We start from the raw sequence: 288,358 nt of genomic DNA on the forward strand, positions 1-288,358 counted from the left end.
TTTACTGTTCTCATTTTATCAAAACAGGACAGATACATAACCTCCACATTTTGGGTTGAGTATTGGATGTAATATTAAAGATACCTGAAAGGAAAGTCATAAAGTTTGATGATTATCTCATAGAAAAATTCTTGTAATAAAACGGGAAGGAAAACAAACATGTTCTCATAAGAAGTCCAGACTTTGTCATTTAATCATTTCTCCTTAGTTTAATGCAATTTGGAGTTTTTACTAACTGAGAATTAGTGATAAAGATAGCAAATAGAAACTACTTAGTCATGTTTTAAGGTGGAGATAAACAAGTATACCAATAAAATGGGATTTCAGAGTATGATCATATTTTACTGACACTAGAAGTGGAGTCAGCTTTTCGAGTCATGGTTTATCTCTGGCCAAAACAATGTTCTGTGTATTTGTGTTTGTGTGTGTGTGTGTGTGTGTGTGTGTGTGTGTGTGTGCGCGCGCGCGCGCATGTGCATATACATGTGTCAGGGCCTGGGCTCTGTCCCTTAGCTTGTTTTCGCTCCAGGCACTCTACAACTTGAGCCACAGCTCCATTTTCAGGTTTTTGCTGGTTAATCAGAGTTACGAATCTCAGACGTTTCTGCCCAGCTAGCTTCAAACCATTATCCTCAGATCTCAGCCTCCTGACTAGTTAGGCTTCCAGGCAAAAATCACTGGCACCCGGCTTGTGTCTAGTACATTTTATGTTTGGAATGCAAAACCTTTATGGTATTTCTGATTTTCGCAGGCCTATGCAGTCTCCTCCGCTTGCCTCTCCATTTCCTACCACCTTTTAGCTTCTTTCCTCAGGTTTCACCTTCTCCTTCCTTCTCAGCAGGGCCTGGCTGCAAGTGCTTTTCCTTTTCACAAAGTCATTCCAGCATTGTTCTTTATATCTCTCAGAGGAATACAGAAGGACTGACCTCTGAATTATGATTTGTCTTTAAAGCAAAGAGAATGAAGAGTGTGCTGAAAATCACTTTAATAGGCCCCCCCAAAGCAAATTCAGGTTTTCTCTCTATTGCTATTAAAAGACTTTATTTACTCTCTCATTTAAACTGTGTAATATATTATAAAAAACCTTTAACACTTCAAATGACAGGAACAGTGGGTACTTTTTTTTTTTTACAATTTTTGCTCACCTTTAGGCAATGCATGAAAACAATTTTTTTTTTACTGCAATAAAATTTCTGACTTCTCAGATCAAATGTGTCAATGCAATGTTTCTCTTGAGCAAAGAAAAGCTCAAAAAGTTAACTTTTTTCCCCTTGGATTTTTTCCTTTTTCTTTTTAGTAGTGCTGGAGTATCCATGCTTGGTATCTGAAAATTAACTGCTCTGCCATTTGAACCATACTCCCAACCCTTTAAACATTTGTTACTTTTGAGATGTGTTTTTGTGACTTTTTTCCCGGAAAGCTGACTCTGGCGGTTATCAATTTACAACACAAAACAGATCATGGGAGAATGGGATATATGAAACTTCATTCAAATCTGGACTTGCAGTGAAAATTGGAAGACGGTATGTATTTTGGGTCACAGGTCTCAGGCGTGCCCTCGTCAAACACGGAGTGGTCAGATTCTGCTTCTCTGTCTTCATCTCAAAAGTACCTGGGTACTTCTACCATCTTTCTTTTTATTTATTTATTTATTTTATTTTTTTTTTTGCCAGTCCTGGGCTTGGGCTCAGGGCCTGAGCACTGTCCTTGGACTTTCTCAAGGCTTTCTCTACCACTTGAGCCTCAGCACCACTTCCAGTTTTTTTCTGGGTACTGAGCAATCGAACCCGGGTCTTCGTGCATGCTAGGCAAGCACTCTACCACTAGGCCAAACTCCCAGCCCCTTCTACTGTGTTTCTGAGGCACAGTCATGATCATTAGTTGAGAAAGGACATATGCTTATCTTCCCAGAAGATGATGAGGGCGGAGCTGACTTTGTGGCTAACCTGTAAACTGGAATCCTCAAGTCAAAGAAAATGTTGCTCTCACCTCTTTCTTGCTCTTGCAGTTAACTTTCAGTGTTACTCTCATATGATTCTGTATTTCTGTTTGTATTAGGCCTATTATTGGCATGCCTTACTATTTTCTCTTTTTTATTGTAATTAATAGAAGGGTTACATTATATTCACAAACATTGATACCCTTTCTCTTGGTTTTGTCCACATTTCTTTCCCCCCACACCTTCCTGCCTTGCTATTTTCTTGATGTTTACTTTGTTACAACTATGTTAACAACATTAATTCGCATACCATGTAAAAGAAAGAATTGTATTTAACTTGCTGTACCTACTTCCTCAAATCAACAACAGAAAGTCATTGTGCTCTTGGAAGTTTGTTATTGTCATGCGTGATTCATTGGAAAAGAGCATGCTTTCCTTTTGGATTCTCAATAGATATTTATTGACTATATGAATGAATAGAATTTGTGACGAATAAAAATAAATGAAGATTCTAGGAATGCAAAGCTGGTTTGAAATAGGCAATCGATTAGTGTAATTCAGTACATCAAGGGATTTCTCTCAATGTAATCCCTGCCCCTGGTTATAAATCTGAGCCTGGCCTCTGCCTTCCCTCCCCTGCTTTTCCGTGAGGTTATATTGGGGGGTAGCAGCAGCAATGTTTTTGGGGAGCAGGAGTGGGATGGGGGGAGGATAGGGGGCAGAGGTCACAGAATTTTGCAAGGAAAGGGGTCAGGGAGGCACTGAGGCCTCCAGAACCTTCTCTTGTTGACCCCGGAGTGTGTGTCTGTCCATCCATGGGTATATCTGTTTCTGTTGTACTATCAGTCTGTCCGTCTATCCATCCCTCTGTCAGTCTGTCTGTCCATCCGTCGTCTAGTTGTCCTTCTGTCCGTTTGTCCATTTTTCTGTCTGCTTGTCCATCTGTCTGTCTGTCTGTCTGTCTGCCTTGCTAAACCTTAATTACCATCCCTGAGTACTGTCTTTGTGATAACTCTCTGTATATGGCCTGTGCGTTAGCAGCCCCCCCTGGCAGCCCAGCAAACAATGTAAAATATGGAGATTTGGTGCATGCATTACAGAACCCAGATAACCTTCAAAATGAAGAAAAGGGAGGGAGAGAGGGAAAGGGAGAAAGGAAGTCAAGTACCATATGTGCTATGTGGAACTGGATCTGAGCAACCCATGTTCTCCTGTGCAGAGTGTGGGAGCTGGTTAGAGCCACCTTTAGTCTCCGCCAGCCTGAAGAATCCCAGTGTAGCTCATGACTGGAAAGCACAGAGGTGAAGCCGGCAGAAGGTGGCAGTGTTGCTGAAGGAAAGCCCTACATTTCAGTACTGTGCACCACACACCAATTGCTATGCACGGCGTTGGTACCTTGATAAAATTAATTCGGTAGCAAATTAGTGACAAACCACTAATTTAGCAGGATTAAGATATCTGCAGCCACAGTTCTATGTTTCTCTGAGGTTGATAACATCATTACATATGACATTGCTTTGCTGTGAAAGGAGACAGCATTAAATGCGCTCACATCAAGCTTGCACAAATATAGAAGTCACGCTAAGCTCAGAGCTAGCAAGTGAATCATAATTATTGTTCTATTAGTTTCAGGTATTTTGGAAAAGAGTTTGCCTGGCTATTATTAAGTGACAACTTCCCCATATGTATTTGCATTTTGGCATGGATATTTTTAGTGAGGCGAAGTTTTATAATTTTTCCCCCCAACTTTTTGAGAAGTGGAAGCAGTCAAACATATAAGTATATTTCAGTGGACTTCAGTTTATCTTTAATCCATGGCAGTACATTTAATAGCGGAATCTCTTTTTTCTTCTCTATCCTAAGAGCATCTAATAAGAGTTAACTGCTCATAGTGGGGTTAAGATTTAATGTTTAAAATTATGATTTTACTGTTTGTTTTGCAAAACATACTAGAAAAATCATTCTATCACATCAAATGATTGTATAGGCAATTTTTTTTTTGCCAGTTGGGGGGCTTGAATTCAGGGCCTGAGCACTGTCCTTGGACATTTCTCAAGGCTAGAGCTCTACCACTTGAGCCACAACACCACTTCCAGCTTTTTGCTATGTATGTGGTACAGAGGGATTGAACCCGGGTCTTCGTGCATGCTAGGCAAGCACACTACCACTAGGCCAAACTCCCAGTCTCTGTATGGGCAATTTTTAAATCAAGATGTTGTTTAGAATGAAAAACTATGGGAATATTATACTTTATATTATATATCTATAATTTATTTTTACATCAGCACACATTGCTATACAAGGATGTACATACATGCATGTACATGATTACATGTATGTACATGTAATATATTCCAATTGTGATATTTCCACACGTATATATAGTGTATTCCAAGCCACCACCTCCCTTCCTCCTTCCTGCTTTCAAATACAGTTTCAGTGGGTTTTGGTGTTTTGTTGGGTCAGTGGCGCCCTCAGGTTCAGATCTGGTATGCCATGGTTCTGGTCTGTTTCAGTGCTGTAATGAAATGGCAGACACTGGACGGGTAGCGCAAACTACAAACATATTTCTCACAGGTCTGCCTGCAGACTGGGAAGTCCAATCAAGGTTCAGGCAGGGTTGGAGCTTTGTGAATCTCTACTTCCAGGTGCATGGACAGTGCCTTTTCCTGCACCCCTGAGTGGTAGAAGAGGTGATGTGGCCTCTTGGGCCTTGCTCCTTCAAGCACTTGTCCCTGTCACGGTGGGTCCACTCCCAGGATCTAGTGATCTCCCACAGGCCTCTCTGAATGCCATTGCCTTGGGGTTAGGAGTTCAGTTTCTGAACTTTAGGGGGCACAAATATTCACCAACTACTTTCTTCTCTTAGGGGTTGGTTCTGAGGATTGAACTCAGGGTCTCTGGCTCATAACAACTGAAGCTACATCCCAGTTCTTTCTTACAAGTATGTTTTCTGGATGGGTAGAGTCATAGCCTTTTCCTGCTGGCATTGGACCAAGATCTTTTTCCTTTACTTCTTGAGTAGCTGGGATTAATGTGCATGTACCACCAAGCCTGGCAGTGACTATTTTTATTTTGGTATTCTTATCTGCTTAGCATATTCTGATCATATCTGCTATATTTCTCAACATGCTTTCAGGCCAAGTTGTTTTTCTGTTTCTCTGCACAATTGTTTAGGAGTGATTGCCTTTCTGAAGCTAGAACCAGCCATCTCAAATATAATGCAGTCTGATGATTATGTAGGTTCCTTGCACTCGTACAAACCCTGTTTGGGTGGGCGTCGTTGTGGAGGCAAGAGGCAGAGCCCAGGGTGGGTGAAGGCCTCTTCTGTTTGGAGGCCTTGGCCTTCTCCTCCCCCTGCGGGGCTCTCCTCCCTCCCTCCCCTGGACTTTTTGTTCTCAATACCATTCTGGGCAGGTTAGATAATTCCTTCTTTCCTTCTTCACGAATCTGACTCTTCCCAGGGCAATATGAAGTTCAGATAGATACAGTCTGACTCTGCTTTGGCATTATTTTCTAGAAAGAGCCGCTCTCTTTATTTGTACTTTATACTCTCCTTCATTCCTTTCTATGTGTTGCTGAGAGCCCACCCCCTTTACCTGAAAGTCTCTAAGACAACACCTAACGGGATAACTTCTCTATCTGGCTCTCTTCATTATACCAGGCCCGCTCCAGAATTAAGATTTTTAAGGATTTTGGGGCAGCATTGGGGTTTGAACTCAGAGCCTCAGAATTGCCAAGCAGATGGCTTATCATTTCTGCTATGCCTCCGGCCCCTTTTTATTTGTTTGCTTCAAGTGATGTTCAGATGGGGTCTCACACTTTTGCTTGGGACTCTTCTCAGACCACAGTGCTCTAGCAATGCTTTTCACACAGCTCGCCAGGGAAGTAAGCTGCCCGACGCGCTTGCTTGTTGAGAACCTGTTCTCACTCACACTTTTCGCCTGGGCTGGTCTTGCCTCTGCCTCAGTAGCTTGGATTACTTGTGTGAGCCATCATACTGGACGCTTCAAAATTTTGAAAATTGCCTAAAAATTTTTTCCCCTTGTATTCACACGACTAATTTACTTATGGCTTTACCTTTTTGTTGTTCATGTGTCATTTTTTTCTAGTGTCCTTGAACCTGTTTGCTCATTCTTCTCCCACCCTGCCCTCTTCCCAGGAGTTCTACACTCCTGCTCATTTTGTCTTTTTGTCCCCCCCCCCCAGCACTTACCACTTGCTTGTAACGACATCATTTACTCATTGATTTTATGGGCTGTGTGTTTCCTTCCACCAGGAGGGGAGCCTTATAAGGAATTTTGTCTTTCTTCACTGCTGCATATCTGGTACTTAGAAAAGCACCTGTCAGAAAGGAGATGTGATGTTTGTTGAACAAGGACATGAGTGCATTTACTCAAAGGAGTTTGCTAACACGTTTTTTGCTTCTCTATGCATTGATAAAACAAGAAAGACAAAGGCAGTAGCGGCAGGACACATGGTAGATAGAAGGGGAGGAGTTTTAAGAGTATTTTAGAAATATTCCCTGGAACCAAAGACAACTTCAAAGCCAAATATGTGGCAGTGGGATCCTACTATAGTAATCTTACTCTAGGTTTAGTAGTAAGATCACATTTAGACACATGTTAAGGCTAGTTTAGTTCTTTCTCTCTCTCTCTCTCTCTCTCTCTCTCTCTCTCTCTCTCTCTCTCTCTCTCTCTCTCTCTCTCTCTCTCTCTCTCTCTCTCTCTCTCTCTCTCCATTTGTGTATGTGTGTACATGCCAGTATGGTGGTTTGGAATCAGGATATCATGCGGGCTTGACTTGCTTCCTCACAGTTGATGCCACGAGCCATGCCTCTCTCTCAGCGTTTTGCTAGTCAGTGAGAGATAGAATCTCAAAGACTTTGGAGGAGGGGACTGAGAGGGTCAGGGGAGGGGATGGATGGTTGGGGAGAGGAAGGGTGGGAATGCTGTGGTCGTGTCCAGTGTTCAGGGGAAGCAATGGAACCACGCAACGTGGGGTATGGATGGAAGAGGGGCTGGGGAGAAGGGACCCGAAGACACCCATCAGGCTACACTGCACTCACAATCTGAGTCGTGGACTTGAAGCCTCTTCAGACCACTACTTAAAACTTAAAAAAAAAAAGTGTAATGAATGAAATAGAGAAAGGGCAGTTCCTGACCAAAGAGAGGAAATAAGAATAAAGTTAGTGACATGGATAGGTGAGCCATCCCGTGCCATGGCCACTGGTGGCAGAATGGTTGGATCTGACCTGGACAGGAAAACACATGCACCACACCAATGGAATGGGATAATTTAATTCACAGGGGCATCTGTCTCCAGTTAAGAACAATTGAGATGGCAGCATTATTTACAGAGGAAAAGTCTGGGAGGCTGGGAGCTGGGATCCAGAGTTGCCCTCTCTTAACCACTGTGGGAGTTGTTTGATCGTAGTGAGATCAGCCAGCCCGGCAGGAAGAGGCTGGGATCCTGGAAACGTGGAGTAAGTCGTGACTGTCACTGATTAAGCTGGGTGCCCTTAGAAAACGTACTGAAACGTGCTGATCTTTACTTTCCGTCTTTGTCAACCGAAGCTATCATCGCCTCACTTTTTTTTTTAAAGGATAAATGGAGTGATAAATATAAAGCCATTGGCAAATACTGGGATCTCAGTAAATCTTCTCTTTCCTTGTTCTCTTCTAGTTTCAATCTATAAAATGATAGAACTGGACTAGATGCATTGCACATCACCCCCTCTCCCCATGTTGTTTTTTCTTCTTTTTTAAATGATTCTATGAATTCTTGAAACCCTTCCTCCCACTCTCCTGCCAAAAGTTTCCAAGAATCATGAATCAATGCTGCCAGGAAAATGAGTCAAATAAATGGCTTCCTTCGTTTCTGACACCAGGAAGGTGGTCCTTCCAGATCCCCTTCCCTCTGCAAACTCTCTCTCTCTCTCTCTGCAGAAGGCTGTGTCTTCTTCGTCTGGATGCTGTGAAGGGGGAAAACTACTTAGCAGCACTTGTTAAAGCCCAGTGAGGCAGACTTCATTCAGGAAGGTGGCAGTGGGTTGAATGAGCCCTGCAATGTGGCTCAGGGAGAAGGATGAACATGGACTCTGAATGTGCCATAGGCAAGTGGGAATCACAGCCAAGGCAAAGGTTCCATGTAAGTGGATGGGAAATTCAGTCAAGGAAACAGCAGGGGTCAAGGAGGAGTTGAGCTAAAGCAATCTAGCAGAAGCCTGGTAAAGACAGACTGGGGTCATCAGTCTTGTGGGTGGAACGTAGAATGGGAGCTGATGATGGAAGACGAGAAATTTGATCAGGTATTAAGAGGAGATCTGAACCAGGCACCAGTGGCTCAAGCCTATTATCTGATCTCTTGGAAAGCTGAGATATGAGGATCAGGGTAGAAAGCCATCCAGTAGGAAAGTCGGTGAGACTCTTTAGCTCCAATGAATCACGAGAAAGCCAGAAGTGGAGGTGTGTCTCAAGAGGTAGACTGCTCGCCTTGACGGAAAAAGCTCAAGGATTTGATAAGACACCTGCACCCCCACAGGCTATAAACCTCACTCTTCTAGTTGGCTCTTTCCAACCCATTCCAGTTTATGATTTTGTGTTTTGGTGCTGAGGGTTGAATTCAAGGTACTGTGTCTACTAGATTAAGTGCTCATCACTTGAACTATGCCTCCAGCTCTTTTGTTTTCTGTATTTTTCAAAGATGGTCTTGCTTTTTGCCTGGGTTAGCCTAGGCCTATTTATACTGCCCATGGATCTGGGATAACAAGTGCATCCCATTACATGCAGCTTTTGTGCATTGGCTGGTATGAGATCTCTCGCACGTTATCCCTGAGCTGATCCCAAACTAAATGTCCTCCCAGCCTCGTCTTCCTGAGTAGCTAGGATTACACATGTGAACCACGATCCTTGCCCCATGTCTTTGAGGCCATTTAGGAGTGCAGTTCTGTGTGCATGAAAGCATCAGTTATAGTTAGTCCATTTGTTGATCTTGATTCACAGACAGGCCCACAGCCTTCTGTGGAATTACAGCCCTAATCTCCCTGATGAGTGACAAGTTAGCTATGGAGACTATTTTCAAGTTATTGTTTTAATAGACCTTTGCCACCAGGCTTCCATAAATCACGACTCCTTCACACTGGTTTGAAGACAAATTTAGACTTAATGGGAGAGCGCAAGTAAATCACAGTACAATGCTTGGAAAACTCACCTCCTTTTAATGTCATATTTCTTTCTAAATGGCTGTGATGAGTGCTTTTTTTTTTTAAAGAAAAGAAGGCTCATGAAAGTAGTAGAGTATTTTTAAAAAGTTAAGACTTTATGACAGGTTTCAAAAATATCTGAAAGTCAGTATATATGTTCAAGCTTAATAGTTGCATATCATCATATCCACTAACAGATTTTCAAAACCTTTCTGGCAATTAAAAAATTAACTGAATGCTAAAGAGAGATCAAAAGAACTTAGAAACCAAATGAAATGTGTCAAGATTCTGAGGTAGAAGCTGAAAATGAGTATGTAGGCTGGAGAAAAGGGCAGACTTCTTATTTAAAGAGATCTAGAGTTTAGACAATGTGGAATTATTAAGGAGGCTGCTTCTTCCCTCGGCAACTGGGAGAAATAATTTTTCCCACAATGCTTTGGGATCTGCCTCTTCAGGCTTATGACAAGGTGCTCCCTAATACTGTAGAACATGAGCATAAAGCTAAATAAAGTTATGGACCAGGAAAATGTTGGGATTCAGTGCTTACAAGTCCCTCCTTCCGGATTTTCCCCTGAGCTTTCTCTCAGATTCCTTCTGATGGTTTGTTCTGTCCAGACTTCTCAGGAAGGGGTCAGGTCAGGTCAGCATACAGTGAGTTTGTCCATCCTTTACTTTTTCTAAGGTGATTTACATTTGAAGTTTTATCTTTAATTGTAGGGTGCAAAGGCATTGTACTGCTAGGCCAAAGTCCTGGACCCACACAAAGCAAGTTTTAAAAAGAATGACCTCATGGGAATCAAGATATAACAACAAAACCAAAAATATTCCCCACCCCAACCTTCCACTGACCATTCACTCAGCAAGTGCCCCCTTGATTCACAGAGCATGCCACTTTGTCCTGATATGACTTTATAGTCTTGACCATAGGATTTGCATTGTGGTTCTGATCGCCTTTCCTTGTGGGCTTTTCTGATGCATTATAGGTAAAAACATGCAATAGAGAGGACATCACAGAACCACCACCTGCCATTCAAACCATCCACCCTGAAGGACCCTTCTGGCAGACCAACCAACCCTCATTGCAGCTCACTTACATTGTCCCAGACAAATTGATGGGGGTGTTGAGCTCTCCTGCTGGGTCTCTCCTGTGCTTCTCTCAAGAGAACAACAACAGAGAAGAGGCCAGAAAGTTCTCAGAATGCTCCTGAATATAAGTAACAAGAGATAGTATATATACATATATACATACACATATATACACATACATACATGTATATATGCATACACATATATTTACACACATGCATATATGTATATAAATATATGATTAAAACTGAACTTAGCTACAAGAACTTTTCCATGTCCAGTTTTTCTCTATTTCTGATGCAAAAGCTTGAATTCCCGAGCTCTTGCCTCATTCTGAGAAGCCATCCACCCATATGGGCCCGCACATGTTAAGTTGCTATGGTTCTGATTTACAAGGCTCACGATCACACTGTTTGCTTGTGGGGATTACAGAAATAATTGTCACACTGGGTTTTGTATCTTTAAATTAGACGTTCTTTGTGGTGGGGGGCTATTCTTTTAGCAGCATGATTCTACTGACTGAAAAGCTCTGCTGCACATAATATTCCTACTCTGCTATGTAAATAAAGACATTATTGTTGGAATAATGCAGTTGAGGGGGGCTGCCTCTTCTGGTAGGCCTATCTGTCAATCTGGGTTTAGTTGGCTTTCTCAGCCCACCCATTCTAATTACTGCTTTTCAATCTCCTAAAATGGGGATGTGGAAAGGGGATTTGTTACAACTGGGTTATTTAAATGGAATTTTCCAAATATACAGTATCTCCTCCTCAGATTGCAAGTTCACTCCCCCATTCCTTCCTGCTTGCTTTAGAAGTCTGTGGCAGGGTGTTATTATGCATTGAAGGGCAGGTTTCAAGCTCCCTCTGCTTATGAAATAGAGGCCCATCAGTAAACTGCAGGCATTTCCAGTTGTTATGCTTTATTCTAGTTTCCTTTTGATTTCTGCTTAATTTAAGGGTGTGGCTTCTTTCAGGAGATAAAATCATAAATGCCATCAAGTGATCTGACCTATTTAAGCCAGGTACTGACCTGGTAGTTGATATAGGTAATTTGTTGGGTTCCAGATTCTAAGCATCCTTTGTTATCACATAACTTTCCACTGTTTTGAACTTGAACTTCAGATTTGGGTGCTGTTCCTTAGCTTTTCCACTCAAGGCAGGTGAAATATTCTACTACTTGAGTTACAGCTCCACTTAATAGCTTTTTGGTGGTTAATTTGCGATAAAAGTGTTTTAGACTTGCCTGCCTGTGGTTGGCTTGGAACCCTGATCTTCAGATCTCAGCTAGGATCACATGGTGAGCCATAGGCACATGGCGAATCTTTCTCTATTTTTGTTGGTGCATTAGGGATCAAACCATGGCCCGTGAACATGCTATGTAAAGTCTCTGCCACTGAGCTAGAATCAATTGCTCTAGGATCTTTTTTTCCCCATATATTTTTTAATTGTAATTAATAGAAGGGTTACATTACATTCACCAGATAGAAGGTGCATTCATTACTTCACAAATATTGATACCCTTTCTCATGCCTTGGTCCCCATTTCCCTCCCCCCACCCCTCCCCTCATCTTGTTTTCCCCACTTCCCTATCCAATTTCAAATAACCAAAAACGCATATATACAGTATATCAGATAACAAGGTGAAATACTGTAACAATATGAGATAATCAAGGGACAGCAAAAGAGATGAGAGATAACATAGTACATTAAGGACAACAATCACTCATTATATGGCTTTTGTTTCTATATCCTGGAGGTCCTTTCATTTAGCATCATTCTATATGGCCTTATGTATCTAGGTTTTGTTCTATTGCAAATCTCTGCTAGGAGAGCCCAAGGTTTCTACTGATTATGACAAATGGGGGGAACCATTGAGCCTGTATTCCTTTGAGTCTGGCTTCCTTCACTTAATATGATTTTTTTCTAAGTCTTTCCATTTCCTTACAAATGGGGAGATGTCGTTCTTTCGATTTTTTTTAAATACAGATGTTGATGTGTTAATTTGTGAGTGTGAAGGAAAACATTACCTTGCAAGATGCAGATTTGTGATAATGTGATCTTTCAGAGGTGACACTTACCTTTGCAATATCCTTGCCTTTCGCCTTCTTATCAGTAGCTCAGAAACAGGCACCCCAAAGCTATAGTTGGGTAGGAGAAAGTCTATGGCACATTTATATAGATTTCTTTCTCTGTTTTCTTAAGACACGGAAGCCTGTGATGTATCCTACTGTGACCAATAAGGAGGCAAATTTTCTCTCTTTATGATGTGGACAGGTCTTTTCTCTCACTCTCCGATCAAGATGCATGGTATGTGTCAGCGGGCATGTTAAGATGAAACTCCCTTGTACAACTAATGGATGCTAATAAAAATGTTACATGGATCATAATTCTTCTAAGCAGCTTAATATTTTCTCTCTTAAACCTTCATTTCTCAACCATACATTGCTCTGGCACTATTATCTCTCTGTTCATGTTGTAAGTTTCTTGGGGGGTTTGCTTTGCTTTCCTCTGTAAGGACACTGATGGATGAACTCAGGGTGTATTTCTCTGTACTCATGTCTATTTAATGTTTACCTCATCTCATGTTATTTCCCCATGGCCTTTGTATTTCTTTGTAGGAATGATAATGGCAATAATGGTTACCAAAATTATTAATAGATATGTATCATCTGTTACATACTTTACAATAATATTATCCTTTAAATTCATGTTCCTGCTTGGTTTTCCTCCATCTCCTGCAATGTCTTTGCTCTCTTTTATAGTATGCTGTAGTGTTTTCCAGTTAACTTTGAAATTCTTGAGTCATTCCTTTTGTGACCAGTCAGTTAACAAATCTTTCAGGTCTTCCTGTGTAGTTCTGTTCCCCTCTCCCTTTCATTGGAATGCCTCCAATCTAGGGCTTTATTGCTTCATGTCTACTCTGCAGCCTTTGAGTTCTCTTCCTTTCCCTGAAGCATACGAGGCTAGAATGAAATCTGTAGTAACATCCAAAAAAGAGATGGTCAGCTGTAGTGACATTACAGAGAAAGATTGAGGATTCAGTTGAGGTAGGACTAGCCCTTGAAAGAATGTACATACCATAGTGACCTCTAGTTGAAAGAGGTTGAGTTGTGAGGAAGTAAGTCTTTAAAGGCAGAAAGGGAGGGAGTGATGAATGTTATTTGGGTACAAGGTGACTGATTTTGGACACCTAAGGTCTCAATGGGTATTAGCTCCTTGTAGGAGGCACTGGGCAAGGGTTTTGCCTAGACATGTTATTGAAATTGATGCTTTCTCTTTGTTACAGAAATGTATGCATATGGGTGGGCCTTGCAAAGCAGGATGCATGTGGAATGTGAAGGAATTTCTTGTGTGGTATTAGAAAGGACCTGAAAAAGTACATCTCAGACAGTAGGCAAGTGCTTTTCCCATGTCATTATTTCTGAGCCCTAATTTTTTCTCCTCCTCAAGGACACCAGCTCTCGCTTAGTTTTTATTTACTCAAGGATGGTACTCTACCATTCGAGCTACTTCCAACTCTTTTCTTTTTTCTTTTTTTAAAATTTTTTATTGTAATTAGTAAAATGGTTACATGATATTTGCCAGATAGAAGGTACATTAATTCACATACATTGATACCCTTTCACATGTCTTGGTACCCATTACCGTCCCCCCCCACCCCCCCACCCGTCTTGGTTTTCCCCCCTTCCCTATCAAATTTCAAATAACCAACTCTTTTCTATTTAATTGGAGATAAGAGTTTTTTAGATTTGCCTTCTCAGGCTGGTTTCCTACTGAAATCTTCAGATATTAGTTTCCTGAGTAGTTAGGATTATAGATGTGAGCTACCAGCACTTAGATTTGGCCTCTACTCTTCTTCCTTTCTTCCTTCCTTCCTTCCTTCCTTCCTTCCTTCCTTCCTTCCTTCCTTCCTTTTTTTCTTTCTTTCTTCCTTCCTTCCTTCCTTTCTTTCTTTCTTTCTTTCTTTCTTTCTTTCTTTCTTTCTTTCTTTCTTTCTTTCTTTCTTTCTTTGTATGTATATATAAGTATGATATATGTACCTATCTATGTATTTACTTTTACTGTAAAGATGATGTAAAGAAGGATTAAAGTTACATAAATCAGGTGGTGAGTACATTCCTTTTTGGACAATGTTACCTCTTCACTCACTTTCTCCCAGTTTTCTCCCTTCAATCCCCCTCCCACACAAGGTGTAAATAGTTAATTTTCAACAGAGCGTCTAATAAATGTCAATGCTGCATTTGTTTACGCCTTGTCTCACTATTTCTGTTTTCCTCTTAACCTTCCCCCAAATAGATAAACTTACATACAAGACAAAAGGTACATAACTCAAAAGCAGTGAAAAAAAGAAAAAAACAAAACAAAAAGCAAAATAACAAAAAATCTCTTGGAATTCATTTCGATAAACATCATTTTATATGATCATATGCTCACAGCTATTGAGTCTTTGTGATTCTCTGCTAAAAATATCCTCCTTTGTCTCACTGTGGGAATGCTTAGAGTCCTGCTTAATTTACCATGTCCAGTGTGGCTTTTTAAAAAACCATCCAGTGTGTTTACTTGTAGATTTATAGGCACATTCTAATTACTACAAATGAGGGAAATCATGCAATCATTGGGTCTGTCTTACTTCACTTAATGTAATGTTTTCCAACTCTGTCTATTTCCTTTTGAATGGTGCCACATCATGCTTTCTGATGATGGCATAGAATTCCGTTGTGTATATATATCATATTTTCTTGATCCATTCATCCACTGAGAGGCATCTGGGTTGATTCCATATCTTAACTATGGTAAAGAATGCTATAATGAACATGGTTGTGCTGCTAGTTGTAGTGTGGATTCATTTGTTTTCCTCTATTTTTTTGGTTGAAATCTAGGAAGTATGATGTTGATATCAGCAACAGGCACACTCTTCCTTTACCCAAAACCATCATTTTGATATAGATAAAGATTCAAAACGGTATAATCTATATCTAATGCTTTTTCTGGTTGCTTGCTCACAAGTGCTCTACTTCAATTAGGTGGAAAAAAACATGTAAAACCTTAAGATAATAAGTGACATAGTCCAGTTCATCTTAAAGAGTCATGTAAAGAACTAGCATCAAATACTGGTTTGTAGCATCAGAAAACATCATCCTATCAAGAATATGACCTGTCAGTTGGGACATCAGTTGGGATACCAAGAGTAAGGAACATAGAGTATAGTCTAGTTATGAGAGATCATGGTAGAAGCTGGCAACTGGTATCAAAAAGCTGGGTGTAAATGGAGATGACACACAAAAATGGTAGACATGCAAATGATGAAGTCTTGTAGTCTGGAGGATGAGAGGGGACTGGTAAATTGGATACCAGAGATCAACAGGATTCTGTCACAATGATGTGAGAGTGGAGTGAGAGATACTTAGGATTTGATGCACGTTGACACTGATTTCGTCTGGGGATAATAGAGACAAAGGACTTGAGGCAAATATCTTGATATTACTGTATGGGGAGCTGAGACTTTAGGAGGACATGAGATCACCTTGGAAAGATGACCTGAGGACAGAAGTTTGCATCTAAAGAAGACTATCTTTTCTTTTCATGGCAGTGAAAGCTAACAAACTCTTACCTGAACACCAGGATGTACAGCAGATTAAGAAAGAGAAGCTGTCCCTCTGTAAGCCTCAGGTGCTTCTGCTTTGTTCTTCTCTCATTTTACGCCATTAGTGGTGAGAATCCTGGGGCACCATTGCGAAGCCACTGTGCCGCATGTAATGAGGACAGAGTGAGGGGAAGAGGAAAATAAGATTAGGATTTCCATTGTGGATCCTGCAAAGACGCATCTTCCAAATAATGGTTTCCACACGGATCTTCCAAAAGCATTTAGAACCTTCCATTCTAGTTGTGAATGGCCTTATGCGTTTTGCAAATCACCACAAGCAAGCATCGAGAGGCTTAGTTTGCCGTATACAACTAGCTGCTCTAAGCTATTTGATTCTAGAAATTGTAGTTCTGCTCATGCGCGCTTTTCAATCAACCTCTCTTGAAAATACAGATGTTCCAGAGACGTGTTAGTAATAATGTCAATGAGGAATTACTTTTCCAGGTTCTTTCAGCACATCTGAAAAATCCATTCGGTTCTCTCATTCTTTTTTTTTTATTGTTGTTTAATTTCTGTGTTCCAAATGATACATTATAAGTGATTCTGAGCTATGTGCTATGATTAATTCTCAAAATCATTCTCTGTTGATGTGTCTAGGAAAATTTGAGAACACTATAGAAAAATTTGTTTGGCAGCTTTCAGCAAGTAAGCTATTAATTATCCTAGTATATATTTAAAAGTTTTTCTCTTAACTTGTTTTAGTTCGTTAGAAATCTGTAATATATTCATAGTAATACTATAGTAATCTTAGCTTTGCATTCTTCTGGTTTACTAGAATATAACAGCAAACATATAAAATAAAATCCCCTTAAAGAATTGATTTATTCTGTGTAGCAAGTTTTTAAATTAATTACATTCCTAAATCTACTCTTTAAATGCATGGGCTTACTTTATACTTTGTCTCTCCATTGTGACTATATGATTAGATTTTTATGGATTTTCTTATAAAATTGTGCTTATAATTTCATCAGAATAATATGTTGTGTCTTTGTAAGATCTCATGATGTATTAGGTTATGAACAAAGCTTCTTTGTGCATATACTTTGTGCTTGGGGACTGTAATGCATGCCAATTATTGTACAGAAAGATTTAGATTTTTGTCTCTAAATTAACATTTTAAAAACATGGCTTTCAGAATTTCCATAGCAGAAGAAATGCTCTTCTACTAGCAATGAAATTATTTTAAATAAATCTTTCATATGGAAATTTAATTACTGTCATTTTGATGGGCTGTTTTGCAAATAATTTTTTGTTGTAGTAAAGTACCACAAACAATAAGCTGACAACAATACACTAAAGGTTTTAGGGATGGTTAGTAAGAATGTCCAAGACCTAAGGATTCTTTCCTTCTGCTGAGATATTTAATGGACTATAGTTCTCTGTAATGCTAGGTTTATTGTGACCTGATTTAAGAAGTCTTTTGTGCCTTGACCCTTTAATTTAATTAGATTATGATTTTGTAATCAGGATTTCTCTGGAGATAGCAAATTTATTGACACTGTAAATCAACCTCTGGAATTTCTTGCTGTTCATTGCATTGCTGGTAGATCTAGAGGCCATACCAAATATAAGACGGTGTTACTTTTGCCCAAAATCAAATCCTTAGTGGGTTAGGTCCAGTTAGGAAGAAATGGAAAAAGGATTGGGATAGAAGTTCAAGTAAGTAAAATCCTGTTAGAAGATCAAGAATATGTGGATATTTTCTAAACACAGGAAAAGAATGCCTTGTCTATTTTGCATAGTGAAGTGAATGAATAAAAGTGCATGGCCCATGCTGAGACTGCTTCCACACAAACTGCAGTTCTGGAGTTGAGAATATTTGTATCTGAAGGGGAATGAATGTGCATCCTAGACCCTGGAGCAGTAATGTGCATCCTAGACCCTGGAGCAGTAAGCTGTTCCATCCATGTGCTCACCCTTCAAACCACAGGTTAAACTCATCATAGATTGAAACCAACCAAACTGTGATTCCAAATAAACCTCTTTATCTTTTAAGCTGAATAGCTTAGGTATTGTTCAGTAATGGGAAGATGATTAACACAAAGGTCAGTTGATTTTCTTTCATGTTTCCAAAACAGTTCAATGGGACAAAGCTCTTGCATATGGTACTGGAAAAAGTGGACAGCCAAATGCAACATAAATAAATAACATTAATAAATGTTGACTCTCCAGGCTGTACCTGTCATCAGGGACATTTTAACTATGTGTATCATTCCTGCCCTTACTTCTCGTGATTAGTTTTTCGCCAAAGCCAATATCTGCAGACCTGAAGATATACTGAGGTGCTGTCTTTCATAGCTGCCATGTAATCAATTTTCTTTCTCTACCAGTCAATGTTTTTTAAAAAATTTATTTTATTGTTTATGTGGTATTGAAGAACTGAACGCAGGGCCTTGTGGATGCTAGGCATGTACTCTACCATAAGCCACATTTCCACTCCCTTCCATTTTTTCATCTTCACTTCATGCCATATTAAAAAAACTAACATCAGAGGGATCATAGATCTAAATGTAAGATGTGAGGCTCTAGAATCTCTAGAAGAAAATATAATAGAAAATATACTGCTAAATGTTGTACAAATCATCACCTCACTATCTCTTCATTTATTCTTATTTTATTATAAAGGTGGTGTACAGAGAGGTTACAGCTACACAAGTAAAGAAATGGGTATAATTCTTGTTGAACATTGTTACCTCTCCCTCATTCTCTTTTGCTTTTCCTCTTCTAGCCTCCCCTTCTCCCCAAGTTGAAAAGTTCATTTCCAGCGTAGTGTCAACTTTATAAAGAGCCTTACAACTCTTGACAAACTTGTAAGACAATTGAAGGGACAGGTTCATAAGGACCACCAGCCCAACTCAGGGATGTGCATGTCACAAAGTAACCTTGGCCTCTCAATAAGGATAATGCTTCAAACGCTGAGTTGTTGTCCCAGGCTGTGTTTTTAGGTATTTGGACAAATCTTAAGATGATAAGGAGAAAAAGCCAAAGAAGAAAGTTTATTAGTAATGAAGAGACCAGATACAGGGTCTTGACACTCAAGTTGGAGAGACTCTTGGAGGGACTGTTGACAATGGACAAAGCCAACAACGGATGTGTAGCGTTGATACATCTCCTCTTTAACACCTCTTTAACTCCTCTTTAACACCAGGTGTTACTTGGTGTATGGAGGCGAGCGCTGTCCTAAGATGTGGCAGATTTGTTCCCAATCTCACATTATTACATTTTATCATTTACAGTGTAAACTCTTGGTTCTCCACTCACATGCTTAGATTCCCCTGGTCCCTGGGATGAAGTCACAAGGCCACAGTACAATATTTGAGATATTCAAGGAAACATAGCAGCTGTTACAAGTGGCAAGATTTACTAGATCAAAGTAGCTTGATATGAATAATGTTAATATCAATAATATTAATATTAGACAGTGCTACATTTGTTCCAATGATGCCATATCTTTGCATAGTCTGGGGTTTTTGATGGTTACATTGAGGTAAAACAACCCCAAGGCAACAAATAAAGTGTGGACTAGGGTAGGAGGGGGAGGGGTGCAATATAATGTCAAGATATGAGAATTGTGTTATCCAAAGAGCTTGCACACATCTTGTTTAATAAGTGCTATTATTAAAAATATTATTTTTTCTTTTTTGGTCATGGGGCTTGAACTCAGGGCCCAGGTGCTGTCCCTGAGCTCTTTCAGGGAAATAGGCTAGTGCTTTACCACTTTGAGCCCCAATACCAACTTTCAGTTTTCTTATGGTTAACTGGAGATAAGAATCAGTCTCATGGACTTCTCTGCCCGGGCTGGCTTCAAACCACAATCCTCAGATCTCAGCCTCCTGAGTTGTTAGGATTATAGATGTGAGCCATCGGCACCCAGCATTAATTCTTTTTTTTCAATTTATGTTTATTTTATTCAAAGTTTGGTAGATACTTGATATACACTTACAAAATGGAACAGCTTACTTAATAAATAGCACAGTGAGAGTTTCTCTTGGCCGAGAGGTGCTGGGAAAATATTGCTAGGATGCTAAGAGTTCTGCTATCCAAGAAAGTCTGAGAATCTTTGAAGTATTTTTTTTAAAATAAGAGCAAGAGCTATTTTTTGTGCTAAATCAAAATCTTTGGAACCATAAATAGTTCCTGAAAACAGCTCTTGTTGAATGAAAATTTTGTTTTCTATTTAATTTCCTATTTGGGAACTTTCTCAAAAAAATGGTGAAAGGTACACCTTCTGGCAATAAGAAAATGAACTCAATTCTCATCCCTTCCTGTTTCTTGTCCCTCCCCAAGTAGGGGCTTGCATTTGGGAAGGCTTAACCCATATCAGCTTCCATCCTGCAGCACTCCAGGTTGAGTCTGGTTCTGGAACTGATGGGGATGGGATGGCAGTGGTTAGGGAGAAGTAGAGGAGTGAAGAGGTGTTAAGTATCATGGAGATCTGAACTTGGTAGGAGAGGTAAGTAAGTACTAAGTATCACACAGAGGGTGAACATATTCCGAGAATGATATGTGCATCGGTGCAAATATCACAATGAAACTGTCTTGTATAGTTAATATACTCTAATGCAAAAGTGATCCTCTACTTTCAGAACAGGATGAAAGCAGAACTAGACAATATGTAAGTGAAAAAGGCATGGTGTACCCAGAGACAACTATTTCTGATAATAGCTAACCTGTTGGATTTGGTTTACTATTCTGGCCAAGTACTGATTTAGACTCTCCTGCTTAGAGATTTCTTTCTTGATAATGGCCAGTGTATATTAAATTCTGGTGATGTGTGCTAACAGATCACATGTGTGCATTTATTTTCTCATCATGCTAATTTTATTAATTTGCTAGTCATACTAGTTCTATAAAGTGAGTGCTTTGAAAATTCTGTTTTTATTCTGTTTGTATACAGGAAGGATAGGAAAACTCGGAAGAAGAGCTAGGATTTTAAAACCATTTGTCCTTAAATGCAACTTTTTACTAATTTGTCAGAACTAGTTTGTTAGTTCTGATTTCATTGCTCTTTCTTGTACACTTGGAAAATTATCATATTGATTTGTGGGTCTGTAGGTTGTTGTTGTTTTCCCCCCTACAGATTCAGTCTTGCATCTTGAGATTTAAACACAAACTCTAATTGTTCATTTTTGCATCTGATGCTTAACAAGTAGACATTAATATTTATACAGGACCCATGGCTTATAATACCACATTGGTGTAATGACTGGAGAGAATTCTCAAGAGCAATAGCCAAGAATTCATCAGAGAAGGGCTTTCGGAACCACTTGACCGAAGTACAGCAGAAGATGAAGAAGATTGAACCCTTCCCAGATAATATATGCAGGATTACTTCTGTTCTTCACAAGGGTGCAGGTGCCAGCTGAAGAAAGAAGAGCCGATCAGACAGAAGGGTGTAATTCCAGGGTCACGACAGATCTTCCTTTGGGAGGTTCTTTGATTTTTTTTTCTTTCTCCACAGCACTGTACAGATGCAGTGATCTACAAATCAAGTATTAGAAATCATCTAGACTTCTCTTGATGTGTCTATGTGTCTTGGTACTGGGGCTTAGACTCAGGGCCTGGATGCTTTCCCCTAGCTTTTGTGCTCAAGGCTCGTGCTCTACCACTTGAGCCACAGTTCCACTTCCAGCTTTATGGAGGTTAATTGGAAATAAGTATCTCATGGACTGCCCTGAGAGGGATGGCTTTGAACTGTGCTCCTCGGACCTCAGCCTTCTGAGTAGCTTATATTTGAATTCAAGTGGCCTCTGTCCCAGCTCCTGAACAGCGGAGACTCCAGGTGTGCATATAACTCGCCAGGCACACTATGAGCTTCTGTTCCAGGCATACGCACCATGCATGCTTCTTATTATTTTCACTTATTACATGCAAATAATTCTACTCTAGCCTCTTTATTTATTGATTTTTTTGTTTTGTTTTTGGTGCTGGTCCCATGGCTTGTTCAGGGCCTGGTTGCTTCTTTTTCTCAAGACTAGCGCTCTACCACTTGCAGCCATAGCATCACTTCCGGCATTGTTTTCTAAGTCGTTTATTGGTGATAAGAAACTTATGGGTGTTTCTGCTGGGCTGGCTTCCCACTGCGTTCCTCAGCCACCTGAGTAACAAGGACCGCAAACGTGAGCCTGGCTCAGTCTCTTAAAATTTATCTTTGCATTTTTTCCAGGAATGTCCTAGGAATGCATGTATTGCAAGACAAAGCCTTTTGATGGCAGCAATTTATCTGTCAGGCAGTGACAAAGACACACACACACACACACACACACACACACACACACACACACAGACCGAGAAAGAGAAAGATGATGAAAGAGAACAGAGAAACAGATTGGTAGGTAGTTAGGGATATTTTGAGCAACAGTGTTCAGACAGAGAGCACAGACTTCAAGGGAAGAAAGAGCTTAGAACTTTCTAGAATGGGAAGAAGTTCATTGAATCTCAGGGGAGAGTTCAAGGGGGGAAATAAGGCCTTGGAAGAGAAAGCAGAAGGCAGATGGTAGAGGATTTATGTGCCAAATTAAGACGTTTTGAATTTTATTACCAGAACAATGGAGAGTCAGAACGTAAAATGAACAGATTTAGTGAAGACTATCCACCAGAAATCCATTTCTCTGAGCCAAGTTTTTCAGTCTTTCAGTTCTTTGATCCTAAGACTCATCTCAAAAGTGACCTACAAGAGAAAAACCAAATTATAACGACAGGGATATTGAGACAGTGCTATTTTCTAAATGTGTGAGGGCTTGTGGAACGATTCCATGATAAAAAATGCATGCAAAATTCAAATTTCATGCAAGAGGGTATGTTGTTCAGAACCCAACAGTTAGGATAAACATTGAAGAGAGGACACAACTGTCCAGCCCGGTGACCACATTAACTTCTATCAGCATTTGGGGAAGTAACCTTAGCCCGAACTAGAGCACGGAACATTTGGAAAATACTCTTAGTTTTGGAGAAACCTGCTGCTGGTTCAAAATTTTTGTGTTGCTGATAGAACAATCTGTCCTTGTTATGGTGCCCTGATACCTCGACGAAATAGAAAGATTGCAAGCTGTACAGTTGGGAAACCAACAAAAGTCAAGCTGTCCTGACTTTTCTAGTTTAGCCTTTGAATTATCAGCTTTGCCATAAACTGGGACATGTTTAACACAGGAGGAGGTCCATATTGTAGAATGCTTATGACTTATTCCCCCCCGATTTAATTAAAGATACGATTGTTCTATGAAATATGAAGAATGTGGCCAATGAATCAGAGGATGACTAAAATAACACCACAGTGCCCTTTGATGGTGAAACCCTAGTTTACGTGACAGAGTAGGATCTGGAAATAGTAACTTCTGTTATTGTTCAACTTTTAAAGAGTGAGTCCTAAGGTTTGATTTCTTTCCATTGTACTTCCTGCAGATGATCGATGGGATGACTAAAATCAATTTACAACTTTCCCCTTGAAGCTACTGGGAAAAATTCTTTTTTATGCCCCAAAGTAATAAACAAGAATTTTTATGCATGTTGCCTTTCAGAATTCAAAAAGCAGGAGTATTTTCAAAATTATTCTAAGTTAGAAAAAGTATTCTTTTCGGGATTGCTTCTGGACATGTATACTGTGCAAGTACTATTCAAAAGATTAAAAAAATAAATGTTACATATTTGGCATAATATTTTGAGATGCTTAGTTAAACTCAGAGGACTTCTGTGAAATTCCACATTAAAATATCAAATTCTTTTCAAATGAAGCTTTGGGGGAAATTATCTTGATCACTTTGGCTTTGGTAATAATGTCATTCATTCAGTGTGTTTTATTTGGAGTTTTTAAGTGCTAATGTTGATTCTGAGAAAATTAAGAAAGGCAGTGTGATGAAAGCAATTCCTCTTATGCAAAAAGAAAAAGACGTACCATTGTGTGTGTGTGTGTGTGTGTGTGCGTGCGTGCGTGCGTGCGTGCGTGTGTGTGTGTGTGTGTGTGTGTGTGTGCGCATGCGCGCTTTATTTTTACCTTCCAAGTGTGAGATTTTTTTCAAGACGTGGCTTATTTTGTTTTTCCAGTTTGAAGAGGAAAGGGTAGTAGTTAGGCCACAGTTGGAACTGTCATGTCTTTCTAACCCTATTCTTGACTATAATGGCTATTTCTGCACCTGGAACAGAAAAGAGAGATTATGAGTCTAAAAGTTAGAGGCAGAAATGTTATAGTAGTCTATTATGCTACTGTGTTTAAATAAGAGTAGATAAACAGGCCACGGAAAAAGCACATCTTCCAAGATTCATGCATGACTAGGGAAGGAGACACTGGGAAAGATAGTCTTCTTGATGGACAGCGTGTACAATTAGCTCCCTTTCCAAGGGAAGAAATAATTTCCTTGTAATGGAAGGAAATCTCATTTATTATTTAATGCATAGTCACCTTTATCTCAAGGTCAGTTGTTACCTCCTACCAGCTGTTTGTTTTTACGAGGAAAATCTCCAGTAATTATTTAGTTTTCTCTCTGACCATAGCAGACCACTAAATATGAGTAGCTTGGAAAGACTGATAAGAACTCAGCACTCCCAAACTGAAACATTACGATCATGTTCTCTCAATTTCTATATTGTGGGAGGCTAGGAATGCTGATTTTTTAGGTTCTCTCAGTGTTTTACTTCTCTGATGCTATTGTTATTTAAGTATTCTCATTCTCGATCTGCTTGAAACTCCATTGGGTACTTAGTATTTTTTTCACAATAGATACCTTAACATTTTAAAATTTTGTTCTTTTAGCTTCCTTCCTATTCTTTTTTTCAGTTCTTTCTTTAAAAAAATGTAAGTGGTTGTCCAAAGGAAGTGCTATTTAGCAAAGCAGTTTATGAATACCATGTATTGGGATCAGCATCATAAGGGGTCAGCACTCCCGCCCCCTTCACTCCACCCCTTCCGCCCACGTCTTCCCTCACATTCCTTAATGTTGTGGTATAGGCAATGATCTCTTGGCTGCATTTTCCTTCCCTTCTTGTGTTATGCATCTAGTCCCCTCCCCTTGGTCCCGCCCCCTCTCGCATGCACCCATTTCCTGGTGCTGCTTTCTAAAAGTTTTTACTACTTGAGGTCTCCATAGAGTCCATTATACCTCAGTTATCCCAATTTTTCAAGCCTCTCACTGTGTTCAATGCCTCCTAGTTATATGGAATGCTAACCTAGCAATCACTGTGTTCTGGGCACACTCCTTAGCCTCTCAGGGACTGGTCTGGAAGGCGTGGGAGATGGGTGGACACTGGTGAAATTCAGTGGAGGTCATTATAGGATTAGGTTCTTCAGGAACCTTTCGGGGTAGGAGAGCTTGTAGAATTGGCTCAAGATGAGGCAGATGAGTCAGGCCTTTGTTTCCTGTATCAATAATTCTATAGAATTGCTATGAATGACCCTTATTAGCAGCTTAGTAAGCACATGCTTTTATTTTTATTTGAATCTCTGGCATTGTGGATAAGGTCTACAGAGGTAGATATTTTCTTTTTTCCTTTTGCTGGCTCTGGGGTTAGAACACTGGGCTAGCCAGAGCATATTTGTTTTTGCTCAAGGCTAATACTCTACCACTTTGAGCTACAACTTCACTTTTGGCTTTTTGGTATTAAGTGGAGATAGTGTCTCATGGTCTTTCTTGCCTGGTCAGCCTGAGTCGCTAGGATTCTGAGTAAGCCACCAGTGCCCACATCCCTGTGTTGTTTGTCTAGCATCCAGGTGTGACTAATGCTTCTAAGCATCCCTCTGAGAATGTGGGGAAAAGCCAGACAGAAGCGGGCAGGAAAATTACTTGGCATTTTATTGACAATTTGTGTTTGAGAAAAAAGCAGAGTACTTGAAAGAAATGTAATTGTTGGGAAGAACATGGAAAGGTTTTAGATTTTGATTCTGTCATTCAAAGTCTCTGGGAGGTAACCTGGTATTCCAGTGTAAAATGATTAGATTAGCCCAACTCTATTTTTTAAGTGTCTATTAACAGTGCGGAAAGAAGTAACTGCTGCTAGCCTAGCCTTGTTCCCAAGGGCCCAGCTGGTGCTGGGTTTGGCAGCCTCTCTGGAGAAAGGCTCTGTGAGCATAGAGACTAAAATAACCAATTTTGTGCTTCCAGAATTGGATTGGAGTTTTGAAAAATTACCTCCCAACATATCCAACAATCATCTATGACTAGAAGAATCTGTTGTCTTCCATATTTGCAGGAAGTCTTTGCTGGGTACTCATACCTGTATTCCTAGCAACTTGGAAGGCTAAGATCTGAGGATCATGGTTTGAAGTCAGTCTGTGATATCCTTGTCCTCAGTAAACTACCAGAAAACTGGAAGTGGTACTGTGATTCCAGTGTTAGAGCACTGGCCTGGAGCAAGAAAAAACTCAAGAACAGTGGGTAGGTCCTGAATTCAAGCCCCAGACTAGTGCATGCAGGTATACCCATACACACACACACACACACACACACACACACACACACACACACACACAGAGTCATGATGTGTTAATTTCTAGATTTTTTTGTTTTCCTGGATTTTATTTTCTGTAATTAATTATTTATTGTAATTAATTAATGATTCACCTCCCATTCCATTAGTGTTAATATACCTGTTGATATTTTTACATTTCTAGATGCGAGTCTGTCAGTCTATAACATGTATTGCATACCAAAATTGGGGAACTCATGTTTCCTTGAAAATAAACTGACCTTGGAGAGATTTAATTTTCCTGGTGAAATGCTAAAATTATAAGGGCTAGTTCAAGTATATTAGCCATATCTTTTACATATAAGATTTTGGAAGCAATTTTTAATATCACTTATTGTAAATATGAAAAATAATTCGAGATAGAAGGAATTTTGTTGTTCCAGCTAAAATCAACTTAACCTGTAGAAAAAGATTGGTTTTCTGTAATTAATGTTTATGAGCCGATTCAAAAGATGGGTGTTTCAATCTAAATTCTTTGGTCATAATTAAATAAATAAATTTAAATAAATATATTTAAATAAAGAAAAGTCAGGAATATGGAAACAAAAAGGAAAGTAAAAAATATTCATAGACAGTCATTAACTGTAATTTCTATCTAAGTTTTTCAAGTTTTCATTACAACTTTCTACTTTTTTTTTGTCAGATGTGGGTCTTGAATTTAGGGCCTGGATATTGTCCCTGAGCTCTTTTTCCTCAAGGCTGGCACTCTGTCATTTATAGCCACAGCACTACTTCCTGTTTTCTGTGGTTAATTAGAGATAAGCATCTCATAGACTTCTATGCCTTGGCTGGCTTTGAACCACAATCTTCAGATCTCAGTTTCCTGAGTAGCTAGGACTATAAGCATGAACCACTGGCACGTGTGTGTGTGTGTGTGTGTGTGTGTGTGTGTGTGTGTACAATGTTAGGAAAATCGTACTCTACAATTTTGTGCACAAGTCCAATTGTGTGATAATGATTCCCCAATCTGTTTTAAGCAAATATGTCATGAACTGCTGTCTAAGTATCAATTCATTTTGCTTTTATAAACAGATGAATATTCTACAATACAGAAACAATTTGACTAGCAAGTTGAGGAGCAAGTCATCACTGTTTTAAAGACTTCCCATAAAATAATTGTGTCTACAGCTCCTTGAACATTCTTTGGATCAGTTCTTTAGAAATATTCTTAGCTATAGTATTGCTGTGTTTGAAAACACAGGTAATTTAGATTTGGTAGAAGTTGCTAGATTCCTTTTCAGAAGAGTTGTATCAATTTTATACACTCCAGGAGCAAAGGGGGCTGAGGAGGGTAAGGAAGGTGGGGAGAAAGGGGATGAGGAAAGCCTACCTTTAACCACTACATATTAGTAGTCTTACTAATATTTGACAGATGGATGAAAGTGTCATGTGGTTGTTTCTGTTCTTTGGACCATTAGTGAGACTAAAACATCTTTTCTTTAATTTCTTGTCATATGTACTTATTTTATGAATTTTATGAATCAGAAGTTCAGGCCAGCAGGGGGAAAAACCAGGACCCCTATTTAAAGAATAATGAAAGCTTTTTGCTTTCAGTTCAAAGCACCAAGTTCAAATCCAGTACTGCCCCCAAGGCTTTCTCCCCCCCAAAATTAATTATTAAAGATAGTCATCCCCCAAAAATTAATTATTAAAGATAGTCATTGTAATATATGCTAGAAATAGTTTCCCCAGTGATTTTCTTTCTTAACTCTGTTTATGATATATTTTTTAGCATGAAAGTTATAACTTTATACTTTTTTCAATTATTGTTATTATTCTAAAGGTGATGATGTACAGAGGGGTTATGGTGACATCAGTCATATAATGAATAACTATGATTTTAAATGTCAAGTCTTTTTAACACTTCCTGCCTGTAAGCTGGGGAATTTTAATCTCTTTAACCTCTGATTCCTGTGGCTGTAAATGAAGAATGCTGTGTGATAGTGACAGAACACCCTCTGCAGAAAGGCTGTGTCTGATGACTGCCAATATTCTCATGAAAATCTTGGGTGTTCCAGTGGATTCCCCTTCTCAGTGGGCAAAGTTCCTAAGTGGACCCTATCTGGACTGTCTAGAACTATGGCCAGCCAGATGTGAAGGCTGGCCATGCACTGGCTTCTGCTCTTTGTTTTCTGATATACGGATTTCATAACCTGTTTTATTAGAAAGTAAATAATTGATGTCACACACTTTGCTGTATAACACTGGTTTACATACATTAACCCATACAACCCTTCTCTAAGATTTTCAGAGTCTATTCCACAGCTCCAAATACAAAACAAAGAATAACAAACAAACAAACAACAAAGAACAGAAACCAGAGGTGCCGACTCGCAGTTCACAAAATCCGAAAAAGGATCTTGATATTCTGCCTGAGACTTTTCCATTCCATGTACTTTCCCAAATAGTAGAGCTTTTTGACATTATACTGTCAAAGTACATGGGCCATTGTGCTAAGGTTAAAATGCTTGTTTAATTGTTTTTAGGCTATTTTATCATTTCTGTTCTCTTTCATTCCAAACTTGGGGCGCTAAGGTTGAAGACTAGTTTGCCTTCTTGCTTATCAGGAAGCTCGTTGCTTCCATCTTGCTTTCTCGAAGGGACAGGGCTGTACTTCCTGTTAAGATCTAAAAAACCCGAGGAGTTATTAACATCTTGAATGATTTTGCCTTTCTGGGAAATAATCGTGGCAGTCTGTCCTTTCCTCACTGCTGAAGATTGCAATAAAACTCCTTATAGAGTGGAATTCTCAAAAGCTTCTTTGAGCATGTCTCTGTCTTGGTGACAAGGCTCTTTGCTTTATTACCACTTCAACATAGAGAATTCAGCTAAAGAAATCCCCAAAATAGAAGAGAATGGGTAGCTACTAAAAAGGTGAAAATTTTGAAGGCTTCTGCATTTGGACTAACCCAGATTTCTACCCAGCTTTTCATGTTCAGAAAGCCACCAAGACATTGAAGCCCCGGTTTCCCCTGTACTTTTCTATCTACTACACCATTTCTTAGGTATTAATTTTTTTCTCTAGTGATTTTTTTTACTTTAAAACTTGGAATAAAAACTAGATGAATATATAGGTACTCATTCAAAAGTCCCAAATTCTTCAGATCTTATTTTTTTTAAGAGTGTACCCAAAGTGATGTAATATTGAAAGGTTACAGGTCAGCGTTGTTGGTCAATTATGATCAAGGTCGTTGATGGCTTTTTCAAGTGATTGCATTGTTATCAGGGCTTTGATGATAAATCTGTGACATTGAAAATGCAGTTGACTTACCTTGGCAAATTTGATTTATTAGACTTCTATTGCAAGGTTGTCCATTTGGTAGTCCTTGTTTCATATTCTAATAGCTAGGGAACATATAAATTTGAGGCATAGCTTAGCTTCAGCGTAGCAGTTTCATATTTCACAGGAAGCATCTGATCAGAGAACTTCACTTTCTGATATTTCTATTATGACACTGGAGTTTTCACATAGTGATGATACTGAATTTCCATTTTAGAGCTCCTTGCTTCACAAACAGTGCTGTGATTTCAGAGAGCTGTCAGAAATACAATAAATGAGTGAAAATTATTCATGAAGAGACAACTTCACTTGGGGAGGAAACGTTAAATGGTTTCATAGAGGACACTGAAGAACTTAGTGATTGATAAAGCATATTCTGTTAAGCTTCTGTTGGATCTTTTCCTTAAAATAGATATAACAACCCTAAGGGATTTTTATTTGAAATTGTGCTTAATTTTAATTATACAGGGAAATTTTCTAGCATTTTTTCTGGAATGGCAGAGAAAATTCTTGAATGAAAGGATGGGACTACAACAAGAGTTTAATACATATGGACTTTGGTTGCCAAGATGTTGAATGGATTGCAGAATTAAATAACCCATCAGCAAGGCACAGGTGGCACATACCTGTAATCGTAGCTGTTCAGAAGGCTGAGACCTGAGGATTGTGGTTCAAAGTCAGCTTGGGCAGGAAAGACTCTTATCTCCAATTAACCACCAGAAAATTGAAAGTGGTGTTTTGGCTCAAAGTTAGAGCTTTTAGCAGAAGAGCCCAGGGACAATGGCCAGGCCCTAAATTCAAGACCCACAAGTAACAACATCCTTCCATCAACTTCTGTTGTTTCTTTGGTCAGATTGGGTGTTCCTCACCCAGGAGCTGAGCCTCTACTGGTCTCTCCTGACAAAGAAGAGCTCATCTGATTGGAGGCAGTGTGAGAGCATCAGCCAATTACCACTTAGTACATCACACGATTCTAGAACTCTTTAGTTGTCAATGGAGACAGGCATTTGTGAGTATTTACTAAGTACGCACAAGGTTGTCAGGGACCAGAAAGGTACTTGAATTATTCATGATATTTTTGGAATTAGTTTAAAAAGTCTAAAAGAAGATAAAGTTGGATAAGTATATAACAAGAATAAGGACAGAGCACAGTATTAATGACTCAAATCATTTTGATTTGTAGACCGTGAAGTTGTGCCTGGAAATTTTGTTGGCACTAATGTAAAAAGGTGAGTAAAGTAGTATTAATTGGTTTAAGTAGCATTCATATGATTTTCTATTGTTTTAAAGGCTTCAACACTTTCAGGAAGCCAGGCCTGAGGGCCTAGACCTTGAATCTCAGAACCTGGAAGGCTCACATAGGAAGGTCGCTAGTTTGAGGCTGGGTGAGTTTGACATCGGCCTGAACTACAAAAGGAGATTTTTGTCTCAAAACCAAACAACAACAACCAAAACAACAGCAAACAAACAAAAATCCCAGATGCCAAAGTTTCTGCAAGTTTATTTTCTAATGAAAAAAATTGTTTTAGAAATGTTGGCATAATTATGTTCATAGAATTTTTGGCTGCTTAGAGATGTTAAGATATCTCCATACCTACATCTGTATATTTGACAATGTGTTAGTTTTATAATGTATGAGAATACTATCATTTAGCTCTTTTGTTGTAGTGTCCTCACAGGAAGGAAAGCAGATGACTTCAATGATTGTTGTTCTTTATGTACTATGTTATTTCTCTTTTTTTTGCCCCTTTTTAATTTCATATTGTTACTGTATCTGACTTTGTTACCTGGTATATTGTATATACATTGATTTGTTTATTTGAAATAGAAAAGGAAGGGGAAAACAAGATGATTGGGAGTGGGTGGGGGGAGGGAACTGGGGGCAAAAACATGAGAAGGAGTATAAATGTGTGAGAAGTAATGCACCTACTACCTGGTGAATGCAACTATAACCCCTCTATACATTATCCCAACAATAAAAAACAATGTTAGAATGGAGGTTAATGCTGTGCCTCCTCCATACAAATCAAAGGTACCTTAGCCAATGTTCTATTTTAAGTAGCACTAAATATTCACCCACTCTGAATTATAACTATCTCCATAGAGATTTGCAAGTTGATTTACTTATTTGGGCACTTAGAGTTTTTCTTTGAAAAACTGAAGGACTGTGCTAGGTTGAACATATTTAGAACTAGTGTTGGGTTGATATGACTAGTGTCAACAGAGTCCAGTGCTTGTGTGTGCTTGCATTTCTGTGTGTGTGTGTGTGTGTGTGTGTGTGTGTGTGTGTGTGTCTGTGTGTCTGTGTGTCTGTGTGTGTGCCAGTCCTGGTCTTGAACTCAGAGCTTGGGCGCCGTCCCTATCTTTTTACTCAAGGTTAGTAGCACTCTCTCATTTGAGCCACAACTCTAGTTGGAACTGTTTGTTTGTTAATTAGAGATGAGTGTAATATCTCCATTTCTGGCTTTTGTGCTGTTAATTGGAGATAGGAGTCTCATAGACTTTTGTGCTTAGGCTGGCTTTGAACCACAATCCTCAGATCTCAGCCTTCCGAGTATCTAGAATGACAGATGTGAGCTGCCAGAGCCCAACTCCAGTGCTTTTCTTGAGGAGGCCTCTTATATAGAAAATGCAATCATGCCAGTTTGGAGAGAGTAGGATAGTCTATTGTTTTCTTTTAATAATCAACTCCGTCATTATATCAGGTTTATAATCATAGGTTTGTAGAATTGTCCTGGACACAGAAATTATCTTTAGTTGGAGACTGAATATGGCATTAGAAAAATGTGACATTTTTAACAGAGATTCATATTCCATAGGAGGAGTATATAGAACTTTGTCAGCATTATTCTCTTTTCACTCCATGATTTCTGTCCTTTGTGTCAAATGTTAACGACAGACCCAAGAGAGAGATAAAATAAATTAATTGGTCCTCACTCTTCAGAAGGCACGTGGACTAGAGGTGAAATGATTTTGGAATAATCATTATGTGCACCTGATGCATCTGGTATTTTCCTTTTGTTATAAAAAAAAGTTCTGAGAATGAACTGACAAAGAGATGATCAGTCTGCACTTGGGCTGTGATTTAGTATAACAACACCATCTTATCCATCTTAAGTAATTATCACATACACTTAAGATAATTTTCTTGATAAACACCAGGTCATTCTTTTAGAACAGATCATGGAAACAATTCTTGCATTAAAGAAATCATTTTCTAGAGCAATTTTCAATATGGCATTACTAATTAAATCTTTCCAAAGAGGAAGAAGTTACTGGCTTCCAGTGTGATACATTTAGATTATCTATTTGTTACCTTTAAGTAGTTGTACATAGGAATTTCCATTCATCAGATCAGTTTACAAGTGTGGTGCATACTGATTGAGTCAACCTTTTCATCAGTCTCCCTGTCCCACCTAACACAACCCCTCCCCTCAGTTTTCTGAATCACATAGACCATGCATTGACTATTTTGACTATTATCAACTATTATTTAATCCTTCTTCCTCTCCTCCCTTGTCTACTCCCCTACATTTGATACCTGATTTTGAATACCAAACTATTGGAGTGAAATTACTTGATCAATATCTGGTAGAAATTTGCCTTTCAGTTCTTCCTCATAGAATATTTTTCTACCATTTCAAGACATGAATTCCCTGTATCTGTAAGATTAGGTACAGTGTACAACATTTTATTTTGTTGAGCATTAATGGACCCAGGACCTAGGCTCCATTTGATTTTCTGTACATTGAGTGTGTCAAGAGGGTCTCTGGCTTATTTTCAGAAATGTGAAGGCCTTTAGAAGACGGTCTTCACCTGCTTTCTGCAACTACTTTACAAAGCCCTGGGTCCCAGTCTGTTCCTTGCAGATTTTCAATTCTTTGGAGGTTTGTCTTGAATCTCTGGGGCTAAAAACGGGTCAGAGAAGGCTTTATTCTTTTGTAGCTTGTGGGACAATCCAAGAGGCAGCCTGTGTGAAAGGCTCAGAAACAGCCATTTTGACATCAGTGGTCTTTTTCTTATTGTAGCAAGAAGATAGGAATTTTTGTGTGTGTGACAATTTAAGAAGTATTCCTTATTGGACAATAGACTAGTCTCTTTCCATTGAGATAAACGTGCTGAAATTTTAACTAAGATTCTAGTAACGTAAGTAAGGGGAGCAGACCATACCAGTGTTTACCCACTTCTCAAATTGCTTTAGACCAAACTTCCTTATTTTAGGTTTCTTTGTGCATACTCACCTTTAATCCTCAGCTCCAGGGGAACTGGTTCCATGCTGGTGGTGAGATGGGGACATCTGTTGTGTAAATAACTTGTCCCTGGCCTTACCCACTTAAAGATGGATCTTTTTGGATCTAGTAAAATTGATTACTTGTAGACTTGTGTCCTTTCCTTTCCCTACCATTTTTTTTTTTTTAGCTTGAATCCTAAAAAGAAAAGCCACGTCTCAAATATTTGCTGAATATGCTGCATTCCTCTGGAATGTGAACTTAAGTCAGGGCAACAGTGGCTCAGGCCTGTAATCCTGCCTACTCAAGAGATTGCGATCTGGGAGATTATAGTTTGAAGTCAGGCAGAAAAATTCACTAGACTCACTCTCCAAAATAGCCAGCTAAAAAGCAGGGCTGAAGGCATGACTCAAGTGGTAGAGTGCCAACCTAGAGTTAAAAAAATGAAGATAGACCATAAGCTATTGGTGCTCCAAAATCTGCTGTAAAGTTGATTCTCTGAGATGATTTATGCCCCAACTAAGAAATCTTGTGTCCAGTCCCTCTCTCCAGCTATATTTTGAAAATTAAGATAATTGTAATATTTTAATATAGTGGAAAAGTTCGCCAAGGGCTAAGAATATATTTTAATACAGTGCAAATATTTACCAAGGCCCAGATATTATCTGATATTTGTGTAAAAAGTGCTCAAAACTTTGACATATTAATGTATTTAAGTAGCAGGGTTAAGTTGTTAACTTTTACAACAGAGCCAAAGGCTATAGACTTTAATCATCACTCACCATGCATTGGGAAAAACTTAAAACTAGACAGAGCAGAAGATGCCTCAATTTGTGTCAAAAAAGAGGCCCATACTTCTGGGAGAAGGTAGCAACACACACACACACACACACACACACACACACACACACACACACACACATCAAATCAAAATGCAGTTGTTGAAAGAAGTGATGCCATTGACCAAGAAGTATAATCTGACTTACGGAATTGTTAATAATAATACTACTACTTATAATAATAGTAATGATTACAACTGGGAAAAATATAGCTGTAATTACTACTAGCCTATTTTTCCAACAGTGGTATGTCAGCCTTTTGTTTTAATTATTAATACTATTTGAAAATGTTTAGACAATATGTATACCTGTATGTTTAAAAATGGGGACATTATCATCATGAGAGAGAAATAGAGAATCAAGAAAGAAGCCGAAGAAGAGGAAGAGGGAGAGAGGAGAGAGGAGAGAGAGAGAGAGAGAGAGAGAGAGAGAGAGAGAGAGAGAGAGAGAGAGAGAGAGAGAGAGAGAGAGAGAGAAACATCAAAGATGTAAGAAGAGAAAATATATGTGTAAAAAAGTTAGAGTTGAGATGTGGGAATGAACTTTAGTATGGAACTTTGAATAGTTTCTTTCTCATTTGTGTTTTTGCATTAGGGAGTTAAAATCACATATTTCTGGAGCACATTCAGAATCTGAGGCACTTGTAATTAATCATAAAAGGTCTATCTGTAGGGTCACTTCCTTGACACAGGGTTTGTCCTTCACCACCGTGGAACTTAATGCTTAAAGGTGGCTCTTGGGAATTTGGCTCCATGTTAAAAGAAGCATTTGTATTTCGCCAGTCCCCCAGAGGACTCATAAACTATACTGTGACTTCTGAAGACCGTTTCAAAGTCAAATGCCTTCCTCGGAGAGTACTTTGCGGCACACGTATAAAACTGGAAAAGGGCATTTCAGTCAACACTTTATTCTTCTAGCTAGGAACAGGGGCTAAGTAGTTGCTACCAACAGGGATCATTTAAGGGACGTGCAGAAGGCCCTTCTATCAAAACATCCTTCCCCAAATGGAGCCTGTGTATTTTGCTCTACTTTCTGGAGCTGTTTGAAATTCTGTCCATTACAGATTCACTTACATTACAATGCCCTCTTTAAAAAAATCCCAGGGAGGGCTAAAGAGTCTATTAATCAATCAGTCACAGCCCAAGGTGGCTTAGTTTAATTTAATTGCTTTTCCCTAGTTAATGGAAGTTTTGATGAGGGTCAAGAAGAGAGGAAAGGAAAGTAAGGTTGTCCCCAGGGTTGCTGAGTGTAAGACAAGCTTGAGCAGAGAGTAACAAGGCAAGGAGGGGCTGGCTTTCCACATGCAGAAGGCAGCATGGGGCTGGGGCCAGGGGTAGGGGAAGAGAAGGGGCTAGAAAATGGCACAGGAAGAGAAATGCCAGGGCAATCTGGACATATGATAGGGCAGCAGGTCTTTCTCTGCCTTTATATTAATATTGTCGAGTACTGTGGGGAAATGATTTTGGAATCTTTTTAGAATTTGTATATTGTTTAATGGTAGATACCTCAGTATTATGAGAAAGGGAATATGGAACCTTCAAAGCAAATTGAGTTAGCATGCTGTCTAAGCATATATGGTGTGTTATATTTTGTCTGCTTTCAGCACATATTGCGCATTCTATTCATTAAACACCGAATATAAATCAGGGTTATGGGATTGATGATTGTCACAGTAAACAAGGGAAGGGCTCAAGATTATTCAGTAGAACAATTCTGAAACTTGATGGGAAGAAATGACTAGATTACATGGGGAGATGTAATGTTTCTTTGTGTTTTTGCTGCAGAATAGGAATAATGGAATGGAGTTGGCTCAAGGTAGGCTTCAAGATATTTTAGTTTAAGCAGAACTTTTTTTTGCCTGTCCTAGGCTTGAGCTCAGGGCCTGAGCACTGTCCTTGGACAGAGGCTTGAACCTCAGCACCACTTCCGGCTTTTTTCTATGTATGTGGTACCAAGAAATCGAACCCGGGTCTTCATGCATGCTAGGCAAGCACTTTACCACTAGGCCAAACTCTCGGCCCAGTTTAAGCAGATTTTTTTAAAGCTTGCTTTATGATTTAAGAATCTTTGCTACACATTTATGGAATTATCAGTTCTTTTTAGAAAACTGTATACATGAACGGGATAGCCAGCTTCGTTTCCTTCTTTTTAACCTTCTCTTTTCTTGTCATGGTGTTCTGTAGAGGGGTAACAATTGCATTTGTAAGGTAGTGAGTACATTGTTTCTTGAACATTGTCTTTCTTTTATTCTGGTACTGGAACTTGAACTCTGGCCCTCGAGCTCTCATTTGGCTTTTTCACCGCAGGTTGGTGCTCCACCTTTTGAGCCACGGCACCACTTCTGGAGGTGGTTAATCGGAGATAAGAGTCTCACAGGCTTTCCTGTGTGTTGGTTTCAGCCTTGCTGCTCAGATCTCAGTCTCCTGAGTAGCTAGGACTACAGATATGAATGACTGGTGCCCAGCTAGACAAAGCCTGAATTCCTTTGTTGCTCTGAGCGCTTTGTATTTTGTGCAACACTTGTAGTTTCCATAACTTCCCCTGACAGTTGACTTTTCTAATCTTTGGATAAGATTCTGTGAGCCAAGGCACGTGGCTCATTATGCTTCTGTGGAAGAGCACATGGAGCACATTGATAGCAAGGCAGACAATTAAAGATGGAGCAGAGCAAGGGTAGACTTGCATGTATTAAACTTTTCTTTTGTTCAAAATCACTTATAACAAACGTCACTTCATGTTCTCCCGCATTATCTAATTTTCTAGTGATAGGTTGCCCTCAACATGTAGCTTTATGAAAATTATTATAAGATTGTAATTTATAAGAATCTTCAAATTAGTATCCCATCATATGAAGCATTCCTGCTGGAAGATTTAATCTCGCGGAATCCCACCGTAATTGTATAAGTAGTCCTACACAATCAAAAGGAGGTTAACAAAGTGCATATTTCATGTTTGCATATGGCACAATCGCTGCAAATAAATACAAATTTCTTGTTGAAATTTGATTCCCCTCTGACATAATTAATGCAACCTATCCTGTTCAGCAGAGGACAGACACGTCAAATTTCAAACTAAAGTGGTTAGGTGAATTTTATTACCAAAACAAAATATATAAACTTATGGAAAACGTGTCTTATCTCCTAAGAAAGCCTTTGGCAGAATGCAGAGCTATGCTGGACCCCAGGAGTGGGCAGCAGGGTCTCTGGGTAGCTTGTTCTCTAAGTCACTTGTATATCTACATGCTCCTGGGACTTTGTAGAGAAACAGTTTCCATTCTCAACCCTTATTTTTCTACTGGTAGTTGTTTAAGATGTAGGACTCCAGTGTGCTAGTTTCAGTGAGTATCATTTTCAGGAAGCACTATTTCCAAGTTATAGTTTGGGATTCTGAGTTTTTCTCCCTATTTTCTTGCAGGGTGTTCATCTAAACATCCCGATGGTTTAAAGGTAGGGCATTAGTTGTAATGGATGAGTAAAATTTCCCATCACACTTTCCTGATCTGTTCATCCATCGAGGGACATCTGGTCTGATTGCATACTGTGGCTATTGTGAATAATACTGCAATGACAATGGTTGCACTGGTGGTTTTACTGTGTCCTGATTTGTAGTCTTTTGAGTAAGTGCCTAGGAGTGGAATTGTTGATCATAGGATAGATCTATGTTTAATTTTTGAGGAATCTCCCACACTGCTTTCCAGAGTGGTTGAACAAGTTTTCATCCCCACTAATATTGTGTACTACTATTTGTAAGGAAATGGAAAGACCTGGGAAAAGTATGGTAGGTGAAATAAGTCAGGTGCAGAGAGACAAAGGATGCATGTTTTCTCTTATCGGCAGAAGCTAGATTTAGCTTAAAAACGTATAAGTAAATGTACTAGGTGGTATGCAAGTACGTACAAATGTATTAACTGATACAGGAAATATTCAAGATTATCTCTGTTATGCATAGCAAAAATTGAAGAATTCAAAGAGTAAGTAATAGGCACAAAATTATATGGGGCATAGGGTTTGAAATTAGGTCGTTCTGACTCCAAAGACCTACTGTTGACTAATGTAAAGCAATTCCCCTGAAAGGTCAGTGGGTCTCTAGGAGTGATAATAATTAAATTGTACTTGTCTCTGTGGGTTCAGCATCAAGTAAAAATAGAGATCGTTCTTTTATTTTTAGCCCCATTTGGGAGATGATGGATAGTTTTAAAATATTCATAATACAGAATATACGAGTATGACTGTGAGAACTGATGTTGAACAGAGAGCGTGGCTCTGCGGAGATGAATGATGTTGGCTGCAGAAGCTGAGCAGAGAGAGTAAAAGGAAGTAAAGCGTTAACTGCCACTTGGCTATAGTGGTATGTTCTAGGAGGAGCTGGTGCCAAGACCCTGGGGAAGCAGAAATTTTCATGCTTTGGGGATGTGGATGGAGAACAGTGGGTGTAAACTGGAAACTGCATAGATAAAAGTAGTTGAACTAATCAATTCTGGGGGAACTTGGAGGGGCTGACAGAAGTCAGCAGACAGGGCCATCCTTCCTTGTGGGTCTGATATAATGTAGAATGCAAGTTGGTTCTCCAGTGGCTTCCAAAGAAAGGGTAGATCTTTCCATTGTCAGCGTTCGCTGAGCGTGCTTATGAAAAGGTCCTGGTTAGGTTTTTAGTCCCCTTTGACTGTGACTTCCTAGCATTCTTGTGAGGTTATACTTTCAACCGAGGCAATGCTTGTGTGAAGACCCTCTGTAGAAGTGCCAGTCCTGTATGCCCGTCAGCATGCGAAGCTGTTGCTTGATATCCAGTATAATCTAATCTAATTATTCTCATTCAATTTGATGGACAATAGCTGCATATAAATATATGTCACATTTCCTTCAAGTGAAGAGTACACATTCCCATTCCTGACGGTCAGGCTGAGCAGGCAAAAGAAGGCTGAGTGTACAAAAGTCCATCTTTGAGGCTCTTTGGGTCAAGGCTCAAGTGTTTAAGGTTTGAAGGAGGGGTGAGTTCCTGGAGGGAGGAGTATGTGACAATCAAGAAACACAGAATGGAACAAGAGGTCACCACAGACAAACACCACCTGACCACACAAATGTCTGAATTTCTAGACAGACTGCATTGTGAGATGATAGCCTGAACACACTGTGTTGTTCCTGGCTCTTCTAAACCACTCCCTTGATCATTCATGAAGGAGGTCTGCAGGAGAGAAAGCAGTCAGAGGCAAGTCTCTCTCCTCCCAAGGGCTGTGCCCAGAATGCAACCAGGGGACTCTGCAAACCAGTGGTTGCAGCCTTAGGGTGGTGATGGTTTCCCCATTCCACAGTGCCTGGCATTGCTGCTAGGTGCTTGGTGAATGATGGTGATGGTGGAGGGTTATACAGAAAAATAAACAACTCAGGAATAAGGAAGTCCTGTTACTGAAACACAAATGAGGGTTTTGTTTTTATATTGAGAAATGTAACATGAATCTAGTTATTGGACCCAGAAAATAGTCAATGAGGCACAAGTAACTGTTTCAATTCAGAATTGCTGCTCTGAGGTCTTCACATTAGAAATCTTTATTTAGGACTCAACTGCCAGTGGAGTCGTTCTCATCTTAAAGTTTGGGGATAAAAGGAGGGTGATGACTGAGTCATTTGAATAGGTGACCTCTGTTTTGAAATTGATTTTCAGATTGAAACAGTGGAACTGCTTCCTTGCTCTTGGTCTCCTCCCAGTCCCTTTTCTTTCTCCCTCTTCTTTTCAGCTTGTATTCTTCTCTCTCTCTGTTTTGGGCTAGAATTAATCTCTGCTATGAGCTATTTTTATTGCATGCAGTAAATAGTTTTGAGTCTTTTGTTTTTAACCTTTCAGTTAAAGCTGAGTAAGAACATGTTCAGTTAAGACGTGTGTACTTTCTCCTGATGGCTTTTTTTTCCCAGTTGGAAACATGGCAGTTTCTGATGGGAACAATGTGTATTTTAGCACCTAAGATCTGGAAAGTATAAAATAAAAGAACATTATTCTCACTGTGCTTTGGAAAAGGCCACAGTCTAATCTACTTACGGACATGGCTATTAATTTTGGAGAATGGAAACCCAAGTTTCCGGCATCAGATAGTATCTGGGACCCCAGTGTGCCATCTTGCATTAGCTATTAATGTTGGTTATATGATTCAAAGCTTCTGGATTTGCAGTAGCATCAATCCATGTCTACAGCAGCAAACTCGACTTCTTTTTTAGTTAAAAAACGAAGCATTTTCTAACGTCTCCATGACATGAAGATGTATGTCCCTTGATCTGATTCCTTGCTTTTTTTCTGTCACATGATTGACACGTGAGTTGAGCAGATACTTGCTTGAGAAGTGTGAGTCGTCCCAAACCATGGATCCCAATAGGCTGATGGAAATGCTCACCAGTACAGCCATCTTTGATGGGTAACACACGAGCCTCATCTCGGTCCTACAAACCAAGTGTACGAAGCCTGTGATGGAAGATAAGTGTGTTGAGGGCACATTTATCCAGCCTGAAGCCAATGGAGTCTGGAGGACAGGGGCTACTCTGGATGTATACTAGGAACAATTCAGAGTCCAGAGTGAGGACCCAGAGAATTCATTTGTCTTTTCTAGACAACTTCCCTTCACCAAAACCTGAGTAAACCAAAGATATGAAATTGCAGAATTGCCTTTCCTGATCTGCCGCCCCTGTCTCAGGTCTAATCACCTACAATGTTTGGTTCCTTGGGAAATATTTTCACTGGGAAAATGCAGTTGGTAAGTTCTGATTGGTTCAAGGAGATAATCATATGACTGGTGGTCATTTTCAGTAGGGAAATTAACAATGTACATTTATGTGTTATGCTAGACTTTAAAAGGTGATGTCTAAATATAACCTGGCAATTGAAGAGACATTTAGAAATTTCTACAGGGCATGAATTTTTAGATGTCACACCTGAGACTCTTTCATATATACCCAAATCACCTACTGATTTCTTGGTTTAAAGTTGCAGGATAATCACATATTATTGATGTGTTTTGGGATGTGATTGCTGTGGCATCTACAGTCATATATTTGAAGGATAATTTCAAATTCTACAGATCAATTTTGGAAAGCATATTTGAGTTTGGGGTTTTTTTCCAGGGGGAGCATCATGCAGAGCACTCGTATCAGAAATATCTCTTATGATACACTAAGGCTAATTAAATCACAATGTCTATATTTAATTGTTTAATTCAAGTGTCTATTTAATTTGATTTTAATTTATTTTTTGTAACTTATTTGGTGAAGAAAAAAACTTAATTTCTAACACGTCAAAGATAATCTCTTCTGTTTCTCCCCTTCCCTCCCCCCGCCCAGTTTTGAAGCTAGAACTATCTTTTATCTTTTATCATCTCTAGTCCCTCCCTTAAGAACCAGAAACTGGTTCTTTCTTCTGTGGGTGTTTGATTTCATGTTGCTTTCTCCACTGATATTCTCTAATAATTATATGAGTTGATTATATGGTCTTTCTTAGGTGTCTTGCTTATACTTGGTGGAAGAATACAATGAGACTAGTGTTCTAATTCCTCACTTTTGTATACAGGCTCCTTTCAGAGTCTGGTTTCTCAAATGAGTGGCTTCAGCCATTTATTCTGCTGTCTCCCTCTCACTCCTGCTCAACGCCCTGCAATTTGGCTTCTCCATCTGTACTTCAGAGAGGCAATATTACAGAAGCCAAACTAGACTAAATGGCCTGTTTACAGATCGCTTGCATTTCCACCTTTCTGCTGAATGTATCCCTGCACATCAGACTGGCTTTCTTCAAATGGTCTTCTTCATTACCTCTATGCCATTACACAAATGGGTCTGCAATCTCTGCTTTCTGAATTACTAATGGTTTTGTTATTTTAATAGAATGCTTTATAGAAGTGATTTCTGTGAATTCCATGCTACTAAGAAGAAAGCTGAAAAATGTTTCAAATCCCTACTCATTATTAAATGGACATTTGATAACACCATTATTTTTTGTGCCAGTACCAGGGTTTGAACTCAGGGATTTGTGGTCTTGCATAACTTTCCCCTCCCTCATGCCAAGGTTAGTGCCCTGCTACTTAAGCCACACCCCTACTGGACATAAAAGTCTCATGGACTTTGTCTATGCTGGCTTTGAACCTTGATCCTCAGATTTCAGTCTCCTGAGTAGCGCAGATTATAGATATGAACCACCAGTTCCCACCTGTTAATGTTTATTTTAAAATGAACATTCTCTATATTATACATGGATATAGTTCAAATGAATGATAGAAGCAGGAGTTACTTAAATGCGATCAAACTATCTTACTTGAGGCAGATAGACTTGAAAATGATGGTTCCCCAGGTTTAGCCTGATCCTGACATTCCTCCACTCACCATGAAACCACCTGGCCTAGGATTTTTGTTTTTGAGAGGGTTTGAAACTACACAGTCAGTATCTTTGATAGACTTATTAAAGTTATCATTTCAGGTATTCCATTTACTTCTTGAGTGAGCTTAGTGGCTCACTCAAGGTTATTTGTGGCATCTAAAGTGTTTATGGACATAAAGTTCTTGGTAACATTCCTTTAGAATTCTTTTAATTTCTGTAGAAAGTCCAGCGATGTGACCTTCTTCAGTCTATGGTAGTTAAGTTTTCTTTTTCCTTTCCTTTCTAGTCCTGGGCCTTGAAACTCAGGCTCTGAGCACAGTCCTTGGACTTTCTCAAGGCTAGAGCTCTACCACTTGAGCCACAGCACCACTTTCAGCTTTTTTCTATGTATGTGGTACTGAGGAATTGAACCTCAGTCTTTGTGCAGGCTTGATAAGCACTCTACCATTAGGCTAAACTCCTGGTCCTGTTTTAGTTTTGATTTTGTTTTTTTGGTTAGTCATGGGGCTTGAACCCTGGACCTGGGCACTGTTCCTGAGCTCTTCATCTCAAGGCTATCACTCTACCACTTGAGCTACAGCACCACTTTCCTGTTTTAGTATTTTTTGAGCAAGGTCTTACATTTATACTTTGTCTGGAATGGATTATGATCCTCCTACTTACATTCTGCATGGCTGAGGTAACAAGAGTATGTCACCACACCCAGCTTTTTATTTGTTGAGATGGGATCCTTCGACCTTTTTGTCCCAGCTGGCTTTGATCCACAACCATTTTGACATCTATTCAGGTAGTGAGAATTAAAGGCATGAGCCACCACAGTTGAATAATACCTTAATATATTTTAAACCTTTGTAAGGTCAAGTTAAGACCTTAAAATTAACTCATGTTATATATACAGGCCAACTATTTTTGTATATTTCATGAATTGTGCAGCCATGAAGAAAATCTAATATGGAACATTGTCATCTTCCAAGGAAATCTCATGTTGATATGCAGGAACCCCTCATTTCTGTCCCTAGTCATGTGCAATGATTAATCTCTTTGCCAGAGCTATAGATCTACTCTTTCTGAATATTCCACTTGAGTGAAATCATATGATTCTGTTCTTTTGTGTCCGATCTCCTTTACTGAGCATCTTGTTTTGATGTTTCTTCCATGTTGGAGCAAGTATTGGTACCTTGTTCCTGTCTTCTGTCCCAAACTAGCACAAGATGTGTAGAATAACCACATCTTGTTTATCCATTCATCTGTTGGCAAGCATTTGCATTATTTCCAGTTTTGGCTCTTCTGAGCAATGCCACTGTGAAACATCTGGGTTTAAGTCCTGCGTGAATGTATGTTTTCATTTCTCTTGAGCAGAAAGCTCTACTGCTGATTTGTGTTGTGCTTAACATTTTGAGAGACTGAAAAGCTATTTTACAAAGCACGACAACCTTTTTACATGCTTACCATCACCAGAGAACAACATAGGCAAATCAAGAGTTTTATCTCTTAGAAACATTCAAGTTTTAGGAGTAATATGGAAAACTTTCACTTTTAAGTGTTCACCAAAATGGAACTGCTGTTCAAAGTGAAATATTTGTGAGTTGCTTTGTTGCCCAAAGTAACTGCTCAGATTTTTTTTTCTTCTTCTGAGAATCCAAGAAAAGAATCCAAAAGAAATGCTGGCTTCTTTCCAGACTCACTAAACAGCAAGGAGGCAGCAAACTCGTGAAGCTGTCCACAAGTGTGAGAAACCCAAATGTCAAATTATTGTACCATCTTAACTGGCTAACTTAAAAGTATACATTTCTAACCATTTCTTCTATATACTCTTTCCCTGTGGAAGAGGGACAAATGAGAGGTATTTTATACCATCTTTCTGAACATAATTTTTCAAGGCAGTAGAAGCTTTTTATTTTATTGCAAAGTCTGTCGTTGCTTTAGGTCTGCGAATTGAAGGAGGTGACAGGTATCACCTCCTCAGGTTGGCCACGTCGTTCAGCTACTTGTATTCTTGTTCTATTTGAATAGATGAGAAGAGAAAGCTCTTTAAATGCTTCTGGGTATTTTTTTTTTTTTGGTATGTAATCACTTTCTAGATGCAATAAGGCAGTGATCATTACTTTTCAGATGGCTTGTATCAATGTAGCAGCATTAAAACAAACTGTCCTGTGGTATGCAGAGAAACCTTGTATTTGATTAGTGATTGGCTTAAGAAAGGTTGTGAGATGAATCAGCAGTCTATAGTTCCTCCCTGATCTGTCAAACATATCAGGAAAAGATATACCAAAAAGGAATTCTTTTTTTTTTTTTCTTTGCCAGTCCTGGGCTTAAGCTCAGGGCCTGAGGGATGCCCCTGGATTTTTCTCAAGGCTAGAACTCTACACTTGAGCCTCAGCACCACTTCTGGCTTTTTCTAACTATGTGGTACCAAGGAATCAAACCCGGGTCTTCGTGCATACTAGGCAAGCACTTTACCACTAGGCCAAACTCCCGGCCCCACAAAAAGGAATTCTTAAAGAGAGAAGGGAGAATGATTGTTATCAGGGATTAACCATAGGGCAGGGACAAAATGGTTGTTGTTATTTAGTGTTCTACCCTACAGGAAGAAGGAAATCCCCCTCAACTCTACCAAACATACACTTAAAATGGTTAATTGCATGTTTGGATTACAATATTAAAAAACAAGAGCTGAAAAGCTATGTATAAATGGCCATATAAGATGAGGCTAAACAAAATGAACTCCAAGATATGGAAACAAGAGGCTTATCTTTGTGATTGTTGTTCTTTTCTTTTTCTTTTTTGCCAGTCCTGGGGCTTGAAATTCAGGGCCTGAGCTCTGTCCTTGGGCTTTCTCAAGGCTAGAGCTCTACCACTTGAGCCTCAGCACCACTTCTGGCTTTTTTTATGTATGTGGTACTAAGGAATCAAACCCAGGTCTTCGTGCATGCTAGGCAAGTACTCCACCACTAGGCCAAACTCCCGGCCATGATTGTTGTTCTTAATGTATTATGTGAAGTTAATTTTTTTCCTCTTTTTTTCCTTTACGGCTTATCTCAGATTGTTACTGTATGTGACTTTGGTACCTGGTTTATTGTGTATACCTTAATCTGATTACTTGAAATAGGGAAGGGAAGGGGAAAAACAAGATGATTGGGAGGGGGTAGGGGGAAGGAAAATGGGAGAAAAACCTGGAAAGGGTATCAGTGTTCAAGAAGTAATGTACCCATTACCTGATGAATATAACTGAAATCCCTCTATATATCACCCGGACAATATAATACAATGAACTACCCCCCCACACAAATAAAATAAAATAGAACAAAAAAACAAGAGTTTATTTTTTTTCTGCTCAAAGTAGTCAATTTTCCCCTATAAACTAACTCTCTGGGTAAAGAGATTAATCAGAAATCTGGACAAATGAACCCCAGAGACATTAGTAAACAATCTTGTTGGAGTGAATCACATTTACTGTCCCAGTTTGGGGACAATAGGAGAAGCATCAGCCATTTGTATGATGTGTATTCGATTGCGATGAAATTGCAATTCTGAGTTTGGGCTAGATGAGCGCAGCATTTTCATATTTGTATTAATATCGTTACCAATTTGGCATTTCAAGGAAGCTGAGACGACAACTGTATTCTAAGTCCTTAATTGTAGGGTTAGTTAACAAGCAACCAACACCGAATGAAAAGGGAAGCAGATAATAAGGCTAAGTGCTAAGGGAGCATACTAATAATAAATAGCAATTAATCACTTTAGCCAGTGGTATTAAGTCATGCATGAAATAATCTTTCTAGCTCTGAACACGCTCTGACATGTTTTGGAAGGGCTTTTGAGGTCCCTTGCCTCTGCTGGTGAGCAGGGGGTGCTGAACAGTATCTCTGACTTTGAAGCAGCAGTATCTCGCTCTATCTTACTATTTGATGCCAAAAGAAAGATAAGGCATGTAGGTTCCATCTTAGTAATATCAGTAGCATATCCTACCTGAATTTGGAGGGAGATCAGAGATCAGTTAGTTTGATTATTCGTCTGATAGCTGCCTTTTTTTTTTCTTAGACAAAGTGAAGCAGGGCATATTTGAAAACAATAACCATTTGCCAAGTGCCTGTCAGACAGGTTGCCTGAGGTGAGTAGCCATTGCGTTCTCAGCTCTGACCATTAATTAGCAATTTCTTCACAAGATGACACCAAGCCTAATACCACTTCAATTTTGTCTTCCCTTGGAGAACCTTTCCCAGGGTCTTTTGGAGTTCTCCATTTAATGTACTTTCAATTAAAAAACAAAAACAAAACTCAAAAACCAACTCAGCTACTGTCCTTTAAGAAAAGTTTTAAGAATGTTTCTTTTTAAAGTAAAAACAAAGATTCAATGTGACACATGGTATTGTAAATCTGTAAGTCTACAAATATATTACAAACCTATATACTAAATTGTTATTAATAACAACTGGAAAAAGGCACAGTGTAGAAAAAAGGCCTGTCTTATTAACCAATGCTATCATGGTCTTTTTATTTTTAGAGACTTTTTTTTTGCTTTATGCTTTATTTACTTACTCAAATTGGTCTCTTCATTGGTGAAATACAAATGCACGGATCTTTTATCTCTGTAATACTCTTTTCCTATGCATTTTCACTATGCTTTTTTCCCTTACAATGTTTATTATATTCTGTGTATAAAAGTGGCACAGTATTAAAGGAAATTTGAAAAATGCAGCCAAGTTTGAAGAAAATATATTATGGACAGTCATTACCCAGAGATAACATCTTAAAAATATTTCTGCTTTTCTGAATGATGGGTGCGTATGTTTATATATGAACTATTTTATATCTAACAGAGTTGAGATTATGAGCATACTGTTTTTTTCTGTCACCATTGTCTTTTGAGCATCTCTCAAACATTGAATTTTATTTTAAAAATGTGTTTATGCTCTGGCATAATATTTTACATATTTATGAAGTGCTACTTGAGAGTCCCTCTATTATTTTAAATTGTTTATATTTGTGTGGTTACCAGTAATCATCGGATGTCTGTGTTAGCATACCGAAGGGTTCATGGATCGGGAGATAGTGTTTCCAAAGGCTCAGAGTAGTCTCTGAAAGGCCAGGTGACTGGCAATTAATCGTCTACACAGGAACACATACCAGGACAAATGCTAAGCAGAGAGAACTGGGACAATATGTAGAAAGGTGTCACTGACTAAAAATGGGCTGTGGGCCATCTTACTAAAGAAATACCATTATTTTGTAAATCAGAATCTTTTAGTCCTATTTCCTATCAAGATTAACAAAAAACCCAAATGCCTTAGTATGTTTTATTTTAAATAATAATAATAATAAAATGTGTTATAACAATGACCAAACACAAAGTCACTAGACTTTATTAATGAATATAGCTCTTTGAATGTTATATACATAAGCATCAAATCTATAATGTGATTTTGAAAATAAACTTATAAAATAGGCCTGACCATAATATATTTCAAAACCCCATTATCTATATCTATATCATCTATATACTTCTTTTTCTGAAATTAGTCTCCAATGCATGAACAATTTATTTTTTGTAGTGGGCAAGTTACATAAAGCTCCCTAACGGTTCAAGTCTGTCAGCTGTTCTGTTCAGAATGTTAGTGCCAGGCGATACCCCACATACCTTAAGCTTTCAGTAAGTATGGATTCTATTGCCAAGTCTCCTTAATGGTCCTTGGTCTTTGTATAAGTGCGCTCGTTGCTGAGTAACCTCGCTCTGATTAGGGGTGGGGGAAATATTGGGATAATCCTGTTATAGACAGAAATGGCACAGACTAGAATTCTGCATGCTACAAATGTTGGCAGCCAATATTCAAGTTCCTGAGGGTTGTGTAGGCTGTTCAGATAATTGGTCCTGATTAGAATTTTATTTTAACTTTACAACGTGCTTTCCAAATTTTCTTTTGAAAAAGAGTAGCAGTGATATTTGACATAATACCTCTTCTTCTTTTTCTTATCTACTGTTGTTTATACAGTCTTATAACAATATAGTTTATTATAGCAATCTAAAGGCAGGGTGGAAAATCAGATTGATGATTCCTCATAAATGGGACTCGATCACGGACCCTGAGGCAGGGTCATTCTGCCTGTTGGTGTGTCAGACAATTCCACCTCTAAATTGTAGACTTCTTTAGTGATTGGAAAACCATGACTCTGCTGAAGTCATGTTTCCCTAGACTTCCCATCTTCTAAAAATGTAATCAAAGTTTAATTTAGGACAAAGTTCAAGGCACTTGAAAAGATCCAGGTCTCTATTAGAGCAATTGTCCTTTACAAGCTTAGAAGGGTGATAAAATGTCATCAGCTCCGTGAGTGACTTTCTTGGAGCTGTGGGACTAGTTGTCACACACATGTAACATAGATTTTCTTCTAGTGCCATGTAGCTAAAATTGGACCTATATGGAAGGCAAAAATAGTAAACCCCCGGTACTACCAAACAGATGCGGTGAGTACATGCGCTCTTATCACGAGGCTATTCTATGGTAGCTCTTTAAAAATACACCCATCCCCTCCCTCAGTCCTATTTCTTCTTCTCACATTTTTTTCCCCAAAAGACTATTTGTACTTAGAAACAGCAACTTTTAATTGACGGATTGAATGTGTTGTCTTAATGATAAAAGATGAATGATCAGCAAGCCACGGAGATAACACAGCTCAGCTCAGCATTTAATATTCTGAGCTCAGTCGAGCATTTGCAGTACTAGAAAATTTTAATCTCACCAGAGCCATCACTGAGCAGAGAGAATAGACTTTCAAAGAAGATGTACCGTGAAATTTAGGATCACGGGTAATATTCAGGAATGATTATCTTCACCCACTGATAGCAGCTGGGATAGAATTTGCTTCTTATAGCTATCACTTTTAGAGTGATTTTTGTATGATTTTGAAATAACAGGAGCTGAACATGACAGAAAGAACAACCCAAATGAAAATATAATTATAATGAAAGAAAAATACATATTATGGATGTACGTTGAACATAAGTAACGATCTTTTGTGGTCTCTGAAAAATTGAGCTACAGAGTAGGAAATTCAACAAAATCACCAAAAATGTGGTTTCAAGGTTTCTTAGCAAAGTTATATTATTCTTTTATAGTAGTATGCAAACTATATCTAGTTCTATGAAGAAAAGATTTCCGATAATTACTATGAAATGTATAAATTGCAATGTTGGTGATAGGTAATTGGGATTGGTGAAAATCATATATTGGAATTTTATGTTTTCCTATTTGCTCTTTACAAATTTTTATGTCTAAGTTTGGTAATTTTAGGAAGATTAGAAAACAACTACAAAGAGAAATAATTGTCTTTGTGACAACACAAATGCAAGGCTAGTGATATCATTAGACAAAAGTATTTCAGTCGTCTTAGGTAAGTAAAATGTATGATTACCACCAGTAGGTAATCAATATTAATCTTTCTCTTTTTTTAAAGTTATATACCTAGACCAGGCACGGTAGCTCACACCTGTAAACCTAGCTACTCAGGAGGCTGAGATCTGAGGATCAAGGTTCAAAGCCAGCCCGGGCACAAAAGACCATGAAACTCTGGTTAACCACCAGAAAACCAGAAATGGAGCTGTGGCCCACGTGGTAGAGTGCTAGCCTTGAGCTAAAAAGCTCAGGGACAGTGCCCAGGCTCAAAATTCAAGCTCCATGACCAAAAAAAAAATACCCTTTTCTACTCATGTAGAAAGAGAAACAAAACTGAATCTAAAACTCGGGACACTGTAGACAAACATGAGAAGCAAATTCTCTGCCTGTGAAGGCTCAGAATTTTCCTACTACTATCTTTCTTATGCTAAAGTACCTTCATAACAATTCTGTCATCTGTAGAGCGATGCTTGCAAAACAATAGGTGTTAAGTCAAGTTTTAGTAATTGAGCTTCAGGATGAATATTTCTCATGCACAAGTAAAACCTTGTGGGTATCAGCATTAATACCTCAAGTGGAAAATTCCACTCCATACATAGTGAAGATGGCCAGAAAATTGCAAGTGGTGCTGTGGCTCAACTAGTAGGGCAATAGCCTTGGGCTGAAGACTCAGGGACAGTGCTCAGGCCCAGAATTCAAGCTCCATGACTGACATAAGGCAATTAAATACAATTCCCTTCCTGGCAGGGGCTGCCTCAATGAAAGGACAGAACCTGAGAGAAAAACTAAGCAGGAAGAATTGAAAAGGGTAGGATGAGGTCATGGGGAAAGGGGTTGACAACTGAAGAGGAGAAGGGGGTGGAGAATGCAGTTAAGAATCCAATGTGATTCCTACAAAACAGAGTGAGAGAAGGGGTGGGTGGGGAAGAAATGAGTGAGAATATTGGAAAGGGTGACATCGGTCTAGATGCACTACCTTGTTAAGTGGCAACTCCTTTGTAAACTGAGAGGCTAGCGGTGGCATCTGCCTCACAGAGGATGATGTAAAATGCTGTGATTGTGTGGTGGTTTGGATGTGAAATCTGAATTGACCAACTAGTTAAGCTCAACCCTGTTACAACAGGCAAGAAACTACTGGGGGCAACTTAGAAGAGACCATTCTATTATCCCAATTTATTCTGCCCATGACTTCCAAACCCTGAAAGGCCTCTCCCTGTCAATGAAGAATTTATCCTATCACATTTGGAAGCTCTCAGATGGCAATTTAAAATTCACTCTACAGCTTTTCTAAAAAATACTTTCACATTGTCTTGCTATATATCTCCATTTTATATTTACTTTCTATTTGCAACACTGATTGATTGATTGATTATTTTTTGAGGGCTTACCTCCCTAAGATGGGCATTCATTATCTTGACACTCTGTCATGTTTTCTTTTTTCCTAAATGAATACGTCCAGATCTTTTAGCCTTTAATCATAAAATATAACTAGACACTGGTAGCTCATGACTGTAAATTTATCTACTCAGGAGGATTGAGGTTTGAAGCTAGGCCAGACAAGAAAGTTCTGAGACTCTTATCTCAAATCAGAAAAAAAGCTGGAAGGGTATGTCTCAAGTGGTAGAGCGCCCACCTTGAGTGGAAAAAGTGAAGCTAGAGCATAAGGCCTAAGTGCAAGCCCTAGTACTGGAATACACACAGACAGACAGACAGACAGACACACGCACGCACGCGCATGCACACACACACACACACAACACACATACTTTGAGAAGCTCATATCTTTCATGATTAAGATTTTTCTTTTCTTTTTTCTTTCTTTTTACAAAAGTGACCTTTTGTGTCTCTTTACTTTCTTGAAATGTTTTCTCTTTACCTATACTTACCATGCCAATTGATAATTGAGATGAATAACTCAGTTCCTTACTGTAAGCTCCAATTGTTTCTTTTGGAGTTATTTCTAACAATATGAACTCTATTTCTATGAGTCTCCGATTTCACTGCGAATGTCATGTAACTCTTTATTGTTCAGACCTTTAAGTCACTTCTCCCTCATTACTAATTGATATTACATATTTGAGGAGCTGAGTCCATTCTCCCCGGAAGTTGTGTCCTGCCAGGTGGTGGCAGCTGTGTCTGCTGTTGGGCATGTATTCAGGAGAATTCCCTCTCTGTGCTACTCACGCAGTCATTGCAATTTATCACCACATCTGTTGTTTGACAAAGTGTTTCTGCACCCTTTGCATTTAGAGAGTTTTCTGGGGACTTTTGGGGAGTCTTATGGCAATTCAGACAGGAATATTATGTCTAAGATTCCTGCAGGAAAGTAGAAGGAATCACATTCACACACAAATAACCACGTTTAAGGCTTACCCGGGCACAATGGGTTATTTATGGTACTGTATTTAAACTTAGGGCCTTGTGCTTGCTTGGCTTTTGCTTGCTTGCGTGGTAGCCATATCCATAATTCTACTTGTGGCTGGGTAGTTTGGAGATGGAGTTTAGTGAACTTTTCTGTCCCAAACCATGAGCTCCAGATCTCAACCTCTTGGGAAGGTAGAATTACAGGTGTGAGCCACTGGCATACAATGTATTTGTATTTAATAAAAATCAAGTAAAATAATCAGTGTTTCTTGTCTGAAAGTTGTTTCTGAGTGCGTGAATCCAGGAATTGGACCCTTAGTGGGTGATTGAATGGGGGAATTCTTCTCTGGAGGAAGATTGGTCATGCTTTCTTAATGAATACCTGAATTTCTGTTAATGAGCTATTCAAATGTATAAAAGAACATTTAAACCTGCTCTCAGCCTTCTGCTTTATTATTATTTTAATCTTGTATAAATAGTTCTTAATAAGAGCGTATTATCCTAAGTTGATTTCATGTAATGTAGGCTTTTTACTTAGAAAAAGATACTCGAAGAGCTGGCAGCTGGTCACTGCTTTTTCCTTTCCTTCTCACTGCTGTATTTCTCACGGGTCTCTGTCGTTCTTTCCTTCATGCTCTATTATTTCTTCTTCCATGTCAGACTCATGATTTTCATGCTTCCCTCAGATGTTTGGGCCTTCTCACTCTCTATACCTTGTCTGCCTGTCTGTTTGAAGCTTCATTCCTATTATAGCCCCTCTTTCCTCCCTCCCTTGTGGTCCCTATAGCTTATAGGGTGCTATGTGGGAACCACCTTTGTTGGCTCTATCTGCTATGCCCTATTTTCTTCTCTTCTCGACACTTTTATTCTATTCTTTCTATCCTATCCTGTATTCCATTTGTTTCTTTGATAATTTGTCTTTTTAATTTTTTGCTTTGTATTAAAATGCCTATTTTAAATATTTCTCATCTTAAAAAATAAATATATATATATAAATATATGTGTGAGGAGAGAGGTCTACAAGTGCCTGGCAAGTCAGAAACTGGGGACAGCGAGCATGTCTGCCTCTGTCTCTTTCTGTGGCTCACTGGGAGGTGTCAGAGTGAATTTATTTTTACTTCTGCTTGGCATCTGGAGTATTCTTCCAGCCTCCAGAGTCACATGACTTTTTTTTAACACTGATATGGCAAATATTGCTTTTTCATTTCCCTTTCCTCTGAAACTTCCTTTTATTACATACAAAGAAATCACTCAATCTTTGCAATATGTCTTTAAAAATTGTCATTTTATTTCTCTCTCTTTCTCTCCCTCTCTCTCTTTGAGGACCTCTGAAAAATTCAATGTTCACCTCGTATCCACTCATTCTGACACTATCCAATCTACATTTATTCTGCATTTCTGGCTTTTAATTTTCTCCAAAGGAGCTATTTTTGTTTCTAGGGTGCTGATTTGTTATTTTCCATACCCTTATTGTATTCCTGGCTGCTTTATTTAATGTTTTGATATTCTTTTCTTGGAATATTATTTCTTCCTTTGTCTCTGAATAGAGTCTTAACCTACTTATTTTAAATTCCTTTTCCCCCATATTCTTTGATAGCTTTCATTTCCTATGGAGTGAATTACCATTCCGGTGGGTTGATTTTATTGGCTGTCTGTCCCAGTGTTGGTTTTGGATATATGTTTTGTAATCATTTGAAATTATTTTACAGCGCCAGGCTTCTGTAGAATAGGATGTTTTATTGCATTTTACATTTTACCTTCTCATTTCCTTCCACACTCATCACATCTGGAGCCACATTATTGTGGATACTACTAGGTTTCCCGGTTCAAATCAAGTCTTGTCTTGATTTTCGGAGGCTCTGTTTCCTGTGCACTTGAGGTAATTTCGTGTCCTTTCTGAGCCAGTTGCAGCCTGGCTGGGTCTTGGTAGTTTAAAAAAAAAGTCTGGCTCTCTTTCGATTAAAATATGAAGTATGGAGTTAATGGTGAGTTTGCCTCAAGCAACAGGTGGAAATTGTATTTTCTACTTCTTCTCAGCCAGTTTTCTAACGGCTTCTCTCCCTCCCTGGTTCCCCAAAGTCTTTCCTATGTCACATGGTGCCATGCTGCATTCTGAGGACTCCACTGAGCTGAAGCCTGGATTGCTTTTGTGTACTTCTGAGAGCTGGCCGGCCTCCATGGCTTCAGTCTCAAGATCACTCTGAATTTATGTTCTATTTTAGGGCCTTGATTATATTCACTACTATGAGTTTGAGATACTTTCCTGAATTCTTTGTGTTGCTCCCCCTCCCCTACCTCTAGTTCCCTCCTCCCCCTCTTCCTCCTCCTCTTTTCCTCCTCCCTTTCCTCCTCCTCCTCCTCTTCCTTCTCTTCCCTTCCTTCCTCATTTTCTCTTCCTCCTCCTCCCTCTTCCCCTCCCCCCATTCCTCCTCCTCTCACTCTTTGTCTCAATGTGGTGTTAACGTTTCCATGCAGGGCTTCGCGCTTGTGAGGTCTAGCACTATGCCTTTGGCCATGGTACACTGGTGATTTTTAGCGCTATGTCTGCCTCTGCACTCGGGCGCCCCACTACGCTGTGATCCACTCACTTGAGGCTCTCCTTTCCTGGGATCATCAGACAGAGCCTTGGCATCCAGCTCTCCTCCCTGGAGACAGAGCTTCTCCAGCTCTTCTGCATGAGGAGTTTTCCCACGTGGCTGGCTGCTGGGTGTGAGCGGCTGGCACCAGGCTTCTTCATTGCTCTTCTCTTCTCTTTGCTTCCCCACCATCCTGGGTTTGCTGCCTGTCCTGTTTTCTTCTTCTTCTTCTTCCTCTTCTTCTTCTTCTTCTTCTTCTTCTTCTTCTTCTTCTTCTTCTTCTTCTTCTTCTTCTTCTTCTTCTTCTTCTTCTTCTTTTTCTCCTCCTCCTCCTCCTCCTTCTTCTTCTTCATCTTCTTCTTCCTCCTCCCTTTCCTCCCCCTCCCCTCCTCTTCCTCCCCCTCTTCCTCCTCCCCTCCTCCTTCTCCTCCTCTTCCTCCTCCTCCTCCTTCTCTTTCTTCTTCATGTTTTTTTCCTGGCTTTATATACCTTGTTTAAAAAAACATATATTCATTCACTGGCAAGAGAACGAGGAAGCAGTGATGGTGTGTTCACCTCCTGGGCCCGGCCTACCTGTCCCCCTGTGACTTTCCTTTAGCCTCAGATTTACAGGGAATTATTTTTATCCAGACTTTGCAGATGGAAGAGGTATGAAAGTAGCTATTCTGTTGTCTGGGACCAAAGTGGCTCTCAGGACTCAGAACCTTCAGTTCAAACACCGGCCATGGGGAAAATGAAGTTGTGGACATTTCCTGGATCCAGGCCCATCTGAGATCAGTCTTTCTTTTCACACTGGTGTCGTACTACCTTCATTCAAACAACCTAGAAAAAAAGGCTCTGAGAGGGGGAGAAAGTAAGGCCAAGAAAGAAAGCCTGGAGGGGAGCATCTTTTCCTGGAGGGATCTTGTTAGGGGGAAATGGTACTTTATCTGGAGGCAGAAGGCTTGAATTCTGCACTCAGTTCATTCAAAAACCCTCACATCCTGATGAGATAGTTTACATCCTCACGTGGACTTTTCTGGTCATTGAAATGTGTGTGTGTGTGTGTCTGTAAATTAATGGAATGCCAAAGATCACTTCCAGTTTTAAACTTACGTTATTTCAAGCTATTTCTGAAATCTATACTTTCTAAAAGCATTTCAGAGCCTGATGATTTTTATAAGTTCGTTGAGGAAAGCATAAAGTTGAGAGTAGAAGTCAGAACTGACTTGCTTGAATTTCTAAATCTACCCCTCAAGAACCAGTGATTCTGAGCATAGCAACATTATATGGAAATAGCTTAACAGCCTCACTTTTATTTTATTTGTTATAATTAACTTTATAATGTTCTCATTGCTGTCTTTAGCTGTTTGTATAGTGTCCCAAACATCTCAGCAGGGAACTGCTTTATAAATCAAGTTTTGTCTTCTTACTGTTATTTATAGACTGTTAGTTGATTCTATTTAGGAGCGATGTATATAGATAGACCAGAGAATGGAGCATTCTGAGTAGAAAATTTAACATAAAATTGGTCTCAACAGGCAAGACTGTACAAAAGAAGTGTGTGTGGTATTAATTAGATATTAGTTGGAAAGTTGTGAGAAATCAGATGACCTGGCATGAGAAATAAGCCCACATATAGGAGTTTGAGCTGTGTACATGCCACCTGCCTGAGCTTTCCAGTGCTCATAATTGCCAAATGTGGGTCCATGGTTCTTCTGGGCTGCTTTAGTTCATACTGTGTATATTTGAGGCAGGGTCAGTTTACAAAGGAAAAAAGGATTAAGCTCACAGTTGTGGAGGTGCTGGCTTTGGTCCAACTTTGATAAAGACCTCAAGGCTGCCCCATACCTCAGGGGCACAGGTGACATTTCAGGACTGGAAGAGGCTGCAGTGGCTCCAGCATGGCCCCTTCCAATGACATACAGTGACCTGTCCTAAGAGATCAGCTCCCATCAGGCTCCTCAGGCTAACTGCTCCCACTCCTTCCATCTCAGGAACCTTCGTGCAGCACATCGAAGCACATTGCGGGCTGTGCAGGACCACAAGGCCATCTGGGTGGAATCTGCCCCGTCCTTCCTGCTGTTTCGAAGGTTGAGGCATGAATTATTTTTTAAAAGAAGGTAACATTCATCCTGTTCATCTGTAAGTGAGTGAAAGAAATAGCGGATAACCAACATTCCTCAATTACATAATGTGACTGTGTTTCAGGCCTTGAAGTTTACAGTTCAGGCAGGAGACCAGCCTCCATGATGTCTTCCTTGGCTCTTCCACAGGTACAGCCTATGCTACGAGCTCGTCTTCCCAAAGCGAAATGTGAGTATGTCATCCCCACAGGTACAACATGCCTCAAGCATGGCATGGCCACCTGCAAAGAGGCTTCATGTCCGTTAACCCCACTGGCAGGTCTTGGAAGATTGAATGGCAGATCCTTTATTTACCAAAGACCCAATTCTGAGAGAACTACAGACACTTTTATTCTAGTCCGCAGTGGGTGCACAGTGCTTGAAACCAAGGAGCGACCATTTAATCTCATTTTAATTTCAATTTAAAGATGCATCATTCAGTGATGGGAAGATGTTTAAGGATGTGTGGACCATCTAGTATTGGTATGCAGGTCTACTTTTTCCAAGTGAATGTTTTCAATTTTTTTTCTCATACATATTTAGGAAATGAAATGAGATGCTTATATATATAGAACACAAGTGAGGTTTGGAATCCAGGAAAAAAATAGTAAAACATCTCCCTAATATTTAATATCCATTCATGTCGACAGGATTGTATTTAGAATAGTTTATTAAAAGAAAATGTTCTACCACCACTTATTATGTTATTAGTTGGTGTTGTTTTCCTTTATTTTTAATGTGCTGATGAGAAAATTTGAAATTACAAATGCAGTTTTGCATTGTATTTCCTTTTCTACTTGCATTGAGGTGTCTCTGGCACATAAAAATTGCTTACATTTAAGCTCTGGTAATGATGATACATGAATGCATGGAGAAGCAAAGAAGCATATATCCACTTCCTTGCACATGTCGCTTTGTGTGTGTCATGAGAATATTTAAGATCTGTTCTCTCCACATATTTCAGAGATGAGATATATTATGACTTACTACACATTTTTGTTATTTATGATGTAACTTTGGCTACAATCTGGACAATTCAGGCTTGGGAAGCATGACTGGGAAACTTTCCTCTTTTGCTCTGTGGCTCTGACCTTGTGTGACCCTGACACCCTGACCCTTGACCCCCGTATCTATCCAGACCTGTTAAAAACTGAGAAAGTATGTGTTCAAAGATGCAAAGGGCAGAGAAGAAGAGCTGAAAAGTAGAAAGGAATGTTCTCTAGTCTCTTTCATTTTTCTTCAGTTTGCTCTTTCTTTCTTTCTTCCTTCCTTCCTTCCTTCCTTCCTTCCTTCCTTCCTTCCTTCCTTCCTTTGTTTCTTTCTTTCTTCCTTCCTTCCTTCCTTCCTTCCTTTCTTCCTTCCTTCCTTTCTTTCTTTCTTTCTTTCTTTCTTTCTTTCTTTCTTTCTTTCTTTCTTTCTTTCTTCTTCTCTTTTCTATTTTCCTCTTTTTTCTTCCCTCCCTTCCTCCCTCTCTCCCTCCCTCCATCCCTCCTTCCCTACTTTCTTCCCTCCCCCCTCTCTCCCTTCCTTTCTTCTTTCCTTCATTCCTCTCTTTCTTCCCCTCTCTTTCTTTCCATTCTTTTTTCTTTTCTTTCTGCCAACCATGGAGCTTGAACTCATGGCCTAGGTGCTGTCCCTGAGCTATTTTGCTCAAGCTGCTGCTTTACCACTTGAGTTACAGCTCCACTTCAGACTTTTTGGTAGTTAAAGATTAGAGTCCCATGGGCTTCATTTCCCTGACTGGCTTCAAGCCTTGACCCTCCTGAATAGCTAGGATTACAGGAGTGAACCACCATCACCTAGCTTGTTCTATGATGGCCTTCAGGTTATGACCATCATGACTTACATTGTATCGGAAGTCCTAATATTATGAGATTGCAATTCTTTCTTCCATATATTTTTATTGTAATGAATAGAAGGGTTGCATTATATTCACCAGATAGAAGGTGCATTACTTCACAAACATTGATACCCTTTCTCATGTCTTGGTCCCCATTTCCCTCCCCCACCCCCACCCCTCATCTTGTTTTCCTCCCTTCCCTATCCAATCTCAAATAAGCATATATACAATATATCAGATAACAAGTGAAATACTGTCACCATATGAGATAACCAAGGGACAGCAAAAGAGATGAGAGATAACATAGTACATGAAGGACAACAATCACTATGAGTTTGGAATTCTTCTGCATTAAAAAAAATCAGTGGAACCCCAGCCTGAGAAATACTGGAGAAACTGAGAGCTGGAGAACGTCATCCCTATGGGAAGCATGCAGGAGGCCTAGGAATCATTTCCCCTACAAGGAGGAAAGGTGCTTAGCTAAAGAAGACAGGGAAGTCGGAAGTGGGAAGTGAGGAAAAGTGTCAGCTAGCCACAGGTGGCAGGAGGCCTTGGTGTGAGATTGCACAGGTGGCAGGAGGCCTTGGTGTGAGATTGCACAGGTGGCAGGAGGCCTTGGTGTGGGATTGCACAGGTGGCAGGAGGCCTTGGTGTGGGATTGCACAGGTGGGTCTTGGAAGCCTGGGTGGTGAAATAGCACATGCCTTGTGATATCTGACTTTCACTTGGGTCTTCAAATCTTGTTGAGAGAAAATTAGATACGTCCCTTTCTTCATGTAGAATGGATTAAACGAATAAATATAGATGGCTTTTATTCAGGTTCTATTCACGTCTCAGCTTCTACTGGCTTTACCCTAGATCTAGTGACTGTAGTTGTGGCTTCTCCCCTCTCCCACTTTCCCTCTCTAGCCTCTGTCCCCCCTTCCTCTCTGTCCTCATCAGAGCTCTTTCTTCTTCTTCCCTCTCTCCCATCTTCCCAACCTCTGTTGACTCCCCCTTCTTTTGTTTTGGACAGAGCCTTGGTGTTTTCCAACTTGACCTTGAACATATGATCTTTCTACCTCAAGTTCAAGCTCTGGGTTTATAGATGTGTGACACCACACACAGCTTGAGGGTCCTTTTCCAAACATCTGGGAAGTGCCACACACCCAGGCAGGAAGTCATTTATTCTAATCACACCATGACTTGTTGGGCCATTTGGAAAAGGCTCTCTGGAGAATGCAGGCAATGAAACCCTTGGATGAGTGCGGTCATTTGTTATGGTTATGAAAATCCCATGTTTGCAAGCTTTTAGGTTTACCTGGGTGCAGACATGACTTGGCCATTGCAGTTATAAGATGGCTTCTTCTCTGTCATCATTTTAAGAGGTACATTGCTTTCCTGGCTTTACCTCGGAGGTTAAGGGGAGGAATAACGAAACCCCTCAAACAGGGAGAGGAATCTGTTTATGAGCTCACAATTTTAGCATTAAATGATAAAGTATGAAAGTGTTTTTTCTTTAAAGGAAAAAACTCAAGTAAATCATAATTTTAGACTAGAGAGAACCTTTGGGATTGGAAGAATTCACCTCCTCATTCTTAATACACACTGAAGTTTATAGGGCAATCAGATGTGACCATTTCAACCTCTTCATGAACCTTATTGCTTATAATAATTGTTCTTTTTTCTTTTGGGGTATTTAATAACTTGAAGGGTTGGAAGCTCATGTTAATTCATTAATTTTGGAGAAAATAGCTGTAGTAAATGAATTAATTCAAACAATTACAGTTATCTTCTTCCTATCAAAGAAAGGACTGAATAATGTAAATAAGAAAATAATACCAATACCAGGAATAGAGTAGTATTAATTATAATAAGAGTCACATTTATTGAAGGCTTATTAGATGCCAGGCATCATACTAGATGCCATGAGGAAAACAAATTTCATGGACTTTCTTGCCTGTGCTGGCTTCAAGCCTCAGTCTTTAGATCTCAGCCCCCTAAGTAGCTGGGATTACAGGCATGAGTCACTGACACCTGGCTGAGTTCTCTTTGTAAATAACAAAATATTATGTTAAAGGATCATTATGTTTCCGTCCTCTGCTTCCATTCATGATGTCCGGTTACATAAATTGACTTTGAAGGAGCCCTGAAAGATTGGTTACTGTCTCTAAATGTCTCTTAGTCTTATCAGTTGGATTGCAAAAGTAGAAATAACTACTAAAAAACACCCCCAACAACCCCAAATCACAATGTTGTTTCTGTTTCTGTTTTAGGTCGTAAATTAGAGATCCCCAAGCAAGATTTTTTCCATGAAGCTAAATATCTCATTGCCCAACATTATGAGAGGATAAAGGAGGTGAAAACTTTACATTTATGCAACATTATTATTAGCAGTAGTTAAAACCCTGTTTTTGTATACTGTTAAGAATTTATGTGCACAAAATGAATGTAATGAATTTTTGTATAATGTACTTTTGTATACAGTCCAAGGACTGTATGAACCCTTGGTCTTCTGTAGGAAATGTAAACCTCAGCGCTTGTACAACTTTGATTTCAGGTAGCATATGAAAATACGATTTTTCAGCCATGCACATTTGGCCCCACCTTTATAACTTTCCTTCTGGTGAATTATAACAGAATGACTCAGATTTATCATCACAAGTAAATATCGCTCCCACTACTTAGACGCAGCCATTGTGAGAGATATACAGTGAAAGGCATCTCTCCTGTACCCTGAACACAACATCCTTACTGGAGTTTTCCCATGTCCCTCTGTGCTAGGACTGTGTGTGGGCTGGTCTGATAGCTCTTGTGGAAAAAGTCTGTCTGATTTGGCTGTAAATCTCCAGCTATGAGTCCTGTGTTTGGATCAATAACTCTGCTGAATGGCAGAGCAGAGGGGAAAAAAGGGAATGGGCTGGCAGAGAGGTGGAGAAGGGTCAGTGCAAGGGGACATTTTGGAGTAGTGGATATACCCAGTAGGTCTGAAATGTGAGGAAAGAACAGCTGTGGTGACAATTAGACCTCTAGGGAGACAAGAAGGAAGGGAATTTTTAGAATGGTTTACTCTGTACCTATTCTCTTTTAAAAATATTTTTTAAATAGAATTCTGAACAAAAATGTTTTGTGAGAATTCTTTTGGTAGGAAGAGGATTATAATGGTTTTTGAGTGGTTCTTCATGTCAAAGGTGGCCAGAGGTAGTTGTAGACTTGTAATAGGTTTGGTTAACATGGCTCAGCTAATTCTTTCCTCTAAAATTTTCAAAATATAATTAGTTGTGTTGATTGATTTCACTACCAGGCATATGGAATGAAGGCCTCACTGTGTCCACAATTAGGAACAAGTGCTTTAGAAATTTGACCCATTTTAGGAATTTTATCTAATAATAATATCCTGATAATATCCTTTTATTCCAACTTAGCTTACATGGCAAAGCATACCACTAGCATAATACCAATGCCAATGCATTATCAACATCATCCCAACACTATCTTACTGGCATCAGGAGTTGTCAACAATGAGATCTGGCAACAAGTCCAAGTTTTCTAAGCTTTTTTTTTCTTTTCTTTTGATGAGATGCAAGGAGGAAGGAGCTATAGCTCCTGTCTATCCATGCAGCAACATTGGCTGGTAGGATAATGAATATCAACGACCCACTGCCCAGGTAGATCAAGATGAAGGGACGATGAAGCAAGGGAGAGGATTTACAGAGTACATAATGATCTTGAGACCCTCCCTCAGTTTCTTGCATTTTTGCTCAGACCTTCTTTCTCTGGGGGGGGGTAGGGGAGATAAGCATTTTATAGACATTTTATAGACAATATCTGAAAAATAATTGGATTTGTCTATATCTACTTTCAAACTTACTGTTTTTAAATTGACTTTGAACCTGTGTTTAAAAACATCACATTAAGAGAAGTGGGGGGGGGCGTATTTTAAAATGAACATTTCTTTTGCAGTAGACTCTGACCCTCGAGCACATGAAGGACTTTGGTGAGCTGTGTAGAACAGTACCAAGTTCAGCTGCTCACTGTCAAGCACTCTTTGCAAAATATCTTCTACCACAAGGTGTTCTGTTTCATGTAGTGAAGATACAATTTTATCTTGACAAAATTTATTAGGTGATCTTATTAACAACCTAAGGTGGTTTTAAGTCCTGAATGCTAACCTTCAAATGTTTTTGTTTTACTCATAGAATGAAGTTCAAGAAACTTCTATAGATGTTTTCAAAAATACATATCACAAAACAAATTTTATCAGATACCTACCTCCGAAGTTTAAAAAGACTGAAACACCTGATGTGGCCCCAAAACACAGGGCAGTACTCCGAGGTATTTCTCCTCCCAGGAACCTTTCTCCAAAGGGATATTTTAAGAAGCCAAATGTCTTTACTCTAAAGGAAAGGTACCAGACTGTGGACCTTTTCAAAAAAGGTAAGATTTGAGACGGGTCAGAGAGATTCAGTAACTAAAACTGTTTTGTTTCTGTCTAGTAGGATTTCCTTGTTCAGGTAGTACCCCAAATGTTAAATTTTAGCACTGAGAAATTAGGAGGCGTGGACAGTAGGACTGCTGGCCTCTGGGGACCTCTAAATTGGCTAGACCAGGATGTGGTAATAACCAGAGTGTGTGACAAGGGTGTGCAGAAGGGAAAAGGGGAACTTAGAGTCCCCAAACTGGTTTGTGTGTCTTCTAGCTGGGATGTTCTTTGTGATACAAATACTCACACACTGCTTATTTCTCAGTTATGACAGCCATCTTGAGTAGATAGGCCTGGGTTCTGTTGCTGAATGGGATAAATGGCAGGCAGACTATTGGTGACTTGTTCATCCAAATCTCTAATAGGATTTCTGAGTGCTTTGGGGCTTCCCCTGAAGACATTTTCTGAGACACATATACTGTCTGTTAGCCAGGGAGTGAGGTACGAGCGAGGTCTATTTAGATATAATGATATGGTTGGCCTCAGAATAGTGCCTTTGCATAAATTACTCCTTATGTTTTAGTTACAGATCTTAAAACTTTATCTTAATTATTTCTTTTTTAAAAATCTTAATTATTTCTTTGTTATTTCTGAGCATATTTAGTCTTTTTTTTTTCACTCAGGAAGGATATGTATACTGTGACAGGTACTATGTTCAGAACTGAAGAAACAAACCCCCACAGGCTCAGAGCAATGAGCAATGGTAAGGGTAGATGTAGGTTGCTCTTGTTATTATCAATTATTATTTACGGTGCAGTCAACTTAGAACAGAGTATAACCCAGACAGCTCTGCTGCTCTGCAGTCAACAGGAGCAGACCTCCTCAGATTTATCAGTCAGGGATGGAGTCCCTTTTAGAGAAACTAGAAGAATGAATAAATGTTAGCACAAGAAAAAACACTTTATCTAATCAGAGGGCCCAGCATATACCTGTGCATAGATTTCTGAGAAATCAAGTACGGTGTGTTTGAGGCAATTAAAAAGATTTTAGATCACTGAATCGTGAGGATTGGGAATTGATAGAAGAGAGTAGATAGTGATGAACTTTGATTCTCATCCTAAAAGAGGATAAGCAACCATAACAATATCATCAAGAAAAGTAGATCACATGTACATTTTCTGGTGTTTCCTGGTGGTAGAGAATGGTGTGATAATCTGTGAAGATTTCTGGAAAAATGGAGACTAGTAAGGAGACATTGATTCTTTATGGAAGGACGACTTAAATTCAGGCAGTGGTAGTGGGGCTAGAACCGAGGGCAAAGGTTCTGCAGACACTGGAGAGAGGAGAGTAATCCAGATTTGCCTAGCAACAAGGGAGCCCCTAAGAAGCAGGAAACAAGACTGCTGTAGTGATGCACAATTTTAGTCTCATAGTCATGGACTGGGAGAATCACAGTGGGCCAGGCTGAGGCAAGCCAGGAGAAAGTCTGAGAAATAACTAAAGCAAAGAAAGGCATGTGGGACTTTCTCAAGAGGTAGAGTGCCTGCCTAACGAGGGTGAGGCGGCATGGAGTATTTATGTATGAGAACCATGCATCGTTCACAAGGGTGGAGCTGCATTTTCCATCACTAGTAAAATGGCTGCAGGGAACAAGTTGGTATGTGGATTGTGTTCCCTATTGGATAATGAGATTTGGAATCAGTATTTAAATAAAATGTTGGTGATCCCTGGTGGCCTTTAGGAAGTTATTATGATGATTAAAAAAGTTTTATACTAAGCGAAGTTCTAGCTCATTTTCAATGTAAAATGAAAGGGTGTGGAGAGATACAAGCTATTAAAGCAGATAGCCACAAAAACTTAGCCTTGAAACACAAATCATATGAAAGGGTAGAAAATAAGAATGAGTTGAAAGTAGAGCTGTAGCGTAAAGTGGTAGAGCACTCTCCTTGAGCAAGAAGAGCTCAGGGACAGGGCTCAGGGCAGGAGTGCAAGGTCCACGGCCACAAAAACAAACAAATAATCCATGTGGGAGATGTGGAGAAATCTTCATCCTTAAGAAAATCAGTGTTGTTAGCACAGGGAGATGTGGGGTGGGAAGGTAGAGGGTTGGTATTGCGAGACTGTAGTAAGCACATTGGTGTAGCTGGTGAGAAAAGTCTTGAGTGATTCAGGGCACAGTGAAAGATTTAAGAGGGGGTGATAAGGAAACATGAAAGCCCATGTATCCATGGAGACTCATGTAAACAGCAAGAGGGGTGGCTAAGTTAATTATGAAGGTCTCTTTTGTAAAGGAACATGATATGTGAGGAGGGAGTCAAAAAATTTATCACGAGCTCAAAGACAGTGATACTCCTCAGAAATCTTGTATCAAGACAGAGACTTGAGCAGAGAAGTTCATACATACATTAAATCTGGAATCCATTTCTCCAAAGTCTCATCTCACACCTCATGCATTAGATCTGTACCTTAGATCTATTTCTTAAGCACATTTTCAATATTCATGTTGAAAGCATGGTCTAAGATACCAGTGACATGCACTGTGGGACTTGATTAAAGTTTGCAAGATTAGAAAGCAAAATCTATCCTGCACTGCTAGCACGAGTCCTTTCTACTGTAGATGACAAAATGTGTTTGCATTTTATTGTGTAAACTGAATGTCTTATGTGGAAACTGGCTAAAAGTCTTCTTAAATTTGATTCAAGAATCTCAATTTTAAAATATACTGTAACAACTAAATTCTTAGCATTTATGTTCTTCACGCTTGCTTTTCTTAAGAGTGTGAAATACAGAAAAATGAGAAGTGACTTCTCCTTTGAGCTCTAAGCTCTGTTTTGAGCTCTGAGTGTCTTTACAGCTTTGCTTCACAAGGCTCAATTGCCATTCTGGATTATTAGATGTTATTAGACCTTGCAATTATTACATGACCAAATCTATGACATGTTAGAAATTAAAACTCGTATGTAAAATCCATTTTTATAAAACATTAAATTAGCTTGTGGTTATATAGAATTCATTTGTATATTCTCTTGGGGATAGAAGGTTTGCTGACTTTTGCTTCTTAAATTTGTAAACAGACTTTGAGATTTCATGATACTCAGGTTAGACACAAATCTTTCAGGCTGATATTGAATATCAAATTTTTCCTAGCAAAATATATCTATATATCTATATCTATTATATATATATATATGAGAGAGAGAGAGAGAGAGAGAGAGAGACAGACAGATAGACAGACATAGAAGAAGACAGAAAAGAATGGAGGGAAGAGATACTTGTGTGTGTGTGTGTGTGTGTGTGTGTGTGTGTGTGTGTGTGTGTGGTTTGTGGTCATTTGGGTAAATTACATTGGATTCTTGATTGAATTCTCCCACTCTTCTCTTCATTTATCCAACCTTTTTGCCTTGATCCCACCCAGTCCCTTTTGAGTACCTACTTTTTGGTGTTTTACTATTGTTTTAAGCCATGACGATTCTGGTAGTTTGTTATAAATAGGCATAGAAAAAAATCTAGTATACTTCCAAAAATAACCTTCAAGTCTAGACATAATTTATTTCTAAAATATTTTCTCTTGTTAAGATCAGTATAAAAGTGTGATCATTAATAGGAAAACTGTCTTTTGTTTTCTCATACATATTCTTGTATTGAGAGGTCCCATGTTATTCAATGATGGTGTGACAAGAACCTTGTCTTTACAAAATTCAGGTTGTAAGCAGGAAATCCTTTCCCCTTTCTGGACCATGCAGGTTTTGTGGGAAGGGAGAGGGGGCGGTGCAGGAACAGAGTTTGGAACCAAGCAACTGAAGACAGGAAATGCATGAAAGCTCAGTCTGCTTTATTATGAAGAAAGCTGATGGAAGTATGGCTTTGGATACAGCCAGGCTTCATGGTAGTCAGGATGGGCTTTTAGTCTCATTAACTATGACCCAAGAACATTTTGGGAGCCCAACTTTTTCCTTTCCTGTATTTCAGAACTAAGAAAAAGTATGCAAACCTATATGCACTCTAAGTAAATTTCTAATGGCCACCATGCTGGTAACTAAGTAATTCTAGGTCTGGGGAACATGCTTATATTTGCATAGGGTTACATAACTGTTTGGAGGGTTTTGGAAAGGGACAACCATAACTACCTATTAAGGGAATTAAATCTTTTACTGAATGGCCCAGGGCTTTTCTTCTAGCAGTGTTAGGGCTCTTTGGTAAAATTTAAAAAAAAAAAACACTCTCTGGAGAACCATCCTCCTCTCAGTGATTTATGAGTAAATGAAAGTCATAATTATTTCTGCCCAACCATGTGGAATTTGATCAACCTTCCCCATTAACCTTTGTATTTCTTTAGCCTTTTTTTTCAGGCACAAATCTGATCATTAGATACTAATTAGTAAGTCAAAGAAAGTTAACTTTGAATTTTTTAATTTATGAAGATGTTAGTTGTCCTTACAGATACTACTCTGGTGAGATTTGTATGTTTATATGAAAAAAATAAACGGAGGCTAAATCGGTTGACCTTTTTTAGTTCCTCCCCACTAATTTCAATAGGTGGTTCAGAAAGGAAAAATCAAAGCGTGTTTCTACTTCAGAAGACAGGCTGGTTCTGTTGTGGCTAGTCAACAAGAGACCTTCCTATCAAGTAACTCAATCCCAAAGCTGAGGTCCACAGGAGATGGTGGAGATAAGATAGGTAGCATGGCCATTCAGATTCAGCCTTTCAACAGAGCCTACAGGCAGAGCCTACAGACAAGAATATCAGGGTTGGGGAGGTTAATATTAGTCATACATAAGCGGAGGTTAATATTAGTCATACATAAGCCTTGGCTAGGTAGTATGTTCACAAACTTGTTGCTATTTCTTTCCAATGAGGTTATTTATTTATAAGTTGGCCTATATAGTACACACTAAGTGAAGTTACTTTTTCTGGCCTTATCATTAGCCTTCCCACATGAGAAGAACAAAGTTCCTAGGACCGTTTTGGAGAGCTATTAGATATTCTTGATAATTGAACCTTCTAGCACACCTTACGTCACACTGGTTTGTCCTTGCGCTGGCCTGTTTCTTGATAGCACAAGCAATTTATCTATCTTGTGCACATCTTGTTTACCTTTCTATCCCATGGATTAAATGCCAGAACTACAGGATCACGAGAATCTGGAAGATATTCTAGTAATAATAATGGTTGAATAGTGACATGAAGGAAGTGTGTTAGATGTTTGCCATCATGACAGAATAGCTGGGAAGTCAAGTCTAGCTCCCTGAAGATTGATTTGGGCTCACAGTTTCAGATGTCATACCTCAGGTCAGCCTGACTGCTTTGTTTCTGGGCCTGTGGTGAAACAGAACAATGATGGTGGGAGGGTGTGGTGAAGCCAACCTTCCGCCTCATGACAGCCAGAAAGCAAAGCAGAATCACAGAAAGGGACAAATAGATCCCTGAGTAACCCCTCCCTCCCACCCCAGCAAGCAGCTTCCTCCAATGAGCCTCTACCTCCGATTGTCTCGCCGCTGCTCAAGAATCTCTTCAGATTTTGAAGTTCATCACTGTATGAAACTACCAATTAGCCTCTAGTCATTGTGATTTTATTATCATCTCCCACAGATGCAAAGCCCCTTAGCGCTTGACTAAGCTCACAGGAGTCTCATCTTCTTAGTCCAATATTGTAGACACCCACTACACGGAATGTAACTGTATGTGTGTGTGTGTGTGTGTGTGTGTGTGTGTGCCTGTGCGTGTATGCGCACACGCATGTGCCACTGTGTGTACTGAACATTAATAACACGGTAGCTACCACACAGAATAAAGAGAAGCATCCAGGGGTCACTGTCCAGTGTAAAACAGCTGTTTCCTGAGCTGTTCAGAGGCCAAGGTAGTTATTCATTTCTCTGGTGTGCATGGATGGATGCTTCCAAAATGCCTCTGCCACAGCATGTGTTTCCTGGCATCTCCTCTGAACACTGGGAAACCTGGAGCCAAGGATCTATTAGTGCCTGAAGTGTGGAATGTGAGACATTGATCATCCTTTTTCTGAGCTGGCACTGTTCGGAAGCAGCCTGAGAACCAGGGGAACAAGCCCACTGCCAAATCCATCTGGTTTTGATCCTGCTGCACTTAATGAATCAAAACATTATTTTAGAGACACTTCAGATTTTTAACTGTTTCAGCGAGTACGTTGAGAATATTAGTGATGATGGGTGAGGAAAGAATTTTAGAGAGAAAATGTGAAGACCTTGACAAAACACGCTCTATGTGCTGTCCTCACATCAAAGAGGCATCCCTAAGTACTTCTGCTGGGATTAAGTTTCTACCATTGTGACTGGTTTCCAGATATTCTCAATCATGCAGAGTTTAAGCAGCATTAAAAATATAGTCTGAAACATTTGGTTTGAGCTCTGTGTATTAACGGCCTTGGCCTTTATATTTATCTGTGAATATATATTGATACAACTGCAAAGTGAGGTTTTTTTTTTTGTTTTCAAAAACTAAAAATGCTTCCATGGTGTCATTAGAAGCCAATTAGTCTGGAGACTAGACCGGAGCATTTAAAAAGCCATTAATAAATGTGCAGTGTCTATTACTTCTCAGTCACTATATTAAGCCATGTATTGTCATCATCTTTCAAAATATGCATATAAGTAGAGACATGTATCTAAGCGGCCACCCAGAGTAAATGATTTGAGATCTCTTGGAATTCAAAGCTTGCATCCTCAACGCTCATAAAATGCACTCCTCTGTGTCTTAGGTCCTGGTGCTTAGAATGGGGGAATCCCAAGTGCTTTGGCAGTATGGAACTGAAAATAAGATCTTTCCCTACATTATTGCCCTGACCTTGAGCAAGTTGCTTTTCTTCTCTACATCTCTTAAAACAGATTGAATTCTTGCTTCTCTGGAAGCTGTCTTCTTTTAAAACAATTTTTTTAAAAATAAAGAACTATGAGCTTTCAGAAAGCACCTTGTAGAAAAAGAGAGGGGGTGGCAGGAAGAGGTGACAGATGGGTCACTCAGCATCGATTGCGTGCATGGGTCACTAGTGGAATATTCTTGGCTGATCAAACCACAAAGACCTGGTGCACTTTTCCAGACTCTCCAGAAGTCAGCCAATATTCAGTGGCGGCCTGGAGCTCTGCACGGGAAAACTGAAGAGATCCCAGAAAAAAAATATGTTTTTGCTAGTGAAAATGAGTAAAAGGGCTGGTATGATACATATGTTTTCAAGGTTGGAATATTGGCCTTGGAAGGAACTTTGTTCTTCCTTTCTTTTATTGTGAAAATGATGAAGTGTTCTACGTCTACCTGGAGAGTCCTTTCTAATCTTATTACTTTTATGAATGGAAACACAGCTTTCTGCATGAAAGCTGTGTCAAGAATAAGGGGGACGTAGCTTTTCAAAAAGATGGATGATGGGTAACATGACTGCCTTGCTGAGCTAACAGTCATGAGCTGTCCACTGCCATAAGATTGTTCGGTGTTCCTAAACAGTCTCTTACATAACGTTTTTTCTGTGGCTCACTCCTGTGATCCTACCTACTCAGAAGGCAAGATATCAAGAACACAGTTCAAACCTATCCAAGACAGGGACGTCTGTGAGATCCTTATTTCTAATTAACCAGTAAAAAGCTAGAAGTGGAGCTCTAGCTCAAATGGTAGAGCACTAGCCTTGAGAGAAAAGAAAACCCTTAAAAACATCACCTAAGTCCTGAGTTCAAGCCCCAGGACTGGTACATAAAGACAAAAAAATATTCTGTGAGTCATTAGAAGTTAGCAAATACTATATGTTCTCAGATTTTAGATCTCATGGACTCTGGGTTTGTATTATCTATAACATGTTCCTTTCTCAAATTTTAAAGACCAGTTTTAATTGCTACCTAATACTTTGCCTTATTTCGGAAAAAATAATTGAAACCCTGATTTGTTCCTACAACAACTGATTTTATTTCCTTATGTGTATTCTTCAGAGTTATGAGGATTTGTACTTAGTTCTTATAAAGGTTTCATTTTCTTGAATCTTGGAGTGAGTTTCATATCTACTTTGTAACAACCTATTTTTTTAGCCCTGAAATAAGCATTCCTCTCACAAGAAAATATTTTTCTTAAAGGAGTAGCTTCTGTGGCCATCAATGAGTAGCAAGCAACCCTTGAATTGTGCCTCTGCACCAGGCACGTGGTCCAGAATGATCATCTGCTTTTGGGGTGATAATCAGAGTTTAATTAAATGTGCTATACTTTATAAACTGCATCTGCTTGGAAAAAATCTGGGGTTTAGAGACCAAAGATCAAGCATTAAGGTCTGGTTCCTTTGGTGGGTGATTCTGGCCAAATTATTTAATAGATTGGATGCTCAGTTTTATAGTTTGGTTAAATGCTTATATTGTTTCAAGAATCAAATAAGATTGGTGTAAAAAAATCCCAATGTAATCTATAAACTCGGTGGCATATTATTGGTGATATGGTGAAGGACTCATGAGAATACAGGTGCCCATACAAGAAAGCTAATAGCCCCTTATCCAGGTAAAGCAGCAGAGACACAGTGCTTTTGTAAAAAAGAATTTCCTTGAAAATTCACAAGGATTGTGTATGCCCTCATTTCCCTTCAGTCAACAGGTTATATTTAAACATTATACCCAGCAGAAATTCTAAAGCTTAGTATAATTCATTTACCTGTATTTATCTGCAATGTAATGTTCTAGAGATGTGTGTGTGTGTGTGTGTGTGTGTGTGTGTGTGTGTGTGTGTGTGCATGTGTGTGTGTGCTGTGCCAGTACAGGGTTTGAATGCAGGGCCCGAGTCTTAATTTTTTCTTAACTTAAGATTGGTACTCTACTACTTGAGCCACAGCTCCAATTTCAGCTTCTTAGTGGTGAATGGTAGATAAGAGTCTCAAAGCCTTTCAGGGTTGGCTTTGAACCACGAGCCTCAGATCTCAGCCTCCTGAGAAGCTAGGATTACAGATGTGAATTGCTGGGCTCAGCAAATGTTCTAGTGTTGTGTAGCTATGTTCAGATTACATTGACTCTTAGGTATAGCCTTTGGTTTAAAAGTGTATTATATCTTGTGGCTTAAGAGTTAATAAAACAAAGCACTTAGTAAACTGCTCAGGGAACAATGGTGACAAATACTTTTGGCATCCAAAAAACTGGGAAATCGGATTTTCAGCAAGAGTGTCTTTATCAGGACTGGGGCCAAGATCAACCCCGATTCACCTTGGCTTCAACAACAAGCCACAAAACTGGTCAGCTTTTACAGCCTAGAGCTTTGTGATGGGCCACAAATGAGTCTGCCCGCCTGCGTTTCTGGTGGTTAATACCACTGGCAAGTCTGTATTGATAAACAACAATAAGGGTGCCAAATCCGTCTGAGGACAAACAACAGATCGTGCTTTGGCAGTGTCCTTTATTCTTTCTCGTAGAGTTAGTTCTAGGCATGGAGAAATGTAACTCCTAATGCAAAGTGTGAAAGTATGTCCAGGCATTCGAGATTTTTTTCCCCCTGAAACAAAACGTGGAATAAGATGTAAGGAAAGCTAAGAGAGGATGAGCAGTCAGACAAGGACAGAACCATGAACACATAGCTGTTTATCTGAAGATGATTCTAATCAGGAATTTGCATTTTCTTTAAGGCTTTATGTCTTTGTTAGTGATAATACCTCTATCTCTATTTCTCAAAAAGCAATTATCACATAAAATGGCTTGTAATGGAAGCACTATAGCTTTTTGGTGTTCAGCATGTTAGATTTTTATCAGTATTTTTCTCTCTCTCACTCTTTTTTTCCTTCTAACTACCTACCATTACATTTACATTGTAACAAAATACAGTAGAGTGGCATCTAAATCTCCAGATTTTCTGTCTAGGATCTGAAGCAATTTTATGGTCTTTTAAACTCTGTTTTCTGTAACAATTTCCTGTGTACTGAAGGCCTGGAAATGTAACTCTGTAAAATTGTGACCAGAAAACACCATATTTTCCATCTGGCTGCTAGATAGGATGAAGACAACTTGCTTTATAATTAGTTTGGCAGGTCTTGGATGGTTTCTGGATCAGAACTGGAGTGATGAGGCTGTGTCCTCTTGATTTTGAGTTTGACTGGTGGTAGTTGAGGAAGAAGGTGAGGAGGTAGTATGTTCATCATTAATAACGGCTGGCATGGTAGACAGAAGTTCAGCTCATTAGTTAACAGGAGACAATTTGTGCAAAGTCTATCACAAATATTATGCAAATAATCTTCTTGGCATTAGATAATAAATATCAGTCTATGATTTACTGAGCAAATGTAATGCCATACCTCTGAGATGGTTCAGGTTATATTTATGTAATAATCATACATTTACTCACAAGGTCTGGGGAAGGATTGAAATTTCTCCTTATTTAAAAGCCAACAAGTATCATCCCAGCTTTGGGCAGGCAGGCAGGCAGGCAGGCAGGCAGGCAGAAGGCACAGAAGTAGAACTTGTCAGAGGCAAAGACCACGTTACTTAGAACAAGGCATGTAGGCTGAGCTTCATCTGAATGTTATCAACCCCCCACGCCTCCAGGCCACCCCCTGAGGCCTGAGCTTGGGCAGCATAATACTGCTTTTGGAGAAAATTTGCTCATGCATTTGTCCTAAGGAGCAATTAATTACCTCATTCCCCAAAGTTCATGGTCCGAACACAAACCCTGAGAAGTGGTTGGGCTGAAGAGAAAATAGCAAAATAGCAATCAGAGCCTTATATCTTTGGCACACCCAGTAAATGGTTAGAAATACTCTTGCTAGACAGCCTCTTCCAGCATTAAGGAACCAAAGAAAAATTTCGTATGCATCATCTCTATGCACAAATATTTGCGATTTTCTAATATTATCACCTCTTTTTTTTTGGGTAGTAAATGTTAGGCTTAGTGTGGTTAAATAAGAAGCTAAAAACAGCATAGCTAAATGGTTCGGCAAGATCCATAGCACAGTGTTCTTAATTCCTAGTCTAATGTCATCACCATTACATAGTTTTGCACTGCTAATAATTTTCAGGCCATGTTGGTTCTACTGAGGGCTTTTTCATTATTTGCTTTATATTTTAGGAAATGGCTCCTTGCTCATGTAATAGTACATTTTGATTCTATCCGTCTATTATTTCTCTACAGATTGTTTTCTCCCTTCAGTTGAGACAAAAAAAAATCCTGTTTATTTCTAAAGGTCTGATTTCACAAAGTTCTAGGAAATCAGGTCAGAAAATAAAATTACCTGTTGTCTTAGAATTGCAATTGTACAGATAAAATGTACATTAGACACAGTTATGTCTAGCCATCCCACCTGCATTTTACTAAAAAGAAAGCACAAGTCAGAGGATCTCAGTGGATTGCCACTCAAGGCCGTGGGTCTTACTAATGGAAAACAGGACTAGAGCCCATGTGGGTTATTTTTTTCTTTTTCTTTTTCTCCCTCTCTCTTTTTTTTTGTACTGGAAATTCAGTGATCTCATGGCTGCATACCTGCAGAAAAACAATTGAAAGAAAAACAATTCCAGGATATTGATAGAAATTTAATATTTTCACATTTATGTGCTTTTGACGTTTCATTGAATAACAGTAGCTCCTCTGTTTCCATGTATAAGAAAGTAATATAGCTATCAAAATGATGACAATTGTTATTCCTTTATTTTAAATTTTTTATTACCTTTATATAGTTATACAAAAGAATTGCCATTTAATAAAGCAGTTTATGAATATATTATATCTTGATCACTGTTACCCTGCTCATCATTCTCAATCACCCGACTACCTACCCCTTCCCTCATTCTTCTTAATTTTGTAAGATACACATTGGATTTTTGTCTACCTGATCCCCCTTTAAGTATTTGCACAAATGCAAATACTTTACTGACATAAAAACATGTGAAATAGAGCCCAGTGTGGTGGCACATGCCTGCATTCGAAGCCAGTCCAGGGACAAAAGTATGTGAGTTTCTTATCTCCAGTTAACCACCAGAAAAGGGGAAGTGGCACTGAGGCTCAAGGGATAGGCCATAGCCTGAAGAGCTCAGGGACAGCGCCCAGGCCCAGAGTTCAAGCTCCACTATTGACTCCCCCCAACACCAAAAGTGTGAAATATTCCCTGGGTCAAAGAGAGGCATGGAGTTAATAGAACTAGAGAAAACACAGCCAACTGGACAAAATCTGATTTCACACATTTCCTGATATGGCTGTGACCCTGGATCCATGTCTGCCTCTAAGCTTGGTTCTCCCACTGTCATGTTTGAATACCTGATTTGAATACAGTGTAATTTAAAATATTTGTTGTGTCTTTAAGCATGATTTTGTCACGGAGGCTTCTGGAGCTAAATGGAATATCAGTTGTCAGGTACACTAACCATTCATTATGCTGAAAAGAAAATAAAGGAGACCGGGTGACATTCTCAAAGATGGCTTGTCACACTGGCTGTGACTGGAGCATATTTCCCCATACTCCTGGCCTTCTGTACTTCTTACTTTGTCTTAAAATGTTTTAAAAATAGAATAGTATATTTTCTAATAAAAAAGGGAAATGTGGATTTGAAATGTAACAAAATACTTTGTATGTAACTTCTTAGGAACTGATGAAGAATTTATTGACTATGTTACTAAAGGGCCTTACTAAGTAACATGGGATGCACAAAGCTATATGAGAGCTTTTTGTTTTGACTCCTTTCCTTATACTGGAGAACTATGAAAGTAATTTAAAAAAGTACCAAAATTAAGATCATTGATATTGATTTTAACATTAGTAAAATTTGACAGAAAAAGACAGAGAGAGAGAGAGAGAGAGAGAGAGAGAGAGAGAGAGAGAGAGAGAGAGAGAGAGAGAGGAAAAAAGAGGAGATGAGAGAAGATGAGACATAGAAAGGGAGATAGAATTAGTGACTTGAAGCTTTTAACTCTCTATATTCCAGTATTTTTCAGTAGCATATTCCTCTGCTATGGCCAAAGGAATGTGACTATATGTTTGTTAGAGGACACCAATCCTAGAATTATATGTGTGCATTGATTCTTCACAAAGTTCTGAATGCTAGTGGGACAAAAGTCCCCATCGGAGCTCTTCTACTTCCATTATTATTTTTAGAGATGTAGGCTTACATTTTTTATTGTAAACATTAGCACTATATATATGTATATATATGTATATACAGGTACCACATATATGTGTGTGTTACATATATACTTAGTATATTTTATCTATGTTTGCTATATATGTATATGCATGCACATATGTATATATGTATGGATAGCAAATAACTAGGAAACCTTGCAAATCTCAAAGCGACAGTGAAACCATGAAGTATGAAATGAAAGTGGCCCAGCTTGAGACATAGGATACTGCATTTCATGTGTGCATGCAGGAGAGGTGGCCCAATGTGTTATGATTAATGCTTCCAAAATTAAATAAATAAAAACAACCTTCACTCGCAAATTATCCCTAATGCCCTGAAGTGCTATGTTTAGCAGCCCTGTCCTAGTGATTGCACTCTTCTCCCACTGACTACCTGTTGTGAGGTATAAAATTATAAATAACCAGCTTTCCTGTGATGCCAAGGTTACAGAATGGTCCTGATAAAGGGCAGTGTTATTTTTGGCTTCTCTATGAATACTGGTATTTTCCCCGTGCCTGTAACACATGACTATCAATAGTTTCAATAACTGATTTTAAAAAATGCTCCCTCCCCTACTTTCTCACTGCTGTCTGCTCCCTCCTCAGGTTTCTTCAGGGAATGTGCTGACTAGGGTCAGATGGGTTCTTTGACTCACTCAGATTTGATTGAGGTCCTCAGTGAGTACTCTTGTGTCTTTGTGTATCTACAAAGTTCAGTGTGAGTATCTGTATGCCTTGTTCCGGGGAAGCATGGTAAGAGAAGCCTGGCATTATGAGTAAGTCTCTTTTCTCAATGCAGAATTGGGAACTCCTCTAGGGGACTCAAGGTGTGACTGGTCCTATGTAAACACAGCAGGGGCCTGGCAGGGACACTCAGACATGATGAAGTGATGTTTTCTTAGTTAATAAATAAGAGACAATAGAAGAATTACCAACAGCAGCAAAAATACTCTGCTTTCAGAGTTCCCATGTGCTCAGCACCTTAGAGGTATTTGATGTATCACTTTCTCCTACACCATAATCTCATTTAGAGTGCTAGAGGGACCCCACCAGCTTTAAGAAGGAAGTTGGAAACTGAAGCTCAAGAGACCAACTGCTTTTTCTATCACAGGCTGACTCACTTCTAAACAGAATAAATGTTTTTTTTTTTTTGAAACTGTGTCTGAAAGACATGTATAACAGGATGGTACTTAGAGATGTTAGGAGATGCCCAGCTGTGACCTAAAAGAGGACAATGCTGAAATATTTCACTGCAGCCCCAAAGCCACAGGGGAGTCTTCCTTTACTTAATCCTAACATCTTGAATGTTCTCAAGGTGGAAGGCTAGGAAGGTCAATCTACACACATTTCTTCCCAGCAAGCTCACTAAGCCTGACGATGACATTTTACTTGGTAAAGATTAAGCCATCTCCCAAGGGGATAACTGGTATCCTAGTTACAAAACTAAAAGACACATTTCAGTCTTCTTGTATAATAGAATATTTTTATTATTAATAACATTCTTAAACAATGAATAGTCATAATTATTGACAAATTTATGAATGTAGTCCAAAGATATGAATTCCAGTATACCTTTGGAATCACACAAGTATGTTTAGTTGATTTCATTCCCCATACACCCCAGGTTAGTTTATTTGCAGTCCCAATGTCTATAAGACCATCTCTCACATTATATGCATTCGGTAAATATCTGTTGAGTGACTGATTGATTGATTGTATAGAATATGAAACCCTGTCCTGAAGGAGCCACTCAGAAGTCCACAGCCTGGCGAGTACTTGGTATTGGTGTGACACACGTGTGCGGGAAGTTCTAACAGTAGCAAGCCATGTGACATCCATTCTGCCCACACATGAGAATGTGAAATGTCAGGAAATCGCAATCTGTCATTCTTGACTAATGAATCTGTCTAAAATTTCCAACGTTTTAAGTTATAATTTTATTATAATTACCTCACATGAAATGGAATACAACTTAAATAGTGGGTCTTACAAAGAAAAGGGGTAAAAACCATATTATAAACAATCTGTGGACAAAAAAACCCTCATCTGTTGTTTTAAATGAAGAAAAGCAGGAGTGATATGAAGAGCCTTTATAGTGTGGTGAAGTACTTGCGCAGAAGAGATCTTGTTCTTGTAGGACAACCATCTTCCCAGAGGACAGGCTTTTCTCTGATGTCTTCCAAAAAGTACCTGGCCAGTCTCTAGCAGGATACATCTGTGATGGAGAGCAAGTCTAGTTTCTAAGTTATTTAAACTCACTAGCCCAATCTTTTTCATGTGTATGTGTGTATTTTACTGTTAGTGCCTTGTCCTTGGCTAGTCAGGCAAACACCACCTGAGCTAGGTCCCCAAATCATTGAGATCTGGGGTGTGTGCGTGCATGCATGTGTGCGTGTGTGTGTGCTTGCGCTCATGCACACGCGTGCACGTGCGTCTTGGTCTTTAACTCAGGGCCTAAGCACTGGTCTCTAAGCTATTGTGCTCAAGGTCAGTGCTCTACCATTTGAGCCATAGCTCTACTTCTGTCTTTGTGGAGGTTAATTGGAAATAAGTGTCTCATGGACTTTCCTGCCTGTCTGGCTTTGTATAAGTGATCCTCAGATCTCAGCCTTCTGAGTAGCTAGGATTACTGGCATGAGCCACTGGTGTTTGGGTAAGACTTCAGCCTTAACTATGAGAATAGAGAGAGTAAACATTTTCTATTGTAATTTCTGGCCACTGGCCAGGTCACTGGGGATTGACTGAATCACAATTCATGTTACTGATATCTGGAAAAAATATCCCTCAAGTGAGACATTATCATGAATTGAAAATTCCCTCAACTGCTTACAGGAAGTAGACACAAACTATATATATTCCACATTTATATGGAATAGGCAACTAATTCTCCTTGTTATTATATGAGTTGTCAATCTGCATTACTATAAAATATATAATGCAGAAAAGTAAAAATGCAGGAGGAGAGTTAGACCCAGCTTCAGCCCTTAAATTAGAATTACTTTCACCAAGGTCATAGATATTTCAATAGCCTGTTACAGTATATAAATGAATAATCTTAAAGTATGTAATAAATGAGAGTATGTACATAGAAATGAACTAGAGAATGTAGATATTAAAGAAGGGGCCTGGAGTTTGGATTAGTGGTAGAGTGCTTGCCTAGCATGCACAAAGCCCTGGGTTCGCTTCCTTGGTACCACATAGATAGAAAAAAGAAGCTGGAAGTGGTGCTGTTGCTCAAGTGGTAGAGAAGTAGCCTTGAAAAAGCCGAAGGACAGTGCTCAGGCCCTGAGTCCAAACCACAGGACTGGCAAAAAAAAATTCAAGAAGATCTGACAAAGAACCAAAGAAACTTTTACAGACGATTCAATGCAAATTTAAGATACTGTTGAAAACAGAAATAGTAAATTAGAAGTTGCATCTGAAGAAATTTATCAAATGAAACACCAAGAGGTAGACAATGTGAGAAATTAAGAGCCTTTTGGAATGTATTGGGAAGTTTTAGCACAAATAAAGCCAGATTCTTCTAGTTAGGAAACACTGGGGAATGGGGAAAAGGTAACTTCAGAAGAGAAGCTAAATGCTGGATCTGATTACCTGGTTCCAGTGAATGGACAAAACAGGAAATGCTGATGGAATACAACGATATCAGATGGGACAGGCCCTGACTTGATTCTGATCTGCCAGCTTGGTACTGAGAAAGGATATTGGTGAAAATGGATAAAAAAATGAACAAGAAGAATGAGAATGTTTATAATAATAATCCAAGAAGAACAAAAAGGAAAAAGAAAATCTCTCCTTTATAGATGTATGCCAGATGTATGTAAGTGTAGAAGGAATGACAATTACCAGACTGTAATTTTATAACTAGCAGGACTATGAGGCCGGAGTTCTTCGCTGTCATGGAAAAGTTTTACAAAGAAAGACATCTGGGGAGTAGCCTGTTCACATGGATTCAAAGTACCACCAAAGTTAGACTATTCATAACAGGAAGGATTTTTTTTTTTTTGCCAGGCATGGAGCTTGAAGTCAGAGCCTGAACACTGTCCTTGGGCTTTCTTAAGGCTACAGCTCTCACTTGAGCCACAGCACCACTTCTGGCTTTTTCTATGTATGTGATACCATACATAGAATTTGGTCATACATGAATCTGGGTCATCATGCATGCTAGGCAAGCACTCACCACTAGGCCAAACAAATGGCCCAGGAAGTCATTTTTATAGTGGTCTCTTTGTAATGGGCTAAATGTATGAATGGTATGGATCATTATAATGGTAAAAGGTATCTTTATGTCAATTATAACTGCAAAGATCATATTTAGTAACACCTTATGATGTGAGAGGGTGATATGCCACCATTTGTGTAGTATTCCAGTCAAGATAATTGTGACCAATTCATAAAGAAACAATAAGAACCTAGGATGCTCTAAAAAATACCCTGTCAATGCTGAAAAAGGCAGGTGAGATAAGTTTTGGAGGTCTGTGCTGGCCAACCAAGGATAATAACATTTGCACATATTATCTAAAAGTTCTATCAGCCATATTTAAAATACACATATGTGAAATAAAATTCAGTGGTACATTGTATTTAATCTAGCATCAAAATATCATTTAAACATGTAATTAACACAAACTATTAATTATATAGCTCATTTCTGTAATAGTTTTAAGAGTGAGCTGTGGGCCTAAACCCTAGCTGGAGGTAGTCAAAATAAAATAAATCCCGAAGGAGGGTGAGAAATCAGAAAGGAAGAGGGTTGAATGGGTGATGGATTTCCTGGTGAAGGAGTGATTATGCCCATTGGCATCTGAGGAGAGCTTGGTACATGCTGTTAGGACTCAAGTCCTTTGGTTGGCAGTTCATCGTGTAATCCCCAAATACTTACCATTTTACCTGCATTTTCTTTTCCTGTCCCCTTGTCTATCTCTCTTTTAGTAATTAATCTAATCAGAAAAGCTTTAAAATTCATGCTCCAGAGATAAAATCCTAGTTTTGTAAAATTGGCGTAGAGACTAGATTTTACATGAAGGGAACTGTTGCATCTAGTTTCTTGTTTTAAGGCTGAGTTAATTAGAAGCAGTGTGGGATTTTTATGTTTTAATTGCCTTTGTAGACCTCTCCTTTAATTTGGCACTGCTATTTAGGGGCAAAAACTGTATTTATTCTGAATTTCGCATATAGTTTCAACATGGCTTAGTTAAGTGGTACTGTAGAGGGCTTTCAGTTTAGCATTTAAGTGAATTATATCCCAACTTTTAACAGTTTTTTTGAAACTAGTATATCATTTGCTGTATTAATTATCCTAGATCTACTCATTATACATCTTTAAGAAATGCAGACATATACAAAATAGAGTGAAAGTTCCTATAATAGTTTTAGCCTTCTCTCCAAAGATAGGGGACAGTAGGTAATTTTTAGTGTGAGATTAAGTATTGGACAGTATAGCTCTGTCTGTGGAAAATAAACACCAGATTCTTAATGGCTTATTTCACACTTAATAAAGATTTATTTCTGCCCTTTCTTCCACCACCTGACAGTATGACAGTCTCATCTCTACCTCTGTTAGCTGACTTTGTGCAGGGCTCTCAGGAGATTATAACAGGAAAGGAATGGGCAGGCAGAATGTAAGGCTGGTGCCTAAATTTATATCTCACATGCCTGCCTACACCTGGTTGGCCAGAATCTAATATCACAGGTGTCTTCAACTAATTGTAAGGAGGTCTAGAAAATATAGGAGAACACATAGATAATTTGTTGAATACTAAGAATCTATGGTGGAGTATACATTCTTCCATATTTTCCCCATGTGCGTTTGCACATATGCCAAGGCATATATGTATAGTTTTCATCAGTATGAGACAAAAATGAGTAAAAAGGCCTTTTTTGCCAGTCCTGGAGACTGAATTCAGGGCCTGAGCACTGAACTTGGGCTTTCCTCAAGGCTAGAGCTCTACCACTTTAGCCACAGCTCCACTTCTGGCATTTCTATGCATGTGGTACCAAGGAATGAACGGGGGTCTTGGTGCATGCTAGGCAAGCACTCTACTAGTAGTTCAAACTCCTGGCCCCATAAAAAGGCCTTTTCATTATATTTTTTTTCAAGGGGATATAATCTTTAAGTATTGCCTCCACTTGTGAACCTCACCATATCCTACCCAGATAAGCAGTGAATCTGCCTTTTGTCTCTGTTCCCCTGTGACTGCAGTCTCCAGATCTGCTTTGCTTTCTTCCAGTCAACTTCCCCCAAGGCAAGGCAGTCTCCCTGTTGTGAAAGACAAAAGGACAAAACCAAAAAAAGTTGCAATGGAGCCTAATGCTTTCTTTCCCTTGAATCATAGTCTTTTATTGCAGCCTTTTTTCTTGTACCATCAATGGAAAATTCATGGCCTTTTCCTTATTCTTCTTCACTTTTCTGCTGTGAGTTTCACTGTTAGTTGTGCTGTGCACCAAAAATGGAAGTGACTCTTTATGATGAATCCACATCTCTCAAGAATTGGCCTATGGACTGGAGGGGTGTCTCAAGCATTAGAGTATCTGCCCAGCAAGTACAAGGCCCTGAGTTCAAACTCATATAGGCAGAAAGGATTAACATAACATTATTCACCAAGTAGACATTTCATGAGTGTTTACATTAGCATGCACTGGGAGGACTGCTGTGATATTGTGGTGAAGATGGCCTGTCTGTGTTTGTTTTCCTACCTGCTCTTTCTCTCACTGTTTCTTTGCTTCAGAAATAATAAGAGAAGCAAGTTGCTTCTTCTCATGTGTGAACATAGAACTTCGAAAAAAGAAAATTATTATTTTGAGGCTCATATGAGATAATTTAGAGAGAGTACTAACCGGTGCCTCTGGTATACTGTACTCAATAATCAATAGTGCTTGATTTTCCCTTTCTCTCAAAATTTTAAACTATTATATATTTAAAAGAAAATCTCATAATATAATTTAGAAGAATGTGTTTTTCTGTTTGGGACCTCAAGTAACTTGTAAGGTTTTTAGATGCAAAGTTTGTCCCCGTATATAACTTTTAATTTCTCCAAGTGATGTTAGAAGGTACATAGCTCCCCCAACGTAGTGTGTTTGTTATAATGTACCAGACTATAGAGCAGTCTATTACCTGTAAGAAATAGGAATTGTGTGGAGATTTAAAAACTGGTTATGAGAGCTGATAATATATGTATGTAAGTGGTAGAGTTCTTGATTAGCACATGCAAGGCCCACAGTTCAATCCCTAGCACTGCAGATTTTTAAAAAGGCGTGCGGGAGCATAGCCTAGTGGTAGAGTGCTTGCCTAGCATGCAGGAAGCCCTGGGTTTGATTCCTCAGTACCACCTTCACAGAAAAAGCCAGAAGTGGCTCTGTGGGTCAAGTGGCAGAGCACTAGCCTTGTGCAAAAAAATGTCCTGGGACGGTGCCCAGGCCCTGAGTTCAAGCCCCAGGACTACCAAAAAAAGCTTATATAAACTTCTCTTTAGATGCTAAGAACCAGATTTTTTTTGAGCATTCTATGTTTCTTCCTATTTACATTAATGATTTACTAAATTATTTGAAAATAGGAGGCTTTCCTTTATGAATAAACTTTTTTATATAAAGATGATGCTGATACTTATAAATGAGGACATTTGTACTGACATGTGCTATGCTGGGGTAGGCGTTTTTCTGGAAGAGCTCCTCTTTGATATATACAGTTTATTTACTCTATACTTTTTCAGTCTTAAATTCCAGAAACTGCAAAATCTCTGAGAAGCCCGAGGTGAAAAAAATCTACTCTGTGTTTCTTGAATATCTCTGTGACAGTATTATTTTTGAAGAAGACCATACTCCTTATTAAAAGTCTGTGATTTGTAATTTAATCTGAAAAATATATTTAGAATGTGAAAACTAACAGTCATGTACAATTAGATTTTTATTTTATATTCTAGAACAAGTTAAACTGCGTAAAATAATGACTGATATTGAATCTGTGAGTAAAAAAATGGAGAAAGAAAAACAACAGGATCTTAGGAAGCCCAGGTAATGTTTTATTTATCTGTCATTATATCTATCTATCTATCTATCTATCTATCTATCTATCTATCTATCTATAATCTCTCTCCATCAATCTCTATCATCTTTCTATCCATCTATTTGATGTATTTATCTATAGCAACCTATCTAACCCTCTATGTCAATCAATCTGTCTATTCTATATCTATCTATCTATCTATCTATCTATCTATCTATCTATCTATCATCCACCTACCTATCTGCCTATCTCTTTTTTGGCCAATATTCCCTGACCAATTGCATGATTTCTCTACCTATTAACATCTCCTGCTTGAGACTAATTTATCATTCTGCCTGAGTCCCTCAAAGCATATCAATTATCAGAAATTTTAGTTTTCAGTTCAATTAACTTTTGAACTGGAGGATGTCTGAGTAGTTTAGCAAACCATCTGGGTTTTACAGTGCATAAGCTCAAATCCAATTTGTGTCTTTCTTGAGAAAAAATGCCATATTTTATGATAATATTACATAAGTTTGGAATTTTAATAACTCTGCTGTAGCAATTACAGAGCAGAGTGAGTTGTAATTTTCTTTTAAAAAATCTAATAATGAAAGGTTAGTCTTTTCCTAACAGAAGGTGAAAGCTGGTTGCACAGAACATAGTTGGAATGCAGGAATTTTGAGCATTGCTTCTGCTTTCCAAAAGTATCTGGAGATGGGTCAGTTACTTTTCAGTATTATTCTGCGTAATTACATTACTGTCTTCAATGGACCCTTGAAATATGATGCACACAAGTGTCGGCCCTAAGACTACAGATGTTGTGCCCTGAGACAGGGTCCCCAAAGAAAACCACCGAGATTGAGGCTTCTGAAATGCAAAAGCAAGGTTTATTGAGGCTTACAAGCCAGGCAGGGAACTCTGCGAACCCTATGTCATGAGGCGGGAAGAGGAGGAGTTCTCAATCATGGTCTATACCATCTTTTTAAAGGCAAAAATCACAGATTTACAGCCATGGGGGGTGGTGGTCGGGTTTGGGAGATAAGGTAGGGATTAGGGAACTCCCTGGGCTAATGGCCCATTCAACTGTCAGAGAGCAGTTTTTTTTTTTTTTTTTTTTGCCAGTCCTGGGCTTGAGCTCAGGGCCTGCGCACTGTCCTTGGACTTTCTCAAGGCTAGAGCTCTACCACTTGAGCCTCAGCACGACTTCCGGCTTTTTTTCTATGTATGTGGTACCAAGGAATCGAACCCGGGTCTTCATGCATGCTAGGCAAGCACTTTAACCACAAGGCCAAACTCCCAGCCCCTCAGAGAGCAGTTTTATGGCTTAGAAAACAAATGCCGTCCCTTGAATTTACCTGAGTTTTGGTTAATTTTAACACAGACAGGTCAGTTCCTGGGACTTAATGGCACCACAATTCTGTTTCTTTAATTTATGTGCGCTTTTGGGTCACTCATAGTTTATATAAACAGCAAGATGGTTACTAACTGGGAATGGGGAGCTTTTTTTGGCTCCTCACAGGCAGAACCTCTGCACATCTCTTCATTTTAATTTTTTTTACAGAAATATATGGAATGTCAACTCTGTCTTGGGAAAATGCTTTCTGCCAGCTTTGATACTGTCTAGGGGTCTCGGGTCCTTTGGTTTCCTCACTTAATAAGGAATTGTGAGGCAGGAAAAGTGAGGGTGGAGGCAATTTACTAGGAAGCGAGAGAAAGGCACCGGTGGGTTGGTACAGGCCCCAACTAAGACCTCCAAAGGGGAGGGCTACTCGTGCCAGATGGTGTCATGTCCAGTTTGTTCCTAGGTAGGGTGGAGGAAAAGAAAGAGGAGATTTTAATTCAAGGCAAGAGATCAAGAAGGGGACCTGGACACCAGCAGTCCATAGCAGCACTGCCATCTTCTCCGTCCCTGTGAGGCAGCTCTCGGTGGTCTGATGTCTGGATAGAGCACTGTCCAGCTTATTCCCAGGGGAAAGAACAGCTGTGCTCTGTGATGTCTGCACTAGGGCCCTTAGGTTTTTTTGTTCTGTTTCTCCCTCGGCTGCTATGACCATTAATTCATCAATATAGCATTGTCAGAAATGTGGAGGAATAGGTGCATTCTACATATAATAGACATCTAAGAAAATGGCATCTTGGCTATCAAGAATATCCGACATCTTCCAGCATTTATATTGTGAATCGAGCTTATCCAAGGAGATCAGGAATCGATTGCGTGGTTTATATAGTATGATACCCAAATTTGAAAGGAATGGAATATGAGCAGTGCCAGCAATTTGATCTGTGATAGAGGAAAGATACAATTTACCAAGGAGAAGAAGTTATTGTATTAGCGATTAAAGTTCTTGAACATTTCCTTTCTTTCTTTGCAAAATTTAACTCAAGGCCCAGGTCAGTCTAACAGAGCAGACAAAAGAATACTCAATAATAAACAGATATACCCAGATAGTTTAGAATTTCAAGTCAGATTTTAATAACTAGAGAAGTTAACTTGAGCTCTTTTGAAAATCATTTCAGTATATTTAGATAATGCCTATAATTTAAGAAACAGTAAGAATGATGTAGGGACATGTAGAAGATGCATTAATAAAGAATCTGATCAAGTATCATATCTTTCTCAAGTGGGTTGAATATTTCTCAGAGAATTGTTTCTCTGCAACTTGTGGAAGAGAAGGGTCCCTTGATACCCCCAAGTTCCCATTTCTAATGAAGACATGTCCTGCTTAATGAGGAAGATCAATATCCTTTGAAATTAAGAGCAAGTACATGTACTCCAGTGACAGCTTGGGGCACATAAAGCTTGAACTTCAATCTGCCTGAGCTGCCTTGTCTTTATTTATAGCCAGTTTATGGCAGTAACTTGTTTCGTACCTTAGCAGTTAGCTTCATTTCATTAATGTTAGGAGTGAGATGGGAATGTCGAAACAGAGAAATACAGAAATACGTGTTTTGGGACGTGGTGACTCAGATTCTTTGAAAACCTGTGCTTAAATAGATAAAAAGAAAAATCAGACTGAAATTTCTTTTTAAAAATTGAAATCTAATTCTCTGCATAATGCAGCTAGGAAGGCTTAGCAATGTGAATTTAAACAACAGAAGGAGAATAGAATCAATTAGGAAATGAGGTAGAGAATTGTTGACAATTAGGCTCCTGGACTAATTAGCCTGAATTACCCAGTTCTTCGTGAGATTCTGCAAAGGTTCTGCTCAATTCACATAGACTCATGTGACAGACATGAGACAGGTTTTATGTGAAATCTACTTAAAAACCCTCATTGCAGCCCCTTGGGAACCTCAAATTGTTTAGGTGACTCAGTAATTTTAGGGCAACTATAAGAAAATATTGGTTCAATCAAAGAAATTTCCTAGAACCAAGCACGAAGAAATATGAAAGAATCTTCTAAACATGTAGTTTCTTTCCCCAGCTTTCTCTGTTTTTGAGCTGCAGAGAGAAAACAAAATGGAATACTTATTCATTTTTCACATGTAATCTTATAAAAGTCAGGTTCCTTCATGTGCCTGTGAATTCGAAATTCAAGGATTGTCACTCATTAAGACATTCTTTTTTATGACACTAGTAATAGATGTAGATGTGCACCCCAAATGTTAATATTTCAATAAAATTGCCTTATTAATAGTGCTGATTTTTCAGTCAATAATATCTGGTGCCCTTGAAAGGATAGCACTGCATTTCTGTAAGTAGATTTTGTAACTCAGGCAAATGAGCCTTGTTTTATGGTCAGTGAGAATTTCCTGTATGTTACATGACAAGTCATGCTTAGGTTACTCTGTTCAGTCTGTAAGGTAGTGAGGAAATGGCATTCCTGATTTTGATGATCTTCAAAAAAATCTTGAGACAATAGTTGTGTAGCTGTGTAGCTCAAACTACCTTGTGACTTTCTCTCAAGTGTTGGGATTTTAGTATGTACCAATAGATGCTTACTCTGTCAGTTGTACTGAAAAGACTCTGCTCTTTCACCTTAATTATTTTAAATACGTTTCTTAAGTTGATGGATTTTTCTGCCTCTATTAGATTCTATTAGATTTAGTACAGAAGTACTGACAAAAATGCCGTTTGTGGCCAGACACTGGCAGTTCATTCATGTAATCCTCATTAATCAAGCGGCTGAGATCAGATAGTCACAGTTCAAAGCCAGCCTGAGCATGAAAGACCACGAGACTCTTATCTCAAGTTAACCATCAAAAAATAGAGCTGTAGCTCAAGTGGTAGAGTTCTAGCTTTGAGTAAAAAATCTCATGGACAGCACCCAGGTCCTAAATTCAAGCCGCAACACACACACACACACACACACACACACACACACACACACACACACACACACTTGCCCACTCACACACACTTGTACATACACATGCACCATTTGTTCTAATTTGATGATTTGTACTAATTTGATGGTAATACTTCATCCTGTACTACATAATACAAAACAAAACAAAAGTATCTCTGTCCCATTCTTGGTAGTATATGCATAAATTCTAAAATTTTATTTAGAATTCTACCAAATTGCCTACACACTCAAATATTTCATGTTTTCTGTTAATGCAGTTTAAAGGCTACTTCAGTAATATGGGCAAATCTATGGATATGCCATATGAGTGACACTGAAGTGAATAGACTTTCTAAGCTATGCATTTCCTGTCTATTGAGTGCCTGCTTTATCCTAAGTATAAAGCTCTGAGCGATCTGATTCCTCACAAACTCTATTTTCTTTGCCAGTCATGGGGCTTGAACTCAGGGCCTGAGCACTGTCCGTGGACACCACTTCTGGCTTTTTCTATGTATGTGGTACCAAGGAATCGAACCCCAGCCTTTGTGTGTGTTAGGCAAGCACTCTACCACTAGGCCAAACTCCTGGCCACAAACTATAGTTTTATCATTAGCAAGCTAACTTAATTGAAAATTATCAACTTATGGTATTTGAAGCAACAATATCACTTCGAAGCTTTTATATTGAATAAGTTAGTAAAAATCTCTTGTACTACAATAAATTATATAAAAATGTTAGTCTCAATGTGTTCCTATCACAAATGAGAACTATTAAATGACTCCAATATGTAACGTTCTGTTTTGAAAACAGAGTGTTGAGACCCTCACATGCCCTTGTCACCTGTCCTAATGTGCTTCTGCAGTCTGGCACCTCAGCCGAGGGAACTCCGAGGGAAACTGGTAAGTTTCATTATGTCAGTAGAATACTGCTTTTGATGATTTTATGTTCATTGAAAACATAAAGAACTGGACATTTGTTTCTTTTATACCTTGTCTTGAGTGCTGTAGTGAAAGAGAAGTTGGATACCTATGGCTCACACCTAGAATCTTGCAAACCACCATCCTAGGCAGGGAAGTCCTTGAGACTCTCAATTCCAGTTAACCAGCAAAAAGCTAGATGTGGAGGTTTGGGTCAAAGTATGGAAAAACCTTAAGGAACAGCACACAGGGCTTGAGTTCCAGCCTTAGTACCAGCACAAAATAGATTGATAAACAGATGAATAAACAAAGGCTTCTCTATCATTTAATTACTATTAACTTAAAAATATATAAAATTCTTTAAAAGAATATTGTGTGTGATTCTTTTAAAGTCCCTCACATCTGCTCCAGAAAATCTCTGGAAATTGAAGACTACTTGGAGGCCCCGGGGTCTATTGATTCAAAGAAACATTTCACAGTTTTCTTTTCCTCTTTTAAACTTATTCTCATGTTCTTGAGCTTCAGGGTGTCATTAAGAGAAAATTCATCCTATAGGGTGGGACTTTGATTCATCTGGGGAAAAATAAATTTAAGTCTTCAGAATAAACTCCTAGAGGATCTTGAGGCACTGTTGTATGAAGTTTTCTTTAGCTCAGGTCAATTTTGTCATCTTCTGTTTGTTCGGATTATTATACAAGGAATTTAAACACCAAGGAAAAAAGGTTGTGGTTCCCAAATTAAGTTCTATGAGACACATTTTCCACTAATCCACCCAGAATTCATATTTATTAAAACTTGGTGAATATAATCCAGAATCTTGACAATATACATTGTCTATTTGAAATTTCTATTTTTATATTAACCCATGACTAAAGTTATTTTAAGGCTTCAATTAGACAGTTTGAGGTTTTGGGATAATGGGACAATGGCTGGATATCAATTTAATCAAATAGCTAAAATCTGTGTGGAAGAAAATGATGGTGGGTATTCATACACGATGTAGGGAGAAAAGAATGTGAACAGTTTTAGCAGATAATAATCTTGAAATCTTGAAATAGGTAATAAGCTTGAAGGGTGAGATCCATAAATGAGTTTTAAGATGGGAGAGGTAAAAAGAAGACACACAGAATTACACTGTGGGTTATTAGTGGTCAGCCCAGTCTGAAAACCTTACTCTCTGGGCTGTAGAGACTGCTGTAATGGACAACTCTCTAGTACTTTCCTCAGAAGGCAGTTTCCAAGTCCAGGCACAGAGCTTGATTATCATGTAGAGCCACGCAGGTCGCACTGACTCTTTCCAGGGATGTGTGTTAAAAGTGTGTTTCTAAACACACTTCCCCTGTGTTCCCCACCCTTAAAGATAATGAAAAATCATCATCAAAATGACTGATTCAAGGGGATGTGTGGAAGACAGAGTTTAAAAGGAGGCTGCTGGATGCATTGAAATGGGGTGGCTGTGCAGATTCAAGGTCTGGAGCTGGAGAGTAACTGGGAGAATGGCAGAGACTGGAGATGCTGTGAGGACCAATTGTTGTGCCTGCTCACTGTTCACATCCATGCTGGACAGTGTGCAATGTGGGCAGTTGTGCAGCGAGTGTTGAAAATCTTGTGACTCTCATGTATCTTTTTGAGATTGGGTCAAAGCTAGGTCATCGAGCACTAGGTTAAGTCTATTATACTTAACAAATTCACTATGTGTAGGAAAAGGTGGTTAATAAAAGATAGTTCCGGATGTATGCCATGCACTTGTCAAGGATGTCTAAATCCTTTGAGCTTGAGATTTTGGAGATTCCCCCATTTATCTAATGAAGAAATTGTGTCACAGAGTGATTCAGTGATGTGGATGGAGTTTGCAGCTAGAAATGGGAAGACCTTATGAAAGTCACGCCAGGTCTCTCTGTTCTACTATTGTGAAAGGTCAGGCTTCTAGCAGCCAGATAGTTTTAAAAAAATGATAGAAATTAGGATTTGTTCTAATTACCATATGTTACCTTTTTTTTCACACAATTGTTAACAACTGAGCAATTTTAGACACCAGCAAATTACCATGAACCTCAAAGAAAACTGCAAGCTCTACCTGCTCTTGCGATTTCAGTTACTTCCTGTTATTTAATAGGTTTTATTGACGATGTCACAAGGGCATTGAAATTATAACCTGTTAAATGAAATAGGCTTGTAGTAATAGTGTATTAAAAAACTATGTTGTGTGGTATTTTAGACTCTAGACTTAAACTAAAAAAAATCCGTTAATTACGATAACAATTACATGAAAAAAAATTCTGAAGTAGTTCTTTTACATCCAAAGTAAAAAATGTACTTAGAGTATTTAGAAAATAAATATTTTTCATATTTTTATAAGATAACCTGCTGGACTTGTGTCTTCAGACATTCCTGACCTTATATATGAAAAGATTCATTCTGTCATGCACCTTTGTCTCATGACTTATTCTCTCTGTCTGGGAAGTTCTTTTCCTTCGATGTTATAAATACCACTCCTCCATCATCACAGGCCTTGCCTAAACACCTGGCAGCCACTTCTCCTAGCCCAGCTGCACTAAGGCATTAGGTGCTTCCATAATGTCATCTCCATGAAGGCAGATTTGTTTTTGTTTTGTTTTGTTATTTATTTAATTTAGATTTTTATTGTAATTAATACAAGGATTACATTATATTCATGACATGGTCCCCATTTCCCTCCCCACCTTCCCCCGCTCATCTTGATTTACCCCCTTCCTATCCAATTTCAAATAACCAATTACACACATATAAAATATATAAGACAACAAGGTGAAATATTGTAACAATATGAGATAACCAAGGGATAGCAAAAGAGATGAGAAATAACATAGTACATTAAGGATGACAATCACTCATTATATGGCTTTTGTTTCTTAATCCTGTAGGTCCTTACATTTAGTGTCATACTATTTAGCCTATGTCTCTAGATTTTGTTCTGTTGTAAATCTCTGCTAGGAGAGCCCACGGTTTCCACTGATTTTGACAAATGAGGGAGACACTCGGGCCTATGTTCCTTTGAGACTGGCTTACTTCACTTAATATGATTTTTTCTAAGTCTTGCACTTCCTTCCAAATGGCAGCAGCATAGAATTCCATTGTGTATAAATCCCACATCTTGTTGATCCACTTATCAATTGAGGGGCGTCTGAGTTGGTTCCATACCTTTGCTCCATGGTAAATAGTGCTGCAATGAACATCGTTGTGCTAGTGGCTTTAGTATGTCCTTGTTTCTGGACGATTGGGTAAATGCCAAGTAGAGGAATTTCGGGGTCATAGGGGAGCTCTATGTTTAGTCTTTTGAGGAGCTAAAGGCAGATAGTTTTAATTGAGTCATTCAGTAATAAACTGCTTAGACCTGAACTGTATTGAAATAGATGAAGAAAGAGGACATGGTTTTGAAACATTTGGGATAAAAACAAATTACATTGGGTGTCAACTGTTTCTAGTTTAGTGAAGAAAGTTATCGAGCTCAATGATGCCATCTTTATAATTAAAATATGCTGGAAAAGAATGCAATTGTGAAATTTTGTTTATTTGCTTCTTTTTCTGAGACAAATGCAGAAGGCCTAAAATTATAGATTAAATAGTAAAGATAGCTATAAAACTCTGATTGAACTACTAGGAAAGCATAAGTCAGGAAACATAAGAAAGCCTGCATGTAGTATGCATTTATGGCACTTGTGTCCTTTATTATCATAAAATTAGAATATATTAAAGCAATGCAAAACGATTTAATGTTGGAAAGGCTTATATAGTAAGTTTGATGGTAGACACAATATTAAGAACTAGAGGGTAGTATAAATATGCATGTATTTTTTGACATTTTTGGTCCATGTACTCTGTCTAAATATGGTTTCTTACTACTTTGCATATTGTTTACAATTATATTTTCATTCAGTCTTACAAATGTTACCAATATGGTTATTACATGTTAGACAACATTTATGTGTTAGCTTTGATGCTCAAGTATAAATTAGTTTGTGTTTCTTTTTTCAGTATGTAAAAATTGAATAGGAAAGACACCTTTCTTGTAGGGTTCTCTGCTGCTTCCATTAATAGACAGGTCATAAAAAGAGATTTAGTACCTGGAAACACTTCTTGCCTCATCTTTAGGAAAATGTGAAGAATAGTTTTAATGTGCTAAATTCTAAACAATCAAATTTCTTTCATGCTGGGAGAAACAAGTGCCATGATATTAATAGTGCTCATCCCATCTCTAAGAAAGGCTTCACTTGATATGAGAAAAACAGTTTTCAGTCATTCAATAATACAAGTCTTAACAGAGATAACCCTTCGGGCACTATGGGCTAAGAAAAAGAAATCCTTGTTAATAGACATTAGCTAATTTCTAGGAGACTAATTTGAAACTTTGAGACTGAATATTGAGTCCATAAATGTGTCCAGAGGTAGATTAGAGATGATTCTTATCTCACATAATGTGTAACATATATTTTACCTTGGTTATAGTGTCTTACAATATTTCATGTGTGGATGGTCAAAGATCGTTTGTAGTTTCCATAGTGACAGGGCAGCTTTGGACCCCATTTCTGTATATATATTACCTATTGTAATGCTTGGAGTAAAGTAACTGCACAGCAAATTTGGGCAAGAAAGGCCAAAAGGAAGACAAAGAAAGTAATGGCGCATTCTGGTGGGATAGAATGAGAAGGCATGTACTCGCAAGGGTATTTTTTGCCCGTCACTTAGGTTGTTCATGGGGATAGAAAGAGGTTGTGTCTGCCTTTCACAACAACAGTGTAGGGTCTGGGTGAGTATAATATATGAGAGTGCCTTCTTGGTTTCCTTCCATCCATTTCATTTCTGCAATTTGAAATAAATCATACATTGGGTGATTTACTCCATTTATATTCATCTTTATTAGTTTCTAGAAACTGTTCCACCAAATATAGCACTTTTTTTTTTCAGTTACAACTCATGAAAAGATACTGGACTTGGGCAGGGAGAAGTCTTTGGCATCAAGAAGATAGCCAAGGACAATTATGTTAAATTGCTCAGCATGCTGTGGAATTAATTACCCATGATCTTAATTATAAATACTTAATTTATAAAACAGCCTCTAAATGTGTAGGTCCACATTTAAATACATGAGCAATTTTGGTAAATAAGTGTCACTGTGATATCCAATTTACAACTTAAATATCACTGCTAACTTCAAATCATTATAACTCCCCTTCTGCCTAAGCCTGACCCATGCTTCAGGGAAGGACAGAAGGATGTGGTGTGTTCGCTCTTGCTCTACACTTATGTATCATACACACACACACACACACACACACACAAATGCACACAAGTGTACAGAAGTGTGCAAGAGACCACTGGCTTTAGGGTTTTTTTTGTCATTGTTCCGGTCCTGGGGATTGACTGATTGTTTTGTTGTTCTGGTACTGGGGATTGAACTGAGGGCCTGGGAGTTGTTCCTTAACCTCTTTTTCCCAAGGCTAGCACTGTACTACTTGTGCAACAGCTCCACTTCTGGCCTTTTCTAAGAAGGTTTTTGGAAGTACTGTGTTATTTCTCTTCTTTTTTTTTTTTGCCCATTGGTTAATCTCATATTGTTACTGTATCTGATTTTGTTACTTGGTATATCGTATATACATTTATTTGTTTATTTCAAATAGCAAAGGGAAGGGGTGAAACAAGATGATTGGAAGAGGGTGGAGGGAGGGAAATGGGGACAAAAACATGAGAAGGGGATCAATGTGTAAGAAGTAGTGCACCTACTATCTGGTGAATGTAACTGGAACCTCTCTATACTTTACCCCGACAATAAAAAATTTAAAAAAAGAAAAAAGTGTCTCACAGACTTTCCTGCCTGAGATCCTCAGATCTCAGCTTCCTGAGTAGTTTAAGATTACAGGATGAGCCACTAGCCCCTGGCCTGGCTTTAGTTTTGTGATTCTAGTGTCTGTGTCTTCTCTCTTGTTTTATCACCCAGAGACAGAAGTATTTTTGCCTTCAGTATATGTTAAGTCATACCACACGCATTGTTGGTGCTTTTCCTCTACCCTGCTTGCAGGTGTGGCGTATGTGTTCTCACTTCTGTAAGAATATGGCTGCAGTATTTAGTTTACTTCTGATGGATCGAGCATTGATGCCATTTTAGGAAAGTGATGAGCGATGACTGTCTTGTGGCAGGCCTAGGGAGTAGCCGCTTCTTTAGGGCATAAACCAAGCAGAAGATTTTGTGAGTCTGGGTTTTATTTATCTTCAACTCAGTATCGCCAAACTGTCTTCCAAAGTTGGAAATAGCTGGCGCAGACCCTTTCAAACATGCCCTCCCATGGCAACACAGCACCACATCATCAGCTCTTGCAGCTGTTACACTTGGAAATTGGTGCAGATTACTTAGATGGAATATATATATATATATATTTTAAATCAGTTTTCCTTTCGTGGTGCCTGGGCCAGGATGAACCACTTTGTTGTTCATCCTTACTGTGTTGGAGTGTGATTGCAGGAAGCTGTGGATGAGTGCCTGGGGCAGGGGTGGGGTTCATCAAACACCTTCAACATGGAGGATTGTGCAGGGCATGCGTTCTTTCTCCTCCATTACTCCCAGTTCAGGCTCTGAGGAGCAGCCGTGTGGCGGGGCAGCTCTCCTGGCCTCTGTCTCACCTGGCATGAGAAGGAGCTGCAAGAGTCTTCATTAAACGCCACTGTGGGCTCACTGTGAGTTCCTCTTCCCTTCTTCTCAGCCTCCCAAGTAGACTTGCATCTGAGGATGTGGCTGCTTTTGCTTGAGAGCTGGTCTAAGACCCAGCATTGTGGATGGTTCTTTTTTAATTCCTCTGCTGCCCCACCAAACTCCTGTCAGGATGTTTTTGTTTGCCCTGATAAGGTGTTTCCGGCTTGTGGACATCATCTAATCTCATTCAAGAAATTTGTTTCTGATTTTTTAAATTATTATTAGCGGTAGATATTTCCAAGAAGAAAAGGTGGCAGGATGCATGCTTTTCTCCCACTATTTACAGAAGGTTTAACGTTTTGAGGAACAAAGGTAAATAACCAGAAGCAAGCCTCCTGAGAGAATTATAGTTTATATATGAATATTAAACATAAAGTATATAATCTCCAGTCTGTACTTCTCCATTAAATAATGGTCCTGTTACTTGCAAGATATAGTTACAAATGAAGTTCCACTAAGGGTGAATTATTTCCTAGGATTACCATAGCAAATACCACAAATGGAATGATTTTAAAAACAACAGCAATTTATTGTCCTGCAGTTCTGAATGCTAAACATCTGAAACAAAGATTCAAAAGGCCCAGCAAGTCAATGAATCTTAACTTGTACACTCCAAGAAAGAACCTACTTGAAAACAAAGGATACATTAAGAAAATCCATAAGAGAGTGAGGAGGGAGGAGGGAAAGATAGAGATAGGAAAGAGAGAGAGAGAAAGACAGGGGGAGGGAGAGAAGAGAGTGTGAGAGGTAGGGAAGGAGGGCAAAAGGAGGAGAAAAATAGCTGAAAAGTTATTTGGATAGATAACTGTCTTAAGGAAAATAAATCATGAAATCCTGAAGTTGAATGAAATAACATCATCATGCTAACAAATGTAACCATAGCCATCAATCTAAGATTTTATATGTCTGATGCACAATGTCTTCCAAGAAGTTAGGAGATAATTACATGTAGAGTGTATTGATGACTGACAAAAGGAAGAAGGTTCCCAGAGATGTTCTCTAGGAAAGAAGGGGTCTAGTAAGGGAAAAGTGAAATAAAAAAGGGAAATATAAACCTAAAATCATAAATATCTACAGAAATAATAAAAAACAATTGAGTAATATATAATGGTAATGTCATAACTTGTGGGTTTAGGATATGCAGTTAAAATATCCAATAGCGATCATAATATAGTTTCTGTAAATTAACATATAAAGGATTCTAGGCCATTGGTTTCAGTCACAAAAACAGTGGTTTATTAGAGACAAGAGTTGCCCATAGCTTCCTGCCTGAACTACCTCTAAACAGCTCTCTGTTCCTTTGATAGCTAGGATTACAGGTGTGAGCCATCTCATCAGGCTTCTGCTGATTTCCTTTCGTACAGTGTCTTCTGTTCCCTCATTCTCTCCCAGTCCCCTCCCATTTCCACCCATAAGTTTCGTCAGTGTCCAGGGAGCTTCACTGCTACACTTTTTCACCCCTTTTCCCTTGAGTTCTGTGCCTTACCCCTACTGCAATACATACCTGTGAATATACTGTACATACGGTAAAGAAGGCAACCATCAAAAACAACCAAAATAAAAAAACCAAAGTCTTGTTTCCATGTCTTGGAGTTTATTTCCGTATTTGAATATTAATATTTTTCTTAGCACATAAGTCACTTTAGGACTTGAGATTTCTGTCACATCAACTATTCCTATAAAGAAAAAATACCTTATATATTTTCGTTCTCTGATACATATGATAAAGAATGATACAAATTTTTATAGAGTGGTAGAGATATGTGTCCTCAAAACTTTTGAATCCATCTCTATATTTGAGACCTCTTCACTACTGTGTCCTAACTCATAGGGAAACTAAAGTCAGTCATTCTTTGAATTTAATATCCCAGAACAATATTCTGGTGTTCTAAAATGTACATTAAACCAATGAGAATCTCTGTTGTCTTTGGATGGCTGAGCTTTGAAGGAGCTGCAGATTTTTCTGTGCACTCTGGGAGATGAGCTTATAGTTTAGATAGATGAAAGCAATAACTTTTGAGATTATTTGTTATCCCCTCTTTGCTGAAGGGGGAAAAATAATTTGTGTCATTCCTAACTCCTTTGCAAGAGGTAAAATATTTCACTGCTTTTAAGTTGGAATTAATTTATAGCAACTATTCAAGGAATGCATTCAATTACACACCAATGGGTATGAAAATGGATTTTGTATTTTATGACCCCTTCATATTTTTTTATCAGTTTGTGTTAAGCTGTGTCTGCTGGGAAACAGACAAGATGTACAAATAATCTTTCTCTCAGGCATTTCATACATATGAATCTTTAAAGATGAGAGAGTGAGACAATGCCGGAGACATATGCTATAATTGTATTACTCCAAAGAAAAAAGCTAAGGTTTAAAGGTTTTGGGGGACAGAGCAGTTCATCAAAGTACCACTTATTAAATGTCAAATTAATTACCTCAGTTCTGTAACACAAATTTCTGTGCAAGCATTTTTTAATTTACATTTTTCTCTATTCACTTTCTGGAATAATTCTTCAGAATCCATACAGAGGATTAAACTTTGTCCCTATACAGAACACTATGTTGATTTATTTTATTAGTTTAATTTAAATTTTGTGGTATGACTGAAACAGTTTTGAGACTATGAAAAAGCACAATTATATTCCTTAAATCACATTAAAAATGGAAACTTCCTGAACTGATTTATGATCCCTTTTATATTCAAGGTACTTTCTTTGGCATAAGTTTTAAAAATTGGAATTAATAATTTATGACCATTGTAAATTATAACTATGTCACATAATTTTTAAACTTATCTGACTTTTTATGCTTATCTGACTTCCAGTCAAAGAAATTAGAATAATTGCAATGTAACGAAGTTTTCTTTTTCTGGTTTTCTTATTTGGGCTTAAATTCTTTTGTGGGGAAAGATGTTTTGGGATACATGCTGAAAAGTATTTAAATTCCTCATGACTTCTCTCTTGTGGTTTAAAACATGAGTCCCTTTATTGCCTCTTTCAAAAAAAGGTCTTGTGCCCCTTGATCATTTTCATCTAACAGTATAGAAATAAAAGTATTTCCCAATAACTCACCTATAGGGAAGGTGAGTTTTAAAAGCGGTGTTCATAATTTTGCTTCAGTTTTCAATGTTTCAGAAATAGGGCTTAGTTAAAAATAAATAAGGCATTTGTGTGTGATTGCAACATCACAAGTCTTTTTAAACCAATTTGCTAAATTGCCTTTGTATCAAGATAAAGGGGAAGAGAATGAGGAGATGTGATAGTAGTTTTATTTCTTCAATTGGAGAAGGGGAAATTTTGAGCTCTTAGACATCTCATGATGATTGTGAGGAATAGATGAAGATATTGTTGCAGGAGATATTTAAAAATTGTGAAACAGCAAATTTTATTTCGTACTCCTCTCAGAACAGAACATAATGGGATGCTAAGTTTACACATTAAATGCTGAAATTTGTCAATTACTTCAGATAGGTGATATTGTTCTAAAATTAATTCTAAAGTTAATGGAATCTCACTAAAATTGTAGAGATTTTATTTTTTCTTAATAGTACCCAAATGTAACATTTTAAAATATATTTTTATTGTAATTAATAGAAGGGTTACATTATATTCATCAGATAGAAGGTGCATTACTTCACATACATTGATACCCTTTCTCATGTCTTGGTCCCCATTTCCCTCCCCCCACCCCTGCCCCTCATCTTGTTTTCCTCCCTTCCCTATCCAACTTCAAATAACCATTTTTTAAAAAACTTTGTGTCTTGGTCAGTGAAGGAACAGGAATTCATTTTCAGAAAATCACCCTGGTTACTTATATATTGCAATGCTCCAATTCATTTAGCGAATTATTTATTCTGAAGGTGAGATTTTAATTAAGCAAGCACCTTTGAGATATTTGGGAAGAGATTCTGATTTTCCAGGATGCTGACTCAAATTTGATTGGCACCATTGCTGAATAGTAATGCAAACTGCTTGTGTGATGATCCCAATCGAAAATAAGTAGAAAATAAGTGCCACTTTTCTTTATTATAATGGTTGTGAGGACACCTGAACTTTGAAGGCAACAATATTAATTGAAAATCTTATTCAGTTTTTAAAAGCACTGCCCTTTCCAAGCACTGATGTAGGCTCACCAGCATACAAATACATCTAAGACATGAGTCAGACCTTGTAATGAACTCGAAGTTCTGCCTGAGTTGGGCTACAGGAATACAAGAAAAGGCAGTAGTTAGTGTTCTGTTCCAGTTGCATAGTCTGGAAGTTCTCCACCTCCGTGTCCATTCATGTCAGTGTGATCATGATCAAGTGGTGATCATGGCAAGACATATTTTTCAAGAAACCTTGAAAAAAAAGAAACCTTGAGAATTATTCTTTTTCTAATTGAGCGGAGTTAGGATTATCTTTGCCATCTGCAGTTATGCAGTGATATGTCTTCAAATCCAATGGGATTTGGGGGGAACAGAGGAAAAGGTGATGGTGTTACCATTTGATCTTGACAGTGGGCTGTTCTTTGGGATGGTGGAGAACAGGTAGACAGTGTGAAGGTGGACAATGAGAGAAGCCCATGGGTGAAGACAGACTCCAGTGTCCTTGGCAGACAGAGCAATGGCTAGAGAAAAACCAGACATTCCTGTAGAGATATCATACTTAACAAGACCAGTAGGGTAGATTGAAAAATTAACTTTATCCCGAATTATGTTTAAAATTCCTACTAAAATAATTCATATTCTGTTTTTCTAAAGATCCAAATTTTGTTGAATTGGATCTGTTGGTGTGTAGGAGGGAGAAGACAGAGCATCTGTGGTGTATTTTATTAGTGCAGTCAATGTTCAATTATCAGTAATAATGGAAACAGCATCCCTATGGCTATCTGTGCTTGGTAGATAACATCTACAGCATTAATATGTAGAACTCCCATCATGCATTCAGCCTTTGCCCTTCTACTTTTGTTTATAACAAATGTCAGTTTTTACTTAGATTTCAACTTCTTTTCTGGCTCATACAAAGGGGGTTAAAGACAGGAAGAAATTGTCTAATCTTGAAGCCAAATAGTTATAAATATTGGTCATAATAAAGTTCTTGCCTTAGCTCCTTTCACTAATCTCATTTGTCCCATTTATATGTGATATTTGCTGTAACTTTATAGACTTGGATTTTGAAAGCCTTTTTGTATTTCCATAATGCTTTAATTAAGTTCATCTCAGTAATATACCTGTAGTTTAGTTGGCCCTTGTATGCAGTCAATACCTTCCTAGACAACAGGTTGTGAGCATGAGAATTAAAGAGACTGAAACATTTAGGATGCACATACAATAGAAATAAGGATAATATTCTGTTCTGAAATTATCATCTTGATTTAGTTACTAGTGTTTTCCTATTCTGTTAAATGTATCACTTTAATGAGTTGTTAGTGAAGATAATACATTAATGAACTTGAGTCTTCTGACAAGCCAATCACCAAGGACAGATGGAAATAACAGTCTTATTTTTTATTTTAGGGGATTGGAGTCTTCTTTTATTTTCTAAAAAAGACCAGCTCATTCCAGAATTTTTTTTACAATAGATATAGCTCATGCATAACCTACAAATAAACAGAATACTAGAGATTTGCAAGTAAAACTTTTTATAGAAAGTTTTTGTTTTCTAAAGCTTCATCATCCTTTCATGTAATAAAACAAATACATCATTATGGGAAAGCCAAATGTTCATGTCCTGTTCCAGATAAAATACATACACATTCCTTTCAGCAATGGAGCCCATACGGGAAAGCTTTGTGGAAAGCCATCTTCTCACCCCCTGTCATTCCAGGTCCCCCAGAGTTCCACACACTGGGTTTATCAGCTAGCTTCAGAGAGAAATGAAGAGGCCTCTTAACCCTTCAGCAACATAAACATAACTGGCTCCTGTTAATTCCCTTAGCAGTTAAACAATTGAGATCACCATATTTGATTTTATCGGATGGTTTCTCTGTGACGTCAAGACCAAATTGGGCAGACCTCGATGGATATGTCAATCTTCTCATGCCCAATTCTTTTTGTTTTTCTTGTTGTTGTTGTTGGTGGTGGTGGTGGGGGTGGTCGTGGGGTGCTGTCCCTGAGCCTCCAGCTCAAGGCTGCTGCTCTACCATGATGAGCCACAGGGCCACTTCAGTTTTCTGGTGATTAATTGGAGATCAGAGTCTCCTGGACTTTACTGCCCTGGTTGGCTTTGAATTGCAATCCTCAGATCTCAGCCTTTTGAGTAGCTAGGTTTCCAGGCCTGAGCTACCAGTACCTACTATAAGGTATTTTTTTTTTGCCAGTTCTAGGGCTTGAACTTAGAGTTAGTCACTGTCCTTGAGCTTTTTCAGGACGAGTTTTCTATCACTTGAGTCACAGCACTTCTAGCTTTTTCAGTGTAATTGGTACCAAGGAATTGAAGTCAGGTTTTGTGCATGCTAGGTGAGCATTCTGCCACTAGGCCACACTCTTGGCCCCTCAAGTCCAATTCTTGAATGAATCTTAGGCTTTTTTTTGTGGCACATATTACATACCAAATAAATGTTTCGTTTCTGTCTGTGTATAACAGAACAAACCGGTTATCGCATCCTCCCTCCCACTCTGTCTCACTTGTAATTCTAGAACAAGATTCCATTTAAAAGTTAATTTTACTTTTACTATGAGTTTAAGGTTATAATTTTGGAATTAAATGGTTTGGTTCCTGGAAGGTAAGAAAAAAAAAGAAGAAACTTCGAAGTCCAAGTTTCAGAATCTCTAAGACTCTGGGTGAACATACATACGGGAATAATTTGCTGGGCATGGAATAAAACGTTATCTTTTAAATTCCTTTATGCATGATTTTGAGTCATGGCTTGGTCTTCAGTTAAGCTGCTGTTAGTCAATTTTTGGAGCAGATTTCAAAGCATTAGTATATTTGATTTTTTTGCTCTTTGCCTTTATGCGTTGATGAAGCTTTGGTTATTAAACTTCTCTTTTATAACCTTTCTTCTTCCTTAATTTTCCTTCTGGTAGTTTCTTATATTTTATCGGTTCTTTTTTTCTTTTTCACAGAAGAAATTTGAGAATAAGTTTTATACCTTTGCAAATTTTTTTCTTCTTGAATGTGTAAGAAAATGTCCTTCAGTCTTATAATTTAATCTTTTATTCCTATTATTTGACAGAATATAATTTCATAAAAATCTCCCTTGATTATCTCCCCACAAATTTAATAAACACCATAGCTGGAAAACTCAGATTTTTTTATCTTGAGAAATTATTGCATCTGTTTCTTTCATTTCTAATTGTTCTGATTTCATCTCCAGCAGTGTGTGTGATTCCTTTGGCACTTATTTTTTTGTCCTCTTTAATCTATAATCTTCTGTCTTATAATTTTCATCTTTGAATGCTTTTCTTTTCTATTCTAGGAGTCTGTGCCAAATCTAGTCATTGGTATTCTACATCACCATTTGCACACCCTACACTCTGGAAACACATTCTTCTTCTGCCCTTACAGTTTTTGTTTCTTTGTCATTTTTTTTGCCTTGGAAAAGTTGTGATCATTTCTGTTATACTTACTTTAAAACTATTAGTATTTTTTTTTAAAGTTTGAGTTTCTCTTGTTCTTGGCTTGTGAGAATATCAAGCATTTTCCTCTGGGACTAATAGAATGTTTCTAGACTATATTTTTTCACTGCACTTTTACACTTGCAGATTATTTTAGTGTCCAATGGTCGCTGTAACGGAGTATCATTCGTATGTGAAGATACGTCATCCAGTTTACTTGAAATTCCACATAGTAATTTTAGGCTTGGTTATAGTGGTTCTTTTCTTCCTAATTCTTTTCTGCACATGTCAACTTGAACATTTTCTTTCATAATTGAATCTCTAATAGAGGCCACATGTGTAAAATTAGCTTCTCTCTCTTACACACACACACACACACACACACACACACACTCACACACACACACACCCTGTCAGTGTGTGTGCACAATGAGTTGAGTAGGGAAGAATCCATGTCATTACATCTTTATGTTTTCAGATGCCATGTGTATTCCTGGGCTCACAGCTTCTTCCTCTACCTCTGGAATTCCTTGCTTCTAATACCATATCTCTTGCTCTTCTGTATTCAAGTCTCCCTTTAAAAGGACATGGTGGTTAAATATCGGGCTCTTCAGCATAATCCCCCATCATCCTCCTGTCTCAGAATATTAATTTTAATGTTATTAGAAAGTCTCTTTTGACATGTAAGGGAACATTTACAGGTTTCACAGATAGGATATCTTTGGAGTTAGGGCTTGGCCAGCCAAGCAAAGACATCTCTCTCTCTCATCACCCCTAGGACAGCATAGAATACAGATCAGCTGCCATTCATACACTCCTATCTAGCCACCACTTGTTTTCTCCTGTGTAAAATGGAAGTTCAGCACCCACCCCTTAGGTACTCTCAGCCAACTGGATCAGCAGATGTGTGTTATGGTACTCTGACCTTTCAAGTTCACCTTAACTGGCAGAACCAGGATTGGTGGAGGGAGGGAGTCTGTTTGGTTTGTCCTGTGGGAGAATTCCCTTTCTGCAAAGTCAGCTATTAGAAATGAAGGACAAGATGTGTGGGTTCTCTTAGCCTTGTGCTGTGTACTTGGGTATATTTCCTTTTTCTAGGTCTGTATTTGAGGGGCAAACATCATGCTTTTTATACCTAATCCACAGGGACTCTTTAGCTCTGCTGAAGAGGGCCCTTTCCTAGTCCCCGCTTCCCTTCCCTGTTAGGAAACTGAGTCAGGAGGAGAAAGAGCAGAAACCAATCTCAACAGACTATATCAGCTTTGTTAAAGAGGGACTCCAGGTGACCTGAAGAGAGGCAGGAGACCCAAGGCGTTGGCGTGTTGGGCACAGGGGTGGACTTCAGTAGAGTCCTGGTTTTCTTCAGGTGTTTGGACGGCACAAAAAGTTTCAGGATGGGCTTTGCAAGTTCTTTTGGGGGGGGGGTTGGGACTGAAGTAGCTTATGCCAATTACTGGTTCCAGAGATTGTTGTGGGATTGTAGATTCCCATCATTCTCTGCTATGATTCACTATTGAGCACACACAATGGTGTCTTCTCTTATGTGTGTATTTCTCTTATGACCCACTAGGCCTGCCTGTTCACTGAACTCTTTCCTTGAGCTAAGACCATTGCCTTGGAGTTGTGGGATCCAAGTAGATGGTGAGAGAAAAGGGTTGGGTTGGGAGAAAAAGGTGGCATTGCACATTATAGAGTCATTGCTTTTGCTATTTTTTTCTACATTTTTCTTTCCTCTTGTGAGCTATCCAAGCCTCTTTGCACCACTTTTCAATATGGCGAATAGGGTGAAAATATGTAGAGATCATGGATGGCTTTCCTTGACTCACTTGCATGACACTTTTTTCCCCTTTCCTGCAAATGGGTGAATAATTAGCATTTGAATTTTCCCTGTAGCAGTATAGTAAGGCGGTTGAGGGTTTGCTGCACACGGAAGATAACAAGTTGTATTGGGCCAGAACTCATTATGCTTCTTGAACCCTTTTTGCTCACAATTAGCGTCACAGAATCCGACAGATTTGTTCCTATTCTTGGCAATTCAGAACGATATTCAGCAATGATTCTGAATATTGTAGTCCTTTTTAGTCAACACGAGGAGATGTTCCCATATAATTTCCTAGCTCATATTAACCTTACCCTGCTTCATAGTATTTGCTCTTTACCCACATCCAGATTGCCAAACAAGGATTCGAAGTGTCGTGTTTGGAATCTCTCTGCATGTGCTTCCATAAGAGTGTCCAATGAAGCAGTACTTGTCTGTAGTTTTTTTTGAAGTTTTATAGCATAGAAGAGTCATGATCACTCACTGGCATTTAGTAAATACACACAAATGAGTCTCGTGAATCGAGTAGGGCTAAGAACACAATACTCTCAAAGTATGGCCTTTCTCTGCGTCCATCTCACCTCGAGTAAGTCACAGAAACTAGAATTCCTCTTCTTGAGGCAAGCCATCAAATCTTGGAAGGTCATTTGGAATCCATCCATTTTCCCCTAGAGACACTCTCATCACAGTTCTGCCCCACATTTGGATGCTAAGGAAAATCCGAGAAACAACAACAATAACAGCAACAACAACAAAACAGTCCTTGCTGGACCCTTTCCAGTTTATCAGCATCAGGCCATTACCTCCTTTAGTTCATTCATATGTGTACGTCACAATTTATCAGACTTAAGCATAAAAGTACTTGAGTTTCCTTTGAATCTTTAAGCATTTATTTTTCAAGGCTCATAGGTCACTTAATACTTTAATAAGTCAACTTGTTTTTCACTTATTTTATGAACCATTCATGCTTTTGTGCTAGTGAAGAAGCACTATTACTTTCTCTGCTAAAAATTTTTATTTTTATCAATTCCTTTTGCAAAATGCCTTTTATAGACAAACAAAATGAGGTAGTTAAAATAATTTTGTGATACATATCTTATTCTTTTTTATACTACCAATGAGCATACATTCATTGATTTTGGTCATTTTTCCTCTGAAATCTAAGCTAATGCACAGCACATGGAATTGAACTATCCAAGAAGATTTCTGAGGTTTGATTATTCAAATGATTAAGATTCTATTTGTCCACTCCTCTATCGTTTACCAGCCATTTTAATTATATAGATAATCAGACTAAGAACCGCTAATTCTGTCTCCTAACTATTAATTGTTTGTAATTACCTACAGATTAAAACTGTATGTGCAATTAACTCCCAAGAATTAATTGATACAAGGGGATTGATAAAATGGGAAGCAAAATGAGCTCGGCATAAAAGAGGCTCTGGGGACCAGAGCCCAGTGAGCCCCTGAGGGGGTCTGGCTCTATTGTGTTCTAACAGAAGCTGCTGTCTTAATTGGGCCCCCCTTTTGAGAGATGGTTGCATGGCTTCTTGGCTGAGTAGTGTGACTGAAGTTTGAATGACTGTTGATGTTTTGCTGCTCTCCAGGTGAATTGAACACATCTGTCATGTGCAATATGGAGGGCATTCTACAGTGGCCAACTAGCTAAGAATTTCTCTTCTCTTATTTCTCTTCTTCCTTCTTCCCTCAGTGGCAAGATCACTGGTGGTAATCTTATCTGAATTCTGTGAGTCATTTGTATAATTATGCTTATTAAGTTTTAGAAAGATCTCTCACTTCTATGAGCAATGAACTCATTGTCAAATACATAAATTTGAATAGAAATGGAAACAAAAAGCTATCTTCAACTGAATGGTACTTGGAAACTATTATAAATATCAGTATCAGAATAGAAACTGAGGAAAGTAATCAGCTCCCCCAACCCCTAATCCCTGCCCTACCCCTGCAAAAAAAACCCAACAAACTGGCCTTGAAAAAAATTAGTAGAATTTAAAAATCTTTCTTAAGGCTTTCATGCTCCTTTGCTTATGGTATGGGGTCTTATACTCTCCCAATTTTGCTAGTTGACTTTTTTTTTATTGCTCCATCCTGCACCACACACACACACACACACACACACACACACACACACACACTAGTCTGTTTTATGAAGAATATAATGCAATGAAAGACTTTTAATTAAGCCTAGATTTAGCCATGAGATATGCAGAAGACAGTGAAATAACATGAAGTTGTATTATAATACTTTTTATTAAGAGTCTAAAATAAGTATTGAGGAAATGCCAAGCCAGGAAGACAGACATATGAATAGTTACTTGACAAGTTTTATTATTATTATTTTTTCATGTTCAAGAATAACTGCGATTTAACTAACTCCTTGTTAAACTGATGTAACCATTTTGGTTTCTTTCCAAATCTTGTGATGGCATTTCCCCCACCTAGTAAAATCTTGGAGTATGTGCTCTGAGATTTTAATATTTCCACCTATTACTGTGCAGGCAGCTCCTGAGCATAAGTGAATTCTCTCTCTCTCTCTCTCTCTCTCTCTCTCTCTCTCTCTCTCTCTCTCTCTCTCTCTCTCTCTCTCTCTCTCTCTCTCTTTCTCTCTCTCTCTTTCTCTCTCCTCTTCATTTTTCTTCAACTGGGAAGATTGTTGACTCTGGAAAGACTGTGAGAATTTAGTGTGATGTATAACTAGGGTTTTTCCTATCCCTATTCACTTAGAACTTTGATGGATGCTGTGGAATGGAGTGGCAATCGTTACGTGCCATCTTGTGCATGAAGCTTCAGAGGAAAAGTCATCCGCATATATCAGTGTGTGAATGATTACCTAGAGAATTTTAAGAGAGGTTTTACTGCTTCCTTGAAGTGGAAAAGTTATAGCTATATTTTCTAGCGTGATACCACTATCTTGGGGATAATAATACCTGGCCTTCTTGACTGCAGGCTTCTGTTTTGTGCGTAAACAAGATAAAATATTTGAAGATGCTGTGGACTCACCAATAAAGATAGGATGTAGAGTTATGTATTTCATGTTGGGCTTGGGCCCTTCAGGGGTCAGGAAGATGTCTTCTTTGCCTGAGAGATTTAATCTCTTGGGATTAATTTTTTAATTGTTATTTCCAAGGTGGTGTGTGTTACATAGGTCAGATAATGAGTATATTCTTCTTGAACTGTATTGCCTCTTCCTTTTTTCCTCCCTGTTTTTTTTGTCCCTCCCAACCCTCCTACAAGTTGTGTAGTTCATTTTCAACATCGTGTCTTGTGAGTGCCACTGCTGCATGTGATTGCACTGCTTCCCACCATTTCTGTGATCACTCCCCACTCCTGCCCTCTGCCAAACTGACACATTTGCTTATAATACAAAAAGTACAGAAATAAAAAGCAGCAACATTGGGGTAAAAGCAAAACCAAAACCAAAATGTAAAATCACAGAAAACCTCCTGCTTCCATTGCTTAGAGTTTGTTTCAGTAAACATCATCTTGTACGATCGTACACGTGAAGCTATGGAGCTTTTGTGAACCCCTCCTAAGAGTGTCCTCCTTTGGGCTCACTGTATGAATGTTTAGAGTCCAAATGTAACTTTTTGTCTTTTATCATTTAGTGTGTTTACTTGTAGATTTATAGGCACAACAAATGAGGAAAACTGTTAAAACCTAGGTTTCTGGGTCTGGTTTTCTTCACTTAATGTAACTGGTCAGTCCTTAATTAATCAGTGCTTATAAAGCTCCTTTATTCCCATTTCTAATCAATCAAACATTGCAAGTAAGGAGTACTGCAAACAAGGACCACTGCACATGACATTGGCATTATCCCAGAAGAGATGAGATCGGAAGGAGAAGCACAGTTATCTCCTATCCCCGAGAACACTCACTGCGCAATGCACTAAGGGAAGTGTACCTCAATGTCTTGGCCATAAGAAGTGCAAATCAAAACAGCTCCAATCACATCTCACCCCAGTTAGAATGCTCATCATTCAAGAATACGAACAAAACAGAGGCTAGCAGGGGTAAGGGCAGGAAGGAACTCTATTACACTGTTCAGGGAAGTGTAAATTGGTATAATCACTCTGGAAAGTAGTGTGGAGATTCCACAAGTAACAACAACAACAACAACAACACATAGAACTACCCTATGATTCAGAAATTCCACTCTTGGACATATATCCAAAAGATTACACACTAGGATACAGTAAAGCCACCTGTATAACATGTTCACTGTAGCACTATACACCATAGCCAAGGGGTAGAATCAGTCCAGATGCCCTAAGTGGACAAATGGATAAAGAATAGGGTATATATGTATATATATATATATGTTATGCATCTATTAGAAATAAGGATAATGTACCATTTGCAAAGAAATGAAAGGAACTGGAAAATTATAATTGAAGAAAGGCCCAGAGAGACCAAGAATGCATGTCAGTCTTTGTCGGTGTAACCTAGAGTTCATTTATAAATCTGTAAGTATGCACTTTATGGTGGTAGCCAAGTATACATAAAGGTGTTAATAGAAATACGGTAGTTTGAGGGGAGAGTAGACATGGCATAATTTCTTAGGAAGGCTAACGTACAGTCTAACAAAATAAATGCCAAGAATCCAGTTCTTAAAAGAAGGAGTAAGATCAAAGGGTGGTAGAGAAATAAAAAGAGGGAGAGAGAAGAATGCAGTGATAAAAATGCAATGCATACAATTGTTTCTGGATGGTTGGGTAAATGCCAAGTAGTGGAATTGCTTGGTCATAGGGGAGCTCTATGTTTAGCCTTTTGAGGAACTGCCATACCGCTTTCCATAGTGGTTGAACAAGGTTGCATTCCCACCAACAGTGTAGTAGTGATCCCTCCTGGCCACATCCCCTCCAGCATCTGTTGTTATTAATTTTCCTGATCCTGGCCATTCTAACTGGAGTGAGGTGGAATCTTAGAGTTGTTTTCATTTGCATTTCTTTTATGACCAGAGATGTCGAGCATTTCTTCATGTGTCTATGGGCCATTCTTATTTCTTCTTCAGAGAAGACTCTCTTTAAATCTTTGGCCCATCTTTTGATGGGATGGTTGTTACTTTGGAGATTAGTTTTGTAGTGATTCAATTTTTTGAGCTATTGATATATTTTAGATATGAGGTATACTAAATCCCCTAGCACAACGTTGTTCATTGCAGCACTATTTACCATAGCAAAGATGGAACCAACCCAGATGTCCCTCAGTTGATGAGTGGATCAACAAGATGCGGTATTTGTACACAATGGAATTCTATGCTGCTGTCAGAAAGAATGACATTGCCCCATTTGTAAGGAAATGGAAAGACTTAGAAAAAATCATATTAAGTGAAGTAAGCCAGACTCAAAGGAACGTAGGCTCAATGGTTTCCCTCATTTGCTATAATCAGTAGAAACCCTGGACTCTTCTAGCAGAGATTTGCAATAGAGCAAAACCTAGATACATAAGGCCATATGGTATGACTCTAAATGAAAGCAGCTCTAGGATATAGAAACAAAAGCCATATAATGAGTGATTGTTGTCCTTAATATACTATGTTATCTCTCATCTCTTTTGCTGTCCCTTGGTTATCTCATATTGTTACAGTATTTCACTTCATTATCTGATATATTGGATAGTTGTGTATTTGGTTATTTGAAATTGGATAGGAAAGGGGGGAAAACAAGATGAGGGTGGGGATGGGGGAGGGAAATGGGGACCAAGACATGAGAAAGGGTATCAATGTATGTGAAGTAATGCACCTTCTATCTGGTGAATGTAATGTAACCCTTCTATTAATTACAATAAAAATATATGGAAAAAATGCAATGCATATCCTATAAAATGAAGGAAATTGAGAGAAGGGATAAGGCTGGAATTGATGGGGGAGAATGTTGAAAGTGGTGACATTGTTCAAGATGCATTGTCTTCATAAACTGCATCGTTGAATGGCAACTTTCTTCTTTAGGTATTTAAAGTTTTGTTTTAAAGGGAAGTGGGTAGTACGTGGAGAACGCTTGAATGAGTGAAAACAGCTTCATAAGAACTGTGGTCTCTCTATAGTAGCACTCATACTTAGGGTATTTTAATATCCTTCTGGACTTACCAAAGTTCCCAATTGAAGTGTAGACTGTATGGTTTCTCACTTGTAAACATCTTTTCAGGTACCAATATTCTCAGTTCTCTGCAGGCTTCCTGTTACCAAATTGGCTTCCCTGAAAAATTTCATGTATTCACATTGAGCTATGATTGAAACTTTTTGCGCTGACTTTTCTAAAGACTTCAGTGCCTCTATGACCCAACAATTCCTCTACTTGGCATTTACCCAATCGTCCAGAAACAAGGACATACTAAATCCACTAGTACAGCGATGTTCATTGCAGCACTATTCACCATAGCAAAGATATGGAGCCAACCCAGATGCCCCTCAGTTGATGAGTGGATCAACAAGTTGTGAGATTTATACACGATGGAATTCTATGCTGCTGTCAGAAAGAATGACTTTGTCCCCATTTGTAAGGACATGGAAAGACTTGGAAAAAATCATGCTAATTAAAGTAAGCCAGACTCAAAGGAACATAGGCTCGGTGGTTTCCCTCATTTGTCATAATCAGTAGAAACCTTGGGCTCTCCTAGCAGAGATTTACAGTAGAGCAAAACCTAGATACATAAGGCCATATAGAATAACACTAAATGAAAGGACCCCAGGAGTGATTATTGCCCTTTATGTACTATGTTATCTCTCATCTCTTTTGCCATCCCTTGGTTATCTCATATGGTTACAGTATTTTACCTTGTTATCTGATATAGTGTATATATGTTTATTTGATTATTTGAAATAGGATAGGGAAGCAGGAGGAACAAGATGAAGGTCAGGGGTGGGGGGAGGGAAATGGGGACCAAGACATGAGAAAGGGTATCAATGTATGTGACTTAATGCACCTTCTATTTGGTGAATATAATGTAACCATTCTATTAATTACAATAATAATATATGAAAAAAATTGGGCCTTGGGCAGGGAGTTTGGCCTAGTGATAGAGTGCTTGCCTAGTACCACATACATAGAAAAAAGCTGGAAGTGATGCTGTGGCAAAACAAAACAAAACACTAAAAAAATCCCAAACTTGTGCCTTTATTGTATTTCTGTGTTTTTTAAATAAAGTACTTAATTATCAGAGAAGTCTTCCTTTGATTTTTATAAAGGCTATTTCCAGATATGATTTTGCTTCAAATGTCCTTTGAGAGAAAACAATGCTCTTGAGGAGACAAGACAGTAAGAATGAATCTAGATTTCTTCTGGTGACACTCTATACACTGAGAAGGCGCATTCTATATGAGGAAATCAATTCAAGTTTCTCTCCGTGTGTGCTACGCTACTACTTCATCTCTCTGACTAGATGACAGGGTGTGATTTTAACACAGAAGAGTGACCCCATAAAGATAATTTACCTTCCCCTTTGTAACTTTGGCAATCTGATGAGTGAGTACTTTTCCTGGATAAATATTATTTTAACCTACCTCTATTTCTAACAGAGAGACTAGTGTATGATTGGAGAGGAATTATATCAGCGAGCCCATTCCACTTGCCTGAAGATCAGAAAGTCTCTGACTCATCAGCCATGTTTCAGGATTACTTTATGGCAAGTATTTGTAATATTGGACATAGAAATAGCTTTCTATTTGTCTAGCAAAGTATTAGGTTAATTATGATCAAAACACATGAATTATCTTTTTTTTAAACCATGGGCTTATTTCATTCCAAAGATTGTTCTCCATTGAGGTCTCTCTGAATTTTCTCTATTTTCTGTCTCTGTGAATCTGGCTACTCTAGGGACTTAAAAAAAATCAAATAATCTTTCTTTTGTAATTGTCTTTCCAGACCATATTTTCTTAGACTGATCCAAGTTATAGCACATATCAAAATTTCCTTCCTTCCTTTCTCCCTTCCTTCCTTCCTTCCTTCCTTCTTTCCTTCCTTCCTTCCCTCCTTCCTTCCCTCCTTCCTTGCCAGTCTTGGGGCTTGAATTCAGGGCCTGAGAACTGTCATTGGGCTCTCTCAAAGCTAGTACTCTTCCATATGAGCCACAGTATCATTCTGTCCTTTTCTGTTTACATGGTACCAAGAATTGGAACCCAGGGCTTTGTGAATGCTAGGCAAGCACTCTACTGCTGCTAGGCCACACAATGGAATAGTGTGATACTGAGTGCATATCCTGCACTGTGTTTACTCAGTCAACAATGGATAATTGGATTGCTTCCACTTTGGGTATATTGAATAATTCTGTTAACAACATTGGATATAAGCAAGATTTAAATTCCTGGTCTCACCCTGAACTGGAATTGCTTGTCCTTATTGTATATTGCTGTTTAATTCTTTGAGGAATTACCATATTGGTTTTCCACAGTGGCTGTTAAACTTTGTATCTTCTCTAGCAATGCAGAAGAGTTCACATAATCACTAACGTGTCCTGTACTGTATTATCTGATATTTTACATCTGAATAGGTGTCAAGGTTAAATCAACTTGCTGTGAATGAGTTAGTTCAGAAGAGGAAAGCAAAAATTAAGGATATTGTACTGTTAGGGAGGAGTAGAGACAGGAGTTAAACTTTATCAATGATTTCATAGAGAAATGAATATAACACATTTTGCCTGAAACACTCTGCACAATTTGGCTACTTTTATCAAATCTTAATTTGCTCAAATAAAAGGAGCCCTGTGGATATGCCATTTTTAGGCAAAGGGAATCTCTCCCTTTTAAGCCTGAAATAGTGTTTTAAAATGTATTTTGCATCTTTCTGGTATTTTTTTAGTTCTATGGTATATATCTTTGTGCTTTAATTTTCATTTCTTAAACCACCGGTTTATTCTATCATAAATGTACTAAAATTTTCTGATTATTTTAAGCAATAACACATAGGTTCCTATAACTTGTTTATTTAATTTTTTTAAAGTACAGCATCCTGAAGAAACAATTACTGGTGTTACTTTTTACAGTTCTTGAAGTACTGAGATATTTATAGCTTTAATTATCTTGAAAGATAATATTTACCTAAGGTAAGAGAGATCTGTGAATGTAATTCCTCATGCAAGATAAAAATGGATGATTACATTGCAACCGGATAGAAAAGCCATCACCTCCAAATCTCTGGCTGCACTTTTCATGTCAGAACTGTGCAAGCGGTTTGTTAACTTTACCATAATATATGACATAATCTCAGAATATGCAACCTGGGCATATGCAACATCATGACATCCAAAAAAAAGTCCTTTTTAGTATTCTGAGATATAAAATTCGTATGTTTATATAACATGTTCTTTAAAATAGCTGGGCTTAAAACACATGCTTTAGGAAGCTGGGATAAGTCATTTCCAGAAGTTTCTATACATTTAGAAAATTAAACGACACATTCGTGGGTTGTCCATCAGGGAAGTCATTCATCAACTGAGTGGCAGATTTGCACTGTCCTCAGGGTTTGAGGGTGAGGAAGGTGGCCCTGAGAGGGCCTGGGCCATTTGGTGACACCTTAGCCTGAGATGGCACAGAGGGAATGTCCCTGCAGGCTGGGGGCTGGAGGAAGCATGAACAACTGCAGAAAAACCAGTTATGGCTGCCCAAGGATGGCGAGCAGGGTATATCTGAGGACTTGAAAGAGGGTGTGTGTGTGTGTGTGTGTGTGTGTGTGTGTGTGTGTGTTAGTGCTGGCAATAGTGCTAGAGCTATAGTCGCCAGATAACATATATATTCTTTTTAGAGATAAGCTATAACGTGCCGATAACTGTGTACAAAGGCAGATGAAAGCCTGCCATAGCTGAGCGTCGAGAGCTTCGAGCAGACATTGGGTGAGAGGAAGGAACAGACTGTGCCGGCCCTGGGGAATCCCTGCCACCCTCCACCCCCTCCTGGGAAGCTAGGTACACTTGTTCTCTAGTAAAGGAACATTAACTAAATTTCTTAAAAAGTAATGAAAGAGAACAAACTGTAAAAAAGGCAGCCAAAAAAAGGCAAACATCTGTTACTGAACATGTCTCACTTGACTTCCTTTTAATGTTCTTAGGAATAAATTTATGAACTGGGGAAGGTTTCGCGCTAATTAGCTTGTTTTCATCAAACAAAATATAGCAGGCATGGATGTTGAATATGAATGAACGGCGTCAATAGTAGTACTAAAAGGATACTGAAGTGTTGAGAGTCAGGGTTAGGGCCAACAGATTGGATCTTTTGACTGTTAATATTGTGTTGATTAGCTTGGCTAACATTGAACAAGTCACAGCAAAACATTTAAGAAGTTTTGTGTATTTTTTTTTTGAAAATTAGGTTAGGCAAAAGACTTGCACATCTTTGTAACACACTCAGTAGCAGCAGGAGCAATAATAAGTACTAGCAGTAGTTTTGACTTAGGAGGTGTTCTACTGATTTTTATCCTTTTACTTAAAACTTCTAGGCAAACAATTTTTCTTTTTTTTTTGCCAGGAGTTTAATTTTTTTTTACAAGGGTGAGAAGAGGTGTATCAGTTGACAAGCAAGCCTGTGCTGGAACATGCTGAAATCTTTACTAAAGCATGTGAAAATTTTCATTAAGTAGAAGAGAGAGGCACTATAAATAAGAGCCTTATGTTCATTCAGTCCACTTAATCTTTTGCCATTAAAGATCAAATGAATTGAGTTTTGCTTTCATATGGGTTATTTAAAAAAAGCATTAGTTTTTCATGCCTTTTTTAAATGTTAGAGAGTGAGATAAGGAATCATAGACTTGTAACAGGAGTAGTCATAGAATTAATCACGGCTGTAGAAGTTGATGAGGGAGGATGGAAAAGTTAAGGATGGACAAACATATGTACAGAGGGAGAGAAAAGAGGGGGTCAGGGAGGGATACTGCGAAGGGGGAGAGGAGGAGAGAAGGAAAGGGAGAACAAATAGCAGAAAGTATAACCATGAAGCAAAAAGGAGAGAATACGGATTTAAGGATATTGGAGGCATTTTGTTGTAGTTTTTTAAAAATTCACTTTTTTTCAAGATAAGCTGGGGGGGAGGGGGGAGGGAAATGGGGACCATGTCATGAGAAAGGGAAGGGTATCAATGTTTGTGAAGTTATGCACCTTCTATCTGGTGAATATAATGTAACCCTTCTATTAAACACAATAGAAATATTTAATAAAAAAGATGTACAGAGGGGCCGGGAGTTTGGCCTAGAGGTTAAAGTGCTTGCCTAGCATGCATGAAGACCCGGGTTCGATTTCTTGGTACCACATACATAGAAAAAAGCCGGAAGTGGTGCTGAGGCTCAAGTAGTAGAGCTCTAGCCTTGAGAAAGTCCAAGGACAGTGCTCAGGCCCTGAGCTCAAGCCCAGGACTGGCAAAAAAAAAAAAAAAGATGTACAGAGTTCTTAATCCCTTTTTTCTGGAGTAGTTTATTCTCTGTACTGTCTTCTGTGAAACAAATGGCTGGCAGCTTTCTTCTTAGTGATCTTTTCTTTTTTTATTTTCTTTTTTCTTTTTCTTTTTTTCCATATATTTTTATTGTAATTAATAGAAGGGTTACATTATATTCACCAGATAGAAGGTGCATTACTTCACAAACATTGATACCCTTTCTCATGTCTTGGTCCCCATTTCCCTCCCCCCCTCCCCCAGCTCATCTTGATTTGCCCCCTTCCCTATCCAATTTCAAATAACCAATTAAGCACATATACAATATATCAGATAACAAGGTAAAATACTGTAACCATATGAGATAACCAAGGGACAGCAAAAGAGATGAGAGATAACACAGTACATTAAGGACAACAATCACTCATTATATGGCTTTTGTTTCTATATCCTGGAGGTCCTTTCATTTAGCATCATTCTATATGGCCTTATGTATCTAGGTTTTGTTCTATTGTAAATCTCTGCTAGGAGAGCCCAAGGTTTCTACTGATTATGACAAATGAGGGAAACCATTGAGCCTATGTTCCTTTGAGTCTGGCTTACTTCACTTAATATGATTTTTTCTAAGTCTTTCCATTTCCTTACAAATGGGGCAATGTCGTTCTTTCTGACAGCAGCATAGAATTACATTGTGTATAAATCCCACATCTTGTTAATCCACTCATCAACTGAGGGGCATCTGGGTTGGTTCCATATCTTTGCTATGGTAAGTAGTGCTGCAATGAACATCGTTGTGCTGGTGGATTTAGTATGTCCTTGATTCTGGACGACTGGGTAAATGCCAAGTAGAGGAATTGCTGGGTTATAGGGGAGTTCTATGTTTAGTCTTTTGAGGAACTGCCATACTTTAGTGCTCTTTTCTTAACATCTCCTACACTCAATAGAAGGTCTTCTATTTTGGATTGCAGGTAAGGATTGCTATAGTAGATTGTTGGAAGGTCCAAATTCATACCCAGGGCACAAACCCAAGTCCTTGAGTCTTAGATCACAGTGGATGCATTATACCAAGAGTAGGCCCCAAATAGGGGAGAAGCTGCATATGTTTGTGGTGATGGAACATTTTCAATCCACAGGGAGCTCATGTCAGGGACAAATTACCTCACAATCGTGCACTTGAGTCTGCAGTGATTGATTCCTAATGTGATCCTAGATTTATTCTTGAACCAAATTTTGGACAAATTTTTACTCTAGATTGCTTCAGGTCTGAACTGGGCATGATGACACAGTCCTGGAATCTCGGCTATTTGAGAAGCAGAAGTAGGAGGGTCATGAATTTGTGCCACAGAAAGAAAGAGAGAGAAACAGTAATGAAGGAAGGAAGGAAGGAAGGAAGGAAGGAAGGAAGGGAGGGAGGGAGGGAGGGAGGGAGGGAGGGAGGGAGGGAGAGAGGGAGGGAGGGAGGGAGAGAGGGAGGGAGGGAGGGAGGGAGGGAAAGTGAAAGAAAGAAAGAAAGAAAGAAAGAGATGAAGGAAGGAAGAAAATAATATTTGTAGTTAAGTTTTATAGATATTCGTAATTTCTTAGCATAAAATCCTTGTAGTAATTTATTTTTCCTACTTATCTCTTTTCCTTTTTCTAAAAAATTTTTTTGTATTATTAAGCTGCTTTTTTTTTTGCCAGTCCTGGGCTTAAGCTCAGGGTCTGAGCACTGTCCTTGGACTTTCTCAAGGCTAGAGCTCTACCACTCAAGTCTCAGTACCACTTCTGGCTTTTTTTCTATGTATGTCGTACCGAGGAATCAAACCCAGGTCTTCGTGCATGCTAGGCAAGCACTCTACCACTAGGCCAAACTCCTGGCCCTATTAAGCTGCTTTTAAAGAAGTATTAGTTGGGGATTTTTTTTAAATTACTGCATCTTGAAGTCAAATATATGCAAATGGACAAGAACCAATCACCAAGTAAAAGTAAATTCTCACATATGAAAGGGATGACTGGAATGCAGTTAGGCTTAATAAATTATAGCTGTTATTAACTTTATTAAATTGTGAAAGGATTCATTAAATCCTTTCCTGAAAAATTTATAACTTATAAAAATATAAGCAACATGGAATATGTAAGTAAAGACATCAGAGGTTATAGAAAAGATGAAGTTAATATTTCATTAAATGTACAGAGCTAATTTGGCATATTAATTGCTATGATTAATAGGCCAGGAACTTCACTGGGCACATTTGAGCTGCTAATAAAAGAAGCTACTAAGAATTGTTACTTGATTCAGAGGGTTTCCATAACATGAAAGCCAGTAAGAAAGTATGTTTATGTATATACTCAAAATCCTGCCATTATGGATAAGAAAATATAGAGAACTATTGTCATTGTGAGATCCAAGCACACTTTACTGAGAACACTTTCAAAGGGAGGGAAGGTTTTGGAGAGTAGATGGTTGTGATGGAGGTTCACAGAGGGAACACTTTCAGGAACCCACTCCAGGTCTATTGAACTAAAAGATCAGCAATGATTTAAAAGCATGTTGAAATTTGAGAGGCTAACCCACTTCAATACTATTGCTTTTATTGAACTTTTTTTTTTGCCAGTCCTGTGTTTGAGCTCAGGGCCTGGGCACTGTCCTTGGACTTTCTCAAAGCTAGAGCTCTACCACTTGAGCCTCAGCATCACTTCTGGCTTTTTTCTATGTATGTGGTACCAAGGAATCGAACCCAGGTCTTCATGTATGCTATGCAAGTACTCTACCTCTAGGCCAAACTCCTGACCCTTAAGTGAACTTTTGAAAAGTAGTATTAATGTAGAGTTCATTTTTTTCCCAATGAATGCTTGTGATATATTCTCTGATAAATTTAGTTATCTGGTGCGTTAGGATCACAGTTACGAAAATTGAGTCACAATAAGGAAAGGGTAAATGTTTGAAGAGAGACAGACATGCTTGTTCTGATGAAAACATTACACCAATATAGGCACTGAATTAACATCACTTGGTACCCCAGAAATAGGCACCATTTTTATGTTTTTATGTATCAGCATAATTTTAAATTTGAAAAATAATAAAAAGAGAATAGGAATCAAACAAATGATAAAGCCCAGGATCTAGGCCTTGGAGAATCATTATATCAAGTGATTATAAACTCCAAACTCACAAAATTCAACTAATTCAACATTTCCTTGTTTTGAGCTGGAATGGAATTTTGTTGCTTTCCCAATTCAACCATGCATTAAAATTGCTCTCTTCTTTGTATGTCTTTTTTAGAATTTATTTTTGTGTTATCTGTGATTTGTTACAACAGACATTTCCTGGAAACAGCAGTCCATTTACAAATAGCTAAGTCCTTTGGGTTGATTTATACCAGGATGCAATTTTACCCTTATTTCTCTTCAGCCATTGTGTTGTCTCCTATGCTATTCCTAAAAACTAGGACTAAAAGAATAAATTCCAGAAATCTGAAGTAAATTGTTTTTTGAAGCCATTCAAGGGGCCAGCATTGTCATTGGGTCCAACTCCTCTGTAAAGACACACAAGGGACACCTGAGGTCCATGTTCTCAAGTGGGAGCTGGTGTGGTTGTGTGTGTGGATTTACAGGAAGGATGAATTTCTCAGGAACATCATGGCTTCCTACGGGTTGGTATACAGCTTCAGAATGGGCTTCTGGCTTGTGTGTGTTCTTGGAAGCTCTCAAATTCAAGAATAGGGAAGACTGACTTGTGAAAAGACCCAGGAGAAAATGTGTCTGGTGCCTTCTGGTTCTGCCTGCGTGCCAGTGATTGGCAGGCTTTCTGTTCTGTGTAGGCCATTTCCCACACTGGTGGGGTGAGATCCACGCTTCTCACTCTTCACAGAAGGCGCAGAGACGTGACTGACTTCCGCAGTGCAAACACCACCATTCGTAGTCCAGCCTGGCAGAAAAAGCTTTGCAGTTGATTTCACATGTTTTAATGTGTAATTTATAGTTGTATTATGTATGTGCTAGCAACGATTTTCTTTCCACAGTGACCTATTTTTAAAACCAACCGTTGTTTTTACCTCGGAGGATGTGTTTATATATCATGTGTTATATGTGCTTCTGGTAGGGTCATAAAGCTGTTGGAAACTATGAAAATGCTTTTTTATTTTTCTTGCCACTCGTGGAGCTTGAACTCAGAGCCTGGGCACTATCCCTGAGGTTTATTCGCTTAAGAGTAGTGCTCTACCACTTTGAGCCAAAGTTCACTTACTGTTTTCTGGTGGTTAATTGGAAATAAGAGTCTGATGGACTTTCCTGCTTTAGCTGGCTTTGGACTGTGATTCTCAGATCTCAGCCACCTGATCAGCCAGGATTATAGGCTCAAGCCACCTGTGCTGAATTTTTTTTTGTACTTATAAAAACATCCTTTAGCCACATTTGGGGGATAAATGTTAGGGAATAGAATGCCACTGACAGATTTTTCACCTTTTTCTAGCAAATGCATTCCAGAATTTCCCAGAAAAAGCAGTAAAATCAGTCTATGTCTGGCATCACAATGCAAAATGAAAGCCAACTAAAGATCTATGTTTAATCAGTCTAGAGTTTAATTATTATACTATGAGGGAATTGTCAGAAAGATTTTTTAAAAATCTAGTCAAAGTTTGGAAAAAGAGTAGTAATTGATAGATTAGACACTGTTTTTCTGAAAAGAAGCTGAGGTGTAGTAATATTGTATAAATTATCAGAAGGAAGTCTTGGCACTAATTAATTCTGGAGTTGGAGAAAATATGTGGAGAAAGGAGTTTGAAAAGTGATTTGGGATAAATTTATTCGAAGTGCTACAAAACTTTGAAAAATACACCACAAGGGGTTTTATTAATGACTTTGGGTTCTCAGTTGAGTGTTTGTGCATATACGACATGCATTCCCTGGGGAAAATCAGAGTTTTAAAAACATTGAAACAAGCTCTTGACTGCTGCGGAAATAGAAGAAAAAGATTTTGAGAGAGGAAGTTAACCTAGACAGGCAGAATGAGCTGAGACAGGAATATATGAGTATGTAGAAAATTAAGCCTGGGAAACAAAACACATGCTCTCTTTGGAAGATAAAGGAAGACCAACTAATCATTCTGCTTCTGTTAGTTGGGAATAAACGAGAGCATTGCAGTATTGGAACAATAGAGGGGAAAACCCTCAATGAACATGGTAAGGAGACAAATCCTTCCCATTTGACACTCGCCATCAAGGAGAGCATCCAAGAAGGAAGCTGCTGACAGAAATGGAGTTGGCGAGTATAAAGGGCAGTATCACAAAGAACAAGTGACCCCAAGCCAAACACATTGTGTTAGAGTATGGACTATAATGATTAGAAATTCATTTTTTTGTAAGCCACTCCTAATTTTGTATCTGTCAGACTACCTCATGGAATGTTTTGAGGGTAGCCATTAAAATAAAGGTCCTAGCAGGGTGCCGATGGTTCGTGCCTATAATCTTACTCAGGAGGCTGAGGGCTGAAGTTCTTAGTTTAAAGCCAGCCTGGGCAGGAGGGACCATGAGACTCCTGTCTCCAATTTAATCAGCAAAAATAGAAGTGGAAGTGTTGTCAAGGGGTAGAACACCAACTTTGAGTGAAAAAATCTAGGGACAGTTCTCAGTACAAGCATAAAAGAGAAAACAAAATTAAAGGTCCTTTGTCATAGTTTACTATTACCTTTGTGTTATACAGAAGTTTTTTAGTTATGCCAATATTATTTTTAAAAATTTATTGTCAGAGTAATATATAGAGGGGTTACAGTTTCATTCATCAGGTAGTGGGGGCATTACTTCTTGAACATTGATACCCCTTCTTATATTTTTGTCCCCGTTCCCCTCCCTCTGCCCCCTCCCAATTAAATGCTAATATTCTTTTTTCATATATTTTTATAATTAATAGAAGGGTTACATTATATTCACCAGACAGAAGGTGCATTACTTCACAAACATTGATACCTAATGCTAATATTCTTGAGGATGATTGCTTACTTTGAAAAAAATATGCATGACCTGAAAGGAGCATGTTTGAGAGATGATGAAATTTACTCACATTCTAACTGGAAATGAGAACAAAAAGACTCTGAAATGAGAACAAAAAGACTCTGAGGTCTTAAGAAATTAGTGTAATGGAGGCAGACTATGTCAAACAAGTGAGACTACATCTAAAAAGAATATGAGACAGAAGGAAGCATAACTGATGGAGTGACTCATTGTAAGCCATCAGTATAGATCTGACTCTCAGTTCACACACAACTATTTATAGATAATCTTTATATTGACCTTTGTGTTTCCTGAGAGTTTATGTAAGAGATGTTTTTGACTTCAGTTGTCAAATACGTATTTAAAACTTAAAATGCAAAATGCAGATTGAAATATTCTCGTGGGGCTAGGAATTTGGCCTAGTAGTAGAGTGCTTGCCTAGTATTCACAAAGACCTGGGTTTCAGTTCCTTGATACATAGAAAAAGCCGAAATGGTGCTGTGGCTCAAGTGGTAGAGCTTTAGCCTTGAGAAAGCTCAAGAACAGTGCCCAGGCCCTCAGTTCAAGCCTCAGAAATGGCGAAAAGATATGTGCTTGTGGTACCATTTGCAAACTATATTATCAAAAGCTCAGAAATGGCCCAGCACTGACCTCTTACAAAATCTGTGAGAAATGAGGCAACCAAACCACAATTATCTTAACCTATTTCTCATCTATGAAGAGTATTCCACTTCCTTATTTTTTTCAAAAGATTTTATACAAAAGAATTAGTACGGAAGATTATAAAGAGCATATACAATCCCTTGGTGTTGTCATTCTTACTTGCAGTTTTCCCCCTCTTTGGATCACACGAAATAGCCAAAGAGGCACTGATCTAGGTACTCTGAGATGTTGTAGGGTTTTCTTCCTGCAAGTGTTCTAAGATGGATCAGTACTGAACTATTGTATGAGAAAAATCTATAGTAAGCACTTGTGTAATATTTGAGAATGATACTGGTACTTTATACCAGGTTGTTTTGAATGATCTACAGGAATTTGTTATTTATTTAGTACTGACTGTTCTTAGTTTCTCTTTATTAGGGGCCAGGAGTTTGGCCTAGTGGTAGAGTGTTTGCCTAGCGTTCACAAAGGCCCGGGTTCGATTCCTCGGTACCACATATATAGAAAAATAAAAAGCTGGAAGTGGTGTTGAGGCTCAAGTGGTAGAGCTCTAGCCTTGAGAAAGTCCAAGGATTTTGCTCAGGCCCTGAGCTTAAGCCCAGGACTGGCAAAAACCAAACCAAACCAAAATAAAAACAAAAACAAAAAAATTCTTTGTTAGTCTCTTAGGGGATCCCATTACAAAGATGCCAAAAACATAGGTGACTTAATCAACAAGAATTAATTTTCTGGAAGTTTGAGATCAAGGTACCAGCCAATGCATTTTTCTTGAGGCCTCTCTCCCTGATTTGAAAATGACTACCTTCCTCTCATGTCCATCTCTGTTCTTACAAGAAAATTGCTGAAAGGAAAATCAATGATTAGACTGCATCTCTCCTGGAGACCTTACACTTTGTATGTTAAAGACTATTTCTACAAATATAGATGCGTTAGTGATTCGAGCTTTGATATAGGATCTGAATGACTGGGACTGGTTAGCTGGAAAGGTATTCGTTCAGAATGATTGGCTAGGTAGGAATTTAAGAGCCAACTCTGCTCACAACACAGCAATCAGTATCAGAAAATATCTGATATCAATTTTCCCTCAAGTTAATTTTCGTATTTTCATAGATACCATTATTTTTTTGTATACTGTTAATTCATTTTTGGTTAGGCAGAAAGGAAATCAATCAATCATCCCATTCTCTTGAGAGTAGATTTGTAAGGATATCTACTACTGAAATGACTGGTAGGAATGATATCTTCTTGGGTCCTGAGGGTACAGGAGAAGGGCCAGCAATTTTACTTCTCTGATTGTACTCACAAATGTATATCCATGTTTAGATATGAGATGTATATTACAATAGGCTACTTTATCTTTTAATAATAAGATAACATCAATGGAATTTTTTTCCAGACAGTAATATTGTTTCTCTCCCCTTTAATTCTAGAACCTCTTGAGGAGAAAAAAGGTTCTACCCATCGAGCCAGACACAAAGCCAGACAGGTACATTATTTTTTACAAGAAAGCAACCAAGTATAATATAATGTGATTGTTTTAAATATTGTTGATGTAATGGCTTGCTTCACTAGCTGATTGTAAAGAAGGGTAAATTGTTGGGAGTCCTTCTTCATATTTCATTTTATTTCTTGCCACTGATGGTTACATTTTTGTTTTCAGTTAATTTTATCAGTCACTAGGACAGGTTGACATTTTTGTGTGTACATGTGTGAAATCTAAACTTTATGGGGTATAAATATTGTATGCATATTTCACCTGCCTTTTTTTGTTTATTAGCTGTGCCACATGCATAGTTCCCCTTTCAATGACCTTATTAGAGAGTCTTAGATTGTTCTTCTTTTGTGTACCAAGTTTGTTGATTAAACTCCTGAAACCTATTCATCTTGTGAGATAGTTTAGAGGGTGAGGGAAAAGAAGAGATTATAGGAAATTACCCAAGATGTTTCTGGAAAGGAAACATTTATACCTATGTATTCTTATTCACTGAAAATACTTTCATTTATTAATATAGGTGGTTTTTAGGTAAAACATAAAGTAGATATTTGAAGAGGGTGGGAATGCTGGTATGAGCTTGAAAGAAATAATTTGATTCTCAAGTAACAGTTATCAAATAACAACTGACATTCCCACAGTGTTGAATGTGGCAGTCTTTATACTGGTAAGAGTCACTGGAGATTACTATGCCAACACCAGTCAATCAGAGGCTGGGGTAGTCACTGCACTGGTAGAGGGGACAGAGAAGATAGATTGGAGTTGAGGTAGGACCTTTTGTCTTTAACTACAGGCTCGGCTGGGATTTTCTATTTCCTCCCCTACAGTGGAGATATTTTGACCTCTAATTAGGCCAGAACATTTCGATTCCATGTCCCCTCACCTACATGTGGGGCCTAGATTTAATTCTAGTAGAGTCTGCTGCAGAGTACAAGGAGGGAGAAAATAACAGATTGTATGCCATGGATAGGAAAAAAGGATGGCTGCACATGGAGCAGAGAGAAGGTCCCCATGTGAATTTGATCCTGCATGAAGTGGAAAGGGAAACGTCCATGAGGGATAAACAGAACAATGAAAGCAAGCACCCAGGAAAGTTCTCTTTCAAGCACAGTAGCTCAATAGTAAAATGAGGATAAATGATGTTTCAAGGAGGGAGGGAAAACCAGAATTGCAATTACTTTTTCTTAGAGGTGCTCACAAAGAGGCTGAATAGGAAGGCGGAAGCATGAGGAATGGGAGCCGGAACTTTCCATTACTCCCTCCCCCAGGGCACTGCTCTATCACAGTCTACATTTCCTGCTTTTTTGGCTTGTTGTTGGCTGACCATTTCTGTGTATGCTCCCTGATCTGCTGCAAATGGCAGGCCCTAGCTCCTTCCAGCGATTGTGAAGAAAACAGGAAGTACGAACAAAATTGGATGTAAGTTAGCCGTTATCAAGGGAATTTATTCTGTTATGTGAAAATGTGTAACTAAAGTCCCTACTCTGGGGACAAGGAATCTATACTAAATACCAAGCCTTTCTTCATTCCATTCTTTCTGAGCACAGATCAGAGAGATGGATGCAAGTGAGTAGAGAGCCAGCTTTCCACTATGAGTGACTGAAGTTTGGCTGAGGATGTTTATAACAAATGAGAAGAAATGATTGCGGGTCTTATTTTGTAACTGAATTTGGTATTTAGAACTTGCTATAGTGTTTGGAGGAAGCTCTTTTGGTGTGGAGTGTAAGCAGGGACAACTCAATCCATTTTTCCTTCAAGGAGGAGTTTCTTTTGCCTTTACCTCCCATGTCTGATTTGCTTCTCTTGCATTGATTCCCTTAAACATTTTACTGCCTGAGATACCCTTATAAATTTGCACAGGATCTCAGCCTCAGCCCTTTCATAGGGAGATTAAACAGATTCCTGAGGATTTGGGATCAGCCTCCCCCTCTGCAGGGAGCAGCATTTCTTGGGGAAGTTGGGCCCAGAGCATCATCTGTAGTGGCTGCCCAGAGATGCAGAGTGAATGGCAATGTTGGAAACACATCCCTTTACAGATACTGAAACTGCTTCACTGTTTTGTCTGAATTGAAGTGACATTATTGTCTACTTCAGAGGAATGATCTTATTTTAGAAAATTTCAGAAATCCTGTTCTTTTTCTTTTTGCTTTTTTTTTTGAAGTGAGCAGGTTTTTCACTAGCCATAAAGTGCTAAACCTTTCAGAAGATTCGCAAAAGGAATAGTAAAATAAGATGAAGACAAGTGGAATTTCTTAAAAATGTATTACACTCCTTTTTAAAAGAATTTTTTTTATCACCCTTAGCAAGTGTAGTGCATTGTTTTCAAGCTAAACAGACATAGTGTAGTGAACGGAAGAAGGCCACAGACTGGTTTCACTCATTCTCCGAGGGGCTCTCAAATCCCACATTCAAGGCATGAGGGCCTGGCACATTTCTGCTTCAAGTCTTGCCCGTACCAGAGACGAAAGCCCTCCATACAGTTTCATGGCAGAAGACCCAAATCAGAGTTAATTGTGTAAATTATCACTAAATTGCAAAGCATTTGGACAAGGCAGGTGCCCTAGTGTAATCAGCAAAGGGGTGATTGGTGCTTCCATAATGCAGGTTGGAAGAGGAATTTGGGGCAGGAAACACCACAAATCTCTTTTAATATATCTCTGATCTTGGCAACCTGGACTGGTTTTTGTCACAAATCTCCAGCTTTGAAAGTGTTTGCCTTTTACAACAGCCAAAATAAGTATCCTTTAATCATGTTCAACCTATGAACAGATGGGCAAAGCGTGCTTTTATACATGGAGCATACAAAATACTTCAGTATCAGCCAAAACTAATTAGTAGCAATATCTGAACTAAACTCTAAAACGGATTTAGTGTTTAATATATATTATCCTATAAGCATTAGCAGTTGAGAGGAAATTCCCTTTTCAAATGTTTGCCAAGCTCAGGGTCTAATGTGTAGACATGATTAACTTACTAATTAACTTAGTGTATCTTTTCTCACATGTAATTGGGCTTAATGAGTTCTTTCTCTGAAAGCAGTTTAATTTGATTCTTTGATCACAGATTTCTCAAACTTGAAGAGAGTCAAATTCAACCATTCAAGCCATGGCCTTTCAACTTTTTAATGACTTCATGGGGGTGGGGCATAGTGTCCGAGAATGCACAGTATGAACAAAAAGTCACCGGTGCCTCCAGAGTAAAACAAAAACTAACAAAGATCTCAAGTAATATTAAGTATTAGAAGGATCACATTTTATAATCAATAAATTAAATAAGTCACAACCAGGTACAGTTGGATCACACTTCTAATTGCAGATACTCTGGCCAGAGCACAAAATGAAACACCATCTCCAGCATATAATTCAGATGTGGTGGTTCATGTCTGTAATCTCAGCTATGTGGGAAGCATTGGTAAAGGAACAGTGGTTCAAGATAGGCCCAAGCCAAAAAAAATGCAAGGCAAAAAATGCAAGGCCTTATCTGAAAAAATATCCTAAAGTCAAAAGTCTAAGAGTGTGGCTCTAATGATAAAAATGCTTGCCCAACAAACACAAGGCTTTGTCTTCAAAACCAGTTCAATGACAAAAACAATAATTTAAAAATGAAGTTAATCATAAAATAAACATTTGGGGGATGTAAGAAATTTTTCCTTAGCTAGGCAGACTATAATAATGACTGCATGGTTTTCCGTATGTCAAATCAAGAGTAAAATCAGTATGTCAGTGTAATAAAGTGATTTTTCACTTTTTGGGGGTATTGATCCTATATTTTACATTCACTGATTTACAGACACTAGCTTATTTTATGATCATCACAATTATCCTCTGTCAACATTTCATAGCTTCTTTTTAAACACATTCCTCATAATATAGCTCACTTTCTACTAAAACATTTATAAATCATTCCAGAAACTCCATTTTCTTTAATTTCCAGTTATTTAGAAATGTATTATTGATTAAGTTCTGTATGTTTATGGCCTTTTTTGTTAATAAAAATACACAAAAGATATGCATTGGTAAATGTTTCTGTATCTTCAGTTCCTTTACTTAATACAGTCCTAATCATCTATAGTAACTACAATCTTTATCCAAAATAAGGAATTTTATTCTTTCTTGCATGTGTCTGTCCATTTTTCTCATTAGTTTGAAATAGTGTCAGGAACCAGAAAGTTACTTAGGCTAAGCTCCCCCTAAAGAAATCCAGAAGAAAGCCAACTTGACATCATGTGTTGAACTCTGTATATAAGTCATAGTACCTTTCTTATGTCAATATATCAGTCATTTAAATCGATTATGATTTTAGAGATATTGATATTTTCTTCTTCTCTTTAAGCTACTTTTCAAATATTTATTTTTAGAATGAAAACCATTGCAAGTAGGACTGATAGATTGGACAGTAAAGTCAGAAGAATTGGACCACACATAGAAATCTTCCAGTACTTCCGAGGAAGTATGAAACCGATAATTACCAAAAAAGTAATTAAAACAGTCATCACCGTACAGGCAGCTGTCAGAGGGTGGCTTGAACGCAGAAGAATTAAAAGAGTAGCGACCAAGGTAAAGTACATATCAGGACTATAATGTGCTTAAAGTGGCTTCTGAGGATTCAATGAAGTAGAAATCGTTATAGCCATCTGGCCAACAATCTTTTTCTAAGTTGTGGCTTTATGCTTTTGATTAAGATATATTATACACGAATTATTCTGATGATGAGGGGTTTTTGGATACTGACCTCGATGCTCAATAGTTTGGGGACATTTACTCATAAACCAGAACATGCTGGCTGTCTTTGCACTGAGGTTGTTTCTCTGCTACATCATGACACATCTTTGCAGCAACTTTTCTCTACTTTTTAGTCTCCTGGGAACCCTGGAAATGCACAGAATATTCCATTTGAAGTGATTTGTGCTCCATTAACTACTACTCAGTGTCCACTTGGGTGACTTTTGTAAATAGCCATTCTGACTTTCAAAATAAATCATGAAGAACCATTTTTGGGCAACTGCAGAAGATTTTGCATGGCTATTGGCAAACTTATGAAAGAATAAAATTTTTTATGACTAAAAGTTAGCCAGAATTTACCCACTCGTCCAGAAACAAGGACATACTAAATCCACTAGCACAACAACATTCATTGCAGCACTATTTACCATAGCAAAGCTATGGAACCAACCCAGATGTCCCTCAGTTGATGAGTTGATCAACAAGATGTGAGATTTATACACAATGGAATTCTATGCTGCTGTCAGAAAGAATGCCATCGCCCCATTTGTAAAGAAATGGAAAGACTTAGAAAAAATCATATTAAGTGAAGTAAGCCAGACTCAAAGGAACATAGGCCCAATAGTCTCCCTCATTTGTCATAATCAGTAGAAACCTTGGACTCTTCTAGCAGAGATTTACAAAAGAACAAAACCTAGATACATAAGGCCATATAGAATAATGCTAAATGAAAGGACCTCCAGAATATAGAAACAAAAGCCATATAATGAGTGATTGTTGTCCTTAATGTACTATGTTATCTCTCATCTCTTTTGCTGCCCTGGTTATCTCATATTGTTACAGTATTTCACCTGGTTATCTGATATATTGTATATATGCATATTTGGTTATTTAAGTTGGATAGGGAAGGGAGGAAAACAATATGAAGGGTGGGGGTGGGGGAAGGGAAATGTGGACCAAGACATGAGAAAGGGTATCAATGTATGTGAAGTAATGCACCTTCTATCTGGTGAATATAATGTAACCCTTCTATTAATTACAATAAAAATATATTTGAAAAAAGAAAAAATTAGCCAGACCAATTATGACAAGAAAACTAAATCAGAATTATATGAATTCTTGAATTTGTTCTTCTTCTGAGTGAATCCCTCTAGAAGGGATCTGCCAGAAGGCACTCGGAACATATTTGTTCAGAGTACACAGTCATAACTGTTAGAACTAATCCATCCTCTTATCTCTGGATACAAATTCATCATGAATGATTCAACACTGGCAAAAGGTAAACATTCTCTTTAACTGGTCAGTCATTCTCTGAGGTAGTTTTTGTATCCATTTTATAAGCTGAAATAGAAGCTCTCAGAGAACTTAAATCATTTATTCAAAGCCAAAACAACCAGTTAATGTGAATTCAAATCTAGGTCTTTCTGACTCCAGATTGTGCTAATCTACATATATTACTACTGTCTGGAACTACTTTAATAAATGCTTGCCGTTCCCAAATCCTAGATTTTTGACTAAAGTTCTTGACTCAGGTATTAAGCTGCTCGCTTGAAATATCCATAGTGACTCAAACTCTGGTTAGCCTTACAGAAACTCATGTCTGTACTTTCTCACTTGTATAAATATCACCCATTTCTCTTGACTGGAATTGCATGTTGGGATTCTCTCCTCAGTTCTTAAGCTTTATTCTTATATCTTGGTGATATTTTTATGTTTTTGCAGACCTTCCATTTACCCTTAAGTTGATCTCCTTAACTATTAGGACTATTCTCATCTTCTACTTGCCATATTTTTATTTCATTTGGAGTGCATCTTTCTATTTCTTAGAATCATTTGATGGGCCTACCTCAATACTAGCACCAACAGTGGACTTGCTATGAGAATACATGTGATCTCTTTGTCTTCTTTCCAGCCTCTCACATGACATTCCTTCATGTATTTTCTGTGCTTTAGCAATCTCCAAACCAAAACAGCATTGTGTTATCTTATGAGTTTTATTCTTTCTGGTCCATCAAATTCAGTGTTTGTCTCCACTGTCCTGGTGTGTCCACCACAGTCTTCTGTTTGAATATCTGGCACAGGAATTAGAATTTATATGACACAGTTGGGAGTACTCTTGATTTTTGTATTCTAGCACTGTGTGACTTTGAGCCACAGTGCCTCTTTTGGTTTTGTGGTGGTTAATTGGAGATAAGAGTCTCACGGTCTTTAGTGTCTGGGCTGGCTTTGAACTGCAGTCCTCAGATCTCAGCCCCCTGAGTAGCTAGGATTACAGGCAGGAGCCACTGCTCTGGGCTCCTACTCTTTATCTTCTCATTTGTGTGAGTTTATATGCTTTATTTGGTAAGATTGTCAACCTTCTCAGAACAAGAATCTGTCTTGTTGGCTATTATTTTCACTAGTGCTTTACAGAGGAAAGATGTCCAACAAATATCTATGAAATGGCTAAAGTGATTCATCAAAATAGAATTATAAAAAAGTTCACCATAGTATTCTAATGTATCTCTTTTTTTGCGATTCCTGTGCCTTGGACTCAGGGCCTGAGCATTGTCCTTGGGCTTTCTCAAGGCTACAGCTCTACCACTAGAGCCACAGCACCACTTCTGGCTTTTTTCTATGTATGTGGTACCGAGGAATTGAACCCTGGGTCTTTGTGCATGCTAGGCAAGCACTCTACCACTAGGCCAAACTCCCGGCCCTCTCATATATCCTTAAACTCTCTCCACATGCTTTTGGTACCTGCTATCTGGCATAATTATCCTATTTCTTGCTATGAGAGATAACTATAGTCATTCCTGGGACAAAAATTGAATCTAAAACTATGTAAGAGCAAGCATGTATGCAAGAGAAGGTTGGAAAAGAAAGACTGATCAGAAACTCATGTTAAATTTCTAAGTAGCAATGGCATTAGAGATGAAAAGAATGAGGAGTTCTTTTAAAGGATCAGAGTCAACAGCTACTGGATTGTTGACTTTTATTTGGTGATAAAATTTGTTATGATCATTGATTTTTTTTATTGTATCACTGGCATGGTGCTTTAGCTGTTGGATGGCAGCCGTCGTTGGTATGTTAAAGTTGTTTAGCCCACTATGAGAATGCTAGAGGGACAGGCCTATAATGCAATAAATTGTGTTTCCAGGACTGTGCCCATGTGGAGAGTTGCTGGTGAGGGAATTCTTGATAGACTTTCTGCTCTGGAGGCTGCACAGCAAATCACTGGATAATTGTCAGCCCTCAGACATTCCCTGAGCTGGGAGACTTCCAAAGCCAGGCTGTTTGGCTGCCCCTTCTGAACTTTGCACGGTGGATGGTGTCTGCTCTGCTGCCACTTAAAGGTTACTGAAGGGACTGTGCAGTTTACACAATTTCATGTTCAGTGTTCCTAGTTTCAGTTTATTTGGAAATAATGAAGCAATCCCATACCGGGAGATCATGGAGCTTGTAATCATAATTTTCAACATTCAAAATGCCCTTTCATTTTTAACAGTCTCTGTGTTGTTGGCATGGAGTCAGTATTAAGAATCTTAAAAAACTACAACACATCAGAGTAATTTCCTTGGTTGGGTCTAACATTTTGTTAATTTTAATACATACATATAATATACAATTTAAAAGTTTGCTCCTATCTAGCAAATATCATGTAACCCTTCTATTAATTACAATAAAAAATATAAAAATGTAAAAGTTTGATCCACCTGCTATTGGACAAAGATACTGAAATTCTGAAGCATTTGAATGGCTGGAGACTGAAGTAAGGTTTTGAATAATTTTTGCTGAGTCAGTGGAACTGGAGCGTTATTGGAAATTGTGAGTTTTAAGGTTGCCATAGCAATAGCCCATGTGTGGGTCTTTAATGTTTTGGAATTTCAACAGCATATGGATTGTCCTCTGCCTTAAAAAAATTCAGAAATGTGCAGTGAACCCATGGATCCTGTGGCACAAATCATGTTAAATACAAGAGTGTTATTATAGAAATGTTCTGGCTCTAGATACCTGGAAAACACCATTCATTTATTCAATACTACTCTGGTGAGAAGAAGATTCAATCCAAAGTGTTGTGATTACTGTGCAGGTATTCTACCAGTTGAGCTATGTTCCAAACCTTTTTGCTTTAGTTTTTGTTCTATTTTGTTTTGTTTGTCCGTCATGGGACTTGAACTTAGGGTGTAGGCTCTGTCCCTGAACTTTTTGTGCAAGGCTAGAACTGTATCACTTGAGCCACAGTGCTACTTCAGCTTGGGAGTGAGATAAGAGTCTCACGGGGACCTTTTCTGTCTTTGAACCATGATTCTTAGATCTCAGCTTCCTGACTAGCTAGGATTATGTGTGAGCTACCAGCACCTGGTTGCTTTAATTGCTCTTTTTTGGTAGGATTTCATGATTTGTCCATGGCTGAAAAACCCCAGTGAACAATAAAGCATGATTGTTCAAAGGAAAGGGTAGCCACTGAAGTGAATACATCGTCTGATGCAAAACCACGTCATAATAAAACGTCTATAGACTTTTTGTTTTTCTGATGAACATGGTACAAAAATATAAAAATCTACACATCAACCTAGGAAGCGCCTGTAAAGGGAGCCATCATCAAAACATACAGGAGGTCAGAGGTGATGAGAGAGCAACCCACAGGGAAGCTCAGGCCCCCAGGGAGATCTCATCACTCCCCAGTGTCACCTGGTCACCAGCCCAGGCAGAATTACTAAGCACAGCCACCACCTCAGAAACACAGTTGAAGGGTGTAAGTCAAGTTAAACATATACTGCAGACACACGTAAAGAGCTTCACTGTTTACTGCATTACAGGCCTTGTATCACGGGCCAGACTTGAAATCAGTTATCAACATGTATCTGAGACAGATCCACCGTGTGAGACATCAGCTTGGCCTGTGGAGGACCAGGCAAATCCTCAACTTCGCAGAGCTAGAGGAATGGATGGACAGGAAAAAATGTAAGTGAGGTTATCACTTTGGATTGACTCTAAGTTTGCAAATTTAAACCATTATAAATATCCTATATATATATAGAGAGAGAAAATAAATATGTATACATGTAATAGGCTATATATCTTAATATGTATTAGGATATATATATACTTACATATAGGATATATAGAAAAAATATATACATATATAGAATATATTTTTTCCCAAGTCAGAGACTCAGACTCCCTATATGATGCTTGCTTTAGCTCATTGGCTTGCATTCTACCACTTGAGCCATACCTCCAACTCAAGAATGTATTTTTTATTTTCTTTTATTTTTAATTTTTTTCTTTTCTTAGCTGTGTGGTATCGAGCACCAGGGATTTGGTTTTTTATTGTAAAGGAAAAGTACACAGGGGTTATAGTTACACGAGTAATGAGTACATTTCTTTTTGAGCAGTGAATGTATTTTTAACCATTGTATGTATCCTATATTATATGAATATTCCACATGTTTATATTACAAACAGTATATAATAGAATAACATGATGTAATACAATATAATAATATATGTGGTATATTAATATATTCCATATATAATGTCTATAGCTTTTGGATTGACTGTTGATTTATGTAGGATCTACCAGTAATTGCCATGAAATGGACACCATGGAAGAGCCCAGTGTATTAGGAGAACCCAGTCTGGGTTTCCCAGTGGTGGAATGGACTGGCAATAAAAGAAGTCCCACCATCTACCCTCAGCTCACAAGATAGCGCTTCTGAGATCATACTTCTATAATCCTGAGGACTACCTGCAGATAGAAAAAAATGCAGTTGGATTTAGCTGATTTGTATATGGTGTGTTCCTTATAAAGTAAATAAAATCTTTCCCTTCCTGGATTTTTAGTCTATGAAACAATGTTTGCCAAAAGAGAAGACTGGCAGGGATTGCAGAAGAGTGAGCTACTGAAGTACTTTAATGACTGTGGGCATTACCCAACCCAGAAACAAATCGACTATTACTGGGAAAAGTTCACCCAAGGTGAGTATTTCACAATTCACCTTCCCACTTCTCTTCTTCCTGCTTTCCCTTGTCTCCCCTCCTCATTGGTCCCTGCTTCTTTACGTATATACTTCAGTGTAACATACTGGTTCCTCTTCCAATGTCTTAGATGCTCTTTCCATAGCTGGGACATACCTGAGAAGTTATCATTTATTTTGGCTTATACTTGGAGGCACGGTCAGGGGGTAGAAGAGGGGTTCAGTCCTGGATTTGCTGACTTAAGTAGGATCTATGAGAATATTTTACACTGTTATATCTTGAATATTGACACTCAAACCTCCTCCTGGGTATTTATATTTGGTACTAATGAACAGAATCAAGTACAAAGGTACATGCATTGTAAGCTATTTTAATTTGGTAGGATTTTATAGTTCGAAAATGATTTCTTCTCTGAATAGTAAACAAGTGAAAAGGCAATGCTGTTTGAATACTGAATAATTTACATGAAACAATATTTCTCTCTTCCTAAAGATGGGTAAGGAAGTGGATTTATCAGTAAGGCATAAATATGCAATCCTAATGCACACCTCTCAATCCCTTCTTTTCAGTGTGTGTTTCATTTCACAGATTACTGAAATATGAATAATAAAAAGTATTCATATGCATAATGTAATGATTTGATATTCAGATGCACCAACTTAATCATTACACCAATTACTGCCCAGTTACCTATGTTGTGTGTATGTGTGTGTCTCACTAAAAATATACTCAGCATAAATATACTTAGTAAAATATACTTAGTAAAGAATGCATTATTATTTACTTCTTTCTTCCATTTGTTTAAATTTGCTTTGAGAAAGCTGTACAATAATTATAGCCCCGTAATATAAACAGGGGAAGTAGAATTTGACTACCAAAACCAACATCTCTCCATTTCCCCAAACACTCTGCCCTTGATATCACCAACTCCTCTGAGCTTTTGTGAGTCCCCTTTATTCTACTAATAAGTGAGGCCATTCAGTGTTTGTCATTCTGTGTCGGATTTATTTACTTAGCATGATGTTATTTACATCTATTTTTGTCACAAATGGCAGAATTTCCTTCTCTTTAAGGCTGAAAATACTATTTCATTGTGTATATGTACCATAGATGTAGATGTATTCATTGTTGATAGGCAGTGTTGATAGACATTTAAGTCTGTTCATCCTTTGATAAACACCTAGCTTGATTCCACTTTTTTAGCTACTTCTATGAAGAATGTACCAGTGAGCATGAAGATGCAGATATTTCTTTGATATACTCATTATACTTCCCTTAGATTTTGGCTATCCTTTTGGCATTCATTTAATTGCACACAGTAAATTGTACACATGATTTCATCATGACATTTTTATCATGTAAATAATATATTCTGATTATATTCACCCCTTCGGTTGCATTTCTTATTACCTTTCTTCTTCACCTCATTTCCCCCTTCCTCTTCCATCTTTCCAGTATTTCTGTCTCTTATTTTCATGGCCTTAGTGATTTTGTTTTCCTCTAACTTGCACAAATTGGAGAAAGCACACAGTGTTCATCTTTGTGGGATTGATTTATTTCTCCTAACGTGGTGATTTCCAGTTCTAGCTGTGTTCCTGGAAACAAGACGGTTTCATTTTTCTTTATGGATGAGTAAAACTCCATGATGTATATATACCACATTTTTGTTCGTCCATCAATGGCTTCTACCTAGACTGATTCCATAATTCAGCTGCTCTGAACAGAAGCCACAGCATGGATGCTACAGTGAACTGCCTTTAGGGTTTTTTGGGGGGGGTTATTTCCAGAAATGACTACATCATATGAGAGTTAAATTCTTAATTTTATTATGAGCTTCCACACTGATATCCACAGTGTCTGCACTAGTTGACATTCCCATCAGTTGTGAATAGGACTCTAATTTTCTCCCCTATTTTGTTTGCTTGTTTGTTTCTTTATAGTCATTCTGATGGAGCTGAAGTGAAATATCAGTGTGGTTTCTGTATGTATTTTCCTTATGAATAAAGATGTTCATATATTCATGGGTCATTTGTACTTTTGCATTTCATAGATGTTCTGTTTATTTGCCCATTTACTGATGGAATTATAACCTTTAAATCTTCATCCCAGTGAGGTCTTTTGTGAGAAATGGGAAAATGGAAGGTGTAAGTAAAGTCAGAACGTCCAGATTGAAGGTTTGTTTAGAAGTTTCTTCCCTTTGTTGATGGCACAGATCCCCTCATCTCTTTACCTATGAACTTTAGCCTCTATTGCATCCCTGTATTAGAACAGATAAAGAAATCTAAGTCAGTTTCCATTTCTGTGGTCCTAATAATGTTGATTTGACCTGAAAAGTTATTTATTTATATTTTAATTTTTATCTTGTATTAGTTATACAGGGAAGGATTTCCTTGCTGTACTATCATTTCATTTTCATGTTTATACAGTATTCCAATCAGTCTCATCCTCAACTTTTTCCTTCATGACAAAATATTGAGCATAGTAAAGGTGAAAGTTACATCAAATTTCTGAGAAAGTACAAGGTTAATATTTGTTATTTATATTTCCAGAGTTTTCTTGAGTATATGTTATTATTTTTATGGAAAAATCTCTATTTCTACATACTGTTTGATTATGCATTTTTGCTTCAAAACACTCAGGTTTGTTGTTTATAAATATATCTTAAAGAATCATTAATGAAAGAATATTATTCTTTGTATGGATATCCTAGGATGTAGTTACTATCAAGTGTTTAAGTTATTTACAATTTTCTTTATAATAGATAACAGAATTTTAACAGTTAAAAACAGCCAAGTTCAATCAATATTTTAGAAACAGTAATTTAAGACATAGGATTTCTTCCAAGTTAATAGTTTCATAGGGATTATTCTCTCTACCAGTTAATTTGGAGTGCATTATAATTGATTAAACTTAGATCATGATCACTACTACACTGTTGGTGGGAGTGCAAACTTGTTCAACCACTATGGAAAGCAGTGTGGCAGTGCCTCAAAAGGCTAAACATAGAACTCCCCTATGACCCAGCAATTCCACTACTTGGCATTTATCCAATCATCCAGAAACAAGGACATACTAAATCCACTAGCACAATAATGTTCATTGCAGCACTATTCACCATAGCAAAGCTATGGAACCTACCCAGATGTCCCTCAGTTGATGAGTGGATCAACAAGATGTGAGATTTATACACAATGGAATTCTACGCTGCTGTCAGAAAGAATGACATTGAGCCATTTGTAAGGAAATGGAAAGACTTAGAAAAAATCATATTAAGTGAAGTAAGCCAGACTCAAAGGAGCATAGGCCCAATAGTCTCCCTCATTTGTCATAATCAGTAGAAACCTTGGGCTCTACTAGCAGAGATTTACAATAGAACAAAACCTAGATATATAAGGCCATATAGTATGACGTTAAATGAAAGGACCTCCAGGATATAGAAACAAAAGCCATATAATGAGTGACTGTTGTCCTTAATGTATTATGTTATCTCTCATCTCTTTTGCCATCCCTTGGTTATCTCATATTGTTACAATATTTCACCTTGTTATCTAATATATTTTATATGTGTGTAATTGTTTATTTGAAATTGGATAGGAAGGGGGTAAATCAAAATGAGTGGGGGGAGGGTGGGAGGGAAATGGGGACCATGTCATAAGAAAGGATATCAATGTTTGTGAAGTTATGTACCTTCTAGCTGGTGAATATAATGTAACCTTTCTATTAATCACAATAAAAAATTATTAAAAAATTTATATCATGACCCTTGATTTAGCTTTTGGGATATTTTCTGGCTTTATCACTGAGTAACCACTGTTCTTGAATAAACTTTTATCCCTCCTGTTCTTTTTTTAAATTTTAAATATATTTTTATTGCAATTAATAGAAGGGTTACATTATATTCATCAGATAGAAGGTACATTACTTAACAAACATTGCTACCCCTTCTCATGTTTTTGTCCCCGTGTCCCTCCCCTCCCCCCTCCCCACATCTTGTTTTCCCCCTTCCCTATCCTATTTCAAATAAACAAATAAAATATATACAACATATCAGATAGCAAGGTAAGACACTGTAACAATATGAGATAACCAAGGGACAACAAAATAGATGAGAAATAACATAGTACATTAAGAACAACAATCATATGTCTCTTTTTTCTATATCCTGGAGGTCCTTTCATTTAGCCTCATCCTATGTGGCCTTATGTATCTAGGTTTTTCCCTATTGTAAACCTCTGCTAGGAGAGTCCACGGTTTATACTAATTATCCCTTGTGTTCTTTTTCTTTCTCTACTATGAAAGTCAGTAAATATCTAAGTCATTGGATTGTTTTAAGTCGTAAATGAGAGCATTGATATAAAATATGTGTCCTTGAAGAACACAATAAATGTTTGTTATTATTCTTATTATTATGAATATATTTTCCTTTAATTTCTATATTCATTATTCATATTCTTACATTTGGAAAGTTATTCCTCATTTTTGAAATGATTAAACATTGATAGTACTTATAGATGAACTTTTTTTTTAAAACAGTTTTGGGGCTTGAACTCAGGGCCTAGATTCCTGAGCTCTTTTGCTCAAGGCTAGCATTCTACCACTTTTAGCCACAGCACCACTTCTGGGTCCCTGGTGATTAATTGAAGATAAGAGTGTCACAGGCTTTTCTCCCTGGGATGGCGTTGAATGGTTATCCACAGATCTCAGCCTCCTAAGAAGCCAGGGTTAGAAGAGGAGCCACTAGCTCTCAGGAAAAAATAGATTTTGGGGGGGAGGGAATGTGGGAGACAGTCCTGGGTTGAACTCTTGGTCCAGGCACTGCTCCTGAGCTTCTTTTGCTCAAGGTGAGTTCTCTACCACTTAAACCACAACACCACTTCCTAGGGATAGACTTTTCAAAGCACATTGATAAACTTGAAAAAAGTATCTGTCTTTGCAGAATTGCTCTTCCCATTTGGTTATGTGGACACACTTTAGATAATTTCTAAATATAAAATTACGTAGATGATAGAAATACTCATCTAGGAATGCAACTCAAAGGTAAAATGCTTGTCCAGCATGTATAGCCTCTGGGTTTACTACCTAGGACTGTATGAAAACCAACACCCAAAGAGAAAAACACCCTAGGCTGCGCAGTGTTTTATTTATCTTTTTAAAAAATCTTTTTAAATTGTAATTAATAAAAGGGTTACATGATATTTGCCAGATAGAAGGTGCATTAATTCACATACATTGATACCCTTTCACATGTCTTGGTCCCCATTACTCTCCCCCGCACCCCCCATCTTGGTTTTCCCTCCTTCCCTATCCAATTTCAAATAACCAAATACAAATATATCCAATATATCAGATAACAAAGTGAGATACTGTAACAATATGATATAACCAAGGGATGGCAAAAGAGATGAGAGATAACATAGTACATTAAGGACAACAATCATTCATTGGCTTTTGTTTCAATATCCTGGAGGTCCTTTCAATTAGCTTCATACTATATGGCCTTATGTATCAAGGTTTTGCTCAATTACAAATCTCTGCTAGGAGAGCCCAAGGTTTCTACTGATTATGACAAATGAGGGAAACCACTGAGCCTAAGTTCCTTTGAGTCTGGCTTACTTCACTTAATATGATTTTTTCTAAGTCTTTCCATTTCCTACCAAATGGGGCGATGTCGTTTTTTCTGAGAGCAGCATAGAATTCCATTGTGTACAAATACCACAACTTGTTGATCCACTCATCAACTGAGGGACATCTGGGTTGGTTCCATATCTTTGCTATGGTAAATAGTGCTGCAATGAACATTGCTGTGCTAGTGGATTTAGTATGCCCTAGTTTCTGGATGATTGGGTAAATGCCAAGTAGTGGAATTGCTGGGTCATAGGGGAGCTCTATGTTTAGTCTTTTGAGGCACTGCCATACTGCTTTCCATACATTTCATCCTTTGTAGAATAGAAGACATCTGTAGATGACCAAATCTGTTAAAAAATTTTTTTACTATTATCTTTAAGGAGTTGTACAAAGGAGTTGGCATTCAACAAAGCACATTATGAATACAATGCATGTTGATCAATGTCAAACTCTTACTAGTTAGAGTTTTCAAAATAAAACTTCATTTAAAAGACAGATGGCTTTTGTTATAATACCTAAAATTGGGAAGCTTTCTTTTATAGAAAGAGGATTATAAAACACCATTTCAATTATATGTCTAATGGCCTGACTCTCTCATTTAAAAATGATTCTGGGACATGAAAAAGTTCAATTTTAAAATGCAAGATATATTCTAAAGGAATGGAAAAAAATATGGGAAAATGAGCAAGAGTAATGGGTTTTTTTCCTACTGATACATATTCTGTTTTTCAGAGAAGCAGATTTTGTGCTTTGTAGACCGTCAGTCATCTTCATCCACACTGACTTCTTTGATTGCAGATCACAGATCTAGATATGCACCCTACACATATTCTCATTCAGTAGACGGTTTCACCTAATGCAAGTCTGCTTCATTTAATTGATTAACTTCTACAGGTTATGGCACCGTATAGGTCAAATCCCTAAAACTCTGTATGTCCTCGGGTATTTTTAGCTTCTTTTTTTTTTCTGTTCTGTATTCTTGTCACTATGGTAACAAAAATTTTGTGACTGAGAGCATGATTTTTGTCTGAAAGTTTTCCTTTGGGAGAAGGAAGTAACTTGAGCTTGTTCTTAGAGACTGATCTGAACAGCTGAAGGTAAGGAGAACAGGAAAGATTTTCACTGGATAACCATTTAAATTCCAAAGAAGTTAAACTAGTAACTAGAGACATGCACAGGTAAAAATAATGAAAATGCTACCCATCAGTTTTCTATCATTTATTCACATAGATATTTAATCACTAGGAGTTCGAATGTAGAAGCTTTCCAGTAGTTTTCCAGCATCAAGGAGAACATTTTCTTTGGTGTATTTTCTGAAATTAAAATGTTCACAAAGCTTGACAGTAATGGCACGCAGTCTACCTCGAGTGTGGAATGCCCTTCTGTTAAATAAAAAAATTTAAAACATGAACAATTCCTTGTCCCCATTTGCTTACCCCCTGCTTATTGGATGTGGATGTTTTGAAATGCTCCATGTAAACTGTCGTGCACAGGTCAGTATTGTTTTAGTATAGTTACCTCTGAATAAACTTAGAGAGCAAACCCCAGGGCACAGAATATCTAAAAGCCCTATCTATCATCCCTTTGCCAAGCCAATTCACTGCTCTTGCAGTTTTGCAGGCTCTGTCCCCTGACATTTTAGAGAGATGGTTCTTGACATAATGTCTCATCTTGCATCATTTCACTCTTAATCCCTCTCTACGCTCTAAGTGCTGCCTCAGGGACTGGTCAAGCGTTAGAGAAAAGATTTTCCCATTTCCCTATTTTCCTGTCCTGCAGTCATATGAATTGTTGCTTAATTAGTAACCTGCTCTAATTAGCCAGTGCGCAATTTTTTCAAAACCTCTTTCAGTCTTTTATTCTTTGGGTTGAACTATTTGTCCCATTGTTCTACACGTTGCAGAGAAGCTGATTAAGTTGTGTAATATTCATTTACTAGTGATTCTCCGAAAGTCTGTCTGTTATCTCAAGTAGAAAATAACGAACTTTAAGAAACAGTGGGAACAGCAGGGGTTGGAGAATGGTGTAGCTTCAATAAAGGTATAATTGCTTTCATAAGTCTGTTAGAGAGCAAGGCTTTAGGCTCCTTTTTGTTAGATCACTGTTTATTAAGGCCACACATCCAGTACTCCTGAGGTGAGAGACACACTTGTGAGTCTTTGTTTTTATATTGTTAAATCCCAATGGTAGCAGAAGGAAGAAGTCCCTTATGATAGACTATGCAAGGCCTGACCGATGAAAGGCACATGAATAGAAAAATATTTCCATAAATGCAAGATTTCAACACAGCATATTTACTTCCACATTATAAATATAACATTCTTTATTTTTTCTCTTTCTAACATTTCTTGAGCCAGAGTTCTGTTATTTCTGACTGTCAAGGAAAAAAAAAACTTCCAGAGGATTGTAAAGTAGTTTTCACCTTGTTACAGTCATACAGGATGTTTCTCTTTCTCACTCAGTCCATTTCTTAAGTTGTCATAAGTCACGAATATGTTCTAGCATTTCTCAGTGGCACTTTGTAAAGAATTTATGCTTTGCTCAATTAGACGGCCTGATTCTCCCAGGCAGAGAAATGCCTCATGCACTGTAATAAATTATTAGTGGGCTCGAAATGAGAACTTTAGTTTGTAAAAATTCAGGCCTCTTGCTGGAAGCTGTGTTAAGGTGCAAGGCTTATTTCCTAAAAATGTAGAACTTGGACAGATATAGACTGTCGTATGATTTTCACGATTGACAAGGGAATATTTTCACTTGAAAATCACTGTGAGGGTATCATTGAGGTAATACTGTATCTTTTGTAAGTCATGCTGGCCGGTGTACAGGACTGTATATGGAGTAAACTTCTTTGGGGCATAGTTTATTTGTTTGTTTTTCTCCAGGGATTTAACATGAATATTTCATGGTCTTACAATGAAAGTGTTGAGTTCTTGGTCTTTATAAAGACTCTCTTTCAGCTGATGTTTTTCAGTTGTTTGTATATAGAGGACTAAATTGTTCTTCACCTGCACGTCTTCTGTGGCAGGAAATACAGATGTGCCCATACAAGCCTGTTTGCATAATATGTGTGTGATTATTGTGAAAGCCATCAGCACTGATGGTTGTGTATAGCAAAGGCAGATGTGTGAACCTTCTCTTTGTGTGTGTGTGTGTGTGTGTGTGTGTGTGGAATTTGTGGAACTAATTAGTAAAGATTCAGAAATTGAGTGTGTATACATAATTTATTGTGAATATTTTCTAGCCCACTGATTTATGTTTAAGATGAAATAATAAGTTTAGTAGAGAATTTTTACCAAAGCCTCATAATATATTAATGGATAAAATAAGTTTTAAATGGAGGAATCAATAATTTAGTTGTGAGAAAGTTAAATGTTCCCAGGTTTTATTCCTCAGTAAGAAATAAAGTAGAATCTATTAAAAGATATTCCCTATAATATCATTCTCACTCATTGGAATATGAAAAGACAAAAAAATTAGAACTTGCTCTGCTTGATATAATGAACTTCTTAGTCCTTTTTACTTCTATATAAATGTAAAAATTAGTCTTTCCATTTCCATTAAGAATGCAATTTAATCTGCAGATAATTTGTAGAGAGTAGATTTATTTTTTATGTTAAATCATTGTACTTATTAATAGGTTATCTATTGAAATTTCCTTTTATATTATAATAAGTATTAATTTTTCCTCCCATAGGATTTTATAATTGTTTTGTTTCTAAGTATCATGATTTTTATTGTTGTTACTGTGAGAATATGAAGGAGATTCAGGTCTTTTTTTAAATTTCTTAGAGTGCTGAGTACACAGATACTTGCTTCTGTCTCTAGGCCCTGTGTGTGTGTGTGTGTGTGTGTGTGTGTGTGTGTGTGTGTGTGTGTGTGTGTAAGCACTGTGGCTTGAACTCATGGTCTATGCACAGTTCCTCAATGTTTTTTGCTCAAGTCTGGCACTCTAGCTCTCAGGCCAGGGTCAGACCTATGCTTGCCTAACCTTTGTAAGGCCCTAGATTGTATCTCACGAAAGAAACCAAACTCTTTTTGAGGCTTACTAGCATCTTTATAAAATTAAACAATGCCTGTTTAGACCCAGATCAGCTCAGGCTGCCTTAGCAAACTGCACAGGCTGTGTGGCTTCAGCATCCAGGACGTCTCCCCTCTGATGAGGACATCCTGGCTGACAGATAGATGCCTTGTTGCTTTTCAACACAGGTAGATAACTCTAGTCTCTGCCATGTTATAAGAGCCCTGATCTCTTCACTGGAGATCTCGCTAGTGTCCTGATTTGGGGTTTGGCTATCAACATATGAATGGAAGTCAACAATGAGAGGCTCCACGACACGGTTTCCAACATAAGGGGAGAGGAGTTTCATATAGTGTATGTGTAATGAACAAAAAAGACTTCAAGAATTTGAATTTCACAAGCAAAATTTGGTTTTATCCTTTTTCTAAATTCCCAGTGTTCTTGACAGTTTGATGAAAATGAAGTGATTTAAATGCATTTGTCTATGACATTTATATTCATCTATGGCATTCATATTTCTGTGGCTCTTCTATGAATTACCTACTCATATTTTATTGTTGTCCATTTTTGGTACTGTTTTAATATTTTTACTGTGTAGTACATACTAATACACAATATGTTGCTGTGTGCTTTTTGGTATAATGATATGTCATGCCATGGCTTTATATTAACCATTGACTCGAGAGATGACCGGTCCCTGCGGGATTATAATAAGCCTGAAAAATTCCTACCATCTTCTGACAGTGTTATTTTGTGCAAAGCTTTAGCAACATACATCACATCTGTGTCAGAGATTGTATGGGTATAATCGCGCTTCCTATGACATCAGGCTTATAAAACTATAGAGCGGAAAATCATCTCAGTGAGTGCCAATTGCAGTGGCTATGTTCCTCTTGATCACGGCTTGTCCCGTTCTTTTAACCACACAACTGATGTTTGCAGTAGAAGACAGCGCCATGTTACCTTGGCAGTGGCCTCAGCCAGCACAATTCTACCATATCTCACACCTCCATGGAGAGGCGGGGTGAGATGAGAGAGCAATATTCTCTAGGTTTGCCCTTCAGTAGATAACTGGATCAAGAAGATGTGGTATTTGGCCTTATGGATCTAGGTTTGGAGCTATTGTAGTCCTCTAAGGCCATATAGGATGAGGCTAAATGAAAGGATCTTCAGGATGTGGAAACAAGAGCTTTGTACTATGTGATTGTTGTTCTTAATGTACTGTATCACTTCTCTTCTCTTTTGTTGCCCTTTGGTTAATCTCATATTGTTACAGTATCTGACTTTGTTACCTGGTATATTGGATATACATTTATTTATTTCTGTATTTGAAATAGAAAAGGGAAAGGGGGAAACAAGATGACTGGGAGGGGTCGGGAGAGGAAAATGGGGACAAAAACATGAGTGGGGATATCAATGTATGGGAAATGATGTACCCTCTGTCTGGTGAATGTAACTGTGACCCCTCTATACATTACAATAAAAGAAAAAGTTCAGGGCAAAAAAAGAAGATATATTTATACACAATAGAATTCTATGCTGCCGTCAGAAAGAATGACATCGCCAAGGAAGTGGAAAGACTTGGAAAAAATCATATTAAGTGAAATAAGCCAGACCCAAAGAGACATAGGCTCAATATTTTTCCTTATTTGTAATAATTAGTACACGCCTAGGACTCTCCTAGTAGAGGATTACAACAGCTTAAAACCTAGATACATAAGGCCATATAGGATGAAGCTAAATGAAAGGACCTCCAGGATATGGAAACAAGAGCTTTATCTGTGTGATTGTTGTTCTTACTGTACTATGTTATTTCTCTTCTCCTTTGTTGCCCTTTGGTTAATCTCGTATTGTTAGAGTATCTGACTTTGTTACCTGGCATATTGTATATACACTTGCTTATTTGAAATAGGAAAGGGAAGGGCGGGAAACAAGATGATCAGGAAGGGGTGGGGGAGGAAAGTGGGGACAAAACATGAGAAGGGGTATCAATGTGTGAGAAGCAATGCAAATATAACTGTAACCCTTTTATACGTTATAATAAAAGAAAAAATATTCTCTAGGTTTGGGTGATGTTCCTTCAAGGATTGAATGGATGCATGACAGCTTTCAAAGCCTGTTCCCCTAGTTAAGTGTTAGGTACTGTGCTGAATTCTCAAACATGCTGTGACGTTAGGTCTCATGAAGGACCCTTCCTGCTGATGCATCCATGGGTGTGTATGTTACATTAAAGTTTTTGCTGGGAATAGTTGCTTGATTTCATTTTGCCTTTCTTGGAAATGTAACATTCATTGATCACAATTAAAACTTTTATTATTAAGTAGGTGTACAAAGGGATTACAGTTCTGTCTGGCAGGGTATGATCACAATGGATCTTCATCATTCTACCCCTTCCTTCATTCTGCCTCATATTTCCCCCTCCTTTCTCTACCTTCATTACATAGTTTAAGTTTTACATAATGTATATTGAGTACAATTATTGCATTTTCTCCCTTCTTCCCTTTGTTTGATCACATTTTGGTTTGATATTTCGATTCAGTCCACTTTATTAAGAGATGTTGGCAGCATAAGGACTTTTCTAAAGTAAGCATGTTTTGTTTGGCTCTTGCTGGATTCTATTTGTAATACTTTGAATATTTCAATTATTTTCAAAAAGGAGAGTAGTCTGTAGAAGAATAGTTTCAACAGCTTCAACAGGCTTTGATTTTCAGATTTTTTTATTTTTTTAAATGAAGACTTTATGCTGTGTAGTTTAATTAAATTATTGGATTTATTTGTTCTTTACAATTTAGGTAAAGTCTTGGAACATTTAGTCCAAGTTCCTCCTTGGGGGAGCTCATTGATCATTGTTTCAGTTGACATTAGAGTAACGGCTTCAATTTAGATTTCTCAGTTTTTTGAATTAATAATGATAGGATATTAGTTTTGAGAAAACATTGATGTCTTTAGATCTATAATCAAAATTTTAAATGTGCACATATTATTGCATTAAATATTTTCTATCCAAACAATTAGGTCATTCTCTCAGTCTTGTGTGTTGGATCTTTCTCTTTGAATGCTTGCAAAGATTTTCTGCTATTAGTCATTTTCAGATCACAGGCATTTAGATTTATACTTTTACCATGCTGTTTATCTTTACACCATTATCATCCTTCAATAATTTTACCTTTTCCTTATTTTCTTTTAAAATCATTTAAAGACATTTATGAATTTCTCCATTAAAAAAATTGGTAAGCCAGAAGTTTGGCCTAGTGGTAGAGTGCTTGCCTACCATGCACAAAGACCCAGGTTCAATTCCACATACATAGAAAAAAGCCGGAAGTGGTGCTGAGGCTCAAGTGGTAGAGCTCTAGCCTTGAGAAAGTCCAAGGACAGTGCTCAGGCCCTGAGCTCAAGCCCAGGACTGGCAAAAAAAAAATGGTAGAAGCTAGTATGGTGGCTCACGCCTCTAATCCAGCCTCAGGAGGCTGACATCTGAGGATCACAGTTCAAAGCCAGCCCAGGCCCTAAAGACCAGGAGACTCATCTCCAATTAATCACTAGAAAACCTGAAGTAGGGCTGTAGCTCAAGGGGTAAGGCAGTAGCCTTGTGCTGAAGAACTCAGGGATAGCACCCAGGCCTAGAGTTCAAGCCACAAGACCCACAAAATAAATAAATAAATAAATTGGTAGTGCTACAATTTTGAATGCAGGGCCTCATATTTGCTAAGCAAGTTCAAGTGCTCCCTCTGCCACTTGAATCATGCCACAGCCTTTTGTACTTCAGGTATTTTTTATATAGCTTTCCACAGTCCATCTTGAATTACAGTCTGTCTACTTGGCCTCCTGTGTAGCTGGGATTAGAGCAGTGTGCTGCTGTGCCCAGCTTTTGGTTGAGCTGAGTCTTGTTTTCTTTCATCCTCCTGACCTCGAGCTCCCATGTAGTTTCTTTTCTTTTCTTTCAGTTATTCTCTTTTCCCAGTGAAGACACACAATGGCATAAATATGAACTAAACACACTGTGCATTGGATTATTTCAGTATAATGCCTCCCTGTGAACTCTGAGGTTCACAGATCTTAAGTGCAAGGCCAAGTAAATTGTGCATGGCTGTGAACACCATGCAGATCAATGTCTGGAATGTGTACTCAGCCTCCTGGGTGATTTCGCTGTGCCCTCAGCCAGTCCCCATCCCAGAGGTGACATGTATGAACATAGACTAGTGATACAACTTGGGTGCATTTATGAAGTACATACGTTTTTTTGTGACTGGCTTTCTTTAAGCATCTGTGGCAATTATCTATGTCGTGTGTAATGGTATTTTATTTGAGATCACTGTTTAGATGTCCATTTTGTATCTTCCAAAGATTATTTTCTTCTCCTGTTGGTCAGATATTTGGTTTCTTTCCTATTTAAAATGGTATTATCAGAGCTGTCACGAACATTCTCAAACACATTGTTTTTGGTGGGCGCGCACACCTAGATTTGGGGGAATATATACCTAGAAATAGAATTATGGATCAACCTTGGGATTAATTTAAATATGTGCCTTTAATTTCCAAGTATGTATTTTAACTTATAGAAGGCATGTAAAACACCAGTGTTGCCATTTTTAAAAAGAAAAATAGAAAAAAAAATCCAAGCTGATTTAATAGTTTAAACATAGTATACTATTTTTTATCTCTCTATGAGAAATCTAATGCCTTGTCTAATTCTTTTACCTTTGAAAGTTAATTTCATGTGTTGGGATGAATATTTGAGTCTCCTAGAAATTTCTATGCTGTAGCCCTACCAATGCCATCTGTGGAGTGAAGGTATCTGGGCATAAGTTCTTTGGAAGGAGAATGCAGGGGGTAGAGTTCCTGTGGCAGGATTCCTGCCTTGATGAAGAGACAAGAGAGAGCTTACTTCCTTCTCTTCTGCTGTCATGTGATGACACATCCTCAAGGCACCTGGCTATAAGCCAGGGAACCAATGCCAGCAGTCAGTAGGTCATGGCTCTGCAGGCTTCTTGTTCCCAGGCCTTCCAGCCTCCACCATGTTGAATGTTGCTCAATCCACCCAATCTGTGAAATTTTCTTGCAGCCTGAGATGATGTAAGTCACATCACATTTTCCAATCTGGTTTTATGTAAGAATTTTTCTTAAATTTTGTGACTCAGAATTTTTTTTACCAGAATCTGTCCATTTTTACATAACTTCTTCTAGTTTCAATGGAAACTCTGAAAGTTTGGAAGCCTTTTGAATTTGTACATAAAACTAGTTCAATCAAAACTAATTTCTGAAAAACAAACCAACAAAAAAACCCAACTAATTTCTGTTATTTGATAAATTCCCTTTCCTTTCCACAATTCTTTTATTCTTTCAAAAATGTCAATGTCCACGTTATGCTTTTGGGAAATGTTGACGGGTAGCTTATCTTTTCTCTAGAGGTATTGAATTTAAATTATTTCCTCTTTTCTCCTTCTTCAAATATTTCCACTGCTCTATCTTTTAGGTATTAAATCATAATTCAGCAATGATTATCGTTTTCCCCCAGTATATTCCTTGTGTTATTTTTAGTAGGAAATGGTATTTTTTCATGTTGCAGAAAATGTTTAAGTTTAATACATTTTCTTACTTTATTGGCTTGAAAGATTTCTGTCTCCCTTGTGTATTTGATTAGGAACCATCTGTTGTAGATGATGTTTTGTGTCTTCTCTTAGGTGTCTGAAATACAGAATTATTTTTCCTTGGCATACTTGGAATTCTTTAGATCTTGGTGGCCAGGGCCAACTGCTGGTTACTTTCAGCTGAAGCAATCTGGAAGAATTATTCATGATTAACTTGGTGAGAATTTGGGAAACACTGACTTACTATTATTACATTTTTTTATTATCTTTGAGTACAATGGGTCATCATTCAACCAGTTTCTGAATGCAATTCATCCTGATGGACAGCAGCTCTTTTTATCATTCTTCCTGACCTCTCAAAACCAGATCCCTCCCCTCAACTTTCCTAGTTTCAGAGGGTATGTAATGGATTAACAACAATAAAAAAATCAAACTGATTCTTGGGGCCTCGGGTAAGAAATCACAGCCCTGAAGTGGGTTAGACAACTGGTATCCCTTGAGTTCTACTTCCTCAATGTTCAGGGAGGTTGGGAGCTGCCTAGAAGCCACCAGCAGAGGGTTGTGGACCAGCAGAGCACCAGAATTGTCAGGAACCGTGAGTGAGTTGTTCCTATAACGTATAGGGGATAAAAGTGGCTTCCAAGCTGGTGGACAAACTCTCTAGTGGCAGCCAAGTAGAGAAGTGTGAATGAATTGCCTACATGTGAATAATACTGCTGTAATATCTTTGGTTGCTTTCATATAACCACTGGAGACTTGGTACTGTTCTGGAATCATTCAGACAAAGTTGAGAGCCTGGAGAAATTGTTCATTTATAGCCAATTGGATTGTATTCATGCCTCCAGAATGGTGACAACAAAAGCATTCTGTTTGTATATGTAAGGAGAGAATATGACATGTTTGCACTGCCATCTGCCCTCCTCACCTAGAAGCAGTTCTTTCTATTCTCTTTTCCTTCCTTAGCACTGTTATCTTCCTGCTAGAGGCAGCACTGTGTAGTTCATAAGGATTTAGGCTCAGCGAATCACAACTTTTTCATCTGAAATGGAACAGTTTGAGAATGAAAGGACATGACCCAGTAATGACACTGAGTCCACAGACAAAACTGCCAGCTTCCCTGATGAAGAGGCCATGTTCCCAGCCACGATCTGTAATCAGATCTTGTGAGTTTGAGTTGTGCTATTTATGAGAGTCTGGGTACCTTGCATTAACACCTTTGTCTGGATGTTCTTGCCTGAAGAAAAAGACAATGTTGCTGTGCAGAATAAACATAGAAATCCCTTTGGGCTGGGTATGGCATGTAGACTAGCATTTCTAAGATGGTAGCCATTATTGTCAAACTATAATAACCATTACCAGGTAGTAGGTAATGTCCACACTAAGACCATTATGTATCAATTCACTGCTGTCGAACTCTGGTCAGGATTTTAGAGGCATGCCATATATTAAACCTCACATTTTTACAGAGCCCAGTTCCTTTCTAGTGTGTGATGTGATTCAACCACAGGGAATATCACTTTTTGCAAGCTAAACAATTAGAATTACTTTCCCAAATGATAATCCAAAATCTAATAGTTACCAGCTACAGAAAATAAATTCCAAGTTGGCATGCTTTCTCTATTTGAAGAATCGTATCAAGCTTCTGTCTGTCTGTCTACCTATCTGCTATCTCTTGATCTATTTATCATCTAAATATCATCTATCTGTCTATATATGCATGTATCTAATCTATATTTTTGATCTATTTATCATCTGTCTACCTCATCTCCCTATTTCTTCTACCTATTTGTCACTCATCCGTCTTGGACTGAATTACAAGAGATGATTCATGTCTAGAAGGAGAGCAGGAATGCTTGACGAACAGTTTCTTGTACAATTGGAGAAGAAATCATACCACAGGGCCTTAAGGTCATCCCTTAGCCATTATCTCTGGATAAAATGATAGGATTTTTGTTATTTGCTACTTATTGCTTGGTTGACTTGTTCTCACCAAATTTAGATGGAGAGTGTGTGTGTGTGTGTGTGTGTGTGTGTGTGTGTGTGTGTGTGTGTCTTGTCTAGCTCCACCAAAGCCTTCTACTTTTTCTCATTGCCTGCTTTAGGAGCTTCAACAGCACTTAACATTTATGACTAAAACATCAGACTCTCTCTCTGTCTGACCCTTGGCCGAGTTCTATTTTCACATTTATTTTTTTCTGTGCCTTATCTCTATGGTGATTTTCAGATAGGATATCAAGCTTTTGTGGGGGTCTCGGTTCACGTGGTCATCCTCTTATCTCTGTCTCCCATACAGCTGGAATTACAGATGTGCTTTAGAATTTAACCTCAGTCCTCCCACCTCTGCCTCCGGAGTAGCAACAGGCGTAAGGCACTCAGCTCAGCACTGTAGCTACTTTCTATCTAACCCACATAGTGCATACATGTGTTACTGGATCTGCCCACAAAATATTCTCTCATTTGGGAAAAGGGCATAAAACTCTACTGCTATGTTCTGGCTTAGTATTTCCTTTTTGTAATCATTGTGTTACACTAGAGGATTTGCACACATCATCGAGACGTAAAGGAATGAGGACCATTCTGGTAAATAAAGGTACATTGGGGACCCTTCATGTGTTCGCTTAGTTATCACTGGCAGACCAGAAGTTATACTCTAATTTTCCTAAAGTTAAATTATGGCTTATTTCCCTGTGAAATAATCATTCCATCCCCTCAGCCTTCTTAGCAGGAAGATGCTTTCCTACACTCTTGATGACGGGCAAAGCTGTGTGACTAATTATGCCTTATGAATTCCTCAACTTCTGATTTGGGAATTAACCATGTGACTTGCCCTGGCCAACGAGTATCAGTGGTGACACCTACAGAGGCTTGACATGCGATTGTGTGATTGGCCTAGTCTATGCTTGTTCCCTTCCTATGAGTGACACATATCTCAGTAGTGTTCTGGTCCAAGGAGGGTAAGGTCGAAGTTTCCGTAAGATTTTTTTTTCACTTCCAGTAAGCCAAAGGTGTGATAGTCATTATAAAGTCTATGTAGTCATTATAATCATTATGAGTCAATGTAAAGGTTATAGTAATCGTTAGAAGAAAGGCACTGTAATGATCAGATTTTGAACATTTCTGCTCACTTAATAATGATTTTAGTTTTGATATTATTGAGATATCCTGGGAAGATCCTTTGAAGAACAAACCTTTGGCTCAAACCCTAAGAAACCATTTGATTTGGGTGATAGACCAGGAAGTTAGCCTTTATCATTCCAGCTGGTTAGGATGCAGGCATTCAAAATTTAAAAAAAAAAAGAGTTTTATTTTCTGTCATTTTTGTTTTCTCTTTTCCTTTTGTAAGAAGCTACATGGAAAAAAAATAAGATTCATGCAGGCAACATAAAACAAACACATATAATGAGATGATACGGACTGCTGGTCGTCTCATGTGGAATCATTTCCTCATGTTTCGAAGGCTGCAGAATAACATTATCCCAGTATTTTGGGTTTCTAGGAGCTTATGTCATAAGCTCAGCATGCTTTAATTTTAATTTTAGTATAATTTCGATTTAATTCTAGACAGTTCTCTGGAGGCCTCTTTTCAATAACCAATGTTCCCTCTGCCCGTGAAATCCACTTACCTTAACTGATGGTGATTGTACTTCAGCCGGGTTCTCAGATCCACAAGGGTAATATTCATTTTACTATCCCAAAAGGCTCTTAGTATTCATCAAATATTTGATCAACATTGTCTAATAAAGCTTATAGAATGCAGAAACATGGAACAAAACTCTACCATGATTTTTACTTCTGTTTCTTTCATTAACACTATGAGTTGCTTCTCTAAAATAATTAAAACCCATAATTGAATACACTAAAATGATTTTGGAAAATTAGTTTAATAATTGCAGTTCTTCTATTTGGAAAGCTTGCATTATTTATTAAAACAAATAGGTAAATGTGGCCCCTCTCTTCTTTATTTACATTTCATTATTATTTTTTGAGAGGGAATATTTGTTTCTTCTGTTTGTGGGGTTTTTGTTTGTTTGTTTGTTTGTTCTTGTTGACTCTGGGGCTTGAACTTAGGGCCTGGGTGCTGTCCCTGAGTTTCTTTTGCTGAGCCTGATGCTCTACTACCACTTTGAGCCACAGCCTTACTTTTGGCGTTTGTGTGTGTGTGTGTGTGTGTGTGTGTGTGTGTGTGTGTGTGTGTGTGTGTGTCTGTGGTTAAGAGTCTCAGACTTTGCAGTCTGGGCTGGCTTTGAACCATGATTCTCAGATCTCAGCCTCCTGAGTAGGTAAGATTTCAGGTGTGAGCCACCAAGGGCTAGCTCTGCGTGTTTGTAAAGGATTAATAACTCTTAAAGCTATACTGATGGAACATAACAATGACTTTGATGCTATAATAAACTGTTGAACTGCACAAGTTTCACTCCTTTTCAAGAATTGAGATAAGAAATATCCAATTTATTTACTATCATGCAGTATGTTGTTCTAGATTTACATTATTCTGTATCCTTTGAAGCAAAATACGAGATGGGAGATTATAAACATTTTAGATTCTCTTTGGAAGAAAGACATGAGGTTTGCTTTCTTTTCTAACTTAGGACGTTGAGGCTCACTGTGAGTTGGTGTGGGTTCATTAGTCTGCATTTGTCTTGTATAGCAATGGCAGCTACTGCAAGCCCGAGGTATTTATGTAACTGGAATTAACTGGAGATATTTTATGGACCAGGAAATAGAAACTTACATGAGATATTTTAAACTTAGATTAAATCTGTCTTGGTTATATTCACATAGCAATCTAAGCAATCATAGTAGAGGTAAGCTGAGGTCTTTATTAAAAACACTTCAGTTCAACTTTATGAGATAAAAGTGACTTCATTTTGAGGGAACACATATTTATGAGACATAGCAAAGGCCTCAGCGGAAATGACACAATTAATATTTTAGGAGGACTGAAGATCACCCAGTCAGCAGTAATATAAGATAGTTGGGTCATAAGTCATGGGTATGCTTAGATTTCATAATTATTAGCTTTACCTCCAAGTTAGTGGAATGATCCAATCGAAAACATGAAACCAAATGAAAATCCTCAACATAAAAGAGAAATATTAAACCTAATATAAAGGGTCAAGAGCTCTCCATTAAAATTTATATTTCTGAATTCTCTCAAGCTAGTAAATATCTATCTCTAAGAAAAGGTTTAAAATGCCACTACTATTTTTCCTTTGTTTGCAATAGTATCTCTCTCTGTATGCCTCTGTGTGTGTGTGTGTATGTATGTATGTGTATATGTGGAATTGTGCACATATATACAAATATTATGTATGTATATAGCTTTACACACATGCATGTATGTGTTTATATATGTATGTCATATATGCACATTCATATATCTATATACAAATGTGTGTATACATGCATGTGCATTCTAGCCATATTTATGGTGTATGTATGGGTATTTTTGTATTCATGTACAAACTATGTGGGCATATCTATGTTATTGAATGGGTTACTGATTGAAATGTAGGTGATTAGATAGTCTCCTTGTCATAGAAATCCTCAGTCATATCTTGAAATGGTTGACTAATGGACATAAATTTCATCATTATTGATCCATTAGCCTGGCCCAGTTATAGAGATAGAGAAGCTAAGGAGACCAAGCCTGCAGCATCTTCTTCTGCAGTGTCTCACTCTTAGCCTGATGAACCTCATCTGAACTCATGATGAATTTACTCACAAGAGAAAGAATATTTACTATGTCTCAGACATTCAGGATACCAAGAGGGAAAAAAATTAAAAATTGCATTCTCCAAGACAATTGTGTAGATGACTGAACAGCAAGTAAACAACTCATTAACAATACAGGGGGTTAGTTGAACCATTCGGCATTGGGAAAAATATTCCTGTAGCTTCTTAAGGCACTCATGAGAGGATGTAATTATAAGGCAAATGGAGTCCATGAAGGCATGAGTTTTTTTTTTCTTGGCCAAACCAGGGAAAGCAGGGAAAAGTCACTGAAGGAGAAATGACAACATGTACAGAAGCCAAAATATGAAAGTTGAAAAGAAAAAAATTTGAAGTATTTCACGCTAAATAAATCAAAATGAATTTTTGTCTTTCAAAAGTGGGATAATCATGACTTCTCTATCTTCTTTCAAGTCACTGAGAAGCAATACTGCCAAGGAAAAGTGCTCTGAAAGAATCTTGTGACTTTGTTGAATATTTTAACGGCATCTGGGGCCTTTGCACCTTGGCTATGTTTATCTGCTCTTCTAATAGAGGAGCAGGTTCACAAAGAAGTATTGATGTGATTTGAGTTTTCTTCCTGACCTTAGTTGGGTTCCTTTGATTTCCACCCTTTCTCCCTAAATATATACAAGCCATCTGCTTAAAAACCTGTCCCAGATTTTCTCTTGAGATTGATGTCAACGTTTCTATGGTTTCTGGAACTCAAAGTTAAAACAAAAGGGATAAGGCACCTTTGTCTGCTTCATCTTTTGGTACCTTTTCAAGTTTGTATGGCTTCTAAATGTTACTGTGGTTCCCTTATCTTTAGGGAATACGTCTGAGACTCACAGTAAATAGCTAAAACTGTGAGAAAAAGAAAACTGTACATGTAAATAAGACCAATCCCTACATATGCTAGGTTGTTTTCCTATATGTGCGCACTTGTGATAAAATTTAATTTATAAATCAGGCCTAGTGAGAGCTTAACAACAATAGCAGATAATAAAACAGAACAGTTATAGCAATTGAAAAGATCTTTTACATTCAGAGCACCATATTCATGAATTTGACCAACCATGGACCCAAAACATTTCCATCTTTAGTAAGCACAGACAGATTTTTTCCCCTTATTCTTCTTAACTATCTAGTTAGCACTTACATCATATATAAATGAGATGTTTACATTAAATTTAGTATTCTAAGTAGCCTAGCTAAGATTTAAAGTACTCTAGAGAATATTTTAAGCTATATTCAAGGACATTATTTTCTATAAGTGAACTCAGTATCTACAAATGTTGGTACCTGCTAGTTAACAGGGTAACTTTGGAAGGAAAACTCTTCAGAAATCAATAGAGAATGGTAGCATAGCAAAAGCTATGGGAATGTGCTCTCTTTTCCCACGTCTGTCAGAATATGGTGTTATTCTGCGCTCATCCTTTGTGATAATCAGGATGGCGAGAGTTCTCTGTGTGATGAGAAGTGACAAAGCAGGCGACAGGCAGTGAGATGTGGTGCTGGGTTGCACCACTTTAGGTGATCCTGAACCACTGTGTGGAGGAGTCAGTGGTTGGATGACGTCAGGAGCAGATAACACTGGTGGTCAAGGATCTTCAATTTTTTCTTTTCCCTCTAAGAACTAAGTAAAAATATTGTATTTGGAAGTTGTCTCTTTTAAAGACGCATTGAAGTGTTACAGAGGCTTACAGTCATTCTGTGGTCCAGCTGACCATAGCAGTTCAAACTTTTGCACTGTAATGTCTGTGCAATTTGAAACACATCAGAAAGTTCTGGTTCTGCTGAAGTTTCTTCTTTGCCTTCAAGTCTGACTTGAAAGGTTCTACCAACTGATAGCTTAGGACTTCTTGCTGGACTTCAGTGCATTCTTGGGTTCTTCATCAGATGTGACAGCAAATCCTTCTCCACCACCTGGCTTGGCACCATAAATTAGTTAAGTTCTTCATTTATCTTCAGGAAACCTTTAAAATCACCGCAGTTGAAGGCTGGGAGTTTGGCCTAGTGGTAGAGTGCTTGCCTAGCATGCACGAAGACCAGGGTACCACATACACAGAAAAAAGCTGGAAATGGTGCTGAGGCTCAAGTGGTAGAGCTCTAGCCTTGAGAAAGTCCAAGGACAGTGCTCAGGCCCTGAGCTCAAGCCAAGGACTGGCAAAAAAAATCATTGCAGTTGACCCAATACATTTTATATTCTTACAGGGTCTCAGACAGCTTCCATTAAGCTTTGATGAGTGCTGTTGTATCAGTAATCGTGACATGAGGGTGATTTCTAATGTCACATTCTGTCCAGAGCAGGGTCTGTACCAACTCCTGATTACATGCAAACACACACCAGGTCCTGTGTGGCTTTATATCTCCAAAGAATGCTCTCTGCAGGGGCTGAGGCAATAAAGCAGCATTTTGAAACAAATACATAGCCTTTAACACTATCATACTGGTTGAAATTAGGATGGTCAGGTTTGTTGGCTATTATTAGGACTTTAAACTTAAAAGTCTTTTTCAACTTCTTCAATCAGTCTGTGAACAAGAGAGCTACTGCCTACATTTTTATTTTTATTTTTTTTTGTAAGTCTTGGGGCTTGAACTTTGGGCCTGGGTACTACTCTACCCCTTGAGCAACAGCACCACTTGTGGTTTTCTGGTGATTAATTGGAGATAAGAGTCTCATGGACTTTTTTTTAGTGCCTAGGCTGGCTTTGAACCACGATCCTCAGATCTCAGCCTCCTGAATAGCTAGGATTACAGGCCTGAGCCACTGCACCTGGCCTATTGCCTACATTTTGATGTGGCCAGAATATAGCAGTTGACATTTGTCATCTTTTGTTAGAGAGCATTTGGGTTCTTCATTCTGTATATTATTCCTGGCCTTATTCTGAGTCCTGTAGCATTGTCACCTAGAGCCAGAGTGAGTCTGCATCTCACACCTCTGTGTGTGTGTGTGTGTGTGTGTGTGTGTGTGTGTGTGTGTGTGTAAAGGATAGTAGGAATTGAATTTAGTCTTTAGCTTGCTAGGCAAAAGCTCTACCACTGGAACCATGCTTCCAGCACTTTTTCCTTTTGTATTTTTAAAAATAGTCTTCTGTTTTTTGTTTTGTTTTGTTTTTCTGAGCTCACCTTAGACTAACTCTCCAACCTTTGCCTCTCAAATAGCTAGGAGTACAGGCATGCACTCCTTTGCCACTATGCTCGCATTCTTTACTTCTTTTCTTTTCTTTCTTTTTATGTGATTCATTCTGTTTTTGATGTTTTGATGGTTTTGGAGTTTGAATCAAAAGCCTTATATTTGCTAGGACAGCACTCTTCTACCTGAGCCACCTTGCCAGCCTAGCGTGATTTGGAGATACTGACCTTTTTGCTTGGGTTGATCTCAAGCTGTGATCTTCCTGTTTCTGCCTCCCAAGAAGCTAGAGTTACCAGATATGGGCTACCACACCTGGCCCTTTTGTGCACTTGTGGGACTGAAGATTCTAGTGTTTATCTTCTTCCCAAAGATCCCAGCTTCATCACAACTGCAGGTTTGCTTTGGACTGGTATTCTAGTGTTTGTCCTTAATTGGTTTCTTTACCTCTTTCAGAAATGTGGCATTAACTTCTGTTTCAGCAAACATAACTGTGGCAGTCGGTTTTATCTTTTCAGTATAAACCTATTCTCTTGTGCCTCTGCACACATCCACAGTGTGCTGTAGATGGAATGGTCCCCGGGATCTATTGTTGGAATCTCACTATAGGCTCAGGGCTTTCTGGCGTAACACATTACCATCCCTGAGCAACCGGTTTCCCCTTCTGCTCCCAAGTTCAATGTATTTTCCCTCTCAACTAAGCACTCATTGTGCAGCACAGCTATAGCTTCTGCAGGTTGGGATTTCTTAAAAAACTAGCATGCATCACATTGAAAGGACCTCCAGGATATTGAAACAAAAGCCATATAATGAATGATTGTTGTCCTTAATGTACTATGTTGTCTTTCATCTCCTTTGCTGTCCCTTGGTTATCTCATATTGTTATAGTATCTCACTTTGTTATCTGATATATTGAATTTATTTGTATTTGGATATTTGAAATTTGATAGGGAAGGGGGGAAAACCAAGACGGGTGGGGGTGTGGGGGGGGAGGGAAATGGGTACCAAGACATGTGAAAGGGTATCAATGTATGTGAATTAATGCACCTCTATCTGGCAAATATCATGTAACCCTTTTACTAATTACAATAAAAAATGTATAAAAAATAAAAAAAACTAGCATGCATTTCTTTTTGCTTCTCCACAATTTCATAGATCAAAGATTTATTCCTACCAAATATCATGGTATCATTTTTTCTTTCCTTTTTAAGCCAAAGTCTTCTTCTTTTTCTGCATTCTCACTTAAAGAAAGCATTTTTAGGAGCTTGATTTCCAGAAAGCATTCTCTTTGGCATATTTAAATTACAGGATCAGTACTCTTACACATTGGGGCCATTATTAAGAAAGAGTTACTTGGACATAAGAACTGCATTATGCCAAGTCTCATAGCTGAGTGTCTTAAGGGGTGAGTAGATAGTACTGGATAACTGAATTAAGGGATGATTCATGTGTGAGGTGCAGTGGATTGGTGACAGCTTGAGATTTTGTCATGTTACTTAGAACAGCATATGTGTTGGAGCAGGAATTGTTGACCATGGACAACTGAAAGCTCAAAAAACAAAAACATCAGATATGGGAGATGATTGAAATTCAAGGTGGTGCGTGCTCATATCTAGAAATGCTTTCACTCATTACATGCCTTTTGTTTCCTTATCCTGGAGGTCTTTACATTTCGTGTCATACTATTTGGCCTAATGTCTCTAGATTTTGTTCGATTGTAAATCTCTGCTAGGAGAGCCCAAGGTTTCTACTGATTATGACAAATGAGGGAGACTATTGGGCCTGTGTTCCTTTGAGTCTGGCTTACTTCACTTAATATGATTTTTTTCTAAGTTTTTCCATTTCCTTACAAATGGGGCGCTGTCATTCTTTCTGACAGCAGCATAGAATTCCATTGTGTACAAATACCACATCTTGTTGATCCACTCATCAACTGAGGGACATCTAGGTTGGTTCCATAGCTTTGCTATGGTAAATAGTGCTGCAATGAACATCAGTGTGCTAGCAGATTTAGTCTGTCCTTGTTTCTGGACAATTGGGTAAATGCCAAGTAATGGAATTGCTGGGTCATAGGGGAGCTCTATGTTTAGTCTTTTGAGGAACTGCCATACTGCTTTCCATAGTGGTTGAACAAGTTTGCACTCCCACCAACAATGTAGTAGTGATCCCTCCTGGCCACATCCCCTCCAGCATCTGTTGTTATTAGATTTCTTGATCCTGGCCATTCTAACTGGAGTGAGGTGGAATCTTAGAGTTGTTTTGATTTGCATTTCTTTTATGACCAGAGATGTCTAGCGTTTCTTCATATGTCTATGGGACATTCTTATTTCTTCTTCAGAGAAGACTCTCTTTAAGTCTTTGGCCCATTTTTTAATGGGATCGTTCTTACTTTGGAGATTGGTTTTGGAGTGATTCAGTTTTGAGCTGTTGATATATTTTAGATTTGAGGCCTTTGACGGTGTATGGTTAGTGAAGATCTTCTCCCATTCTGTAGGCTTCCTAATTAATTTACTAGCTATGTCCTTTGCCCCAGAGAAGCTCTGCAGTTTAATGCAGTCCACTTATCCAGTCTTTCTCTGATTTGTTGTGTTTCTTTGTCCCTAACTGGAGTGAGGTGGAATCAGAGTTGTTTTGATTTGCATTTCTTATATGGCCAGAGATGTCGAGTGTTTCTTCATGTGTCTATAGGCCATTTTTATTTCTTCTTCAGAGAAAACTCTCTTTAAGTCTTTGGCCCATTTTTTAATAGGATGGTTGTTACTTTGGAGATTAGTTTTGGAGTGATTCAATTTTTTGAGCTGTTGATATATTTTAGAGGCCTTTGTCCATTGTATGGTTAGTGAAGATCTTCTCCCATTCTGTCGGCTTCCTAATTAGTTTACTAGCTATGCCCTTTGCCATACAGAAGCTTTGCAGTTTAATGCAGTCCCACTTATCCAGCCTTTCTCTGATTTGTTGTGATTCTTGGTCCTTACTAAGAAAGTTTCGACCTGTGCCAAGGAGGCCTAGTGTATCTCCTATTCCTTCTTGTAAAGTTTTCAGTGTGTCGGCGTTTACCTCAAGGTCTTTGATCCATTTGGAGTTAATTCTAGTGCAGGGTGACAAAGAAGGATCCAACTTTAGTTTTCTACAGGTGCTTAACAACTTGTTGAAGAGGCTGTCTTTCTTCCATTCTACTTTTTTGGCTCCCTTATCAAAGATTACATGGCCATAGGTCTGTGGTTTAATATCTGGGTCCTCAGTTCTCTTCCATTGGCCTTCAGGCCTGTTCTTGTGCCAATACCAAGCTGTTTTGATTATTATATCTCTGTAATAGAGTCTAAAGTTTGGTATTGAAATTCCTCCTGTGCTGTTCTTTCTGCTAAGAAGTGTTTTTGCTATACGGGGGTCTTTTATTATTCCATATGAAATTTTGAATTGCCTCTTCTATTTCTTTAAAGAATGACATTGGGATATTGATGGGTATTGCGTTGAATTTGTAGATAGCCCTTGGCAAGACAGTCATTTTCACGATGTTGATTCTTCCAATCCAGGAGCATGGGAGGTTTTTCCATTTCCTCAGTTCTGCTTTAATTTCCTTTTTCAGGATTTTAAAGTTTTCATCAAAAAGGTTCTTTACATTCTTAGTTAAGATAATTCCTAGGTACTTTATTTTCTTTGAGGCTATTGCAAAAGGAGTTGTGAAGCAAAACTTCTTAACTAAAACTTCTTAATTGTATTGGGACAAATTGGGAGCTTGTGTATTGGTGGTTTATTTAAGCTTTTTCCCAGCAAGGGTTGGCTTAGCTAAGATGGAGCTGTACATTCTCAGGAAAAGTTATAAAAGTTTGTTGAGTAAGGATGGGTTAGACAGAAGACATTGCATAGTCTTGGAGAAATTTCTGAGGCTTTTAAAAAATTTCCTTGGCCCTAATATTGGAATAAAAATGACATGCAACTGTAAATATATCTAATTCACTCTTCACTATTTTGATCAACCTATACTTCCTGTCTTCATTACTGTGGAGAGTTGACATCTTGAATTTATTTCTAAGTTACAGCTCTAATTAGCATCCCATTATCCAATGTAAAGTTTGGATTTTAAAATATTCCCTTTGAAAGCTTTTATTTCTTGCCTATTTGGTAGCCAGCTGTTGTCTTTCTTAGTAATAAATAGCGATCATTTTTTTATGAAAAAAATCTCTGGTAGCAGTTTTTGCTCTGCTGAGGTAAACTGTTAATCATCTGCCTTAGAAGGATAATCAGCTAGCTTCTAAATATTGCTCTGTCTTGCTGGCTTTACAATCTATTTGATTAACCAATAAATAGAAGTTGGGTATCTTTCAAAATTAGTTACTATGTTCTCAACCACCTTTAACTGAAGCAAATTATTTTTCCTTATTATTTTGATGGAAAAAATAGTTTCCTCAAGTAAAACAAAGATGCTAAAAAATCCAGTGGTGACAGTATTTTGTATGATTCTAGAAAAATAGCAGATATACCCTGTGCATTTTTCAGGTTACAGAGCGATATGAAATGCTGAGATTGACATCTGACCCTGACAATGCCTGTGTAACACTTTCCCATCCCTTATTTTGCTTCCTAGGAACCAAAATTTTTGTTTATGTTTTAGTGACTTTAGGAAAACTGGTCATATGCTTTTTTTTGTTTTGTGTAATAAAAGCTTAAGACTTCCCCATTGGTTCCAAAGTCACAAAGTGTGTGTGTGCTACATTAACAGAGATAGAATGCTATTTTTCTCCTTCTTGCAGCCTCAGCTTTAGTGGTCATTGTCTGTCTTTGTTTGGGGGTGGTGAGAGGTGTGGTGTGGAAGGGATCTACTTCTCTCTTCTTGGTGGGGAGGGAAAAGAAAGGAAATTACTTTCCCCTTAGACTACTCCCTTACTGCTTTGGATATTTGCTTTCACATTTCTACAGTTCTGTTTAACCAGGGTAGACCTGGAGGAGCTACCCTTACCCTATGCTTCCTCCAGGTCTGGGGGTGAGTGTGACAGCATCATTAAGGATATATCTGTGTATCTGGGACTGTTTTTAGAATGTGCCACTTTATCGTATCAACTTAGGGGTCAACTGGTGACAACAAAACAAAAAAATAGGTCTGGGAGTTTGGCCTAGTGGTAGAGTGCTTGCCTGGCATGCATGAAGAACTGGGTTCGAGTCCTTGGTCCCACAAACATAGAAAAAAAGCCAGAAGTGGTGCTGAGGCTCAAGTGGTAGAGCTCTAGCCTTGAGAAAGTCCAAGGACAGTGCTCAGGCACTGAGCTCAAGCCCAGGACTGGCAAAAAAAAAACCCAGAGAGTAATGTAGAATTTGTAAATTTCAAACAAGACAATTGCAAATCAGAATATACAGACTTGCAACACACACACACACACACACACACACACACGCATGCTCACGTTTTGCAGTTGCTTTCCTTTTTTAAGAAGTAAAATTTGAGCATTATTTTCTTTTTGAATCGTGAAACAAGATTTGAACATTATTTTTAGATCTTGATAAATGTCCAGAGACATGTGGCATTTCCTCTAATATACACCTTCCTGGCAAGGAAATGGAGGATTTATTGATTGATTTATTTTATTGTAAAGGTGACATACCCGGAGGCCTCAGGCCATGTCCTCTGTGAGGCTCCCCTGGCCCCTCCCTGGAAGGGCACTCAGGATGCTGCCAGGGGAGGAGCAGCTGTCACTCACAGTGTTAACCCTTCACACTGGGTTCTCTGAAGACTGACTGGGAAGGAGGGCATGGCATAGCACCCTTTCTTCCCTCTAGGGTGAGCTCCTTGATCTTTCCAACTCAGAATTTTATCATTGTTCTCACAGAAAACAAGAAAACACACCCAAAAAATCCCCTGCAGGAACTTAGACTCTGTATTTTTTCCCCTGCAAATACAACAAAATTATGTTTGCCATAGGGAAACAGAAAAAAAAAAAATCCTAGCACCTCCTCCTCTTCCGACAGGACAGGCCCCCCTCGCTCTGCCTTACTGTTGCTCCCACTCTATGTATGGATTCTTTTCCTTCAAAGTCAGCCTCAAACCTCTCCTTTAGTATTTCCGCCCCACTCCTTTGATTTTCTTGCCTCCTCCAACAAAGATCTTGATACTTTGATTGCGATGGCCCCATCCATCCTTCCATATAACCCAAAATTACCCTCCAATTTAAAACTCCTTCACTTCTGCATCTGAGGAGCTCTTAGTTTGTCTTGCTAGTAAAAAGACACCCAGGCCAGACCAGCACCCACAGCCTCCCTGGTTGTGGGCCAAACTATTGTAATTGGTCTATGTTATGGAAATGACACTTGACTCCTCTGTTGGTGTCTTTGGCACAGATGTGAAAATTGAAGTCTTTGGTTTTTGTTTTTGTTTCTTAATCAGAGTTCTCACTTTTTGGAGGCATTGAAGGTACAAGCTTATTAGTCACTTTGGGGTGTTAAAATGACTAAAGAAAATACAAGATCAGAGGTTTGAATGACATATCCATACAGTTGTATTGAGACTTATTTTCTGGCTTGTGGCTGGTTATTTTTCTTTATATTCTCTTATTTGTTGCTGAGATTTGTTGCAATTGTTGTAAACGTTTATATCTACTTATTAGACTGATTACTTTGCATTTATGTCTCAGCAGTGTGCATACTGTAACTCACACAAAATGTTAGCTGTTAAAAAAATGACTGCTGGGCTGGGTTAATTAAAACTACAGAGGAGGCTGAATCTTATTTGTGGGTGTAGTATCAGGCTGTTTGGACACGAGTTTTTGTATGTATTGAAGTGGAAAGTGCAAAAAGAAAAACAAAAACAAAATAGAAAAAAAGGAAGAAAAGCACTGCATATGAATAGAATCACATGCTTGAACCACGGTTGCTGATTTTTTTTTATATCCCTGTTTAAATACTTTGTAGTTACTTATGAGTTTCCTTTTCAGAAAAGTATGTCCCAGCAAGTGCTAGGCAGCAATTAAATCTGAGTGCTATTTGCAAGTTTCTTTCCTTACAGTATTCCTTTATTCTTGCCCCCAATCTTGCGCTTGCCTCCTCAGTGAAGGACTGTGTCAACTGCGCTACAGCAACACCGTGGTGAATTAATTTAGTTTTCTGTGTATTCGCAGAGTGGTTCAAGGTTCATAGCAAAGTGAATTTTTCTCAGCCCGTATAGACACTCACACTAAACTGCCTATGATCACCCAGGGGGTAAAGGACAAATAGCTGGGAGCCATTAGCATCCCCCTTCTCTTCAGGTCTGTCTGTCTATCTGTCTGTCTGTCTGTCTGTCTGTCTGCCTGTCTGCCTGTTTATCCATCTACAGGGGGAGGGAGGAGAAAGAGAAACAGAAGTCTTGGGGGAATTTTAAATATTTGATCACAGCTATGGACTATTTGATGAGTTAACATATAGTAACAACAGGCATTTCTATATCTGTTTGGATGTGCTAATAATACTTAACATTTGTGGTAATCAATCTTGACACGTTTTCCGAGAATGGGATTAATTACCATCTTCCCATCACCGAGGACTGTAGTAAGCCTTACAAGGGTGTTTACACCTTCCATGTGTGCAAGTAGAGACTGGAGCTGCCACAGTGGCTGAGATTAAGGAGGGAGGTATTTCCAGGTGCATTCTACGTGATGATACACAAACGTGTCCTCAAAGTCTTGTTGGGCACCCAAACCTAGCCTCGTAGTAGAAAGCTCACCTAGCAAGCACGGAGCCCTGGGTTCGATTTCTTAGTACCACATGCACAGAAAAAGCTGGAAGTGGTACTGTGTCTCAAGTGGCAGAATGCTAAGCCTTTGGGCAAAAAGTGTCCAAGGACAGTGCCCAGGCCATGTGTTCAAACCCCAGGGATGGCAAAAAAAATCATGTTGGGTTCCTGGGAAAATGTAATGCAATTGATTGAGTTTTAAAAGTAGAGAATACATTTGTTCAATTGAAGCTGAGTAAAGGAGTGAAAAAAGAGCAACCAAAGATAAATTATGAATATGGTTCTAGAGCATTTTCCTAATCTCTATAGGTTTGGCTCACAGAATGTTTCTTGAAGAAGTTCTATCTACAATTTTTTTGTTTATGGACTCAGTATCATCAATATGGGTAAAAGCCTCATATTCCATTGAAATACTATATTAGTGGAGAGTTGTTACAGTTATTGTCATTTTTTCTTTTTTTTTGTGTGTGGGTCATGGGGCTTGAACGTGGCCTGGGCACTGTCCCTGAGCTCTTCAGCTCAAGGCTACTGCCCTATCCTTGAGCCACAGCCCCACTTCCCATTTTCTAAAGGTTAATTGGAGATAAGAGTCTCAGAACCTTTTGTGCCCAGGCTGGCTTTGAACTTCGATCCTCAGATCTCAGCCTCCTGAGTAGGTGGGATTGCAGAAGTGAGTCACTGTCATTATTTCTGATACTTACTAGAGTCTGGCACATGGCTTCTAAGTGTTTGACAAGTATAGATATGCATATATAAATTTATTCTCTGTGCCATTAAATATTTTATTTATACAATGTATTTGCAAAATTCAGAGATCTTTAAGGATCATGGTTACGACATTTTAGAGCCATTAGTTTAGTACTTGGACGCTTATTGATTATGAAACATTTTCTAACTGATTATAGTCATTTTTCATACTTCATTAATTTGTTCATTTTCAATAAGTGCTTCTAACATTCATAGGCTGAGCACCAGTAAAATGCAAAACTGGAGACACCTACTCTCTAATATTGGATTTTTAAAACACAAATATTGATGTTTGTATTTAGCTAAGATAAAAACAGAAGTTTTAATCATTTTTATGCTTAGCTTGTATTTCATATTTTAGACTATCCTTAATACAGTTGTTATCCATTAGAGACGTTCAGGAGAATGATAAAACTTTTAATATATGCTTCAATGTAGGCATATATTCATGTATATATCTGTATATACAAATATATATACATATGTATGTATATATATATATACATAGATAGATAGATTTAATTACCATGATACCCCTGAGCTCAGAAAGCATGACAGCAAAGCAGGTCAATTTCTTAAACAACAGTCTTTCATTCAGTACCTTAGTGGTTGTAATTAACGTTTCTGTTTAGTTCTAATTATAGTTTTTGTATCACAGCCATTATGCTAATGGTGTTATTCAGTAGTATGTGAGATTGCATTCATTATCACTGGTGAATTAAACCTTTATTAAACAAAAATTCCCGCAGGCCTCATTCTAGAGTTAAGTAATTATTCATTTGGTTTTATCCTAGCAATTAGCTTATATACTGTAGCAGTCATTATTGAGTTTCTATACCTCACTGAATGAGATTACCCCACCGTGGTGAATAAATGCCTAACAGCTCCCAAGCTCACAATGTGTTGCTTTTTAAGCATATTATTATGTAACAAAATAAGGAATCAGAATGCGTGGAGCCAGTGCTCTGCCTTCCAACAAATAATGTTCTTGCTGGGACGACGAAGCTGGACACTTGGTGTTTAATTCAGAATTTGAAAAAAAAATCACATTGACATCCTCCAACGCTAAATTCACCTTTGTGGGTGTATGTTTTCCTTTGTTGAATTTCAATCCATTATGTGCTTGCTTGTTGAATTATGTTACCATTCCCATTTGGTGTTGACAGCAGCCTATTTCTAAAGCCCAGCATCTAATAGAACATTCAATTAGATCCTCTTTCCAAATGTATCAAGAGGGGGCTTGGCCATTGATGGCATCACGGTGTTTCATTATAAATCACTCACATTTCTTGATCTGTATTTGTTGATTTATGTCTTTATAGCCTTAGTAAACATGCGTTTGTGCAGCCATGACACCAGAAGAAGAAAATGCTCATTGTTCTTGAAAAAGGTCACCCACATTTTCATACTTCTATATTTATTATTTCCTAGCGTGGTTTCTTTTTTGCTGCTCTTTTTCTGTTCCTGGGTCTCAGTCTCTTGTTTGTCTTCTTTTCTCACAGCTGATGCTCAGCCACTTGAGTCATGTTTTCAGCCTTTATTTTTGCTGGTTAGTTGGTGTCCCAAAGATATTTTGTTTTATGCTTGGCTAGCTTTGAGCCTCAGGATCCTCAGATCTCAGCTTCTCAGTAGCTAAGGTTAGGGAGGTAAATCATTGTCACCCCACTGTGATATTTTCCTTTTGAAATAGTGTCTATCTCCTTCAAAACATTCCAGGCAATCCCAGCATTATTACTATTCTATTCTTAGTGATGGAGAAACAGAGACTCATACTTAAAGATCTTTGCCCCAGGTCACAGATTTGCAGGTATAGATCAGGTATCTGAAGCCAGGCAGTGAGAAGCCACCCTGTGCCCTCTTGCTCAGCTCTTCCACAGCAAGCAAATCCATGCTCGACTTGTAAGGTGTAGATGTCCACACCTCTCATTCTTCTCCACATCGTGTTTCCTCCCACTCTGGGTCATAACAGCACCATTGGTCAATCGGGCAAGAGCCAGATGTTAGGGCTGACCAGCTGGTTACAGAAGGGCAGACTAGCACAGGATAGCATCTCACCCAAAATGGGATGAGACGTACACAAGTTGCTCTGTATGTAAGTCTGGTAGACAGGAAGGATCTTGTCCCTACGGTGAATTTAAGGTGGGGATTGCCATTTATGTAAGTGGTCTATGGAGTCCAGCTAGTGGAATGGGTGTGCAATCCCAGTATGGGGCTGATGGGAAAATCAATTCAATTCCTGGGATGAAGAATTTGATGTGGAACAGAAGCTTGGGGAGGGCAGGTGAGCTTCCTCTGGACTAGCATGTGTGGACAGCCTGTGATTCACTGGAATGAGCTGAGTAGTAGTACTGCATATATAGTACAAAAGGGAAAAATGAATACATGAACGAGTTATCATTCTGCCTGCCTAGCTGGCATGAAGTTGACATTTTACTTGGATGTCTGGTCTGAAGAGCACCTTTGAGAGTCTAGTCCCTTTTCAAAGCAATATGACGATGAGCTGTCTATAGGTCTGTCCTTATGAGTCTCCTGGTATTATTTCCATGCTTTATTGTCACTTCTTTTCCCCTAGAAATGCTGAACATCAGGTCTGACCTTTGTAATCCTTCATTTATATTCATTCAGATTTTAATTTTGACTCTCTGCTATTATATTTTGAAATGCCATTTTTCTCTTCAAGTTGCCTAATCAAGACATCACAGTCATCTTCGAAAGAGAACGAGTTCTTTTGAAAGGGAGACAAACTAAAAACAGGAACGCGCTGATTTGAGTCGTTACAGTGGTGTAGCTCTCAAGAATTTCATAACCAGTTGTCGTCCGGTCTGTGGGGATTCAGAGCATGGTAATTCTGGAGTTTTAAAATGCTCTTCTAAAACAGGTATTAGATAGTTTGAATGGAAAACAACATGTCTGTCAGCTGAGGTTATGTTTTAGTGTTATAGGAAGAGAGGTACACTACCTGTTTAAAAATAGACGAGTTTCAGAGCACCACAATACATTCATTCAAAGTCTGCAAAATCACAACCCCTTGATTGGGAATGTTCTTTAATTACATTTGGCTTCTGTTTTCTTCCCAAACCCAATTACGGTTAATAGCAGCAGTCAGCTGGCCTGTTGTCCATGGCAGTTCATTTGAAAGTACTCTGTGACTTGAAGTTCAGCTTAATAGCGTCCCTCTCGTCCATGTACCTCAAGAGAATTCTCATATAACGTGGGCGTCTTTCTTCTTTTTCCCAATCATGATTCTGTACATCTGTGGGAAACTGTGCTCTTTCCTTAAGTTCTTACTAACACTCTTTCAAAGCAGTAATCACAGCATCTCATACCAAAGGGATGTTTGAAATCCATAGGGGGGAAAAAACAAAGAAGGATGGAGGAGAACTTTTATTTATCCCTTCCTCCTACAAATCTATTTTCTCCCAGTGTGGTGTTCATTGCCTAATCAAGTCTTTGCAGCTCAGATTCGTATGTTCCTTTGGCAAGACCAGCAGCCTGGCTTCTAGAGCTGACTCCAGAATCATTCAGCAAGTTCGCATTTCTGATTTAATTTTGCTGCTTTCCAACTGTGGTGTAAACCCAGCTCAGAGAATTGAATGCAATTTGTGGGCTCTTTGCCGCAGTTCAAAATACTTAGGTCTCCATTCCCATTCTCATTTGCCATTGTTTCCATGATAACTAATGGGCTCTGCGTAGGCAAAGAAAAAAAAAAGAAAAGAGAAAAGAAGAAAAAGGCACATGAAAGATAAACAGAGAGAGGCAGCAATTCAAGCAGCATGAACCATTCCTGTTGCTGTATGGAAAATTAACTTCAGTGCACTGTTTATAGTGTTTTTTACTGCCTTCTGTCCTTGCATACTATATCCTGTGCCCTCTACATTTACAGATGGCCAGGGAGATGCTGTTCAGTATGACAATTCTGTTTGGCTTTTTTTTTTAATCAGTGTTATGATTTGGTGACTTTTCCCTCTGAATAGTGTGGTCTAGTTGCTTTTGATCTGTTCTTGAAAGGATCCTTCACCTGCAGTGACCCCATAGAAGCTAAGAAACTGTTCCTGTGCCTTGGTATCCACCACGTTGAGATCACTTATGCTCACGCCATCAGTGCAAAAGATCAAGTCCTCATCAGATCGGTCCTCAAAACCTGCATGTGAACAGCACATTACCATATAAGGTCTTATATATAATATATAATATATGTACTATAAAGTATTACCATTGACAAGATCTTCAAAACCTCATAGATTTTAGGCAGTTTTCCTTAAATGACAATAACATATATGTAATAGATAAAGCTAGTAAAAAATATACCTGCTTGGTTTTGTTTGTGCCATTTTATTTATTTTTATTGTTTGTGCCATTTTATTAATTTATTTACGATCATTTATTAATTTATTATTGTTCCTTTCACATATTCTAATACTTGAGTTTTCCTAAAAGGCTCTTAAGGAGCATGTGTCTGGCTTTCTTTGCCTACTTCTTAGGGAAGTTACATATAGTGTTTTCTTTCTGTGACCCTGAAGCCTCTTCACTCTTCAGTCTTGCATCACTTGTTTCTTTGACAGTACATTAAGACGACTCATAGGATGATGGAAGACAAGGTATTTCCATTGAGGTGACCTCAATGGAAATTTGGGTCAAATTCAGTTTGTGCTAATGGGTTCCAAGCACTTTCAGGAGGAGTAATAGAGATTATCTTTTCAGCATTATTTGCTTCATGCTGCTATTGATATAAGCTTGTCATGTGAGACTTTTCCTTTTTCCAATTAATTTCAGCACTGAAAATAAAATCAAGTATTTTCTTATTTCTTTTCTCTGACATTTTCTTATCTAGGCTGATGTAAAGACAGATGTTCATAAGCATAATTTGTGTTTTTTATTATTTTAGATGGGAAATAATTCTTTCCATCACATGATAAAAAGTGCTTATTAACATTACTGTGCCTCAAACAGTATCATTCCACATAACCTGTTATTTGTTTGGAGTTGAATGTTACCATAGTGACATATTTTCACATGAATATTATCTTTAACACAAAAAATATTTAAAGTACGAAACACTAATGTTTTGGGACCAGCAACATTTTTGAAAATAAAGTTTTTATAAAATAATTTTACTCCATTAGAAGTACTGTCCAATAATTATCAGTACCTTTCGGTCTATATGCAAAGGTAGGTATTAAAAAGCATTAAGTTTCTATGTATGTTTATGTATTAACACAGTAAGTTATTTGACTCTTCCTTCCCCTCTTTTCCTCCCCTTCTCTTAGTGGACATTTGCTTACATTGCTTCTTTTCTTCCCTCCCTCTCTCCCTCCCTCTTTCCTATTCTCCTTTTTTGTTCATTCTCTTTCTCCCTCTTTTCATCCCCCCTCCCCTTCCTGTTTTCCCTGTCTTCTTCCTGTCATATATCACTACTGATCTGCTTAGGGACACTGTTCTAGTACCAACAAATTCACTTTGATTTCAGAATTTGTTTTAATCTGAGGCAACATGTTTCTTAGGATACTGCAACCATTTATTGGTACCCCTAGAGTGAACATTTGATACAGCTATGTTCACGTCCGATTCTACAACCTTGAAACTTAGTTAAAACTAGCTTTGTTCTAAAATATTTTATTATAAAAAATAACCTAGGAGACTCAATGGCATAAAATGGCAACCTACATAACGAGTATTTGCAAATCACAGATCTTTCAAGGAATTCTAAAATATATAGAGAACTCCTAAACATGGATAATGGAAACACACACACACACACACACACACACACACACACACACACCACTAAAAATGGGCAGAGGACTAGAATAGAAGATATACAAAAGGCTAGTAAGTACTGAAAAAAATAATGAACATTACTCATTATTAGAGAGATACAAATCAAAACTACAGGTTAAAAAAGCTACAATGAAACACCACTCCATTTCCATTTAAGATGCTGGGTATCTAAAACACATACAAAATAGCAAGTGATAGAGCTAGAAAAAATTGGGTGCCTTCTGGGCCACTCCCATCTGTGGGACTGTAAAATGATGATGATACTCCGGAAAGCTGTATGCCGGCTCCCCAGAAGAGTCTAATTCAGTCGAAACCATGTGAATGAGCAGCCCTACATGCTTCCAAGAATGAAAGCCAGGTCTTGCAGAGTTATCTGCATAGCTCCATGTGTTCACAGTACTATTATCCACTGCAAGGGAAGCACAGATGCAGCTGTTGATTGTCAGATGAGCAGATACAGAACTGTGGTTTCTACATCAAAGAGAATATTGCACAGCCTGAAAAAATGTCAGGAATTGTGGCATACGATAGAAAATAGATGAACTGAGAAGACATTATGCTAAAAGAATAATTCTAACTGCCACCCCCCCAATACTGTAGGATTGCCCAAAGTTGGTAAAATGTACAAAGGCAGAATGTAGAATGGGGCTGCCATGGGCCAGCAGAGTTAAGAATGAGAATTCCTGTTTCTGAACTTCTGTTTTCCCAAAGGGAAAGAAGTTGATCATTGTATATTATGAATGCATTAACACTTATGAACCAAGCGCTAAAATAAAGTGGTTAAGTTTACAACAAAGAACATGGAGGAATGGTGTTTTTAACTTTAGTTTTATAGTTCCTTGTGATTCTCTTTTCAGCCCCTCTAGCAGCCAATACCTACTGGGTGCCTAATAAGTGCCAGATTGTGGCAAGACACAATGGACTGGCACAGAGCCTCCTTTGTTTCTGTCCTGTGCCCTCTCCTACTGGAAGCGGAGAAGCAACAGTTTTTTCACTTGCATCTTGGGTGTGGGATCATAACTTAGTCTTGTAGAGTAGGGAGTGGAATGTTTCTTTAGGTATTTAGTACTTTTGTTTCTGTGTAGTTGAAGCCAGGCAATGAAACATATGGGAACATTTAGAAGGCATTAGGCAGAGATTCACACTCCCAGAGCACTGTAATCTACTGGTGCTGAAAGCAGAGTCACAAAAACAGAAACCCTCCATCTAGCTTTATTGTTATGACTGATGCTAGCCTTTACTAGACTGGATGGCTGCCTAGGGGACGAGAAAGATAAACTATTTAATCTGTGGTAAAGCATAATCCTCAAGCCCTGGATTTTATACAAGGTAATGAAAACTAAATAGCTTTTATAGGTTGAATTTGTCTGTTTGCAACTTATAAATCAATTATTAAATTCCTCTGTTCTTTACCACATACAGAAAAGATTTTACTACTAAAATATTAAATTCTGATTTAGCTTTCAAAATATTTAAGGCACCCCACTAATTTGTAAGAAGAATATTGGATAAAAGCATTGGAATCGCTTCTCTTTTTTTCAGAGAAAATTAACTCCTCAGTTCATTTTGTGTGTGTGAGTGTGTGTGTGTGTGTGTGTGTGTGTGTGTCTTGCAAACTAGATATTAACAAATTAAAATCTACCACATAGCAGGGTGATTTCATCTTTAAAGTCTGCCATTTAAGAAACATCAAAAAAGAGTAAGGGGATTAGAGAAAAATCTCCAATTTTGAGATTAAATGCTCTAGATAATTTTACTCATTTCTTGTTGCTTTTCATTTTTATCTTGCTCCTAAATTGACTCTCTGTATGTGTATATGTGTATGTAAATAACTTTATATAGTATACAATATGTAGATATTCCCAGCAAATAAGTTTTACATACATAACTTTGCATATGCTCTCTATAGGTATTATGTATGACCATTAAATAAATTTTATGAAATATATATATGTATATATGTGTATTCACACACTCATTTATAAATAGCTGGAAACCTTTTTCTTTATTACTATGTTTGGTTTCTTTTTTGAAGAAGCATTGCTGCTCTAAAAGACATCAACATGTAGGAATAAGAATATGTAATCAATGGGGGTGAATTTAATCAAAGTATGACATAGAAGCAAAATGACATTTAAAATCACAGCTTCATTTAGAGTTGTGAAGACCTTTGGAAAATGTAATCTGCATGGGCCTTTAAAAACACAATCCTTAAATGGCAGACACCACAAACCTGAGCTTTGTGGCTGAGATCTCCTGGGAGACAGTGGCTGGGGGACCAGTTGGCTATGTTCTGGGTGGAGGCATGCCTGGGGAGGAGGAGAGGGGAAAGGAGGATTTGAAGCGTTTCTATTCCAAGGAGGCTTCAGGGGTGAAGTCCAGGCAGCCTTGGCTCAGAAATGGTCCGCAATCCATAGACAGCAGGCAGCGCCTGAGCCTCAGGAATGAAGATACAAATGGCTGCACCCTGAAGAGCAAGATGCACCCCTATCAGTGGCTAGTTCCAAATGGCATGCCAGTAGATTGCAGGGGACTTCCTGAGCAGAGCCCAGAGCCCAGGAGGGCTCAGGGAATCTCCAGAAGGGAAGACTTATCAGTGCCTTTCTGGTGATGGAAGTGGCTGGGAGTTTCCTGTTTACATTTCTCTTTGGAAGCAGAAGTTCTTCCTGGCTCCAAGGCCATGCCAATGGTGGCTATGTGCTGGCAGAAGCAAGTGGACTTCTCCCCTTCCTGGGTGACCATCTAGCTCCTGTGTGCTACAGGAGTGATGTTGCTTCTCTTCTGTCCAGGGGTGCTTGTCTAGTACTTTGGCAGAAATGTGATTGCATTGTGTTATTTCTTGTATATGCGGAAGAGAAGAGCATTGTGATTCTTCAGTTGGCTGCCATGGGGAATGTACTGGATTGATTTCCACCAGAGGTTCTTTTCTATAATCTTAATGTGAATTGTTAAATCACATCAGGAACTCTGGAATGAATCATTGCGATTCACATTTTATACTTTTAGTTTGTTGTTGAATTCAGTTTGCTGAAACTTTATAAAAGCATATAACTGTCTTCACAAGTGATAATTACCTCTAGCTGTCTTTTTAGCACTTTTATTTTTATATTGGAAAAATTCTTAGCTAAGTACTATATTATGAAACATTTTCTTTCCTATTCAAATATCTGAAAATTATTTTTTGTGTTACTTCTCTTCATTATTAAGTACAGTTCATCCCTGAGGCCATACACATGAGTAGATTTTATAGGTATCTGTTTACTAACTAAATTTCTTTTTTGTGGATACAACTTAATTCTTTTATAGAGAACTTGGCTAAATTGTGTCTTTAAGTGAATTTCTCAACTTAATTATAGTTTTTGAATTTGTTGGCATGAATTTATTTGCAATATTCTCCTAATCATCATTTTGTATCATAACTATAATTACTGTAGCAATATCATCTGTCTCATTTCTTTGTCTTCTATCTTAGTTGAAATTATCCAATTCTGTTGACCTTCACAGAATCAACTTTTGCTTCATTGATTTTTCTCTACTGATTTTGTTTTAAATTTCACTGTTTTCTTCTTGTTATTTTTCCCCTTTAATCTGTAATTTTGCGGTTTCATGTGCTTTATTTTCTAAAGTGTGGCTCTTTGATTCAAGAAGTGTTTGTTCTGTAATCTAGAAACTTAATATTATGGATTCCAAAACGCTATTTTGGTAACAGCCTACCAATTTTAATAATTATATTTCATCATTGTCATTCAACTCATATTTTCTAACTTCTCTTTTGATCCTAGAGTTATTCAAGAGTACTTTTATGCAATTTTCTAGTGTTTGAGGATTTTCTAGAGATCTGATTTTGATTTTTCACTTTCTTTAAAGTCCATGAAATTTGTAGATGACTTAAATCCTTGAAATTTGTTTAGATTTTTATTGCAAAATATATTCACCTGTTGTAGAAACTCTTAATCTTCAATTAACAACCAGAAAAGGAAGTGGTGCTGTGTTCCTAATGATAAAGCGCTAGCCTTGAGCTAAAAAGCTCAGGTACAGTGCCCAGACCTTGAGTTCAAACCCCACTATTAATTAAAAAAAAACAAAAACCCGCAAAGAAACAAACAAAACCTCCATCAGCTCCATGGTGAAAAGGGTTTCCTTGTTTCTTAGTAACTCAATAGCTAGCACATATTTGCTCAATAAACAAATAACTATATACTTTTTCTATTTTCACCTCATCTAATAATATTTTGTTTTGGAGTATTGATGTTCTTGACCATTTCAAAAACTTCTTTTAATAAGTAGAAGCTGTCTTTGTGGATTTCCATCTCCTGATTATATGGAATTATTGATGATTCTCTTGATCTTATTTTAAATGATTTTTTTTTTTTGTCAATCGTGGGGCTTGAACTCTGGGCCTGGGTGTTGTCCCTGAACTTTTTCAGCTGAAGGGTACCGCCCTACCATTTCAGCCACAGCCCACTTCCCATTTTCTAGTAGTTAATTGGAGATAAGATCAGGGACTTTAGTGCCTGGGCTGGCTTTGAACCACGATCCTCAGATCTCAGCCTCCTGAGTAGCTAGGCATGAGCCACTGGCACCTGGCTTGAAATAAGTTGTTTTTAATTCAAATTTTTGGCATAAAGTTAATATATAACTATGGATTTGGTCATAGAGGAAATGTAAGGCCTGTTAACTCCTTCAACAATTTTCAGAGATGATTAAAGTTAGGATGTTGTATATGTGTGTATATATATATGTATGCATATGTGTATACAAACCCATATTTGTGTACATATATATTTATTTATTTATAAACTCAAGATTTCTAAATTGTACCTGTAAGAGTGTGAACTATTTTCTCATTTTTTGCATGACAACTAATAAAAGAAAAACTTTAAAAATATTTTTGGTATTTTAAGACAATAACATGATAATTTTATTCAAAATATTATCTGTCAGAATGTAATAACTCTCAAAGGTTTGTTCTTATTCCTTGATGATTTCTCTGAAATAGTGTCAAAAGTTTTGCGGAAGAATGTGCACGTTAACATTATTTTGGAATAAGTAGAAAATAACTTTCATTTGTGACACTGATAGAAATTGATAGAAATGAGCATAGGGTATACATTTTTTAACCAGATCAGTAAGATAACATAATGAATAGTCATCTGTATTTGTCATGTAAGAGAAGGTATTTTCTTTTATCTACATCTGGAGTCCTAAATAAGACATATTGATGGAGCCTGAAACACAAACCTCCCTTTCAACGTATAATGGGAAATCCCAGATTTTTGGGTGAGCCAGTTGAGAAGCAGCTGGGATACACGGAGTAACAATACAGATAAGAATACTGCACTCATGGAACCTTTTGTCTCACTCTCCAGTTATCGTTTTGACCTGAAAATCAGAACTGTGTATTTGGCCTCATCATTTTCTTTTAAATCATAGGTGGCTGGGGTTCATAATGATAACTTCAATCACAATTTCTAAATTACGTACCTGGTATTTCCAATGCATGTAAGCTAAAAATCATAATAGCTTATATAAGAAGTCCTTTGTCAAAAACGCAGAGATTGACTTAAATACGTCCATTGAACACACACACACACACACACACACACACACACACACTCAATCACAACCACAACGTAATTCTATGAGTCAGATTTATCCAACTTTGATAGTTGGGGTGACCACTGGTCACCATTCTCTCAGTTACTTATATTTAATTCCATTTTTGAACCAAGAATGTCACATCCAAGTACAAAAGTTCTTCAAAGGCTTAACTACAGGCCCTTCCATTCACAGGAAGCTGGTTGCCAAAACAATGTATCTCCAGTATGTTTCAGTGTCAAAGGAAAGCAAACCATTGTAACGAGGAGCACATGAATGCATCAGATACTGTTTAGATGGATGCTGACAGCAAACATTTCTAAATTTGTCTTTTTGCCTGTCTCTATCTTTCTGTATCTTCTCCCATGTCTTTCTCCTCATCTGCCTCCATGTCTCAGTCTCTCTCCCTCCCTCTCCCCCCATTTCTCCCTTCTTTGTGCTGGGATGGAACCCAAGACCTTGAACACCTAAGCACATGCTCTACTACTGAGCCACATCTCAGTTCTCAAGTTCTTTATTCTGAGCTAAACAAATCTGTATTTTGTACTGTTTCTGAGGATTTTCTCAGTGAATTTCCTGAATAACATTATGTGAACTTTTCCCCTAATTCCTCAAGATACTACAATATGTTTGGCTCATATTTGTTATCAATTTAACTAGTAGCTTCTGTCAATTTGCCATGGACCACTTAAAACAATCTGTTTATTATTCCTGCCAACTTACTTTATCCTAGTTCTTGATAATCTCTTTTTCTTTAGTTTTTGAATAATTTTTTAAGAAAATCTTTAAAGCTCTGTTAAAAAAGGAAAGATAACAGTTCTCTAAATTTCTTTATCCTTTAAGCTTGTTATCCTATGAAAGAAATTAAATGCAGTCCAGTGGACCACATACATGTTTATAAATTATGTAAGCCTATCTTTATATGAGCAATTAATCTTGCTCTTTTGGGTAAAAAAAACAAGAAGAAATAACCTGAGCTTCTTAATGATTCCAAGAAAAAACCCACAATACTCTGAAATTCTGTTGTTTACCTTATTATGAATGCAGTATACCACTCAAATGTTGCTTTTCTCCTACTTGCCATTTGTTGGATAACATGATTGGTAAATATTTATGTGATCTAGAAAAGAGCTTAAAGTGGTGTCTTTATGTATTGTGGAGAAATTGTGCTATGTTAATAAATGCTTAAGTTCAAGGCATAATACTTAAGTGTTCTCCAAATGTCTAATTCATCTGGAAAAGATAAGAAGATAATACAAACATACAAAAATACAGTGTCACTCCATTGGGAGTTTAACTTAATCAACGATTAGTATGAATTGTTTTCAGTCCTTTCAAAGGATGCTTCTAGAAAGCCTTAAATATTTCTTAAATTATCAAAATCCTTTTCTGACATTCTATTAATAAAATGGGACATTTGTGTTGTACTATTTAACTTCTCTTAACCAATTTCCTTAAGAAAATATTTCATGATTTAAAGACATATTTTCAAAGGTTTTAACATTTGTACCTTTCCTTTATACCACACAGCTATTTGGCCTTGAGGGTTATCTGAGTGAAATGCTGACCCATTTCTCCTCTTCCAACCCTTTTTCTCTCTCTTTATTCCTTAGCTTCCTTCCTTAAGTTTGTTCATCAGCAATTTCATTCTTTAATTTTTTTTTAAATTTTGATTTAACTCGGTTAGCTGTATTTTAGGAAAATGTTTTGTTTTGTTTTATGTGAGGAAGAGATTGAGTGCTGTATTTCCTGAAGCTGGGGGTGTCTCTGTGTGTTTACATTTGTCTTCATATAAAATTCTTGAATCACACAATTTTATCAGAATCTTGCATTAGAGGTGTTTCTGGGGACCCCGGAGCTATTGTTAAAAGTGACTTGTGTATTCAAAGGGTTTTTTGTTGTTGTTGTTGTTTTATCCTCAAGTTACTTTTTAAGCTTTATCCTGAAGTTTGAGATTGTTTATCATGTACAGTTTTGATTAGGCCATCATTTCTAGTTATTCAATAAGACTCCAATCTAGATATATATAATCACTGGCTTTAAATGAGGCAGAATGTCCTGGTGCTATCACTGAGGTTTAGTCATGGAGTACCTGCCTACCACGTTAAAAGAACTGTGGGATTGAGCAAGGATGTTTTGGTAGAAATTTAGAAACGGTAGACATTTAGAAATGTTTTGGTAGGGGTTTAGATCATTGATGGTGGACCAGTGATCTGTCCAGGAAGCTCCCAGTGACAGGGAGAGAGGGGTGCCCTACTGTGTGCCATGCACATGGCCCTGCCTGGCTGGCAACTTGTGCTGCAGAAACCTATGGAATAGAAGCTCCTGGAAGCAGGCAGACACCCTTCAAGCTGTGCTTGTCTCCACTGCCATCTGTGTTTCATGCTGAAAGCAGGGGCATGGAACAAGGATGGAAGTTTCTCATATTGAAAAAAAAAAAAGACCATGAGGAATGGCTTTGGAATAGTTTGACAGTAGACTGACACCTGGCTTACTAGCCACCAACAAGTCGACTTTCTTAATCACTTTACCAGAGAAAACATGGCATTTAAGAAAAGGAGGAAAATAAGAGGAAAAGAAAAGATGAAAAATGTACCAAAGCTTTGAGTAGACATGTTACCATTTCCCTTTTTGAATTTTCTACATACAGTTACCTTGTGGTCATGAGAGTGTTTTAGAAAGTTTTAGGAGACATATCAACCAGAAACTGAAATTACAAACTGGCGAGTCAATGGTCATACACAGACTTTTTTTTCAATGTTTCAATTTTTTAGATTTCAGTTTTCTCAAATACTGGTTAATGTGGCAATGTTTAACTGACAAAGATTTGTTTGCAACCAAGGTGAATTAAATCTTTCCTGCTTCATTTGCAAACTGAGATTTAGGCAAGTTCTTTAATTTCTTCCAAGTCTCAGTATCTTCATGTAAAAAAAAAAGCAATAACAGAATTTACCTCATAGATGTGTTATGGAAATTAAATAACAATTGTAGCACTTGGTGTATTTTTGCTCCTGATAATTGTTTTGTAAATAATTGAAAAAATTAAAAAAGTTACAGCATGTGCCTTTTTACATTAAAAAATTAGCCTATGAATATTCATTCTTTTAGTTGTTTCTACTTAAAACACTTTACATTTACTAAACCTGTTTTCCATTAATCTGATTCCATTGTTTAATGACCATTAAAAATACAGAATATAAAGTGTGAATAACTACTGCTCTTTATAAGGTAGATTATATGAGTTCTGATCACTTGTTGTTTTAAATTTTTTCTAAAGATTTAATAATTGTTATTTTCCAATAATAGCTCTTGAAGATGATGCTAGCAGAGTTCTGAGATTCATTTTGGCAAAGAATTATGTGTGCAATAGAGATTTTTGATTAAAAAAATGGATAAAAGAAAACTGATGCTTTCTGTGTAATGTTTAATATTCAAACTGTGAATTTGCTTTTAAGTTGAATCTCTAAAAGCAGTAAAAGCATTCTGTAAATTATATAGAACTTAAATTTTAAAAACATTCCCTTTGTGGTTTTTGTTTTTTTTTTGGTTCACAGATAGGCCAAGGAAACATTCTGAAATAATCAAGAAGTCCCAAGTAATGGAAATGCTGTTTACCATCTACCCTCCTGCAGGAGCTCACGTGCAGCAAACGGCACAACTCAAGTCAACTTGGCTCCGACCCATAGTCAATGGAGAGGAAGGCTACAAATACATAGGTAAGAGGCTAGACTTCAGTTCTCTGTAGTAGAGAGGGAATGATCCTTACACCATGAGGGTGATGTGAGTATTTCCCTGTGGTCTTCCTGTGTTCTTATGACTTCCTGTGTCTTAGGTGTATGGCTTCATTTTGTGATGCCTCCATGGCAATACTGGAAGAACAGGGTGTTTACTTGTGCATAGACTTTTGTGCTATTTCCACAACACGATTATTGTATCTAATGCTGTGTGTTCATGGACAGTACTGTGCATAGATACAGGCTTGTATTAATTACTCTTAGTTGTCCTGTTTTCTAAAGTGATTCCACCATTCCAAGCTCTCTACCAGCAACAGTGAGAGTTGCATTTGTTCCACGGTTCTATTAACACTTAGTATAATCTTTGTTCAGTTAATTAGATATGGTAGTGTTGTACCTTATATATAATGTATATTTATATTTGTTTTACATACACTGTTACAGAAGTAATGTTTCTTATAAAGTTAAACTTATAGCTACCATAAAACACAGCCATTCCACTGTTATTTATCTAGCCAAGAGAAAAGAAAGCATGTACCCATTTAACGTTGGCATGTGCCTATATAGAGAATCATTTTTTCTTAGAATAAACCCTAGCTAGAAGCAGTGCAAGTGACCATCTATAGATAAATGTATAAAAATATGATATGTTACATTCATTTTGAATGCTTAACAATGTGAAAGAAAAGGAAATTGATACTGCTTGGTACATACAACAACATGGATATATCACAAAACAATTATTCTGAGAGAAAAGACAAATACACTACCTATTGTGTGATTCCTTTTATATGAAAGTATAGAAAATGTAAATTAGCCCATTGTAAGAGAAGAAAATCAGCACTTACATCTGGATCAAGTTTGGAATAGAAGTGAGTTCCAGAACAAGACCTAGTTGATTCTATAGATTTATATTTGTTTTTAGTCTTTATTTGCAAATATTTGTTAGGGTAAAACAAAATTTAAAAACAAAAAACTATGCTGTTGGCTTTACATCATAATCGAGGACTCTGTTCTCAGATGCTTCAAGCCAATCTTATTACGCTGTTCTTTGAGTAACTATTAGCAATTTAGGAGAAGATAATTCTTAAGATTTATATGTGCCAATGTTAATATTCTGCAATGTAAGCAATCTTGTTTATCAATTTCACCCTATAGCTGCAGAAATATCTTAACACAAATTGAGCTCTAGTTAATAGACTAATGCTGGGAGTTGTAACCAAATTATCTAATACTAGGTCTATGTAGTCTCAAATTTCTCCTGGTAGTCCATACTTTTGCATCCTGATACCCTAGAATCATGGTCTGAATGTAACTGAAATGCCTCCTGTGCTCTAAAGTTGACTGACTTACTATATAGGAAGAACTTCTCTTAATTTTTCCAGAGACAGACCTTGTGAAACTCGTATTCAAAAAGCGAACCTTTATCATGTCCCTTTGGTTACTTTTTGTCTATCAAATATCTGTTCAGCTCCCGTGGCCCTGTGGGCCATCCCCAAAACAGCTGAGCTTCTTCTCGTGTTCTACTAAGATTTTTGTAACCTTGTTGAGTTTTCAACCTGGAAGCTGCAGATCATATAAAGGAAAATGTTTAGTCCTAGAATTCTTGGAGATACCTTGAAGGGTTAGGTTAGCCATTATCTTTCAAGAAAATCATTTAGGGAATGTGAATGGATGATTAGATTACCTTCTCAAACCAATTGTCCATTGCAACTGAAATCATATTATTGTATTACTGTAAGACTTCTAATTAGTTCTGATCCTGAGTAATGAGTAAAGCCCTCCAGTTCTCTGATTCTTTCCCATATATCACTTACAGCACTTATTATAATAATAAACTCCACTTACCTTGATAACATACGGTTACTTAAATGATGTAATTACTGATTTCCTGGCTTGATCACTATTTTGTTACTCATTTAAAAAGAATAAAGTACTGTTATGTCATTAAATTTGTTTCATTGCCTTCTAGGTAAGATTTGATGTATATTAGCCAGAGAGATTTTACTCTGCCTTTAAAGACAAAGCTGTCCTTGACAGTCAAGTATGGATTTTTTGACTATCTTTTTTCTGTTCATTTCCTACTTGGCAACAGGCATAAAGCATAAAACTTTCTTTTATATCCTTCCTTGTTGGTGTAACTGTTTCAAAAGTCACAAAATGAAAAATACATGTCGGTTATTATCACTCTTTTCTAAGATGGACTATTGAAACAGTACTATGGAAGCTGCCTTATAATTCTTTGTCTTTGGAACTTCGCTCCAAAAGTTTTTTTCAGATTCTCTCATTTCTTTGAAGTGATGGAGTTTAGAATAAAACAGGATAAATCCAATGTATGATGGATGTATTTGTGAATATGTCAAAGCTAAGCTACTACAGGTTCTATACACACACACACACACACACACACACACACACACACACACACACGCACTGCTAGCTAGCACTTGTGCTTGAACTCAGGGCCTTGAACTCTTGCCTTTTACATTTATGACCAGTGCTCTACCACTTGAATCATGCAACCAAAATTTCAGCTCATTCATTTGATCTTAGACCAACAATTTACCATTTTAAACTGCAAAGGACATGGGGGATGCATTTTTATAGAGTCTTGAGCCATCAAGGCAGTATTAAATTATTTTTATTTATTAAGAATTCAGAAACTATCTAAAGTATCATAATAGTACAAATATACTTTTTATAAAGATGGTAATCACAGTATTTTAGTTAGAGTAATAATGAAACAATGTAAATTCACAGTATTAGGGTATTTATTAAATAAATGAGATGGCACTCTGCTATTATTCACTTAGAAAATATGAAAAATATTATTAATGAGTAAAAATTACAGAATAGCACAGGATGTATAATATATCCACATAGTTATATTAATGAACATAAGAACATATAAATCAATTCTCTATTGTACAGTAAAGGTGTATTATATTTGCTATCTTAGTGTGGATAAATTTTATCTTTTTTCTTTTTGGCGTGTGTGTGTGTGTGTGTGCGTGTTTGTGTGTGTGTAACTATATGTGTGCATGCATTTTCTGGTCTTGGGGCTTGAACTCAGAGCTTCATGCAGACGCTTAGTTTTTTCACTCACGGATGATGCTGTACCTTCTGAGCTACAATGTATTTTGCTGATTATTTGCATTTAATCTAATTGACTTTTCTGCTAGTGCCAAGCCTTCAATTAAAAAATATTATAAGCACATATATATTTCTCATTTAACCATAAAAGATAGGGACTTGAGAAATAATTCTGAATGAGGGACTTGAGAAATAATTCTTTTTTTTTTTTTGCCAGTCGTGGGCTTGAGCTCAGGGCCTAAGCACTGTCCTTGGACTTTCTCAAGGCTAGATCTCTACCCCTTGAGCCTCAGCACCACTTCCAGCTTTTTTCTATATGTGGTACCCAGGAATCGAACCCAGGTCTTCATGCATGCTAGGCAAGCACTTTAACCACTAGGCCAAACTCCCGGCCCTTGAGAAATAATTCTAAATGTATGTATTTTTCTCCAATATCTGTATATATATTAAATAATATAACAGACAGTATAAATTTGACATATAAATACAAGCTCAGTACTATAACTATTATATTATGAATTTAGAAATTGAGCTTATTCTTTATTTTACTTTTTGATGAATTTGCCATAATGACATATTCTGATGTGTTAAGTCATAGTGAAAACTATGTATCATATGAAAACTAAATATAGCATTTTTTCATATATTTTTATTGTAATTAATAGAAGGGTTACATTATATTCGCCAGATAGAAGGTGCATTACTTCACATACATTGATACCCTTTCTCATGTCTTGGTCCCTATTTCCCTCCCCCACCCCCACCCCTCATCTTGGTTTCCCCCCTTCTCTATCCAATTTCAAATAAACAAATACATATATATCCAATATATCAGATAACAAAGTGAAATACTGTAACAATATGAGATAACCAAGGGACAGCAAAAGAGATGAGAGATAACATAGTACATTAAGGACAACAATCACTCATTATATGGCTTTTGTTTCTATATCCTGGAGGTCCTTTCATTTAGTGTCATACTGTACAGCCTTATGTATCTAGGTTTTGCTCGATTGCAAATCTCTGCTAGGAGAGCTTGGCCATAGCTGTTGTCTTAACCTGAATGACTGAGGTGCATTTAGATGAAGTCATTTTAGAGTGCTGGTGTCTTTTGAGAGTTTCATCTTAATATTACTGCAAAGAATGAACTAAATATATAAGTGGGACTTAACGAACTCTGCTTTGCTTGCTTACATGCAGGCTTTGACCATGTAAAGAGATTAAGATAAAACAAGCACATCCTTTGATCTATAGTTTGAACTAAATATGACTTATGTTATATCAAAAATAACCTTTAGAAACTGCTGAATGTTTGTATACTGGGAAGTTCCTAAACCATACAAAACAATCCATCTGGCTCATATTTTACTGTGCTATATATAAGTAAATATACAAATGAATTAATTGTTACTTCGTATTTTTCCTTAGTGATCCTGGAAATAATTTCAACAATTACAGCAATTTCATTTTAAACTCTATCTAATTGTTAACCCATACATTGCTATCCTAAATATAGCATTTTTTAAAAAGGAGGACACAGATTAATAATTTTATTTTTAAACAACATGTAGAATGGTTATGCACTTAAAACTCCATTAAGGACAGAAAAATGTATTTGAATTTTTTTTTTTGTCAGTCGTAGGCTTGGGCTCAGGGTCTGAGCACTGTCCTTGGACTTTCTCAAGGATAGCACTCTATCACTTGAGCTTCAGCACCACGTCTGGCTTTTTTCTATGTATGTGGTACCGAGGAATCGTACCCGGGTCTCTATGCATGCTAGGCAAGCACTCTACCACTAAGCTAAACCCCCGGCCCTGAAAATTTTCTTTCTCTTATTGTTTTACAACCTTTTGAAAAATATGTGAATTTTAATTACTTTTGTTTGCCAGTACAATTCTCAGTGCATAGTATTTATACATTAACTATTGGTTATATAAACTCAACACCTGAAATATTACTATAGCAGGTAAACCATTTGTTGTAAATATTTTATCATGAATTCATTAGCATTATTTTTGTTTACTGTGTCTGGGTTTCTCCAATTTCAGAGCATTCTAATACAATGTAGATAACATCAGATTATAGCACAGGTCTTTAGCATTTGATCTTTAATTTGATAAATAAAATGCAAGTTCATCGTTATGGAGACAAAAAAAAATCCACCATGAGCTAGGAGTATTGTTTATTCACTTGGTAAATATTTATTGAATGCCTTGTGTTCAATAATCTGTGACAAACACGAGGAAGAAAAAGTAAATAAAGTATCTTCTGCCTCATATGGCTTTGATTTCAGCTAGAGAAATAAATGCCTATAGATACTTAACTACAATGAAAGACAAAGTGAGGAACAATGCGAAGCTATCCCAGTGAGTAGTGAGTGCTCCACTGAGCACTGCTGAGAGGGAGGGCAAAGGAGAAGCTTTAGAGAGGGGCAGGCACCACAGAACTGAGATCTTTAGTAGGCAGGGTGTCTTTGCTTCCTTTCTTCTTCACACTAAGAGGCCCTCAGATGTAAGGTTAAGAGTAGGTGTGGCCAGGCCTCTTCCAATATAAAAGTCGTAGTTAACAATAGCATGTTTGTTTAGTAAGGAGTTAGGCCTGACTTCATTGCATATGAATATTTTCATACATTAATTTGATACAAAGGTGAATTGAGAGAGTGTACAGTCAAACTCATGTGCATAGATTCATACTGGTACAGACTCATCCTAGTTACTCAGAGAACTGAGGTCTGAGGAAAGTGGTTAGAGGCCAGCTGGAGCAGAAAGTCTGTGAGGCTCTTATTTCTAATTATTCAGCAAAATGTTGGAAATGGAGCTGTGATTCAAGCGCTAGAGCATTAGAATTGAACAAAAAATTGAGGGAAATCCTGGATGCTGAGTTCAAGTTTCAGGACTGGCACAAGAAGGAAAAAAAGAAAAAGAAAATTTGTACAATTGTGAATTAGAAAAATTATTACCTAGAGATTCATTCTTTCTAATTTAACTGCTTCTTATAATTTTGCCATATTTTCTTCAAACATTTGATGAAACTATTCATAGCTATGGAAACCCTAGATAGGGTTTGGAAGTAATATTAAATATTCCTTTTTACTTTTTATTTTTATAAGAGGTGATAGTCAGGTATCATTCTAATGGAAGATCTGAGAGTTCACTGGGCTCAGTTAATTATAATCGTGCAAATAATTCCAGTTCAGGGATCCCTGCCTCAACCCTCCTAGCCTTTTGTTCAAACTAATTTCTCTGAACAAAGTAAATAGCACATTTTTAAAATGTGCACTAGCCTTTATTTTTCTATTTGATTTCTGCAAGCTTTAAATTAGCTCTCAGTTCTTTTCTTTGACTATTCTGTGTGTGTGTGTGTATGTGTGTGTGTGCATTTGCACACGTATGCACATGCGGCAGACACCAATAGTGGGGTTTGAATTTAGGGCCTTAACAGTCTCATTTAGAGTTTACACACAGTTGGACACTCTACCGCTTGAACCACACTTCCATTTTTACCTCTCTGCTGGTTCTTTGGAGAGTCTTTCAGATTTGTCTTTCCAGACTGGCTCTGAACACCGGTCCTCCGATCTCAGCTTCCTGAATAGCCAGGATTACAGGTGGGAATGGCTGGTGGCCTATCCCCGTTGCTCTCTGTTGAAAGTGCAGGTAAAGGCTTTGGGATGGGACAACCTAGCCTTACAAAAGCTCCTGAGAAATCCCCGAAAAGCATCTTTGAACCCTTATATCTCAATTTCTGCTTTTTCCAACTCCACATAAATATGACATATTTGATCTTGAAATCTCTGATAAAACACAAATGTATCCTTATTTCATGTAACTTTTGTATACTGTGAATTTCACATCATTAGCCTATGATGGGGATTCTCCCTCCCTCAAGATTACAGCATAATCAAGTAAGAATGTTTTCACAATACTGTGGAATTTTTATAATTGTCCCCTGTATTGTCTGACTGTCAGTTAAATTAGAATATTTGATAATTGTAGGGAGATGATAAAATTTTCTATTAAAGGTATATCATTATGTTAATCTCAGTTCAAATATAGTTTGCTTGAATCCTGTTTTGATTATATAAGAATAAATTATCCTCTTAAATAACCTTACCTAGAGGCATAGAATATTTTAAATTTCTTTAAAATTTCTTGTATTCAAACCATAGTCATCTTATTTCCTTCAAGCTCTTAAAATTTGAAGAATAGTTATTTTTCTAAAAGCCTATAAATTTCGACTTAAAATGAAGAAAAATGTATTTATTTAATTCTTATTGTTTTTGGGGGGAGAACATAATGAATAGTGAATTTATTTTTTTTAAGTTTTTGCTTCTAGGTTTCATATGCAAATACCTGAATTATAGATGTTATTTAACAAATATATTAACAGCAGTTTGTACATTATTTTAAAAATCCATCTTTGTATCTTGATGCAAATAACAGCACTTCTTCAAAGGTTTTAGCCTTGTTTCCATTCCTCATGGATTGGTACATTTGTGTGAACATCACCATCATACACTTATTTTTGTACACTCAGATACAGTTGTTCGTTCGTCTTTTGTTAGTTTGAGTTGCGTTCTTTTTTTTTCAGTATAACGTCCTTAAGGGAAATTTTCAAATCTTTCCTCATTTATATATTCAACTCCTGAACTCTGTGAGAGAGAATAAGTACAAAATGGCAGTAAGTAGCAGAGACCTGAAAGAAAAGAGAAATGAAAAACAATTAAAATTATCAACTGTTCATCAAGTAGATTTCTTTCTAGTCACAATGTAAAGGACTCCCAGAATAGGTAAACTAAAAAAATATGCCAAACATGTTCTTTTGGTATTATCTAACGTTGATGATGCTCATAATCATGCATATTGTCCTCAATCTGACTGCTTCGTAGAGACATATTAAAGATTGTGAATAAGCCTGCTGCCTGTGGCTCACACCTGTCATCTAGCTACTCAGAAGGCTGAAATCTGAGGATCATTGTTCAAAGCCAGCCTGGTCAGGGAAGTTCTGAGAACTTTTCAATTTTTGTTGGTCATGAGCTTGAACTCTGGGCTGCGCTCTGTCCCTAATCTGTTCTGCTCAAGGCTAGTGCTTTACCACTTTGAGACACAGCGCTGTTTCTCATTTTCTGGTGATTAATTGGAGATAAGAGTTCATGGACTTTCATGCCTAGGCTGGCTTTGAACTTTGGTCCTCAGATCTCAGCCTCCAGATTACAGGCATGGGCCATTAGCACAGGCTCCAGAGACTCTTATGTCCAATTAACCATCAGAAAACAGGAAGTAGCAGAAAGTTAGCTTTGAGCAAGAATGCTCAGGGACAGCACCCAGGCTCTGAATTCAATCTGTAGAACAAAAACAATGACTGTGAGCATATAATGAAATATGTAAAAAGCTGGGTGGGAGAAGAATTTTATGCTAGAAGCTGGCTGTTATTGCAGTGTCATGGATAGAGGGAGAAGCAAAGACTATTTTTAAATAAATTGCTACCCAAAGCTCAACTTATGTACAGCAGTAGTAACATAGTCATTGTACAACAAACTTATACATGTTCTTCAGTACATTATTCAAAAATAAACTGGTTAATAGAGAGAGGTGGTTTAAGTTTTTGTGTGCATGTCAATCCTAGGGCTTAAATTGAGGGCCTGCACTGAGCATTTTTACTCAAGGCATTCACTCTATTACTTGAACCACAGGTTCACCCCAGCTTTTTTAGTTTTGGTGGTTAATTGGATAGAAGTCTCACAGACTTCCCTGCCCAGGCTGGCTTTGAACTACAGTCCTCAGATCTCAGCCTTCTGAATAGCTATTGGCATGAACAACTGGCATTTGGCTTTAGTTTACGTTAACTACAATTCTTTAAATTCAAAGCAAATCAACATCTGGTTAATGAGCACTGTTTTGTTTTTTAACAACATTTACAACTGAGCTGGGAGGTTGGCCTAGTGGTAGAGTGCTTGCCTTGCATGCACAAAGACCTGGGTTCGATTTCTTGGTACCACATACATAGAAAAAAGCCAGAAGTGATTCTGAGGCTCAAGTGGTAGAGCTCTAGCCTTGAGAAAGCCCAAGGACAGTGTTCAGACCCTGAGCTCAACCCCAGGGCTGGCAAAAAAAAGTTTACAAAGCACTTTGATAAATTGTTTACCTGAATTTACTTAAGTAATCTTACTTAACCCTCTTAGAAGTGGCCAGGGCCACATTCCAGGAGAACAGTAAACCATAAAGAGGCAGCAGACTTAAAATACTTAATTTAAAATGTTGGCTTCTCAACCCATAATTTCAAAACATTTTAAGTGACATAGGTCATTAAACATGTGCTTTATAAAAAAAAGCAGACCAGAAAGACAGACAGGCAAAGAACGAGAGAAGATAATTGTCTAGGTATTTATCACTTGTCTATGACCCCAGTCATCTGATTAGGAAGACTTTATCTTGTCCAGGACAAGACACCTAGTCCAGCTATTTTTAGGCTCATTACCTGGCTCTTCAAGTCTGAACAGATGAGTTTATAAAACATGTAATCTTTATATTATATTTCAGAATGGGACGTACCATTATTCATCTTGTTCTGGATCTTTCCCCCTTTTTTCTGCTTGCTTCCAATTGGTGTAGATATTGCAGTTATACTGGCAACTTAGAAAAACACTAAATACTCAAACCCCACAAAGCTGACAGACCCCACAAATACCTAGCATGGTTAGACCTTGAGCTCCTACTGTCCTCCTTGTGAATATTTGTACTTATTTTGTGATTTATGCAAAGTGTTAAAAAAAGATAGTGATCATCATAATGATAGTGATAAAAATAATAGGTAGATGGACAGATAACTAGATAAAGGTAAGTCTTTTATTTTCCCTTTGAGCAGATGAAACCTGAGGTTTAAAGAACAATGTCCCTAAGTCTTGCTCAAGATTCCAGTCAGGTCATGGTGGATACTTTAATCCAGTGGTATCATCAATTACAAAGACTGATGAGCAAGAAATGGTGATTGAATTCTCTTCACACACCAATGATTGTGATGCAATTTTTCTTTGTAGCCTCGAAACTTCAAATGTTCAAGGCTGTCCTTCTCTCTGCACATTTTAAAATATGAAAATGCAACATGATGGCATTTTAAATCAGATTACTCCATAATCGACGCCTTAGCAGTCCCATAAAGTGGATTTATTTTCAACTACAAATACTAAGTGAAAAATCTAAGCAATGAGAAAAGTAAGAAATATGAAAGGAAATATACATATAGTCGAATCGCTAGTTGAATTCACTCTTTTCCTCTTCCCTACCTAGTTTTGACGTTGCAATCTAGGCACCTTCTAGACAAGGTCCCTGCCACTGAGCTTATATCCCCAGCCCCTCATACACTTTTTACTAGAGTTGATGTCACTTTTTTTTTTTTAATCAATTTTAGGGGTTTGTTTTGTCGCTGTTAAAAATACGTGATAAACAATTTAGTGGAGGAGTGATTTTATGGGGTCTGAGGTTCTGAGGTTCTAGACTCTGGTCCCCTGGCTCCAGATTTTTGGGCCTGGAGTGAGGGCTAGACATCGTGTTGCAGAGTTGGTGGTGGAGCAGAAGTGCTCATGGCTACCAGGAAGCAGAGACAGAGGAACTGCTTTCCAGTAAGGGTGTGTGCCCAGGAATTTCTGTCTCCACCTGGACGCATGTCCTAATGTTCTCATCACCTCCAAATACTGCTATCAGGTGTGCACCAACGGGCGTTTTAAATGATCATGTCACATCATAACACTTTCTTCCATGAATCTGCAAATCAGGGTTTTGAGTCGTAATTAATTACGCTACGTTCATTTCCCCTGTTTCTTTTTGTCCTATGAGCTCCATTTGTTTCATTTGAATTTCACATTGACTGTTTCTGAACATTATTCCATGCATATGTGATTAAAACGCTTCAGGAGGGCTACTGAGAAATAGGCTTCAGTTTTTAAAAGTATTTCTTCTTTTGGATTGTTATGTTTCTCATTTATGGAGGTTAATGGCACAAGTAGACATACAATGGGAAGCTAGCTATAAAAGACAGGACATTCTCATGGGGGCTCTTAAAAAAGGGAAATGGGGAAGGTAAAAATGAAAGCATCGTAAGGAACATAATAGTCAAGCTCTGAATGCATCACTGATTATTTATTTCATGAATATATGACTCTCTGCCCTGTCACGGGCTCGTATCTCACCTTTCCAAAAGGGCTTTTTCCTATAGTGAAACTAAGATGAATGTACCGTGAATCAGAGCCTGAAATTCAGACTTCAGCATGATTATCTATCGGAAAGCTGTCATAGTAGAAGCAAATCCTTCACTTGCAGTATAATTTGAGGAATCCATTTTAGATAAAATCATCCTTTATGAAGAAGATACAGTGGCATCGATTGAGTTCTTTAGTGATATTCAAGATATATTAGGACACTATATTCTTCAGGAGTCAGATAAAGTCAGGACACTACTCAGAATTTAATCATTAATTGGTTCTCTGTTTTTCCCTTAGGAAGATATAATCAGATAGGAAAGGATAAAGTCAGGGCTTTAAAAATGAGAAAAATCAAAAGAATCCTTTTGTGGGGCATTTGCCATCTTTAAAAAATGTGCATATTTCAAATCATTGGCTCTCAAGGAAGACATTGCATTCATATGAGAGCTAGAAATGTTTTTATAAGGTGCCTGGAGGAAAATTCTTTGGTATAGCTTCACAGAATGCTCATTAATTTTGTAACAGAAGAGGAGAGCTGATAGAAATTTTGCACCTATCTGTAAATGTATGAAATGTTTAGTCATTTTAAGGTAAGAATTTCTCACATGTCAACATCTCACCGAATTGAACAAAACTGCTGAGTTGCTGTAAGGAGAATTTCATGTTTAATAATTATAGACATCAAAATTCCCCATTCACTCATGAAGCTGATTTTAAGATATAAGCATGAAAATAAACTGTATTCTTCCTTGTAAATATTTTACAACATACAGAGACAGGGAAGCTAAATTAATGGAACACCTGTTCATTGCCCACATGAAATGCTTAATATGTGGTTGTTATACTGCTCATAATTTTTAATTGTTTGCCTTTTCCATTTGCCTTAATGACTGACTGCCTTAAATATAGTAAGATGCCTTTAGGAACAGTGCTTGAGTAGTCATAGCTTATGGGCAGGTATAATGTCAGAATCCCCCACCATTTTTTTCCTTCTCGCCATCATTTACTCTCTTTTGTTGCCACTTGAACTTTTATCTTTCACTAACATGTCTGAGAAAAGTCCTGCTTTCCTCATCGAGTAAGAGGCCTTCATGTGCAGGAACGAGGTCTAATGGTGCTACGGTAGGAAATGCATAAATACATCCTCTAAGCTCCTCTGGGTCTTCCATTTTTAAATTAGACTTTAGAGCTACACACAACAGCTTTCCATCTTTTCTATTAGCTTTGGAACATGGGATCTATTCCATATTCAGCTTTGTTCCTGTGGTAGTTCACATGCCAATGAACCCATCACAAGTTCTCAACAAAGGCAATTAGTTTTGAGTTATCCTAAGCACAGGATGATCTAAGCTTATGTTTTCTGTTTTTCTACAGACCTCAAATAAAACTACCAGACAGTCATCTTCTTGGTGGAACCTGTTTCCCCATTCCATTCTATGCAAAGACAGTGGGTAGAGTGAGGAATCAATGTTACATATGAACGATGCAGTTTTTCTCTTTGGTGTTACTGGAGTTGCATTCAGGCCTTTAGGCACTCTCTACCATTTGAACCACACCATCCGCACTTTAAAAAAAATTCTCTGTTTATCTTTGTAGTAGGGTCTTGCTTTTAACCTGGACAAGGTTGAATGGTGATCTTCCGATCATGCAACTGGCTTTTTCTGCTAAGAGGAGAGGCCTGTGATAGAACCACTAATTTTGATCTCAGCCTCCTGTGTGGCTGAAATGATAGACACCTTTCATCACATCCAGCTCTTGGTTCTCATCATCTTTTTTCCCAGGCTCACCTTGAACCATGGAACTGTGATCTTCCTAAACTCTATCTCCCATATATCTAGAATTATAGGCATGAGCCACTGGAGTTAGCTAACTTTGTCATTAAAATTGCTCTGAAGACATTTATAATAGCAGACAGTATAGCTTAATTGCATAAAGCGATCCCCCTTCCATAGGGAATGCAATCTAAGAGATCTACTCAATGCCTGACATCACCACACCAAACCTTCCGTGCAAGACCTACCTTTAAGTCAGTCTTACAGCTCACAGTAGGCCCTGTAGCCAGGATGATTTCTGAGAGACTGGGGAGGGTGGGTGGGGGGAGGAATAGCGTCTGAAGATTGGATACCTGAGCTAAGGAATGACTCAAGTCCTGGGTTGGCACCATAGGTCTACACTGAGATCTCACGATGCTTATCAGGGTAATGCCTAATTAAATTTTATGGATTGCTTATTTAGAGAATTTTTTTACTTTGGGGACATAGGTAAACCAAAACCATGGAATGTGAAATTATGGATAAAGGGGCCTGCTGTAGTCATAAAAGCAAATAAGTGCAGGCCTTCAGTTCTGGATTAGAACAACTGAACAATCTGGGCTCAATGCCAAGTCTGTTACTAAGAGTTGTGTGTCTTGGGACATATTATTTATTTTCCTTAGCGCTAGTATTTTTTTTAAATCATTAAGTAAAATGAAAATTTTGAGAATGATAATGTGTAGGTTACATAATGGGAAATGTTTAAATAATGCAGCTTAGGACCTGATTGAAACATGGTTAGTGATCACCAGGCATAATGGTATACACATGTAGTCCCAGCTAATCGGAAAGCTGGGGCAGGAGGTTGTTGTGAACTTAAGAGTTTCATGCCAACTTGAACAACACAGTAAGCTTTCATCTAGAAAAGAAAAAAAAATGCCTAATAATTCTTAGTCACTTTTATTCTGCTTCCTAGTTAACATAATTACCTTTTCCTACTTCATAAAATGGGTCTTAAATTAAAATGGTACCATTCAGGAATTCCTTTGTTTTTCTTCTCTTCGGGTGGAATATTGGATCATAAGTTAATTTTTCCACATAATGTGATTACTCTATTAAAGTTGCCAAATAAATTTCTATCTCAAAATATAAATTAGCTAATATAAAAGTAAACACTCAGAATATGACCTAAAATAGAGTTAAAAAACTTTTAAGAACTTTTTCTATGACCACAGTGTGTATAAATATGTAAACATATTTTAAACTATTAAACAATTATGCCATCTCCAGAAGAACTGTAATGAACAGAAATCTGTATCTTGCTTATTAATACTCTAAAATATTAATCATTTGAAAAACATTGTGGGAAAAAAGTACTGCAAAAGAGTATTGAAAAACATTCAAGGACACATAAATTCATAAATTTAATGGAATATTGCAATAGAAGTACTACTTTGTAAGTGGTGATTTAATGAGCTTCAATTTTTTAAAAAAAAAAAGACCATTATTACAAACAAAAGGCCCATATCCTGGGCATCAGGAAAGACAACTCTAGCTTTTAGAAACAAATGAAGATAATTAATTTTCTTTTTGACTACCCCCATTCTCAATTTAAAAGAACATTTTGTTCATTTTTTTTAATGAGGGTGTTAAGCATAGCTTTGATATAAAACTTAAAATATAGTGAGGTGAAAGAAATAGATAATTCCATCCTATTGAGGAATTTGAAATAAATTCTCCATCTACATAGAAGTTGCTGGTATGGGGCCGGGAGTTTGGCCTAGTGGTTAAAGTGCTTGCCTAGCATGCATGAAGACCCGGGTTTGATTCCTCGGTACCACATACATAGAAAAAAGCCGGAAGTGGTGCTGAGGCTCAAGTGGTAGAGCTCTAGCCTTGAGAAAGTCCAAGGTCAGTGCTCAGGCCCTGAGCTCAAGCCCAGGACTGGCCAAAAAATAAATAAATAAATAAATAAATAAAGAAGTTGCTGGTATGTAGGGATGGCTTCCTCAAAACAGTCAGTTTTGTCTCTATTATAGATTATTAGGAAAAGGTAGAAGTCTGACTTTTTGCTAATTTAAGCCTGCACACAAAATAACTCTTCTTAAGGTAAAGTAATGAGAATTTTTGCCTATTTAGCAAAAACAGACCATGTGGATGCTACCATTAATATCTTCAGTATTAACAGGTTCTCCAATAGGAGAAACGTGTAATGTCTAGTGATCGACGAGTAGTTTGGAAAATGGTGCAATGTAAAAAGTACTTACACAAAAGCTATATATTATTATATCTCATATAATATAGTACTATAGACAGGTAGACAGAAAGGGAGGGAGAGGAAGAGGGGGAAAGGGGAGGAAGTAGGAAAGAAAAGAGAGAGAGAGGAGAGAGAGAGAAAGAGAGAGAGAGAGGGAGGGAGAGGGAGAGGGAGAGGGAGAGGCAGGCCAAGCTCTATGGAAGAATGCTTTAGGACCACATATATGTTATGCACCTATAGTTCTCTAAATTATCGTTAACATTGTGATCTCCAGTTGTGTGAGGATTTAAAGGGAGATGTACAGGCTGCAGCTGGATGGTTCTGGTGGAGTGAAGGAGGGCAGAGCTGGGAGCTGGAGTGGAGACTGGAGCTGGTTGGCCTCACCCAGTCCCCTCAGCACTGCTGCTTCACTGCCAAGAAGTCTCTTAGCGTCTTACTTTAGGCAGACAAGGACAGAGGCGTTCATTAAAGGAGAGAGGATGCATGAGAAGAACCTGGACATTTTCAGCAACTTAGAACAACACTTCTCAAGAGCTAGAAAAAGAGCTACAGCACAACACACATTTCTAGTGGACTTCAGAGAGAGAGAGCCCTTTCTGAACAGCCAAGTTCCCTGCCATCTTTTGTGGTGTTTGTTGCCAGCTTGGCCCTCACAAAACCCAGAACAAAAGCAATGCCATGCATTTTCACTTTGGGAAATGGCAGCATGGTAATTGCTGGATGATTTGCCACATCCTCTGACTCAGCGTGCAGGCACGAGGCATGCCTTCTGAGTGAAGGCCATTTTACTCTGGGCCCTAGGTTGCTGGGCTTGGGGGTGCTGGTGGCATTATCTGACCCCCAGCAGGCCTTTGACTTTTCCATTGCCAACATTCTAACACCTCCTCTCATCCTCCAAGACCTCATTTCAGTGACCTCTTTGTATTTGCTTCAGTAAATGCTTTGAGAGCCCGGCTTCCAACCCAACTGGGTAATTTCCAAAGACCTTGTTTTCCAGAATATCACAGGGTACCATGTCTGCCATCTTCTGGAAGGTTCTGGAAGGTTTGTTCCATCACTGACTATACCTTCACCTCATTTGGAAAAGAAAAGTAGCTGGAAAAAATACTTATCTTTATACTTTTGGGGGGTACACAAATTATTGAACAGCTCAGACTAAACTTCCAGTCCTCTGTGCTGTTTTCTTCCTATCCTGTATTTTCTTGACTGACCTAAAAGCATTGTGGGGGGGGCACCCAGCACCGCAGAAACAACCTGTGTTCCTCTACTATACTATAATCAGAAAAACTTAAGAGTAAAAGAAATAATAGAAAAGGCTCACAAATTTTTGTTTATAATATAAAATTTTAGTGCTATATTTGTTCACACACATGTAAACCCCTCTTAGGAAGGTATTAATAAAAATGAAAAATATGTTGCATTTCAACCAATTTCTCAGTTAAGACTCACTCCCTGTTGCCACAGTATCAAAGCCATTGGCAAGTACCATGTCTTCCAGGTGCCTGGCCTTGTGAAGGAGAATGTCTTCCATGATGGAAAGGCAAACATCTTGCCTGTGGTTCTGCTCATTTGAGGTTGGGTGGCGTAGTGTAAGAGCCTACCGGGAGTTCCTGAGGGTTTCAGACTGATAGGTGTCTCTCAACCACGTTTTCACTCCATCTACTGTTTATATGCAATGATTATCTGTTGAATATACTCATTGCTAATTTCCTTAATTACACCATATGTCACAAGAAATTGGCTTAACTTTAAGTAAGGAAAAAAAATCCTGCTTTTTTATTTTGGCATTAGTGAGAATTAGCTATTATAATTTAATTTTCCAGGTAATTGAAATCAACTCTAGAATCGCTGATTTTTTAAAAAAATACTCACATCACAAAAATATTGAAGAATTTAAAACCAATATAATTCTAAATGTTCATAGATCTTCTCTGAACATAATTCAGTGCCTGAATTATAGATAATGCCTGCTGATAACTCTGATCATGCCATCACTTCTGTTTAAATTCCTTTAAATTTTCATCTTGCTCTTAGAATAAAGATTAAAATCTTCAGTATGACCTATGGCACCCTGCTCCCTCTTGTCAGCTCATTGCACCTAGAACTCATTCTCTTCCTGAGTCTCGCTTTTGCCATGCTTCCTCTTGCCGCAGGGCCTTTCTACATAGTATGTCTCAAGACTAGGAACCGTCTTCCTTAAATTCCTTAATGAATAGTTCATGTCTCTCTTCCAATGTCTTTTTATTATCAATTGGCATTGATAGCCAGTGTTATGGGCACAGTATTTGTATCCATATTTTTGACAGTAACAAGTCTAAGTTCTCTCTTTGATAAGGTTATGAATCCCACAGAGGCCAGACTTTGGGTTCTTCACCATTAAATACCACTGTCTGGGGTAAGAGAGACTGTGTGTTTTCAATGAGTACGTGCTGTCTTCAAGGAGGAACATTTTTTCTTAAGAGTAGGGAAAATTTTTAGATGACTGACTCCCCCAAGAGCCACAGTCGATAAAATGATCAACACAGTATCTGTAGTGTTATAGCTTAATGGTAATATCACAAGAGTGGGAAGACAGCTTTGGGGAGAAACATCTTAAAGATTTCTTAGGAGGTGAAAGTGTAAAAGCCATCAAGAAACATTGAGATAAGTGATCTGTACTTATTGAAAGGAAAGATGAATAAAACAAAATCATGGCTAGAAACAATCATTTCTGCTGAGCAGGAGACCCCAATTTGTTCTCACTTATCTTTCTATCACAAAGGTAGGCCACATTTATGTGTTTCCTTGGTGTTGGCTTTTCCATAATGAAAAAGTGTAGCAAATTATTTCATCTTGTTGACTATTCTGATTATTTTTGTGTGAGATATGAATTGATGCCTGTATTTCTTGGTTAAACATTTTACTGCATTCTTAACTAGATACTCTGCTGTTAATTTAATTCATATTTCCCCATAAATATTGCTATGAAATGCCCTTGTGGGAATTTGTATATATTTTGTGAGTTTTTTATACTGTTCTTTTTTCTTACCTTTAGAGAATCTATTTTTATATACACCAAATACTTTCTTGTCGATGATAGCTGACATTACTGATTTTTATTTCATATCTGATTTGTCATTCTTCTTGGAGCTTACATCAGCCACTTCTTCTTGATTTTGTGCCCCTAGAAGCAACCACTCCTGTCTCCAGGGCAGTTCTTACATTTACTTCTTCTGTATTCACACATTGGAACTTTTTAAACCATCACTACTGTCTATGCATTCTGGTGGATTTAGGAACATTTATTTGAATTTATGTTTGAACTCTCAGGGTATCTTTTAATTTTATAAACAGTCAAGAGCCCAGAAATGTTTTTTGTTGTTATTTTTTCATTCAGTTTCCATATGGTTAATATTTCCTGTACAATGAGAAACAGATGTCATACGCTATACATTCAGGGCCTATAGAGGTCTCACTAAATCCATGCTTTTAGCAAGGTTGTCAGTGGCTTTCTGTAATCCTAGCTACTTGGGAGGCTAAAATTCAGAGGCTAAAATTGGGAAGATGGTGGTTTGAATCTACCAAGGATAGAAAAATTCCTGAGATCCCTTCTTAGTCAGAACCTGGGCTTGGTAACAAATATCAGAATATAGGAAGACTCACACATTTGGACTGAATCTAGGCAGAAAGATGTATCTCAAAAACAGAGATTATGAAAATTATTGCTATCTTCAAGAATTACTTTACTAAGAGAAGTAACTAGAACTGCACTTTTATTTTCTGTGGACATTTCAAACTTTGATTTTATATGTTAATCAGAGTGTGGAAACTGGATATCAATTTTATTTAAGAAAATGAATTGGCGAGTTAGGTTTCACCTCTGATGTCTAAAAAACACCCCACAAAACTGGGATTGGAGGCACGGCTCAGTTGTGAAAACACCAGCCTAGCAAACATGAGTTCAAAATGTCAGTGTGACCACCTCCCCAAAATAGTTTTGCTGGTGGCGGTCTGCCCTCTGATGCTAGCAATTTTTCTGTGTTACTAGGGTTAGTAGGGATGTAACAAAGAACTGCAATGTCCCCAGCTGTATCTCGGTAACACCGACACTGTAGCTCCAAAGTTCTGCATTTGCCCAGCGGCTCAAGTATTTCAGAGAACAAAACCTCTTACCCGTTCTCAAGAGGTGAGAATTTTTTGAGGATAGATATACTGTTTTTTTTCTCCATATCCATCTTTGTATCTATTTTTTTTGACAGTGTATCCTAGCAAATATCAAGTGCTTAATAAATGCTTACTAAATACTTACATTAAAAAATACTTATTTGGCTGTTTGTCCACACTCAACTGAATTTCTTTCCTACATTAGCCCCATTTATTTCCTAACTAACTCATCTTTAATTCTGCTCGAACATTGTGAATACTTAAAAATCGAAAATGTTTAATTGCTTTCCCATAATATATTATCTGTGACTTCAACTACGTAATCAATATTTTACCTCTAATTGAATTCCCACACATAAGAACATTAGAAATGATGTTTTCCATATTCCATTCTGTCTTCTGACTTCTGGAAGCTCTCCTTCTTTCCTCTATTAGCCCCATCATCATCATCATATCATCATCTGGATTTGATGAAGAGGTTACACTCATCAATGGCACATATAGGCACAGGTTGAGATAAAAGAGCAAAAGAGCAGATCACCAATCAGCAATGCATTCCTCATAGTGAAAAATTGGCCTACACTTTTGAGAAGAGTGGGAGGGAGGGGGACAAAAAAAACAGCTAGAGTTACTGAGGCTGAACATTAGTCTGCCAATCAGGACCCTTAGAAAATTGTGATTACGCTCAGATTTAGGATCTTTACAATGGACAATTGAAGATTCTTTTAACTAAAACATTGTAAGTGGCAAAACTAGGAGGATCCTATTTGGAATGCAGCCCCTGTTTTCAGGGATTTACTATTTTGAAAAATGTTAGATAAATTTATAGCAGAAGAGAAAATACTTCTGCCAACTCTGTAAGTGCTTCGGACTATAATTTGTATTCCTGCTGTTTCAGGCAGAAACGTGTGCCAGAGTGGGAAAGTGAGTGGGGGAGGAAGGGAGGAGGAGAAAGAAATTTTGCTTGGAAAGAAACCAGTAGTCTGAAAAGGTAGTTTTCATCTATACATATCTCTTCTAAGGAGAATTGAACACCAACTCTAATTCTCAAGTAATGAAATGCCTGAGATCATCCAAATACTTCATTCACTTGAAAATGCTTATGTGAATTGTATGTGGATGGGGTTTTAAATAAGAACGGCATCCTCGCATTAGGATGAGTTATTTAATAAGTTAAGAATGTGACACCTGATCCATTTTCTGTGTCATGGAATGCAGGTTCTGTGTTGAAATGGAAATCCAAGCTGAAGACCTTGATCAACACAGATCTCAATGAAGAGCCTGTGGGCCTTCATTTATAAAGCACAGGAAACTAGCAAACATGATGAGAGTAGTAAACAAACACCTTTGTGAAAATGGTTTAGAAATTGGGAAGCATCATACAGATGAGGCCATACATTATTGAAAACAACTGTATGATGGCAAGATACTCCCACAATATAAAGTTTTTTGGGGTGAAGCATCTCATGTAAACAAAATCAGCATTCTGGTATGGATCACTGCACTATTTACAATTGCTAAGGTAAATGTCCATAGACAGAAAAATGAGTGGAGGAAATATAAATTACACAAATTATGGCATATTATTCGCCCTTAACATCTGAGGAAATTCTGTAAAATAAGGCAGCATGCATATAATGGAAAGACATTATGATAAGTGAAAAAAAACCAAAAAATTCTATGATTCTTTGATAACTAACTTATTTTAATTCTATGATAACTAACTTACATTAGTTATCTCAGATAGTCAAGTTCATAAAACAAAAGAGTGATTTTGAGGTTCCAGAAGCAGAGAGTCTGAAAATGACGTGTTATGAATGACAAGGGATAAGTTTCAGTCAAGCAAGAGTTCTAATCTCTACATACATACTGTACAGTGCTACACCTGCAGCCAATAATGGTGTGTATTCTGCAATTAAAATTTTAATTGGGTAAAATTCATGTTAAGTGCTCTTACCATAATTTTTTAAAATGGAAAGCTGGGTGTCAGTGGCTAAAGCCTGCAATCCTAGCTACTCAGGAAGCAGAGACTTGAAGATCCAGATTCAAAGTTAGCCCATGTAGGAAAGTCCATGAAATCCTTATCTCCGATTAACTGCTAAAATGCTAGAAATGGTGCTATGGCTCAAAGTAATAGAGTATTAGCTTTGAGCACAATGCTCAGGAACAATACCCAAGCCCAAGTTCATGCCCCAAGAGGACATCAAAATAAAAAAAAATTATCACTATACTGTGATGTTTATTGAAAAAACAACAAGGATATCATTTTAAGTGAACTTATAAAACTATATGGCATGCTTACTTTCTCATTCCTTGTATATATATATATATATGTATGTGTGTGTGTGTGTGTGTGTGTGTGCATTCATATGTACCTATTTTTCTATAAGATAGAGTGATAAACAAGAGACTGAATTAGTCACCTATGGAGTTTAAGGCATTCAAAGAATGACAACAATTTAATTAAGACATTCGGGAAGTACAGCAATTTAATTAAGTTAATAATTACTGACTCTGAAGCCCTCATGATCTAAGGATTCCTTTTAGTATTCCTTCAACTTCTTATACTTCAAAAATATTCATTATTAGGGATGCAAATACTAGACAAGATAGACTTAAAACACTTGCCTCTATTATTTTTATTTTATATAAATAACATTAATGTTGAGAAAATTCACCATGCATTGTGCTAATCGTCTATTTCTTTTAAATCTGGGGTGGTGAATTTGATAATGGCCTAATGTGGGAAGGTGAAATCAGACTGAGAAATGAAGTGAATTGGAGAAAAGTACACTTTTGAGTGTTGCTTGTATAAAAATAAACTGGAAAGAAATCATGTGTTTTCAAAGACAGCAAGGTTTTTTTTAATAAGATGTAACATGTCTAGTCATTTTCCCCTTCTGGGAATTGAGAATAGGTCTTAATATTAATTATAACAACTAACATTTGCATAGTATTTTATTGTTCCCAAAATACTTCCCCATTTCCTGATAGATATCATTGTCCATAGTTGAAATGAACTTACTTAGAATAATTTAACATTTTCTCCCATTCTTTGATGAAAAATAGACAACTTCATGATAGGTAGCGTGTATAATTCTCCAGGGGTTAAGTAGAAATGATATGGGATCTCTTTCAGCTTATAATTTTATATTTTCCAATTTTTTGGTCATATAAAAGAACATTAAAACCAGAGTACTCATGCAGGAACCATTCTCAAAAGAACAGTTATTAATTAGGTCTCGGATCTGTTAATTCCCATACTGATTTTTTTGCCACTATATTCAGAAATGTGATTTCTATAACATACAGTAATCAATTACTTCCACATTAATCTCCACCATTTTGTTCCACTTTAACATATTCACACATGTGCACACGTGTTCTCTCTCTCTCTGTCTCTGTCTCTCTGTCTCTGTCTTTCTCTCTCTCTCTCTCTCTCTCTCTCTCTCTCTCTCTTTCACACACACACACACACACACACACACACACACACACACACACACACTGCCTTTCATTCTTTGGATTCCAAGGAAGGTTAGCCTTATATTGCTGGCAGTGAAAATGGATTTTTTTTTGTTAGTCCTGGGCTTGAGTTCAGGGTCTGAGCACTGTCCTTGGACTTGCTCAAGGCTAGAGCTCTACCACTTGACCATTTCTGGCTTTTTTCTATGTATGTGGTACCAAGGAATGAATCTGAGTCTTCGTGCATGCTAGGCAAGCACTCTTACCCCTAGGCCAAACTCTTGGCCCCGAAAATGGAATTTTCTTCCATGTCACCATGTGCTACCTAGAGGGTTGTGTAATCCAAACAAATGTTAGCTATGGGGCTGTTTATATGTTTTATGCAGGTGACACCCTTTGCCATTTGAATGGGCCTCTTTTACATTCTGAGATTTCAGTGGGGTGCCTTTAGCTCTCCATTTGTAGACATGTACCCTTCCTATTGCATCAGCTACAGTGCAGTTGGTGAGAATTTCCTTCTAAAATAGTTTCTGTGTCAGTAATATTATAAGATAATTAAAACAAAAAACTCATCCTCAAGTGGGTAGGATGGCTGCAAGACAGGGTGATTATGTAGTCCAGCAAATTCGTAAGAAATGTGTAAGTTTTTTTCCTCTGACACGAATTAATGAATAACTAGGAAAATATTCAAATCAATATTCTTGATGATAACTCATTTGGGTGAATGCTTCCTACTTTGTGAGGTGTTTATACTACAGTGGAAGCCAGACCCCATGATCTTTGTGCCAGTTTTCAAATGAGTTAAGATTGCAATCATTTGGTTGCAGAAAGCCTGGCACCTAGCTCTCAGAACTCCTAAACTGCCAACAGCCCAGGAGTCCATTACAAGTGGCTCTCACCTGCAGGAAGACCAAAATTCCTGCGCTAGAAGCATACTCATGTACTCGCTAAGAGTTGTGATGAGACACCAAGCAGGTTAATAAATGAGACACAGTACAACAAACAGAACCAAAGCATTGTTAAGAAACTAAGAATAACATAGACATTGAAAAAATACTTTAGCAAGAAAAATCACTCCAAAAGAAAATGATGAAGTAAATATAAACTATAAAAACAAATGGGAAAAAATGGGAACAAATTGCTAGGACTCATCTAGAAAGAACAGTTCTGAAGTGCTATTTTCAAAAACTAAAGATAGAAAATAAGGCAAATGATATTATCAAAGAAATAGTGAAAAAATTCTATCCTGCTCAAATAGACCTTTAATGTAGCTGTCAAAAGATACCCACCAACGTACTGTTAAGAAACTTACACTAGGAAAACATGACATATAAAATGAGATTGTTTTTTAAAAATATTCTGAACAATTGTATACTGAGAGTATCACAAATTACAAAAACACAATAGAGAAATACCTTTGAAATCCTGACTTGGACACTATTGTTTAGTTCTTTTTTTAAAATATTCACTCTGCTTATTTTTCTTCTTAGTCAAAAGTTATTTAGAATTTCTTTTTGCCAGTTCTGGGCTTGAGCTCAGGGCCTGAGCACTGTCCTTGGACTTTCTCAAGGCTAGAGCTCTTCCACTTGAGCCTCAGCACCACTTCCAGCTTTTTTCTATGAATGTGGTACTGAGGAATCGAACCCAGGTCTTCGTGTATGCTAGGCAAGCACTCTACCACTAGACCAAACTCTCAGCCCCAAAGTTATTTAGAATTTTTAAACACATTTATCTGCCTCAGTTTTTTTTTTTTTGCCAGTCCTGGGGTTTGAACTCAGGGCTTGGGCACTGTCCTTGAGCTTTCTCAAGTGGTAGGATTCTACCACTTGAGCCACAGCACCACTTCTGGGTTTTTCTATGTATGTGGTATGGAGGAATCAAACCTGGATCTTCCTGAATGCTAGGCAAGCACTCTACCACTAGGTCACAGTCCCTGCCCCCTTTTTGTTTTATAACAAGTCCTACTTACATCTCAAATCCTCCTTTGGGAATCATCCTTTTTTACTTTTTTTCTAGAAAAACACCCTTTAGGAATTGTTACAGTGTGTATTGAAAGTAAACATTTCTTTTTGTTCTTCAAATAAAATGACCTTTCTGGGTTTAATTCCTGTCCTACAATCAGATCTTCTTAATATTGTTACCATTTTTTATCCTAAGTATGTTGTTTTCATTTGATTCTCTAAAAAAAAAAACACCTTTTCATTATTAGCTCCCTACAATTTGATTAAAAGTGAGTGAAGGTATGTGTTTGTGTGTCTGTGTGTCTGTCTGTGTGCGCACACACTCAGAGTGTTTTTCTTGTTTTCTTGTTTGTTCCAGATTCTTGAATTTATATTTTCAGTGTTTTTTTTTATAAATTGTTACCTACTCCTTTATATTTTTATTTAAAGGGTGTAAAGCAGTCATTCTTTATATTCATCATTTATCTTTCATACCCTCTACCTATACCACATTCATTTTTTGTTTTTTGTGTTTTTTTTTTGCCAGTCCTGGGCTTGAGTTCAGGGCCTGAGCACTGTCCTTGGACTTTCTCAAGGCTAGAGCTCTACCACTTGAGCCTCAGCACCACTTCTGGCTTTTTTCTATGTATGTGATACCAAGGAATCGAACTCAGGTCTTCATGCATGCTAGGCAAGCACTTTAACCAGTAGGCCAAACTCCCAGCCCCTATACCACATTCTTATGAATGATGAACTCTTGTTTGGACTTCATTTGCTTTAACAAAATCTTCTTTGCTCTTTAGTCAAATGAAAGTTCAGACTTTCATTTGTTATATTTCTGATGTCTAGAAGTCCTTTTCCCCGTCACCTGACATTTTAATAGAATCTCATTACTTGCTCATAGATTTAAGTCCTCAATTTACTGGCATACATTCATTGATGGATGTTATGATGTTTATTTTCAATTATGAACTTACAAAATCTTTAGGAATGCATAATGGAATTTTCTTCCAAATTTCTGAGATTCTCTTATCTCACTATGAGATAATTGTACATTTTAAATATGAATTTCTGAGGTGGGGATGATGGTAGTATATTCTTACTGAAGGTTTGGAAATGTGTTGCTTAGTTACTCAATCATGTCAGGCATGTTTCTCTCTTATCTCTCTTCCCCATGGACAGGTTCCCCCCCCCTTCCAGGTTATTTTTCCACGGAGGTTGTAATCTTCATGAGCTACATGGAAGTAGTAGTTCTGACTCTTTCCCTAATATTAGCTCTAGGCTATATCCTGCCCTCAGTTTACAGCTGTGGATATTGGTTAGAAATCAGAGATTAACAGTAAAACTGGGTCACTGGCTTTACTTACCGCATTATCATCAACCTTTTATTCCTGTTTAATTTCCCCATTAATGTTGCACTTTGACATTTTAAAAGACACAGGTGTCCTTTGATGTAGCCAACTCGTTATTTTGTGATCACTTTTTAACAGTTTAACTTTTTCATAGTTTTCTTGACTATTCAATAAACTAACAATGCACTCATGCTTCCCTTATATTACAGTGGTATTTTGAATGAGTATATTGAACTGATTGCTTTAAGGAGTCTGTTTTGAAACATAAAAGTTGAATTAAAATATAATGTCGTATTTTTGAGACATTAGCTTATTTGCACCACCCCTTCTAACAATTATTTCACCAGGAACTACAAGCTTTAGACATGTACTGAAACTTCATTGATTTTGATTAATAGAAGCCTTAGTTATGCAATAAAACCTCATTAATTCTGATTAACTAGCAGGAAGTAGTCTGGATCAACATCAACCAAAAAATCATGGATAGAAATTTCAGAGTGGCTGCTTTCATGTTAGTAAAACAAGCCAATAGCTAATAATTCTGCCAAGATGAATACCTGCCAGATACCTACAAGATACAGTTGTCGATTAGCAGAGCCCTAAGCTTACAAGAAGGAAAACCTGCTGAAATTGAAAAGGAGAAGTAGTCTGAATGTTCATCTTGCATCTTCAACCAAGGGCATAACAACAAGGTAGAAGATCAGGAAGGAAACAGGGAATAGAAACCACACTGTAAAGCGCGGAGACATTGTAGCAACCACCAGGACACAGGCACCAAGAGCAGAAGGGCATTCTTTCTTCTCAAGTACATATGGAACCTTCTCCAGGATGCAGCATATGGCAGGCCATAAAACACGCCTCAGTAAGCTTACAAATATTGAAATTATACAAAATATGTTCTTGGACCGTGATGTAATTAAACTAGAAATCAGCATCAAGCAAATTTGGGACATTTACACTAGTATGTGGAAAAATAAACAACCGCCTTCTAAATATCTAGTGAATCAAAGAAGAAACCAAGTGAAATTTTGAAGACTGGTTAAGACAAATGGAATCAAAAAAGCAGCAGACTGAAACCTGTGGGATGCAAGTTAGTAATATAGAGGGAAATATTTGCTCTCTTAATGGATGCATTACAAGTTGAGAAGGATCACAAAATGGTAATCTGCCCTACCATAATAATCTAGCCATAGAACAGCAAATTATCCATAACCAAGAATGAAGAAAGCAATAAAGATTCAAGAGGAAATAAATGGCATAACGAGTAGAAAATAAGATGGATTAAGAAACTGGTTCTTTGAAATTATCAACAAGAGCTAAAAATCATGAGCTCGACTGAGAAAAGTAAAAGAGAAAAGGAGAAGAAAAGAAGGAAAGGAAAGGGGGTGCAAAAGAGGAAGAACGTAAGTAGATAAATTCAAGAATCAGAGTGGCCAGCATTGCTGACTTTATAGAAGAAAAAGGTTAGTAAGAGAATCCTGCCAGCAAGCATATATTTGAGGTTATTAACAGAAATAAATGGGCAGGATTCTTGAAATCTCTTTGCATGCATTGCAGAGTATGTGGTGCTTCTAGACATTTTTTTCTGCTCGTGGATATTATAATCAGTAATGTTGAAATAAGACTACAATCAAAATTTGAGCTCCAAGTTTTACACTGTGGATCTAAACTGGCTGTGCCAACCTTCAGCAAAGTGGAGGAGCTTCCATGTGTGTCATTTATGTAAGAGGGCCACCACAGCAGCAGGGAGATTCTGCCGTTGGTCTCACTGAAACTGCATATGAACAATATCACAGAAAACAAAAGCCTTGATAGTTGGTTCATTAGCATCCAGAGACAGTTTTACAAGGGATTATTTCCTTCTGTCCGGTAGGAGGTTTTTCCTTTCTTCTTCCTGACATTGTGTTTTTATCTGAGAAGATTACAGTGAGTGATCAGATGCCAGATAGAGCTTTCTTTTTAAGTTGTGTGGAAAAAAAAAATAACAGTGACCTGGGAAAGTACCCATTCTGTGACTAGAAAACTTTAGAATAGAAATTAGAATTAGAATATATGCCACAGTGTCATATTAAAACTGGGACCCAAAGCCAATTTCATTATAATCGGTTTATCCGGCATCCATGGAAACAACTTTTTCACTGACTAAATTACTATACATCTCTGAATTTTGGAAGCAAGATCGACACAGATGCAGCATCTAAATAGAACAAAACAGAGTAAAGACTTGGCGATATTCCAGTGAATTAGGGCAGTGGAGGCAAATAGTTTGTGTAACTCAGCCATGGCTTCCAACTGCAACCACCAAATATTTATCATATGATTTCTTAAGCATCTTGTTATATCAGGCACCATTCTAAAAATAGTTGTGATCTATGTAGTTATCAGCAATGAATTGACATTCTAGTAAAAAATAAATAAAAAGGGGTGACGCAGTATAAGACACATATAAAATATATAATAGGATATATCATATATGTTCTATAGAATCTATCATATGCATACAATATTATATATATATTAAACATTGTATGTGTATATGTGAATAGTATACAATATATTAATTATATGACTATTATAATATTATAATTTATCATTATATGTATGTATGTATATAGCTTCTTGATATGATGGGGAGAGGAATGGCCAGAAAGGGATTAGTGTATCCTAAGGGTAAGTGCTTTAATTTAAATGGCATGTTCTATTAGCCAATGTTAGTGTCTATGATTATTTGGTTACTGGGATTATTCCTTGAGGACAAGAAGAGATTATTGTGGCTCTTAGATTTGGCAGTTTTGGTAGCTCATGCCTCGGGCTCTGATATGGTAGTGTCTTTTGGTGGGCACAGGTAGCCAAGCAAGAGCAGCTGACACGAGGGGGATGGAGATATCACAGCCTTGTTCAAGGCCTGCTTCCAGCAGCATGGAACTTTTGCTAGAACTCAGCTCCTGAGGGGTTCATCCCCTCCCAGTATCCACACCCCTGGGGACGTGATCCTTTTGAAGACACTCACTGAAATCACAGCAAGTGGCCGGAGAAGTCCATGCTGAAAACGTGAACCCTCAGAACTTGAGGGCTCCGTAGTGGAGCACTGACCCAACGATATTGCTGTGTCTGAGACCCTGCAGCAGCACCACCAGCAAAGTAAATGTCCAATGTCCTTTTCCTAGACAACTGAGGAGACCATGTAGTTGGAAGGGGAGGAGACCTGTGAAAGGGAGCAGTTTGGAAATGAGTCCAAAATTTAGATTTAGATGTGTGTGAAATTTGAAAGGAAGACTGCACAATGAAGTAGAAGTTTCAGGAAATCTAGTAGACTCTGGATGTGAATGAGGGTATTTTTTTCCTCTAGATCTTTGTTTTTGAGATTTACTCATCTGTATTTGCTTACTTTTGTCTGTATTTTGTGTGTTAAAGTTTTTCATCTTCCAGTAGTTGTATGGTGGTCTCCACTCAGTTTATGAATACAATTCATCTCCAGCAACATCGTCCCTTCTCTCCTCTTCCCTGCTCCTCCCAACCCAGCCATTCCTTCAAGTTACCAGGCACATACAATGCATATTATAACTCAGAAGAATTTTAAAATAAGGATGTTCATGTGAAAAGAGTTTTTCAGAGCAGGATGGAGGCCCAGGGCAGGTGAAGACAGAGGAGATGAAAGGTTCAGAATATGAAGCCTGGTCAGAGGGAAGGAAGAAGCAACATTAAAAGACTGAAGAGTAGCTCACTATGGTAGGAGGGAACTGGAGCTGCTTTGATTGGAAATCCTGCGAATCCCTGTAACACTGGCAAAGAGGAAGGGGCCAGATCTTGACAGCCTCGTGGATAATGTCCAGAAACTTCTTTATCATAAACTAACAGTTCTATGTCTTGAATTAGAAATTTTATGTTACAAAGATTTCAGTATGTTTTCACTAGTTTTAACATATGAAGAAAATTTAATTTCTTTATGAAGATAAATTGATTTAATCCTTCATGTTAGCTAATGTGCCAAAATATGCCTAAAAAAGAAATTCTCACATATGAAAATAATGATTTGTTGTTTACTTTATGTATTCTGGGGAAAAGAAAAGGCTATAACTTTTTTAATCAACTTTAATTAGACCCAGAAACTTTAACATGACCAAGTAATTTATTAGAAGCCAGACTGATGGAATTTAGTGTAAACAGTGGCATTACTATAATAGATTGTAAAGTTTTATTTTTTTCTTACTTACTTTCCCTTCATTTCAATGAATAGAATCTAAAAGTCTAAATTAGGGTCTTCTGTAGACATGAGAGATTTGAAGCCTTTCTAGAAAGCAGAAAGATTTGTTATCATCTTTTCTGCACAGATCAAACTTTGCTAGGTAAATATGACTAACAAGAAATGAACCCACAAAATACAGTTAGCTATTTTCTGTGGCAGAGCAAGGCATTTCTTATCTTTCTCACCACATAAATATTAATCTGGCTTCATGTGTGAGTTAGGGAATGATTTGAAAAACTGAAGGGCTGGAGTGTGCTGTGTGAGGCTAACACAGAGGGCTTCGGACATTTATCTCTGCACATGGTTGTCTCAGCTGTGCAGGCTTGCCAGTGTCAGTGGCAGGCTATTGTTTATTGAGAAAGCTAATATTAGGAGTAGATGTGATAAGAATTCCTTTAGAGAAACTAATTGAATGCTATCTTGTTTTGGGCACTGGCATCATGTTTCTTTCCGTGGTTTATCATGTTAGAGTTCTTTATTCACTCTCTTTTTGTTTCAAATGCATTATTTAAAAATTGAGTGCCAAGTGCTAGCATGTGAGGAGCTTTGTGTATCAGTCTAGAACTCAATGATATCCCTTTTTCACTACTACTTGCTGGAAATATGGCAGACCAAACAGAAAATACTGGAATGTGAATCGTCATCCTGGGGTTCACCTGAAACCCTTCCCAAATGTTTACACCAATTTTTACATGGGACAAATCTAAGTTAAAATGTGTGAGGCATTATGAAGGATAGAGTGATGACAGTTCTACTAATTAATGTTGTTTCTAATGTTTAGGTTATAAAATTCTCTCCCCCCCATGACTACATCATAGACAATGCAGGATAAAAACATTATGTAAAATATATTTTGATTTTTCTTCTATATCACACTTAGGTTCTTAGCATGTTTGGAATTTCATAATCAATGCAAAATTCAAAACATACACAGATATTCCCTTGCTAGACCTGTCAGAAAATGAAGTAGAGATGTGGTCATTTCAGTAAATGGTGAATTTTAGTTGTTAAAAAATGTTGAATAATCAAATTTTATTGTTGAAGAAATGTTATATTTCATCTAAATGGTGACAAAAATTAGCTTGGAGGGAGAATCTGTGAATTAGACCATAATATGTAGGAGACTCACAATTGATGGCAAGAAAATAGCAGTGGAATTAAATTCACATTTGTCTAAAAGGTCTAGAATGAGATGACTGCAAGAGGTGTCTGTTTGTTCTGTAGAATTACCATAAATCAACAAGCATTGAAAATACAAGCCAAGAGTAGAAATCTTCTCCCCTTCCTTCCTTCCTTCCTTCCTTCTTTCCTTCCTTCCTTCCTTCCTTCCTTTTTCTTTCCTTTGTGGTACTAGGCTTTGAATTCAGTACATCACACTTGCTAACTTGATGTTCAAGCACTTGATCTATCCATCCATCCCAATAGAAGAACCTTGCCAACCCAAAAGGTAGAAGCTAGCCAACTTGAGGTGGTGGGGATTCTCTCCATTGTTCTCTAGTTCAGCCATGGTTTTCTGGGATTTGGACAGAGTTGTGATCCCTCTGCCTCCCCGCTCTGTCTGCAGGAGAGAGGATGAGAGCAGAAGTATCAGATGGCCTGTAGGCGCCCAGCTATGTAGTAGCACAAACACCAGCTGAACGTATTTTTGGTCAGGTACAAGGAAACAAATGGCTGTTGGTTTCCCCAAATGTTGTTTACCCTTCTCATATTCTTCTCAACAGCCATCATGTATAAATATGTATGGTATTTATTTAAGTGTGCAGCTGAGTACTAACTAAGCAAGGTGCTTTGATACCAGTCTGTTTCCCTCACTCTTTAATGGAATGGATTTGAGAGTACCTCAATGGCTAATCCTAAATGAACCTTTGATTAAGAGAATATTCAGAGTCAGAGGAGTAGAGGGGGAAGAAAGGGAGGGAGAAAAAAAGAGAGAGAGGGAGGGAGAGGAAAAGAGAAGGAGGAAGAGAGAGAAGAGATCTTAATACTTAAGCATAATGGGACAATAGTCATTTATGCCAACTGATGAGTTTATAATTACTTTAAAATTATCTTTTAATTTGATAGATAATCTAGCATGGTAGTTAATGATAAGTAATTAAGTAGATTTTGTGGGTGTACATTGAATATGCAGTTCCTGGGGAACACATAGTAGAGCTAGTCAACTGATGGTGGACAGGAAGTCACAAGGAAAGAAGGCTTCACGGACCAGTCACAGCCTTCAGAGGTTTCCCTTCCTTCAGGCAGCTCTCCCTTCAGCAATGGCTTCCTACAGGGTGACTGAAAATAAATCATCTCAGTCTGATTTTTACCAGTCTCAACCAAGAAAAAAAAACCCTCATAAATTAGCTAATATATATTCTATTCTCAAGGTTTTTAAATTCTGCTTCTATGACATATTTTGAAGGCTCTGATAGAAATTGCCTTCCTCAAGTGAGATTTTGTTCATTCATTCTTAATGAACTTCAGACCTGATGAACTTTTGGACCAACCAAGTAACATAAACTGGAACACTAAATCAGGGGCTAGATTTGGAGTTATGAACTACTGATCTGGCTAAAGAGACTGAAAAGTTTATTTTCCCCTGCTTTGAAAATTTCTCTTTCTTCCTCCCCTTCTGGTTTCCTTCTCTCCCTCTATGCCTTTCTTCTTGCCTTCTTTCTTCACTCCCTCTCTTCCACTTTTTGTGATGAGGTAACCCTCCAGGGCCCTTGCCTCAGTGGTATTATTTTCCACCTAGACTTCCATTTGGTGGTATGAACCATACATTTTTATCTCCAGTCTCCACTTCTCTTTAAAAGACTAGTTCAAATATCTAGAGCTGAATGAAGAAGACTGGACTAAAACTCTAGCTTTGACACACAAATGTCTGTGAAGGTTACTGATTTCATTTTGTTTCCAGCCTCTGCATTTTCTTTCTTCTCTGCCAGCTTAGCAATGAAGTTAAAACACTTTAAAAATATTCCATTCAGGATTGGAGTCCTTTTAATCAGAGATATTATTTTCTAAATCTCCTCTGCCACATAGCAGAACTGAAGGTCAAGGATATTTACTTTGAAAGATGAAAAATATTGTGCACTTCTATTGCTATCTTTCCTAAAGAGGAAGTGACACTTTTCTTGACTGCTTTTGACGTACCAGCAATTTGTTAATGAAGTAAGCAATTGTTAGTAAAATTTCCTTTACAAGCCTGTACTATATCATAGTGTAGGTAATAATACAGAAGCTATTTTGGCTATTTACTATGTCAAATGCATATCCTTTAAAAAATTAATTTACTTTGTTATTATAGAAGTGATGCACAAAGAGATTGCAGTTACATGAGCTAGATAATGAATTCATTTCCTTTCCAGTGGTGTCTTCTGTCCCTTACTTATCTCCCAGTCCCTTCCTCCTGTCTTTACACACAAATGGTATAGTTCACATTCACCACTCTCCAGTGAGCTCCACTGCTGCACTTTTTACCCTTTTCCCCTAGAGTTTGTGCCTTCTCTCAACCCTCCTGAAGATATATAGGTGAATACTCTGTATATAAGCTAAAGAAGACAGATTCATCAAAAACTAATAACTATAAGACAAAGTCCCTTATTTCCATGTCTTGGAGTTTGTTTCAGTATGTATATTTTTTATATAAATATGAAGAAGCATTTGGGCATTGGACTTTGGTGTTTCTCTCCTAAGCCTGTCCTCTTTTGGCCTTAATGTGTATGAGTATATAGAATCCTGCATACTTTGTCATGTCCCAGTGCATTTTAGACCTCACTTCCTCATATCAGAGAGAACATGTGCCATTTGACTCGCTGAGGATGGTGTATCCTTTTTAATCAATAGACTTCTTTGGTATCATTTTGGCATACAAAAGTGTTGATTGCAAAGTGCATCATACACCCACAACATTTCCCTATTATTAACACCTTGCATATTTGATACAACTGCAGAAACAATACCAATGAGGTATTATGGTCTTTCGATCCATATTGTTAGAAGATAGATGTTAGGCTCATTCCAGAAATAAGGAACTGATGAGCCCAGGCTGCCTTCCCTCTCTGACTCTTGTTTGGCATACTGGATGAACAGTGGGAGTGCAGATATCTCTATGAGGTGGCGTGTTCCTTTTATGTTTTGCCCACAAGGCGGATGCTGGAGGTGTGTAGCATTTCTACTTTCATTTGCAATTCTTGCACCAACAGTGTGGAAGCCAGCTTTCTCTCATCTCCACGCTCTCACCAGTATTTTTGGTAGTAGCCATCCATGTCTACCTGTTTTCCCTTTGTTCTTCATTTTTTTTCATTTTTATATTTTAGAGTGACACTGATGGAGATCTTTGTTAATGCTACCTAATTTAATTTTGTTCTTATAAGGCATTTTTCTTTCTGTTGTAATGACAAAGCATGACTATAACTATACTCCATTTCTTAAACTATACCAAGTCACATATTCCCATTCAGCTTGGGGAATTCATTATATAACTTTGTTTTGTATCAACTGGTTATGTTTTTATTCAACAAATATAGGACTTGAATAGCATACACACACATAGATTTATATTATCTTGTCAACAAAATGCTGTGTAAAATGATAGCCACAGTAAATATATGACTTTTTTTTTTTGCCAGTCCTGGGCTTGAGCTCAGGGCCTGAGCACTGTCCTTGGACTTTCTCAAGGCTAGAGCTCTACCACTTGAGCCTCAGCACCACTTCTGACTTTTCTATGTATGTGGTACCGAGGAATCGAACCCGGGTCTCCATGCATGCTAGGCAAGCACTTTAACCACTAGGCCAAACTCCCGGCCCCTAAATATATGACTTTTATTTTTTTGTCAAAATTACTTTATTGAAAAAGGAATCAAATACAAGAAGTTGATACAAATAATGGTTCAAGTTAATTCAATTACCAGTATCCGAATGGATAATTTCAAGACTGTTCTTCTTACAATCAAACATGCTGCATCTGATTTATATGTTGCATCTGATTTATTCCAAGTGTTCAGAGTATCAGCGTAATCCAATCAGCTCTTCACTCAACTCTTTGGTTCAAAAATAATTTTAATTGAATTTTAATTGAAATGGTAATCCAATGAATGAATACAATGTGTCAATTCAACCTTTTACCATGTTATAGAACAGCCATAATTAATTTCTTACTATATTCTAGAGTTTTAAAAAAGCACTGCATTTCTATTGTACTAATTGACTTTATTAATGTATCTATATATTATTTTTATTCTAGTGAATGGACATCCAATACTCAAAAGAGCTAACATCAAGGTTGTTGGAAAGTTGGTGGCCAGATCCATAAGAGAAAGGAAAATGAGAGGTTAGAAATCATGAGAAGTTAAATAAGATTTTGACACAAGATAACACAAGATTGTTCCTCTTTGTAGTTGAGCCTATCTGCCTACACGTACAGATTAGCAATGGACATGGATTAACATGGACTCAACAAAGGAAAAAAAATCTTTGCATAGGAAAAGGAAGACTTTGATAAGCTATTACATAATTTCTGAACATCTTTGGATAAACGCCAGTCATTTTATCTTCTTCAAAAACCATCTGTTTTATCAAATGAAGTAAACTTATACAGCGGCAATACTGCTTTCACTGGAATGAAAATTTTGGCTGTAATACCAAGGAAGGCTATTAACATTACAATTTTTATTTCTAAAACTTATGATTCTGGTGTAAAACACTATTGGATTCATAGTTTTTACTCATTAAAATGATAATATTGTAATGTTTTGCTGAAATAATATATGCCAGCTTCTTTGTTGTGTTTTTTTTCCTCAGACTATCTTTCATTGCCTAAATTCCTTGGGAAATGGCTTTTGAAAAAAATGCTTTCTGCTATTTTTTAGCACAGTCATATTTGACGCATCACAAATGGTTAAGTGAAAATCAAACTAAATATACAGTATTTGTACATTTACTTTAGTTTTACTTTACAGGATTAGTAATACAATAGCTAAAATATCAGTTTCTTAGGAAACTTGATTTTAATTCCATCCATCCATCCATCCATCCATCTATCCATCCATCTATCCATCCATCCCATATTAAGATTATGATTAGAGTAACAAGTGAGCAGCAGTAGTTGATAGGGATGGTCATGATTCAAGGCAAGCCTATCCAGAAATATTTGTGAGACCTTTGTCAACCCACAGCTGGTTATGCTGGTGTGAGACTGTCATCCTAACCATTTGGGAGGCTAAGATCACCACGAGGGCCGTGCTTCAAAGACCAGCAGAACATTCTGTGCTGAGTGGCATGTACCTGTTGTTCCAGCCATGAATGAAAGCCTGAACTAGGCAGATTGCAATCCAGGCACAGGCTTGGTTAGGAAGTAAGACTTAATCTCAGAAATATTCAGTACAAAACAAAGGGTTAGAGAAGTTACTCAGCAGTCAAGTTTTGCTCTTACCTAGCAAATGCCGGGCCAAGTTCAAAACTCAGTATTAAAAAAAATAAAATTGCACACAACTTGAATCATAGTATGACAGAGTATCAACAGAGTACTCCTCTTAAAAATAGGAAAAAGCTGGGTCTCAGCTAGGTGCCTAGGATTCATGCCTGTGATCCTAGCTGCTCAAGAGACAGTGACCTGGAAGATTATGATTCAAAGTTAGCCTGAGTAGAAAACTCTGTAAGACTCCACCTCAGTTGAACAAGGAAAATATCAGACTGGAAATCTGGTTCCAGTGAGAAGACTAAGAACCATGCACAAGAAAGTAGAGCTACATTTCCAACATGCAGATATCAACATGCATTTATAAACTTGAATGCTGGATTACTTAAGTTGAGCTGCACAAATTCTATTCCAAATGGTAAGTGTATAAGAAAAAATTAATATAAAATAATGTCAAAATAACTATTTTTGTCCCTCCTGGGGCTGGAACTAAGGTCCTGGGTATTGTACCTGAGCTCTTTTGCTCAAGGCTTGCAACACTTTGAGCAACAGCTTCACTTGTGGTTTTTGAGTCATTAATTGGATGTAAGAGTCACACGGGGACATTTTTTTTTGCCTGAGCAGGCACTGAACTGTGATCCTCAGATCTCAGCCTTCTGAGAAGCTAGGATTACAGGTGTGAGCACTGGTGCCTCACACCAAACTAACTTTATGGAACTAAGAACTTTAGGAAGTGGCTCTGTGGGTCAAGTGGTAGAGTGCTACCCTTGAGCTGAAGAGCTAGGGGACAATGCCCCAGCCCAGAGTTCAAGCTCCATCTGATAAAAAATAAAACAAAACAACAACTTTGAAAGTGGCAAGTATAACACATTGGATACTAGATACAGAAATAGTTCCTCTAATAAAATATGATTGTTTTCTACTTTAATGGCTGATTTTCATCAAATGAAGGTCAGAGGTCTTTCAGAGGTGTGATCCTACATGAAGTTCAGTGGCAATGTGTCGTAACTCCAGAGCAAGAGAAGACAGGGAAAGGTCAGGGAAAGGAGCCTTCCCTTTTCAATACTCATTTTCCATATGAAAATTGGCACTTGGTGCTCATCAAAGAACAAGGAATATTGGATGTGCTGTAAATGTCCACGGTGTTTTTGAGCCAAGGACCCGCTGGAAGTCATCACTTATATGCAAATGAGCTGTCAATGGCTTTCCACAGTTGGCAATCGCTGGACTGTGAAGGTTACGTCTTAATAAGAACTGAAGCTCTTCACAGACTTTGATTTACTGGAAATAAAATAGAAAAGTCCTCGGAGACTACAAAGGACACTTGTTTCAGATAAAACGTCTAGACAGTAGCAATATATTTAGGGCTTTTATTATAGCAAAACTGCAAATTAGAACGGAGTGGTGGGAAAGTCCCTGTGATCCAGCTGAATTCTAAACACTGCTCATAACTAGAGTACTACAAGCTTTAAAATAGGGAGGCCAAATTAATGAAAGGGCATTAAGCAAATGGGGGGAGGGGAAGGAGGGGAAATGATGAAAGGTCAAGAATAAGGTTTGTTACATTTTTAATTGTCTTCATTTTTTACATTTTCTAATAAATTAACATTTTCTTAATTAATGTGGCTGTTAAAATAGTTAAAATCCAAGCATCTATACTTTAGCAATATAGCCACTACGGAAAGAATTTCAACTTAGGAAGACTTTTCCTTGCTAAATGCATTCTACCTTCCGCCACCCCCACATGCACACCGTACACAGTTGAAATTCTGATTTCTGTGTAATTTGTGATGTTAATAACAGTGTATTTGTAAAATGTTTTAGGGTTTATATGTATTCTTTTAATACAACTTTGAATTATAGAAGCCTTGTTAACTTCTGAAGCATAGTATGTTCACAGAAACACCTCTCTTAGAGTAGGTTGACAGCCTGAACTAATCCTTAACAATCCTCTTATGATCATTTCTTTGTTGCTTAATTCCAAGCATTATACAATAAAATCTAGAGAAAGTATACCTAATCTTTTTTGGGGGGCTCCCTTATTGAAGATTAGGTGGTCAAATGTTTGTGGGTTAATTTCTGGGTCTTCAGTTCTATTCCATTCATCCTCAGGCCTGTTCTTGTGACAGTACCAGGCTGTTTTTATTACTGTAACTCTGTGATATACAGTTTGAAGTTAGTATTGATATTTCTCCAGCACTGTTATTTCTGCTAAGAATTGTTTTTGCTATACGGGGTCTTTTATTATTCCATATGAATTTTTGGATTGCTTCCTCTATTTCATTAAAGAATGATGTTGGAATATTGATGGGTATTGCATTGAATTTGTAGATAGCCCTTGGCAGGATTGCCATTTTCCTAATATTAATCCTCTTGATCCAAAACCATGGGAGATTTTTCCATTATCCTTAGTTCTGCTTTAATTTCCTTTTTCTGGTTTTTAAAGTTTTCATCATAGAGGTCTTTTACTTACTTGGTTAATTTCCAAGTATTTTTTGAGGCTATTGCAAAAGGAGTTGCTTCATTTCTGACTAACCCTTCTCATTGTTGGATACAGGAAAGCCCTGCTGTTTTGAATCAGCTGGAGTAACTTGGAAGTGGAGTCTATAGACTTCTTTAAATACAGAATCATATCATCTGCAAAGAGGGAAAGTTTTACTTCATCCTTCCATATTTGTATCCCTTTTATGTTTGTGTCTTGACTTATTGTTCAGGCTAAACATAGAGCTCTCCTATGACCCAGCAATCCCACTCCTGGGCATTTACCCAAATGTCCATAAACAAGGGCATATTAAAGTTACTAGCACAACCATATTCATTTCAGCATTATTTACCATAGCTAAGATATGGAACCAACCCAGATGTCCTTCAGTAGAAGAAAGGATCAAGATGTATTTATACATAATGGAATTCTGTGCTGCTATCAGAAAGAATGATATCGCCCCATTTGTAAGAAAATGGAAAGACTTAGAAAAAAATCATATTAAGTGAAGTAAGCCAGACCTAAAGGAACATAGGCTCCATGGTTTCCCTCATTTGTAATAATTAGTACACATCTAGGATTCTCCAAGCAGAGGACCACAATAGCTCAAAAGCTATGTACATATATATGGCCATATAGGATGAGGCTAAGCAAAATGAACTCCAGGATATGGAAACAAGAGATATATCTTTGTGATTGTTGTTCTTAATGTAGTATCTGACGTGGCTTCTTTTCTCTTTTTTCCCTATGATTTACCTCATGCTATTACTGCATCTGACTTTGGTACCCAGTATATTGTATATACATTTATTTGTTTATTTGAAATAGGGAAGGGAAGGGGGAAAACAAGATGATTAGGAGGTGCTGGGAGGAGGGAAAATGTGAGAAAAACAAGGGAAGGGGTGTCAGTGTTCAAGAAATAATGTACCCACTACCTGACGAATGTAGCGATATATATAACTGGACAATTAAAACAATTTTAAAAATAGAAAAAAAGACATGATAAAATGGCATTGGAGCCATGCTCAGGTAGATCTCAGAAGTAGTTTAACAGTCTAAAATTTTTTTCAGAATTAAAACAGTCTCCTATCCTTTCATATCTCCCTCCTGCCCTCTCTCTCTCCCTCCTTCCTTCCTTCTTCCTTCTCTCTTCCCCCCCTCTCTCTTTCTCTCTCTCTCTTTCTGTCTCTCGCTCTCTTTTCCCTACCTCTTCCATTGTTAAGGGAGAAACTAAAGAATCAAAACTTAGGTAAAATGTTGAACAATTGTGCTGGACTAAATCTGCTCCTTCAAGCCTAGTAGTTCTTTCTGGAACAAGTCCGTATACCTTAAGTCCAGCAAATTCCTCATAAAACTTCTTTTGTGGGAGATGCAAAAGTTCTTGATTTTTGAGAAATCTCTTACACTATGCTTGTCTTTTTTCAGTCAGTAAAACATACACTTTCAATATAATAATAAACCAAAAATTACTTGACTGCCCTTGCCTTACTGAACTTAGCTTGGAAAAATAGTTGTGTAAGGATACAGGGCGAATGCAGAGCACTCCTTTGTATTTACAACCACATCTGAGTAATTTGCTTACCTTTATAAATTTATTTCTGATTAATATGACCTACAGGTTTTTCTTTACTTCTTTTCTCCTCTTACTTTCTTCTTTCTACTAAATATGGCTGATGAAAGCTGTGGCAATATAAAAATACTGAAAATTTGACATTTTCCAAATGAACCATATTGATGCACCCTATAAGCAAAAAAGTCAGATAATAGATCTTGTGGCATGTCATTTCCACTGAGACCTCACTACAGTTTCTCCTTGAATATAATTTGCCACGTCTTCGCTGAAAACTTATCTGATGTCCTCATCAATATAGCATAAACAGCAATTTTTTATAGGAGAAAAAGCAAAGGTATTGCAGAAGTAACTTTAGTTTAGATAACAGTATGATAAGTTTTTGAAACTGGGGAGATTTGGCAGTTTCTTATAATCCACAAAAAAATGAAAAGATGCAGAAGAAAGAGATTTATACATTTAATCTCTTTTCATTTTGACAACATGCATATTGAAAGCTAAATTATTGTAAATTTCACACAATTTCAATGATAATATAATGGCTAGTCTGGATGTAAAATCTCTCATATGGTCAGATGACAAATGGAAGATGTATTAGGACTGCTTAACAAGTGAAATATGATTATAAGGAAAACTGATATTGCCTGATGCATATGCAGGTACTATAGATTTTCATCATAAATCTCGATATCTGACTAATCTATAAAAGGATCTGAAAATACACGTCTTTGGAACATCACTGATACTTCCAAATCTCAAATAGTTGATTTTCTTGAGAAAAGTCTGTTTATAAAAAAATCTCTCCCAGGTATTAAAAGTAAAATAACCACCACCAAAGCCCATGGCACACAAAATGTGTTCAATGCAGTTGAATAGTGGAAGCAGGTATAGCTTATCTTCTCTAAGTCAAAAGGCTAGAAGCAAAGACGGAAGTGGTGAGTAAGATGATACAGAAGTTTAGTTAGTGTCTGAGCTGTGACATTGGAGCTTTGGGGGCCAGCTCTAGTCTTCATCTAGTTTTCATACACAGAAGCCATTTGAGGAGCTCATAGCGACAGATAACCACAAAGTCTGGCAGGTGACTTCTTGGTATTCTATCTCCCTTGTCCTATTAAACTCTCTTCTTACCGTATCCTCCTCTTCCTCTGCATCCTCTTCTTCCTTGCTTTAGAACAAGTTAGCTTATATGATCTATGGAGGAAGTCAAGGTGCTAATAAATTTTGATGGCTTCATATAATGCCTCATTTGCATTTTATTTTTAAAAATTTACTGTTATTATAAAGGTGATGTACATTTACAGGAGTCAAGTAATGAGTATATTGCCTTTCTTAGTGTGTCTTCCATTTGCATTGGAATAAGGCTTGTAAAGTCACTGTGAGGAACTAACAGCACTGCTTCACAGCCGGTGCTACCCAGTTGAAGAGCTTCCTGATACCATTACTAACCAAGGGCCCTATGGCTGATTTCACAGAAACAGAAGCAGAAGTATCCCTCTGTATGCTTGTTGTGCCTTTCATTCACTGAGATGTGCATCAGTCGTTTTTATGTGGATGAAACACTTGTTAACCTTGGATCCTGAGCTAGTTAAATGTCTGAGCTAAAACCACAAAACATTCTATGTTTGTAAGAATTCATATTCCTCATGTAAGTTAGTCAATTCCTTTCAGAGTTTCTCTAAAAGTCTTTTGGGGATTTGTTCCTTTTTACACTCCCACTTTTATGAATTTTGAACAACACGTATTAATGGTACACATTAGTGGATATCCCCTACATGTGTGGAGTATCCACTGATTAAAGGCAATCAAGTTTATCCATGTATTCCTACCTCAACCATACATCAACCCTAATGTTTTCACATTCTTTAGCAAATACTTTTCCATGAAAAAGCATAGGAAATGGCCAGGCACTGGTGGCTTTCACAAGCAATCCAAACTACTCAGGAGACTAAGATCTGCAGATTGAAGTTCAAAGCCCGCTGGGGCAGACAAATATGATCTTATGTCCAACTAACCAGCAAAACAGTAGAAGTAGAGGTACAGCTCAAACGACAGAGCGCCACCCTTGAGCCAGAAAGCTAAGCAAGAGTATGAGGCAGTTAGTTCAAGGCTCAGTATTGACACCTGCACACACACACACACACACACACACACACACACACACACACACACACAGAGTTTAGTAAATATAGTTTGGATAAGTGTCACCAAGGTTCCATGTGTATTTGGGGTAGCACTAGTGAGAGGACCAGTGGACCTTTGGGACCTTCTATGACATCCTTAGAGCTGCATCCCAGAGACACATCGTGGGATAGGCCTATCTCCTCCCTCTCTTGCTTCGTGGATGAGTGGTTTACTCTAGAACATGCTTCTGTCATGAACTGCCATCTTTCCAGCAATGCAGCTAGCCAATCTGATTATAGGAACTTCCAGAACCCTGAGCCAAATGTACTTTCCTGTGTATAAATTCATTTCTCATGTCTTTGGCCATAGGGGTAGAAAATTCATTTCTCATGTCTTTGGCCATAGGGGTAGAATTCTGACCTATTGACTATGCTTTTAGCAGCTCTAACTCTTGCTGGGTATTGCCAAAGGCTCTGTGAAGACACAGACGCTCCAGCAGACACTCCATGATGATGAGAGCTGACGGATCTCTAAGCCTGGGAACATCTAGGCTTTCCACAGGAGGAAGAGGCAAGAAGGATGTTTGCCTAGCGAGTTTGGAGAGAGCATGGCTCTGTATACCCCTTGTCTAGACACCTAGTCTCCAGGTCTGCAAGATGATGAATTTCTTTGGTTTTAACCCACCTGGGTCATGCTACTTTGTTAAGGCAGCCATGAGAGAGAAACAGGGCTATAACTTTCATAAACTTCTTTCCTTCTGTACGTTATTTTATTGTGTGGTTCTGGGGATTGAACCCATGCTTCACAGGGACTCTATTACTGACCTACCTCCCCTTCTCATTGCGGTATTTGTTGCTTTTATAATCTGTGTAATGTTCAATTTTGATTGGCCATTGTAATTTGGTTTCGTATATTCGATACACTAAAGCATACACATCGCTTTTCCTCTTATATGTTAACCTGATTCTTAGACTTCTTGCTGAACTTTGTTGTGACTTCTAATTTTTTTTGAGATTGCCCTGTTTTCTTTTATGGTGTCCACTGCATATAAAAATTATTTATTTTGTCCTTTATCAGTCCTTATGCATTCATTTATTTTTATTGTAACCTCATTTTGCTAGAAATATCAGTGTCAGATGAGCCACAGCAGGTACCAACACCACTGGGCAATACTGTTTTATTCATGAACGATGGCAATGTTTCTTGAATTACTGTATGTCTACTCTCTTCCTTTAATATTTTTTCACTTGTCAGTGTGTAGAGGGCATTGCAGTGTTGTCTGAGGCTGAACATTCTTGAGTTTCTGTGATGAATCATCCTTATTTACAAGACATTAACACTAAAGGATTTGCTTTCCAAAAATTATATTTAAAGGTACAGATATGTCTCTATGATAGAATGCTTGCCATTTTGCTTGATCTCCAAAACAAATTACCAAAACAAATTACATCGAGAACTTTGGATGCATGTTACTATGTGAGATTGTCTATAAGTTTTGATTTTCAGTGTCTCCAGATTTGTTAACCTACTCCCTAATTCTGTGAAACTCCTTTAAATAGTAGGATTTGAGCATTAACAAAATCATCCTGTTATATCATTGCCTGAAATAATAAATGTTTTTACTTTTGAAGAAGAGACATCACATTTTATAAAATAGGTGATTGGTTTGAATTCAGGGCCTGAGCACTGTCCCTGGACACATTTTGCTCAAAGTTAGTGCTCTGCTATCTGAGCCACAGTGCCACTTCCAGCTTTTTCTGTGTATGTAGTACTGAGGAATCGAACTTAGGGCTTCATGCGTGCTAGATAAGCACTCTACCACTAGGCTACACTTCCAGCCCCTGGTTTAGCTAAAAAACAAAACAATACAACAAACAAAAAAACTACTTTCGGTAATTAGAAATGATAAATTTAATTTTTTCTAGTAATGTGTGTTTTTCAGAACTTATTTTAATTTATGACATCTCTACCATATTTATGGCATCCCATTAATCCTTCTCAAAAACATGTGAATTTAGAATTTTCTTAACATTAAAAGTCATATAGCTAAAAATTTCTGTATGCTGGAGCATCATAGAGATGCTGAGCTGTAGTGAAGAGTATCAGAAAAATATAAAATAAAGGTAATTGGTGCTTAGTGCCTACACTGCATGGAGTCTTTTGAATCAGCGATTTTAATTCTCACTATTTTTTTGTTCTCATGATATGGATAAAGAAACTAGCAATGCAGTCATTCAGAACTGAACCATAGGAGAAAGTTAAGAATGACTAAATGTAAGTCAAAACTCTTTCTATGTAGAAAGACAATTTCAAAGAGAAAGTGTCATGTTCTACATATCCTAATAGGGGAAAATATTATTAAAAATCCAACAGGCTCCTGTGCAGAAGCTCATCCTCCAACATTCTCTGGGCCTTGCCTCCTGTGCCCAGCATATTTCCCTTGGCTTCTCACATTACTGAGAACACACACCAGCCTGCAGAAAACTGTATTTGTTCCTTGGCAAAGTCAGAGTTTTGTGAAAAACCTAACAAAAGTAAAAATCCAGAGGGAATGCTGAGACCAAAAGTCTCAATTTCCTTTAATCACACTTTTGATGCTTTTTAGGTCCGTTAGCAGATGGACTTGGGTTTATTTGGGGGATTGTTGAAATCCCAAAAAGATGGGTGCCACTGGGGTAGAGTTATCCACGGGGACAAAACTTAGAGCAACACAAATGTCTTACTTCCTAGGATCTGAAAATGTCAACAGGATAAGCTTAACAATCAATCTGGTGGTTCACAGAAAGGATCAGAAAACGTGTAAAGCGATCGCAGATGCTCAGTTGTCAGAGCAGACATGGTGTGGTAGGAAAGAAGAAAGTCTTCTGTAAACTCCCAAAGTCGTTTCTTTCTCTACAATGAGGAAGCAGCTAATTTTCAGAGGAAAATCTAGGATATATTTCTCAAAGAAAATGGGAGCTTTGTTTGGCAAAGAGAATCAACGAAGAGAGCAATGTTAGTCATGGCGTGCACATATGGAGCTCTTGTTATGTTGGGCAGTTTATAGAAAGCTGTGTTGTTCAATCTTCAGAAGCTGCTGCGTGAAGCACCTATCTGATTGTGTTTATGATGAACTTCACATGCTACCCGTCATTAACCTTTAACTCCTGGAGTCATATGACTGGACTCTGTGGAAACTTCTTAGCTCCATACTAGAGACATTTTTTGGTCAGTAATTCTTTATGGTGTATCGTTCACGTGTGTGGTAGCATGGTGACTGTGATCTTTCTCTTTTGTGAAGGCCTTCATGCTACTAATGGGAGATGCTAAGATTTCCACAGGCAGGACAACCAAAAGTACCTCTAGTTATTGACAAACACCAGATGAGATTACCACCAGAGAACCACCTTTCAGATCAAACCATTCCAACCAACACAAGGGGCAGGATAAAATTACATCAGCCCAGGATTATAAACAGGCTTAAGACACACGCACACACACACACACACACACACACACACACATGCACGCGCGCATGAGCGCCAAATGATTTATGCAGTGGCCCAAATTTTGATAATAACAAACACCAAAAAGAGTTATTAGCAATCTCCTCTTAGAAAAGAATACATGAAGCAATCCTGATGTAATTTCATCTGCATTTTACTTGTTCACTCAGTAAAATATGCATTAGGTTTCTGCTATGTAATGGGCTCTGTTTGATGCCCTGGAAAATGTAACATTGAATGGATACCAAAATAGATTATCACCGTAATGGATTGAATCAACTCACTGAATGAACCTATTGAATAAATTATGACTTCATTACTTTATACTGTATATAATGATTAAATAAGGGAGCCACTTTACCTTAAAATAAATAGAATGCCAGACAGTAAATGTAGTTGGTACTGGAAGTTAACATATTGAAACCATGAGAGTAATAACAGATCAAGAGAAAAGTCATCATTAATGAGTGAATATTTGGGTCATTGTGAATTTAAAACTTGTTATTTGAGTCACATACACAGATTTAAACAAAATCATGCTTGCTATTTATATAGCATTTGCGAAGCAAGCAGAGCACTGGCTGACACCTATGGCTCACACCTGTAATCTTAGCTACTCAGGAGGCTGAGTTCTGAAGATTGTGCTTCAAGTCAGACGAGGCAGAAAAGTCCATGAGACCCTTATCTTTTAATTAACCAGCATAAAGCGAGAAGTGAATCCATGGCTCAAGTGGTAGAGCACCAGCCTTTAGAGAAAATGCTGAAGGAGAGTGTCCTGGCTCTGAGTTCAAGCCCTAGTACTAGCATGTACACACACACACACACACACACACACACACACACACACACAGAGCATGTGTGGAAAAGAGAGAGAGACAGACAGAGGCAGAGAGAACCATGCAGCGGTATCATTTTGCCAATTTCTTAGATCACTCTCAAAGGAGCAGAAACTTCTACATTATCCAACGTTAGAATTATCCCAGGTGGTTCTAAAACAATTCAAAACAACTTCTAAAGAATAAAAGAGCAAGAACTTTACCCCTACCATAACGACACCTCAGTAATTGCAACTTATTTTACTTTGTCAGACTAATACCTGGGTATGGCATTAGGCGATCCTCACTAGCGCCACAGAGAAACCTTGGTGGGAGCTTGTCTTCAGCGAAGCCTCTATGAGACAGCTGCCTCCCTCTCCTCGGCCATACCAATCCAACATTACCTTGAGACTACAATTTTCAGAACCATTGCTCTTCTGTGGCCACCTGCTGTGTGTAGCATCTTGTGAAATCCCCATTGAAATATTCTGTTTAGTAAAAGCCTCAATAGAAACTTTAGTATTTCTTTTTGTTAATTTAGCCAAGAAAATTCTTTATCAATCCCAGCACATAGTTACTCTCCTTTTAGTTCTCTTGCTATACCATATTTAATTGTAGGAAGACTTACCTGAAAGAATGACAGGCAAAATGAAAAGGATAAGTCACAGACTTGGCTACAATTCACAGAGGACTTGCACTTAGCAAGTGCAAAGCTCGTTCTAGAAGCTTTACGATGTCTCATTACTGCTCACAAAGAATCCAGGAGCTGCGGTTGTGATCATTCTATTACCAGCGATAACACGATTGTGGCTTACCTTAGAAAGGCAGCCCCAAAGCCTCCGCTCTTCCCACACATTGCCCTGCCTCCCCACTTCAATAACCTGGCCATCCATGGCTTCATCTCACTGATTTTATTCACGAGGAAATATCCACGGAGACTTTTACATTCCAGAACCAAGGGTCTAAGATTCCGGTCCTTTAAATTTTCAAATTGTTTTTCAACCTGAATCCAAAGACATGTTAAGAGAAATCATTTAAAGGAGTGCAGTCAGAGGAATATGAAAGGGAAATCAACGCTGACATAAACTCGCCATGTAGAGCAGCGTAGTGACTTCATAGCTCTACTCTGTAGGGCAGGGTGGTGACCGTTTATTTCCAACCTTTACCTGACTTTTTGGGACATGTCTAAAATTCAGAAGAGTTAACATTCTATGTATCATCTCAATGCATCAGATCCTGATGTAGTAACTTTTCAACAGGGAAAATAAGAGCTAGAAATATAGTTACTGCTGAGTGCTGGTGGCTCACGTCTATAATCCTAGCTGTTCAGGATGCTGAGACCTGAGGGTCACGGTTCAAAGCCAGCCCCAGCAGGAAAGTCAGTGAGAGTCTTATCTCCAAGTAACCAACAGAGAATCCAAGAAGTGGTGCTGGGGTTAGCCTTGAGCCAAAAAGCTCAGGGACTCAGAGCCCAGGCCCTGAGTTCAAGCCCCACAACTGACAACATGAAACCAAAAACAAAAAGGTAAAAGAAAAAAAGAAACACAGTTTCTGACTAACAATGGACAGGGGCCTAGACACCTTCATTTTTCCCTTGTGAATCGGAGCTAAGACCCATAATCACATCATAGAAATCTCTGCTTCATCTTACAGTTAACACTCAGGAGGGAAGACAGAATCTGACAGATAAGAATGATTCTAATAATTGCTATAAGTAATTTCTTTCTCCAGTAATGTTTTTCCTTAGCAAATAACTTTCTTGTATAGTACTCTTATGTAGGAAGGACTTCATTATCAAAAGCCATCATGATACAAGAATAAAGGGAAAATGCAGTTCTAATGAAAGCAATATCATGGAACTGGAATGATGCAGTTAATGTCATCTATAAGTTTCTGTTTCTGTCCTGTGGATCTTAAATCCACAGAGAAAAAAGAATCCTTCACTTCTTTTTCTTACCACAGTCTCCTAATGTCACCCACTCAAGGTGTGTTCCTCTTTCCTGAGCCCTCAAAGTGCTGTGATCCCAAGCATATACCACTACCCCCTTCTACAACATAACTCTTGCGATTTTTCATATCCTAGGGAGACAACAAGAACTAATGATTACTACAACAATACAACTGTTTCCCCCAAGACTCTTAACTTTATCAAAATGATATAATTTTTTTGGCTAGTTCAGGATGCTGAGATCTGAGGAATTTTTTTTCCTCCCAAACTATTTTTCCTGTTTAGTGTTTTAAATAGCACCTTCATCAAAAGCTTTGAGGTAACTTTAAAAAATGACTAGCCCACATTCAGGAAAAGATATATACCAAATGTCCCAAATTCAGCATTGGGGGCTGGGGGGCGATGGCACTGTTCATTAAAAACTCAAATTTTCAAAAAGCCTCTGCGTTGTGCCATTGACAGTTCTAAGCATGTGGAACAGACCAAGTGAGCAAAAGACAGGACTCCCTATGATGACTGGAGCAAAGCACACACACACACACACACACACACACACACACACACACATGCACATGCACACATTATATAATAAATAGATATGTGTGTATACATATGCCACACTTTATATATGGGTGTGTATGTATACATGGTTTAACACCCTTGAAAACGAACACATGCTGTAGTTGAAAACAAGCATAGCCTCAGAGTTGGTTATGATGGAAGGAAGATAATCATCTTATTTAGGAAGTGACACTGGCATATGGGAAAATTAAGACTGTTGATATTCGGGGGTGAGAAGGTAGAGGGGTCCCGTGGCCCGGTTGGACACCTGGATCGCTGGAAGTGCCCTCCTGGAGGTGTGAACAGAAGGAACTCTGGGCCGGGGTGTCACTGGAATCATGGAGAGCCCATTCTGAGAACATTGTTCCTTTGTCCCTCTGGGAAAGTCCCCGGGTAAGATGTGGAGGAGAGGGGCCTTGTGACCTGGAGCTTCACCATGGGCGCTGAAGAACACCTAGGTGGCAGGGACCCAGAAAAGAGGTAGTGATGAGATAGGTGATTTGCTGCAGTGACCACAGGAGAGGTCACATGGCAGTACAGAGTTGCCAGCCATGGAATCCTGAAGAGATGCATTCATGAGCATCCTGGGATACTCAAGGAGGTTAGGGGAAACAATGCGCACACACCTGAAACATTGTTCTAACGTGTAGTCTAACTCACAATCTGGAAACCACACTGGCTTTAATGGAACAGATTTGTTGTGTCTGAGTAGGGAAGTAAATCAACAACTAATGTTCACTGGGTTTTAGTCTCAATTCTGTCATTAACTGGCTGAGTGATTGGGGTCAATAAAATTGCCTGTCTGGACTCCATTTTCTCTCTATAGAAAAGATAGGCTTACACCAACCAGTTAAACTCTAAGATGTTAGTTGTATTAAATATTCTACAATGCATGGTCTCAGTGAATTTATGCAGCATATTTATTGACTGCAGTCACCTAGTAACACTTGGGGCTTATGGTTTTTATTAAAAATCTATGAAAGTAACAGATCTCAGGAATGAGGGTCCTTACCGGGATATTTTTATGCAGAAGGGAAGCCCATTGGGATGATTTTTACTCGCTCTTCTGACTATTACATAGTTATATAAAAATAACATTTTAGAGTTCTACAGAATTTTGGTAATTTTCCAGCATATTGCATGATGTGATGTGATAGCAACATATAATAAACCTTGGCCTGGTTCCCAAGAATTACGCAGTATGCATCTTAAAATTCTGAATTTTTAAGATTAAAACTAGATTAAATGGGTATTGATATTAGAATAGATTAATCAGATGCTTTATGAAAAACATTTATATATCCTACCCACTCTTCCATTAAAACTACATGGGAAAATATATTTTTCATGAAACTATCAACTTATTAATACACCTTTAATCTAGTTTTTGTAACTTACCTTTGAGAAAAATTCAGACATTTATTATGTCTAGGTTTAACATATAATGTATAATAAAGTGTTTGGAATTACTCTAAAACTATGTAACCTCATCGTATTATTCTTTTCCAAATATCTTAAAGTAAGTATCAAATAATAAAATAACTCATCAGATAGCAATAATAAGAACATGCTTGCTTATTACATATATATGGAATCATGTACAATTTTTCAGGCCCATTTCTCTATCTATCTATCTATCTATCTATCTCTCTATCTATCTATCTACCTATCTGTCTAATCTATCAATCAATCTATCTACCTATTTATCTACCTCGTTATTTATATTGTCTTCAAGTAGTTGTACAGATTTCAATTCAACATATCAGTGTATGAATATAATACATCTTGATCAATATAATTCTTTTCATAATTCTTCTCATCTCTATAGCCCTTCTCATTCCCTGGAATTTTCTAGATCCAATTTTATACTGAATATTATACTTTTATCTGCCACTCTTCTTCTGTCCATTTGTCTACCCTCTTCTCCTTTACCCCTTTCAGACCTCCTAAGTTCCAGTTTGCTAGTATTCATTCTGTCTGAATGTGATATCGTTGCTGAAGGGTGTTGCACCATTAGAAACCTCCCCTGCATATATCATTATTTAATTGGTATGTCTACAAAGACATGAAACCAGTGAAATCTTGTTAGTTTCCCATAGCTCAGAACCAACAACACTGGAAGCTAACAAGCCTCATTCAGCTAGCAACAACTGTTTCATGTTTCATACCTAGAGGCTAATATTTCCAATCACCTTCTATAAGCATGTCTGGTCCATGGAACCTGAATCCTTCTGAAATTTTAAGCACAGTGAATTGCCATTAAGTTCCTTTAAAAAAAAAGCAGCTGAAACTCTATGATGAAGTAAATGATCAATGAGCTACTTGCAACCTTTGAGGATTCCAAGGCGGAAACTGCCTGTCAGCATATATGTTTTCACATTTATCATTTAGTCCTAACTTCCATGGATGAGAGAAAATATGTGTTTTTTTTTATCTTTGTGAGCCTTACTTCCCTGAAGTAAGTTACTTAAGTAAGGCAGATCCACTTCTGTTCATTCAAAGGTTCTAACTTTTGTAAGCACTGTTTTCATTTCATAAGCAGACACCACTGAAGTCTTTGACATATGAACATAGAAACTCAGGTACCTGAAACCTCAGGATTTCTTCACCCTTTCCAGTTTTAAAATCAAGCCACCCAAACACATTTTGTTACTGTTTTTAATTGTAGTGCTGTTTTCCTGGTTTCTTCAGATTTTATTTGCAGAAAGCTGAAATTCCTGACTTGTATGTTCATAGAAATTCCTTATTAACAGTCATAAAATTTTCTGATATGTGTACATAAAGTCCTCTAACTTATGAAACTGGAGTGTATAGGCTGAAATTTTTAGTTTAAGTGGGAACCTACTAAGCAGAGAAGATACCTACTAGAGAACATTTGAGTCACATGCTTACAGGCTCAGTGTTACATAAAAAAGAGGTTTGAACCCTCCTGTAGAAAAATTAACAATTGATGAACGTCCACGTTCATATATGCATGATTCATGGCTTGTGTTTATGCATATGCATATGTTTATAGTTAAGAGGAATTACAATATTGCTTAGTAAACCCTTTCTGACATTTGAGATATTCATTTGAGATAAATAAATGTAATTTAATATTTGAATGCCATAGTAGTTTAGATTCTTAAAGTGATGTGTAATACTATTAGAAATTTCTTGTATCCCTAAGCTCAAACATAAAGGTACCTTTCTTCATATGCCAATCTTAAATGTATTTACATACCAAGTTGATATTCCATCTGGCTCATAAAATCACATTTATATGCTTGTGGAGTATCGATGATAAGCTATCGTTTTTTCTTTGCTGAAAATCTAGCATGCTTTTATCAACATGGAAAGTGGCTTACTTTTTGCAGAATATCAAAATTAATTTTGGGGGGAGGTACAATTTTGCGGGGAGTAATTTTTTCTCATTATAATTCTCTTATCTTCATTTCTTTTTGATATATAGACTCAATGGGCCCGGCCTCAAGGACCTGAATCTCAATAACAGTTCATCTTCAACATATGCACATAATGATCTTCAGCTCCCCACCAATCTAGTCCAGAATGTCCCCTTCTCAGGTTGACAATATTTGGTCAGACACAACTTCTCAATCTGAATGACCTTTCTCCTTTTCTGTTCCGACCGCCTGCACACATCTCCTACTTGGGCCACGGCCTGTGGTTCCCTTTCATGGAAGGAATGGGTGACTTCTCAGAGCCACTCTGGCTTAAGGGAAGGATTTGAATGGGTATTTCTCCCATCTTTTTCCTTATCTTGCAGGATTAGCTCAGAGCCTTCCTTGGTTTCCACAACGGAATTAAATGGGACCATAATATGCAAAAATGTTTACTCAGGTTAGCATAATAGAGTCAGTATGATTTTAAAATGCTACAGAATGCCTTTATTGCATAGATGTCTACGATCAGTGACTAGAACCACACGTCACCAGTAACGTCCTTTTTCTGAATGCCTCCCCACGGGCTTCCAGTCTCAATGTGGCAGGAGCCACTAAGAGACAGTTCCTGGTGTGCTGAAATCTTTCATAGAGGCAGAAAGGTGTGTGTGTGGAGACCTCTCATGTCAAGCTTTCTTTTGGAGGTCCTCAGTATTCCCTCATAGTTTTCATCTCTGGATGAGTGACACTGGATGAGTTTTCATCTCTGGATGAGTGACACTGGATGAATGACACATTTCTTTGAGTGAGAACTCCACTCACGATTTACAGATGTGTTTTTCTGTGGTGTAACTCTCACATACTAAGTATTTATATACTAGATCTCGCACCTTGCTATATCTCCAGCAAGTTAAGTCTTCAAAAGTATCGTGCAGAATACCAAATGAACAGTCCTATTGAAATTTCTGCCTCTCTATGCTCTCCGAAGTCTGCTGCTTTTAGATCTTGCTTTCCTGGAAGCAACTTTTGGAACAAGATGCTGTGCAAGAATAAGCCACGACAGATTTCCTTGAGTCTAAGACATGGCAGAACATAAGCAAACCCTAAGATAAAGATTTAAATGCAAGTCGTTTATTCTGAAAAAGATTTGAACAAAACATGGCTGGGAGAATAAAGAAGGTAAGAAAGTGAATAAAGGTTATGGGCTCAAACAAGTTGCTTATAAATAGAAACAGTCCTCAAGCCCACTCGAGAGATTTGGGTGATGGCAAAAGAACTTGGAAACGTCAAGTTCTCCCTCACTGGTTGTACCTTAGCCTCTCCTCATCTTTTACTGAAGGCTGCTATGCTGGCATCATTGTTCTCCACTAATTCCAATTTATAGTAGGCAGAGATTGCTCCCATAACTGGACACAGGAAAAACTCTTAGTCAGAGGAAAGGAGCCATTCCTGTAAATAGCTTCAATATGTCCTGAAAAATAGCAACAAAATGAGAGATGGGCACCAACTAAATCAGATACGACCCATTCCTCATTCTACTCCATCTACTCTATCTGCTAAATTGAGATCACTTAGTTTCCCTATGGGTTCCTCTAGATGATGTTTGCTCACACTTTTCAATACAAGGACATTTAACAGAACTAATAGTGAAGTCTCTTATTGTGCCCTATTTAGATGGGTCCTGACATGGTAGTTGGTAATTAGCATTTTTGTCTTTTTCGATCTATTTTGTCCCAAATCTTTAGCTTTGAGGTGTCAGAGTGCCTCTCAAAGCTCCAGGAGTCAAGCTATTGAGGTGACAATTCCCTATGGACAGGAAGAGGAAAGTTCCAAGAAGAGCAATATTGCATTGCTTCCTGGGATTCTAGATGTGTCTTCTAGGTGTCCTGTGTTCTTCATAATCTTCAGAGTCTACACTAGTTTCCACTCTTCCCTCCTGTCTCACACCCAAACTCCTCTGTCCATGAACCTATTGCACGAAGGTTGAAATGATGAGTAGAAGAAGTTGACAAACATCCACACCTCTGTCATTTTGCTCATGTAGCTAGCTTCTCAGTACCTTCTTGGAGGATTTGGTAGTGTGGGCATGTGAGGTAAAAAGATAGGCAGATTGTGCATGAACTTTCGTAGTTCAAGCCACACATTTCTTGTTCTGGCTTTAAAAATCATTCTCCTTCTAGGCCTTCTAGTTAAACAAATAGAAAAGCCATTCATTATGTAAGTAAGTAATATGCAGATCTCATAAGGCTAATGGTGAACATATGAAGTTCTTCCCACTGGAATAGTCTCTTTTACCACTGTTAATATGAACAACTTCTAAGTAGGTCTGTCCTGTTCCAGTGCATTTGTGGGTCAATTCTACTTGTTACAGAGATTTGAAACCAAGCCCTTTGTAAAATAGGGTTATTTCTTTCGCTCCATTAGGTGGTCATAGGAAATCTTCAGCAAAGCACTGAAAGAAAATAGGTACAAAAACCCCCCCCAAAACAAAGGGTAGGTCATTGAGTGGCATGAGCCATCTGTTCATGTGACTTCGTTTTGTTTTTTTGACCTGTTTAAATCTCATTACAACTATTCCACTACTGGACTGCTGCTGTGCCCATTAACCTTACGGCCTGATGGGCCTGGTGACTGCCAGCTACTGATGGGAAGTTCCAATGACATTATCATTCTGATGAAACGTGGTGCCATTTTAAGGGCACTTTCTGAACCTATAAAACACGACCTTGTCCAGAAATCTAGGAGAATGCACTGTCACTCTGTGCTTGGGTTTGGTAGCAAACGTACAGGGCCACCATGAACGTCTCCCGGAAAAACACAACAAAACAAAACATAAAGTCCTCCATGTTATGCGTCCTAAGCCCAAGGTTGATAGTATTCCAGCCTGGACGGTGGGCCCATCTTCTGGTGAGTCCCGGGAAACTTATTAGGCTTCTATGTGACCCCATAAATGGCCAGGGCAACATCCCCAAATGTCATATGTGCTGTTTCCAGAAGACAAAGTAAGATAAAACATGATGTCCCTTAGTTGCAAGAATCTCAAAACTGTTTTGTTCATTATATGGGAGAAAGCAAAATTAGAGTCACCTCTGAGGCCAAACAAAGCATATGAAGGGCCCATCCAGGTGAATGCAAATTGCTTCAGAGCTATTGCTCTGCAGATCCCAAGTAAGCTTGCGTTCTCAATAGCCACCTGTTTCCAGCAGTGTGGGGTGATCTGGCCCCGTCAGTACACTGCATACTGGACAGCCAGTTTTCTTAATTTCTCAGCAATTGATCATCATTTGCATTGCTCAACTCGTTTTTCAAGGTATTGGGTTGGTGAATTTGCTGGAAATAAGGCCGGGTCAGCCTTATTTTAACTCTCCATAGGAGACATTTGTCTGTCACATTGCACTGAAGGGGTGGCTTTGCTTTTACAGTATGACACAGCTGTTTCAGGGGTTTTCCTATCTGCTGCTGTAGCTTTTCTTCCACAGATGACTGTTGTTGTATGCTGTTATGTATCTCCATCCTGTTTGTGCATTCCAAAAATATAATTCTCAATTAATCACAAAATCAAAGCCAATCTCATTATAGTGGTATTCAAGGTCTCCTGCTTTTTCCTTTGATGCTTAGTCTTTGTCATTTTCATTCTTGAAGACTAAATTTCAAGGAGCTACACTCACTCCTTATCCTTTCCTTTCTCTCAGATTTTCATTGGTGATGCTTTTTCTAGCTACTCTGTCTTGATTTTACAACGGTTAAGTAATTCCTTATCACCCAGCTTAGATATTTCCTCTTAAATTCCTTTGCTCAAATGGTTTTGTTGGCCAGCAATGTACTTCTGGTGGTCTCTCCTTGCCTTTTAGTCATTCATCATAGTGGATTGCAGTTATTATGTACCATCCTCTCTGCTATATAATCTTACTTGGGAGACTGATAACATGTCTTTGAATTTTCAGCAACTAGATGCAGTTCTTGGGACATGTTAAACATATAATAAATACCTACTGTTCGCTCATTTTAAAGGGATGTTAACACATATTGCATTTTATAGAATATTTTCCTATTTCTCTACCGCCTAGCTCAGTGGTTAGTGTGTAGAACATGAATGATGAATGTTAGATAAGCAGTGATGATCTTATAATATTGGCCAATCATGTAATGGTAACACATCATTTGTTACCAATACTACATGAAAACATATAATGTGACTCACGGTTACGGTTAGTTTGTGCTTCATCACATAAATTATTTCCAGATTATTAACATTATTCTCCTTTATATTACATATAACGACCATAACATGCTGGATAAATGTTATTTATCACCAAATTTAGGATTAAAGAATATTTATCAAGGCCAGGCGCTGGTGGCTCACGCCTGCAATCCCAGCTACTCAGGAGGCTGAGGTTTAAGGATTGTGGTTCAGAGCCAGCCCGGGATGAAAGTCCATAAGACTCATATCTCCAAATAACCACCAGAAAACTAGAAGTGGTGCTATGGTTCAACACGGCAGAGCAGAAGTAGCCTTGAGCTGAACAGCTCAGGGACAGTGCCCAGGACCAGAGTTCAAACCCCATGACTGACAAAAAAAATCTGTGAATATGTCCCTTGTTGTTTGGAGAGTATAAATAATTCATGTACTAAATCAAAGAAAGGGGGACGGCGGAGGGAGAGAGAGAGAGAGAGAGAGAGAGAGAGAGAGAGAGAGAGAGAGAGAGAGAGAGAGAGAGAAGAGAGAGAGAGAGAGACAGAGAGAGAGAGACAGAGAGAGAGAGAGACAGAGAGAGAGAGAGACAGAGAGAGAGAGAGACAGAGAGAGAGAGACAGAGAGAGAGACAGAGAGAGAGAGAGACAGAGACAGAGACAGAGAGAGAGGCAGAGAGAGAGACAGAGACAGAGAGAGAGACAGAGACAGAGAGAGAGACAGAGAGAGCCCTATAAAAGCCGTGGAAATCACTGCCATCCCAAGATTCAGTAGTGCATTTTAAGGTAAGGGTTGAGGAGGTATCCTCAGGGAATTATCTTAGCAGGAAAGACAAAGAATTTCCCCTATAAACGTCTTGCTCCACAGAACTAAATGTTAAACAGCTTCATAGTTAGAAAATGTATTCTGTCTCTCCACCACCAGCTAAATGTTTCTCTGTGTCTTGAATCATCATTTCCTAAATCTGTCTCGACTTGCTCCTTCAGAGTGCAGCGTAGAGATGCCCCCACCCAATCTTTCATGCCTTTGTTTTCCATTCTGGAAAACATATGGTCTGTTTCATCCAAGGAGAGTTCCTGTCAGGCAACCCAGAGACCAGTTGTCTAACAGGAGATGACACTTTTGAAAATATCTATTATTCAGTGGCTTGTCATGAAGTTTGATGAGAAGAGCATATTTATCCTGAAAAGTTTCTGTTTCCCCCTTGCTGAATTCACCCCATTCTTTACCTCTTCAGAAGAAAGCAAATAACTTGAGGAAAGTTTTTAAATCTTACTGAATAACATGATTGATGAAACATTCAGGAATTGGGTGCTTGGAGTGAGGCAAGGTACTCAGAATATCTAAATTAGTTACTTAATAAAATGAGCATATACTGGAAAGATGTATTGGAACCATCCTTGTTTAAGGTAAAAACTCAGAAAACCGGACGGTGCAAATGTGCCTGTAGTCACACACAGGATAGTTCTTTACTTAAGATTAGGCTGAAATCTGGAGAATCTGATTCGTATTTGTTGTTTTCCATGCATTTGTGGAAAGCTGACAATCTGGTATCAATGATGTTATATATTAATTTTTTTGTCAGTCCTGCGGCTTGTACTCTGAGCCTGGGCACTGACCCTGAGCTCTTCAGCTCCAAGCTACTGCCCTAACCCTTAAGCCACAGTATCACTTCCAGTTTTCTAGTGATTAATTGGAGATAAGAGTCTCACAGTCTTGGTCTTTAGTGTCCAGGCTGGCTTCTAATTATGATCCTCAGATTTCAGCCTCCTGAGTATCTAGGATTATAAGTGTGAGCCACTGTGCTCCATTACATATTTATTTTTAAAAAATAAAACCTACTCTCCACTGAGATTGGGCCATCCCTAGTATCTCAATAATATTGTAGTAGAATTATATCAGATTCTCTGAGAAAAAAAATATGGCACCCTTTGTATGTTGGAATTACTGTGTTAATTTACTTGGTGAAAACAAATCAAATTATGCAGAATTTCTCCAATTTCTACCTAAGTCATTTTCAAATGAGATCTCCTTATCTAAAGCTGCTTAGAGCAGCCTTCATTGTACACAGACATAATGAAGATTTAATACAAATAAATGAGTGCCAATATCCTGGCAAAAATATGTTTCACATTGTGTTGTTTAAAAGGAGGGTCTAATTTGATTTTTAAATTTGTATTTGATTTTTAATTCTTGTGATCTGCTGAGTTTTATATTACCATGTTTAGATCATTCGAAATATTCCGAGTTCTGTCCTCCAAAAGCACTCAGGCACATACCAGTTGTCTGTGGGTTACCTTGAACTTGTTAAGTGAATGTATTGAAGGTCTTGGGTCATTTCTGGGTGCAGTGCAGGAAAAATTGCTAATGTGAGGTAATTTCTCTCTTAAACATTGCTTTATGTTTGCCTTGCTATTCTTCATTTTTTTTCTGTATGACTTTCAAAATACTAGTATCTTTCTTTTTAATTACATTGTGAAGTCAACATGTGACCATTTCCATATATAAAAGTTTATAGTTCTGTTAATTGATGTAGGTGTGAACAATAAAATCATAGGTCAAATTTCCATACGACAACTCAAGTGCATACATGTGTTTATATATGTATATATACAGTGTGTTTAATGCTAATATTAGTTGATTTCTAATATACTTCACTTTAAAAATTTTTCCCTGCTCTAATTTTAGCAACAACATCTGCTCCTGTATTCACAAATTAGTGGCATTTCATTTAAAGTATGTATGTTAAAGAGTGAATTCAGTATAGAAAAAGGGAGAAGAAATAGGTGACAGGGGTTAGTGAGTGGTATCTTATAATTTATTAAGGAAGTTGAACCACAACTCATCATTCTTTCTTCAGTGTAAAGCAATCACTACTGAAGAGCATATTTTTCTTCTTCTAAGACATATTTCTGAACAATGCTTAGACAATTCAGCATATGTTATTGGCTAATTGCACTAGTAGAAATATTCTAGGCTAAAGATTTCTATTTCCAAATATGTAATTAACTTGCCATATGGAAATTGTTGTCAACACATAGAATGGATAGGACTGTGATAAATTACTTTCTCGTGTCCTCTAAAATCATCCATTAAGTTGAAGAGATTTACATTGGCAGAACCCATAGGTAATTCATATTCTTTCTGTGTAAATTATCTGAGAAAAAATGCTTACCGCCAATATTTATTTGAATTGAGAAGAAGCAAAGATGATATGCTTACCTACTTCTATAGTGTACGGTATGCAATGGAAACCCGCAACAAAATCTAAAAAGTAGAATTCAACAAGAGAAAGGACATTAATTTCCATACAGGCATATTTTAAACTTCGATGGGGCTAATCATGTTTTTAAACTTTATCTCAGAAATATGCTCAGTGTGTCAAAGATTTTCCCTTGCTGATAAGCTGAAACCCACACCATAATTACACTATTTTTTTTCTTTTTTGGTGGGTCATGGGGCTTGAACTCGGCCTGGGTGCTGTCCCTGAGTTCTTCAGCTCAAGGCTACCGCCCTACCCCTGGTCCTGGGCATTGTCCCTGAGCTCTTTCAGCTCAAGGCTACTGCCCTGTCCTTGAGCCAAGCCCCACTTCCTGTTTTCTAGAGGTTATTTGGAGATAAGAGTCTCAGGTCCTTTTGTGCCTGGGTTGGCTTTTGAACCTTGATCCTCAGATCTCAGCCTCCTGAGTAGCTAGGATTACAGATGTGAGCCACCATGCCCAGCTTATTAATCACATTTTTTATTTGACTTGAGACTTCGAGGTTGGTGTGATTCCTGATGAAGCCTGTGAATATAATACTTGGGAATATTACAACATAGCCTAGAAATGTGATCCTAACCAGTTTGACCTCAGAGTGATTGTGGAATTACAAACCAAATAAAAATATATTGTAATCTCTGCAACTGGAGAAAATCTATATGGAGGATGCCCAGGAAGAGAGATTGCTGTTTCTGAGAAAATATTGTAAACATTGGCAAAATAATTTATAGTCATAACAAGTGCTCCTTGACTTTGTACTGACACACTGTCCTTGGATTTCTCCTCTCCTCTCCTATCTTTCCCTTTCCTCTTCTTCTTCCCTTCACTCCTCTCTTATCCTTCCCTCTGCTTTCCTCACTCTCTTCTCCTTTTCTCTCCTCCCTTCCCCCTTTCCTCACCTCCCCTTCTCTCTCCCCTTGCTTTCCTCTCTTTCTTTGCTCCCATTCTTTTTTTATTTTTCTCTTCTTTCTTCCTATTTTCTTTTCTACTTCCTTTCCTCCCACTTCTCCTCCCTCCTTCCCTCTTTTTCTTCCTTCTTTTCTTCTTTCTTCCTTTTAGGTGTTGGGGATTGAACACGAGGGCATGTACTAAGCATGTACTATGCTACTGGGTTGCACCTTCTACCCTTATCTTAGGTAGATATCAGATACATCAAAGAAGTTTTAGACTGTTCCCCAAATGAACATTTGTAAGAAGATAATTTCAAACTATGCACTAGGATCTAATGTTTAATTAAATTCAATCAAGTTCATTCATCTATTTCTGAGCAAAGCATCACCACAAAGTTTGATTTTTGGCAACCTGGTACCAGCATTTTTAACTCGCTTTTGACTTTACCATTCTGGTCATTCTCAATTACAATTGACCATTCTTCATCACAATATCACAAGAATGATAAACCATCTTATTCAGGGTATATTTCTTTAAATGTTTAAGCATAGCAAAACCAAGATCTCTAATAATGCGAACATATGTTTATACCAACAGAAGTTACAAAAAATAAATGTAGTATACAGAAAGGAGAAACAAGACAAAGTTCGATTTTGATATGAATGAGAAAGGGAAAGGTATTCTCGAGTATTCATATAGACATTTACAAATATATATATATATATAATCCTATATAAAGCTAGGCCATATATACATATGTATGTATATGTAGGATACACACACGGTGATTTAGAAAATGTATTTTTTGTGCTATCTAAATAAGAACAAAGAAGCTGTAAAGTCTGAAAATGCAGATATGATAGCTCAATACTAGAAAGGTTTCCCCTGAGAGGATTCTTTATCTATATAATGTAGGGAGGAATAAACAATCCAGAAACGATTGGCCACTATTTAAAATGCTCTGTAACATGTCCTTTTCTGAAGCCCATAATGCTGATCCAAAAAAAGTACAAAAAAACTCACAAAATAAGAAAGACTGATGTTTCTTAGACATTGGACAAAAGTCCTAACTCAATTATTTAGCAAATAGAATCAGGTAAAACATTGAAAGAATAATTCACTATAACCAAGTGGGTTTTAGTCTAGGAATCCAAACCTCATTTGGTATTTCTAAATGCATTAATAATTCCCAGCGTATTAATAAATCAAGGGAGAAAGAAAACACATTGTCTTTAATGTATGTGTAGTCCTTTATATAGTACTTGAAACATTTGCATGACCCATTGCTGGTGTGAGAAGAACAAAAGCCTTAGGTATATAGGAAGAGACAGAAATTTTGCTCACATGACAAACTATTTATGCCAACTAAAAATATCATGATAGAAAGGCACTGGAAACACTTCAGTTGAAAGTCAGAAATAAAACAATGGAACCCACTGGCTGGGTAATGATTCAGGCTGGTGAAGAAAAAGTGAGACATGTGGCCATAAAAGGAAAAGCATTATTTCATCCATTTCTTCCAGAGCATGGCTTATGGCTGATAAATGCCAGCAGTACAATTGGACTCAACACACAGCCAGGGGTGAGCTAGCTGCATTGTGGAGCTTTCACTCACAAGGGACAGATTGTTCACAGGTTATGCCTGCACATGTGGAGGAGGAGAAGACACACAGATCTGTTGTACTTCGATTTGATCCTTAACAATTGCCATGTAACTATTAATAATCAATTAGCAAAGATGACCCACACACTTCGAAGAAGTAACAAAAGAAAACCATCCATAAGTATTTTTTTTAAATTACAAATGCACACTTTTTGTAAGAAAAAAGAGAAAACACATGATGTGATATAAATGAACAAACAAATAAGTACAAATAGACAGCCTTTATTGTACACAGTAAGTACTGTCATGATGTAAATTCTTAGTATATATCAAGGAAATCTCACTTAGAACCAAAATAAAGCTTATATCAACTTGGTAAATATTGCTTAGATAAATAAACATCAGTGACTGGCAAAAAATAATCAGAAGGAAATATGTGCCACATTTTAAATTGCCTTTGCTCAGCTACAGTAATTAAAATGTGGTAGCAGTAAAAGATTAGCTAATCCAACATTTTCAATGATTTTGAGTAATCAAAAAATAGATTAAAACATGACATCAAATTCATTGTATGCTAATGATAACATTTCACGGTGCTGGAGAAATGATAATGGCATTTAAAAAAATAAAATAAAAAATTAGAGTTGGATACCTACCTCATACCAAACTAATAAACAGTAGTTGTAAAAAAAACAGCATGGTAAAATCACACTGATGAAGTAAAAGTTGACTTTTGGGGTTTTTTTTTGTTTTGTTTTTTGTTTTGTTTTTTGATGCCAGTCCTGGGGTTTGAATCCAGGGCCTGGGCAGTATTCCTGAGCTGCTTCTTCTCCAGACTAGCACTTTACTCCTTGAACTGCAGCTCTGCTTCTAGGTATGTTGGGTAGTTTATTGGAGATAAGAGCCTCACAGAATTCTATTGCGTTGAACTGCAATCCTCAGATCTCAGCCTTCTGAGTTAACTGGATGACAGATATGCACCACGGACACCTGGCTGGAATACTTTTTTTTTTTGTAATACAACCAAAGAATTCTTGGAATGAGACACAACAGATACTATGAAAATATTGACCTAAAAAAGACTTTCTCAAGCCCGACTCAAAAAATCTAGAAGCTATATATTAATGGGGTATAATTTGCTGTTTTATGCATGCATGCATTGTTCAGTGTTTAGATCATGTTAAACATATCCAAACAATAAATGAAATTCAATCAATTCTTACAGACTATTTTGTACCTACGAAGATTTTTACAAGTTCTTTCCTGAAAATGAAGTTGAAAAGAGATGCTTTCAGTAAAAGCATCTATTGAAAAATGTGCTCAGTGCTCCTGAATCTTTGTGAGACTTTTTTTTTCATTTATATTGACATGCTGAATTTCTAGCAAAAGTTAACTTTATGAACAAGTTAATAATCTCCAGTTTGAATTATTTATATGCACTTTGAAGCTCTGAGGCAGGAAAGGCAGTTCCATATTTTTCTCCCCTTCAGAACATAATCCTCCCTCTGACACGATGGCTTTCTCCATATTAATGAGGTCCACAGAGTGGAAAGAATGTTAGACTTTGGGGGCAGGAGTGCAGCATTCCCTTATCTTTTACATTCCTCTTGCTAACTAGAAAGGAAAAGCAGAGAATTCAGCTGACAAATGTTCAGTCATTCTGGGGCCCCAAAACAACAGAGGAAATGACATTTTTATAGAGATTGGTAGGAAGGATTTGGTTTAAAGAATGACTTCCTGCTTTCTCCTGGGTTGAAGTTACTCTTCACCTCTGTTCTTCTTCTGCCTCCTAGCTACAGAGACTAGTGTGGTCTTTGGGGAATTGGATGCTGTGAGAATGGACTCTAAACTCTTAAGAAGACTGCCTTTGCTCTTGCTTCCAGTTCTTACTCCTTCCAGAAGTCTATTTCAATATGAGAGTAACTGAAGAACGTTGTTACTGGAAGGCTCAGCATTTAGAGGGAGATAGTTCTAAGGAGTGCTCAAATGAAAGAAGCCTGGGAAGCAATTCTTGCTTTCTTGTGATTCTCCTGACTTGTGGGAAGCTCCACTGAGCTCTGATGCTGACCGGAAGTGCCGCCCACCCACATCTGAGAGTCTGGTAAGTTCCTGTCCTTCTGTCTTCCATGTCACTGATGTGCAATCAGCTATCTGATGATCTGGTCTCTAAGATATGACTGCCATCTATCATGGCAGATTACAGAATAGTTTCTTAATGGTTTCATAGCATTCTCCATCATTTATTTGTCACTGTTCTCTCAAATACGTGGCACATGAGCTTACTCCAGAGCTGGGAGCAGCGCAGCAGGACACTGATTTGAGTTCTTCCCCTTCTGAATCCTTTGGCATGGTTTTGATAGGGTAAGAACCATTACACTATATATTGTCTCTATTGATCAACTCCTCCGAGGCTGGGAAAGGTCAAGGCTGCACTTTGGAAGAGCTCAAAGGCCCTTGGTGGAAAGGATACCATACGACACCAAGCCTGGCTTGTCATTTTGCCTTATGTGTTCTCCTGGATTCCAGTTTTGGAAACTAAGCTGCTTCAAGGAACACAGAGACCCACAATCCAAAAGGAACAAACTCTTATTTTCACTGCACACTGTTTGTGTGATTACACAGCATTTGTGAATCTCCTTGTCCAGTCTTTTCTAGCCTATGATAGACATTTAAATATTAGGAAGACTTCTTAGATTTGTTTTATCTTCAGTTGCAGGATTATAGTATCAAATAACGCTGGCTTGATTAAATTTCCTTCCTCTTTCTACCCCCATTTTCTTCCCCAAGACCCCTTAATAATTGTTTCAGCATAGGTATCGTTTGATGGGCAGATATGGCACAAAGGATAACATCGCTAGAACTTCTATATGTTGTCTTTTTTATTTCTGAGTCCTGAAGAAAAAAAAAAGTGTGCAAAGGGAGAACATGTTTTTATTGAAACAAAACCTACCAGGAAATGAGAATTGTCCTTTCTCGGGGAGAGTGGCATAACAATGTCGAAGGTGCACAGGGCCTAGTGGCCCCTCTTGGTTAAAGGAGAATATAATTTTCTAGGGCCACAAAAGCAAAGGATCAGAATCTGACATTTTGTCCATGAATTCACCCCATACCAAAATATGGGATGATTTACACATCTGACACTCCTTTTTTGGCCCAGTTTTGGAAGTTCGCAATCAAGGCCCTGGTAAGTTGGTGCTGTTTTCTCTCTGTTCCTCAACTCCACCTCTGTATGCACGTCTCCCAAACTTCTCTCTCTCTCATGATCACAGACATCATTCCTATTGCCAGCCTCCTTCAAGGTAGTCATTTCTTTGAACAACTAGGTTGCTTGAAAAACAATTAGGTTGTCTTTCACAACTAGGTTGTGACTGGAGGATATGAATTAGGGACAGGGCCACGTTTCAGCAAAGAACAGGGGTGAGAGCACACATTCCAATAAAAACAAAGAAGAAATCTGGGGTGATGATCAGAAACAGTCCTAGACACCAAGGGGTCACAGAGGACTAGTAGAGCCTAGGAACTGGAAAAGGATATTCTCTGGTTTTCCAATCATAATGGTGCTTCTGCCAGCCAGGAACCTGGAAAATTCTTTCATCGCTTGTTGGAGTCATATTACATATTTTCTCTCAAGAGGATAAAAATGGCCACTGAATCCTGTAGGGAATCATATGAAATTTGCAGTACTTTCTTTTTAAAATGCAATCTAAAAAATGTAAAGTATTTTTAAAGCCAGAGATCGTCTGAGGGGAATTAATTCCCTAGAGGAGCTTCAAGTGGAGAAAGAGTTGTGAGGAGAAGAGGAGAAAGCTGTCTATGGAAGGATGATCTATGTTCCTTGAGTGCAGGTTTTACTTTGTTTTGTTTTAAATAAAGAGCAGCTAAAATAATCTAGTTATTTGGTAAGTTGAGTACCAGTGGCTTGTGTCTATAATCTTAGATACTCAAGAGATGAGATATGAGGATGATGGCTCAAAGCTAGCTCAGCCAGAAATGGACTTAAGACTCTATCTCCAATTAAACACCAAAGAGCCGCAAGAGGAGTTGTGACTCAAGCACAAAGCTCAAAGATGACATCCATGTCCTGAGTTCAAGCCTCAGGATTAGTACACACACACACACACACACACACACACACACACACACACCAATATATAATGATTTGGAATGTATTGTTCAAATGGAACAAACAGTGCAAGATATTCTTGAAGCAAGATAGATGAGGTGACAAGAAAATTAGAAATAATGAATAATAAAATTGCCAGCCTTAGCAATTAAAACCAGGAAGAAAGAAAGATTGGGAAAAATCAGCGGGAAGCACACCCCCAATAGCAGACAGCAGCAGACCATGAGCAAGGGGAACAGGCATCAAAAACAAAACCGCCGAATTTTTCAAGGCCCACCAGTCTTTAAAGGGCAACATGTTTAATAACAGAGAGATATAGCAGTGACCACGGGAGAAAGAGATCAGATGGTCTCTGAGAGAAAACACGGCTCTATAATAACAACTTTTCAACTCATGTAGGTGAACTCAGCACAGGAGGCTGGGCCTGGGGTTAGGAATTTCTCCCAGAGTCTCGATAGAGTTCTCAGACCACACAGGCTGATACTGCTTGAAACGTATTTGTTAAAAAGCATTGACTCCTTCCTTTGGCCTGTTCACTAACTAAAAGGATAGAAGCTTGGCACTCCCATCTTCATTTTATAGGCGTCTTTGTGCCAAGCTTTCTCTCTGCACTCACCTTTCTATCACCTTGAATTTCAGAAAGACATCTTTAGGACAAGGGACTGAACACCACCCCCAAAAGAATGGCAGAGCCTTGCAGTACAGACCACTCCCAAAGAGAACAGCTGCCCCTCACAATCTCACTTCGTCCTTGAGAAAGAGGAATCATCTCCTGAAAACAGCTGATGACAATGGTAGCAATGAATTTGAACAAGGACAAAAGAACGAAGATATGGATCAATCCGGCCACATTTACAACTGGGACATATATATATATATATATATATATATATATATATATATATATATACGCTTACTTATTTTGTGCTTCTCTTGGGGCTTGAACTCAGGGCCAGGTTGCTGTCTCTGGTCTATTTTGTGCTCAAGGCCAGCACTCTACCACTTGAGCCACAGCACCACTTCTGACTTTTCTGAGTAGTTCATTGGAGATAAGTGTCTCTCAGGCACAGTTGGCTTTGAACCCAGTCCTCCGATCTCAGCCTTCTGAGTAGCTAGATTACAGCTATGAGCCACCAATGCCTGGTCATATGTCTAATTTTTACATTTTTAAGAGTCTAAAACTGGGTCATATTCCTAATGACAAGGGGTGAAAAAGTATAAAGACTCCAAGGAGCAGCCATTATTTTGAGTCTTTACTCCAGTTTCCTGGGTTTCTCTCTCTCCATTTTCTACTCTCTCACTTTATCCTGTTATACTAAATTCATCTGCTATGCTTCCAGAAGGGTGGAGAGAAGCTGTGATCTCCATAATCAAGATCAGGATAACAAGTCCTCCTTGTCTGGCTGCCTGGCCTATGTCCTCTCCTGTAGAGGCTCCAGTGCTGAAAATGGACTCAGAGTAGCTTTCTGCGTCTCATTATGAAATGGGCATGGCACACTGCTTGAAAGCCCGACTACATTATTCTCCATGGCATAGCAGTTTCTTAGGTGCACTCTCCTTACTTTGTCCTAAAGACTGGAATATGATTTCAGGGAGAAGGGCCCTGAGCAGAGACACATACAAAGCAGATCAAATGCACCCAGCTTGTTTTCTATGTGGAGTTATTTCGTAGATCCAGCATTTCTGAAGCAGCTCTCACAACTCTTATCAGTGCCTTCTGCTGTGGATTTGTATGGAAACTGGAAAGTCAAAGGAATCCTGCATCACTTCTTTGGCAACACATTCATCATCTTCATCCCCCCCCTCTCTTTTTTCAAGTATCACATGCATGCAATGCCACCTATGTGTGCATTATAAATATGTATAGATAAACAGATCGAATCTTTTTCATTTACGATTTTAGAGACCTCTTCATTTCAAAAAGAAGTATACTTTAACTTTTTGGGGGAGGAAAGGGGAACATTCAAGATCTATATTTTTCCTTACTCAAATTACAGCCCACATGTAAAATAGTTTTTAGGTTGCAACTCCCTCACTTTGGCCATAATAGTCTTAAATTAGTTTTCACTCATTTCTCTGTGTCTCTGGAAAAGCATAGGCCACCAGGAAAAGTTGAACCTGAGTGTGTAGACTCTAAGGAGCCAAGGGTCCCTGTCTACTGGAGCAAATCCTGCTGAACCCCTCCAGTAATTACTGGGTGCAGTCCCCTGATGCTTCCCACCTCATCTGTAGGCCTTACAGGCTCAACGGTTTTCAGATTAGAGAACTGAACAGTCAGCTAGCTTTCTACGTGGCTTTGGTCACTTCTGTATATTTCATAGTACTTAATCAAAGGCAAAAAAAAGTAACCACAATTCACAGACACCAGATACAATGGCAGCTGTGAATGGTCTTTGAAATGGTTCAAAAGGACCCGTGTGGCTGGGATGATGGTATTTCAAAGAACAGAATTATTAAGTAGCCAGCACTTAGCATATGACCAGAACAGAATAAGTAGTTATTGACTTATAATGATCTAAATCAAACACTAGATTTTAAGGCCATTGTAATTACAAGATGATCATTTCATAATTCTATTTGTGAATGTATGTTGAAGAGAGAAATGACTAAAACAGCATGATCAGCTAGAGTCTACACGGGGTCAGTCCACAGGCTGTGAAAATGGACACAGGTATACTCTGAAAAGGACAGACATCAGCAGATGAGAAGAGAGAGGAAGAAAGGGAAACCTGCCCTCACCAGCATTCTTCCAGAATGAAACAGTATGTTTGTACAGGCTTTGTCCAAATGCTTAGGCAGTGCACAATACATTGCTTTTTCTGCAAGATGACTCCATAGAATAATAATTTTTACTCTCATGGAATTCTGCCTGGATTTTCTTTCTCTCAATTTCACTCCCCTTACCTCTAGTTATACTCCAGCTAAACCACACAATAGAGTTGAGAGTGCTCATTATTTTCCCCTAACACTCAGCTTTTTCCATCTCTTCTCTTACCACCGCCAAGAGGGGCCTGCCTCTTGGATCCTTTCAAACACACAACTACTTCCACTGCACATCACATTTTACCATCCTGCTCAGAGGGCTGCAGATAGACTCAGAGTCGCTTTCTGGATCTCATTATGAAATGGGTGTGGGCCATTGGTTTGAAACCCTGTCTCTCTTATTCTCCCATCAAGGGACAGATTCTCTACCCCTCCATCCCTATGGAAGTCAGAATAGCCTCAGGGCTTTCTTGTGGCTAAGCAGTGACAACAGTGACAGTTGAAACATTCCAAGTTCAAATCTCAATAGCATTTGAAGTATTTGCTTTGCCTCAAATTTAGACTAGCTGATGTGGGCTGATGAGCAGAGCAGATCACATGATGGCTGGACCATCGTCTCAGCTCTCTGTGGAGGCCACCAGCTAGCCCAGCAGAGCCCACTTTGGGCCCTCAGAATAACAAGCTAAGTGGAAACCATATTGAAGCTATGGCTCCTTACTTACGGAAAGCTAACTAATACAATGGACTAATTGGAAAGTGTGTAAAATGGGTGTAGCAATGTAAGGTGATTCTCGTACCCGTGTATACCTGGATTAAGGACAGGCATGTCTAAACCTTGAATTTTAAAATACACGACTTAGGAGAGGAACAGAAAGGCACAATGCCTACGTGCATCCGACCATACAAAATAATGTTTATGAAAATGAACTCCAGAAAACGTAAATAAGAGTTTTTTTTCCTCTTTGTTGCTCTTTTTGTTTTCTTTTTCTTTCCTGTTGTTCTGTTTGTTCACTTACATCTTTGGAAGGGTAAGGAGAGGTATGGAAATGGAGGAACAAAAGAGAACATATACAGCCATTGTACGAGGAGACACTAGGTTGAAAACAAACTATTCAAAATTGGGGGGAGAGTTCAGGGGAAAAACTGGAAGGAAGCAAGGGAAGGGATGATATTGTCAACAAGAAATGTACTCATTACCTGACTTATACAACTTCTATATTACCTTTATAATAACAATTTTAAGGTAAAAATACAATACATCCAAATATATCATTTATTAATGGCATTTTGGACAGGCTAATCTTTGTACATATGCCAAACCAAAAGGTTCAGATGTGCTACTTTCATTTACCTTCCCTCATCCTATTATCTCCCCATGGGTTCAAATACTAAGAGACCCTGGCAGTGAGCAGAATCTAGAAAATGTTAATTTTCTCGATGCTGTCAAGGAGAGAACGCTGGCCTGGTGCCATGGCGGCTTCAGAGTCCTCGCCAACCTGAGAATGAACAGCTGCTGTTATTCAGAGAAACTCAGACAATATTTGGGAAGACATTACTCAGGGAAAAAAATGAAGAGGAGAGAATGAAGAGGAAAGAAGCAAACTAAATCAGAATAGCATTTTTAAACTGTAAAAATATTGAATGTTTCCAGAAGTGGTTTACAATATAGACCCAAAGGGGAAAAACAAACAAGATTTGTAATATTTCTGGAAAGGCATTTGAAGACACTAAGGCATCATGAAAGAATATGGATTTGGCATCCAGAGAAATAAATCTGGTTTCCAAAGCAATCATGTTCACATGCTTTTATACATATAGAAATGTATGTCTTAGAGGTCCTTTCATTTAGCGTCATACTATATGGCCTTATGTATCTAGGTTTTGCTCTATTGGACCTCTAGGATATAGAAACAAAAGCCATATAATGAGTGATTGTCCTTGATGTACTGTGTTATCTCTCATCTCTTTTACTGTCCCTTGGTTCTCTCATATTGTTACAGTATCTCACTTTGTTATCTGATATATTGGATATATTTGTATTTGGTTATTTGAAATTTGATAGGGAAGGGGGAAAAATAACATGAGGGGTAGGGATGAGGAGGGAGGGAAATGGGGACCAAGACATGAGAAAGGGAATCAATGTATGTGAATTAATGTACCTTCTATCTGGCAAATATAATGTAACCCTTCTATTAATTACAATAAAAATATATGAAAAAAAGAAATGTATGTCTTTCAGTTCTGTCTATTGGATCTCTTACCCAAACATGGTAGTGATTTGTATATAAATTTTGTTGACAGAGGCAATTCTATATAACTATTATTGCTATTATTTTCTTTCTTCTAATCTTGAAAAGCAGTAGTTCTCAATGGATAATGTCTAGAGATTCTAGGAGCCCCAGAACTTAGAAGCAAGTATAAGAATCCAGCTGAATTTATTATGCTAGATGTTATAAAGACTTGAAAAATATTTAAAATAATCTCATACTTCTTGCTATTTTCTTTCATTTGGAAATGAGCTTTAATGATAATATATGGGTACGTATGTGTATATAGTTTATTACTGCCCATTTAAAATGGGTTACCTATTTATACTTGCTCTCTGTTTTAAGTTGTATTACTATATTTTGTTTCTATTATTACTCATCTCTATATCTTCTGAAAAAGATAACCCACCAACAAAATTTCATTGGGATTCTTAATAATTTTTAAGGATGCAAATGAAAACATCGAGTCCCACATGTAGAGAAACTTGAAGCTAGGGTATTATTATATGCATTTTTTGTTTTTATATGCATTTTATAGATTGGAAATTAGAGTCGATAAAACTGAATTCACCAAGTCAGGTGCTGGTGGCTCATTCCGTCATCCTAGCTCGTCAGGAGACTGAAGTCAAGTCCATGAGTCCCTTATCTCCAATTAACCAACGAAAAGCTGAGCAAAAAGCTCAGGGACAGCTCCCAGTTCCTGCATTCAAGCCCCAAGACTAACGTATGCACACACACACACACACACACACACACACACACACACACAGAAGAATTCACTGGATGTGGGTAACTTCTTACGAGCTGATTTAGAATGAGGAAATTTCAATTTAAATTTCCTTGCCTATTGTAATTTAACTTTTCCTTAATATTTATTTTTTACATTTTGAGAATTTATTGCTCAAATTAAAATATGAACACACTTTTCATACATACACACACATATATATATATATATATGTGTATATATATATATATATATATATATACTATGTATATACAACAGGTTCCACAGTTCTCTGCATCCCACATAGGGATTCCATGCAATTCCATCAATTTAGTCTATGGATACCCTCATCTGCTCTGTGTTTAGTTATAACAAAAGCCCAGAGTCTGGGCTTTTGGCATATGATTTGGGGGAGATGGAAACCTCGACCTCAGACAGCCACCGCGGTGAGGACACCATAGCCTGAAGGACAGAATCCCAGCCAGCGAGTGAGGGGACATTGAGGGAGGGGCAGACAAGGGACTGCTCAGGTACCACATCCTGCCTACTCTTGCAAACACCACACCCCAAGACAGCATTAGCCCTTTCTGCGGGGTGAGCACCCAGTCTTGTACCTCTGTGTGACCAACTGGAGACTGGATCATCTGCTAGTGAAGGCATCTTTTGGGTACAAACTCGTTCCAGCACTGGGCTTTTTCGTTTTGAGTGTGCAAAACCTATAAAATCAGGTACACTATGTCACCTTTGGAGAGTGGCTGCTTTTCCTCAGCGTGTTTCTCTTGATGTCTGAGCTGTGAGTACAGAGAATGAAGGATGGGATCCCAGCATGATTATGTACCACTCACCCGTGCTTTCTGTTCCCTGGTTGAAGGACACCTTGGCTGTTTCCAGTGTAGGCTGATTTGAACAGACGCTCTGAACGAATCTGTGGGCAAACACCTGGTGAATCCATGCTCTGGGTTCTTCAGAACACACCTCTGGCACTGAGATCTCTGTGTCAGGGAACACAGGAGATTGATGAGCTCAATTCCAGATGGGCTTAATGTTTTCAATCGTCTTCAGTGATGCATGTCGTTCCAACTTCTCAGTCTTCTCTTCAGCTTTTGGTGCCTTCAATGGTTATTTTTTTTTAATTAAGAAAAATATGTGGAATTGTCTCAGATGAGCTTTCACTGAGGACAGATAGATGGTCTGAGGAGATCTGCTTGCTCAACATTTCAAAGCATTTCTATTCTATTTGCATATCCCTTTTGCTAATCTTTTGTTTCAAGCCTTTTGCCTTATCCCCATTAAAACTGTTTTTTTGTTGTTGTTGTTGTTGTTAGTTCTGGGGCTTTAATTCATAGCCGGGGTGCTCTCTCTAAGCTTCTTTTGCTCAAGGCTAGTGCTCTTGAACCACAATACCCATCCTGGCTTAAAAAAATTGGTAATTTATTGGAGATAAAAGTCTTAAAAATTTGCCTGCTGCAGCTGGCTTCAAATCAAGGTCTCCACATCTCAGCCTTCTAAGTAGCCTGCGCCACCAGCTCTTGGCTTTTGCTCATTTTTAAGCTGAGTTGTTAGAATTTTTACTGTTGAGCTTTATGTATTCTAAGTAAAAATCACACTTCAGAAAAATATTTTCTCAATCTGTAACTTTCTCTCAACAGTGTCTCTTACTGAACAAAAGCTTATAATCTTGAAAAGGTCCTATTTTATCCATTTTTTCTTGGATAAATCATATTTCAGCGTCAAAGGACATAATGTTCTGCTAAGTGCCTGATGTCCCACTATATTCTATTCTAATAATCCATTTTATTCATAAAATATTTCTGTGTCTGGGCTGGGAGTTTGGCCTAGTGGTTAAAGTGCTTGCCTAGCATGCACAAAGACCTGGGTTCGATTCCTCGGTACATACAAAAAAAAAAACCGGAAGTGGTGCTGAGGCTCAAGTGGTAGAGCTCTAGCCTTGAGAAAGTCCAAGGACAGTGATCAGGCCCTGAGCTCAAGCCCAGGACTGTCAAAAAAAATAAAAAATATTTCTGTGTCTGACATTAGAAACGATGATACATTAGGTATTAATGGCTATATAAGGCTTCAGGTTTAGAAAGAAATCCATTTTTCATTTGATTACAATTCTTTCAACAGTACTTGTGGAAAGACTCCTCTCTCTTGAGTAGATTTCCTTTGCAGTTAATTGGCCATTCTTCTACAAGTCTATTTCTATAGTCTCTACTTTGTCTAACAATAACTACTGAACTCATTGAAGGCATGCAAAGGCATAATAAATCATGCAGTAAGCATGAATTAAAATCAGGTAGGGTGATTTCCCCTTACTGTAACTTAATTTTTACCTATATAATCATATTGTCTGAGTAGAAAAGTAGATTTATGCACTAAGTAGAGCTTCTAGTATTGATATAGCACTGTTAATGCCAAACTTGCTAAACATCATCATGAATGAATTTAGAAACTTCTCAAGTACAATTTACCAATTAATATGCATGTTGTTTTTCTTGTAGACCATAAGAGCCTGAATTATAATAAATTATTTCTGAATGTTGAAATAGTTCTGCTGTGATAGGGTAAATTCCACTAGGTTAGGCTAAAGGATCATTTTAAAAATTGCTTATTCTTATTTGCATATGTCATAGAGATAATTTTCATGCTAACATAATTGAGGAATATTGGTCAACCTTTCATTTGTTACATCATCTTCATTCCTTCCTATGAAGTATTTCCTTGATACAATTAGATGAAGTGGGAAATGTTATATACTTTTCTAATTTATGTTTGAGAGTGTACAAGATTTCTTCAAATGTTTGGTACATTTCTCCAAGGAAATTATGAATGTCTGAGAATTCATTTTTTGAAAGTTTTAAAATATGAAATCATTTTAATAGTTATGAGACCATTCAGCTTAATATTCTGTAAATTAGAGGATTTTCAAGGTGTTATTTTTTTATTTATCTTTCCAACACAATGTTATTCCTGTCCCATTATGCCCTCGCTGATACAGATTGTAAACCTTTCAGCAGTATACCACAAATCCTTGCGACTCTCTCTGTTCATTCATTTTGAAAACTATGTGACTTCCTCATCCTTCATAGTTCATAATTAAAAAATCTAACCTCAAGTTCAATAACTCTTAACTTTATCTATCAATTTCATTTTCTATTGAACTCATACAGTGAGTTTCAAAGTTTGATTATATATATTTTTGAGTTATTAGCTTCTCTGGTTGTTCTTTATATTTCTTCATTTCTTTGGTGAGACTTCATTTGCTATTTATTTAACAGTGTTTGCCCTATTTCCCAGAGAATTTTCATAATAGTTGTTTTTTGGTCTCTGTTAGGTAATCTCAACATCTGTGTTGATGTCTTTGTTGACATCAGCTTATTCTCTTCTTCCATGCAAGCAGACATCAGTCTTCCTGGATCTTCATATGCCATATAATTTGGAATCCTAATCTGAATGTGAGGAATGTCATGCTATGATTTCTCTGGGTGTTGTTTATGTCTTGTGGAGAATGTGGATATTTTTTTCCATCAAGCAGTTGGCCCAGTTGGTTTCAAGTTGCAAATTCTGAAAAGGTTTGTGGAAGTTGCAGTGTCATTTCCTTTGTCAGAATCATTTTAGCATTTACTGGATTTGTTTTCTGTGTTTGGAGCTTGTGACCATTGGGAATTCTGGGTGGTGATCTGGTGATTATTTTTATAGTTCAATTTATCAAGGCTGATGGCATGATGTTAACTGTTAAAATCTTATGTGTGCATCTCGGGTGTTTCAATAAGCTCCGGTTTTCTTTTCCTGAAGACTGCTGATTCTTCCCTCTGTGATTATCCCAGAATTATTTTTGGGTTCCTCCTTTCAGTTCAGATTGGAAGTCTATTTCCCCAGCTCAATCTTGACCTTATGCAACTGTGATCATTTTCTGAGCATAACTGCGGCAAGAAGAGAAGAAAGAAAAGCAACAAAATGAAGCAGGTGCTTCCTCACTCCTGGCATCTAAACTCCCCTGGTTGGAAAGGCGAGTTCCCTCTGTTCACTTAGTCTCCAGCATCCCTGTTACTGTTTTGGCCACTGCCATGGTAGCCAGACTGGCTGACTTGTGGACTGGGGTGGGGATGGAGGTGGAGGTGGAGAAGCCAGAGAGAAAGCACAAAACTCAAAGCAACCTCAAAGGGATTTCTCCTACTCTGAGTATGGGAAAACCTCTTTTTCGTCATGTAAGTTGAAACATGAAGGCTTCTCTTAGGAATCTACTTTGACATAAAAGATCTCTACTTCTGAATTTCAGGCTGCATTGATTGCATGTTTGGAATAACAGAAAAAAAATTGTCAAGATTATGGGCTGGAAGTTTGGCCTAGTGGTAGAGTGCTTGCCGAGCATGCATGAAGACCCGGATTTGATTCCTTGGTACCACATACATAGAAAAAAAAATGCCAGAAGTGATGCTGTGGCTCAAGTGGTAGAGCTCTAGCCTTGAGAAAACCCAAGAACAAGACTCAGGCCCTGAGCCCAAGCCCAGGACTGGCAAAAAAAAATTGTCAAGATAACTAGTGATCTGTTTAGCACCATGAATTCTGGTTTTCTTCCTGAATCTCCTTGCTGTTATTTTCCAGTCTCCTCAAATGCCTGTTTTCTTTCCATGTTCTATAATTTCATTTAATAAATGTGTAGGTTATAATATTCTTGCTCTATCAGAAATAGTGATTTTTTTGAAATCATATTAGACAAGTGCTAAAAATGTCCAGCTTTCATAACTGGTATTAAGGAAGTAAATGACAGGTTGTAGGATATGCCACAATTTACTCCTGCACCTTCTGTCTTTATTTTTGACCATTTACTTGTCATAACTCATACCTTGTCCTGGCTCAGAGACAGGTGCATTAGCCCCGTTCCTTCTTCCTTCTGTTTCTAAGAGTACACTCGATGTCTGCTAGAATTCTATTTCCTCATTTATGACTAACTGCCACCTGATAGATGCTCAGGATACAGAGATAACAATACCTACATAGTAGGTGGGTCATGCACATGTGCACGCACAGACACACAAACACACACACATGCGCATGCACACACACACACACACTTGTAATCTGTCTTTAGCACTGAGAAGACTGATGCTAGAAGATGACTAGTTCAAGGCTGGCCTGTGCTGTATACTGTGAGACTTGGTCAAAAAATTTTGAAAAAATACAAATATAAAAATGTGCATGTCCTTCTTACAGACTTAAATGTAAAGTGTTTTTAACTGAATATATCTTGAATACACCTCAGCTATATTCTTGGATATATCTTCCCCTAAGTGCGCTTTATGATCTCAAATCTATGCTTTTAGGAATTATGATCAAACTTAACATCTTTTCTTCTAGGGTTGCATGTCTGATCAGAAATCATTTTCCATTCATTGCTTTAGTTTGTTTCTTTTTTAAAAAAAATTTTATTTATTTTTATTTTTTGCCATTCCCAGTGCTTGAACTCACTGTCCGTGGGCTTTCTCAAGACTAGAGCCCTACCACTTGAGCCACAGCACAATATGTGCCTTTTTTTTTCTATATATGTGGTACCAAGGAATTGAACCTGGGTCTTTGTGCATGCTAGGCAAACACTCTACCAGTAGGCCAAATTCCTGGCCCTGTTTCTTTCTTAAAGCTTCCTTATCTAGCTATCTCAGTTTTATTTGTAAGGAAGAAAAATGTTAAAATGAAAGTAAAAGTCAGAAACGTGGGTTCCCAACATTTGCACTATCTGCAAATGGTCTCTGGAAAGGACATCTAGTTTACTACTATTGTTTTCCAGAACACACATAAAGCATACATAAAATGAATGATATTAAATGAAAGGCTTAATCTTTTATCAGCATTATTAATTTTATAAAAGGATTTCATTGTAATATTTGTATGCAGGCATGCAAATGATCATATCGATCATTTGATCTAGCTTTTTAAAGCAATTTTAACAAATTTCACCAGGTATTTTTTTCTTGAACATGGATTTTCTTTTTTTCTTTTTTTCCATATATTTTTATTGTAATCAATAGAAGGCTTACATTATATTCACCAGATAGAAGGTGCATTACTTCACATACATTGATACCCTTTCTCATGTCTTGGTCCCCATTCCCCTCCCCCACCCCTCCCGCCCCTCTTCTTGTTTCCCCCCCTTCCCTATCTGATTTCAAATAACCAAATAAGCATATATACAATATATCAGATAACAAGATGAAATACTGTAGCAATATGGGATAACCAAGGGACAGCAAAAGAGATGAGAGATAATAAAGTACATTAAGGACAACAATCATTCATTATATGGCTTTTGTTTTCTTATCCTGGAGGTCCTTTCATTTAGCATCATACCATATAGCCTTATGTGTCTAGGTTTTGTTCTATTATGAATCTGTGCTAGGAGAGCCCAAGGTTTCTACTGATTATGACAAATGAGAGAAACCATTGAGCTTATGTTCCTTTGAGTCTGGCTTACTTCATTTAGTATGATTTTTTCTAAGTCTTTCCATTTCCTTCCAAATGGGGCGATGTCATTGTTTCTGACAGCAGCATAGAATTCCATTGTGTATAAATGCCACATCTTGTTGATCCACTCATCAACTGAGGGACATCTGGGTTGGTTCCATATCTTTGCTATTCACCAGGTATTTTTTATACATGTATATGAAGAACTTTGATCATATTCACTTCTCTTCCCTTTCTTTTTTCATCCTCCCTTCCCAGTGGCCCTCAATCCACCTTTCCATGGGTTTCCCATAACAGTCCTCTGTTTTACACCTCTATCAGGAATAAAAAACTCTGAAAGTTTGAGGCTATCAATAGATATTGCATTTCTGCAACATTCCAGGGAATAAATTCAATGGAAATTCTTAAGAACAACAAAATAAAACAACTTCAATATGTCAATTTCAAAATTAGAAAGCAAGTTTGTCAAAATTGTTGAATTGCATAATCCTTATATTGTATTTACTTTAGTCCATGAATTCATGAAGACATGCATGTGTGTGTATGTTTCTGAATTCTTCTTGCCTGTTTTTTTGTTAACTAAAGCCAACTACATTGTCTGTATTAAAAAATCCACATGTATAATGTAAGTCAGGAGCAATTCACATCCTGATTCAGAAATACTAATTCATATCCTGGCTTCAGAAATAACAACGATGGCAATAGAAGATAAATATGGACTTGGTGAGGGGCTATTGATAAATGTAAAGAAAATAATTGTTTAATTTTTAAACTGATTTTTTTTCACATAACAGGAAAGAATCAAAAGAAAACATTTTATTGGTGTGTTGGATTGTAGTTTTTGTAAGACTATATTGCAATGAATGGTTCAGGGGTTACAAAACTAACCAGTAGAGTCTGGATTGGAAAAAACTCAATTATGACTGAGCAAAAGCTGTAAGGAACAGCTGAGAGATTCTGCCTCCACAAATTTCATCTTCTTTGTGCTGGCCATCTGTGGTATACGGTTCTACATGGAGAAAATTTTCAGTGCTATAAATGATGTTCGGCAACTATCAAGTTTGATTGGTGCGGTCTGATGTTCAAAGAGGAAATAAAAAAATTTGGTCATTGATTTAAGGAAAACAAAACACTTGAAGTGACATTTCTTCAATATTTTCTTCCTGTGACTTCCCTACAATTCTCACCACTATTGTGGAGATCTGCTGTTATTTGTCACTTTTTGATTTTTGACTGCTATGTATTAAGAGACAAAGCTAAACAAGAATCAAAACTACACTCTTATCATTTATCAGATATAAAAATGAAATACGAAATTTACTAAACATTTAAATGTAAACCTTGAGACCATGAAAAACTACAGAGGAAAGTATAAAAGGAAATCTGTTGGGCAATGTGACATAATCCTTAAACTACATAGAATAGGATCTTAGACAATTCAATATTTTACTAAAAGCAAACAAACACACTGTGTATCATCATTACAAAGTCTTCAAGACTTGGGGGCCTTAAGCTCCACCCATAGCTCCCAAGAAATATTCCTGGCTGTTCTTATGAGTTTTATCAAAACTAAAACACTCTGCAGAGAAAAACAAAAATAGGAAATGAGTAGGTCAAAATACAGCCATGAAAGCAGATGCCAGAGCACTTATAAAATGTTCTCTGAGAGTACCACAAATGTCAAACAAAATACCAAAACAAATTCCAATGACCCTACTCATAGGGTCATCTGATTTAATTACTATTTGGTTGAATTACCTGGGGAGGGATGTATTCATCATTAAGTAACAAGAAATGGAAAATAACAAGTCAGTAGTAGTAAACACATGTGCACATACACATACACACAAGTTTCATGCCAACACTTTTGTTGTTGTTATTGTTTATTTTTTATTTTAGTTTTTATTGTTGGGGTAATGTATAGAGGGTTGCAACTACATTTGCCAAGTGGTAGGTGCATTACGTCTCACACATCGATACCCCTGCTCAGGTTTTTGTCTCCATTTCCCTCCCCCCACCCCCATCGTTTCCCCCCCTTCCCTTTCCTATTTCAAATAAACATATAAACATATATACAGTATACCAAGTAACAAAGTCAGATACAGTAGCAATATGAGATTAACCAAAGGGCAAAAAAAAGGAGAAGAAAAATAACATAGTACATTAAGAACAACAATCACACAAGATAAAGTTCTTGTTTCTATATCCTAGAGATCCTTTCATTTCGTCTCATCCTATATGACCTTATATACCTAGGTTTTGAGCTACTGTAATCCTCTGCAAGGAGAATCCTAGAAGTGTACTAATTATTACAAATGAGGGAAACCATTGAGCCTATGTTCCTTTGGGTCTGGCTTACTTCACTTAGTATGATTTCCATTTCCTTACAAATGGGACAATGTCATTCTTTCTGATGGCTGCATAAAATTCCATTGTGTATAAATACTACATCTTCTTGGTCCAGTCATCTACTGAGGGGCATCCGGGTTGGTTCCATATCTTTGCTATGGTAAATATTGCTGCAATGAACACCATTGCACTAGTGGCTTTAGTATATCCTTGTTTCTGGATGTTTGGTTAAATGCCAAGTAGTGGAATTGCTGTGTCATAGGGGAACTCTATGTTTAGTCTTTTGAGCAACCGCCACACTGCTTTCCATAGTGGTTGAACGAGTTTGCACTCCCACCAACAGTGTAGTCGTGATCCCTCCTGGCCACATCCCCGCCAGCATCTGTTGTTTTAGATTTCTTGATCCTGGCCATTCTAACTGGAGTGAGGTGGAATCTCAAAGCTATTTTGATTTGCATTTCTTTTATGGCTACCAACACTTCTTATAACTCTAAACATATGGACTTTGTAGACTTATAACCTAGAGAACACATAATTAAAATGAGATCACATGAAATTAATTACAATAACAACATAGTCCAATGACAATGTTGACTCTGAGGTCAAGATGATAATATAGATTCAGAGCTTTGATTCTCCTTCACATTGACTATAATCTTGAGATTTTCCAGCCCTTGAATGTTACATTTTCTCTCTGTAAAATGTATTAGAACTAAATACATGGCAGTGTATCCACTGTTAAATAGTCAATACAATTAGCAGCAATCTGCCATCTGTGTCTGTGAAAAGCAAAGACCATAGTTTTGTTTCCATGAGTAGCATCGAAAGGTATAATGTGAAGGAACAATGAAATGAAAATCAAACTATCTTTCCACAGGATTAATGACAAGTTCAACAGACCCAGACACTGTGTTGATCACTGGCTCACCCGTGCTGTTTGTTTCCATCTCAGCTGTGATTATCGATGCAACTGATTCTATTCTGATTCCTATTCTACTGTTCCATGGAGGCCACATGAAATGGATGCTCACTTCTTCCTCAACTTGATCCTGTAGGACATAAAATATGGAATCGAGTCCTCAGTGTCTTGAAAATCAAGAAGTGTTTGGCAACCGTGTCTACAGAAACTCATTTCAATCATTTACAAAAAGAAAATGTAAGAGGGTGCTATTTATTGTGACGCATCTCAAGTGTTTCTACAATGAACTGGAAGGGTAGAGTCATACCAGCGTTCCAACACTGCTTGGTTCCAGGATCAGCCTTAATTTGCCATGATGGTGACTCACCCAGGCTGCTTTCCATCTGACCCCCTGAACCTGGACCCTTCTCGGCGTCCTGTACTTGAGTTCCTACTGCCATCCTTTATCCCCTCATCAGTGTCTCTGATCGAGTGTGTGGTCACAGGCTAGAATTATCCTTTTGCTACCTTCCTGGCCTGCACTGGCTGGCCCATATCCTTTCTGTCTGGAAGGAATGTTCTGGTAAGCATTTTACCTTCACCGTGGTTATGTTACCTTAGCCTTCACCTTGATAAAATATCTGAGGTGAACGTGGATGTGAAAATGCTATATAAAAGCCGAGATGGTTCTTTTTGTTTAGGAATATCATTGGTTGAAATTTCACAGAAAATGAGTATCTAGCAATTGAGAGTAGAAAAAAGAAAAAAAAAGATTGGAAAGAGTTATTAAGTGAAGAAAGCCCCCGAGGAACTTTAAGAAAGAAAATAATTCACTGACACAATGTTCTATGACAAAGCAGGCCCTCTAATTAAATAAAAATTCCCCATTACAAGGCCATGAGTTATTTACTGAAGCCATAGAACCAGCTTAACTATTTGTAGGAAGCCAGGACTCTGGTATATGTTTTCCCAGCAATATAAAAGAGAGAAAAATCTATGTTGGTACTATTAGTTAGCTCACAGCTGGGTTTAAGAATAAAGGGTGTTTAGGATATTTCATGTAGTGTACAAAACAAACCCAGGGAGGTTTATTTAACTATGGTCCAAGACCAGAGAGAACAGTGATAATGACCATTAGGAAATATAGATTTCATTCCAGTCCTAGAGTCTAGGGAAAAAGGAATGTTATAATAACCTGCACACAACCTAAAGGAGATGTTTATTCATGTGTCAACACTTTCTATTTCTTTCCCTTGTGTTTTCTTATTAAAAGAACTAGAATGTGCTACAACGATACTAAGTATCTCAGGAAAGATCTAAGGGTAGAAATATGGTAGGTCCAAACAATACAGGAAGAAATAAGGCAGCAAATGAGTATACTGGATCTCTTCTTTTAGGAGCTTTGTTTATTTAGCCAACTTACAGAAACTTTTTTCATATCAAGAGTAAAAGTAATGATGGATTAATTTTCAGAGGATTGCCTGTGAAAATACAGTCTTATGGTATAAAACAGAGAAGCACTTGAATTGCAGCAGTATCTTTCTACTTGAGATTCCAATGTGTATTATTGCCAGGTAAGCATAATTAACTTCTAATTTTATTAATTGTTTATATTGTTTGTTCCCAGTTTCTTTTGTTGTCATTAGCACACTCACCACAAGGCCAGCATCTCCCTGTTTTTCTTCACCTCAATAATCAGGTTAGCAAGGAAAAAAAATCTTATTCTGACCTCAATGAATTGTTAAAAATGACCCTAAATCATATGTGCCCTTCTTTTTCAAATTTCCTTGCACTTAGTTTTCCTTGTGAAAATAGATGCTTGGGCTTCTATCCCTGTATATGGTACTCTGGGGATATTCTGCTTTATATCTTTTTTGATATAAATAATAATTAGGTCTCCCTTCCCCCTCCTTGTTCTAGGCAGACATAATCTAATCTGTGTTATGTGACAAGACCAATTAGTCTCGCCCACTCTCCAGCCTTCTGTCCCCCCACCTCAGCTGCTCCTCCTGGCAATCATCCTCTTTTAGGAAATAGGACTGGGAGCCAAATTTCCAAACGGAATTCATTAGATGAATATGCGGGTCCAGATTGCATCAGTGCGCTCCCCTCTCAAGTAGGGCTGCGACTTCTGATGCTTTGCTCTCATCTCATGTTTGTCTGGTGATTTCCAGCTATGGAACTCCTTGACTGGCTAGAAAGCGAAGGAAAGGTTGTCTTGTCAAGATGAAGGACAAGGGAAGGCCCCAAATAAGACTACATGTGAAGAATGTCCCCCTCTTCTGAGCTGTGTGAAGTTCGGTGGCTAAAGCCTTTCTCAAGTAATGACCTGTCTGGCAGATGCAGGTAGCCCATGGATGGGCAGACGATGGATGGATGGGCAGACGATGGATGGGCAGAGGGAGCCATTCATAATTCACATCCAGGGTACTTGTACTCTAACCAAGTGGGTCATCCTGAACCAGATCAGTACACTGGAGACAAGACAGAGGAACACAGGACAGCTGGTGTAGCAATTCTGGTTATTGTTATGTAGCCAGATTGGACATATCACAGCTGGGAACAGCAGGTGCCAAGAAAGCCTAGCTCGTCTAGATGTTGAAGACCAAAGAGAGAAAACTGTTAAAGTTGTTTCAGCTATCAGAAACAGTTTTTACACTCTAGTCTCTTATTCATTTACTTACCTATTTCGGGTGCTAGTTAGTACTGGGGAATCAACAAAGGGCCTCATGTTCTCACTTGTTTGTTTGCTCAAGGTTGGCGCTCTACTCCTTGAGTTGATTTCCATTCTGCTTTAGGCTTATTATTGGTTATTTGGGATTAAAGTTTCATGGACTTTTCTGCCAAGACTGGTTTTAAATAATGATCCTCAGGTCTCAGCCTCTTGCGTTCTTAGGATTACAGATGTGAGAGCCCAGCAGAGTTTTGAGACATTTTTGTAAAATGTCTATAATTTTAAACAATGTCATGACTACTAAAAGGAGGATCATCTACAATAACCAATATGATGGCTGATAATCTAAAGTTCGACATGGCCAACTGTAAGTATAAACTCATATTACCTGACAAAAATATCATAAGTATCTCCCTGTTGATGGCTAAACTTTTGATTTTTACATTTCAGGGTTTACTTCACAGTCTGATTTTAAGATCTTCCTGGTGTTCAAATGAAATCATTTTTCTATGAGATTCGTGTTCCTTAAGAATAAAAGGCCTACTGGTTTTAAGTTAAACACTGGAGTCCCTGAGTCAGCTACTGTCATCTCTATTGCCATTTTACTGAGCAAAATCTGGCAGAAATGTGTAAGAGCTAGGCAACAGTATTAAGAGCTTTAGACTTGTCTTTCATATTATTGATTTTCATGATTAAATCGCAGGCACACTCATGCACGCACACAAGGTTTATGAGTTATCATTCTCTTGGCTTTGCCATGTGAGAAAAAGTAGGCAAAGGTGGTTCTGCTTGGGAATAGAAAGTGATGACACTGGCACATCTTTTGAGGCGAACTCTGCGAGTGTGAAAACGTGGCAGGCAGGGGGCAGCAGTTCTTGGAAGTATTCTGCAGGCTTCAGGAGGCTCTCTGTATTCACAATGGTGTGTCTGTCTTGTCAGCATTTTCCCTTTATTTGTGTTGGACTTTATGACATATCTAAGTGTAATAAATAATTTATAAGACACAATAATGGCCTGGTACATTTCTGGCAGAGTTTTTTTTTCAAAAATTCTTTTCCAATGACTCATTTGATAAAATTTTGAGGTCTTTAGAGCATTTCACACAACAATGCTTTGTTTTAAGGATTGTCTGTCAATGTGTGGCAAAGCATTCATTACACATTCAAGCCTGTTTTTATTTTTTAATTTTTATGGATCTCCTTTTATTTTTTCTGTTTAAGGGACATTTTTTTCTGGGAGTAAGCTGATTCCTGGGGCTACAAAATGAAATTATGCTTGGAAAAAATTATGAACACTTTCATAAATAATTTTCAAGGAAAATTAGTCTCACAGAAATAATGACACTTTCAAATTTTATCAATTTCCTATGCAGTTTTACCTGGCTAGATATGTGCATAGGCAGGCGCTCAACTGATATATGATCTCCTGACCCTAAAAAATAGCATTTCCCATGAATATTCCTAAGAAGTAATAGTACCCTCTTCTCTTACCAGTGGTTTTCTCAATATATATGTATATATATACATGCATATACACATATATACAGACATATGTATATATTATATACATATATACATATGAATATACATGTGAACACATGCATACATTGTATATTTATATGCATATATTAAAATATATGAATTTTATGCTAATAGGTACATATATACAGGTATGTGCATATGTATTCATGTCTGCATATATTCATATCTATACATATGTACATCTATATGTTTATACATGTGTGTATACTTAAGCAGCTGTCTGGGCCGTTATTGAAAATTAAGGCAATGTGTAATTTCACTTCTCTTTTGTTTTCATAGATTGCATGGCTCATCCACTGGTGGTGACAGGGCATGTGAATTGGTTCTTTCTTTCTTCTTGTCGATTCTCTGCCTTGCCATAGGAACAGCTTAGCCTACTGTCCTTTGCAATGATAGTCATGCCCCTGTTAGGCTGTCAGCACATCTAGGACTATAGAATATGTTTCTAGAAGCACAATTCTAGAGGCACAACACAATGCACATTTCCTGTTGTTCTTGGACCTCTTTGTAATCAAAGATTTAATTTGCAAACTGGCCAACTGCATTTGGCAGTGGATCCCAGATTTTGCATATCCAAAGTTTACTAGTCTTTATTATGAATGAGGAGGTTGGGGGAAAGCATGAATGAAGATGCAAAGGAAGGCAACTGCAGTTAAAGGTGACCATGCGTCACATGATAAAGAGGGCCATAGGGAGACAAACACATTCATACCGGAGGACACAGGAAAGAAGAAAGGGTAGTAAAGACTGGGAAGCTCCCTGTCAAATAACTGCTTGCAGAGGAACTTCAGAGGCCAATTTGTGTTCTAGTCATAGAACTAATTTCATTGAGAGGGAAAGACATACCAGTCTGGACTGCGATGGGAAGGTGAAAGTTCACCTTGCTGACCACCTCTCACTCCCATGGGCACATGCAATGTCTGTGTCTGACACTCTGGTCTCATGTATGGTACTCATTTTCTCATGTTAAAGGGGGCATATGTTTGAAGATGGGCCATTGATTCTTAAGTGCTTGTTTACATATTCACACAAAGCCAACAATAGCAATGTTCGGTGTAATAGCAAATGTAAGAGCTGTACTGATTCCAGAAACAATGTAATTAAAAGAGCAATGCCTCTTTGGATCAAATCACAGAAATTTAAAGTTGTATGCTCCCATGTCTATGAGACATAGCCTTATTCTATCACACAGGCATAGATACAGACATAGAATCCCTGAAGTTGGAAGGCTGTGATCTAGGTGGGGGAAACATTTGTAAAATAAATTAAGCTTTTTCAAAATATTGGGATTTTAACACAGGGCCTTCTACTTCCTAGGCAAGCTCTTTACCACTGAAATTATAAATTATACCTCCAGACTCCTTTGTTCTTTATTTTTCAGACAGGATCTTGCAATTTTTATCCAAGATTGGCCTTAGACTATAACCTTTCCACATTCACTCCTCATGTACCTGGGATTATAGGCATGAGCCACTGTGCTTGAACAAAAATAAATAGAGCTTTTCTTCTTGGCTGTGGGACTTGAACTCAGGGCCTGGGCACTTCCCTAATCTTTTGCTCAAAGCTTATAGCACTCTACCTCCTTGAGTCCCAGCACCACTTGCAGTTTTTGAGTAGTTAATTGGAGAGAAAAGTCTCATAGAGAACTTTCCTGTCTAGGCTGGCTTTGAACCACAATCCTCAGATCTGAGCCTTCTGAGTAGCTAGGGTTACAAGCATGAGCTACCAGTATCTGGCCAATATAATTCTTTTCATCAAGTCGTTTATGTCTTAGAAGAGGATGGATGACATTAGGTGACTTGTCAACTCTATCTCAGATGTGTGTGATAAATACCCCAACTGTAGTTAATAAAAGAGTAAAGGGTAGTTGAGGAAGAAATGCTAGGTTCTGGTTGTTTATCAGTAGGGGCCATTTTACCTCTAGTTTGACTGAAGAAGACAAAGATAGGGATAGAGAATATTTTTCCAGAGAAGGTAACATCTCTTTTTCTGTGTCACTTGGAAAGATGAAGAATCTTATACTCAGTATATACATTGGAATGATAACAGTGAGTTTTATCCACTCATTGCACATTACCTGGTATTCACAGAACGACCAAGGCATTATTCAGAGTTCATGTGTGTCTTGTGGGGCACCAAGTTTCATGTTGATGGTATGACCTTATTAATCTCTTGCTGGACCAGCATTGTTTCAGCCCAGCACTCCTGAGCTCAAGCAGCTGTCCAGCCAGGAATACCAGTTATAACCCTTGCCCTCTTGAAGCCCAGCCTGCTCAGGAATTCTGGTTGTGAATTGAAAGAGCTGAGTAATGACTCATATAACACTAATCTAGCTAGAGGAAAATTATAAATGCTGCAGGAAAAGAGAAATTCATTTTTTTCTGGGAAATTGTTTTACAGGCTATCTAAAAATGAAAGGAAGATTTAAGAAGTCTAGGGTCAGAACCAACTAGAAGATGAAATGGGGCTACCAATTGGGAATGCCAAGACACCGACTGAGAATTCTGAATGCCAGGGGATGGGGGATGTTGACTGATTGCTTTGGAAACAAGTTTATGTATGGAGGCATATGAGAGATCAAATGAACAACAGCTTAGTACTGAACCCCATTAGAGAGGGCTACTCCATTGACTAAAAAGACTTTTCGGGGGGCCAGGATTGTGGCCTAGCGGTAGAGTGCTTCCCTAGCATGCATGAAGCCTTGGGTTTGTTTCCTTGGTACCACATACACAGAAAAAGCTGGAAATGGTGCTGTGGCTCAGGTGGTAGATCAGTAGCCTTGAGAAAGCCCAGGGACAGTGTTCAGGTCCTGAGTTCAAGCCCCAAGACTGGCAAAAAAATAAAAGGACTTTTGGAGGATTTTGAATTAGGAGGTATATGTTCACAGGTATATGTAGTAAGATAACAAACTCTAGATGTAAGAAAAGCCGCAAAAGTATAACGCAGAAGCTGTCTGCTGTGTTATTTTTTTCCTTATCGGTTAGACATGAACATTAGTGCATGAGTAAGACATGGTATGTAGGGAATTCTAACAAAGTACCATCTTTAAGCCAAATTGCAAGCTTAATAGTCTGTTTTCAGCAGATAAATAGCATTTATAAACCAACCCGAATAAAGCTTCTTCTTGAGGGATACATTTTGCACATTTAGGGCTGACATTTCTAGGTCTCTGTGCAGATCTTATTAGCTTGGTGATTTTAATCTCTGCCTTAAAAAAAAGCAAAGGTCTTTGGCTCAGAATTTCTTTAGCTGATTTATACTTTCCTATCCTTTTCATGAAGCTGTTTCTGTCTCAGAGATATTAATGTGTGATGGTTGGGTTTGATCATAACCACAGGCTCCCTTTTAACTTAACCGATAGTTATGCACAAGCTTTTGTCATCCGTGTCGAATTTCTTGTAAACTGTATTTGCAGAGCTGTTGAGACAGAATAAGTAACTTCTTTTCACCTTGAGAGGAGATTTATGCCACTGTATGTTCTGCCACTTTAGCCAGCATTGCAACCTAGGGTTTATCTGTTGCACTCATTGCCCAATCACAGTTCATTTAGGGTTTGCAAGAAGGTTCTGGAAACAGCAGTATCAGTTCTTTCCTGTGTTTCATATCCACAGTTTACAAAGACACTGACATTTATAGTAATCAGCTCTCAAAAACAAACACAGCTAATGCATCACCCTCAGACTACTCCCTAACTTCTGACTCTAAAGCCTTATTGTTGCTGATGATACATGGATTTTTTTAAAAAAATAAAAAGGCAATTTGGGGGTTTTAGTCATCTGGTAACCATAGGAAGCAGAATTATTTGAATTTTCAGATTTTTATGTGTGTATAGATATGTATGTGTGCATACGTGTGTGTACGTTTGCATGCATGCATATTTAACAGTTTTGATGGACCCATAAAGATTAAGCATTATACAATGCATAGTTACCATGTTTTCCCAGGTGATTATTTTAGGGGAACCCAACACTAATAAATCCCACAATGAGTTTCAGAGTCTTATTAATACCCAATACCAAAGTTTAGGATGTACACAACTCTCCAGCTATGACCAGTGTCCTAGCTGGAAGTGTCAGGATATCTTCCAATAGCCACTGACTTATGTAAGCTTTGTTCAGAAAACAAGTTTTCAAATTTCAATCACCTCATACAAGGTGGAATACCAAAGCTACAAAATAAGCATTATTCTAACAGTGTCTGAGAAATGCAGGCGTATGCCTACAGATCACAAAGAAGGTAAGGCTGTATGCTACTGGTCTTCGATCTTTTCTAACATGCGAAAGCTGGTGCTTTAAACTGTCCATCTGCCTCTGAAACATCACGATAATTAAGTTTCAAGGCTGTACTCCATAGATCACTATAGCAGAGAACAGGGTTGAAAAGGTCTCGTGGATATGGATGGCTTAAATCATCCAGAGGCCCAAGCAGAGGTGCCACCTTAAATATCATCCCTTGATGAACTCTGCAAGAAACACATCCATCTGAAGGTCTATGAAAACTAGTTGGTGCTTTTATGAAGAGCAGCTTACAAAGAATAAACACCAAGATAGAACAGAATGCAAAGAGATAGATAAATATAACCCATGTGAAGAAATTTTTTTAAAAAGTGTGTCTTGCTTTAGGAACACATAGCCACATCACCAAAGGTTTGTTGGGCTTCCTTCTTCCACATTTTATAGGGAGACTTGGGAAAACCAATTGCTCAAGTGCCACTAAATCAAAAGCATACTTCTAGCAAAGCTAAAGCTTCCATGGGAATCTTTTTGAGTTAGATGGATTCTTTTTCTTGTTTGGGCCTTGTTTCCCATTTACACATATAGAAGCAAGGTGCAATAACCACGCCCATCTTGTGCATTAATGACTATGAATGGAACTTTGAAGACTATAGGCTTGCAGACACAGAATGCTGGCAATAAGACCTCACTGTTTCATGATGAAGCTTGTTTATAGTGGTGATATTAATTCCCTTAAAGACCTATCAATGCTATTTTCTTATTTTCCATTGAGTTGACATCTCTGGCAATGAACTTGAGTCTCTGGAGCCCAGGGATATTGTGTCTGAAATTTTTAGCACCTGACACCAGGTGGCAGTATGCGGCAAGTACAGGGAGGTGCTAGATGCCATGCAGGTAAAGAACACCTGTGTTTACAATATGTAGGAAAACACTCAGGGTGGCTACTCAGACTGTCCCCAGTCTTTAATAATATCAATAATATCAACAATATCAATCCAATACTTGATCTACCATGTAGCAACAAGTTCCTAATGACATATTTAGTGGAATTTTTTAAAAATCCATTTTCCTATTATTTTAAGAGTGTTTCTGTCATTAACCCTGTACTAAGTCCTCAGGGATCTCTAGTAAATGAGTCCCTTCAAGGTGATAATAACTGAGATCTGCTGTTGTTGAAATCTTAGAGGTACAACTATTTTCCCAGGTGTTTTGTCTCAACAAAGCTAAGCTTCCTTGTCTCTGCCCAAAGCTTGCTGTCTACACCATATAACGTTAAAACAAAATCTGTCTGTTACTCCAAAAGCCTTCAATAATATTTTAAGTCTCTTCTGAGTTCTTTCAAAGTCACAGGAATGTGATTCACCATAGGAAAGGCCACAATTTTAACCACCAAAAGTTTCCTCATGCTTTTTCTGTTTCATTCAAATTTTTGACACTTTTTCTTCTTACCTCCAATAAGCATAGATAGATAGATAGATAGAAAGATAGATAGATAGAAAGATAGATAGATAGAAAGAAAGAAAGATAGATAGATAGATAGATAGATAGATAGATAGATAGATAGATAGATAGATGCATAGATGGATAAATGGATAGATGGATAGATGGATGGATGGATGGATACATAGATAAATTTCTTTTAATTCCTTGGGTAATGTCTTGCTCTCTCCGGTCAATCCTATAATCTTATGTTTCTGCTGACTTTTTTTGCTAGCTAAACTCCACAGCATCACAAAAACCTAAGAGGTCAATATTTACCATGGTACAGTACAGGATTCCTCCTAGAAAAATATGTATTTGGGTTTTTTGTTGTTGTTTTTTTCTTTTATTCCTCATTTGGCAGTCCAAGTGGTTACAGATTACAAAGTTGCAAAACAATCGAAATTGTTGAAGTTTAAGGGTCAAGAAATGGCATCTAAGTCTGGAAGTCATTTGCAAGTCTATTGTTTCTTCAGAGTCAGCTCCCATCAGTCCCTTCTTGAAGTCATTTGAGCCATAGCCTCCTTTCCTTTGAACTCTTGCGTTCCATGGCTTAGTGTACATTCAGTGCATGTATGTGTCACATGGCCAGATACAGCTTGAGAGAAGAACAGAAAAGCTAGTTGCCTTGCTAAGGCTTAACAAACCTAGAGTTTGTATTTATTTAATGAGTCTGGGAATTGAGAGCATCAGTTTGCAATTTATTGAGCAAACTGTCTCTTGATAACAAAATGATACACCTGACTCAAACATAAGCCGCCTCGTAACTTTTATCATGAATGCTTATTTTTCCCCTAGATGTCTAGAGAATTTCTGGATAGGATAATGGGGTGAGCTTTTAACCGAAGGACCATAGGGGCAAGCTGGAGAGCCAGCGGTCATTGTCAATTCCGGTTGACCTCCATTATGTTAGGAAAAATCTTGAATTTCAGTTGAGCACATGAATTCCCAGAAGAACAATTTTCTACCACTCTTTCAGCTCAGTGAGGTGATTTGATTATTCCTATAAAACCATGTACATTTAAATATATGTGTAGGACTTTTGAAAAAGAAAACTATGCCTTTTTAACTTAAAGTTGGCTCCGTCTTCCAATTTTATTTCTCTTTTGATTATTTCAGAACCAGAAGTGATGGTTGGACACAGCCTGTTTGTTTACAAGGTCATCCCTCGAAAAGAAGTTGCTTTTAGCCACGAAACCAGAGGCCAGTAGTGTGGGTTAAAGACACAGCAGGGAGACGTATACCAGTCATTGATTCTTTGCCTGCAGTTCTATAAGACAGAAATAAACTTCTAAACTTCTGCTTTGTTGTAGAAGGTTGATTTGTGGTTCGGAAAAAAAAAAGGAATGTTCACATAGCCAGTCCTGGGCATCTGTAAATAGTGAATATTATTTTACTCGGAAGAGAGAGAGTCATTGCCAGAGGAGATCCTAGCTCCACTGATCAGTGTGACACCATGTGAAGGATCACAGAGGAAACACAGAACACAGAGGGGAGGGAAGGTGACCGAGACCTGGTGGTTGGAGTGATGGCCATACAAAGAATGCTTGAAGCCACCAAAAGAGACTTGATCAGAAAGAAATTCCCCCTGGCACCTCTAGGGGGAGCACAGCTCTGCCAACTTCTTGTTCTCCAGGTTGAGCACAGGCCCATCTCAAACTTCCTGACTCCTCCTTGCCTCCGCCTCCCCAGGGTGAGATTGCACCATCACCACGTCTAACCTGATCTTGGACTATTACCCCCCCCCAAAAATATATATATATATTCACTGAGTTTGTGGTGATTTTATGCAGCAGCAGTAGGAAACAGAAACACTGGTTTAAGCCAGCCTCTGTTTTCTTGAGTTTCCTGTCACTCACAAAGTAAACCGAATAACATGTTCTCAAACTATATTAAAATCTTAAAATCAAAGATGGCATCTGGTAATTATTCATGCACCCGTCGCGGTCTAGAAGAGAGGGTGTGTATGGATTGTTACTAGCGGCACTATATTTACAATTCATTAGGGGACTGGTGTTTAGCAGACTGTTAGTTTCAAATAAAATGCTTGGAAGAATTTCAGGAATTATTATTATTAATTATCATTCCTACTGCCTACCAAAATATATAAGTGAAAGCAAAAGATAGGCGAAACAAAAATAAAATCTACAGCTACTAATTAAGATTCAGATATGCCATTATGCTGGTGTTTATTACAAGGTTTCCTTTACATTGTGAAGGCAACAGACATTCTCTCCCACTCTCCAATACTAGCTAACGACCCAGCAGGTCGTCTGCTGTGGTTACATTTAACCTGCTTTCCAAGTTAATTTGATTTTTTTCCAGTTTCACATCTGGAAGACAACCTCAGTCTTCTATCATGCTGGTTTGTGGTTTATTTCACTTGCATTAATACCAAATGTTTTGGGGTATTGTTTATTATAGTACTTAATTACATGTACAAACAAATAAGCTAAGCATCCTGATAGTTTGCAGAAATGAGAATTATTTCTAGGTTCTGCTGACTTAAAAATCTTCCAAGAAATATTCAGAGTCAGAGCTTTTTTTTTCTCTTGGGGTGTTATTTATTCCTGGAGGAGTAAAATTCTGAAGCAGTCTCAATTTATGTAAGATGGAAAAATAATCTATACACACAAATACATTTATATAAGTACGTAGTATAGGTCAAGTACTTTTCATAAATTAAATGATCACATTCTTTTCCTTAGGTTTTACGAGGTAGGTGTTTGTATACCATTATTTTGGTCAGTTGTGGGGCTTGAACTCAGGGCCTGCACACTGTCCCTGAGCTTCTTTGTACTCAGGCTATCGAGCTTCCATTTGTGCCCCAGTGCCTCATCTGATTTTTGAATGGTTAATTTTTTTGGTTTTTGGTTAAAACTTTTGAGTGGAGAGAAGAGTCTCGAGGGATTTTTCTGCACACACTGGCTTTGAATGACAGTCCTCAGATCTCAGCCGCCTGAGTAGCTAGGATTACAAGCGTGAACCACGGGCACCAGCAAGAGACTTCTTAAACGTTGTTAGTGCATCAATACCACAGTGGTCATCATATACCAACTGATTCAATTCAAGGTCCAACTGAGTCCTATTTTATATCCTGTCAACATCATTGGCAGATTCTTGGATTCATCTTGTTTCTAGATGTAGACTCTAAAATTCAACGAATGCTACCTGAGTCTTGTAACCAATAAACGTGGACAATAATGAACTTGTGCTCAGACTTCTTAATGGGTTCTAATTTTTTTAATTGCCTGGATATTTGAGATCTATTCAACTTTTATGTTGTTGACTTAACAACTCCTTCTGAGCGATTTCCTCTCAAAATAAGAGTAGGGAACCTAGAGACCGTTTTCTGAAAATAGGTCACCTTTGGAGGACTAGAGACAATTTTAGAGAAAAATGACTGGGTTGTTGTTGGCAAGTCTGTGAATCTAAAACCTGTTGATATCCAGAGACAGAAGAGAGGACATCAACTTCAATGAAATCAGATTCACCTTTCCTAGAAATGGAGAAGAAACCACGTGACTGACAAGGTGTCAGATTGAACATTTCAGACTTCTCCCTGCATTGGGATTGACTCTGCTGGGCATTTGAGAAAGAGAACCTTATCAGACAACCACCATCTGCAGTGATTCCATTTTCCTGGTGATTAAATTGAATATAATACAGGAGATACCACTGAAAGTTTACATTCATGATCCCAATTGTCAAGAGATCCACGAGTGCGTCCATCAGGCTAATGAATGATACATACCTACCATACCCATGTTTAGGATTAGGTCAAGATAATTTACTCTTCTACAAAAGTGGATGCTAGGTCATATTAAATGAAGTAAGCCAGGATCAAAGAAACATAGCCTCCATGGTTTCCCTTATCTGTAATAGTTTATATCTAGGAGAGTACTAGCAGAAGAAGACATTAGCTCAACAGCTATGCACATGTGACCATAGAAGATGATGCTAAGTGAAATGAACCCTAAGATATGGAAACATATTGTGTTTATTGTTTTTAATGTACTATGAGATTCTCTCTCTCTCACGTCCTCTTTCTCTTCTCTCTCTCTCCCTCCTTCTCCCTCTCCTCCTTCTCTCTTTTCCCTATGGTTCATCCCCTATTGTCACTGTATGTGGTTTTGGTACCCTGTGTATTGTATATACATTTATCTGAATTAGGGAAATGAAGGGAAAGAACAAACTGGTAAAACAAAGGACAAAGGGCAAACCAATGCAACAGCTATGATACTCACGAAACACTATGTTGGAAATGAGCTCTACAACCTGGGGAGGGTGAGGAGGGATATCAGGAGATAATCAAGGGTGGGGTAACAATTTTTGTCAAGCAATGTACTCATTACTTTGTGATATAACTAACGCCTCTGTACATTACCTTTACAACAAAAGAGAATAATTTTTTTTAAAGTGGATGCTAGATAAGCATTCAGACTCAAGAAAATCAGATCATGAAAGAGTTAAACCTATTAAAAATGCAGTGGAAACTAATAACACATAAGAAGAGTCTGCCTTGTGCCTGGGTATTCCTGCATGGCCCAAGATGGTTGGTGGGAGATGGCATGCCCTGCCTTAGTCTTGACTAGCTCTTTTTGAGCTGATGCCAACTTGGTCTTAAGGAAGGCTCTTCGGGGAGCACGCCCATTCTTTAAGGCCTTAGGAACTCATTTAATACCCTAAAATTGACCCATTATTTCGAAAAAGCAAGGCCACCACCCACCTAAAAAGTCTTTCCGATGGAATCCCACAGCTTACACTAATTAACTTCTGCATTATTTAGCTTAATGTACATCATTAAAGTCAGTTTTCTTTCTTGAAAGTGTGGAGAATTTAGAATAAAAAGCATGCCTTGTATTTGGAAGGAACTTAAAAAGTTTTTCTCCCACATTTATTACGTTACTTGATCCATAAAACAAACATGATGTTGCACAACCGAATCTACAGGAGGAGGGGCCATGTCACCTGGCTCTCTCTGTCTAGTCGAGGGCCAGGAATGAGAATGCAAGCCACACCCAGCCCCCCTGTCTGTGTGCAGGCCTTGCTCCAATAATGTGTAAGACGCAACTATTTAACGCTGAAAATAGTCTGAAGAGGGAGATGCCAGCTTATTTTCTCCATTTTATACATAGGAGAGCAATGCAGGAAGAGTCTAACTCCCTAGAAGGCCGGAGATCTTAATGTCATTGAAGTGTCATTTTATTTCATGGCCTCATGAATGAAAACTGCAAGAATATGTCTGAGGGGTATCTGCACTGTCTGCTTCCTCTTCTGCATCTCCACATCTCCTAGCCCAATTCAGTTCCCAAGACTGCACTGAGATATTTGATTCTAAGAATAGGGGCTGACATCAGATGCATGATGGCGGAAATTGAGAGCATCTCAAACCCTTGTGCCCAGGGACCCCGAATCCCTTGTTGACTGAACTATCCCCCACCCCCGAGATGGCTTAAGGCCCTATCTTGAATGCTTTCATTGGCCTCCATTTTGTGATGCTCGTTCTCAGTCTGTTTTACTCAGTCTACACATAATCCTGGATATGGTTTCCTTCTCTACCTCAACATGCTTTGTCTCATAGAAGACCACACTGGGCTAATTTATCATCTACTAGTACCTGACCTGGTGTTTTGTGTCTTTCTTACTGGACTCCCCACTTCTATCTAAAACCTCAGTCCATTTCCTCTCATTGACATTCTTCTCTTTCCTCTTTTTTTTCTTTTTTTATTATTATTTTTTAAATATTTTTATTGTAATTAATAAAAGGGTTACATGATATTTGCCAGAAGAAGGCGCATTAATTCACATACATTGATACCCTTTCACATGTCTTGGTACCCATTAACCTCCCCCACCCCTCTTTTTTTTTTCTCTTCTCCTTAATTTCTGTGTGTGTGAAACAGATCTCTAAAGAAAAGGATGCTTTCTTCAGTCACAATGTGTCACCCTGGGGAAAGTCTAGGCAGTTATGGTTAAAAACCCAAGGGTCCCTCCCCACCCCAGCACTTATTTAGAACCAGAAATTCCACATTACGGAGGAAAGTAGAAAAAGAAGCCTGATTATTACTTCCTGTTTCTTATTTACTGAAAGTAAGTCTGTCTGTGCACCCACACATTGTCTGACAGGTAGCAAATGTTTTGAAATCTTTACAGTAGTTCCTTAAAATTTCTACCTTGGTAAATTTCCCTCTCCTGTCTTATGTGTTGGAAATCACCTATTGCCGGAAAGCTTTTGTGTTTCCATAGGAATCTCCATGTGCCACTCCATAACGTCATACATCAATATCATACAGAGAACAGGATCACAGTCTCCTGGTGCATTTACCCAGAACATACTAGGTATCAAGCATCATCCTAAGCCCTTCATGTGGACTCTTGCGCTTGAAATATCACAACAACCTGCAAGACAGGAACTGTAATTTCTCAGTTTAGAAAACTTAAGCTAAAAGAGGTCATTTTGTTCAATACTACTAAGATGCAGCAATTATTTATTTATTTCTATTTACTAGCTCCTTCAACCACGTATATTTTCATTCACCCTCTGTCTGCTTTCCACCCTCCAGCTGATATATTCTTCCCCCACCCAACAGTGTCTGTTTCACTTTTCTATTGCTCTTATTTTTCACTCTGTTAATTGTCCAAAGGGTTACACCATGGTATGTCAGTTAGGCATATACTATTTTAGATAAAAATCCCAATGTACCTTATGACTACAGCACCCAATCTTCTAAAGAACACCTTAAAATTTCACTTTTCATTGGATGAGTTGTTAACATTAAAATCCAAGCTTAACTTAAAATCATAGGTATATGATTATCATATACCTTAAAAGCATAGTAACATATATGGATATCTCATTCCAAGCCTTCCATCTTTCTATGACTTATGATTTTTTTGAACAAAGTGTATTATATGCATATATGGCTACATCATAGTGAATCTCCCTTGTAAACTTAATATCCACTAATAAAATATATTTGATTATAATGATAGAATGGGTGACATTAATCAAGATAAATTATACTTACAACCTGACTTATGGATTTGTAACTTCTTTATCTCTTTGTGCAACTACTTAACAATAAAATTAATGCCTATACAAGATATTTATACATATGAATCCTCTTTAAATATATTCATATATATGTATTCAACATAAACATATATAAGTGCATATATACAAATACTTAATACAAATATAATTATATATATTATTTTACGTAATATAATTACACACATATTATACGCATATATCTTATATGTATTATACATATCTATGCATACAGATAACACATATATGTATACATATCATATTATATATAGTATATCTCATATACTATACAATGCATATACAATATATACATATGTATATATGTATATACACATACACATATATATATGTCTATGACTTAAGATTGAAGCAAAGATTCATTGCACTGTTTCTATAGATAGGTGCTTAAGCCGGAATACAGTTGGGAAAAGTATGTTAGGATTCTGGTTTACAGAATGAACGTATTAGATTTAAAATACTCCTTCTGTAGTGGCATACGAACAGAATCAGTTTCTATAACAAAAAGAGTAAAGGGAAAATACACACCACACAAACACTTCATTATTTCATGAGCACAGAACAAATTGCAACTTGTGCAGGAGGGCTATGCATGGTTTCGGAAAATGTGTGGGTTTCTGCAAGATGTCTACTGAGTTCTACTTTAAACTTACAGATCTTTTGATCTTCTTCTACTGTCCCCCACTATAAAACAGGGACAACTGGACCAAGACAAAATGATACAGAACTATCACCTCTCCCTCTCAATAATATGGTGACTCTGAAGCCCATTTATAAGCATCTAAATATTACCTTTTCACTTCTGGACATTATAGAAACTGTTAATAAATTCATTTGGCCTAAAGAAAGGGAAGAAAAAATATCTTTCCTGGTCCTGATAATCTATGTAAGAAAAAGCACTTCAAGGGTTATAAATATTCATAAATTTAGTTTAAGTTGGGTGTTTACTTTTTGTAAGGGAGTTCAAATATAATCTTTAAAGAACTAAGCTTGGTACTTTGAACCCTTTGAATCTCTGAAAGACATTGTCAAGTCAGATTGAATTAATACATACATCATGTTATAAATGACACTATTAATTTATTTGGTTTTAGAATTTTAGTCCTTGACTGAAGAGAATGTACTGATAAAACTATTTGTTTAACAAGATGTTTATCTTTGTCCTTGTTGTTCTTAGTGTACTAAGTGAAGCCATTTCTTTTTTCTTCTTTCCCCCTTAAGGTTGATCTCATGTTGTTACTGTATCTGACTTTGGCACTTGGTATATTGTATATACGTGTATTTGTGTGTTTGAAAATGGCAAGAGAAAAACAAGACAAGCAGGAGGGGGTGGGAGAAGGAAAGGGGAGAAAAACATGGGCAGGTGTTCAGGAAGTAATGCCCCCACGGCCTGATGAATGTACTTCACCCCAACAATAAAACAAAATTTAAAAATATCATGCTTGGGTCAAGTATGACCCACTGTATAATTTGAATGGATATTCTGCCAATACCATTGGTAGATGATTTTTAAGATCTTATCCTATTTCACCAGGTCCTAGAGACCAGTAGAAAAAGGAAATTAGATAAAACTGATGGGTTGTATCTAGAAGAAGGAAAAGTAAAAGACAAAAAGAGAATGAGGAATGTCAGTATGGACTGAGGATTTGGTGAGATTGTAGGGAGACATAAAATATACTATTTTAACAGCTGAGAAGCAGGATATATTTTCAACCAGAAAAGCAAGTCTTAATATAATAGCCACATAATTTGTTTATCTCTATCAGAGGATAGTCAGGGGCAATGCCTGTTTAATCATCTATGAGTGCTCAGTATGATTAGTTCAATGCCTGAATATGCTTGGATCTATATTTAATACACTGTGCTTTGCATCATAAAAAGTGCTGCCGTATATCCTTCTACTTTATACACCCAACTCACATCACAAGCAGTCTCCTCGCAGTGGTCCAGCCAGCAGCTTTCATGAGCATTCATTTGAAGTCTCTTAGGAAACACAATGAGAGTTCTGCTTTTATTGGTGACCAAATCACTGAGAAAGGGATGGGGAGAGGAGAAATCTTTAGATTAGGCTAATGTATCCAGCGAGATGTTCAGAGAAATAGGGCTCTCAAGGAAGTCAGCCACGTATACAGAAGAATGCAACTTATTTTTTAATATTTTTTTTCATTAAGACAGAGTCTTGAAACATTTGGCAGGTGCTTCTCTGCCTTTGGCAGGTGCTTCTCTGCCTTTGGCTCCCAAATTTTGGTATTGTAGGCATGTATCATTTAAGCTGGCAATTTTTTTTGTTTTTATTGTTCATTTGGCTAGGCTTTCGTTTCTGACTTCTTCATATCCACCTTCTTGCATCTTTGTGACCCTTCGCAATAGTTTTAAAAATTAATTAAAAAGATCCAAGGGTTACTAAAATTGGTATTTTAAAGAGCAAGAGAAGATTCAGAATATATCAAAGATCACAGTTGGTTAAAAAGTAAGATCATTAATTGAATTAAAAATAGAAGTTAAATCCAGGTGTCAGTGGCTCCTTCCTGTAGTCCTAAGTACTCAGAAAGCTGAGATTTGAAGATCATGACTTGAAGCCAGCCTGGTCATGGGACTTTTATTTCAAGGGGTCTCCTTCATATTGAAACCTCCCTCACCAGAAGCTGAAGTAAGTTGAATACACTTAGGAGATTCTTAACTCTAACTACCAAAAATCAGACATGGAGCTGTGGCTCAAGTGGTAGAGTAACAGCCTTGAGCAAAACAAAGCTAAGGAACAGTGCACTTACAATTTACTGGGCATGAAAAATAGCAACAATACACCTCAACTGCCACTGAATTCTCCCCAGTATTCTACCATTCTCTCATTTTACATGGGAGAAAAATCCAGTTTAAAAATTGTAAGTGCCTTATCCAAGGCAATGTGAGGGTGATGAAGGATTGGCATTCATATCTCTTTCACCTCAAAGATGATTTTGAAACAAGGTGTCCATGAGACAAGAGATACTTCTTAATGATGCTCTCCAAAGTGGTAGAACTCATCAACCCCTTAGCAGCTCTTTAAACCGATATGTACATTGGTATTGGCAGTGATAATATCATCTTGCAGGATCTATCTATCTATCTATCTATCTATCCATCCATCCATCTATCTTTTTCTATACTCAGTGGCAGACATCTCTATACCTACTTTACCCAAGACTTCTAACCAGTCAATATCCTGGTTAACTTTCTAAAGGACTCCGCTGCACATCCACTCAATCTCATCTGCATTGGACTAATTCCTTGGGGCAGCACCCACCCACTTGTTACCCACAGCATGCATTTGCAAGATGTCTAGCCAGTTTTGTGGGGAACGACTTGTGAATGCAGAGGAGGGCTGTCTTTCCCTCAGAGTTGCTTTTCCTACTTTCTATTGGGAAGGAGCCCATGCTTTTGGCCTTATTAGCGCCACACTCACTGAGCTCGTTGACCCAGATAAATATTGTCTGTCTGACATCTGCTTTAAGAATGATAAATATTTAAAGCTATAGATTTCTTTCTCATTTATCACGGAGGGAAGGTAGAAATTGGAATATGGTGAACATCAAACAGCCCCAATACTTTTCCTCTCAGGCATTCTTATTTGCCTTTGGCCTCTTCCTGTATGGTTTATTTATTTTTATTTTGTGTTTTGAAGGTTCTGATAGTGCTTTGGTTAAGCTAAGGCTAGAATTAGTTTGCATTTGCTGCCCACACAGAAACTGATGGCAGGGATTTATCCTGAGAGCAGGAGATAGTAGGAGAAGCTGGTGCAGAAAGTATTGGAGGAAATCTGGAAAGTGGAACATGATCATGATGGTCACTGAAATGAAACTATAGATGATTAGGAATCACATATACACGTTCTCTCTCTCTCTCCCTCTCCCCCTCTCCCCCTCTCCCCCTCTTGTCCAAACACTGAAGAAGAATGGCTAGAAGGTAGGGGTTTTTAACTATAGGAAAAAGAGAGATGATAAGGAGGAAATATTGCATAAAAATTCTAGTGCTGTGGTAGCAACAGGGGACAGAATTCTCAGTGAGAAAGAAGGCGCTGGGCCAACTTTCTTAGGGGAAAAAAGTCCCACTATTGTTATAGATTTTCCATAAATGGTAGCCTTTCTAGAGTCTAGCTTATTAATTGGGGAGGAGAAAAACAATGCCATTTTTTCTTCTGCATCATGAGATTTATCCTCTATTTCTTATAATCATAAGAATTTATAACCCAAGAAGAGTCAGAATGCTTCTAATAAACTTGGTTCAGTCACCATTCAAGGCCTTCATTTTGACTTCATAATGAAATCATTAAAGTCACAAGGATAATGTAAGGAATTAAAAATGTAAAGAATGCCACCAAAAGCCTTTTGCTTCTGTTGGAATGTTTTCTTTGTTTTGTTTTGTTTTGTGTTGTGTTTTTTGCATGTGATCTGAATGACCATTGAAAATGTCTTTGCATCTAGGTAAATTGGTAATAGATTGTTTTTTCCTTTTGGGAAGAGATGTGTTTCTCTTTTTTCCTTATAAATGAGCAATATAAAAGCCAAGATTAATTTGCTTTTTAAGCCCAATGCAAATGCAAAAATGCAGCACAAATTAGGAAAGAGAAGCAACCGAGAGAAATTTCAGAAGTGCTCAGTGAGACTGCAGAGGCCCAATCGACATAAAGGGAGATGATTTTTAAGTCATTCTCATTTAATGTAAAAGTCTGGTGTCTTCAAACTGTTTCGCAGGTAGGAGCCGACATGGATGTGGATTTCT

The 288,358-nt window shown here is 37.9% G+C and overlaps 1 protein-coding gene and 1 long non-coding RNA gene across 3 annotated transcripts; one reads left to right on the forward strand and one right to left on the reverse strand.

Moving 5' to 3' along the window:
- Positions 1-22,469: 22,469 nt before the first annotated feature.
- Positions 22,470-29,735, reverse strand: LOC150047441 (uncharacterized). Its single transcript, XR_016539415.1, has 3 exons — positions 29,599-29,735; positions 23,863-24,001; positions 22,470-22,542 (listed from the first exon to the last, which is right to left on the reverse strand). It is a non-coding gene; the product is annotated as an uncharacterized LOC150047441 (long non-coding RNA).
- Positions 29,736-30,615: 880 nt separating this feature from the next.
- Iqcm (IQ motif containing M) lies at positions 30,616-220,029 on the forward strand. Of its 2 annotated transcripts, XM_090356586.1 has the most exons (14): positions 30,616-30,836; positions 57,326-57,451; positions 57,540-57,644; positions 61,550-61,632; positions 63,473-63,710; positions 84,698-84,788; positions 89,862-89,950; positions 113,590-113,696; positions 125,483-125,538; positions 129,902-130,100; positions 135,068-135,212; positions 136,095-136,229; positions 183,685-183,846; positions 219,533-220,029. In XM_090356586.1, exons 2-14 carry the CDS (start codon positions 57,430-57,432, stop codon positions 219,622-219,624), a joined length of 1,524 nt encoding a protein of 507 aa, XP_090212712.1. In that variant the 5' UTR covers positions 30,616-30,836; positions 57,326-57,429; the 3' UTR covers positions 219,625-220,029. The 2 variants fall into 2 exon arrangements, with proteins under 2 accessions (XP_090212712.1, XP_090212713.1); XM_090356587.1 differs by lacking the exon at positions 57,326-57,451.
- The last annotated feature ends 68,329 nt before the right edge of the window (positions 220,030-288,358 follow it).

Source organism: Megascapheus bottae, chromosome 23, assembly GCF_031878675.1.
Source record: "Megascapheus bottae isolate mThoBot1 chromosome 23, mThoBot2.hap1, whole genome shotgun sequence".
In the NCBI taxonomy this organism is placed as follows: domain Eukaryota; kingdom Metazoa; phylum Chordata; class Mammalia; order Rodentia; family Geomyidae; genus Megascapheus; species Megascapheus bottae.

Excerpts from the sequence above, each read along its gene's own strand:
- Iqcm (XM_090356586.1), top strand. The coding sequence starts at position 57,430 with ATGAATTATTTTTTAAAAGAAG. Across the intron at positions 57,645-61,549 it reads TCGTCTTCCCAAAGCGAAAT|GTCGTAAATTAGAGATCCCC; the intron begins GTGAGTATGTCA and ends TTTCTGTTTTAG. Across the intron at positions 84,789-89,861 it reads CAGGATCTTAGGAAGCCCAG|AGTGTTGAGACCCTCACATG; the intron begins GTAATGTTTTAT and ends TTTTGAAAACAG.